Source organism: Harpia harpyja, chromosome 3 (assembly GCF_026419915.1).
Source record: "Harpia harpyja isolate bHarHar1 chromosome 3, bHarHar1 primary haplotype, whole genome shotgun sequence".
Classification (NCBI taxonomy): Eukaryota; Metazoa; Chordata; class Aves; order Accipitriformes; family Accipitridae; genus Harpia; species Harpia harpyja.
The window spans coordinates 3,351,703-3,640,060 of NC_068942.1; the positions used below are offsets into that span (position 1 = coordinate 3,351,703).

The 288,358-nt window shown below is 41.4% G+C and overlaps 5 protein-coding genes and 2 long non-coding RNA genes across 19 annotated transcripts; 1 reads left to right on the forward strand and 6 right to left on the reverse strand.

The window, feature by feature from the left end:
* Positions 1 to 903: 903 nt before the first annotated feature.
* Positions 904 to 13,649, reverse strand: SMPDL3A (sphingomyelin phosphodiesterase acid like 3A). Of its 3 annotated transcripts, none has more exons than XM_052781186.1 (8): positions 13,448 to 13,649; positions 11,692 to 11,905; positions 10,046 to 10,190; positions 6,965 to 7,061; positions 5,945 to 6,123; positions 4,580 to 4,760; positions 2,589 to 2,713; positions 904 to 1,417 (listed from the first exon to the last, which is right to left on the reverse strand). In XM_052781186.1, exons 1-8 carry the CDS (start codon positions 13,554 to 13,556, stop codon positions 1,106 to 1,108), a joined length of 1,362 nt encoding a protein of 453 aa, XP_052637146.1. In that variant the 5' UTR covers positions 13,557 to 13,649; the 3' UTR covers positions 904 to 1,105. The 3 variants fall into 3 exon arrangements, with proteins under 3 accessions (XP_052637146.1, XP_052637148.1, XP_052637147.1); XM_052781188.1 differs by lacking the exon at positions 13,448 to 13,649 and adding an exon at positions 13,143 to 13,161; XM_052781187.1 differs by lacking the exon at positions 13,448 to 13,649 and adding an exon at positions 10,817 to 10,922 and having other exon boundaries at positions 11,692 to 11,805.
* Positions 13,650 to 16,640: 2,991 nt separating this feature from the next.
* Positions 16,641 to 20,040, reverse strand: FABP7 (fatty acid binding protein 7). Its single transcript, XM_052781189.1, has 4 exons — positions 19,867 to 20,040; positions 19,092 to 19,264; positions 18,342 to 18,443; positions 16,641 to 16,820 (listed from the first exon to the last, which is right to left on the reverse strand). The coding sequence occupies exons 1-4, from the start codon at positions 19,937 to 19,939 to the stop codon at positions 16,770 to 16,772; spliced, it is 399 nt and encodes a 132-aa protein (XP_052637149.1). The 5' UTR covers positions 19,940 to 20,040; the 3' UTR covers positions 16,641 to 16,769.
* A 13,336-nt stretch (positions 20,041 to 33,376) lies between these two features.
* PKIB (cAMP-dependent protein kinase inhibitor beta) lies at positions 33,377 to 89,902 on the reverse strand. Of its 6 annotated transcripts, XM_052781193.1 has the most exons (4): positions 88,926 to 89,200; positions 39,563 to 39,713; positions 38,497 to 38,671; positions 33,377 to 34,242 (listed from the first exon to the last, which is right to left on the reverse strand). In XM_052781193.1, exons 3-4 carry the CDS (start codon positions 38,642 to 38,644, stop codon positions 34,157 to 34,159), a joined length of 234 nt encoding a protein of 77 aa, XP_052637153.1. In that variant the 5' UTR covers positions 38,645 to 38,671; positions 39,563 to 39,713; positions 88,926 to 89,200; the 3' UTR covers positions 33,377 to 34,156. The 6 variants fall into 6 exon arrangements, with proteins under 6 accessions (XP_052637153.1, XP_052637155.1, XP_052637150.1 ...); XM_052781195.1 differs by lacking the exons at positions 39,563 to 39,713; positions 88,926 to 89,200 and adding an exon at positions 89,796 to 89,902; XM_052781190.1 differs by lacking the exons at positions 39,563 to 39,713; positions 88,926 to 89,200 and adding an exon at positions 89,244 to 89,377.
* A 9,102-nt stretch (positions 89,903 to 99,004) lies between these two features.
* On the reverse strand, positions 99,005 to 114,451 carry LOC128139166 (uncharacterized). The gene is made up of 5 exons (XR_008234256.1): positions 114,302 to 114,451; positions 105,740 to 106,049; positions 104,744 to 105,039; positions 104,494 to 104,635; positions 99,005 to 100,989 (listed from the first exon to the last, which is right to left on the reverse strand). It is a non-coding gene; the product is annotated as an uncharacterized LOC128139166 (long non-coding RNA).
* A 28-nt stretch (positions 114,452 to 114,479) lies between these two features.
* Positions 114,480 to 132,574, forward strand: SERINC1 (serine incorporator 1). The gene is made up of 10 exons (XM_052781197.1): positions 114,480 to 114,624; positions 120,425 to 120,586; positions 121,911 to 122,104; positions 125,934 to 126,013; positions 126,209 to 126,346; positions 127,310 to 127,479; positions 127,604 to 127,694; positions 128,885 to 129,026; positions 129,137 to 129,367; positions 130,950 to 132,574. The coding sequence occupies exons 1-10, from the start codon at positions 114,586 to 114,588 to the stop codon at positions 131,086 to 131,088; spliced, it is 1,386 nt and encodes a 461-aa protein (XP_052637157.1). The 5' UTR covers positions 114,480 to 114,585; the 3' UTR covers positions 131,089 to 132,574.
* A 1,128-nt stretch (positions 132,575 to 133,702) lies between these two features.
* HSF2 (heat shock transcription factor 2) lies at positions 133,703 to 150,898 on the reverse strand. Of its 2 annotated transcripts, XM_052781198.1 has the most exons (13): positions 150,681 to 150,895; positions 147,075 to 147,183; positions 146,730 to 146,857; positions 145,806 to 145,930; positions 142,041 to 142,116; positions 140,815 to 140,876; positions 140,599 to 140,683; positions 139,569 to 139,717; positions 138,009 to 138,278; positions 137,374 to 137,479; positions 135,745 to 135,798; positions 135,042 to 135,126; positions 133,703 to 134,660 (listed from the first exon to the last, which is right to left on the reverse strand). In XM_052781198.1, the coding sequence occupies exons 1-13, from the start codon at positions 150,837 to 150,839 to the stop codon at positions 134,371 to 134,373; spliced, it is 1,698 nt and encodes a 565-aa protein (XP_052637158.1). In that variant the 5' UTR covers positions 150,840 to 150,895; the 3' UTR covers positions 133,703 to 134,370. The 2 variants fall into 2 exon arrangements, with proteins under 2 accessions (XP_052637158.1, XP_052637159.1); XM_052781199.1 differs by lacking the exon at positions 135,745 to 135,798 and having other exon boundaries at positions 150,681 to 150,898.
* Positions 150,899 to 154,642: 3,744 nt separating this feature from the next.
* On the reverse strand, positions 154,643 to 182,202 carry LOC128139169 (uncharacterized). Of its 5 annotated transcripts, XR_008234258.1 has the most exons (8): positions 181,901 to 182,202; positions 181,534 to 181,618; positions 176,496 to 176,621; positions 165,535 to 165,657; positions 161,382 to 161,569; positions 158,373 to 158,442; positions 156,664 to 156,743; positions 154,643 to 155,202 (listed from the first exon to the last, which is right to left on the reverse strand). It is a non-coding gene; the product is annotated as an uncharacterized LOC128139169 (long non-coding RNA). The 5 variants fall into 5 exon arrangements; XR_008234257.1 differs by lacking the exon at positions 181,534 to 181,618 and having other exon boundaries at positions 181,901 to 182,199; XR_008234259.1 differs by lacking the exons at positions 176,496 to 176,621; positions 181,534 to 181,618 and having other exon boundaries at positions 181,901 to 182,199.
* Positions 182,203 to 288,358: the final 106,156 nt, after the last annotated feature.

Below are 288,358 nucleotides of genomic sequence, written 5' to 3' on the forward strand. Positions count from 1 at the left end.
ATAAGCACTTCTACAGCTCCAGTTGCACCAGAATAATGTTATCTAGAGAAGGGTCTGTATGGTATTATATTGACCAAAGGTTCCAGAAGTGTAGCTCTTGATGTGACAGAAAAAGGGGTAAAAGTCCTTCTTGGTTACACACACTAGATAAACAGCCTTCTTAATATTAGCATCTTGTGAACACATTAAACCACAACAAGAGGAAGTGGTCTGTACAATTGTAAATTCATACAAGTGATAATCTTCACATTAAGTACGAGACTGCTCTATGAAAAAAGAAAGCTGAGAAACACCATGACAAGTGCATATTTACCTGTGCTGCACAGAGAACGTATATACTATATCTAATTAGTGATGCTGATCAGTTTAAACCTGACTTATGGTCTGCTGCAAAATCTCATACCAGGAGGCTGCTTGACAGCAGTGCCACTGTACATAGCTCTATTATAAGAAAAAAGCACTTTGTGCTGTGCAAACACACACATTCTGAAAAAAATGCCTTAAGTATTTACAGGATGGAGGTCTGGGTGCCATTAAGTCATTTTCCTGCTGTCGTTAGAATATGCCCCTAAACAGAGGTGGGTTTAAGGGGTTAAGAAGGAAAAGAAAACTTGGCACAGGGAGATACCAAATACTGGCATCACATCAACAATGTAACTGCACTCCAGTCTCAGCAAATGCGAGTTTTGCGGATTTCAGTTTGCAAATTATGACAGCAGATGGTTGAAACCTGCCCCCATACAAATCCCATGCCTGAAATGGCATTGCCTATGTTTACACACCCTGAGAAAAGAGACTTGGATGTCCAAAGAACTGAGTGAGTAACTTCTATTCCCACATACTGGGACACTTGTTACAGAGGGTACAGGACACTTGAAACAACAGCGAAGTATCTGGCCACAATTACACAGCCAACAAACTTTTATTTAGATGTGGAAGGAAGACATGTTTACAATAAGAAAGATCTAGGGAGATTTATTGCTCCCTTGAAGTTCAGAGAAATCCCACAGGCTCCCTGTCAGTCTACCAGTGCTTGAGCGAAAGGATGAACAGGTTCTTTAAATCACAGGCTAAAGTCAAGAGCAGCATAAATCGGACGGAGACTTCACCTCCACATTGCTTCCCGATTGATACAATCTGTGTATGAGGAGTAATCCAAATATTGGATTGCACATATTTGGCAGGTCTTGCACCCCTCTTCACAGACAATGGTTTTGTCATAACTCACAATGAAGTTACTGTAATACTGCTCAAACAGTGTGCTGTGTGGCATAGACAACTGCTTGACCATTTCATATAGGCTTTCTGGCTTCAAGTCTTCAATGCCGTAAGCTTTAGTCAGGATGTATTCTAATTTCCAGTTCGATTCATTTTTCTTGTTGGCGTCTCTGAGGTCCAAGTAAAACTGCCAAAGATCCTACAGTTTAAAAAAAAAAAAGAAAGAAAAAATAGGCACGGCTGTATTACTTTCTTCCCTGCTTCATTAAGTCTCTAGAGTGATACATTGATTAGGAAGCTGTCGCTCCTCATTATTCACAACTGAACAGAAGGTCACGTCCCACCCCAAGAGCTGGGCTTACACCCAAACTGGTACTTGTGGTGCAGTAATGGTGGGGGGATGGGGAGGAGAAGAAAAAGGAGTCACAAAAGGCAGCAGTGGCAGTGCTAGAGGTCTTTCCTGTCCAAACTGTAAAATAAACTCCACTATGCTCACGTCTGCTTTAGGGGAGTGGGGCAAAAGGGTGAGAACTGGAAGTTTCTTTTCTGCAGGCACTGCTTGAAGGGCAGAATGGACAGAAAAAGAATGGCCCAGGGAGAATTTAAGGGAAAAGGAGAGATGGAGATGCAGGAGTGAAATCTGCCACAAGAAAGTAGTAGCCTGTATTAGCATACGTCTCCAGAGGGAAACCACAGTCCCAGTTAAGCTGCAGGATGCATTGTCACTGAACTCAGCAAGGTCAAGATTTTACCCTGAATTACAGAGAGAATATCCGAGCCATTCAGAGCCAAAATAATTATAGAGGATTCACTTTATCTCCAAAAATCACGAGATAGAAGTATTCTACTTTTTTCCTTCTAAATTTATCTATAATTTCCTATAAAAAGTATAAACTCTATGTAGGAAGGTGCATGATTACAAAAGACATCACACGGTTAAAAGAGCTTTTCTTCATCTGCTCTTCCACACCCTTTAGAAGCTTTTCATGGACTGCATCACTAAGCTCAGGCCAAAACCAGCAAACAACATTTGTATGTAAACAAGCCCAGGATTTAGGTGAACCTTTTTCACTGTTGCAGAGGTCCCTGCAAATAGTTTTAGGATTCCGCCCAGAAAATTTCTGACTGTCTTTGATTCTACATCGTAAAAACATTCCATGGAGAACAGGGAGTACTGGGGAGTCCTGCACGTACAGAACGACTGACCAAGTTCTCTTTCAGATTTCCTTTCCTTTGCCCAGGAAGAAAAATAAGAGTAAGCACCAACATCCCACCAATAGCCATAATACTACAAAGGCTGACATCTTACTGTAATTTTTAATGACGCTATTATTTAAAGTCTTAAAAAATGCTTTAAAATCTTTACTTACCAGCAAGCTATAATCAAGAAGATCATATTGATACAATCTGACGCCAGGGTTATTGGACTCCATTTGCCATACATTCTTCACTGGGGTTACAGCAGGTGCCACAAACAAGGAATTTACTGGCTTTTCTGCAGGAAGAGGAAAGGTGAGGAAACAGTTTCCGTTAACACAGCAAGAACCAGAGTGACTGGCTTAGGGACATTAGCACTTTTTTCTCCCTGGATTAGCTATATCACTGTGAACTCCTCCTATACTTCCACTGGATAGACCAAAATCTGTGTAAAATACCACAGCACACATTCCAGTGTGTTACCAGTTAAGTCTGTCGATACTAGAGGCTTCCCACCAATTCAACTAGCTGTGCAAAATCGTCTTGCCTTTATGTAAATTTGCATATTTCTGCTGAAGAAATATTCAAAACTTTTAGTTGCTGTCTCCATGCTATATTTTGCATGTTGCTTTATGTATTTATGATGTTATTAGAAACGCCAGGGTATGACCACCTGAGCCTGACTTCACTCATGTAGACTAGCCAAGCACCTGGTACGTGAACACCAATCTTTACAGCAACTGAAACATGAGGATGTACACCGTTTTTAATTAGACAGAATATGCAGGTAAGTATATTGAGAGGTTCTCTGTGGAACAAAAAAAGAAGCCCTAACTATTCCTTTCTCTGACAACATCACTGCAGTGAAATCACAAGGTCAGTCTCCACATATGAGCAGAAGCTTTGAAAGCTTGGACATCAGTAGATTCTTCTGGAGAGGATATAACTGAGCTCTGTATCCCAGTACACTGATGTTGGCTACAAAATTACATTTATCTTGAATTCTCTGGAATTTTGTCAAGATGAAAATAGCATGAATAGAAGACAGCCCAAAACTGTACGATAAACACAAACTGTATTTAGCTACATGCAATTTCACTGTTTAAATTTTGTCAAAAGATGCAAAATTATTAAAACAATTTGGAAGCAGTTACTTGCTCATGCAAACTGTAACAACAAGGCACCGAGATCAGTCTGTCCTCAGTGAAATTTGCAGTAGAGATGATGATTTCATGCACAAATGGGACAAGGTACAAAAATATGTAGGTATAAGACTGCCCTGAATACCATTTAAAAAAATATAAAAAGCCAGTTCTTTCACTAGGGCTGGATTCCTTTTTACTGGAGATTAATTCCATGATAATGCCATGTAAAAAGGTAAACGATTTAGAATACTGTTACCCCAGTCAGCATTTTGGGCATTGCTTTTATGAGTTCATATAAAACACAGATGAAGAGTCAATTAATATTTGGGTATTTTACATAAACCAAAGCAATGGTCCTCTCACTGTTCTATGGTACAGACACAAATATATAACCAGTTACTTGTTAGAGATCTTCTGTTAGAGATGTTAAGAGTGCTCTATACGGCCAAGCCCATGCTTAAAACTAAGGGATTTCAAAGCAATAAACAAAATTTTCAAACATGGGTGCTTTTCTTGAAGGGAAATTAGCTGATCTAAGAGATGCAACAGGCAGAGACTTTCCCCTGCCTCCTGCTTACCCTTATCTTAATTAACTTTGAAGCAGCAGGGAACTCAGCAGAGAGGCACAGTAATGATGCAGGAAACACAAGAACACAGAGCATGTCTAGTTGGCCTGAGAACATTCCCTTTGACACATTACACAATAGCAACTGGCTAGTGTAATTTGCCCGTGTCACTGACAGAGCAGAGGGGAAAGACTAGAAATCCTTGTCTAGGCATAACCATTCATTAAAAAAAAAAACAGGAAGCTTGGGGAGTCTCTTCTGACTTCAACAAAAAAAGACAGTCTGCCTTGCAAGGTTCTCTCTGGAAAAAAAATTGGGAGTATGTACTCTTGTAGATAAATAGCAGTATTTCCCAATTTCCTTCTTCAATTATTTATAACAAAGGCTGCAAGAAAGTATTAATTTGCTTTTAATCAAGAAGAGAAAGATGAAGGATTCAACAAGCATCATTACCTTCTTCATCCAGGAGGACCATGATACTATCTCTATGTGTATGTCCAAAAAACTGCCCCGCAATAACACTACTGTATTTGCGAAAAATCTTTACCAGTCTCTCATTGTAATACTCCCTGATAGCTGTAGTATTCCTTGCATATGGCAAGTATCCTATTGGTACATGTCCTATTATATATACCTAAGGAATTAGATACAGAAAGCACAATTAGCACCTTCATTTGAAACTTAGACTCTTAGCTGTAACTTAGAAATGTTTACCATGATTTTATAATAATGCTATCTCAGAAATGGCATTCTGAAAGCTATAAATCCCGACAGTTTTGTTATACAAAATACAAATAGTAAGAATGTTTAAATTCATAATCAGAGAAAATAAATAATTTTTTTTTTAGTGAATTCAGTATATTTTTGGGAAAAAAGTTCCAATAAATCTATGTGTGATTTTAGGCCAAATGAAAATCTGATCAATTATTTCAAATTAAAAAATAAGTTACTAGGACAAGACTTATGATATGGCATCTCAAGAGGATAGCAAGAAAAACTTATGTTAGAATATTACAGAGGCTGCACAGTCAGAGAGACACCAGAAACATGGAAGAACTGGTTAAAACCTCTCTGTCTGAGGTCAAGACTTGGTTCCAACTGCACACACCAACCAATATGCTGCAGGGTTTTATGAGGAAGGGAAATCTCTCCTTTCTCCCGACTGTAATATAATATTTTTAAAATTACAACACCGTAGAAAAATGTAAACATGTCAAATTAAACACTTCTTCTGGTCAGAGAATGATCCAATCCCCACACCAATCAATCAAACACGAGCCAACAATTTATAACCTCACTTCAAAACCTGACTATTTTAAGACAATTTATTATAACACTCAAATCATAGCAATTGCTGCAGCTTGGATAAGTTTTGTCGTTGACAAACTCCTTTTTAGTTTCTATTTTTGATACTTGTAATTACATTAAAATGTAAATGAAATACACTAGCTTTCGTCTCAGGCCAAGGGTGCACATTTTAAAATTACAGGCTATGAGTAAAGAGAGTCAGAAACAAAAGTGAAAGTATTAAGTATTCTCATCCTGGCTTCTAGAGTATTTGTAAAAATAGTAAGAAAGAAAAGGTATTTTACTGTATAATTTGAGAAACTGCATTCAACTATTTTATTAATTGTTGTAGTATAATGTGCATATTTAAGGAAGAATTATTTTTAAAAATGAAATTTTTATCTTGCAGTATTTTTGGTACCATTAATATTCTCCTAGAATCATGTTTCTCTTTTCATTGTCTCTACTTCTTTTCTTTTCTTTTCAAAGTTCAAACAAATAATGCTGATGGGTTCTGTTCACAGCCCCTACCTTTTCCTCCTTTTGTGAAGAGGCTTCTAGTATTCCCTCCAGCCAGGCAAACTGGTTGGCTGGGTCAGTGATATTCACAGTTACACTGTTGGGGCTGTAATATAAATTTGTGTTCAGACTGATTATCCGCAGCGGTTGAGAGCTATCACTGGATTCAAACAGTTGTGTGTAGAAGCCACCTGTGAAAATAAGAGCAACGTCATCTGCAAAATGAAAGGCTTCAAAGCACAACTTCAGAATGGAAGTACAGCACTGACAAAATACCCAGCCTTACTCTTTCTAATAAAATAGAATATGGCATGTTTATTCAAGCCATGCATCACCTTATCACAAGAGAACATCCTAAGAATCTGGTTTTAGCTACATTTTAGCAGGAGAAGTTGACACTAAATTTTTTATGAATTCTTGCCTGTAATTGCCTTTGTGTTTATTTGACAGTTTTCAGATGCAATTATCCAACTGACACGGAAGAAGTTCTTCCACACCGAGAGGTGCAGTAATTGTTAGAAAGTCCACGTTTCTTGAAATACTGCAAACATATAGGTTCCTCCAGGAAGAACTGCAATTAACAGTATAATCACCAAGACTATGTGCTATTATAACTTGAACAAATATGTGCCTATTCAATATGCTCTGAAATACATGTAGTATCAAAACAGAAACAACATTTCATCAATTTTTTTACAACCAAATTTAAATCTTCTCATGCATCATACACCTTTATCTAAAAAGTATTACGAGGTCTTGAAGGCAATAAGATATTTCACATGCATTGGTACGAAGCCAATAATACTGTACATGTTACAAGAAGCACTAATTATTGCACCAGAGGAGAATAAATGTACCCTGAAAATAAACATTGCTATTCAAAAAGACAAGTAACTTCTTCCAGGAGAAGCATTACAGATAATCCGTTGTGCTGATTCATCCTATGAGACTTCACTAAACAAACGGGACAAATCTATAGAAACATCAGTTCTCTAAGCCCTAGCTTTACAATGCATTACTGGCACATTTTACCTTTTCTGAAGGTACTGATTGCTTCATCAGTTAGCCAAGGTTTCCAGAAATCCGCTACAGCATTGTAAACTTCACTGGTAGTTACAGGAAGCTGATCCTGTGAGAGAGCAGAACCTGCCTAAGTCTTAGCATTCAGACATACAGACAAAAAAGTCACTAAATTATCCCACCTGCCCTCTCACATAACACCTAAGTGTATCCACTCATCACCAGGAGGAACTCAAGAAAGGAAAAAACAAAAACTTCTGAACATCCAGTATTGCTGATCAGGAGCAAATGCCTGAACTTAGAACGGACTGGATGGCCTTGTTAATGCATTGATAAACTAATGCCAGAAATATTTCAAGCCTTAGGAGCACAGCAGAGTGGAAAACCATACATTCTGCAAAACTAATAAATACATAAACTGAACATTCAAAGTCTAAAAATAAAGTCTCTTGGAGGAAAAGCTTGAACATAAGCTTCTTTTATAGCAGGTGAATTTTTCAAGCAACCGGGGGTTCACAGCAGCTCCCCAAAACTCCACAACGGTCCTCAGAAGCATTCAGGTGAAACTCACAAGTATTTCCATGATAACCTGTAGTTCTAGTAACAACGCATTTAAAACGTAAAAGAAAAGTTTTGCCAATGTTTTCTCCCACCAGCTCTAATTAGGACTGTAGCACCTTTCGGTCTGCGCCAAGCACTGTCCAAGCGCCACAGCCTGATAAGAGCCGTGCTCTCACCTAACCCTGACAGGAAGATCCCAGCCTGTCCTTGCCTCTCCTAAAATACCTGCTTGGATTCTTGGTGCTAGAAGAAGAAAGCAGAGGTCCAAAAATAGGAACAGTATTACAGTGCATGTTATCTTAAACATAAAATTTGACCTTTCTAAGACCTTTGAAACTAAACCTACGTTATTAGAGGCTTAGGCACTAAGTCTCTGTCTAGGAGTAGTGCAATCAGAAGTCTGTTCAGACATTTGTTGCTTGCAGTGCACAGATACCAGTTATTAAGAAAGCTTTGAGCCACACCAGGTCAGCCAGAGCTAACAGTCACTAACAGACATAGTAAAACCTGATCTCAGATAAGAGGCCATGTTATGGACTGAAGGTGGTTTGGACCCAGGCAAGTCAGTGCTCTGTGAACTTGTGGATTAGACAGCAGTTCAGGAATTTGTTTTAAGCAGGGGCAAGGATGTGAAACAAGTAAGACTACGCAGAAAGACCGAGGTCACGATATACGATCTGAGAGGTACCCCAATGCTTGATTAACCTGAGTAGTATTTTTAATAGGCTCTGCAAGAAAAATCACCCAAGACCGTTAAATTGTTAAGATGGACAGGTCAGAACACAATAGAGAGCAATAAAATTCTTCAGTGCATGGTGAGCGCACAGCTTTCACACTTGCTCTGGAACAGCCTGCAGTGTGTGGCATGCTCCACATCACTTCCAGTCTATGGGACATTTGCCAAGCATGTCCAGATGAAAAACAGAAATGTCATCAACAGGAAAAAAAAAAAAAAATCCAACAACCTGAAATGACCCCATAGTGGGGAATTTCTGATCCCATGGTCTTTTTCAAACAGTAACAGAAAGGTATGTCAGTTCTGCGTAGTAGCAAAGCCTGCCATTTCAAAGCAAGTATCACAGAAACACTCCTGTGTGGTTTTGTGCAGAGAGAACTACAACAGTTATTCCAATCAGCAGCCTGCTTCAAAATACTATTTGCTGCCTGTCTGCCCCTCCTGACCATCTTTTTTCTGTCTTCAGATTTAATTTCACAAACAAAACTCGTATTTGTTGGAAAAGTCACTACATTCTTTGTCTACAAGGTTACTGTATACAGTTTTTTTCTTGTATATCAAAAGAGACTGTTGAATGACAACTCTTCTCTGTTAAGGTTTTTTAAAAAATGAAACAAAATGAAAACAAAACACTGAGTGAGAATTCAGTTAAGGTGTTACTTATCAAAACACTCTACCAGTGGTTTCTGGTGACAAGCTGGTGACTACCAGAGCAAGAACAGAAGAGACTGAAGTCCCAGCTTGGTTTGTGCACTCGCATTTCCAAGATATGTTTAGCTCTTATTTTGCCTCTCACATTTCCCTTTCCCCTCTCTAAGCACCTCTGCTACTCCCTGATTTGGGAATCACTAACTCCAGCAATGATACAGACAATAATACAATCACCTACTACACCAAGATATACCCTGATAGGCCTAATGAGTAACACAGAAAGCTGGAACAAAAGTCTTTGGGGGGTGTGAAGGGGTGTTACTGAATTCCCATTAGGCGTTTCAAACAAAATATTTTAGCTGATGGGCTCATCCCTTCCGATCCCCTCAGATCCAATGACAGAATTTGCTTCTCAGTCCTGTGTACTGCCAGATCAACCCACAATACACTTTAAAGGACACATGAAGCAACTGTTTACTTTTGAGCTATGCCAAGAACAATATTCACAGAACACTGACAGTAAAAAAGCACCGTCCTCAGCTGCAATGGCCCACACATCCCGTAAATCATCAATGCAAATATTTCTAAGTGTCCAATAAGGAAAGAAAAAAAGACTATTTTTAATAATAGTGGCAAAACTATGGGAACTTTACAAAAATTCTGCCATTAGTCTGGTTAAAAAAATCCAGTTATGTCAGCAGACAGATTTCCAGTAGGCCTTTTGGTAGGCCTTGAATCTTACCACGGGCTCACAGATCCACTAATGATGTCATTTCTATTAGATTAAGTTATGTACACACATGCACGACTTACACAGCAAGAAAAAAGTAAGTGTGTATTAACTATGATGAGAACTGGTGGTTCTAAGCCATGAGGAACAATTAGCAGTAAATTTGCACGACCTCAGGCAACGTACAGATTTTACCTGGCATCAACGTTTGCTTGGGTAACTTAACACAGAGAGAGATGTACTTTCTGTTCTCCATTGGAACTATTTATAATTTTAAATGCTAATTGGAGAATTGTAGAATACTGTTTCCAGGATAATAGTTACAAAAATGTAACTCTGATTTTTTACACCTGCTTTCTGAGGGGTTAGGAACACACTCAGTATGATACTTAAACAAATTTCTAACTTGCTTTACCTGTGGCCAGTAGTCATGATTGCCCAAGGCCGGGAAAACCTGAAGATCCGGAAAGAAATTACGAATTGTAGAACTCATATTGCCAATGATGTTAATGACCAACTTTGTGGAGAGTTCTTTTACAGGAACATGAGGAGGACTATCTCTGAAAAAGGAAAAGGCTTTATTAACAAAGGTTTATTAGCAACATAAGGAAAGCCAAAAAATTCTGCAAACACATCTACACTCTAGTATGTAATACTACTATAGACTCTTTAATTAAAATCATAGAATTGCCTGAAAGGCTCTCTGCAAAGGCTTTTTTTTTAAAAAAAACAAACAAGTAGGCTAATGTTTATCCTATGATTCACACTTCTTATAACTAAGATTTCTTAGAAATTAAATTAATTCTACTCCATCATTTTGAGCTACTGTGCAATTTGGGTTATATATCCTCCGTCATCTGCACAACCTCATAAGTTTGCTTTTTCCCTTTTAACAACATCCTGTTGAAAATGAAGTACAGTAAGTGAAATAAATTAATCACTTGTCTTTACATATTCATATTTCCTAACAGCCTTCCCCCAGCGAAATTAAGTGACATAACATATATAACCTTTCCAGTAAAAAATACCCCATCATTGATAAACAAACTAGTTCTCACAAACACTCAAAGATACTAATCTCTCTGGTAAATTATCCATTAACGTATACCATAAAAAATTATGTGATGGTAGAATGGAGAATTTTGCTATGGCAGAAGGGTAAATTAATGTTATCTTTCATGAATACCTAGAAAGTAACAGGGCATGGTACTATCAAGCTACTCATATGCCTCCCTTTCACACTTCTTTCTCCAGTCCCACTGCTAAGGCACACAAAGGCTCATAGATAACACCTGTGTGAGAGACAGAATATTATTATGCCCATTTTCTAATAAGGAAGATCAGCACAGAAGAGGTAAACGTTTTAGTCAACAGGGGACTGCACACATCCAAAATACTGCAATCAGGGACTGTGAAACCACACTTTGTTTAGAAGCACATGCAGCTATGAGTTATAGTAATGAGGAGAGAGACAACATCTATGACACTGTTATCCTCCCCCTGCTAGCCCCTGATCTGGAACTCAGACAGGCACCGAAGCTGAATGGTCACTTTATAGCACTTTAAAAAAAAACAACATAAGCTATAGTATTGCTTGATTCTAGTTACCTCTTACAGAACCAGATAAAATACAGTTAAAGTGTATCTTCTAAAAAGGGATGCACTTTAGATTTAATGACCTTAAGACCTACAAAATCCAGTACCTCCCATAATAATTCATTCCAGTCAGTTATTCCTCTGACCTTTCTTTTTGCTTTTTCCACTTCCCAGCGTTGCCACACCATTTCTATTAACTTATACTAATACAGTCATGTGGTAAATGACCCAGTGAACAGTCCAACAATATCCAGAAATGATTACAGAGACCAAAATCTGTTCCTAAGGCCTTACATTCTCCATCTTGCACTCAGCCATCTGGACAACTAAAGTGACTATTTAGATGTAGCATTTGTGAGATACTAAACTCAGATCTGTTGGTGCAAATATAAACTTGTGAATTACTGCACTATATGATTATCCAGCTGTTAAAAGCTTTAACTGCAGAGTGACTTGAACACTTACCCTGTCCAAATCATGAATGAAACCTGCTGTTTTGAATCTTTCATGAATGCAAATGCTGACAAAATAAGTTGATATGGAGAATCACACAAAAAGTCTCCAAAAGGGCCTGGGTTGGAGGCATTGGCTCCTTTGGAAGAAGAACAAACTTTGGTGCGATCAGGGGTAATGTGGTAAGTCGGATCTAAATGTAGGTCAGATACATGCCAGAACTGCCCTGTTTTCAGAAAACAAAGATTAAAGAAAATGCATTATTTGCATTTGAACTGGATATACATGGGTAACGCCAAGTTTGCTCCAGTTTGTCTACTGCTATTCCTCTTCCAAGCTTTGCAAAGGAGAATAAATTTAACAAATTGTTGACTAGCCCGTCTGATAACTGTGGGCGAGTTCTGCATTCCTGACAAAAGTCCTTCACGTAGTCTGCTTAGAAAAACTGAAAACAGAAGCAGAGGCATAGGTTTAAGCTGCTCAGCAGAAAAAAAACGGAGCTTGGTAGGGACGGGAAAATCAGCTCCCTTTCATTAATAGCAATCTGGAAACTGGAGAGGAGAGGAGGCCATAGAAGGACTTCTCCACTCCACCTGAAAAGAGAGGGAGTTGCATTTTAATTATTTTCCCAGACCTTCCCTGGCTGGAAGCTACTGTAAAAGATCACAGTCCAGAAAGAAAGGCAAGAAACAGCATGCGTGCAAAAATTTCAAAGCTCTTCTTCTCCCCAGCAGCCGCAGTAGCAAAGAAACCAGGCTTCCCACCAGAGAGAGGTGTGTCACCTACTCACTACTTTCCAGGCTGACACATTCTTAGCCACTGCTATTTAGCGCTGCACAGATAAAGGAGCAGAGAAGCATAGGGATACGGTGAACAAGATGAATTAAGCTTGTATTAGACTACCAGCCTTCAAGTTTCACGTAAAATAAGAGTAATTTCTTTCCGTCGGTTTCAAAGCCCTCGGGAAAGGCACACGTGTATCTGGGGTAGTGGTTGTGAAAGCGAGACAGATATAAATTGATTTTTCCCAAGGTCACATGCTCACTCTGTGGCAGAGCAGGCACGGCGCGCCCGGACGCCATGGAGTTTTATTTCAGGAAGCAAAGAGCAGCAGCGATCTCCAAAACCTGCAAAACCGTGACTCCTACCAACAGGAGACAGAGAAACGCCCGCAGGCCGCTGCGTCTTCGGTCCGAAGCACGTACCAGTCACAGGGAATGAAAATCCTGCGGAAACCATTTCGGAGCGCTCACCTGCGTGCGTTACCGCACCTCGGATCACGCCGGGCAGCGTGCGTGTGTTTGCTGACAGCACAAAAACCAAGTTTAATGTTTGCAGTCTGTGCCTCAGGACACCGCGCCGAAGGCAGGGCAGGGCTCGCCTCACCTGCCGCCCTCCGGGGCGCCCCGGCCAACTCGATCTATCCCCACTTAAGACCACCCTCACACCCCCCCCCCCCAGACCTGAACAGCCACGCGTTTGCTTATCTAGAAGGTCACACGAAGCCGAAGCCAGCTGGGACAGCGAACACCGCCGCAGCAGCCTACGGGAAGGGGAGGCAACGGAGGAGCAAGAGGGGAGCGCCCGGCCCGGGCCTTCCCCCCGCCGGCAGCACGGAGGGGCGGCCGGTCCGTCGTGTCGTCCCCCCCCTCCCCTCAGCGGCCGACCGGCTTCCCCCGTCCTCCCCGGGCGAGCCCCCTGCCCGCCGTCACCCTTGGCGGGGGCGGCCGGCCCCTCTCAGCCGCTTCTCCCCCCTCGGCGGACTCACCCACGGCGGAGCGGGGCTGCGGGCCGGCCGGCGCCGCCTCCAGCGCGGAGCAGAGCAGGGCCAGGCCGAGGGTCAAGCGGGCGGCGCGTCCCCCCCGCCGCGGCTCCATGTCGGGCCGTGCCGGGACAGCCCTGCCCGCCGACGGTACCTCATGGGACCGCCCCGCCGCGGAGGAGAAGGGCCGAGCCCCGGGAGGCTGAGGCGAGCTCCGGAAGCCGCCACCGCGCCCCGCCCGCGGGCAGCGGGGGCCAGGAGCCGGCCCGGCCGCGGAGGGCGGACGGCGGGGACGGCCGCCGCCTCAGCCGGGCCGGGCCCCGGGGGGATGGGGGGGAGCCGTCACCACTGAGGCGCCGGGGAGCTCGTAGGAGCCAGCGTGGCCGCCGCCCGGGCCGAATTGACGGCGCCGGCTGACCGCAGGCGGCCTGGAAGGAGGATGAGGCGGGAAGGCGGCTGTCCCTTCCCCGCTCGGGCCGGGCCGCCCGGCGGGCCTGTCCCTTCGAGCCCTGGGCTGACGGCTCTCCGAAGCGGCCGGGACCCGTGGCTGAAAATCCTTTTTTTCCTTTTTCCCCCACCCCCGCAGCCCGCCGTGGCCCCGCCGGTGCTACCGACCGGCAGAGCCGGGGCCGAGCCTGCCCTGTACCGGCAGCGCTCGGACGCCGTGCGGGAGTCTCTTGGAAGGAACGTTTCTCACAGCAGACCTGTGAAAATGGATCCTGGTTACTTAAGGCGCTTCAGAATTAAAAAAGCTGACGAAATAACGCCGTCGAGTACGCCTTTAGTACAGCCGAAGGAAAATGCTGAGGTGCGCTGTAAATACGCGTCTCCGTCGCTAAGGCTTTATGGTGGCGGAGCCGCTGTTTGCTGCTGGAGTCAAGAGAAGTTTCTGGTGAAGGGAGAAGGCTCAGCGTCAGATTCAGGAGCAGACCAGAATAATGACGGCATGGATCCCGTAGCTGACCCCGAGCATCGCGCTGCTCACTGTGCTCTTCTGTTCAGATCTGCTTTCTGGGGCTTTGTAAACCCATTTTACCAGCAGCTGGAAGTCCCATATGTCAGTATTTTTCCTCACTTTTCCACTCCTCCGAGCAGTGCCACGGGCACCGCTTCTCCACTTTTCTCTCCCTTATTTAATTTGACATTAATATTGTTTATCTTTAGAACAGCAGAAGACTTCACCAATAAGCTTCATGATGCTTTCACGTGACTTACGGAAGATATGTATGTAGGGAAAAGTAGCCTTTGTTTAAAAACGACTGTAATGTAAAATGTTTACCGTTCAGGGTTTATTTGTAGACCAAGCCTTAACAACCTGTCTCTGCATTCCTTTCCTCATACTTAATAAAAACCTTATTTTTTTAATTCACGACTGCACAAATCACTTGCATCGATGAATGCCAGTACTGGGGACCCAGGTCTGTTTTCCCCAGTGACAAAGGAAAAGCAGTTGCTCCCACCTTTCTGAGAAGGGGTGGCTGGGAAGGACAGTCATGTGGCGAATGCACCCGCAGGCAAACTGGCAGCAAGGGAGGGGAGGCACATACATGAAAGCTGTATTAGTTACTGAGGCTGAGGATTAAATGAGCTAATAAAACTGAAGGGCGGAAGATGCTGTTTAAACATAACTTGCACTATAGCAGCTGAAGCAGCCCACACTATAGAGACTGCAGAGCTCCCCACACCACTGGAACAAGTCCTACTTTTCATTTTTCTGATGAAAAAAGTTCACTCCTAGATTTTAAAAGCTATCGATATCCACCAAATAAAACATATTTATAATGGTTTATAATTAAGGACTCTGTCCTCTAGCTGTATAGTGTTCCCCACAAGAGAAAACAGACTTGGATGGTCCTTTCAGGCCGCTTCTTTGTGAAAAAGTAAAGCTACTAACGTTGAATTTTGCATTTCTGTTGGCTAGGTGCCGTAGTTACGTCTGAACTTTTATCCAGATGAGTGAGATGCGCTACCCGTGTTATCCTAGCTACCCAGGGAAGCAAGAAGCCACTTCCCATGATACCACGTAGCAGACCTGAAGGATGGCACGGTACAGTATTAGGGCCGGGAATTTGGGCAGGATGCCCCTCCTGCACCTCCCTCTGCAGCCACATGCCCCCCCCCCGCCTCCCACCCCAAGTACTGACCAGCTAAAGCCACAGCTCAGCTCTGCCATGGTTTGAAAAGTTACAGGCAGCTACACCTCCATGTAGTTCACTGAGTCAATGTGTCAGGAAACATGGACTTCCTAAACAATCTCCTCCATGCTGCCAGCGACCTGTTTCAATTTTCCTAATAATCTGAAGTATAAGGCACTTTTCCCCACCCATGTCTTTTAAGGAAATATTCTTCAGGAATAAGGTTTTAATTTCTCTCTTTTAAGCAGCATTTTATCTTAATAAAAAATGGTTATCTGCTGTACATATTAGCTATGAAACTAGAGCTCAGGGAGGGGAATCTCAGCAGGTTTGTCTTGTACCATTTTCCCTTTGTTTTCCTCCCACCCCTGTGGAGACTGATGAAAAGATAAGCTTTGTACTTTAGGTTCCCCCAGTCCTGCCCTTCATCACGTTGGTCCTCTCCTCTCGCCCTGTGAAACACTTCAATCTTTTGTATATTAGCAAAAAAAAAACCACCCACCAAAACAAATGAAAAACTCTCATAACTATTAAAACCAAAACTATAGGATCCCCCCTAATATCGAAGGCTGACTATTGACCTCAGCATGCACAGGATAACAAGTTCCCAGTGAAGAGAGGAGCTGAAACTGGCTTGAGCCTCTCAATTCTCTGCCTAATTCTATAAAGACAGGGGCTTTAGATTTCTCCAGCAAAAAGAAGCCACTGAAGTAGAGTGAAGGCAATTTTTCGTTTCCCATGTACTCTACACCACATTGAAAGGCTGCTGCAGCGTTGTGCACCACATGCTTTTCTGTTGCTTAACTTGGAAAAAGGAACTTCCAACAATTCCCTCCAGAACACTGGAATATTAGCTGATTAAATGCAAGAGGAGCACAGGTTTAAAAAACTTTTTAATTTCTGTTTGATCTGCATTCCAAAACAATTCAAATATGTTCCATTTACTGTAAAAAAAAAAAAAAAAAAAAAAGAGGCAAGTGTTTTAGAAATTTAATGCCAAGCTTAACCTGTTTCACTATACAGCACAAGCTTGCCAATTTGATGGCATAGGTTTTTTTTTTAAAAAAAAACACCCCCCCAAAACTCTTTATTAACCTTTCATGCCAGAAATGTGCATTTTAGCTACGTTCAGTTGTGGACGGTACATTAATCCATCCAGCAGAAGTAACATCTGGACAGAGGTCAGGTAAACTCTACGCTTTCTCATAGTGGCGAACAGCAACCACATCACCAAAGGTGAGAGTCTGCAAGTCCAAGGAAAAGACAGACACGTTAGATACTGGACCATTTTCTATAATGACTTAACACATATTAAAGAAGCCCATGCTAGAGCAAGGTTGGTTTACATCATATAATTTATAGAAGAACAAATTGGTGTAGATTATTGATATTTTAAATGAACAAGAGGCAAAACCTTAGTTACAGTTCCCGTAATAAACCTAACTTTCTCCTTGCTGCTTTCAAACCCAAGAAGCACATACTGCATATTTACAAGGCAACTATAGTGAGGCTAGAAACAACTGTTTAATTTTTCTAGTTTTTGTGAATGTAGTTTCTTAAATACAGCATTGTTTTAATACAGATTTAACACTGATCTTTCCAAAGCTGATCATGATGCGAGATGTACAATCTAAAACTCCAAGTCCTCTATACCCACATTCTATACTATTATGCATAGGCATATACTTAAGGAGAACCCTGTACTAAAATAAATGCATTCTGTGCACTTAGGTAGCTAGAACTACCAAATATTTTAGTCGCTGCAGTTGTGCAGAACACTAACTGCAGTGTGTGAGTTTTGGAGGCATTGCCTGAAGTGGAACAGGGCATCTCACCGTGTTCAAACTCCAAAGGAAAAGGTTTTCTGTATAATGCATGTAGCTGTTTCCAAAAACAAAGCACGTATTTTCCCTTGTATCACTTGTCACATTGTGTTGCACTGACTGTATGCTTTAAGCTTTTAAATATTTGGAGGTCTCCATCCATACAGATACTCTCCAAAGTATTTGGAAAACAAGCTAACTGGTTTTCCCCAACAACCAAGTCACATAGATTAGTATAGCTGAAGAGGTTTTATTTTTGAAAGTTACATCTCTGTGCCAAAAATAAGGATGAGAAGCGCTGCCCTGGACATTAGATATATTAACTTACACCATTTATTCACCCCATACTCCTGTTCCTGAAAAGTCAGGAAAAGTGTGAAGAAAAGTCTTGCTTCAAATTCACATTCAATTGCTGTTTATCATAGTTTTTAACAAGGTAGGAGGAATAAACCCTTTATTATTAAATATGAAAATGCTATTACCTCCTGCAATATTGTAATTTATTTTCCTAGGGAAATACTTGTTCTGTGTAGTTAAATATTTATGCATGCATATATAAAACAAGTTTTTAAAGAAATCTAAGTTAGCACTGGCAACAGATCATTGCCTGTATCATCCAGAACTTTGTGTCTTTTCCAGCTCACCAGGGTTTTTTTTTTTTTTTTTTTTTTTTTTGCTTGAGCATTTACACAAACTCTAGAAAGAACATAAACACTCTGGAAATCCACAGGCTGGCCTGCCTAAAACCACTAGCAATTTTTTAGTTGTCAGTAAAACAAGATGCAAAACAAAATAAACATTTGAAAAATCTCTGTTAGCTTTCCCCACCAATTAGTTTAAGGATTTGTGTATATGTAACACTGTCTGTTCATAAAGCTTGAGATAAATGTAAGTGAGGAGCATTAGCAGTGTACGTGAATGCTCAGTGAGCTTTATACTTACCATTACCATTTTGCCATCCTTTATTTCTCTCACAAAGTTTGTCTCTTTGCCATCCCACTTCTGTACGTGCACTAGCTTGTCTCCGTCCAAGGTCACAACTGACTGTGAGATACGAAGAAACACAAAGACGCTCATTTATTTGGGGTATTTGGGATTCTGCTCACACATTCAGCATGCACTATTCTATTGAATTCTCTTCAATAGATGGATGTGGATCTAGAATGATAAAGTAGTCCCAGCCATTTTAAAGCCAAGCCTGTGAATCATGCTCGTTTTAAGCACGAGCTCCATACAATTCTTGTTCATGTCAAAGGATTAAAAAAGTTGTTTCCTTCAAGTTCCAGTCTCACAAGAACCACTGTTTCAGATGTGCTTTGGGGCAGCGTTTACATTAAGCCCCCCAAAAATGCAGGGAAGAAGGCATTTCCCAATTTCAACTGGGAAAAGTTATGCCAAATGATGTTTGGCTTGAAAGAAAAGTGGGCAGCCAACACAATTCTTCGATGCTGGAAGGAAGACTAGAAGGGGGCTGGTGACATAACGCATTGCTTCAGACAAGACATGGCATAAGTGGGCAAATAAGATGCAATCTTGTCTTTTTTTCCTGTCCTTCACAGTGCTGCAACTGGCAGTAGCAGAAGTTACTTTTTTTTTTTTTTCCTTTCACCCTACCAAAGATACAGCCTCAGGGGCGGGGGTGGGGAGGAAGAAGAGGAAAAAGAAGCCACTGCAGCCCAAGAGTTCACTTACTTTGCAGTTTCTATCATCAGGGGTAGTTTCATCAAATTCCTCTCCAAGTTTAAAGCTGATTTCTGTGTTTTTGAAAGTGCTTTGAGTCCTGATCACTACCTTGTCCCCCTCGCTGCTGATAATCACAGTGGGTTTAGTTACATTCCCCACCTGCCGTGTTGCAAACCCCACTCCTAGACCATCAAAGGAAAAGAGAAATCCATCAGACATGCGGGTTTTTACTTTTTTTTTTTTGCCACACATCGAGGTACAGATTCCCCCACTCTACACCTTTAAGCCATCACAGTGAAACTCTACTTTCTGCTTCGCTTGTGCCCTTATCCCTAAAGCATCCATAGGTGCATGTCCCCCCCCCAAGAGGCAGCTCCGTACCCTCCCTTACCTCCGCGCACCGTGACGAGGAACCCCGAATTCAGCAGCGCCGCGGAACGGGTGGCGATCGCTTCTGCTTCTCTGGCTTTCAGTTTCTTACCGCTCCGGCACAACGATTGCTTTTGCTCGTGTTTGTTTGCAGTTTTATCTGTCGGCAGCGTTTGCCCTTCTTTCTCCGGCACCTCCCGGAGCCTCTCCCCAGCAGGACGGCTCTCACATAAACCCCCCCCCCCGGCCGAATGACCCCCCCATCAAATTAACTCTACTGAGGCACAGCCGCCCAAACCTCCCCCGCCTCTGCGAATGCCTCACCTACACCTGTAATTCAATTTTTTTTTTTTTTTTTAAAGGACGGTGCAAAACTCCAGCTCTAACCGCGCCGCTGCCGCCCGGCCGTACTTACCCAGCGCCTTCATGTACTCGTCGAAGTTGTGGCTGTCCACCAGCTTCCAGGTAGCGCAGAAAGCTTCGACCATGGCGGCGGCGGAGAGGGGGGGGATACCGGGGAACGCCGCTACAGCCCCGTATTTAAAGCCGGAGCCCGGCGGGGGGTTCGGGAGGCGGAGGAGGGAGGGGGGGGCAGCCGCGGTCCGCCCCCGCCGGCAGGGCCGGCGCCTCCCCTCCGCCCTCCGCTCCATCACCTGAGTCGCCGCGGGGGGTCTGCCGCCCTCCGCCCCGTCCCCGTTCAACTAACAGAACGTGAAATACTCCCCGGAGTACTAAGAGAGGATGGGAAGGGTGCTGCAGAACACCTCCTCGAGAAGGTGGCCCGCGAAGATTTTTTAAGGCCGGTTTGTACAAGACCCCTTTGCCCTCCCCCCCCCCCCCCCCCCCGCCTCCCCATCACACGGCATCGCTGAGGATGCTCTCTCCGAAATTGGCGTTTGCCATTGCCGGCTGGAAACAGCATCTTGCCTCCACGATTGGCAGTGTTGGGAAACTTAAGAATGAAGGAAGAGGGCTTAAAACCGTTTTCATCCGATACGGTTTGTTTCTGTTGTCCTTCCCCGAGGTGTTCTCTGAAATTCACTGAAGGCACTGGGTAGTCATCTTCTCTCTTGAGTGTTGTTCAGAAAGCAGCCCGTCTCCATGGGACAAGCCACAGCGTCAGCTTTTCCAGATCCACGGCTGGGATGGATTCCAGAGTCGTGAATCTAGCTCTTCTGCTCTCATAACAAAACTCGGCCACGGCTGGGATGGATTCCAGAGTCGTGAATCTAGCTCTTCTGCTCTCGTAACAAAACTCGGGCACTAACTGAAAGAGGCTTTCTCTGACTCAGGAACAAAACCTCAACAACTTTCTACCTGGTCCTACCAAATGAAATATAAATAATTATCAATATTTTCCTAATATTTTTAAATTAGTTTTTGACATGTCATTTGCATTTCTTTCAGGCTCTTGTAGTCTGGCCCATTCTTTGGGTGTCAGGCAAGTGATGCTTCTGACAGGACTTTTAATTTAATTTGCCACTTTTTCACTTGTCCTCAGAAAGAACCAACCCGTCTCTGAACTAAACTCAGGAATACAATCCTGATTCCTTTTACCACGCAACACAATTTTCGTTAGTCTTGATAACCTAAGGGTATGAACTAGTGCATCTATTTCTCTTTAACCCTCTGTCCACTTACTTGGAAGTACTGGCAGAGACACAAAGCGCCCTCCTGCAGCTGCTCAGTTTATGTCCGACTTCCTCTTCTGAGACTTTTCGGCTAGCACTCAGAAAGCCAGGGAGAGCAAGAGCATCGCTTGAAATAACAGACCGCCAATTGTTGTTCATGAGGCTGAAAGGAAACAAGTCCCCTTTTTTATGTCAAAGTTGACTAATGCTATGTCTCCAAAGTTTGCACAGAATACCAGCCTTACTGGTGCATCTCATATGGCTGTCTACTAACCTAATGTCTGTAGTCGGTCAAACCCTCTATAATGAATGAGGAATATGCTTTGCGATTGGCGCTGTCATGGCACGAGGCACACGGGGTTTGTATTGTGCGTGGGTATCATCTGTCACTCCAGTTCAGTTTGGAACTGTGTTTCCTCAATACAGTAACGTTATCAAGTATTTAGTAGCATTCACCACCCATAGCCAAACTCTGCAGCCACGGTCTCGCAGAGCTTCCTCGCTGGCACCCAGGCAGCTGATGTGCAAGTACAAGCAAACTGATCTCGCCTCTCACCTATTTCATCTCAGATGAATCATATTAAATCCTAAGTGATTTCACCAATACCCTCATGAACTGACATGAGTGTCTCCTCTCCCAGTACTGACAAGACAGAGTTATCTGCTCATATAGATTCTGTTTGCAGAAGCCCTGGAGCCTCTGCTGATCCGTCTGGTGCAGATGTGTGCACAGAGCCCTGGGAGAGCTCCTTGCTCTCTGTGCTCACCGGGGCTTGTTGTAGAGAACCAGTCTCACGGACTTCGTGTGATATAAAACTTCTGGAAGTGATTCAGTGCCACTGCCGGTAGCTGGACTCCTCAAGGACACTTCTGCCTTGCACCTTCTTCCAGACGGTGCTGCGACTTTGCCCTTGGGAGGCAGCCACTTCAGGATCCTTCATAATTTAAGCAATCATACCTCCGCTGATGGCTCAGTTCTACAAGGATTTCTCAACATACTTAGCTAAGACAAGTACCTAGTCTTAAGAAAAATATATTCTTTAACACTTTGCACTAGGCTTCAGATGTAAAACAGGGTCTGCTAAAATGCTCACATTCCTTCTGCTGCTCAGATGGATTGCCAAAGTCATCACACCAGGTTTTATGATGGTGAGATCCCACCTGTCTGTGTTAGTGATGATTTGGGAGCAGGATAAACCCACAGCAGGAAATGTTACATTATTGACAGCTGTGGGGTGACAAGCCACAGCCAAAGATGTTTTCCATGGCGTCTTATTTCCTATATATTTGCTTGTGGATCCTTATGTGAGAGTTGTATTAATGTCAACAGCTAGTACAAGTCATCCTGATCTATATAAATGCTTTGCTACGGCTGGAATGGAGATAGCAGTGTGAAATACACTGACCAGATGCACGTTTTAGGTTGCTGCTGCACAAGAGACCAGCTTGGAGTTTCTTTTACGCTGTCAGCAGAGTTTGAAGGTTTTAACAGACAGCGTACTCCCCTGTAAAAAGCCTGTGTGATGGAAGATGTCTCTCGAGATTCCTCTCAGAATGCCCAGGGACTCATTCTCATTTACACTAAACTCTTTACACCCCTTGAGCAGTTTAAGCAGGCACATTTGCATTCTCTGTGCGAGGCCTGCTTGAAAGATGAAAATGCTGTGGCAAGACATCCCTGTGTAATAAGTAATCCTTACTTCCAAAGGCCATCCAGGGTGAACGTGGGACTGCTCTAACCTTCAGCCTTTGAATACAGGACACAAAAACTGCTTTTGGCTACCTTTCCCCCCTGTTATATCCCTGCTTCACATGCCCTCAGGCATTCAGAGAATGAGGCTCTCTCCCTCCTTCAGCCTTCATTCAGTCCCTGAAAAAAAAAAATCACCTATTCAGAAGAAAAAAAAAAAAAGGGCACCACAGGATGGCCACCAGGCTCCTGTGGTACAAAAGTCTGACCAAGAGGTTCTCTCATGTGCGGATTCCTCATAATCAATGTCAGGAACTGCTGAGCATCTTATCACTGCAGCCAGTCGCTACAGGCTTAGTACTCTGCTTATGGAAATGTAGTGAAATTGGTGCAGCTGATGTTTGAAGCCAGGTGTATCTACCCTTCTGTCGTGTCCCTCCGTGGATCTAACACAGGAGGGGCACTCTTGCTACACCAGTTCAGTTAAACCTATCCTTTCACCACCCTTGCAGTACAATAGCCGGGAATAACGTACTACCCTGCAGAGTTTGATCAGTAGTTCAGGGGATATTATGTTATAAGACCTTCAGATAATTTAGTGATGACTGCATTATTCAAACATTTCTGTGTTCAGGGCAATGAAGGCCCTGGAACTGCAGAGCATCTTGTACCCACATGTGCAACAAAGGGTAGCAGTGACACCAGGGCCTAACTCCCCTGGTACCAAAGCAGATGTAGGCACTCAAAGGCCTTTTAGGTATTGAATCCCATTGAAAGCCAACATGATTCAGGGTCCTAACTCACTTAGGCATTTTGGTAATCTCTTAGCATTCTAAAACATATAGGGGGCTACTTTTGAATTAAGGAAATTGGAAATAATGTGTAGCTGAAAGTAGAAGAGATTTCCTCCATTCATGGACAGCAAACTAGGGTATTCTCAGCACATTTTAACCACGTCTGAAGCCCTGCTGTGCATCTCTGTGCAGCTTTGATCTTGGTGTAATACAGAAACGACCAGATTTTAGTACCTATTGTGTCAGATGAGATGATGTTGCTTCAGGGCTGAGCATGATTTGATTTTTGGTGCTGCAGAAAAACCTAATGTCAAACAGGGCAGTAGAACGTCCTTAACTAAAATTATCTGATGTGTCCTATAGCTAAGAGATATACTGATCTCCCTAATAAAAACAGTCTCAGTGCTGTCGGTGAGTCACAGAAAATCACTAGGTTTACTCTATTGACGGGCAGCTCTTTAGAAATCCCGATTTAAACAAGAGAGATAAATGCTTTACAGAGTAGACACCCAATTATGCAGCTGCACAAGCAAGTGGTCACAGGATGGCCCCAGGTACAAAGCAGATGCATGAATCCAGTCTTGTGCTGTGTAAATGCCACGGGAAGGGCTTTGCTGGAACTGCAGACCAGATGATAGGCAAGGCGCAAGGTAATGCAGGCAGGAGCAGGGAAGACGTGTTTATACCGTATCCCTTCTAACAGCACGGCATACCTTAGGCAAAGCTTCGGAGCATGTTCGGCAGGCTTCCTTCCACTGTAAAAGCTCAACCAAAATAATGCCAGGACAGGCTAACATTAGAGCACGAGTCATGTTAAGGTCTAATTCTGGTGTCTCTTGCTAACTGGTGAAAACTAAGCGGTCTGTGATCATGCATTTCATTCTTGTAGACTCTCTCTTGGGTTACAAATTGGTGTGACATGAGATTAGGAGAGTCCTGGAAAGTAAATACCCACTAATACCTCATTATGAACGATTAGACATTTATTCAGATTGGTTTAAGCTGAGAGGACAGCTGGTCTACAATGGTTTAAAGAAGGAAGCAAATACTACTAAACATCTCCAGGGTCTTCTCTGCTTCTTAAAGGCATTTGGGGGGTTGTTATCTGTTGTCTAATATTACTATATCTACCATTTAGAGGACTCGAGTCAGAGGCTCTCCTCAAAGAATTAGCCTGTGCTAAAGCCAGCCACCTTCCTGGCTCCCAGTTCTATGTATTGAAGATGCAGTTATTTTAACTTTGTACCATTAGGCCTTTGGTTATTATAGTATTTGTCTTTGCTTTCTTTCATGTTTAAGAGTAGAAAAACTATTTAAAAGCCTCTAAAATGTAACAGAAACATCAGACTGGGTGTCACTTACAATAGCTGTCTAGTTATTATAAAATCAATACAAGAAATCAGTTTTCCAGACTTACAATTTCAGCATGGCCAAATGTAAGGTCATACACTGAGGAAGAAAGAAATACAGTCTTATAAATAAGCAACTGACTATTTCAGGGGTAATAATGACTCAGAGAAATTTAGAAGGCATACAAATAAGATGAACACACTAACTTAAAATAATCGTTATGTGCATAAACGGAACAATAGCACATAGGTTTAAGGAGATTAGATCACCTGGATTTGACTTGTTGCAACTGATTCTGGAAGACTTGTGTAGATTTGGTGTTCAGAGCAGCCCAGTGAGAACATTAGTGGAGCAGAAACACACTCTGTATTAAGGTCCAAGGATGCTGTATTATAACAAAGGTAGGGAATGATTTATCATCATCAATACAAATTTTACAGTATTAAAGGTACAGGTGATCTCTAAATGTCGTATTCTCTTTCTGTAGCCCTAGTATATGCCATGGAGGCTGTCCAACACTTAAGTGCAACTATGTGGAATTCAGTATAATCAATCTCAAGCTAAATCCTTGCAGCGTAACAAAAGACAACTTTGCAGTCCGCAGGGCTGGATTTAAGAAACTTTTGGAATAGCTCAATGTACCTTCATTCTCTTTGTCCATACTGAAGCACTCCATTTGCTGCGATATCCTGAAATCACTCTCAACAGCAGATGAGATTTAGACAGTAAATCAGTTTTGACTGAATTACAAATTTAAGAAAATAACTACTGAATTTGGAAAACAGATGCAAAGTAATAACTCAGCTCATTAACTACCTGCATTTGGATATTCCCAGGGTCCTCCTCTGTTCCACTCAGCTGTGGACTGACAGGACAGAGTCACAGCCTGCTGGAGCTAGAAATGGTCCCTCAGATGCAGCTGGAGACAGACTTCTCCAGGTTTGTCTCCTCTAAATCGGAATCTCTCACCTGGAGCAAGCCGTTTCCTCCAAAGTTCTAAACTAGCAGTGGGTTATGGGGAGTGTTAATGCACCCCAAAGAAATGTCTGAATTCCACAGTCTTGATAAATAATTTAATTAGGTTATCAATTTATGGGCCTGTTGTTGATGAAAAAATGTCTGTAACAGATTCAGGCAGAAGTGCTTTCGAAATGCAACCTCATGCTGGGTGACCTAGATAGAATTACGCACCTAAATTGATTCATTCAAGAGTGCAACTATATCCCTGCTATACATCTTGGTTTGTGACCAAGCGTTGAGTCATTTCTGAGTTTTCATGAGTCTAAATATGTAAACTTCCTGGAACACAAAATTCTACAGCAACCTGAAGCACTGCAGGGTTAAGGTAGCTCATTACTAGCTTTAAACAGGGACTAGTACCAAGACAAACTTGGGCAAAACTTCAGTCTTCCTGGCTGTTTGGAGACAATCCCAGAGAAACAGAAGTAAGAGTGGTCTGTTCAGTCTGGTATACAAAACTCCAGTCACTGGAAGTTAAGCCTAGAGAAATTTATATTAAAAATTAAGTGCATATTAGCTGTGAGGAGACTTAACCCCTGGACCAACTTTCAAACTGCCTTACTAGACTTTTCATCCCTGCAAGTTGTAAACTATGCTAACAACAACAGCTATTACATGATGCAGGAAGTAATTCAGAGAAGTTCTGTATCCTGGATTATGCAAGAAATGACACGAGATGGTCACAATGGGCGAGTCTAAACCAGGACTTAAAAACACATCCCACTTGCTGAGTGTGGGTTTGTACTTTGCAAAATCCAGAGTCTGCTATGGGAAAAGATGCAGATATACACAGACAGGAAAATAGACATGTAGTCCCTGCCTGGATAATCATGGGACTCACGTTCTGGACTGGACTGCAGCAAGTGCCAGTGGGGAAGTATAGATACAGCCACTATTCCTTTAATTCTATACATCCATGTGTACATGATTCAAAAGATTTCCCCCTCAGTGTGGCAGTGGTAAACATAACCCGGACCCTCTGTGTATCACAAAATCCTTAACTAATCTTGTAATAGTTAAACAAGGCTTCTAATAGCATCTTCCTCCAGACCTTTGAAACTTTCTTGAGCAGCTGATCAGCGCTGCAGCCAGAGCTCAGAACATCCAGAGTCCAGAGCCAGTGGAGGGTGCAGGAGCCGGGTGACTCGCTTGCACCACGATTGGCTCAGCTGTTCTGCTAAAAGAAGGGCTACGGAGAGGAAACGTGGCACAACATTCACGCCTTTAACTCCATCTCATTGTCCTTTGTCTCCTCCAACCTTAAATATAATCCTTCTTACATGTCAGCATTTCATTTTATCCTTTATAAATTTATCTAGAAGTTTCCACTCATAACAGCCCAAGTTTAAAAAAAACAAAAAAAAAAGCAAAGTCAAGAGTTCAAAGGCTGTCTGAAAGAACATGCCTGAAAGAAACTTATTTCAGCACTTTCTTATATTGCAACACCATCTCTATTTGCATAATCACATGCTATTTTGTTTCTAGAGAAGCTTCCCTCTCTCAATGCTCAAGAGAAAGGCTGTTCAGGGACTGGCTCAAGGCTCTTTAATGAGTCTGTCTGATATATAAGATCTCTACCCAGTACTTGCTGGGAGGAATAGCAATGAGTTGTCCTTCTACCATCTCATTTTACCGAACACGGAGGCAGTTAAAGAGATTAGTTTCTTATACTGGGTGTTTAAAGCACTAACAGTTGATGTTGGGCATAAGAAGCGAGCGAAGCAAGGGGTGAGCACTGAAGAAAGGAAGTGAGTAGATGGGTGTGAGCTTTGAAAGGAGTTAGACGAGAAATTCAGAGGGACGGAAGGAATGGGATGGGATTGTTGAGCCATTGAAGTAGAAGATAGGCACAAACTTGGTGGGAGGAACAAGCAGGTTCAACACCTGTAGCTCTCCCGCGAATGCACGTACGGCGGTTTTCCTGTTTTTCACTTAAAGGGCGCTTTTCTTCAGGACACCGTTGCTCAGCCCCCGCCGTCTGCTGGAAGCTGGAGGAGGCCTCGATGGCTGCCGGGCAGAGCCCATCTCCCTGGCGCGGTGGGCGGCTGCTGGGCCACGGAGGTGCTGCTGGGGAACGGGGAGGGGGGTGTGCCGGAGCGACAGCTATGCTGGAGAGCAAGAAGTAACGTTATTGTGAATAAACCGCTTATTTAGCTGACCAGAAGGATGCCGTCCGTGTGGAAGGCGCCTTGGAGGGGAGTTCGCCTGCCCTCCGCCGCCTGCTGCAGCTCTGAGAGAGAAGGTCGGAGCCCCGTCCATCGTCCCACCGGCGCCGGGCGGCCGGGGCGTTGCCACAGCTCCCCCTCTTTTTCACGTTACCCTTCATCGCGAAGGTGGCCCAAATTCTGCCATTTCCCGGGCGCTGCCAGCCGGGGAGCGGGGCGAGGCGGTGAGGAAGGCGAAGGCTCGGCAGCCTGCCTGCCGCGGGCTCGGGCGCCATCTTGTGCCCGCCGGGCGGGAAGTGCCCGGCTGGAGCCCTCGGGCAAAAAAAACCTGCTCCTGTCCCCTCAGGAAGGTAGGTGCGTTGTTAGGAGGCGACTTCTGGAATAATGCTGGGGGTTCACAGCAAGTTTGCATGCGCCTGCTTTTTGTTTACCCTGCCGATGTATCATTTACAAATGTGCCCAAGGGATCTGGGAAAAAAAAAAAAAAACAAAACCAACAACCATATAGGAAGGTTAAACCAGTCTCTCACAGATTAGCTTTTCTGTACATCGTGTGATAAACACTGGATTTACAGCATCAGTCACTGCATGGCAGAGTCCCAGGAATAAAGCACTGGTAAGGATTGTCTAAATCCTCACATCAGGGCCCTTTACATTGCAGGCAATTGCTGAACACATGTTTAATCCAGAAAAGCCCACAGCATGCTGGCTTTCTTTCTATCAACAGCCAAAACCCCTATTTTCCATCAAACATAAGTCTTGCATTAAAATCTGGAGATCTGGCATTAGGACGTGGCACAAGACAGGGCGGAGCGATGGCCTTCAGGCCTCCTGTCGCTCCCGGCCATCTTGGGATAGGAACTGGTCCCCACTGGGCTGAACAGGGAAATAAACCAAAATAATAAAATAACAGCTCTCAGCATGTATTGCTAATTACTATCCGAAGTAGAACAGCTTCAGGTGGGGAAGATGAAACGGAGTTCTCCCTAAGAAAGGTCAAAACCAGCCATCTATGGCAGTACTGGCACCCTAGCCCAAATCGCAGAGCGAGCATCTAAAGCAGGGTAGGCTGCAAGCCAGACTCAGCCACCTGTTTTATGACAGAATTTACAGGTTGAAAATGCTTTTGGCTGTTTCACCCCTCCATGTCCAAGCAGAGCATCTCTCCTTTGCCCAGGCAGTGTGAGCCAGTTTCCACCAAGAGGTCTGGGCCTCCGAACCGGCGGTGATGTGCTCTTGCTGACTGGGCGAGGAAGTACAGAAAACGTGTAGAAAACAGAGGGGAATGAATTAATAAAGTAAATGCCACCTTCTCTGGACCTATCAAAAAATTTCCCCGAATCTTAAGTGTAATTTGCGTGGGACTGTTTTCGTCTTGGTACAAGGGGCAGTGGGAAGGAGTGCCGCACATCTCCGAATGGCAGCAGCCCTGTGGAGCGGGGAAGCTTCAGCTGGCGTTATTTTTCCAAGCTTACGTAAACCATTGGAACGATGTTCTCAGCAACGCGAGACGCCTCCTGTTTGCAATCACCCAACTTTCTGAATACACAGAGACACCAAGGTACTGGACCCTTAGGGAAACCCATGAAGCGAAGGTCTCAGATTAGACAGTCCCTCTCACCAGGCCGGCCTGCACCCTTTCTGCACTTTTGCTCTCCAGCAGCTGTCTCCCAGCTGGTTTTGAGGTCTCTTAAAACTGTCTCCCTCCACTTACTTGCACAAACTACCTGGCAGGCTGAGGATCCCACTAGATGGCAGGACAGTTTAAGCCCTTGCTATTTCTACCCAAATCGCTTCAGAGCAAGTGCCCTGGGACCCCAGTGGGCTCAGCCCCGCTGGCCTGTGTGCTGGGTGGACCCTGGGGAACCCACACGCACCACGGTGGGTCTGGGGCTTATGCTCGCTGAGCACAGCAAATATAGCCTGTGCCAAACCAGTGGAGAAACGCACGCAGAAATCTCTGTCCAGTTGCTTTTTACGGGCTTTATCACACAGAGAGCACCAGCAGACAGAAGAGAGGAATATGAACTAGTCCTGAGTAATTTGCTAAATGTTGAAGTATTCCTATTTGTATGCGTGATACATAAAGGATATTTGGAATACTGATGGTAAAGTGTAGCTTAAACCTCTTCTAGCCACTGCTCTGTTGTAATTTTTAACTAATGCAAGTGCAGTTGTATTATTTTGTATGATCACCATTGTATGAAAACTGCGCAACACAGAAGTGGCCACTGTGGGTCAGATGGTAGGTCCATGTAACTAAATATGACATTGTGGATAGTGCAAACATATATGATGTTTCCACTAACTAGCCTCCTTGCCTCCAAGCATGTGTGTTCATGGACTTTCAGAGCTGGAAGAAATTTTCCGTATGATTAGTAACTCATGACTTTTAAAACTAAAGTTACATATAATTCACATAGTAGTTAGTATAAAACCGATCTTTGTCTTCAGTGACAACTAGATCTGGCCTGTACATTGCTGTACTATCAATGCTCTGGAAACTTCTTTTAAAGCATACCACTTTACGAACTGCTTTGCCACTCATTTCATCCATCCAAGCTCAGCCTATGCAGTATTGTACCAGAGTGATGGTATACGGCACAGGTGGAGATAGCTGTATGAAGAATCATAGCAAATAGGCTTAATTTAAAAAAATGTTTAATTACTTCTCCTAATCTCACTAAATGAGAACATTCTAATAATCAGTCCCCTACCTCAAAACCTATTTAGTCCTTTATTGCCTTCCAGATAACAAATTGAACTTTCCTGTTTTATAGCAACAAAAGATGCACCTCAGCATGTTCACCCACCTCTTAGATGAAGCTTCTGATGAAGGGCTGACCCAGAGAAAATTACCTTCCTAATGACATCTGCAAAAGATCTGAGGCTAATTTTCTGTACATTCAAAGTACCTAAATTGTTTCATATATGCACGATGAAGTTACAAGAGTATTTCCTGCTTTTTTTTTTAATATGCAGACTAAGAATGAATAATTGCTTGATTAAGTTCTAAAATTTGGAGACAACAAAGGTACCTTTTTTGCTTGGTACTGAAATGAATTTCTTTGCTCTCTAAAAGCCCAGGTTAGTGCTGTAAGCTGATGAAAAAGATGCTATTACCTGTGCCACACTTGCTGGAATGGAAATTGGGATTAATGCATTATAATACCAGATTAGCCTTAATAGAAGTTTGCCGCTGTAATTTATCAAGGTAATTAAGTATGTACCTAATTTTAGGCACTAAGTAGTTCTATTGACTTCTGTGAGACTAGGCTGCATTTAAAGTTAAGCATGTTTTTAAATACTCTGCTGATTCAGGGCCATAACTTTGTTACCCTCTAGATTAAGAGAATGCACTGTCATCAATTACCCATTAGCGGAGCTAATGGGAGGGTGGTACAGCCTGGATAATGGTTGAAACTGGATAAACTGGCTCAGTGAGAAATGTATTCAGAAACACTTAATTTGCTCTTTACAGGCTCAGCCAAAGTTTAGTAGAAGTATTACCTGTCTTCAAGATACTAAAAAGAAAAGAACCAGAGCTCACAACGTCTCCCACACCAACCAGTGTTTGTGGTTCTGTTTATACTGGTCAGAAATACGCAGCTGGCTCAGAACTGGAAAGGTTTATTTAACAAAATCAGGGCTTAACTAGATATTCCTCTTCTTTCTATATCTGAATTAACTATAAAAGATCTCTCTCACGCAACCTGGACTAATAATTGTTTAGACACAAACCATACATGCATGTGGCAAAGAAGTACTTCTGCATCTGTAGCTTGGTTGATCTGCAACTAGATTAATACACAGGGAAATGAGGACTGTATATGTGACCCACATATAGATCAAAAATGTTCATCCTGCTTTTAATTGAGTTGCATTTTAAATCTTCCTGTTAGTCTTTACTTCTTACGCAGTTTTTCTAATTCTCTGTTAAAATTCTTCTTTCTAGGCAGCGTTTTCTCAATGACAGGTTCATACAGCTCAAGTACAAAGTAGGCACCAATTTTCCAGTGTTGAGCATTCTGACTAGTTCTAAACTGTACATCTGTGAGCAGTTAACTCCATGTATGTGTATAGCTGTGGAATGGTTTTTATACAGAGTTTAGCACATGAATAATTTGCTAAATTCAGCTGGTTCATAATCGGTGTTTTAATAGTGAAAAACTTCAAAGCATCTAGGCTTACAAAATACTTACTTTAAGTATCTATTCCTGTAACCCAAATTTCAGTGTCTGTATTCTCTAAGAGAAGAATCTAAATATATCCAGTGCTGCAACTGTGAAAGAAGTGGAGAATTCAATATAGGCCATGACCCAGAAGAGCACTTTAGCATATGCTCCAGTTAAAGCACATAAGGAATTCTGTTTCAGTAATACTCAGCTACTTGATTTTCATGGGATCATTTTAACTTCTTAAAATTGAGCAATTTTATGCACTGTGATGCTATAAAGGAGGCTGGTATATGAGAATGGGACTGCAACCCAGAACAAGAGTGAGTACCACAAATATAGTTAGCTCCGAGTCCCTCTCCACTGCGGTTTTCAACTCTGGTCCTCCACTGTCTAGTTCAGTCTTTTAGACTTCCTTAAGCCACCTGTTTTGCTCCAGTGGAGTAAGTTATTTTACCTTTCCAAACCTGAAAGTAATTCTGCGATGTTGCACTTGTTAAATGAATACAGGTGAGTGGAGGGAACTAAGTGTTAGTTCAGTTGGATGAAACTGAATCCTTCCCTGAATGGTCCCCCAAAGACAGTGTGTGAGTAAATGCACAGTAGGAATGGTAGGTGTGCAGAGAGACCTCTTAGAAGCTCTCTGCCAGCTATAAAATACACAAATATTTTACAGATGGAATACTGGTCAAATGTGGAATGCACCCATCAGAGGTGTTTCCTCTGTCTGGCTACAGCCCAGCAGAGAGATTGTGTGGGCAAATAGAAGCATTTGATGTCAGCGTTGGTTAGGTCTCGAGAAGTACATAAATGGCTGCTGCCCTAGCCTGCAGTAAAGGTGCATGTCTGTACCCGAATCTTCGATCTCCTACAATAAGGGAATGAATGCTAAGTATTTCCAGGAGCATGACCTCCATAACAAAACAATTCCCTTCAGCAGAGAAAAACCGTTGTGTAAAAATCTTTGTAAAAATCACAATGACTGAAATATCTTCATTGTCAGAAAACAATAAAGCAAGAACCAGATGAAATAAAAGAAATACGTATTATGGGGTTTTAAGTCTTGTCATAGAGGAGAAACATCAAAAGAATCAACAGAAGACAGAAAAGACGATAGCTATTTAATTTCCACAGTGAGATTAAACAATTTTAATCACTTACAAACACGGCTACTTTATTTTAGATACACATGAACAGCTACAATATTCAGCCTGAAAACAAAAATGACAGAAGTGGCAAGACTGCTAAGAGTGGGAGAACTGAGATGATTTGCCATAATCAAATAGAGTTTAAAGAGAGTTTGAAAACAAACACTGGTGTTTAAGTAGTTTACAAAACCTTCTGAAGACAGGAGGGGGAGAGAAAAAAATTGTTTCTTATTTCTCATACCCATCTACATATGCCTAATGAGAACAAAAATCTCAGGAGATAAATACAGGTAATGTCTGTAATCTAATATATACTTAATATCATCTTAAGGTGGGGAGAGTGAATACACGTCTCTGTCACAGAGAAAGAAGCTATTCTGGGAAATTAAGAAACAGGATTTTTATTTTGAAGCAATCATTAGTTGGTGATACATCTGCTAGGTATATTAATTGAAACTGTCAAAGAAGATTAGTTAGGATGAATACTATAACCATGGGAAAACCCAAAACCAGATACATTCTTTAGTTCTCTTCCCTTTTGGATGTGTAGAACATTGGTTTTGAAGGATGACAGTAGAAAAAACAGTAGTTCCACGTTAATGTCATCTAGGTACAAGTGTGTTGCAAAATCTTGTCTTTGCTGCTAAAGTTGCTACCACACTTCAGAAGGGGTGACACAGGGAAACTGGAAAGTCTGTCGATGGGTTGCATTAATCCAGCAGTCCTTAGGTGTTAGGAATCAGTGCTTTTTCCTTCTGCCTCTTGACTTTCCAGCAAGGCTTTGGATGACGGCACTTCTCCACCCTCTGCTCCTTCATCTAAAAAAAGACAGAATTAAACATTTATACCACACACATTCTCACAGCTTTTTTTTTTGCAGCCAAATATTTGGGTTCACTGATCATCTCTGTTTGGATTGGCTCTTTATTACCACACTCATGGGTGCTTTAGAAAGAGAGATTAACTCAAAAGATAAAGAACTTGCAGAGGCATCTTCCAAAAGCAATTGCCTATTGTTGTTCATTTGCCAGCTCCTTGCACATGCTTATCAATGTGCATTTGGTTGTAAGAAACAGATTGGAGATAACTTTTTATTATGGTTATTCTTTTTTTTCTGGGTGATTTCCAAAGTCAAGTTAGAATACTGCATTCCTCTGAGCGTTGCTGGGTTTCAGGTAGATAATATTAGAGTTTATGAACATGCCAATTATCTGTCTGACTTTCTTTGCCAAGAAATACCTAGGCGAATTCACCCTGTCTTCACAAGACCAGAGGATTTTTTGTTACTCTGATTTGGAAGTTGACTCTTCCATAGGTTAGCGTTGAATGCTTACATGACTAATGTAAGTAAAAGCTCCCCAGCATGTGTGGTCATTAGATGAAGAGTTCCACTCTGTTGCTTTTGATGCTCAAATTCTCCTACTGAGAAACAGGAACTCCTCTTGCCTCAATTTCCTTGCAAAGCATAATTATTTTAACACTACCTTCAAGTCCCACATGGCATTACCAGTGCTAACAGAACAGTCTGTAAACCCAAACCTAAGACAGCCTATAGCTTTTGGGGGCAAAGAGAGGTCTGCTCGGCATATCTGGCTGTACCATCTTCCACTTTAATAGTTGTAAACTAAGGGGTACATTTTCAGCTATTTGCCCTGGAGACTTGTTGTAAAATATCACAAACATTCAAAAGAGTTATATATCTTGCTCTCTACATATCACAGCAAATATATAATGCTGTACACAATTCATCAGCTAAAGTTCTTGGCAGAAACTGTTGTAAGTCTGCTCAGAGGTTTGGAGGCTTCGGAGTTTTATACTGGTAAATTAGGAACTGAGTTATTTGACACCCTTCAGCATTACATAGCACAGCACTGTTGAGGAAAGGGAGACAGAGCAATCTCCACTATTGGCTCTTTCTGTGTGGGGTTGGATGTCTAATATTAATGGAGTCTTGCAGACAGGGTAAAGGAAAACTGTTAGAGGAAATCTAATCTCATAGTTGGCAGCACTTAGGTGTGCAACAGGTGCTAAGCTGCTGAGTGTATCAAGGTAGTTATACACAATCACCTAGAAAAAATTCAGCAAACAATAAAGGTTATTGGCAGAATGGTGCCCTAACGCAGATTACCAAATGTGGGAGACCAATATAGCCTCTTTGCTCTCAAACTTCTTGCAGACTCCTCTTCAACCTTTGGATCACCAGTGACAACCATCAACTGTTTAACATGGTTCCAGTATCACCTCCCACCAGACCACCTGTGGAAAGTCTCAGCCCTCCAAAATTTACACACCATCAGAGGATGATCAGACAGGATACAGATGGTCTTCATTTCAGAGTTAGGCTCTGAGATAAACACCTGGTGGTGCGGCTTGCAGAGTACATGGAAATTTACATCACACAGCTATGATCCTTGTATATTCATAAAGTATAAAGCAAAGTCTCTTTTCTCTTCTAAGCCAGACAAAAGGTATTAGTACATCCTGTTCCTGACCTTTCACTATGACAGCAGCTGACAGCATTTTAGAAAGAGAGGAAATGTATGATCCAATGAGCATTAGCTAAATTTGAAGCAAGATGGAGAAAGTCCTCCTCACCATTTCCCATAATCTTCACTGAATCTTTCAGAGTAGAAAAAAAATAGGGCATACTTTATATAGCCACATGTTCCATCTTCTCCACTTTTCTCATTTATCCAACTTCTTTGTTCTGAGCTGGAAATGGCTTTCATTTTTTTAACACCTTATTGTTAAAGCCAGAAACAGGCAAAAAGAGATGCCTGTTAGAGCCCCAAACATTTCACAAACAAACTGTTTCCCTGTCATAGCACTTGAACTTCCAAACTTTCTTTCCATTTGGATGAATTCTCCTCGTTTTGCTTGCTGTCTCATCAGAAGTTTAACTTACAACACAGTGAGGCTGTACTTCCCACCTGATACTTGTAGAATTCCCAACCCCCAAAAGCATCCAAGCAGTCAGAGTGGACCTAACTGTATCCTGTATTCATTTCCTATTATCACTACTGCAAACTGCTGATAACAGAAACTGCTCCTTCCAGGCACGCTCTGGCACAGCTATATGTCAATGACAAAGGCAAAGGATAATTCCATGCTCTTAATTGTTCTTCAAATCCTGGCAGTGCTGGTCCTTGCAGTTGTAAGAAAGCATCAGTACATTTTGCTAAAACTAATGTAGCTGTGTTTCATTTCTTCTTCTTAATGCATTGGACAGGCACCAGGAGAGGAGGATTATGCTGTCTGCAGGGCTAAGTACTTATTTTATGCTGTGCTGTAACATTTCTTTTAACAAGACTTTCACTCTTTCATGTTTATTTTTACCCAGAGGAAAAAAAAAAAAAAAGATTGAAGAGAGAAATTTTGCATGCTTTAAAAATTATTTTCTTTCCAACTACTAAACTTTCCAGAGGCCAAAATGAAACAAACATGAGGAACTTATCTACAGCTGCTCTATTCTTTTGTGCTTTGTTTAACATGGTTAATATGGTGCATCTCCCTCAAGGTTCACTGCTCTAAACAATACAAAGGTTAGTTACACATAATGTAGCAATGAGTATTTCAGCGTGTTGGACTGGTCACTTCACTTCCACAGCTCCTGACACTAATAACAATATAAATTCCCATCTACCTCCCCTTTGATAAGGGAAACAGTTCTTTTCCTGCTGGAGCCTGACTGTGCCAGGCGGAAGAGCTATTTGGAATAAAAAATCCCGTAATATTTGAAAACCAAAGCATTAAATGTTAAGTGACTGTGTGCGCTTTGGAATGGATTTCCAGTGCTCCAGTCGCACACACCAGAAGGAGAAAATCTGTAGGGACGTACTTTTCATATTCCTAGGGAAAAATCTCTCCTCAAAACAAAGGAGTTTTAACTCGACTCACAGGGCTTTGAATGTACTGACACAGTGCCCGCCGTCCTTCCCACATGGTCTTCCAGATTCTCCCAGTTCCCCTCACTACTGCCCCGCAGCCTGAGGGTATCTGACCTTGTTGTCTTACCCTTTTTTTCGTTATGTCCACCCTCTCTCCTTCATAAATCTTTGTGCTGTCCCTTTGCAAAAATAACGCCTCCTTCCAGAAGGCATCATAATGCCTCCCGCCTTCATGGTGCTTCAGGGGGCTGTAAACTCAATATCCTGTAATTGCTTCAGGCAACGTACAAGCAGGACATGCATCCTCAGAGCCTGGGAATCCCTCCTATAATCTGCTTCAGTTCAGATTCATGGATCCTCCACTCCCTCAGCACAGGCCTGCCTCCCGCTGTGCTGCACCCACACCATTGCTGCTCCTGGATGTGGGACCACCAGTTGCAGTGGCATTTGTGACAGCAGCAACACTGATGGGCATGAGAGGAAAAAGTTACTTCCAAATAAAAACCTAAAAAAGTAGGGGCAATGCATGCTGAGGGCCAACCTATAATTCTCATTTCATAGGCATTAGAAACCAGATTTTTCTGAATCTGAAAATCCCCCTGAAAGTAAAAAGAACTCAAATGTAAAGCTGGTGTTGACTGGACCTGTGCTAAATCAACAGAGCACCTTATCAAATAAAAGGACATGGCAAAATAGGACACTGGTCTCAGATAGCAAAGTTGAAAGCCTACTAGCAGGAGTAAATCACTGTAAACCCTAGTCTTAATGTATATGCCTGAGTTAGGATAGCTGTAATTGGATTAACAGTGCAGATTGCTGTCTTGTGCTAAGTTATCTCTGTGCAGGAGTAGACCCTAATTTATAGCTGGAGTGATGGTTTTCCACGCTGCCCAGCAATGCAACTGTGTTTGCTCTTCCTCAGAGGAACTGGAATTGAGTTCCCAGCACCTTTCCCCAAGCTGCTGAACACTAAATCTGTGGGTGGATATGGCAGACAGTCTGGGTTAAAATTAACTTGTTTCATCAGGAGGTACAGGTGGTAACTGCTTTGGAAGGTTGAATGTAATCCTAAATGAAGAAAGAATATTAGTATTGACATCAAAACTGCACTGTGGCCGAAGTCTTAAGGAGAAAGCAAAGGACGACTGCATAAAAATGTCCGCTTCTTGAATGTGCAGCCATTACCTTCTGAAACGGAGAGCTCAGCCAGTTTGTGTGGCAGATCTGAAGTCCCAGCACCAGCAGGAGAGCCCAGAATATCCGGTAAAGCGTTCCGGCGGCCTGCCCGTCCTGATGCTGCAAAATCTGTGACCACAGGCTCCACATCAGTCATTGCTGACTCCTTTCCTCATAGCAACATCTGCATATGTAACAAACAAAAGAAGAAAACAGCTGTAGCCTGGATGGATGCTATCACCTGCTCAACAATACAATAGCCATAGGCTTTGCCCAAGGGGTCTTTTGTTATTAAAAGCCATATATTTCAATGCTGAGTGCTTAAGCTTTATTTGTGCCCCAGAAGATAAAAGAATCTCTGTGCATTTCCTTACGTTGCCATTTGCACATCAGACTAGCACAATGAACAGCTCTGTACCTACAAGAAACCTGTGGATAGGTCAGCAATAGCCCTTTCTGCCAGCTGCTTGTATGTCTTTTTATGACCTGATCTCTCTTTTTAAGTGGTTTTGCCATCCAACCGCTCGGAAGGGAACTGAAATTCTATTTTGCCATACTGTATCTATGAAGCAAAGCATGTTTTCTTTATTATGAATCTTGTTTAGATTTTCATTTAGAATCCTAATTGTTTTATCCTGCAGGTATCAAACCATTTGTTTTCCTCTGCTCCTTGTTAGCTTGGTTTCACCTCAGCTTGTGCATGTGACTTTTATCTAATAAATAGCTGAAGCTTGGAAATAACAGAATCAACAGTGCTCAGCTCCCTCAATCCCTGTCTCAAAGCCCATTGAATATTCAATTACTGCTGACCAAGATGGACTTTGGATCAGGCATAGAGGTGTTTGCAGGATCACGCCCCAGGGCACCAGGTTAAGTGAGAGCACCTGGAGCAGAAGGAGGTGATACTTAGCTGCAAGTGGCACACAGGGATAGTGTGTGAAAACTGCCATTAGCAACTGTATTATTAAGAATCACAAAAGACTATCATACCAGAATTGTATGCAATAATTCCTGATAATTAACAGGTAATTTCTAATAATTAGACTTGAATTGTTCAACTAAAAACAGTATTTACTTGCTGTTTATGAATGCAGCTCTGTGTGCAACATGGGAACAGGAATGTTGTCTCTCTGTGTAAATACGGTCAGTGCTTTTTGTGGGAAGGGATACAGATGGGGCTGGAGACCAATCTGATGGAAAGCTGTCAGCTTTCGGTTGACAACTGGCTGTATTTAGAATAAGAATTGGATAAGGAAAGTCTCAATCATTTTAGTGTTGTTCATATAAGAAGCAAAGCATCATAGTCCCCCTTCTAAAAGTCTGCTAAGGTTGGGAAATATCAGTGCTCTCATTTCATGGACAGAAAAACCGAGGCCAACAGAGATCAAACATGACTTGCTCTGACGTGCAGGAAGGGAGGGGCAGAAATTTGATTACTGATGCTGACCTGGCGTTTCCACCACAAAGAACATTTTCCTTTTCTCCCTCTAAATGCCTTTCAGCTGTGTCACTCCAATAACAAGAATAAATATTCTTAATCTTTGTATCTCTAAATATTTTGTAATAAAAGAAAGGAATCCTTCCTGGCAAGAAACAAAGGCATGAGTAAAATCTGCAGGTCTGAAAGATGACTTGCACATGCAAATAAGCCACTTTCTTTAACCAAAGTCAGTAACTGAAAGTTCTGACCTGGAGATTTACCAGAAGGTTCCTCTCTTGCATGAAAACAGTCAGGTCAAGTCCAAATGAATCTTGTCCATAAGTAGCAAAAATATAAAAACTATACATGGACATTCAAGACTGCAACTCTGAGAAAATGTACGAACTATGTGTATCAACATTCTTGGTTAGATATAGCATTATACTATGTATTCATTAAAATGGGTGAGGTCAGCCCTTGACAAGAAATATCAACATATGGAGAATCCATATTTACAGACACAGTCTCATAGCTTTTTGTGGGTGTTTGTATTTACTTAACTGTAGGTGTCCTAAATATATTTCTCCACATGCTCACCAGAGCAAGCAAAGAGACTGTAAATTACACTTCAGAACAGAAAATACTCAGGATCTCCTTTTGCTTAGTAAAGCTGTTAAAATTTGTTCCCAATGTCAAAATACCAGTGCTGCTGCAGTTCCTGCCCATTTCATTTCAGCCATTTAGCTGGTGAGACAGTAATACTGTTGCGAGCTGACACAAAGATCTACAGAATTACATTAACATCAAAACACACCAAAGACTTTCTCAAACCCGTCTTGTGGACTTGTTTTTTTCTTTTCCCTCCTGCATGGATGTTTTGGTCCCTAAATGGTTACTTTTTAAATGGAGAAAATCTGCTCTACAACTCATGTAATATGAAACTACTCTCTTCTGTAGTACAGTTTCATCTTACCCACCTTCTGCACTTGTTTCAAATACCTCCCTTTCCTCTCCAGCTCATCTCTTTCTCCCCTGATGTAATCTCCCTTCATTGCATAATACTAGACAACCCAGGAAAATGATGAAGGACACACTCTGACACGCTTTCACGTACATTAATTTTGATTTATGCACTTGATTAAAAAAGTGTGCAGAGACAAATGTAGAACATCTGTCAGACAGAAAATCAGCTGATCATTATCCATCAGTCTGGTGGCCATAACTCAAACGTTGCTATCTAAAAATAATAAAAGTACACCATCCTTTACATATGTAGCAGTTACCATTATGTTTTCACCTTTGTTTTTTCTCTACTACACCTGAGGTATTAGAGGCTGAGGAGAAGACTGAGCTCAAAAGTGCTACCCACTGCGCTAGCACAGGATGTTCTCTAAGTATATTTGAAAGATGAGGGACTACCCCAGCAGGCTTAGAAATGACATTACAAATCAAAACTTAAGTCCACTTAGGTCCATATAAATCAAAACTTCAGTCTACCTCCAGACATATGACCGACCATATTCAAAATAGCTTGCTGCTGTGCTTTAAATAAATGGCAATTCCTTCTTCAGTGTTCTAAGGAATTTCTTCAATTTCATTCTGATGCTCTCTTGTAATAGTATTTTCTAAGGCCTGCATACAAGTAGGGATGTAGAGTTTCTCTACTCTTCATCTGTTTCTACCTTTAATTTTTTTTAACATAACCATCAGGAAATAACTACCTTTTTGGCATCTTGCATCTGTTATGTGTAGTGTTTTTCATGCCTCCTCACAGAGTAAATAATAATCACAGTGTGCACAGCATCTATTTTCCCAATTCCACTCTTCCTCCCGCTGGCAACATCTCCTTCAGCTTCACTGAACTCATTTTGCTGTAGCCTTATCCAAGTTAAAGACACATCTTGCCAATGCCTGCATACAGTTGCTTCTCCCAGCTTCCGAATTACTGTTGTCATTTTTCTCCCATTTCACTGCTCACCAGACCAATGGTGCACAGCTCTAAAATAGTGACAGATTTCCAGAGCAGAAGGTTCTGTGCCTCCCCAGCTCCCTCTTTTTCCATAGCAAAAACCAGGCCACCCAAAAGCAGAAGGGGACTGGGGCGGGGAAACAGAGTTGAGCAGGGATGCAGGCTGTTTGCAGAGGGTCAACAGCAAGAAGGCAGGTGGACCTCCCAGAAAAGCTCACCTCCTAAAATTAGAGACCAAAGGCTTTGACTAGCATCCCAACTAGTACTCCATCAGTACTCCATGGCACCAGACTAACTTTGCAGCTCATTACTGGGCCGTGACATAGTGCTATGGGGTTTGGGGGAATACTAGGTTAATCGTCTCATATACACCTCTGAAATCCCAGCAGGACCACCCAGAATGCACAACAGACCACTCAGGTGTGCAAGAGGGAAGGAAATGCTGGGCTTGTGAAAACTGGCTACAACCAAAACTCAGTTACTGTATCTACCAGACATTCAAGTAAGTGTCCTCAGACAAAGCAATGGCAGCTAAACTACCAGTGGGATTTTCTCCAAGCAAGATAGCTAGTTTGTTAATCTTTAAATCTTCTTTTGTTGGCAGCATAGCCAGCCCCTTGGGGGGAAATGAGTCACAGAAGCTGGTGAGAATTTATTTAAATAAATGACAAAGGAAAAGAACAAATAAGTCTCCTGAAACAGTTTGTGTTGAGGATCAAGGGAGAAAATGCTTCACAGTGCTCAGTTGTAGCAGGTGCCACAGTCCACATTAAATGTCAATGCTGTCTCTTCCTTACCCTATCTGTTAGGAAGTAGATAAATCACCACCATACGTATTTGTGAAAGCTCTTTTTTCTTCTGATCTTTTTACTGTCTTACACAGAGACAAAATACTGGTTTTGTTCCGCTTGGAAGGACAAACTCTTCCTCAGGAAGTGTCAAAAGGTTCCTGACATTGGTATTGTTGCAATTCCATGCAGGAGGCTGAAAGACCAAACACACCACTCCTTGCCACTCAGGCTCTTCTCTCCTCTCAAATATTTTTCTCTTAGGTCTTACGAATAGTGTCTGTCTCCACTATCAGAGAAAGCTACACTTCCCAAACACTGTTCCTTTTGAATGCCCCTTAATAGGAACAAACCGGAAAGCATGAAATCCTCTCACAAACACCTGAAAAATACAATAGCCAGGTAGGACTTTTAGAGCTGATTGATTGATTTTGTGCCTTGATGGTATCTTACTGTAAGATGCATTTCAGCATCTTACTTCAATCAGAAAGAACTTTAGTCCTTTTACTTGTGTTTAGCTGGTTTTTATTTACTTGTAAGTAATGTGTTCTCCAAGCACCTTTACCCCAAAAGACAACATTCAAAAGTTTCTAAGTAAGGAGAACAGAAAACTTATTGAATGAAGTGCTTCCCACTGCGCAACTGAGATGAAAACCACATCTCCTTGCTATGCAGTTGCCATGCTTTCACATCCTCTTCTGTGGCAGCTGCACCCTGATGGCTCTGCCTCCTCTTCCCAAAGATCTCAGAATAGGAACATTCTCATTATACATGCTCATGTAATCCTTCTGCTTTATCCTGAAGCATTATTGGGCCACAGAAAAGGAAAAAAGCTAGGAACATTCATACATTTAAGGAAGACAGTCCAGAGATTATGATCATGACCAACAGTGACCTGGGCACTTGCATAACAATTTTTGTGAGAAAAATTTCTGTTACGTGTTTTTTCACATCAGTAACGTTTGTAACACACTTGTAAGCCTAGTGCTGGGAAGCACACAGAAAGATAAGCAAGCCGTCTTTACCATATCTATATGAAACACAGGAGTCTCGATTCTGTTTGGGGCTTAGGAAAAGAGACCACACATTTCTTAATACACAGAACCAATATAGCTATCTACACGAAAGTTAGAAGTGAATCACTCAGGAAAAAAAGTAAATTTGTTAGCTTTCAGGTTTTTTAATACATCACTAAAGTTGAAACAAGAGTTCCTTTTATTATTTCGTGTTAGAAAGATGATTTGGGTTTCCTGTACCAATGGAGATGGCCTCTCTAGTGCATGTTCTCTGAAAAATTTGTGAGTTGTTTTCCCATACAGGGAAACTAAATTATATCCCATCTCAGTAAATCTACAGTGCAGAAGCATGTCTGAGTCCTTCTATATCTTCTGTCTCAGTCTGGATGTTACAGCCTATATAACACATGGTGTTTTGGGGATGAATTTGAAAGTTTGGTATCTCGTACAACAGGTTTTCACTTTTGGTTCTTTGCAGTGTACACAGCAGGACAGACATTTAACAAGTCTTGTGTGTTTCCTCTGCTCTGGTTACGTGACCTACTCTACACTCTTGCACCAGGAGCAACATCCTTACTGATAATGTGCAAAAATGGCTTCCATACATGATTTTCCTAGTCCCAAACTGGTCAGCCTGGGATACCAAGATTACACCATTCCTCCATTTCCTGCCTCGGTGCTCTCAGAAGCACTGAATGAAGGTCCAAGATCTTGACCAAGTTGTTCAGGTGTTCACCACTTTGGGGCACAGAATCTGAAAACCTTGGCCAAAGCTGTAGGATAAAGACAGGAGCTGACGAATTTTGCCCCTTGGTGAGTCCAATTTCTACACAAATCTTGTCTATGCTTTCATGAGGAATGGCTGAAGATGGGGAATTAATTTTACTAAGTATTAAGGACCGTCACAGACCTCACCAATCTTCAGCTCCAAATGCAACACATAACTTTTGCTGTCTCCTGTGTACAGTACCTAAAAACTGTATGTGTGCACTTGTATAGATACTGCAGCTGAAAGGACTGGTCTAAGTCCAGTATGCCACGCCAGCATTACAAGGTATGTATGGCATGAAACCACTTTCTATACAAATGAAATGGGATGGACTTTCTTCCTCCTCAGACTGGTACTTCGAAACTTTCAGTTGAATTTTCTGATCACTTCCATAAAGCCACTATTATAGAAAAGGCAAGAGAAAAAAAGCCATGTAACTTATTAATCATGCTGCGTTTACGCTTCTGGAGAATGCACAGATACCATGGTGCTGTTCACCCTCTACAAACCCGTACAGAGTAGAACAGCTTTACTGTGAGCTGTGTCTGACCCTGAGTACGCACAGCACTCTGATGCACAGAAGAACACATTACAAAACCAGTAGCAGTTCTAAGTAATGGTACAATTTTCCCATTGTGAAAGAAAATAAGGAAGAGAGGAGAAAGGGTCATGATACTGACAACTGAATCAGAAGTTATCTGCGGCAAGTAATAAATGAAGTGACATTAGCTAAAGGCAGTCAATACCAGGCAAGCGAGCAAGTCACTTTCCAAATGTCTCTGAGTGACCAAAAGCAATGACAGACATAAGCTTTAGCTGACTTCACGGGAAACACAATTCAACAGGAAGCAACTCTGATGCATCAGCTATGCTGGAAAGAAATCAAATGCATTCCCTACTGTGGAATAAGAAATGAAGCTCAATGGAAACCAACCAACCAACCTAATTCTTCCTCTTATATTTTGGCCATTCACCCTCACAGAGTTTTCATTTCCTATTGCAAAATGTATAAATACCACCTGTCCCACATACCCACATACCACTTTCTGAGTTCAGCCACAGAGCTCCCCCCTTCCAAATCCTTTCTTAAGACTTGCATCTGGCCTGAAATCCAAGAGAAGTTTGCCCACCCACAACAACATACCCAAGGAGCAGTTTAGGATTTAGAGATCGTTTTTAAGGCTAATTTTGCAGAGGCCCTGCAACTACAACATTGCAGTTAACTTGTAGTCACGATTTTTCGCATTGCCGAAGGTGCACAAGGAAACAAGCATCCTCCAACCTCTCTGATCTCCTTGTTCCTCAGCCTTTGAACTGGGAATTCTTTAGGGAAGAATCAAAGGACTTTTTCCCTCTACTTTGATACTTGCTGCCCCAGCATCCCATGAACACTTTCTGCAACACAGACAAGTCAACGGCTATGTAAGCCAGCATATGCGTGCATCAGTACTCTATCAGAAGCAGCAAGGGATTTAGTTCTCTGCTTGCCAGCTCTGTGGAAGAAAACTGCTCTGACAAAACCACTGGGAAGGGCTGAGGCAGCAAACAGCTTGTGGCATACTGGAGTCCAGTTACACAATGCACTCTAGTAAAGCCATCGGCACAGTGCAATATAAAATGCAATTGAGAGAAGATGAATTTACTATTTAGCAGATACATAAGAAAGGGACAATCCTATGCACACAACCAACACGCCTATGCATCCAAATTCTCTTACTGGAGAAGGCCCAAGTCTCCTTGAGATCCTACTGACATGAATGAGAAACGTTTCCATCCAGTTCAGAGTGAATCAGAGGGTACCAGTACGTACAGGAGGTTCCCAGGAATGGAGACCCTTGTGGAAATGCTTATGGAAGAGAAGGAGTTGCAGAGAAAGAGGAGGAGTTGCCTGGTAGCAACATGTGGGCACAAAGGGCTGAAAGTCAGGAGCACGAAGATGACAGAGAAGTTAGAGGCATGGGGAGCCTGTAACTGTGCTCGTACATAGAGAGAAGGAGAGATTAACTGAGGGTCTATGTGAGACAAAGAAGTGACACGGCAAGGTAAAGGGACACAGGAAGAAAGGAGAGCTCTGGAACATTACTGAGGAAGAGGAACAAAATTAGTAACAAGGAGCTTCTTTGCACGGCAAGCGGGGTGGAGGTAGGGAGGAAGAGAGTCTTGGTAAAGTTTGGGGAGTGTTTCAGGAGACCAGCTCTGCTGGAGGATGTGCACAGAGATGGGCACGATAGGGAACCTATGGATTAGGAGCAAACTAGCTAGGCTGCAGTAAAACAGGCTTTTTTTTGCTTAAAAGTGTATGTGTGTAATTATCCCAATATGCCCACATGTAGGAAACCTGAAGAGTCTGCACAAGAAATACAAGGACAGTTTACTACACCCAGGAATTTTTTTTCTTTTTTTTTCTTTTTTTTTTTTTGGAAGGGGATAAATTATTTTCTTAACATGACACGTGCCACAACATATTGTTAACTGAATATGTAGTATTTGCGACGACGCTTACAGACTGATGTTTGGAGCCCTCAAAAGAACAAGCAGCTGCAATATGAGCTTCTGCACAGACGTGCCTCTTTTTTGCCCTGCCAGCAGCTGTCCTCCAGGGAGAAAAGTCCCTGCTTGTTTCATATTCAGACCTCCAGAGGGTCCCCTGGAGGCAGAAGTGGGTTTGATGAAAGGGTTATCTTGCCATTATGAAACTCAGAAAGGACACAAGCCAGGGCTTCTCTCCATCTAGCCATTGGGTGGTAACAGTGTGGCAGTGAGCAGGAATTGCATGTGAACAGCAGCAGGCACCTTGCTAAGTCCATAAGCCTTCAAAGCATGGGACTATTTCCATTAAAAAGCAAGGACAAGCTCTCAGAAACACGTTATTGTTTTAGTTATGCAAATGAAAACTGACTTTTGATTTTATTATCTTTGTCACGGCCAGATAACATTCCATAATTATATAAAAAACCAGCTTAATCATATCTTATTTGTATGATTCTTCCTCCTTCAAATCTATGAGCTGTATTTTTTATGACCTGGATCAGACCTGGAGAGCATCCCACCCTACGTGTGGATTTCTTCCCTGGTCAGCTTCAGTTGCACCTTACTGATGCTGAAATACTTGCGTTCAGCCACTTTTTCAGTCACACCCCTTAGTGCTTCTTTGCCTGAAGACAGGAGAGGATACTCTCTGTCTGGTAATGATATGGTTCGTGTCCGATGAACACTTCAGAAAAGCTAAAGTGTAACCAAATCCAAGCACCATTCTTCTCCCTAAGTTGGAGTAAAACTTTCCTGTTTAAATTTTTGATTTCTGTATTCTGGTTTCATAGTGCCAAACACACACAAGGAGAAGTCACTACTTCCAGTCAAGAATTACTCATTGCAGTCTGTTCTAACAAAAAAACCCCAAACAACAAAAAAACAACACAAACCAAACCAAACCAACAAAAACTGACGTGAAACTTAGTAATTAATTGCTACTTACTCACAGGGGTCTGGATATAGCATTTAAAGCAAAGTCAGCGTAACCCTCAAGTCTTTACTGAGCAATCAAAGTACTAACATACTACGAAAACCTAATTTTATTTTCTTTAGGACAGCAAGCTGCAACAAAGCCTGCTTGTCTTTGTCATGAGTGACTTTGTAAATCTAACACTCCAAGTTTTTATTATTCGACTAGCTTCCTTAAGCACCAGCCTGAAAGGTAAAGCAGTTGACAACTTCAGCTATTTCACCAGTATTTTGTTGATGGGAGCATCTCTTCTACCCTGTTCACAAGGAGCGAATACCAGTCTGAGAGCTGCCAAGATATCCTGTAGACATCACCCCAACACTTCACTGAAACATGGTTCTCGGGGTCTCAGCATTCTTTGCTTTCATCATGAAGCTCTGCATAACTATTTCTCCCCCATAATTATTTATTCTATCTCTAGCTCCACTTCCTTCTTCTACTCCACAAATGATCTGGGTTTCCTGAACTGTTCTTCTGGCTCATCCATGAATACTTCTGGAAATCCAATCCAAAATACTTCATTTGGCATTCTTCACTGGATAGGATGTTGGAAAGAAAATCGTGTTTGCTCAACTGAATAAATGTTTAGTTAGTTAACAAAATATTAGTTTATTAACTCAGTTCAAGGGTAGTAAAAGGTCTTTGATTTTGCAAATATAAGTGAACGATTGTAGGATAATTCTATAAAGCCATCTCAGCTTGAAGGAGAGCTGGTCTACCCAAAAGTTTTTCCAATGACATTTTTCTAACTAATAGAAGATATTTTCTCTCCCTAAAAACTTTGTCTTGACCATGTCCTTAGGCCACCACAGGTGCTGGAAAGTTCTACTAAATTATTTTGGTTCAGTTTGCCCTCAGGGGAAGACGAACCAACAGAGATCACTGTGCTTTTTGCAGGAATCTGATGACTTTAAGTGAGCCCGGGGCAGAAAACAGCCATTTGGCATGTGAAGTCTAATACAAACAAAATGGAGCTAACCCCCAACTGCAAGTGACCCTGGTGCACTGAAGAACCGTTTAATGAGTTATTGAAGTCTCCTACTACTGTGCTCGACACAGCAGTGACTTTACATTCACAAAGATGAAAAATCAATAGGACATACGGCTGGCTACATTTTGAGAAGTTATGTTACATGACTTTTCCGCACTGTCTTCTAAAATTGCATTTTAAATCTGGACCCTCAGCTCCCTGCTCTGTATGTTCCATTTATATTTTATTTGTGCTTTAGCATATATTTTTGCTTCAGATGCAATATTTCTTCAAAATTAAATGAATAATTTTTAGTTTTCATTTAATTCTCCAACATACATCATGCTTACTAATACAATACCACTCAGGTCATATCCTCTAGAGCATACCTGATCAATCTTGGTACTAGTCCTGTTTACTAAGTTTAATGAAATTACAACTAGAAAAATCTGCCCCATCCGACAGTGACTCACTCACCAAGAAAACAGACCGAGATTTGAGAAACATGTCTTCCTTTAGACTTGTAATTTAAGTTAGATAATGACCTTGATTCACAAGACTTCCCAATTATATTTACAATAGACTTTAACTTACAAGTAAAAAAATAAATTCAATTACAATTTACTGAAACATATCCTGATAGTATAGGTTTACATTTTGATCCCGCAGTTATGCATGTACTTAACTTTATCCAATTCCAAGGCTTCTCTTGTTTCCATTGAAATTTTATAATACAGACAGGAGACAGCACTAGGAATGTGCTCTTTAATGTTCAGGAGCAGATCACTGGGCTGGATTTGTCCCTCTCAGATTTGGAGGTAAGAGTTGTCTCCAGTGGATCAGACACCTGCTGATACAGTCCCTGGTTATTTGTCTGCACCAGAAAGTCTGTGACTGCACCTTAATGGTCAGAGACCACAGGGTATTTACATGCATGCAGAGGCACAATCAATCAGAACAAGGCAAGTCTCAGATTTACTCCTCTGCCAGAATATTTTGAGACTGGGGGGAAAACTTACCAAAATTTTCCACAGAATAGGGAATATGGGGGCACAAATATTTGAGAGCATCCTGTCCTTAAATTTTCTGGGAATGACCCAGCTACACCTTGCTCCACTGAATAGCACTGATGAAATAGAATTTCAAATAAATGAAAAAAATAACCCCGAACCCACAATCTCTTGAGGACTAATGATGAAAACAAATAGGCTATATGATTAACCACAGTACACACTAAGAACTTTTTCCTTGCAACTTATTTTCGATTAATTTTACGCTTCAGGTGAAGAGTTTATCTGCAATACTACACTTGCTCCTGCCTTCCTATTTTTAGATGACTCCATTTGTTTCCTCCGCGTCTCTGCTGAAAGGATACCATTGATCACAGCGATTTATAAAACTCCCGGACTTTCATGCTATTTCAGAGTGTCTCTTTTTCCTATTAGAATAGGGCTAATGGGTGAAATTCATACTAGTTATAAGCCTAAACAAGTCAGTAGAATTACACCTGGGATACATTTAGTTTAATTTCTTTAGCCTTTCAATATACTTCTATTTTATGAAAGTATGAATCATCTCTATTACCCTCCAATGCCCTTAGCCTAGGACATTAAAACAGCCTTCCTATCTTAGAGATTCACGGTTATAGGCTAGTTTGGTAAAATAGACATATTTCAATCAAAATTCTAGTAAAATATACTAAGGAAATTATTTTATGGTCTCCCTGAGCTTACTTGGCAATTGAGGAAAATTATTGCCTCTCAAAAAAGTAAGCCCTAAAAGCAAATCCCTACCTCCAAATATTACAGCCTATGTGCTGTTCAAGAACAAACACCAAACAGTCACTTCCAAGGCATGTACTGAGCTGGCAATCAGATAATTTCCATGCTGTTGAATTCATGTATTTTAAATTAATTCAATTAAAATGATCTCTCATTGAGGCAGATGGCTTTAAAAGAGTCTTTTCAATTTTGGTAAATGATCCTTCACTAAACATGCCCTGCTTTTGAAAACACCTGGATAAAGTGCTTTAAATAAGGATCAAAAAAAGTATATTAATATCCCAGATGATAATGAGGCTGTGAAAACAACCAGTACATACAGGACCATTTAAAAGATGACAGACTAGAAAGTTAAAGTGTGCTTTTTATAAATCACTTGAATGCAGTATGGCTGGACCCTTGAGCTATTTTAGCTGGAATGCCACCAGGCATAGAACTTTTATTTAACTTTCTTAATCTACATGGGCCATTGACGCTTAAGGAAAAGTGGAGGGATGGAAACCAAAATGTAAGAAAGCCATCAAGTCTTGCTCCTATTTGTCACACAAACAACATTAGTTGGGAGGTCCACATACTGAATCTTATGGTTTTAAAAGTTTAACAATCAATCAGCTTTCTTTTTCCTCATCTTTATCATTTTTAATTTAACATTTAGTCTGCTATATTCTGAGTGAGAGGTGGGTTTAATTTTGACATGTCAGACCAGAGCCATTCTTCCACAAGGAGTAGCAAAAGCAACAAGCAAGATCTGTCTGAGCAGATGTTTTTACTTTGCTTTCCTCTGGAGCAGAATTGGATAGGATTTTCCTACTGAAAACTGTTTTCCATTGTAAAGGAATCTGAACTTTCACTGCATGGAGGTCTGTTGGAACCACGCTGTTCCTGAATCACATCAATTTTAACAAAACTTTTTTACTGGGTCCAGGCAACAGAGAGCCTGCCAACTGCTGCCAAAGAGTTGCTTGCCTGCAGTCAGGGGCTGGCAGAGGGTGGGAGGACAGTCAGCCTGAGTTACTACAGGTTAGGCGAGTGCTTTAATCGCTAGGTTCTTCGTTACCTCTGAAGATCTCACAGGCTGGTTTCATCCCCGCAAGCACACAAACACGACCTCACCGGGTTTCCTCACCCTGGAAGGAGCCTGTGATACAGCCCCGGTGGCACAGGACATTTCCTAAAATGCTAGGAGGGCAGGAAAGCCCAGACCTCGCTCGGCTTTATCACAGGAGGGTGGTTCCTTTGCGCTCCCATCTGGCACTGAGACCAAGACGGTCAAACCCCTGGCAGCCACACAGACCACGTAGGCGATGGGGCGTCCTCCCTCCCTTACCCTGAAAGATGCAGCACCAGCCCTGCCTCCCCCCTTCCCACCCTCCCATGGCAGCAAATGCCTTCCCTCCTCTTCCTCTGCCCTTCTACAGCACCAAATTCACACACACACACACACACACCCCCGCCAGGTCTCACTCCATGCAGAAAGTGCCAGTGCCCCCCTCCCCATCCTGCCCCACAGGAGGACCACAGCAAGAGCCTCCACCGTCCCCACGGAGGCTCTTCCCCAGGCAGCACCACGTGCGAACTTCCTCGTGGAAAGACAGAAGAAATGAGCAAGGCAACCTGGCCAGGTGAATCACATCTGCCATTTCACTCGCTGGCTGAAGGCGCTCGGATGCCGAGGAACGAGGCACCTGAAAGAACCCACTTCCAGTTGGTTAAAAATTACTGTTCAGCGCTGACATTTTGTAGCCTTCGGACTTTATGTCTAATTGGAAATACCACCCTTGCAAGCTCCTCTTAGGACTTTGCAGCCCCCGTGGCATTACACATACCTGTGTAACGTGTTGTGTGAGTTCAGGAACTGCTCAATGCTCAGAAACAAATTTTTCCTATCTGCTAAGCTAATGACCTCTTCTAAAACGTTTATAAGCTCTGAACATTTCCTTTTTTAGCTCTGCAAGCATAATCATATTACAGCCTGACACCCGGCAGTGTAAATTAATCTTCCTTTTTTTTTTCCCATGCAAATTCCGCAGAAGTGGATTTTTTTCCCCATTTTGTCTTACTACACACAGAAAGGGAGAGAAGGAGAAAATCAGATGGGCATTATCACTAAGTGAACCTTTTTGCAAACTGATGCTTCTGTTTCTAGACAGACTGAAACCAACACCAAGCCCGTTTGAAGGACACATTCTACAGAGATGCATCTTTCCCAGAAACACACAGACCTAATTGCATTGCTTAATGGAAACTCGACAGGAGTTTTGTTTGTGAAAGCATGGAGTTGAGCTTTTCAAAACAAAAACCTGGAAATGATACTGACTTGTAAGTGCAGATCTTTGGTGGGTTATGCTGATGTTGCTGTAGTACTCAAACATTTAGTCCTTGTTTTATGTACTGGCATTTACTTCTGCATTAAGACCTGTATCTTTGAAAGGTAAAAATTAAGAAGGATGCTTGTCATGCTTTCCTGATGAGTGCATATCCTTTTTCTAAACTCCACTCAACACTGGAGATGTGTAAAGCCTACACCACCTCCCTAGAGTCTTGCATGAATCTGGGTGATAACTGCAGATGGTGTGATTTCAGGGGACTCCTGTTTTCTGCGGATGACCTCTGGTTCTTGAAGAGCTACAAAATACTACAGGCACCACGGGAAACATTTTTCTCTGGTCTTCACTGCCACATTTTTTATGGCTCCCCTTAAAATCAGCAGCTGAAAGGTTTGTTTTATTTATATCTTGTGTTTTTCTCAAAAAAATACAGAAATAATTCTGAATTTTCTTGATTGCAGATGAAAAGACACAACCTTTCACCGAACAGACCTGTATGCTACACTCATTTTGAAACTATGGGTCACATTCTGTTCCTTGTAACATCAACCAAACCACTACAGATTTGTTCAATGAAATAGAGTTTTCTGAGAGAGCTGATGGAAAATTAATATCTGCAGATATCCCTCCACAAAAGCCCTGCTCATTTATTTTGATGGGAGCAGGGGGGAAAGAAAGAGCAAGATTTGCTCCTGCCTTAGAAGTTTTAGCACTTCTCCCCAAACTGTAAAGAGTCCCTCAAATTTGTGAAGGGCCACAGGAACGGTTTCGCCTGATGAATCCCTCTTCCCCTCTGAAGAAGGAAGAGGTGCACCCACAGAGAAACGGAACCCATTTCTGTACTTCTCAGCAGGGAACTCCCTAAAGCACCGACAGTCACAGCCAAAGAACAAAATTTGAACATATAATCTAGAGTCTTTTTGGTTTTTAAACTAACCACGTTTATTATACCAAACAAGATGCTTACTCTAGTGTTTCAAAGGAGAGCCTAGAAAGACAAAGATGACTTCCAGTGTGTAAAGCCCAGCGAACAGGAGAACATCCGCAAGGCTATGAACATTTAAATAAAGGCGAAGTTCTCAGTTTACTTAGTTTGTTCAAGGCAGTGTGGAGACAAGCACAGCTCTTTAACTGAAGTTCATTAGGAATGGTAGATGCTTATGAAACCTTGTTAAAATATTTTAAAAACAGCCTAAAAGAGGTAGAGGACACAAATGGTAGAACACAGCAAATGAAAGCGTAAGAAAAAAGCTACTTACAGGACAGCAAAAAGGGGCTGATGAATACCAGAGACACCCAGAAGCAATCGGAATGTGATCCCAATGTCTGGCTGCCAGCTGACTACAGCAAAACGCCAAGGGAAAGCTGAACTGTTGCCAGGAGGGAAACAAAACTTGAACACTTTTAAAATAAATAAACAGACTACAAATTCACATAAAGGAGCACATGCCTTACAGGTAGACTTCTGGACTTCAGCCTTTCCATTCAAGGCATTTCTGGTACAAAAATAAGTCCTTAACAACCATGTCACAAAATAAATTCTCCATCCTCCCGTGAAGGAGGGTGAATCTCTCTGCACCAGCAGTGCTGCTACATTCACCCCAAAGGTGGCAACTGCTGCCTGGACACCGTGTAAGAAAGCAAGCCGTGTCTGTTCAATGGCATTCTGCTATCCGAAGCGACAACACACAACTATAGCATAAAAACCGCTTTCAAGCTGTTATAAGATAAATACTACTTTCCCACCACATTTTCAGCAAATGTCTACAACTGAGTTAATATTTCAGCATCTACACACAGAGAGTTTTCACAACGGACCAGAAAGCTACCTGGAAATAACCATACTGCTTAATTTTGTATTAGCTGCCAGTTGATTTGCGTGGAGAACCAACCAGACTGCAGGAAAGAGGGTCATCTAGCATGGCTTCTTGGCAATCTGCCCCATTCTGCCCCCGAAAATGCTAAGTACCTTAAAGTTCATGGTTCAGGTATGCATACCTTCAGCCCCACAGCATGGTCTTTCTTGAAGTGGGGCTGGGCGTGAGCTACAGAAGAAAACCACTGCTCGAGCTGTGGGCAATCACAGAGAGGAATATCCAGGAAAGTGCCAGCAGCTCTGGCTTCCACCGTCTCCTCAAAAATAACCTGCTGTCACACAACTAACAGAGAAGCAAATTGCCACTGGAAAAGCCTCCCTGCTTTTAAAAATCAGAAAGGCTGAAACAATTTGAAGCTATACAAATAAAGCAAGCTTCTTGTGTGCTGAGTACGTCAGCAGGGGAAAAAAAGGAACGGAACACTGAAGAAAAATTAACTTCCCAGTTGAGGAAATGACTCAACGGTTTGTACAAAGTCAAGATAGTCTCCACCTGACATTTTTCAAGGGTCAGTCACCCACAGGTAGGGCACTGGGGGGAAGAGGTTTTATTTACCACTGGGTAGGTTTCTTCCAACACAGAGGACCCAAACTGAGTAAAACTCAACTGCTGTCAATCTAGAGCAATCCCACTGGAGTTAACATTCCTCTGGATGTACACCGGGGCAACTGAGATAGGGGTCTTACCACAAACTGTTCACATCAGCCAATTACTTAGTTACTAAAGTGAAAATGGGACATTTCAGGGGATGTCACTGGGATCATAAAGTCAGGTAGCAGAAATAGAATTTAATTTGCCTAGATACATATTCCTGTTTTGTACAGTGTCATCTCTATTTCAAATGTTTAACCTAAATGTAAAAAGAAAAGAAAAAAGGAAACAATTTGTTTAAATGGTTATATTAAGTTAGCCTTCAAATCACTTACATATTTATTTGGGTACAGTGTGAAACCACACTAAAGTCTACACCGATCTATTCAACAATTCGGCACTAGCCAAGTATAACCTTTTCTTCCCCATATTCTCTCTTGGATGAACATTCTTTCCTCTGCACTTTCATATTAAGTGATAATACTTCCTGAAACCCAGTACAAACTTTGCCAAGGGCTCAGAGAACCCCTGCCCATTCCACAGGTACTAGTTATAAAAAATGCTGCTCCAGAAAGTTATTAGAATACTAATACAAAGATCAGCATTTTGAAGTAGATGGGTGTTCATCATGGAGAGATTACTGGATTTCAAAATATTGCAAAATAAATTGTACCGCTTCTCAACTTCCAACTCAACATTTCTGCAACAGTAGCTGACACAGTAAAGAAAGCATATATTTACAGGAAAAACTGCAATCTTCCCTGAAGCTTTTAGCACTCTGTAAAATTAGTTTTCTTGTGCTTGTCGATTATGCCTATTTTACTGGGTTTGCTTAATTAACACTATCCAGAAGAAACTTCAATGACGTAACTGTCCTTGGCCATTGGTTAGGAGATAAGGCTTCATTTATTTTACAATTATCGTTAGCAAGGCAAAGCAAGAAGGGGTTTCTAACTAAGAACCAGGATCTGAAGAGACTAGTGTGAATAAAGGGAGATGGAAAATGTTATCAGGGTCACACCGACCTGTGCTGTGGTATTGGAAAGGAAGTCTTTGGTTGCCACCATGCTGATGCACAAAGACAAGCCAGCTGGGGTAATGCAATGGCTAGAGCCCCATCAGCCCCCTTTCCAACTTATTTTATTTCCTTCTGTTCCCCCTCCCTTCAGTAAATCATGCCTGGTATCAGCAGGGAAGCACAAAATTGTGAATGTTACCTCAAGTTAAAATGCTCTCTTGTTCCAAATCTGTTGCTCACCTGAAGATGAAAAACCGTGCTTTTACTTCAGCTGATATATTACTGGACAAACTGCTGGTACAGTCAGTGCTCTGATTCACATCCTTAGCCCGAAATGCTTTCTTTTGCACACATGCCCTTTCAAATCCGACATTTTATGTGTTGATTTTAGCTGCTATATAGTTACCTAAGTGCTGAGGAGAGGAAGAAAACAACGTGCACATACAAAAGGTCTGTTGATGGGTTCTCTCTTTTCTATTTTAAAGTTCAAATGCATATATATTATACATATTTGCAGCTCTCCAGGGTTTCTACCAGCTAAAGGATAGATTTTTCTGAACTGTTACTGCAGCTTCCAAAACTGTGACTCGGCAACCACACTTTCACACTTAGAAGTTTGGCAAGTGGCTTGGTGCCAGATAAACTAATGATCTAAGAGCTTCCTAATATGCAGCAGGATGCTTTAATGAAAGTTTGCCCATTACATATGTAAGGACAGATTATTTGCTGTAAACTCAGATAAACTTTGTTGGTCTTGCAGCACTGAGAGCATTCAGAATCTCCCAAAGAACATAATGTTTGGGTTGTGGAAAGTCTATTCTGGCATGTCATCATTTATTAAGAAACCACTTTTGCATTTCTCATTTAAAGAAATTTATTTTCCAAATAATATTGCTGAGACCTCTATTTGCTGACTTTTTCTACAGTAAGAAGTTCTATTTATTCATTTTTTAACAGATGAAGAAAGTCTTCTCCACTTGAGTTTACTGCATTTTAGAAGCTCAGTTAAGTCCTTTTATAGAACAACCAAGTTATCTTGTATGAAGTTTTTAAGGAAATAAAAATTAGACCATGAGATACATTATTGGATTCATGTCCAGAATGCTCTTAGGTTTATACAATGCATATAAATGCATTTCAGGTTATTTGTAATTTGCATTTATTTTGTATTATTAGGTACGGATACCTCCACATCTCCTACACTGATGTCTGAGGACATATGTCATCCAAATTCTTTTCTCCCTAAATGCTCTTGCCATAGCCATTAAGGTGAGATAGGGACGAAAAGAAACTTCTCTAAATTGCACTGGATATGGAACTGTTCAGGGTCATACTACAGCTGATAAAACCCCACTTTTCTCTAAAGTGAATAAAGGCAGAGTCAAGCCTACTGCAAGCAGTCATACGCAAAGTCAGGCTTTTTGTGGACTGTCATGATGAAGGCCCACTACTGTCCCTGGACTTCATCTTGCCTCTTTTCTTATTCCACACACCACAATTCTTCATAGCATCTGGGAATGGATTTTGATTCGTTCTTCAGCCAAGAGCATTCATATGTATAAGACAGGTGCCACAACACCTTTGCTTGAGGTACCAGACCTGCAAAGTAGAAAGAAGCCAAACCACAGAACTAGATGCTAAAGTTTCCTCTACCAAGTTGGACGCTTCAGAAAACTGCTTCAACCTACAAATTTCATACATGAAAGGAGAGCGACCTGGAACTAACCAACAGGTAATACCTGGGAGAAGGGCATGCCTAGGGGTCCTACCCATCACAACTTTGCCTTGCTCTGGGTTGCCAGGAAGCACCTGCATCTACCCACCGCTCACTTCAGCTGACGAAGAAATCATCACCTCTGCAACGACTCCTTCAAATCACCAGGCAGGGTTCATTTCTCCTTTTGAACACATGCCCAGAGGAGAATACCTGGTGATTTGAAGAAGAACTGCCTTGAGCTTCTGTCTCCTACATGAATGCTTTGATCCCTAGGGAAGAGGTTAAGTTGACCAACAGCACTTTCCACTGTGCCAAAGTATTGTAACTGAAATTCTGCTCTTTTAATGTCAGTGTAAGTTTTGCCCTAGTCTTTACACTTCAACCTCTAATACAACACTTTCTTTAAGGGGGAAAAATAGTATGTCACAGAAGTTGGGGGTCAGGACTGGCATTAGTCAGGCCACCACTTGAAACACATAGGAAAAATATACTTGAAACCTAAAGACTGCTGCTGTAATTTATGCAGTGACTATTTCTTACACAAGAAGAAAGAGGCCTTGGAGTCAGTCCAACATTCACAACTTTCACATTTCCAGCTGAGTACCGTAATGACTGTGCTCATTTGTCCCCACAAACCATGAATTCTTAGCTGTCCTCTTCTCTAATTAGCTTCCAACTGACTGGATAAAAAATGTCCACAGCACTGAGCTGTTAGAAAGGGGTTAAACCAAACATGAGTAAAACCAAAACAAAATTGAAGGAAAACACTGTATGTTTATTTAAGTAAGACTTGACACTAAAAACATTGACCAGCTGCAAGGAACTGCTGAGTATTTCTCTGAAAGAACATTTTCCTTGCGTTGCCAATATTACATTAACAACATACTGATAAAGAAAGCACTAAAGAGGACCCCAACAAGGTGCTGTTCTCTCAGAGACAACAGTTGCAAAACATCTTGGGACGTTTACATGCTTCTTGTAACTGAAAGTAAATGAGATCGATCACAACACAGCCCTGCTAATCTGATGATAGGACAGTTGTAATCACCTCTGTTGCTACATGCTATGTTGACTCACCACAACTAATAGTTAGACTTTTCTTATCCCCCTAGGGGAATCGTTATTAGAATTTGTCCCTGCCAGGGAGGAGTTACCACACCTACAAAGAAAGGAACAGGATTAAAAGAAAGTTGAAGAGTCAGTTTTCAGTTATATGTATTATTTGCATGTACCAAACGCTAACAGTGATAATTTATTCTGGAATACAACTACACTCAGGAAAAAAATTACACCTCTTGCCAGCCTTTGGTGTAGTTTAAATGCATGGCATACATCAGTCTGCCAGGAATACTGGAGTTAAGAGTCCTGAAAAAAGTAAAGGAGGTCAGCATAAGCTGTTAGACACACAGTACTTGAGAAAAATGGACGACTAACATGTCCAAAATAAATAGAAGATAATTATGCAATTATTTTGGAAACTCTCAGCACCAGTTTCTGTGTTTATCATTTCTACATCACCCCTGTGTCTCCTTCTACCACCTCAACCCCCAAACACTGACAAGCTGCACTGAGTTCAAGAGCTGGATCATCATATGGTGAAGTCTGAACTGATGCCAACACGTACCTCATCGTACATCAGAAAAGGCCCCTCGTTTTTTTCCTCTCACCACAGAGAAAGCCTGTTTACCCAAGTTCTGCAAAGGCTTGTTCGCATTGCTTTTCTGGAGAGAAGTTCTCAGGCACATCCCAAGTTAATCACTGAATTTGAAGTTGGTGAACTCTTAACAACTGCTAAGAAAACAGTGATGACCAGTGGTCAAGGCAGCATAACTTACTGAAATGAAGTGACTTTTGATAGACAGACAAACTGATGATGCTACCTGGTTGTCAACCCAAGGCCCTATGTTTTCTGGGACAGACTCTTTGCTCTCCTTATCGTCAGCCAATCTAGCAAATTTCAGCTCCAAAAGTAACATTTTTGGGGAAAAGATGCAAGACCAAACATTCAACAGTGGCCCATAAAGAAAGTGTCCTTGTTATATACTTTATCACAATTTTAGAAATTTTACATGTCACTAATCCACATTAGAAAACTGACCTTTGAGTCCCTTTAAATTTAGGAAAGAAAAGAAATTCTGCCATTTTCCTAACTTTATTTCACATTTATTATTAAGTCATTATTTCAGACTATTCATGGGCACATTTTAGATGATGTCTTTCTATCTGCCCATTCTGTATGGATTCTGACTCTGCTGCTGAAGAAAAGCACAAGCTTTCTGAGTTTTTCTCAAAGTCAGCTGAGGAGGGGAAGGGAACAAGTAACATAATTAGGAAGAGTACAAACTAGTTCAACTTCATTCTGTTTAGTCTTCTAAAAAAGAGTTCTGCATATGAAAATGAATTAGGGTCACTCTTCTGGGACAGCTGAAAAGCCCAATTAAAGCAAGGAATCCTACTTGACTTTGCTGAATACTTTATGAACAGATGGGGTGCATGAGACATGAAGAAAGGTCTGGGGGGAGAAGCAGGCTCTGGTGGCTTCTCAGAGGCCACAGTCTGCTGACTCTTGCTTCAGAATATCAAAGACAAATTTAGGGATGTTCTAAAATGTCTATCTCCTCAAAAAAGGAGCAATTGCCTCTTTCACAGTGAAAACAAGTTAACAAAACAAAATTCTTCTGTTCAAATGGGAGTAAATGGATGAGGCAGTCAGGTAGAAAGCAGTAACTTACACTTCCAGCATTGGTCAGAATCGTCTTCCTCACCAAGCAGATTTACAAGGCCACAGGGATAGACTGGCATAGGTTTGAACTCTCATACAGAACCAGTCAAGGTGGTGACTGGGTGTGAAACATATTTTACACTTTCCTGATGCAGGAAGTCACTCGGTCTCTTGCCAATGACTACTGTTTTGCTGTATGTGGCTTGGGGTTTTTTTTTTTTCCATCTGTCTTTTTGCCTAAATGAACATGTATCCACTGTCTTTGGCTCATTTCCTGCTCCCAGAAATTGTTCTACTTTACTTTGGACCCTGAATAAAAGTTCTTTGAACTTATTTGAGGCTAGAACACAAGGCAGTATTATTTCTTCATTTGCTGAAGCAGAAATAAAACGTCATTTTTGTTATACTAAACTACCTCAGCTAAGTGTTTGTTGGAATGCAGTTCTGCCTTCCTGCTAATTATTGGTATGGCTTCTTGCCAGCCATCATCTTGAGAAGTTAAATACTGGCTTCCAGATGAGCAGCAATGCTAAAGACAACAGAACATCATTCTAAATAAAATAGATGGCAGCATGAAAGGAAAGCAAACATTTTCCTGCTGGGACAGTTGCCTACAAGTCCTGGCTAAGCAACTCCCTTATGAAGACACGGTAGGGTTTTGCCAAAATAGGAGTTTGTCAACATCTCAAAACTAGCACACTTTTCATCATGTCGAGGCTCACTTGGTGGAGAACAGCAGTGATATCCTGCATTACGTGTAGGCCTGTGACAGCGGGACAGGCTAGGCAGCCAGGAGGAGGTGTCTGGGACAGCACCAGGAGTGGAGGATAAAGCAAGGCTGAAAACTTGGTGGTATAAAATCACAGAATAATTCAGGTTGGAAGTGACCTCAGGAGGTCATCTACTCCAACGTCCTGCTCGAACAGGGTCAGTAATTAATTCAGACCACACTACTTGGCGATTTGTCCAGTCAGCTTTTTAGTATCTCCACGGGTGGAGACTCCACAACCCCTCTGGGCAACCTGTGCCAGGGCTTGACTATCCTCATGAAGAAAAGGCTTTTCCTTACCTCAAGTCCAAATCTGCCTCGTTCTAGTTCATGACTGTAGTCTCTTGTTCTCCTGCTGTGCAACTCTGTAAAGAGCCTGGCTCCACCTTCTCAGTAACACCTTATAGGTATGGGAAGGCTGCTCGTAGGTCCCCCCAAAATCTTCTCCAAGCCAAACAAGCCCCAGTCCCCCAGCCTCTCCTCACAGGGCAAGCACTCCTTCCCTGACCAACCTGGTGGTCTCCTGCTCCAGTTTATCAACATCCTTTTGGTAAGGAAGGAGCAAAACTGGACAGTCTTCCATACAAGGTCTAACAAGTGCAGCCCAGTATGTCATTACGCCTTCCTCAGTGAGTAATGTTTAGCTTGTTGCAGGCAATGCACGAAGCAGGCTAAGATGGTCACAGTTACCAAGAGTTGTCAGGTTGAGCGGCTCACCCCGACAGGCGTGCAAAAGATGGGCAACTATCAACTGATCCAGCAGGATTTTGCACTGCAAGAGCCTCCATCTTTTGGGAACTGGGCACGGTGACAGATTTCCAGTTCAGCTGTGAGACATGTAGAGCAGCAGAGCATGTGGTACTCCAAATCAGGCATCAAAAATCAGCTTTTTGATTCTGAATAGGGCTGGCACTGAGTCTGGTTTCCAGATGGTTTTCTGTTGTGTGTTTCTGTTGCTTAGAGGAACACAGCAAAATCAGAAGGGAAAGCCCTTCCCCACAGAGAAGCAAGAAATCAGGGAAACAGAAGTAAAACCATGAAGAATCAGGCAATAATTAGTAAGTTAAGTCACTTCCCGTGTCACAGCTTTCTCAAGTACGGAACCAGCTGTGGAAGCTCTCGCTTTTATGCCAAACAATTCAGTGTTTGACTCTCCTGTCTGTAGTAGCTTTGGCTGGCATTTTCCAGTCTTATTTATACAGTTAGATGCAAAGCAGCCAATTAACATGCTTGTTATTTCTTTATTAACAAACATGGTCTTTGAAAGGACAGATGCACTTGTTTACCATCCCCTCAGATTTCAATCAGTCTCCATATCAGTGTTTGTGCTCTATGCTATACAAAGCCTGACTACTCTTGGTCTTTATCTGCTTTTGATATTCAATTTTTTAAACTGCTCAGTGCCTGTATTAGCTCTGGTTTAGTTGTTTCCATATTTGGAAATGTTCCTTACAGCTCATTGATCTCACATTCATTCGTGAATATCATTAGAAGTCAATGGGAAAATTCAGTTTAAGAATTTGACCCCTGGAGTAACTCTAGCTTCTAAAAGACTCCCAGCACAGCTGAAGGGCACATACTTAATACAGTGGGGACATGACAAAGTTGACTTAAAGGACTGCTAACTACACTCACCTTTAACTGTTTGACTATGTTCCATTTATTTATTGTATTAGAGCCGTCTTATTACCTAGCAAAAGACAACTCAAACACAATAGGGGATAATGTCAAATCAATAAACTGAAGTGCAATATACAATCAAATGCCACTTTAACTCCAAGTTGTAGCACTATACACCATTGTACTGCATAGCTCCAGTACATAGGAGCACTCAATCAAGTTTCATAGTTGCATGCTTAAAAACACATACTTAACCACTCTATACAACTGAGGCCATAATCACTTATCTTATTTTCCAATTTCGTCTTTCAAAATAGCAGTTGCAGGCTTAAGAGAGACCACCAGGGCACAACAGGTCCAAATATTCAACTTTCTAGTCTTAGCGCTGAAAAGTGCCGAGTATTGTTGAGTTCTACAGATAGTGGGGAGAGCTGAAGTTATTTAGCAACTTAAAGGATCAAGCCCTATTAAAATTGCAGGAATGTGCAAGACTCCATCAGAAAGGTTTCTTTCATCAGGGAAATTTTCTTTTCTAACAGTAGACCTTTCCCTGACATCTGATCTCACCTGTACCAGTCCGATACACTGAGACACATTCTTGTAGGTCTATTGTGCTGCAGTGGCCTTGAGCCCAGGTCCTCCGAAGAGACCAACAGAGCAAAGATACAGCAAGTCATCAAAACCAGGATTCCCTTTGCTGCTCACACCATCCTGCCTAAGGGCAACCATAGGAGGCTAAGCCTGGGGCTCCTTGCTGCTGCTGAGAAGCAGTAGCTGGGACAGAGGAATTGGGGCAGGAAGGCACATTACCCTCCAACTCTACCGCTCGTTCAGCCCTTGCCTCTTGACCTTGAACCCATGTTATAGTTTCCTCACTCCTTACCAACTTTTCTCTTTTCCTTCCATCTTACTGATGCAGAATTCAAACTAATAAGCTTTGAGAGCTTATTACTTTTCATGTCAACTACAACTTACTTGCCTTGAAGCAGAAACCCAGGTATCTACAGGCTGTGGTATCCAAAAGGTCAAATTACCTTTGTACGGACATAAGCAGTGCATGGACAGAGGGGCTAATTAACCTGTGCCCCTAACCCTGCAGAAGTTAATGAACAAGTGTAACATTACTGCCAGCTGCACTGTACAAAGGCAAATGCGTGGCTGCAGCGTTAGGACCCATGAAATACAAAGGCTGAGCAAGCAGCATTTTGAAGGGTAATTTAATTTTAATCACTGGTCAGAGATTTGCCAAAGGCAGAGAAGGCGTTTCGGGCTTGCCATGGCCCCCAGCACAACCACGCAGATGCCAGTATGGCAGTAAAACACCTCTTTTCACATGCCCTTGCACAAGGTGGGCACAAGCGGTGCCACACAGACATCAGCAGAGCACTGACCGGGCATATCTGCTAGCCTGAGACACAAAAAAAGCTACAGACGCCAAAGCGGCTGGGGAGGAATGGTGGTCTAAAGGATTTAGTCTTTCCTCTTATACTGTAGAGCCAATCCTGCCTGTTCGTCACATGGAAAGGGAGAGGGGAGAGAAATCTCCCCCAAACATCAGTACGCAATCTTTGGTGGCTTGCACCCATGAATCCGCAAATTCACACAGACAGACCTAGGTCTGAGTGAGGCTACGGCTTATTTCCGTGCAGGTTATCATACTGTGCACAGGATTTTTAAGTGCTATTATAGCTTCTGACATCCTATCTAAAAGAGTGGTCACCATAGTAACGCCTGAATCACATGGCACTGCACACCTGATACCAATCAATCTTGAAAACATCTTTTTAAAGAAACAGACTCCTGGAAAACCGCAGGTGGAGGTTTCTTTTTGACACTAAGAAGATGCCCTCTTGTAATAAAAATGGGAATTTTACCTTATAATCTTCTCATTTGACTCTTCCTCCATACAATCCCATTCTCTATCAGCTTATAAAAGTGATAGAAAATAAAAAAGGACAATGGTTCTGTGCTGAAAAGAGTGACAAACAACGAAGTACAGCTGGCATGTAGAGGATACATTGCATTTTTTTCCCCAGAGCATTAACTGTGACTTCTGAGAATACAGCCATGCTCTAGTTGCTGAAACAAAACATAAACATGCCCACCATAGTGCCTCTCCACCTTCCCAGGACACCAAATTTCCCCTCAAATGTTAAAGCCCAGAAATTTCATCAGCTTCTTTCTCCCTTTTTGATTTCCCAGTCTGCAATTCAATTTAGTTGATTTGTGTTCCTCTGCGTGGGTAAAAGAAGAGCATGTCTAAGGAAATGTTGTTTGCATTTAGCTTGGCACCGTGGCTTTCTGAAGTGCATTCTGCCACCAGCCCTCCAGACCCATCCAGCAGCCAAAGAGCTGATAAAGTTGATGATGTCTCCGGGGTTTTTTGTGGGTTGCTTTTTTTTTTTTTTTTTTACAGCTCAGCTCCACCCTAGCAGCCTTTGGGCTATCTATGCTGTGCCTGCTCCTCTACCTGTTTCAACAGCCTGCTGCCTCTCATTATCCCAGCGAGGGCACTGCTGCAGGTTGAAAATAATCCCAGCAAAGCACTCATGCACAAAGTTCAACCAGCCTCAGCAGTATTTCCAAGAAAGACTTAATATTTCCTATTTGATTCTATCCCAGATTATCACTACTTTCATTATTTGAAAGTCTACCGCTTCTTAATTTTCCTTTGAAAGAGACTGCTTCTGTACAGATGGCTTCCATCTTTGTCATCTTCCATTCCATCTATATTTTATTTTTCAAATATGTCAGAGCTATAATCATGTATTGTGAATGTGCCTCTCCTTTATTCGATGTGATTTCAGAACAGGAGAGCCACTGAACTTGTAAATGCCATTGACTGACAAAAGTTGGATATCCAACTGCCATAATGCTAGTAACAAATATGCTTAGAAATTCTTTCAGCATCCTGGAGATGGGTGTAAAAACAAGAGGTAGACACTGTATGATTCTAAGGAGGTAATGAGACATCCTTTACTAAGCTTACTGAAGTCACTAGAATATGCCCCCTTTGCCATGGCCTTGTTGCTGACCCACCAGAACAGATTATGTGCACGTGAACTGTTACCACAGGTTGGTTGAGCTCATCTGGGTGACTGTAGACTAGAATTGATTAGGAAAATGCTCCCACAACTCATTCCCAGAGAGGTGGTCATATTCGGGACTGACCAACTACTTAAAGGATTAGATGACCACTCAGAAAAAAGCTGTAACTATTGCTGTTCAAGAAGAGTGGTATCAAGATTTTTGTAATAAACAAAGTGCAGTAATTGGGTGGTTATGATATGTGTAAGTCACTTTGCATGTATCACAACTGAAATGTCAAATTGTACTTGTGTGCTTAGGTAGGAATAATTCCAGTTGCCTCTACTTTTAGGATAATACTGGCCTCTATCCTACAGGTGTGTTCCAGGAGCAAAGCGAGGAGCAGAGAGAAAACTAAGATGCATATTGCTTTGAAGCTAGAAAAATAAAGGTAATTGATGATATGTAAACATTTGTGGCAGTTGTTTTCTGCCCTCAATATGTTGTCATGCAATACAGATACCTCCTAGCAGCTATGCGAGGTATTTGTACTGTCTGTAATGCTTTAGAAGTCAGTGCTAGCGGTCATAGAGTCCTATTACACATAAGGAAGTTGGACTTTAAATCTGCTTTCATAGTGTGGAAATTACATTTATTCAGCTATAGTTCTGACATGCATCTTACAGTAAATGGCATTATTGTTCGACAGGGCAACAGACCCAAAATGTCATGTTCCAAAATCAAAATGAAGAAGTCATTAACAATTTATTGAGTTTTAAGCTATGCCAGGGCCCAGCTGTGGTTTTCAAACTGCATAGGAATCAATAGCAGAAGAGATCCATTGATTTTGGCAAGGATCAGAGACCATACTTCGACTACGTGCAGTATCTTTTGCAAAGGTAAGTGGCAAGGGAAGAACAGGAAAGCACAAGTGAGTTGTTACAGCAATTGAGAAAGCTGCCTGTGGGCTCCTTTGCTTTATCAGCCTGTAGGAAAGAACTCAAAACCTGCCCTTCCCAAATCCTTAGTTTAAAGACAACAACATAATTGATGCAGTGAAACACACAAAAGCAGTCAACCGTCCCCTGAAAGAGCTTTGTCGTAAATAACTAATTAACTACGCAGTTCAGCCTGGAAGGCATTCGGACACAGGCACACAGGAAAAACCCGGATAAGGAACAGAATATCATGTTATACTTGCCACCGGAAAATGATGATTCATTTGTTTTCCATATCCATTTATAATAAGGGTCATCATAAAAAAAAAAGGCAGTGAGGGTCAAAAACTTCACGTATATTTTCATTACATTCTCTAGCAGGTCTTCATATGCTTTTGTTGACAGCAAGATCACAAATCTTTCACCCTTACGCAGCTGACTCAGCAGTGCTGTAGAAGCTGTCAGTACTGCAAGTTTTGAAATGTATGCTAAACTCATGCTTTCTGTTAAGGTTGCCTTCTTTTACTACTGTCCTTATGTGTATGAACTTCAAATACCGAATACTGGACTGTGGACACGGCATGTGCCTTTTAGGCTGGGGTTTTTTTTAGTGCTCCCTTAGGAATACAATCTTCACATAAGCACATCTATACTGTGACTCTTTTTCATCCCCTGGTGCTGTGTAGTAGAAATAACTAATAAATAGCTTGCTAAAGCATTATTTATACAAGTGCAAACACAAACCCACTAGATTTGATAATGTATTTTCCTTTTGTGCTAGTGTAAAACAGTAGTGAAATAAACTCAGCATGATAAAAATTTGGTCCATAAACAGCAAAGAGAACAGCAGAACTAGGAAGCAAAACAAGTCAGAAAGTCTGCCTTCTGAGTTCCCTTTTCAGATTCAGCCGTCCATCCCTGGCACTTATAGTAAAGATTTTTTTGCCCTAGTCCAATTTTAATTTCTGAGTCTCAGTACTATCACCTAGAAGCATCTGACAGCTTTTTTCCCTTCCTCTTTCTGTGTCTCGGAGAAGCGCAAAAAGCAAAGATAAAGCCTGGATTCTCTGACAGGGTTTGTCTTCATACCGTGATTGATGAGGCTGATGCTGTACTAAATCTAAACTTGAAAATGCCAAAACCGACAACATCCCTCTGAAGCAGTGAGGAAGAAGGGCACACATTCAGCCCGTTGCTGTAGGTAGCATAGCCAGAAGTTGCTTGAATAGGCTCAAAAACATTTGAAGACAGAGCCCTGTCTCCTCAGAGAGGATCTGTGGTGTTCATTTACCTGGGATTTAGACTGAAAGACCACGAGTTTCTAGCCAAAGGTAAAAGGAATGGCTGCCTGCTGCAGCTCAGCGCTCCCCTCCTCCAGCTGCATCGGGGAAGGGTGTCGCGTCCACCATGCGTCCCCGGCCAGAGCCACCCCCCTGCGAACCGGAGCGGGACAAGCCACAGGAGACCACGCTCCCTGCCAACCCCCATACAAAGCTCCCTTTGTCCCCCAAGACTCCAGCTAAGAGGCCTTACCCTCAACCGTGGCTGTTCCCCCACCTGTGAAACACATAAACAGGAGCACTGTGCAGAAGCCTCCAGCTAGCTGGCCGGTGAAACAAGGGAGGTGTCCGGCCCATCCTGGGGTGGGGGCATTCCTTCTTACGGGGCCTGAGTCTTTCTGGAGATCGTCGGTGCACGCAGCTTAGGAATTCGCCTCCCTACCCCATCCTCACTTCTGTCTGTGCTCAAATCATTTGACCTGTTCGGAGTACAATGAAACTTCCAGGGGATTTGAATGTGATTCTTACCGAGAGCCATTAAAAGACAAATGCTTTTGAGCACAGCCTTAAGGACCCAGATGTCTGATTTATGCATCACAGAAAGTCATGGCAAATACCAGTGAACTCTCCAGATGCTCACCTGCTGCTGTTTTCCCAAGGTAGCCATGCCTTTCCCAATCATTCTCAAGATAAAACTGTAAAAGGCAACTGGCATGCCAACAGAGAAGAAAGAAATGGCATCCTGTAGCTACTCTTTTTGTTGTTGTTCACATTCTGTTTCCAGTGAAGGCACAAACACTCCTGACTCCTGCTTGTTTTGGAATGAGAGGCGAAGGCACCTCCAAACACTTATCACCCAAGTGCATCTGCTCTTTCTCCATGCCACAGACTGGAGAAAGGCAACCCAGAGGAGACAGCTCTGTCCCATCACATGCAGAAAGAGGTAGCCTATAGACACTGCTAAAGAACTGGTTTTTATACATGCAGGCCCTCACCATTAAGCTCTTGACATACTTACCAGTTGCCTCATTCTGCCTTCAGGTGAGTTTGCACCTTTGTTAGGAGCAGCCTCCAAAGTGCTGACTTCTACTGAAAGGCATTTTATGCCAACTGTTGAAATGCACAGGCTTACTGGCCAAGTACAGCTCTTCTGCAGGGGAAGGACCAGAACTTCAGCCTACGGACAAACCATTCTCCTTAGGCTTCCTACCTATTCCCATGACTGCAAATTACAGCATTGCTCTGGCCAGAAGAGGCCAAATTGCTCTTTCTTCTGAAATATGTAAATATGGCATCAGTTTAGACTGCACAGTGCTTTTATAGGACATCTTCAATGGGCATGCAGAGCAGCTTTAGAGATTGCCCCGTCCTTTTTGTGAGAGGTTTAGACATGGTCTCTCCAATGAAAAAGTCCCTTACCACAATTCCTCCTGGATCCAGTATAATTATATTGACCTGAGTGACTTTTCCCACTGCAGTGTGGTGCCTATGCAGTCCTTGGAGGCTCTGAAGCATGAACAAAGGTGTCTATATTAAAGAAATAAAGATGTGAAGTTAACATGGATCGAATACTTGATCCAACTCATGCTGAAGTCAGGGGGAGCATTTCCAGGATCTCAGATGCAGGACAGGGCTCAGAGGGGGATTTCGTATAGGCTTAGACTAGCAGCAAGGAATTCTGCCTTCTGTGAAGCATCTTTGAACCCTGAGAAGATGCACAATGACTTAATCTTCCTCATACAGCCTATGCTGAACATGAAGGATATTGGCAGGCATGATTTCCACATTGTAAACTCATATTTGAGGAGCTTATCTTTCAAAAATGGATGGAGCTTATTGAGTTGCACATTTTTACCATTCCCAGACACAAAGATATGTGGGCTCTACAGCTGAACAGATAAAGGAGGTCAATTTAATTTCTGATCCCATGTTGTAAACTATTAAGCTACACAACTTGTGTATAAGCATTATCTGCAGTGAAATATGTAAAAAAATGGCATTTCATGAGTTCTTTTATCAAGTTTAAAAAAATGTCTATAGCTGATCAGTAGGTTAATCTTATGCTTAAGCCACATCTACTTACAGTTGTAGCTCTTTCCTCTACCAGTAAGCAAGGGCATTCTACTACTTTCAAAAGAAATTTCACAGCTGGAGAGAGAAAAAAAACTTTTCTATACCCAGTGTTATTAATACTTACTGATAAGCATTTCAAACTCAAAGTCTGTTCAAAACATTCAGGAATGAGCACCCCAAAGAAGTTTGTTTTCAGCAACAGAAAAACAATTTTTCAAAAACAAGCCTGTCTATACTAATGAGGCCTAATTAAGCATCTTTCCCTTAACAGTCCTGGCTGTAAGTACCTATTGAATTACTTACCAATTTGCAGAACTGCTGAATATCTGCACTTCTCATGTGGGATCTCTAAGAACTTAAGTTAAATGACAGAGTGTAAAAATCATCTACTGTAAATAGGCTTTAGTTTTAATTACACAAGTTCAGACATTTTGTTAACATATATTTTCTTCAGATCTTCAAATACAACATTAAGGAGCTCTGCTCTCCTCCTCAATAGGATCTTAAATCACCAGGACTGCTTCTGTTTCTTCCAGAGCTGTGACTAGTTCCTGCTTCATTCTCTTCTTCTGGGACATCTCGACACGTACCTTCTGAAAGCAAAAGAGGAGGTAGATGATCTGAAGGGTGTTCACGACACATAACACACTTTCTCACCTCAGTATTTCTTTGTGTGCTGACAGGCACGAGCAATGCTTCTGCCTTCAAAATTGCTTACCCTGCAAAGCGCTGGCGATATCCCTATATACCTGAAGTGGACAAGAAAGCAATGGCTACAGCTGGGGTAGGAACAAGGAGACAATTACACCAGCTGGCAGAGGGCAATGAGGAGGCAGCAGTGACATACAAAAGAAAGATGAATTATGGCAGCAGTGAGGCTTGGCTTTGAGAAGACTGTGGCTATCATCCTGGATGTCCTGCCCCTTGACCAAGATCTCTGTCAGAAACCAACACTCTGCAAATTCCCACACCTCCACAGATTTATGGTTTGCTTTCCATTGCACGTGATTGTAGCATTTCAAATGTCCACAGAATCAATAGGTAACACATCTCAATTGTTTCCAAGACAGAACTTGCTTGATGTCATGCAGGTGGCTTCAAGGGGCAATTTCTGGATGTCTGTGGCAAATCTATCCTCGATCTGAAAACTGGGTTCAATCTAAAGAGATGATTGAGAGGTCCAGGAGGTAATCAATAATGTTGAGAAGGTCATTAAAAAAATTGAAGAAAGCAAAATCTATCAACAGCCATTAAACACAAAGATGCTGGGTCTGGCTCAAGTAACCCATGAGCTGCTGAGCACTGGGCACATGGAGAATACACAGGGGGAAGTACTCTCATGTGTTTATAGTGTTTTTCCTAGGCACTTATTTTTGCCCTCTCTCAGCAGCAAGATACTATGCACTAGATAGCCATTTGATCTGAACCAGTTCAACTGATCTTATGCTCTGGAGGAAAATACAAACACAAAAATAGACCCTCCCCCAAATGAAATGCCCAGTATGTCAGTTCAAAGCAAATGGAAAACTTCCCCCCCCTTCTATAACAAAGAGCAGTCCAAGTCATTTAGTCAACATTGATTTAAGAAAACCCATTCCTTTCTGGACACCCAAGCAGTGGAACAGCACAGCACACCAAGGTTTGTAGTCTGGTGTTTGCTGCCCAGTGCTGTGGCAAGGCACAACATCAAGTTTCTAACGAAGAGAAGACCACAAAAAACATTTTCAGTCATGATTTCCACCCCTAGAAGCTGGTGTGTGAGACCATCTCCAACTAGCCCCACAGCAATCCCCTGCAGAGGGGAAGGACTAGTCCCTCCTATGGCAAGGAGAAGTCAAATGTGTCTGCTGATTTTGGAGAGGTAGAAAGCAGAATCTGAAAGCGGAAAATTACAAGGGTATTTTGGGCTATTAAGACATTACAGCTTTCTGACAAAAATGGGAAAGGATCCTATTAACTCTTCATTCAGTTTAGCTTTTTGATTTCAAAGAAGCATTAGACAATGAAAAAGCACTCTGAAGACTGGAAGAGCTCAATCAGAAAAGAACGTTAACATTATCAATTTAGTGTTCCTATTGAAACTATGTGACCCCTCCACTTGTGCTGAACTCCGCTTGAATGGTAAAATGGCAAGTTTCACAGTGCACAAAGAGATGGAACACATAGCTTTTTTCCATATTGATCATCCCTGAAGCCCAGCAACTCTCTGCTGCTGGCTTCAGAGGCAGCCCTGCAGTGCTGCAGGTTGCCCTTCTGAAAGGGCAGCAACAGGAGCAATCAATCCCTGAAGCAGTGCTCTTTAAAGCAAGGTGATGCTGAGGAAATTTAAAAGTCAAATGCCCTAAAGAATCAACACCTGCTCTCCTGTCTACAGAGACATCCCTGACATTGGGCAGTCAGGAGATGACAATTTATGTGCTGTATTTGCCGTAAATAAAGCCATCAGCATAGATGTGAGAGCTGAAGTCAGCAGCTCCAAAACTAAATCCCTCTTTAAAACCTATGATTAGAAGGAAAAGGGTGTCAGAGGCCCAGAGACACCCCAGCTGCAGCTTGTGGTCACTTGCCAATGTTCAGCTGAAGCAGTCTGCTGGCACACCAGGGCTTGCCAAAAGATTGAATGGCATTTGGAGGTGAAGGGAAGGCAGTCCCAGGGAAGACAATAAATCATATCTGATCCCTAAAGAGGTGGAGAAGGACAGCAGAAGCAGAAAAGGGTTTTCTTCAGTCTTTGTTCTTGCACTGTGCAGGCCAGACACAGCTGCAGCCCAAGGGGTTCCCTGAGGGTTAGGATTGCACCTCTTAGCTCTCCCTGGAACAACAGCATCTCTGCAAAGAGCAGGAGAGGGAAAGCAGGAATCATTAAACCCCAGCCCTAACCTCTGCATACTCTATTATAGCTTCATCCATCAAACAGGATTTTTACAAGTGCTTTGCAATCCCCCCTGCAAGACTCCTTGGTGCTATCAGTAGGGGAATGCAATTTTACACATTGTGAAAACACAGTATTTATATTTGCATGTAGCAAATTAACAAAACAAAAGAAAAAAGATGCATAACTGATGTCAATAGCAGAAGGATGATAAGCCTGAAGCCTTGATGATATGCCTGAAGAGAAGCAAGTGTGTTTGAAAACTACTGTCCTACCTCCAGATTCACTGCTGAATCCACCATTCATTTTCCCCTCCCCAATTTCAGGTCACTTTATCATTGCGCTTTCTCCTCCCTTCCCCCCACCCAAACTGTTCTGCACAGGAACTATTGCATTTGTTAGCACAAGGGTCTCCGTCGTGCAGGCTCTATAATCGCATTTGCTAACATTTCTTTTAACCTAACAGACTGTGACTGACCACATGTTATTCCACATCTGGTATCACTGAGATCAAACCTGAAATAAAACAATGGAAGGAAGCCTTGGCACACTGTGTATGCAAGAATATCGCATTGATGATAACTGAAGGTCACCTCTGGATTCAGTGTGCTGTGAAACCAAACCTCAGGCGATCTGGTGGTGTTCTTGCTCTTCTCTCTGCTATGTATACCACTTAAAATGATGGGAGACTGCTTATGCAGCTTTTAGCAGTCTGCAAGTGAACATAATTCTGATGTTAATTCACCAGGTATTACTCCTGGTCCACCTCTCTCTCAGGTAAGCACAGCAACAGCATTCCCTCTGTCCATTCCAGGAACGAAATCTTCCCTTTACCCATATTGAGGAAAAGGACAAATGCAGCGGCTTAGTCTGACCGCAGTTCACACGTCAATGCTCTACACAAGGATATGTTCAGGCCACACATCAATCAACCACGCAGCTTTACAGCGACAAGCAGGCAGATCTACAGATTTTTAATCGCCCTTGGTATGGAGGACATCACCAAAGAAAAAGCAGAGCCAGTGTACCACTATGCCGCAGAGATCCATCTGAGAGGCTAATGTAGCCAGGCACAATTTATAGCAGATATTCTGAATTATGTCAGAAACCAAATTCGCCTTCATTTACCCTCAAGCTCAACAAGGCAGACAGGCACCAATACAAGACTCTATCCTTCAAATCCTGGGTGGTCCATTCCTTAGGCCTTGATGAGCTGTGGGTCTAAGCTGGCTAAAAGTACCTCTTGAGGCAGGAAACTGTTCTTGAAAGCGCTGCTAAAAAGTTCTTCTAAGGATGCACTGCTTCCAAAGAAATGCATAAAAACCCAACAGAAATAGAAATAGGGCAGGATACATCTCACAGAAACGAAAGGACACATGGCATAGGCCTCAGTATTTCGTGTATTCAGCCAAGTTCCTTTCAGGGTTTTATTCAAAACCAGAAAAATATTCATGCATAGCATTCAAGCATGCCCATTCCCACTAAAGGATGTCCAAGCTCTACAGCCAACTTCTTATACGATGCTCTGAGTTTTCTCTCACTATTTGTCCTTAGTGATTTTTTGCTTCTCTGAAGAATTCTGAGGGCAGCATGAAGGAGAAGAGACAGCAGGTATTTAGCAGTAGTATCATGTCTGTTAAAAGCGCAAAAGCTACCCTTCCACAAATACCATTAGTCAGGGGTTTGTGCCTAATGCCCAGGCTCTTCCTACCACACATTCTTCTTAGGATGCATCGGTCAGCCCATCCTACACTGTCCTCTCAGTTTTCATGCTTACTGAATTTCATGAGCTAATATTTGATTGTTCAGAGATGTGCATTTCGAATACATCTGACTGTCAAAATACTCAATACATATATGAAAATTACATTTAGATGAAGAAAAAGGCAGGAACATCTACAAGTAAACTACTCGCCTGGAATTGTGGTCTTTCAACTACAGAATTGGAGGCTGAAAAATGGGTACCAGACATCAAAAACTGACACAGACAAAATAACTTAGTCAAAGGAGAATGAGCTGCAAGTTCACACCAAGTCTTTTACCAGTGCAAGTGGCAATTTTATCTGACACCGTAAACAACTATAAAAAGAAAAATCAAAGTCAGGATATACTAATAGCCTTTCTGAGATTTCACGCTGCAAGAAAATACGCTGAACCTACAGACCCAGGAAAGCTGTATTTAGTAGAGTGTGGTTTCAGGTTGCTTACTAAGTGACCCGAAATAGTTCAATGGACCTGGAGTAGTTCAGTGGCTGTAGAGAAAAACAAATCGAGTGAAAACAACAGTGCCCAGTCGGTGCAAGGGCAGAACATTTGTGTTGTGCAGCATGTTTTACCTAGGTGCCAACAAATGTTTCTGTTTCTGTGATCATAAACTTTTTCACAAACAATGAATTTCCATAATCACCCACTTGGCACAACGGAATCCGGAGTACATCACTCATTTGCTTCATGAGAAGAAGATAAAACTCCTCAGTCTTTCAAGAAACTTCCCTGGTGACACAGTTGTCTCGTCCACGTTTTGAAGGCTTCATCTCACAACTCAGAAGGTAACATTTTTCCATTTTAGTGCAAGGTGGAGATCCATGAGAAAACCCGCCGCTACCTCACAGATCCCCAACTGAGGGATGGCCTCCAGCCCCAGAGGAACACTCCCAATGCAGGACACCCCATAACCAACTGGGAGAAGCCTCACCATCAAACCACGGTGCGGAGGGACCTGCGCGGTGCCACAGCCTAGACCCTGGCACAGGTCAGCTCTGACAGCCAGATGCGGCTCATCAGCAGGCTGGAGAAACGGCTGAGGAACGGTGCAGCGATTGGGGCCACAAATGATCATGAAACCACCAAGCAGAGGTGGGGGTGTGGGGCTGAAGCTAGCAGCGTGAACGCTCAGTAGATGTGATACGACAAGCAGCAAACAGCTGCAGATCTTTCTCCCCTTCCCCATGTCCCACGCTCTTGGATGTGGAGAAGGAGGCACTTGCTACACTGCTGGGAGGTACTGCTATGCCGCCCATCAACATCTGGGCTTTGCTGAAGCTCATTCTGGATTAACTGGATAGCTGCCCTCACTACTGAATCCCAGGGAAACAAAGACAAAAAATGGGGGTTACATGGTAAAACTGCCTTTCCAAAATCAAGTTGTGAAAGATAAGAAAGGTTTAAATGAATTTCTGAATTAGAAGTAATCAATTTGGTGGTGTAATAGAAAAGCTCTTTTGATCTGTTTTGGGTCTTTGTTTGGTCGGTTTTTTAATCTGAACCATCCATCAATCTAAAGCTTCGTACCATTCCTACATTATTGAGTAGGCACTGCTGATTCAAAGCAAGGATTAGTAACAAATCTGTGCCATGCCACAGCCATTTAAACAGCAAGTTAGTGGATGGGAAAAGGGCAGATGAATCTGGTAACTAAAATGACCTTTCCTACAGATTTCCATGTTTGATTACCAGTATCTTTTCTGGTTATACAGATCCACTGGTACACTGTAACATCAGAGCTCTTCCTGAATTGTGGAGACGAGAATAAGATAGTCTTCACCACCAAAACAGGAGAAGCCTCACACAGTGCAATTTAGTACTGCATATACAGTGCAAAATAGTGCAAAACCACCAGTACAGTTTTATTCTTCGGAATAGTGAAAATACTTTAATAAACCCTACTAAACCCACGCATCAATGTCAGTCCGGTGAATAAATTGTTGAATACGGAGCAATCTTCCTGTGGGAAATTTATGACCAGAGGAAATGTTCTAGCCTTGGTATTTTTATAGCATCCATTTGTTTTTTAATGGAGGAGGGGGAGATCCAAGATTTCAAAGGCTGTTCAAAGTGTCCTCAACCTTGAAGAAGGAAAGTAACCTGCATCGGAACACTTGCCACAGCTCCCAAAATATGAGATGACACCTGGGTACGTACAACTGCTGTCACGAAAGGCAATCATTTAGTCACCTGCTGTTCTCCTCAATAGACTAGGAAAGTATTTGCTAGGTCTCATTAGAGTCATCCTGCCCATTTCGGTTATAAGACCAAACCATCCCAACCTTTTATCTCACTCCTCTGCCCAGGATCATTGACGCCCGTTGTCAAAGCCGTGGTGCACAGCACGCAGCAAGGGGTCCTCAAGCCTTTCCACGCGCTGCAGACCTTCCTCCCCGAACTGCCCGCTGGCCCGTCACCCCGGCTCTGCCCCCTGCCACGGCCGGCTGCCTTTCCCAGGGCGTTCAAGTGAACATACCACAAACTCAGCACCCCAGACAAGAAGTACAGACAGTTCATGAGCTATTTTCCGGCGATTTATTACCAAAAGCACCATGATCTGAGAAAAAAAAAAAACTGTTATTCTTGTTCCTCTAACTTAGAAAATGAGGGTGCAATTTCCTCCAGAAAGCAGATGCCATAGAATTAGTGGTGGGCTTTTCCTGCTATTTTGTTCACAGTTTAAACATTAAAATTGGAGTCTCAATAAGTGTTTCGTGAATGTTTAGCACGGTTAAGCTCTATTTTCATCTAGGGAAGTATCATTTCAGATGTCACAGTTCACCAACAAATGCTGAGCACCACGTTCGTGCAGGGTGGCATTTCTCCTAGGATCTACAACTCCAGAGCTGTTACTGGAAACGCCTTTTTCTCCTGAGAGGCAGCTTTTCCGCTGAAACATAATTACCAATATAACACATCACGGCAGCTTCCATTTGCAAACAAACTGCTGCTAATCTCTGTCAGATCCCAGCATCTCTCCCTCCTCAGCTTCCCCACCTCCTCACCCTCCCTCCCTAAATTCAGAGACACAAATCTACAGGAAAATGTGTGAAGACACATTTCTGAAGAGATGTAAAAGAGAACAGAGTGTCTGCTATGTTCCCCACTCAAAATAAGCCTATGTGCTTTTTATACAGTCCATATGCTTATTTTCTTAACAATTCTTGAAACTCCCATACTGATAACAGACATGACCATGTGATATTCCTTCCTCAGTTTCAGGTTTTTCCCCCCCTCTGAGGATTCGCTCCTCTGAACAAACCCAGAACAGCTCCAGCTGCTCCCAAGTTAGGGACTGGCTGTGCTGGCACCGTGCAAGCGCAGCTCCAACACCACCGAGCTGTTTTTAGCTCCCATGCTGCCTGAGGCTGAGCATCTTCCCCCTCATCACATCCCATTTAGTGATGAGCCATCTATCCTCCTGCTTTTGAACCCTCCACTCTCTCTTATGAGATCGAGCCTTAAAAAGGTCTCCATCAAAAGAGCACGTCTCTACGTACACTTCTGTCAAGGCCTTTGCCCCAAAACATAGGAAACGTCAAGACGGACACTAGAAAATCAGAACTAGGTCTCATCCTGCACATATTGTGTTCAGCTGTCTAGATTGGCTTGTTGTCTGCTGGGGCAGTTCAGACTGGCACAGGAGGAGTGGAACCATATCCCCCTGCCACCTCCTGGCGAGACATCTGAACGAATATCCCCATTTTGGGAAAAGTTTAATTTCAAATGGTAATTATGCCTTACCTTCCATGGGCTCCTGCTTTTCTTGCCTGAATTGTTGGACTGCCTCACTTGTCACAGACACAACTAACCGATCCACTGCCATCTCGACATCCAACGTGACTCCCGTCAGATGGTAGCTCAGGCTGTCAGCCTCGCTTTTCTTCCTCTATGAAATACTGACATTGGAAACTCTTAACAAGGAAACTGAGACTATGGGAAGCGTCCTTCACTCCAGAGACAGCAGTCCGGCTGTTATCTCTATTCTCCAGTTCTCAACCAGGAATAGAGCAGGAACAAATGCATTCAGTCCTACCCTGAATGGTAGCTCTACAGAAAGGTCTGGACTGGAAATCCCAGCTTTTTGGTTGCTTTAATCAAATGGAACAGCATCGGGAGGAGGGGGGCAGTGGTGGTGGGGAGGCACTGCGCCATCCAAAATTTAAATTGACCTTTTTTTAATCTGCTTTGATTCACTCCTAATCTTACACACTCTTTCCTAAATTCTGAAAAGGTACAGAAATGAGGCCAAGATACAGATTTAAATAAATAAATTACCGTTTCCTTTCAAAATGTATGCTTAGAAAACTTATATAGTTAAAATATTTAGAGTAAGAGCTGGTCAAGTGATTAAGTATACTCAAAAAGTTCAGTTTTTAAGAAGAGCGCATCTCTGAATCTCATCTTTTAGTTCTTCCAGAGCATAAATCTTTAATTTTAAGCAACAGAACTTCAGGTTCTAAGTTTTACAGAAATCTAAAGAACAAGCAACTTTTAAGATCAGTATGGTATGAAGTTTTAATTGATTTTTTTGGCAGTCACAATCAAGAGGCAGATATCACTCCACGTGGACTTGCAAAATAGGTCAGCTGCGTAAATATGTTCAGCTTTCTTCTACACTCTTTAGATGCTTCACCAATTACTACTTCTTTCTAAAGCAGCGTCCAAATTTGTTTGCTCTTTCTTTATATGACATAATTTAACTCTCTACAAAGGATGGCTTGTTAGCCAGTCACTTAATTAACACAGTGAATATACAGTTGAATGCCTGATTATATCCATTCAAGATAGCTAAGTTTCTGTAATAACATTCAATTTCCATGGTAAGATGCATGAGTTCTTACAGTTCACTCAAAAAAAGAAATTGTCTCTACTTAAATGTGATTATAACAAGTAGGTTTCCATTTGGAATTATTTTAATAATCAGTAAAGGTAAATGAATTAGTATCATGAATTAATATTTATTTCTTTTACTTTCAAAACTTGCTAGAACAGAAACAATACACTGACTCTGTTGGGATATCTGTTTGAGAAACGCATCGTCCCATTTATTCTGGTTTACTTTGAAGTGCTACTTCTAGCTACCTGTAAGTAATGAGAATCTGGAAGGAGAGAAGGAACATAAAAGTGCATTAGCCCATTAATAAAAGGAACTGTGTGGACAGCGTGTACACTCTCTTCAGACTGTAAGTGCTAAACCTACAAATTCAGAACAGAAAAAGCTAGCATTGCCTTTTCAGTAAGTTTTCTTCCTAAAGGCATCGTGCTCTGGCTCTATGCTATACACCTTCCATAGTAAAATGGAGAGCTTCCAACTACATCAATAACAGGATGTTTCCATTAGTAATCAGCCGAGATTTATTTTTATTCAGTTCACTTCCTTCCACAATTCTAGCTTTTCCAGCAAACAAATGCAAGTTCAAGGAGAAAGAAAACAAATATTCCTCCAACCCTCACATGCTCATCTTCTTAAGCTTTTTTAAGCTCTCTGAGGTAAACAGCAAGCACTTTTAGTGACAGTTTCTGAGTAATGATGGGGAAGAGCGAGGAGGTGGTTGGAAGCGCCACTGGCTTCTTAATGCAAACTCTTTTATGCTACTCAGGGAACACATGTTCAATCACTGCTTATGAAACAGCTTTGACAACAGAGAGAGGAGCTTTTTGCTTGATGTTTGTTTATGTGAGGCTATATCTATTTTAGGAGGAATTGCTTTTATTTTACTTTTTTTAAATATTTTTTTTTTGTTAAACAGAAGCAACCCACAGTCTTAATAACAGATTATTGCATGAGTGGCTGTCTTCTCTGGAGACTTCATTATCATGAGGTTTCACTGCACTCCAGCTCTTCTGAGAAGACATTTAGAGAAAACATAAGAAAGGTAGTACAGAATTTCTAATACCTGAGCTTCCCAGGAAGAAAACCAAGTGAGACATATTAGAAGAACCCCATCCCCACTGAGGGACCTTTCTTTAAAATGTCAAAATCATGCCATTGCACATGATGCCTACTTCCAAGAAAGCAATAGGATCAGCATTTCGGTTTTGAACACAGAACATAAATACCACATTAACACTTTAGCAACACATGTTTGCAGAAATCCCTGCATATTTATGGTGCCATATTGTGCCTCGGAGAAAGCTTTCCTTAGGTGAAAAAAAGCAGCAGCAAACTGAATTAGACTTGCAGCCTGAAACAGAGCACGTGCAGCACACTTAGAAATGATTTTACAACATCGAATTGTAACCTATTTTAGACAGATTATACTGGCAAGATATTTAAGGCAGGGGCTGCAAACCACTACACTGTTGTAAGCATCTATTTTTTTATTTCTTATTAAAGGTACTGTCACTGGCTGCCTTTCAGACTGGGAAATAAGGGTCCCTCTTTCCTGTTACATTTTTCATGCACAGACAGTAACAAGGACTTTGCAGCAACTTTTCAGAGGCTCAGCTTTGAACTTGCAATGATAGCAGGACAGCTCAGCCTTGACAGGAGCTCAGGGGGTCTCTGGTCCGGCCCTGCCACAGCAGGCTCAGCGCCGAGTTCGGTCGGACGGAGCCAGCACAGCCTCCCTGAGCAGCCTGCGCCTCTGCCCCCCTCTCCGGCCCCCGGGGAAAAGCCTTTTCCTTGTGTACCGTCAGAACCTCTTTTGCTTGGTCCAGCTGATGCCCCGTGTCTCTCTGGCTCCCTCTCCTCCACCACCTCCCTTCAGGTACAGGGGGGTTGCTGCCAGCCCCCCCGGAGCCCTCTCCCCCCAGGCTGAGCCAGCCCCATCCCTCAGCCTCTCCTCGCGGGGCAACTGCTCCAGACATGACCATCATGCTCTTGATACTCTAGAAAATGGCTCTTTCCCCGAAGGAAAGGGCATCCTATTTTACAGGGAAAGAGATAAGGTGAATCGCGCTGACAGCCCTTGTCAACTCCACAGCATCTTTGCGCTCCTTGCGTCAGGGGTAGAGCCGTGTTCCTGTGTCCAAGCCCAGCTCTGCTACAGGCAGGATTACAGCTAAACCAGCCTCTCATCTTCCACTTACTTAGAAGTTGTCTCTGTACGAGCATCCCGTTCACACTCTAGAAGAAGTAGCAACAGAAACACAGAGCTCTGCTCTGCTCCTCAGTTCCAGGGTGGCTTCCCTTTTTTGCAGAATGTTTTATAAAGCCAATCCTCCAAATTTTTATTCATACGGCAGCAGAAAAGCTCCAGCACTCCCACTGGATATGGGATTTAAATTAAGACAAAGTGCCATATGATTGCTTAACACCTTGTTATATCATCTGCCAAAGCTAACAGTGCTATTCACAACTAGCTAAGCCCTCAGAAATGTGTATACTTCAGGTATTAGGCAAACCACATCCTGCTACTTGGTACCACGGGGGAAATTCTGGTTACATTTCAAATACTACTGTCAGAACTGCTTGTCCACTCAGAGACAGAATTTCTAGACATTATCTTCCTGGCATCCGCTTCCTTTAGTCCTCCTATCTAACCAAACCCCATCTGCAACAGACAGAAGAGACCATCCAGCGTCTCCATATAAATACTTACAGGACAAATCTTACCAACACTATTAAATGGAAACTCTCTTAATTAAGGACTGTAAAATCCACCTTTGTAGATATGAATTGCTTATGAACAAAGCATACCACATATTGCCCAAGAATTAAAGCTATTTTTGATGAGGCAGAGGGTGTAGACTCACCTTAATGATAATCTCTTTGGCATCACACAGTGACATGTCACAAAGCACTTTCATTAGTTAGTATGAAATATATAACAGCTGCCAACGCTTCTGCTTCTGTCTGAGCAAAAGCAAGATACCTTGTAATGAAGAAATTATAAATGTCAATGGGTGAGGCGCTCAGCTAGAGGATACAAATGACACAAGATTCAAAACTAGGCAAAACAAAACTTAAAGGAGGTGTCAAGCCTGAGCAAAAGGGAATACTTTATCCAGACAGAACACATAGTTGTGTGAATTTTATTAACACCTGTCTGGTATCTCAGCCTCAGTCACTAGACATCCTACAGAGATCATGAAATACCACACTTGCAGGTGTTTTCTGTAGTGTACATGAATATATACACACAGCCACAGAGCTTCCACATAAAAACTCACTCTAAGATGTTTCCTAATCAGAATATATTATGTCATGGGGAAAATGTACATGCTTTAATGCAATACTGTCCTGAAAGAATGAAGAAGTAGCACTATTAAAAGTGCTCTGGGCACACAAACTGAAACTTCCTTCCTCCCTGGTTCTCCTCATTTTCATTTCTGTTTGTTCCTTTTCTTTTAAGGCCTACCACTCAGGTACTGCTAACCATTCTGTATTCACAACTAACTCAAAATGCTGTTCATGAAGAGTATCCTAGTGACATTACCCTTCAACAAGTCAGCCTGCTCCATCAGGAATAATAATCACAAAGACCAAACCCTGAGATCTGAAGGCATTTGGGTTTGTCTTGTAAAAACGGCTTGCGTACTCCAGCGGCATTCACTTTAATTCTTGTTTTTATTGACCTCCTGGCTTCTCTTTATGCAAAATGAGTTGCAGGATGTCAATCTGATCCAAGGCTGACTCCGAAGGAGGGATTTTGATTGCAGAGGAGGAAGTTGTACCTACCCAAGAGGCGTTGAATGCAGCATGTCTTCCAAGGGCATTTCAACAACTCTGCAGCTGCATTACTAAACGCAGTTACAGGTTACTCAGGAGCCTACGGACAAACTTGTGGGTTTCCCACAGAATTCTGTAAACTAGTTTCAAAGGTAATTGAAAAAGGCTAAAATAAAAGGCTGCCCATTTGCCCGTGAAGGCTGGAAAGCAGCATAAATTATTCCCCTGTTCTGCATCAGCAGGTGTTTAGATCTGCAGACGTAAACAGTACTGTGTACTACCAACCCACTTCACCTTCCTCTGTCGGACGGAACATGTGGACAGGACAGGGAAAGCCAACAGAGAGTAAAATAATGTGTTGCTATCATTACGTATGCAGCAAATACTGCTTAATCTGGATTAGAGAAGAAAAAAGCAAGAAGTGCTCCCTGATCTGCAATTGCTTCTCTGGGATCTTCCTAAGGACACCACAGAAAATGCAAGGTTTTTAATTAAGAGCCGCGTCCTTGCAGCACAACCTAGCACAGAACTGGCCCCACCTCTGGGGTCAGCACAGAAAGATGCGTGCTACACACCAAAGCAAGCACATGCAGAAGAGCTTCTGCCGTGTATATTCAGCACTTACTGTGCTCTGGCAAGCTAGCTGAACACCCCTTGTCCAAAAGCCTCAGCCTGGGGTCACCTGGCACAGCTCCACGCTCAAAGGCTGCTCAAGGTATACGTCTTCCCATGGGTGGTGCAAACCTGACCCCACTGGCAAAATCGTCATCTCCCTTCCCTGACAATGTTTTTTTAGGCTGTACTCGGACGTGCTACCTCGGCCGCAGCTGAACCGTGTTAAGGGCTCCTGCTCTCAGCCCCGTGGCTGGCTTTCCCACCCCAGCCCACGGGCAGGGGCCACGCTCCCCTCGCTGCAGGATGGCCCTGCCCTTCGCCGACCTGCCAAGGTAAGGGCACGGGTTTGCACACCCTACCCAATCTGTTGCAGTGGTTCAAGTTAAACACTTCTACTGGCAGGGTTTTAAGATCCCTTGGATGCATCTTAACTGAAACAGACTGGGTAGCACCTACGTACGCTGCTACATCCCGCTCTTCTGGGAGTGATGCAACTGCTGGTGAGGGCTGGGGGGTGAGAAACCGCTGTGGGACTTGCCTCTTAAACCAGCTGGATGGCACCCAGCCCGGCGTGCCCACTGGGGCCAGGTCCTTGCGGCAGGGAAGAGAGGATGTTTGGCTCCATCAAAGTGCAAGAAGACGAGGCACAGCAAGATGTTACGCGAGCATATGTGCTTGTTCCCAGTGCAAGAGACGTTCTTGTGCGCCTTGTTCCTCCTCTTGCTAATATAAACCAGGAGACTAAAGTCAAATGTAACTGCTATACAAGCACGGCGCTCTGTCTTTGGTGAGGAATACAGGCTTTAATAATATATAAACGATTTCTAGAAGATGTAAAGGAGAGCTTAGTGCAACTTGAATGCAGACAAACACTTAAAAGAAATCAACATTATCCACTAAGCACTTCACTAAATTGGTTTCATTTACTTATGTATGTTCATGCCCAGAGAGCAAGTCCAGTTGATACGATTTCTACAACAGGAAAAAACCTAGCAAATCAACTTACTACACTATTATAGCTTTCTAAAAAACAAAACAAAAAAAACACCCAAAGCAATTTTTTAGGGAGGTAATGAGAGAGAGATGAAAGGATGTATTGAGATGGTATTAATGTTGGAAAGACAAGGAAGGAGAAAATGGGCAATTACCCATAAATACAGCTCTTAACTTCAGTTATGTAACAGAATAATCAGAATAACCACCACTTACAAGTCAATAAAAGCATCACGTATTTATAAAGGTCTTGCTAGATAAACTCACAATACCTCTTTACATTTCTCCTCCATTATCCTTCTCCTGTCATGACACAGGAAGAGTGCTACAGCATCCCGCTATGCAGAGAAAGCAAAAGAGGACATTCAGAAGCAGTCGTAACCAGAAGAAACAGCAGTGGCAGTAAGAAGCAAATTAAAGTCTAATCAAAAACTTGTAAGCAATTCAGAGAAACTGATTGTGGAAGAAAGTAGGTTTTATTATGAACACAGTAATCGAGTGTTTGCACTGGGTCAAGGTAACAAAAGAAAAATTACTGCACCATCAGCTATCAACCCTGCATCTAGCTAGAAGTTTTAAATTATGGGCTAGGAAAGCAACAGGTCAGTTTAGGTAGTTGAGGAACAACAGCATTTATATATATGTCATTACCAGAAACATCTCAGACAAATAGAGCTTCTTTTGAGGGGACTATGGAGGAAAAAAGGCATGTTCAAAACTTCCAAGACTCTGCACTCCCAAGGAGCAGAGAAGTTGAAAAATATAATTGCTGACTCCGTGAGTAGCAGCAGCTAGGAAGGTCAGCATCCTACGGAGCACCCACACAAATTTTCTCATGTCTGATAAGCTGAATGCTTGCTACAGCTCTTCCCTCAGTGGGGGCATCAACCTCATCTCTCTCATCTTCCTGGCCACCAGCAGTCTTGAGGTTTGTAAGAATTTTATTCCTTTGAAATCTCTACTCTTCTATTTATATAGGTTGAAATTGATCCCCAGGGGTAAAAAAATTACTCCAGGACAATGAGGGGGGCTATCAGTCAAGATGGCATTATTGTTTTAGCTTCATCTCGTTAGGAAACCAGGTTGAAAAGAATATAGTCAGGACAGAGGGGAAGAAACAAAAAACAGAAAACTCAAATGGCAAAAACTTCTAAAACCAGAATTATTAAGTCAAGTACAGAAGACATTATTTCACATGAGGAAAGCCAGATTTTGGAGCTTTTCACAAACAGATCACCATTCCTGACTTTCTAGGATTTCTGCTAAGCCATACTCTTAGGCTGCAATGAAAATCTGGATGATCCCCTTGTAAAAATGTAAACACCAGAACCTTAATCCATTCTAACACAGACGTCCAAACACTTCTACCAGACAAGATGGCTTGGATTTACTTTTGCAGTTCTCCCCTTTCAGTGCTGGTGGCGATCCCATGGGTCTGAGTGACCGGTCTGGATGCCATAGAGTGGAACAAGTGAAGCCATCAATCCAAAACCCTGCACTGCTTCACTGCTTGCAAAACCATTTGAGAGAACAAGGAGCACACTGGGGAGACATTGCATTGAATGAGGGCTCTTTGGCCATCGAGATACGGAGAGAGCACAGAAATTTCCCTCACTTTTCCCCCAAAGCCAGTCAAGAGGGAGCCATGCCCAGAGAAGTGAGCAAGGTCCTGGAGCATCTTCACCAGAAAGAGAAATCAATGAAGTCCAGCAGAAAGCCCGGCAGGAGTTCAAGGAACATACAATCTCCCACAAGAGTGATCTTTAGCCGATGGAGAAAACTACACATGTGATTCCTCACAGATTTTCATCCCAGGTTTTAGAAATCGAAGGAAGCAGGTACATTCTGAATGATTCATTAAAAACACTCATCGTTATACTAACAGAAAGTATAATTTGAACAGGATAGATCAATAAATGGACACAAGGGAACAATTTTGCACTTCCAGACAGATTAACAACATGACCTGAGCTTCTCTCTCTCTCTGCATTTCCTGATTTGCATCAATATTTTTTAAACTTGTCATAATTTTGAAGCTCATTTATATTTTTATAGCATACTGATGTATGTTACACTGTTTTGCTTAGATTTGTTACTGTCATGACATGTCTAGGACAAAATAAAGTAGACTGGTCTCTATTCCAACAGGGTGTATTTCAAAACCAACCTACAGAACTAAACCTTCACTCTAATGGCACAGTAAAGTCATTGCTTGTAGAAGTTATTTGGGTATTTCTAGTGAAGTTTCAATTTATCTTACTTCCATATAAGTATTTTTTATCAACCACAATGCAACATTCCATAAACTTCATAGCACAAACATTCAAGTTCATAATTTCAAAGGGAATATTAACAACAGAAGCAAAAAAAAAACCCCAGACCATTCTCATCCCCATGACTTCTTCAGTGAGGAAAGGCAAACAGTGTCATGGTCTTTCCTTCAGCTGTTTTCAAGATCCCTGTTCTGATCAAATATTTCATCCAAACTGTTTTTTTTTTTAGCTACAAAAGGTGACAAAGTTATACTAGTAAGTCAACATGCCCTACATCTTTTCACATTCATCAGTCCTAACCACAACGTCCCCAAAACTGGCTGGGATTTTCTTGGAATGACCAAAGTCTCATTACTTTTAAAAATTCAGGTCTTTAAGAATTGGGTGTATCTGTACCAACCAGACAAACAGCACACTGTAGATCATTTCGTCTACTGTTTCAGGAATATTTTGAATACTCATTTACTTCTTCCTTCCCTAAAAGCACTTGCCTGCTCTTCAGAGTGCACAAATAACTTTTAACAAATGCAGAGGAGCATCATTCATAACCGAATTAAGAAAAAATTCTCCTACTGCCAACATTTTTGTCGCAATGGGAAAGAAAAATTCCTGCCTTGCGAGTGATCAAAGTACAAGGACGCTCCTTGCAATCCTGGAAAGATGAAAGTCAATGATGTATTTTAACCGAATTTCTAGGAACGTCTTTTGCATCAACAAACTGCATGTTAGTTGTTCATTACCTTGTCCATGCAACGTTAATTAAGGACTTCACGCACAAGGGTTATTTTTCAGAGATGTATTTTAATATAACTAAGCGGTGTCGTTACGTAAACAAAGCTGATCTTTTTATTCTCTACTCTTCACGGTCTCACCACTGATTAATTTCACCACACAAACACAATTTCAGAAAGGAGATGTAGATACAAACTGCACCCGGAGCACTTCTGATTGCTCTTCTGCCGGAGAAAAACTCATTTTGAGTTTTCCCCCTGACGAGAGGCAAGTCTCTTTCCGACACCTATTACCAGTTTCCCGAGCGCTTCCTAAACCCTAATACCTAGCGTTAACGAGCATTCAACCCGCTCGGTCAATCGCAGGGGAGCACCTCGGGCGGGTGAGCCGTGACTTACCCGCGGTCACGCCGAACACCCGGGACACGGCGGGACGTGGGACCTCACGTCCCCAGGAGCACCCTCAGCCCCCTCCTTCGGCTCTCCTCTCCCACAGCACCCGGGCTGTCACTTCTCCCCGACCGACAGCCCGCGATGCCGCTCGAAGGGGTGCCCGAACCAAAGGGCCGCTGCCGGGGACGGGGGAAGCCGGGAGGGACGCGGGCGTTCCCCCAGCGCTCCGCTTGGCCGCCGCTCGGCCCTTCCCGCGTCTCCCCACACGCCGCCCGGCGCCGCCGCCGCCCCTGCCCGCCTTCCCTCCCTCCCTCCCTCACTCACCCGGCGCCGGAGGTGCCGCGGCCGGCGGGTCTCTGCCCTCGGCCCGCGCTGCGCCGGGAGCCGCGGCCCTGACGGGAGGCGGCGGGCTGCCGTGCCCGCCCCCCCCCCCCCCGCTCCCCGCCTCAGGCGCTTCGCCTCAGGTGGCCGCGGCGGGGCAGCCCCGAGGGGCCGCCTGCGTGAGGTGACCCTCGGCGCTGGCGGCAGTCCCCGAAATACCGAGTGTGGGGCGGACCAGCTTGTCGTCCCCCCCACACACACACACCTTCTGCAGGCGGGAAAGGGGTGCTGGCCGAGGACACCCCCCCCTCACCTCCAACAAGCGTAGAGGGACATCTGCCCCGAGGGTCCCTGTCTCTCTGTCTGCCCCGAGGGTGTCTGTCTGTCTGCCCTGAGGGTCCCTGTCTACCCCGAGGGTCCCTGTGTCGTTCCCCCCCCCCGCCGTGGCCCTCCCCTGAGGCACCGAGTTTTCCCTCAGCAAACTGATGGCGGCGAGGAGAGCAGGCCCCGGTGCCCGGTCACCCCAAAATGGTGGGGAAAAATAACAGCTCTTACCTGCAGCCTTGCTCGGTTTAGTCTTCAGTTCTTCGTGTGACACGTTTGGTTTTTTTTTTTGACTGCAGTCCCTCAAACTGCACCAGCAAAATGACACAGGACATCCTCCCGCTCCGGCCCGACGCGAGCAGCTACGGTCTGACAAATTCTGTGTGAAAACAAGGCGAAGAGTTGGCACCTGGACGCAGCCATATGTGACCCTTTTTTGGCCACCAGCTTTACGGTAGGGCACAGGGAAAGACCGTGGTGCAGCTGCACTAGTCTGTCCTCAGACTTCTGGTCTCTGGGACGTGCCTTTACCCAGGAGCTTGAAAAAAATCCAACCTGGGCCTGAAATCAGCAGCTGTTGCGTTTTTCCTCTTAAAAGGTTGCCCTGTGAAGAATACTGCAAGTTCTCTGTCATAATTACTGCGTTTCAGTGGAAACGCAGAAGTTAACGCCTGGCGTCTTAGAGCATATCAAGGCACAGTCGCATTCCCTATAGGTGGGTGTGTAGGACCGTATTACACCAAACTGACTTTGAAAGCTTTTTAAAAGACCTAGAAATCTCAGGCACTGATTATTAATACAGGTTTGTGTTTGGGTTTTTTTTTTTACATTGTACCAAAAAGACTCTAGACTATCTATTCTGAAATCCCTTTAAACTGTTCTGAAAATCTCACTACAGGCAATCCATATTTATGGGAGCCTTGATCCAGCCGTTTCCCTAGATCCGGTCATAGCTGCCCAACAAGGGAACTTGCACAGAGGTTTTCCATTTATACCTGATATTCTGAGAACTGGACAGATTCAGCTGAAGATAGGTATCATGGTACCTGGGTTTTTCAGTGCTTACACTACAAACTGTGTCAAGATTTTTATCAAATTTATTTGTGGTAACAAATAAAGGGAGTCAGAGGGTTAAAATTTTATCCCATTTTGAAGCTGAAGTCGGCATACCTGAACCTAAAATCCCTTGGTTTTCTTTTTACATTTTTCTGGTGTGACCTAGAATACTTAGGATGTATTGTTAAGGCTATTTAAGCCATATTGTTACAGTAATCCAATTTACAATGGGAACTTTAAATACCTAATAACTCAGGTGATGGCTTGGAATTGGTGATCTTACATTTTTATTAGGTCTTTCTAAATGTCCTCTTAAAGTATAAGAGCTTGGAGTCATTCCACTACTCCCTCTAAAATATTTTTCTTTAATAAATAGTCTCTTTGCCATTCATTTTATTATTTGGGCAGATGGTCTGATTTCTCAAAAAAACCCCTTATGACTACTATTTTTAGCTTAATGACGAAAATAAATGAGAGATGTCTTTCATTTTCTGGGTTATAAGAAAAGTTTATTCAGAAGAATGAACCTGCAGTTATTCTCCCATAAAGCTAGTATTTATACTACAGATTTACATTCAGCAGCTTATTTTTCCTGCAGAAACTGGAATTCAGTGCACTGATCACCTACAGTGCTTCGTTTGCATAAGGACACATGAGGAAAGAAGAATACACCCAACCACCATATGTATCGTCATTACAGATATTAGTGCCAAAATGCAGTCCTAGATTTAGCTTGTGAATATTGCCTTGACATCTTTCTAGCCCATCTGGATGTCTTCTGAGGGAAAACCTAACCTGCGTATTCCTTCAGACTGCTGTAGTGGTATTATTTCTTCGGAGGTAGTACGAGATGCTTTCCTCACCCGTGTCTGCCGAGTACAGGTGGGATTTCACATGTGGTGTTTGGTATGGAGCACTTCAGACGCTTATTTTAAATCAGACCCAAACCCAATGCCTGGAAGAACTGTCGCTGCCAAGAAGTGAGATGGTCACTACATGGCAAGAAGTTCTTCTTCAGGGATATGCATGTTCCCACTGTGGCACTGAGAGAAAAATCCTTCCTGCAAACCTGTCACCAGTCACCTTTGTGATATTCAGTAGTGGAAAGCTGTTTTGAAGCAGCTGGGATCAACTTATTTTCTGCTGTGGGCACGCCTTGACAGAAACATGGAGCATCCCACTTAGAGCCACAACAGGTTTTCTCTTCCCTTTCATTATTGTAAACTGCTGTTTCTTTCATTTATTTTCATTTTTCCCTCCTTATAGCAAAATCAATGTCACCTGAAAAACAGGTTTTATATCTGTAAGGCTTGCTGAGAAACTTTTCATGTTGTAGCTCTGTGCAGTTTCTATATTTTTAGACATCTGCAGGATTAGGAAAAAAATCCTAGTGTACTTAAATAATATTCATGCCAAGCCTTTCTTTCTTTATATTGTATTGTACATATTGTTGGATGTTTCTGATAGAAAACAATAGAAGACTAAATCCCAAAGAAGCTTCTAAGGAAATCGATTGCTATCACAGGAAACAACCCAGTGAGGAAAATACTGTAGATGACTATTTTTGAATTCCAGTTGAGAAATTAATGAAGAAGATTGTGGTTTACTGTGGTGCCTAGGAGCCAGGGAATGAATTCAATGGCCCAGGTTCTTGCTAGTCCTGTGAGCATGTTCCATGTTCCACCTGGCATCTAAAATTTTCAAGATAAACAGGATATAAATAAAGTAAAAATGAAACAAAGGCAAAATGCAGACTTTTACGATTGTTTTGCTGCAGCGGGCACTGGCGATGCCAGCCAGGAGAGGAAGGGAACCGCACCTGGGGAGCGACGGAGAGGTGCAGGACCACCGTCCTTCTCCGTTGGCCACCTCACTGGATGGGCCACGTAGCAAACCTCCTGCCAATGGCCCTTCCCTGAGCTGGGGATAGACCTGTGCTGAGCTGGGTTTTCTCAGCAGTCACAGCACTGGACGTAGCAATGTATCGGAGGCTCAGGCTGCCTTTTAAGCTGGAGGCAGTCTCACCTCAGTAAAGGCTTCTGAACTCTCTCCTTTCTTCTAGAGAGCTGGCTTTAGAAAGGTGACATTTTGCCCTCCTTAAAAGCATCATCTTAAGAGATGCAGAATAAATGAATATTCCTTGTAAAAAAATATATGTCTATATTCTTAGAGGGCTATAAGTGACAGAGCTAAATTGAAGAAGAGGCCTTATCTGAAGGTTAAAGACATTGTTCAAAAAGTGGAAGTTGTGTGCAAACAAGGGAGCTTACATAGATCATAAACCCAGACAAATGAGGCTTAAAACTATAAACAAAGATTTCAAAGAACACCTTGCTAAAGGCAAGTGTAAAAGTTACTAATAAAACCTTAGACCACAAGAACTAGGAAGCTTTGCAGAGTTGAGAGATGACCAAGGAGTAGAAGGATCACAAAAAAGGCCACAGAAGAGGTGCTAACTCAACTCTTTGTTGTAGTGTTCACTACCAAAGAGCTTGGAGACGTTCTTATCTGTACGTACTCTTTCTTCACAAAAAACGGGTCTGAAGAGTTATCTCACATTGAATGGTTGGAAGAAAAAAAAAAAACTCAGATAAGTAAAATGGATGATAAAATCAGCTGGCCTAAGTCCTATTCACCCAGAAGTTCCTAGAGAGGTCAGATACTGAATAGCTGTTCCACTAATTGAAGTGTAAACTTACCATTCAAATAGATTTTGAAGTCAGCCAAATAGCAGGTACCAAATCTGGAAAAGGGCTCCAGAGGATATTTGCATTTGAGGCAATTCCACTTAAAAGTATCCTAAAGAGTGGTATCAGTTGGCACATGAATAACTCTGAACTAATGGGGAATCATCAACCTTCCTTTTGTGGAAGGAAGCCATCCCTCCTCCTTCTCCTCCTCCTCCTCCTCTCTCCTTCCTCCTCCTCCTCCTCCTCCTTGCTATCTTCTGAAGGCTTCATCAAGCTCCTTTATATGTAAATGGTCCACTCTATACAAGACTTTTAAATACCATTAATGCTTCTGTTAATGTCTTTTAGGAAAGACCTGCAAAGACCTTTATAAAGAAACTCAACTATCTTGAGATGAAAAGGATTAATAACTACTTAAAGGCCCATCACGGGATATTAAAGAAAATGGCCCAGATGCAACTTCTGCCTCACAACACAAGAAAAGAGGCACTGAATGAACTCCTCAGACAGTGGGTTTTAAACAAATAAAAGGAAGTACTTGTTCCACACGGCACAATGTTAAATGACACTTTGCCCACATAATCAGAGAATGATGTAGAAACAAAAATCATAAACGGTAACAAAGTGCAAATTATGGAAGAAATACCCATCAGGTGCAATTAAACACAAAAATTCAGATTTCCAGTTCTTTATATGTGTGAGGCCTCTAATAAATGACCAAAAGCAACAAGGCTTATAATAGGCAACAGAAACAGAAAAGCAAGTGCATCATCTGTGTCTCAGCTCCCCGCAGCTTTAATGCCTGCGGTCTTCCTCCTTACTTGGGGAAAGGTCAGACTCTGGAGACATTCAGAAATCTTCTTGGGGAGAATGCTAGTTGGAAAAGGTGTTTCAGTAGGAATACTAGATTTTTTTATTTACTTATTTACCAGTATTTTCATTAAAATACTGACAGCATGAGCACTGCATGGAGCCCTTCCTAGTTTGCATAGCACAATTACTCTTAAGTGGCAGCATCTTTTTCTTGTTACCATCGTACCCTCATGTTGATCAAACATATTGGCCTCCAGCAACTGGCCTCTAAATTAGTACAAAGCAAGAGTTAACTCCACAGAAGTTGAAAGCAAGTATTAAGTAAAAATCAAGCTTCTGATTCATGAGATTACACGTATGCATCCAAATACATCCAAACTTCCACATGCAAGCATCCTGTCGTCTGTGATACAATATCAGGCTTCAAGTCTTGCTGCGACCTAGAGCAGAACTGACAGCTATATATGGGCTCTGAATTAAAGTGCTCTAAGGAGAAGGGACTAGATTACATTGCCTAGATTCAGAAATGTCTACCCAGAGGATCTGCAGCTGAAATGTGTGTTTGTATCAGAATGACAAAGCCAGGGTTTGAACAGAGATGCAGCTTTTTCAGCCCAGAGTTGGCCCTGACAGGTCACATGTGAGATGTGCCCTGCAGATATCCAGCTCTGGCCTCCTACCCTTCCTCATCTCCAGGCTCCCACACACATTCATAAAAGGATTAGAGCATTTAAATAGCCTCGTTACAAAATTCTGTTGAAACATAGATACTGATGCAAATTGTACAGCCTGTTGGCAATGTATGAATCATGCCAGGCCTAGAATGAGTCTACATTAATTCCAAGCGTGCTGTATTTCCATTTCCAAACTAGTTCTCTTTTGATATTCATATTGCGAGTTGCTTTCATTTAGATTATTTTCTTTCATTTTGCAATTTTCCTTTGCATCTATTAATGCTCTCGCCAAGTCTCTGTATACATAGCTAATGTCCAAAGCTTCCCTCATCCTGTCCTGTGTTTGACCTCCATTTCTTCCAAAGGAATGTAAACAATGGCAACCAGAAATTGAGTTAAAGAAAGAGGCATCCCTAGAGCTAGCTGTTGCAGACAAACCTTTAATAGAAGCAGAACCAGAAGAATCAGGAAAGGGTCCATTCCCACTGTAAAGTTCATTTTTGCGTCCCAGATATACGTACAGTTGAATTGTATCATTTTGGTCATCTTCACTTCTTTCATAGGAAAAGTATGTGCTACCCTTTGAAGCCTGTTCCTGCTTTCTAAGGGAAAGTGAGCTGCTTCCATGTCACCTCCATGGAGAACACAGACGGGCACACGTATAACCTCGCCAACGGCACGTACACCATGCCATCAAGAGCAGTCTTCTCTCCAAAGAATGGAGAAGGAAGACAAGTCGAGCTGGTGGTACTGACGTGCGGAAAACAGACTCCACAATCAGTGAGATTGTAAAGTAGGTATGTTCATTCAGCGCTGGGCAGCACGGGGGGTAGTCCCACCAAAGTCGTGTGCCTGATTTTGGCAGTTCACTTTAAATTTATACAGTCAAGTGTTACATATACATAGAGTTTCGCAATACGCCTATACATAGGCATTACCTATCCCCGCTTCATATTATAATTAGCTCTAGGAAGTCATTTCCATAGTTTCCTTTCAACTGCGCTTGCGCAGTGCCTCCTTATGGTGGTCGTCTGGTGGTCGTGAAGATGAAGGCTGTATGTCTTCTTCACAGTGAACTCTTAACCTTCTGTCCCTGCGCAGACTCAGTTGTCCCTTGGCATTTGTCCAAATCACAAGGTCGGTCTTGGCTGGTTCTTGGAGTCACTGCTGATTCTTATCAGGGACTATCTCCTGTCTCAGTCAGCCTCAACAATGGAAACGTTAAACATCACTTCTCATCCCCTTGGGCCATGTCTACCTCTATTGAAACTTCTTTAATTTCATTATAAGCTAGATAATTATTAAACAATTCCTATCTACATTCATATATCTACTATATCTACTAAGGTTCCTTTGGTTCCCCGTCTCAGTACTGCCACTGAGGAGGCTACGCGCTGTGATGGCTGGTGTGATGAACGGCCATATTCAGAGGATACATTCCAGAGTGGCCATAAAACACCAGTCATTAGGAGTTTGCATTTATCAAGTCAGATGTAACTTTGGTGAATCTGGTACCTGTGGGGATTAACAGGCAAAATACGTGCAACCCTGCGTGCTGCAGCAGCTATCGTAAAGTCTCTACGTTTTCGTTTGATCCTTGCTACCAAAAATTACAAAAACACTTGTAACAAATATGGTTGTTCATAAACCCCTGGCATAGCCTGCTAGGTCAAAAGTTCATTAAAAGTCACATTCAATTAACAAATGACTGTCATCACCAGAGGAGTATATCCTGAGGTACAGTTTTAATATGTCAGACACAGCCAAAATGACAGGATAAATGATGATTAATGCTTAGCTGACTATTTCACAAAGCATCACACTAAGTAAAAGAACACCTCTGAAATAAACACCCTAACCCTCATAACTTAAGCTAGCTGAGGTGAAAATATGAAATAAGGGAAGAAAGATGAGGTGCAAAAAATACAGAGAATTGGAATGTGTTCACAGTCATTCCCCAGGCTGTTTCCATGTTTCATCCAGCTGGGGAGGAAACATCTCCTCTTCAGATCAATAAATAGACAAACTTTTTCTTCAGGAGTGATAAACCACAGCAACAGAGCTCCAAGTGCATTCCCAAAAAGGCAGCGAAGGCAAGGTAGAATCTCAAACATGGCTTCCTGGACTTCTGAAGAGAAGCAGCACTGTGTACAGGCTCAGAAGACCCTCCGTGGTGGTGCTCACGAGCCTTTCCAGAGCCTTGTGGAACGTATTCCAGGCCTAACACATATTACGGCGATGTTACAACTGAAATACAGGCAGCTGAGGCTTGTGTTTTCATTATATGAGTGTGCTGGCAGCAGCATCAAATTAAGGAATTCTTCTGCTCCCACACCTCCTTCACAGATGGTCAATTTTAGCTCCGCGAAATGGTGCATCATCTCCTCAGTTGTTCTGTACAACTGGCTATGGGGTCATGCTGTAAACCGGAGCAGCAAATGGAGGGGTAGGCGGGCCACAGACACTAATGAATATTGCCAGAATGGTATCACGAAAGCATGGTCTCCACTCAAGCTCTGCTATAGTGCAACCATCTACATGTGCTTAATTGTCAGGTAGGTCCTCGAGAACTGGGGTTGACTATGCAGAGCTATGCATTAGCAGATGGACTGTGCTCAAACACTGCCCTTTGCTGGGGTGAAATGTCCAGTTTATGCATTAGCATTTAAAGAGAAGACACCGATTCCTCTCATTGTACAACTCTAAATTCCTAGTGCAACAGAAGCAGTGCAGAAAGGTTGCCAGGCCATTACCTTCTCCTAATAGTTGATTTTTGCAGCATGAGGCACAGGAAAGGTACAATGCAAGCACTGGAAAATTGCTGCCTGCTTGCTTTAGAACTGTGAGAAAAACAATGCAAATTGCTTTTGTGTTGTGGAATAGTTTCTTAACACTCTTTGGTGTGCATGATTTCATCTTGTCTACTCAGTCACCCCAGGCCCTCTGTTGACAGAAATTATTTATCAAGCTAGCTCAGTTGGAAGATTTACACAGTTCCTGATTTCTGGGGTATCAGATTTTGGTCCAAATACACCTTAATGCACCAGTTCCTTTTACATTTAGTTTTTTATTCATTTTTCCTCATTCTGTTGGAAAGGTACAAGGAGGCTGGACAATACGTACTTGTATGGCTGTCTGCAAGGTGTTTCTGTATGACTGAAGTCCACTCAACCTTCCAGAGCTGCTAACACTGGCTGCTGCAGTAATGTCACATCGTGTATGAATTCCTGGGCTGAGCATTTTGACTTTTTCTGAGCTAGCTGTCCTCTGCAAACCATAGCAGTTAGACAAAATGATCGTGTGGGATGAGGATACCAACCAGTCCCAGCTGGAAATGCTGGGAAATTGTCCTACCAGGTGCAATCTGGTCAGATGTCCAGGATAAGCTGTAATTACTGAGGAAAGGTGCTAAAAAGGCAGAGAACTGCGCAAAAAAAGAAGTTGAACACAAAGAATAATCTCCAGTTTTCTCACTCCAAAAGGAACAGGCTCGCAGCATTCCTCTTGTCCCCTTCCACGTTTCCCTCTTCCAAGGGTGTTTGACCCATCCCTCAAAGCTGGCCATGTAAAGCACATGCCTGTCACAAGCACGTGTTGCTCAAACCACAGAAAGGCAAGTAGCAGCGGGGCATCCCTTCTGCCTGCACAGGAAGCACAGATGGGATACAGCACAAGATACCGCACGTGCAGTCTAACAGCAACCACAGTCAGCCAGTGCTCCTGCCATCAGATGAACTCCACCAGCATTAAGGACCGCTCGTATAGCATCGTACGGCGACTCAGGTGCAAGAAATAAGGCTAGAAGAGTTACAGCGCCTGATTCTCTCTTACAATCCCCAAATAACACATTTCTTCATTTCCTCATCAAATGACTGGACACTGTGTGTTGTCGTTCGTTTATGAGTACACAGGCTACAGTGACATCTCTGTCAGGTCTTACTTCCCATGCAATCTATAATGTATTTTGATACTTCTGTAACTCCTTTACAACATTATTCTCTTGGGTTTCCTCTTTTTTTTTTTTTAAAGCAAAGCAAGTAATAACTTCTCTTTCAGCTATAAATTCCCAGGGCTTTGGAGCACTGCTCTTTTCAGAGTGCCAGTCCCAGCTAAACGAATGCCACATTAAGGTACCCGGCTTACCTTTGTCATCTCCAAAACGCCAGGTTCTTCCTCAGACTTTTGTTAACTAGGGAGCACTTTTCGGTAAGTGCTCCATAAAGGACTGTAGCTTATAGAATAATATAAAACAGCCTCTCTATGGCTGCAACAGCTAGAAGAGCAAACAAGCCCTGAAACACATTAACAAGGAATGAAGCACACATCAGTAGAGAGATGAATAACGAGAGAAACACCATGGTGGAGAATTATCTGCATGTCATCAAGAGGTGATCAGAGAACTAAAATTATTACAGGCATCCAAGCACATGACTGTCTATTAATTTGGCATTAGTTGTCATTTTAATTTGGTATCTGAGTAATCTGGGCTAAAAAGTTCCAAATAAAGAAGACACTTAATGCAAGTAATTTGGAATAAAAAAATCAGATAATAGAATGGACTTGAATCTGCGTTCCCATTTCAGAGGTAGAGATCATTATGTCAGGGATGATGTAAGCTGCAATAAACTTGCACTCTGTCTTTCTGGGGGGTACTCATTTCATGGCTGGCTCAGAGAAGTCTCCAGGGAGAGAGCACATGGATGCTGAAAAGCAGTAAAAAACAGTTCTGAAGAGGGGTGAAAGGACATTTTGTCTTTAAAAAAAAAAAAAGCCGAGAGAAGATATTTCATGAAAGAACCTCTCAGAATGAATCAGCTCTTTGGAGTGCGTCAAGTTAGCTTTACAAAACAGTTTCTATGTATTCAGCATTCAGAAACCTTCAGTGAATCAGTGAATTAATTTCTTTTGGGAAGTTTCTGAAAAGTGCCTCACCAACATTACTGGAGAATTAATCTTTATAATTCAGCTGTCAAGCAGTGTGACTGATCACCTATAGTCTTATTCTTGCTCCCTCATTAAATGGTCTCTGCTTTAAAAAGACTTTTTCCCTTAAAAAAAAATCCTCACCTAGTCACAAAATTAATCTCAAATTTAAGCAGCCTTGGAGATCAAAGTTCTTAACTTTGTGTTTATTAGTCTCAGCCATAATTATAATTATCTGAAAATACTAGGAAAGCAAGAGTTTTGTTCCTTAGAAAGCTTGAGGGGAGAACATAACTAAGGCATAGATGATGGATTTGAAGATACAGGCTGAGCCTCTTAAGTAACCTTGTACAAGACTCTCCGGGCTTCTGTAAAATGGGAATATTAATAATTCAGAAAATCATTAAGAGAATGATCACTGTGGATTTGAAGGTCCAAAACATTATACCAGGTAATGAGACCGTAGGGAAGGAGATTAAGGATGGACATATCTGAGATTTGATCAATTCTGAGGCAGGCAGTTTGAGCAAGAATCTAGCTGACAGAAAGACCGTCAGTGAAGGGTTGGGAAGAGAGATGAGCTTTTAGGAAGCAGAACTGAAATATTTCTCGCCTGATGGTAATTAAAATGTGGAATGTTCAACCAAAACTACCAAAACAGTTGCAACAAAAAATCATATTCAAATAAAAGTTGGATGTAGTCAGATGGTACCAGTTAGAAACCGTATCTTCATCCAGAACCAATGAATGGGTGTATCTCCACTTTATTCATATGTTGTTAGGATGCCACAGCAGCACCTCTGTTTGCAGACTTTCCATGATTGTGAGAACAGCTGTAATGACTCACGCAAGAGTTCAATGGCTACGGAAATGGTGCGTGTGGTGTTTCCATCATTCAGACCTACTATGAGGCTCCTGCCACAACCATTTAGTAAAGAGCTTGGTTATTGTAGAATGCAAAATTTTCAAATCATCACTATGTAGAAGACACACATAGCCTGAGTTTTTTCCCACTCTCATAATCCCTGAAATATATGTTTCCTCTAGTTGTTCACTAGAAAATATTATTTCCTCTTCAGAGTTCCAGACATGCCATGGGACAGTTCACAATATGCACAGATGGTTGGTCTACTAAATTAATAAACCAAATGATTTGGGGGGCTGTCACTGGAAAGTTCATTTGCTATGTTGTTTAGAGTTTATGCAATGTTTACTCACTTGAATGTGCTTCTAAACTCAATACAGCTGCTCCTGTAAGTAAGTCTTCACCTGCAAGACAGACAAAGTGGTCCTTGGTGTATGGCAAGTGCTAAATATTGACTTACATTGTTTCTGTTTTGGTTTCATGCAACACAACAGAATGTGAATTTCCTCTACTACACTACAGATGTGAAAAATATAAATATATAGGAATAATATGTTTGCCATATGCGTTTTTTTTAGTTTAGTTAATTTAGGTCAATTTGACTTGATCATGAGAGAATAATATTTGGAACCAGAAAGTGAAAAAGAACAAAACCCACAAATACTGCAAAAGCCTGGTACTGTAATGTTGAAATATGGTTTTGGCTGTAAGCTAATACTAGCACATCATTCATAGAATCATGGAACATCCCAGCTTGGAAAGTACTTCAAAAGATTGTCTGGTCCAACCTTTCATTGGAAAGGGAATTCATCAATTACAACCAGTTACGTGATGAATCCTTTTCTAATTTTCCATGAATGTTGATTTAGTGAGTGCCATGGAGTATAAATGTTAATGCTGGCAATATTAAATACATAAAGCATACAAAAGCAGAGATTTCAACTATTGCATCTTATGCTGTTGTCTTTTCAGCTTTCATAAGATAAACAGTGTGACATCCTTAGTCTATACCTTTACTTTCACTGAAAATTTTCTAATTTTGCTGAAAAATTGTAAATTATACAAAAAATGTAAGTTTGGGGTTATTTGGGGGTGGTGTTGGTGTTTGATTGTTTGTTTGGGTTTGTTTGTTTGTTTTTTTTAATAGAAGCCTAAAGGCAAAGAAAGACTGGTAGAAAGAAAAAATACTTTTAATTGAAACACTGAAACATAGGGAAAAAACATTTTCCAAACTTTTTAGTTAATGGCATATCTAGTCTTGACACGAGAATGCCAGAGTGATCTATAAAGTGGTTCCCAGCCTCCTAAGCTTGACTATCTGTGGCCCTCTCTTTAGAAAGATGTGCATAAACACCTGTATAAACATGAGTTTCAGCAAGAATCAGCATTTATAGTGCTTGGATTTGAAAATACCTGCTACTAAATGGAATGCTAGGGACGTTACCTGGGGTCCAGAATGGCATCTGTCACTAGCTTCGCCGGTAAGGATAAAACCATAACACTGTAAATTCAATTTATAAGCATGGTATAAAAATATTCATCATGGGCTTAGCGTATTTCTTTTGCACTAATGTCTATGTTTTATATACAAAGATATGCTGCATATTTATAGGCCCAAACCACGTCACACATGCTGGGACACCAGAACGTGCCTGCTTGGATATGCAAGTCCAGATTCACCCCAACTGATCGTGCTCTTGCAGGCTGCTCTCCACTTTCAATCTCCATCGTCTGGGTTAGGATATACACGCAGGTAGGAGCTCGTCCGCCTCCTGAAACATGTCTCCAGTCCTGAGGCTTGGAGTCCTGTCACCAAGATGCCAGAGTCCAAAGCCCTCTCCCCCCAGACTCTGTGCTTAAATCAATGAGAAAAATAGCAGCGCGTTAACTATCGTCCACTCGCTGACTACGCGGGAGAGCTTGGGCAACCAGATGTTTATCTAGGGCACATCATTTAAGAAAGCGTTAAGAAAGCTTTAGAGTGGCCTTCAGTTTGGCATGTTGCAAGAGACAGATGAGGGCATTTCTGGGCCTCTAATTTACCCAGTATGAGGGACACTGGATAGTGATTTTTAATCCACCCCCAGCACCACTTGGACCAGCACCACTTGAACCTTGTCTTTCACCATCCACATTGCTCTGAAACTGCCACTGACCTCCTTAAGACCGGTTGTATCATCTGCCTCACTTGACACACTGCTGTCACAGAGTTTACCACCCTGGAAAGAAGTCAAATTACATTTTATTCTTTTTCTTGGAGCATTGAAATTGAAATCTGCCTCTGTTGTTGAGTAGCCTGGAGCTGGCTCTTCTTACCTGGATATCAGGTGGGTAGACAAGAACAACATTTTTGTCCCCAAGCTCTGATTCACTGCTCAGAGCTGGCAGAAAATCTCATTGCCTTTTTTACGAGACCTTGCATGCCTACCTGAAATAAGTTTACTACATGGAGATAGGCAAGCGCTATTCACAACTTGGTCAGCTTTCACCAAATTCCTTTGCCCAGAAACAAAGCTGGTCTGGGGTCACTCCAGAAATGGTGGGAAGCTACTGAAAACCGCAGTGCCAATCCCCACCACGAGACAGCACAACCCAGGACTGACTGTCCTAGCTTTAGCCCTAGAGTCAAAATAAGAGTTAATCTAGTTCAGCATTGAAAGTTTCGTGTCATGGTAGCGTCAAACAGTCCGGCTGCTCGGGACAAGCTGTGGTAAGATGTAAGACGAGAGTGCAATGAGAAGCTGGCAGAAGCTGTCCTGACCATGCTGCTGACTGCTGCAGGTTCTGGAGAGCCAGAGGAGCTGGAGTCACCACAGGCTAGAGCCCTGACAGCCCCAAGAAGGAGGGAGGTCAGGTAGTATTTCCTTTAGATGAACACTTTTTCTCTATGGTTGCCACACATTGCCTATGGCACATGTTGTCATTGAAGACAGATGTTTTCTAGGATAGAAGTTAAGCTGCTGTGAAAGTCAAGAGACAAGATAAGAAAAATATTTTTCAGTCTGGATCTGAAAAGATATCCATATAAAGTAACTTATTTATACAAAATGTAGAGAACGTATCATGCAAATTTGCCGTAATAATATGCTGGGAAAGCCTGGAAAACCTAAGAAAGCAAGCCTAGAGCAGGCAATATTTATGTAACAGATCATCAGTGACTTATAAAATCAATGTTTGTAATTCACTTATGTGAGACAGATGAAATAGCAAAAATCCAGTTGCACTTGTTTGAAAAAAGTACAAAATCCTGTGCTAGTAGAGAAATAAAATTACAGTGATTCTTCTTCCTGCCTTAGGTTACAATAAACTGATCTGCAACTGCGATCAGGAAGAAAATCAGGAAGCTATTAGTAATGAATAAGATGTACTGCCACATTTGTGATAGTGCACTAGATAGACCCCTCCTAAACTCTTGCATGGTTAAATAACCCCCTCTCTTGTTTTCAGACATCAGAATTTTTATATACAGGAAATGGATCCTAGGGAGGATATGTTGGATTCACAACAGACTATGTAAACTTTTCCTGACACCATGATCATTGTATGATATTTGACCAGTGTCCCTCCTTGTCATAAAGGCTTCAAGAAGAAAAAGAATCATTTGTCACAGTTACAGAAACAAATGCAGGTAAAACGACAGTCTAAAGACAAAACTTGTTACACACAGTTAAAAAAATGGGAGAGTGAAGCGTTAGCACCTCGAAACAAAAGCCTCCTTGGTTGAAAGCCTTGTCGATTGGCCAGAATATTATCCAGTAGACCTCAGTCAAGAAATACTTTATTTGTATTGAAGTAAATACCTCAAATACATTTACTTTTAACACCTGCTAGTACTTAGATCTTTCCTGATAATGTCTTGTGGGTCAATGTTTAACCATCAAAGGTGGTCATAGGTCATGATGTAGTACCTGAGATGCCATCATCCTTGTGTGCCCTTGTGAGCTTGCTGCTCAGATGAGTGGGAACAGGGCACGCCATCGAGATCCAGGCTTCACGGAGCAGCCAGGTTATCTGCCAGTTTCACCCACACGTCAGCCGGGCTTTTGTTGTCTGCAAACCAAAAAATGGTTGTGGTCTGATCCCTCAACAGCACTTAAACACCTTGGAATTAGATGTGACTTGACAGAAAGTCTCTATTAAATAAATAAGGAAAATTACCGAGATTCCTGTGTTTTTCATTATAACAAACTTCCACATGCAGAGCAGTGAACCGGATGCATGCAACAAAACCTTGCTGTGCTTGGGTAAATTCATATGCATAAGGAGGAAATAAGTGCTGAACGTATTCCAAAGCAGTCATAGAAATACCAATGCTTCTGAATGCTTCCTCTAGCCTGTGGCTTTTCCATCATTATTATAAAGCAACTGCTCCAATACTATTACTCCAGTGCAGAATACCATGAATGATGAAGCTCAGATTTAGCAGGGAAAAAAACACTGTTCTTCAAACCAACCTGTCAAGCCAGAGAAGAAAAATGGCAGAAGGAGGCTCATGTTGTTTAATGTGGTTTTTTTCTTTCATAGTACTAAATCAGTTTAACTTTAGATTCTGCAAAATAAGTTGCCCATCATCACAAATAAGCAATTGTTAAAAATTAATTCTGGCTTTAAGCATTCTCTCAAGGGTTTTTTTGAAAATGGGGACCTAAAATTAGGCATGATTCCTGGGTGGCCTGAATGGTCTGCTAGCTGGAGGTCCAGAGAATCAGCAAGTTCAGCTGAAGTTAATGGGACTGCAGAGGACTTATTTACATATTAATTTAGGCATTCATCTCTGAAAACGTCTATTCTTTTTCTCTGTGTTTAAAAACTGGTTCCCTATGAAGTCAAAGGATTCTGAAAATAAACACTGATTTACTTTCTTGAATGCATTGATCAGTATATCCGTGGTGTCTTTTACTATTAGGCCATACTTGCACACAGGCAATTTGTTCCACTCCAAAAACCATCAGCGAACCATTCCAGCTTGCTGAGAGATCATACCGACAGCTTAACAGACTGAGAGCAATTTATCCATTTAGTACACAGACATAAATCTTCTCTCCTAACAGCTTTGTTAAAAGGGACAGGACTGTTTGCTTCTACACCTGAACCTGCCACTGACGTATACGTGGTCATGCTGGGAAAGAAGTTACAGTGAGGGAGAATGCTTACATTTACAAAAGTTGACTTGAATAGTGTTGCACTCTCTTACGTGAGCTTATACAGATGCACAGTTCATGTTGTAGTCCAAACTTTCCTCGTATTCAGTACTTCGGTGCTTGTGGCCGCGCGAGTTGCTAAAGCGTAGCCATGCCAAGCACACTTGTACAAATTCCGCCTCCGATTTCCCTGCACAAGGGCAGCTCTTGGGTTCAAGGATTACAGCCAACATGTGTCCTTGCCGGTCTCCCTGGACTCTGCAGAGGAGGTCTCGTCACAACTCATCAAACTGCAGGAACTGCGTTCCTTTCTCCAAAATCTCCTAAAAACAAAAGGAATGATAGATTTCTGCACTGCCCAATGGCTCAAATTTTGTAAGTTTGATATCCTCCATATAAGAAGCTATTGATGTGAAAATGGTTGCTCTATTTTTAAATAAAATTATTAAGTTATGTAAGGAAGAGCCCCTTTATCATTAAATTGAGGAAAACATAGATACTTTTTATTACTCAGTGCATATGACACTTAGCTAAGAATAGTGGAAAGGCTGCACTAGGTCAGAGTAAAAGTCTTCTTGCCCAGCATTATGTCCCTGACAGAGGCCAATAGCAAACGCTTCAGGAAAGGGTGTAAGTGAAGGACAAGCAGGTGGTGATAGCTTTGCCATCCGGGTTCCAGCAATTACCATTTTAAGGCTTTTCTGAATAGAGGTTGCAACAGGACAATTAGTTTAATAGTCCTTGATGGATCTTGCTAGTAGCTATTAATCGAAAAAGGAGCCTCTTTTGTCATTTCATGACTGATTAGCTGCTTTGAAAGCTCTTAGTGAGGACCTTGTGTAAGGCTTTTTAGAAATCCAGGTACACTGCAGAAGCCAAATCACCCTTATTCGCATGCTCACTAACTTTTTGAAAGAATGCTATTAGGTTTGTGAAGCATGTGTTCCCGGGAGGCTGAGTTGTGCAGGTGCCCCTGGAACCTTTGGAAAAATTGGCATCACATTTGTTGCCCTCTGTCTTCTGGGACAACTGCCAGAGCCAGTTAAATAACAGCTAGTGGTTCAGCAATTTCATATTTTAATTTGTTTAAAATAGCCGATAAACAGCATCTGGTCCCACCAATGTTATTAATTTCTTTGAAATTGGCCATAGTGCCTGAAATACCAGTCCTAACAGCAAAATGATCCCTAGCTGTTGCTTTCATGTTGCTGCAACAGGTAAGTGTTATTATGGAGCAAATACTAAAATCCTACAGCTTTACCTCCTCATGATTACATTTTAAGAAGATTAGAACCTCTGTATTGCCACTCCTGACTGGCAAACTTTTTGCTTAGCCGAAACTCGTAACTGAGGGAAATAAGTCCTCATTGCCTTTGAAAATGAAAGGAAGGTCATTAATAATACAGACCAGTAACAGGTGATGTATATCAGCATAGCTCCAATAACATCCCTGCAGACACACACACACAAAAAAAAGAAAGAATTAAATTATCTTCTCTATCAACTTTCTGTAACAGTTTTGCTTTTTGTGTGTATGTATGTATTTTAAGAGTTATTTAAAAATACTTATTTCAATAATCAACTGGCTCCAGATACTGCTATCCAGAAGAGATTGAGCAGATACTGTCTAGACCACTATCATCTTCTAATTTGGGCCTTAAGTATGAGGTATAAAACTCTAAGGCCATTTAGGATTAAACTGTCTCATTTAGAACTTGCCTGTTAATCCTGAGATAAAAATATCTACATTTCTTGGTCTATTTTTAGATGAGACAGTAGTTACATGTATTTGTCAAAAGAGATGCAATTAACAAAAATGTTACAGCTCATTTAATTAATTATATGTGCTACCCACTATATATATAAAAATCATCATCTTTTTAGTTAATGTTAGGGCACATACACCTCCACCAAATTCAGCGGAGGGAGGTGATGCTGTGCCAGTTAAGGTTCTGGCCCAGAGGTAGATTTCACATAGAAGTTAAGAGGCATTTATAAAAATTCAGGAAAATTATTTGGCTCCAAATTAGCCATTACTAATAAAAAGAAATAAGTAAAACCCAAATGGCTGTGTATCTACAGTGTTGAAGAGTAAAGTGCCAGCAAATTCATTGGAAGTGCTGGTACAGTATAAAGATCCACGGTGGTTCATTTCAAGTAACATATTAATGCATACAGGTATGTGGGTGTACGTTTTTGTGTACACGTATATGTACATCAGTGTGCAACATGCAGATATGTAATTACACACATACATACATCTACATGATTAAAATGAGAAACAACAAATACTCTGTGTATGTCTGTACCTATGAGGATAACTTTTATATATATATAACGAGATGGCTTTCAGTCCTGAATCAGTTTTTGGTAAATTTGCTCAGAGTAAAAGCCAAGGAAACCCTGCCTACCCGCAAAAGAAAAAAAAAAAAATCCAGTGAAGAGAGGCAGGTTACCATTTAACACTGAACACGCATGAAAGATGCGCAGGGGCACGTTTCACGGCATTTTCTCTCCCTGTTCTCGTTAGGCTGTTGATCAGTGTTTATTCATGGGCAGGGGACCAGGGCACTAGAGGAGTTGCAGCCGGCCAGTGTGCACCCAGGGAACCCTGAGCACAAGCCTCCTGCCAAACCTGTGCCGAAAACTGCCTTCGGCAAAGCCACTGTGACCAGGTCTCTAGTCACTGAGGCTTGAGACTGAAGGCAGCCCAATGCAGTGCCAGTTATGTGTCCTCAGGTCCTCTCAGACACCTGGGTGAGCCCTCCGATACACAAGACCAGATGATGTTGAAGAACACAGATGGACCCAGGTCTTCTAAAATCTCACTGGCTGACAAAAAATAAGGGGAAAAAAAATCATTCCTTGATGAACTCCACAGGTTTCTTTAGACATATGCCCAGGATGAACAATACAAACACAAAGCTTCTCACGGTTGGACCGCTAGGCAAGATGGGAATAGAATGAAAGTTGTCAGTATTGTGTTTTAAAGGCATCCATCATACGTTGATACAATGCTAGCAGCAGTCTCCAAAATGCCAATTATTTAGAAACACTGAACCATACTACACTATACAGATTGAAGGCGTTTGATTTTATTGCAGATATTTCTGTCTTTTCCTGTTAAGAACATAGAGCATTATGTAGTGATGTGGAACTCTCTTGTTAATTTACCCTTAGCGAGCATTTTTTCCAAGCAAACAATAACAGTAACAGAGGTAGAAATTAATCTTCCTCTCTCACTTGCAATGACTGTGATGGGGCTTAATAGGAACGTTAATAACAATCTTGACCCAATCTGCATTTAATCTTCTGTTGCCACGAATGGAGTGACAGCAATTCGACACAATCTGATGATTTTTTGTTCTTTGCTTCATGACAGTAGCTGTATAAAAGTTTCGGATTATTCACTCTTTTCTAAAGAAGGATTAAAACCATACATATTTACAAAAAAATGTATGTTGTTAATCTATTTCTACTCAGTAATGTATTTTTCAATATGACAAAACATAATTTTATAAACATACATAATAATGCTTTACCATTTAAATCCATTGCATCATTTGATTTTGATCTACAGGAACGGGTATTGTTAGAACAAAAAAAACTTGTAAGAGGAAGATAAAGAGAAATGTTTATTCTATAGTCCTATCTATTTATTTGAATCGGTATTAGATTTGCGTAGAGGTCAGTCCTTAAAAAATATGGCCTCTGAATGCCATTTAATTTCAGATATCTCTATTACAAGTCTTTGCACAGTCCATCAGAAACAAGAATTTTATTCTTTTGTACTCCACTTCTCTCTCACAATAGAGCTATAACCCTGGATATCATAATCTGTTATCACAGACATTATTTCAATATTACTTTTCATTTAGAGGATCAAGGGCAAAAAAAGAGATTTTTGTAGATTTCACTTAAATATGGCTTAAAGTGAGTGAAAGGTAGAGTCGTACTGTGTACACAGATTTATTCCAGAAAATACATCCCTGTAGACTATTTTTCTGTTAACTCTCTTGAGATAAAAAACACATCTTCAAATTGCCAATTTCCATTTAAATGCCGCCAGGGAGACATTTCCATTCTTTAAGTTGCACTGCCCTCTGGGGGAGATGATCTTCAGATACATCTCCATGTCGAGAGAACAAAAGCCTTCTTCGGTTACCTCCTTCAGTTTTGAAGGCTGAACATTTTGCTTCCTCCGAATTTTATGCCGATGCTTGGTATGATTTTGGCATCGTAGCACAAAGATGAGAGAGGCTCCCTTGCAGCCACCTTTTATTTGCTCTTTTGTTCCCTTACATGTGTTCTCTTTTTTGTATGTGTGCTTGGGAATCTTGTCTGGGAAGGCCTGGAGGTGCTGTTATATTTTTCTGAGATTTGTGGATGTAAGGTAGTCTATCCATGGTGAAAGGTCTGTGCTGCTGTACCCTAGGGCTGAATGCTTCAAAAAGCAATGCCCTTGGTCCCGGAGAAACATGCTCAGGGTTTCTGCGCAACTGGAGATGGACAGAAAACGTCAGACTCAACACTTTTCACAAAATGTTTTAAATTCTGTTTACACAGTGCACATTCCTAACACATACACATGCACTGCCTAACTACATGGAGAACTGCTGGGCGTACAGTGCACATGCTACATGCATGGTCACCGTATGTGTACCTGGTGTTTCCTGCAAGCCATAGGGTTTATTTTGTGTACGCCAGGCAGTATAGTATTTGCATTGTGTTCCCAGCCTCCTACTTGCTTGTTCCTTCAAACAACAAATGCAATAAATGGTAACTCAATTACTGAGGGCAGGAATTCATGACAAAAAGTGCAGCCTCCCTCAGCGTGAGGCAGGCAGGCAACTTGTCCACCTCCCATTGTGCTGGTTTTGGCTGGGATAGAGTTAATTTTCTTCACAGTAGCTGGTATGGGGCTGTGTTTTGGATTTGTGCTGAAAACAGTGTTGATGACACAGGGATGTTTTAGCTGTTGCTGAGCAGGGCTTACCCAGAGCCAAGGGCTGTTCTGCTCCTCACCCCACCCCACCAGCGAGGAGGCTGGGGGGGGCACAAGGGGTTGGGAGGGGGCACAGCCGGGACAGCTGACCCCAACTGACCCAAGGGATATCCCAGACCATAGGACGTCATGCTCAGTAATATAGAGCTGGGGGAAGAAGAAGGAGGCAAGGGGATGTTCGGAGCAATGGCATTTGTCTTCCCAAGTCACGGTTAGGTGTGATGGAGCCCTGCTTTCCTGGAGATGGCTGAACACCTGCCTGCCCATGGGGAGTGGGGAATGAATTCCTTGTTTTGCTTTGCTTGTGCGTGGCTTTTGCTTTACCCGTTAAACTGTCTTTATCTCAATCCGCAGGTTTTACTTTTTTTTCCAATTCTCTCCCCCATCCCACTGTGTGTGGGAGTGAGCAAGTGGCTGTGTGGTGCTTAGTTGCCGGCTGGGGTTAAACCACAACACCATCCAGAGCGATTTTCAGGATTCTCCCTCTCATGCTGTTTACCAGTGTGTTGAACCACTAACAGAAAACTATGGATTTGGAAAAGCCTTGCCTAAATCATAAGCCTGTTTAGCGTATCTTTTTCTGTCTAGCTCGCCCTTTTTCTCAGTGGTCTGAGGACACGACCTCAAGAGACAAAATGGTCACCAGGGCTTTTCTGCTGCAGGTTAAAGTGTGTGTAGCTGTGTTTGGGATCTCCCACAATGCAGCTCTGGGCTCTCTGCAGACCTGGTGTTCAGTGAAGGAGCTAATGGAAGTTGCTTATGCAGACCATGAGACTGACAGGTCGTCTCTAGTCTGGAAAAGCCTCATTTTCCAATATGCGTCTGACAAAAAGGCAGTTTTTAGCAAGAAGCTCCCTAACACAAAGGAGAAAAAAACAGAAAGTTACTTCAGCTATTTGGGTCCTGTTATTTTCTAAAACAAATTCAGAGCGCTACTCAAATAATGGACAAGTATGATTTTCATATCCATACAAACTCAAGAGGCTCACAGGGAAGAAGATCACAGTGGGGAAGCTACCTGAGACACATATCTGGGTATGAAGGATTCCACTCCCCTTCAAACTGAATAAAACTGAAGCACCGCAATGAAAATAAAGGATGGACTCAAACTTAGCAATGCTGCAAGAGGCTTTTCCAGTGGCAAGTGGACTGACAGCAAATAGTTAAAAAGAAACTCCAGTACAAAGGAAAGTATTTACTATGATGGCCAAAGGTAAGCAAAGTCCTAAGCATTTCCACAGCAGTGTATGAACAGCCAAAACAGACCTCCAAATTCCTGAAGAACAATTTTGAAGAACTGCTAGTTTCTACTCAACCGAGATTTCACAATATGATTTGAAGCTGTCAGGCAAGCTGTATGACTTGAAAGTGAAATAAAACTCCAGAAGAGAAATTCCTGTAACAGACAGTTTCTCTCTTACAATTTCTTAGAAAAGACATGTGATGAAGGAGGAGGAGGACTTGGTTCAGTGAAGTGTACGTAATGCTTCAGTGTCTTTCCACAGTAGATGCTCCAGAGAGAATGTGAGCCAGCAGAGAGAATGAAAGAATCAGAGAACAATGATGTGATTTAATACTTTGAAAGAGATCAAGTTGGTCTGGACAGAAATAGTCCGCCTTGGCTGTCAGAAGTTTTTGTAAGGAAAAAGAGTGCACTGTGAAGATTGCAGGAATAATGAAGCAGAAAAAATCAGTAACTAACGAAAACTCATCTTTGGAAAAGAGTAAGGGCTTCACAGAGGAGATGGAATGGATTCCTGTTCTGAGAGATTATGAATTCATCACATGAAGCAAGCCACTGTTAGCTGTGAGCTGATGTGAGCCTGCAGGACCTACCGTGGTGGTGCTGTGTAGAAGATGAACACAGCACACTTTACTGGCTCAAATTAGCACACAAATGAAAGTGATCATTAAGAATTACTGCTGTGGATCTACTGGCCGAACTAAAGGGACTCCAACATTTTTCCCCACCCCCTGCCCTCCCGTTGCCCTTCTGAGGAGATAAGGGATACAGGTACCAAATCCTCATTCACTGCCCACCCCCCAGCCTTGCGCCCCAGTGACAGGGAGCAGGAGAGAGCAGCACTCTCTGCCTTCCTCTGCCCATGTCTTTTCTCCTTCTTGCCGCAGAAGCAAATCCACTTCCATTACCCTGCCTAACACAGGGGGAAGGTCCCGCTACACTACAGAGAGTCTTGTGGGGCCAGATGGCTCAGACCCCACACAGATCAGAGCTCATCCACACCTCGACCGCTGTCTCAGTGCAGGACCAAGTCGTGCTTATCGGCAACAGACCAAGGAGAGCCTGGTGGCCACTGGCAAGGAGCAGAGGCACCCTAACTAACAGTCGATCCCATCTCCCACTCTCAAGTACTTCCACTTCAGCAACATTTTTACTTTTAGAGAGACTTTCCAAAGCTTTCTTAACCTTTTGGTAAGGATGGGCATGCTGTATTTTATTTCAGTTCAGCATTCAATGTCCACTAATTCTGTGTACCTTCCTTTCAAACTAACAGCCATAACCATTTTGTTAATTATTCCCATTCTCTTTTTTATCACTGGACAAAAATTGCAGCCTTAAACCTTCAGCCTGCAAAAGTTCCTTCTTAGGCTTTTCTTTTCATGTTTGATTTCTGAAAATAGGATTGCCTTTAAAATCAATTATAAATGATAGGTTTAGCAACATTCATAGATAAGTGCAATCTGAGCAGTAGCTCAGTATGTAGTACCGCAATCACTGCGTTATGTAAGAAAATAAACCTGTGAGAGTAAGTTTCTTAACTTGTAAAATGATATAGAACTCCATATGAAATGCACTGCCTCATACCACTAAGTATTTTATTTAAAAATTCAATTTAATTATTTATCCTTCTTAAGTGCCTACTTTTGGGTTAAGACACATTTGACAAATGAAATGGCTGTATTTTTCAGCTGAGACAGTACCCTTGGTATTATGATGTCTCTATTATTAAAATGTACGTTTTCTGTTCCTTGCTTGTCCCACTGTTTTATAAAGATTTTTAAGCAATACTTTTTCTTTTTGGACTCTTTTCTGGATTTTTTCAGACTACATTCATCTTCTACACAGCACCACCACCACCACAGCTAGAAGGTCCTGCAGGCTCAACCCTCTTCATTAGTAAGAAATGCTGTCCCTAACGAGATTTATAGAACCATAGAATCGTTCAGGTTGGAAAAGACCTTGAGATCATCGAGTCCAACCGTCAACCATGCCCACTAAACCATGTCGTGAAGTGCCTTGTCTATGCGCTTTTTGAACACCTCCAGGGATGGTGACACCGCCACTTCCCTGGGCAGCCTGCTCCAGTGCTTGACAACCCTTTGGGTGTAGAAATTTTTCCTCATGTGCAATCTAAACCTCCCCTGGCACAACTTGAGGCCATTTCCTCTTGTTACTTGGGAGAAGAGACCGACCCCCACCTCACTACAGCCCCCCTTTCAGGTAGTTGTAGAGAGCGATAAGGTCTCCCCTCAGCCTCCTCTTCTCCAGACTGAACAGCCCCAGCTCCCTCAGCCGCTCCTCATACACTCGTGCTCCAGGCCCATCACCGGCTCCGTTGCCCTTCTCTGGACACGCTCCAGCACCTCCGTGTCTTTCCTGCAGCGAGGGGCCCAACACCGAACACGGCACTCGAGGTGAAAATTTGATGTGGTGAAAATTTTTACACCGTTTCACGTAAACATACAGCCGGCCTAGGCCGCCGCCGGAAGTGACGCCGCCCGCTGCCGTCAGAGCAAGCCGGAAGCGGCGGCGGGAGCAGTAAACAACCCCGCCGAGAGCCCGCTGCCGCCGCCGCGCTTCCATCTTGAGGAGCCGGAGCCCGCCGCGGACCATGGGCAGCGTCCTGGGCCTCTGCTCCATGGCGAGCTGGGTAAGGTGGGGACGGCCGGCGGTTCCCTGACCCTCCTTGCCCGTCGCAGGCCGCTGACTGGGCCCCCGCCCCGGGCCCCGCCCGTCGCCTCCCCGGGCCCTTTTGTCTGCCGGGGGGCGTCTGTGGCGCTGCCTTCCCGCCTCCTCCAGCGCGGGCGGGCTGCAGGCCCCCTCCCCGAGTGGGCCGCCGGTCCTGCGGGGCAGGGCTCTCTCCCCGGCGGGCCGAAGGAGGAGGAGGAGGAGGAGGAGGAGGAGGAGGAGGAGGAGGAAGGCCCTGGGGCGCTCCCCCGCCGCGGTCGTCCCCCCGTCCCCCGCCCTTCTCGGGCTTCTCCGGGGCTCCCCAGCGGATCCCTGGGGAGCTTCGTGCTCATTCAGGCAGGGCGGCCCGTCGCGCTGCTTGGCCGCCGCTGAACCCGCGTTCTCGTGTGGGAGGTGACGCTGTCTCCGCCGAAATTCTCCCTCCCCGAGTCTGTAAAGGAGTCAAAATCTAATTAAATGCTTTGAAGTTCGGCGTTTCTTTCGGGGGGGGGGGGGGAAACAAACCTCGCGTGTTTCCCTGATCCCAATGATTGTATTTAACTCCTCTTTCTTACGGCTTTGTCTTGAGCAGCTCCGCCCTTTGTAGCATCTTTGTCTTATCGAGCCATCGTTTTCCCACCGCAGGGTAGCCTGTGGCAGTGCGTCACCACCATGCTGAGCATCGTCAGGTGTTTTTTTTCCTTAGTGGGAAAGAGGAGTTTGAGATGGTTTCAAAACTGTTGGCACTACGCAGAGAAGTTGGTAGAGATCCTGCATGGCAGTCCGTGGTTCAGGCATTGTTTTATTCTGAAGTGGCGATATGTCTTTCCAAGCTTAGTCCCCATGCAAATAGACGCAGTCAGGTGGATTGTGAATCTTGAGACATTTGGCTTAAAAATGTCAATGGGATTGTGAAAACCTGAATTTTCCATACCAAAAATATTGTACCATACTTCGATTAAATGAAATTACGTATATTTAAGCAGTTCATACACACGACTTGGTGGTCTAACAAAACCTCGTATTGATTTAAGCCCCTATTTCTTGTGCTATCAAAATATATGGACTTTGGTTCCCCCAGTACAGAGTGATATTTAATTAGAGAGATGATACTTAAGTCTTAATCTCCTGTACAAATTCTAGGAAGTGATCCTAGAATTGGTAAATTTGTGTGAGCTAAGCTTCCAGGCAGATACGCATGTAAATAAGTGACTAGAACACTGGTAGTATGCTGTTAACAAAGTACTGTCAGTGTTCATTTTGCTTTAATTAACATTTTAAACACTACTTAATGGATTAGCCAGTTAGGCTTTAATTACTAGGTGAATATAGTTAACATTAACATTTTAAATTATTGTCAAATACTAAGCGACAGTATAACTATAGGTTTTAATTCAAATACTTGAGTTAATATGTACTGCGTTTTCAAGTGCATAAACAGCCTTTCTGATGACTGACTGGTGTTTGTAGTGCATGAAGAATCCCTGTATACTTGCTCTTGGTTTTGAGTGTTTGTTTCTGTACAGAGAAATTGAGCTAATGGTCTTTTAGACAAAATGATTTACATGAGCATGTAATCATGATTAAGCCAGATTTACTGTGGGTAACTAACCCCCATCCCTTCCTTTAAAGTGCCCCAACAAATCAGTTTTTTTGTATTTTTTTTTTCCCCTGATGGCTTTAAAGTGTTGATTTTCTTTCCAGATTTAAAACCACAGCTAATCAGCACTTAAAGCCTATACAGCAGTTCCTATAGGAGAAATCTGTCTGTGCTGGTCTCTAAGGATATGTCAGTATAAACACCGTTTGTGGCTCTAAAAGAGAAACAAACTGTGAGGGTGAGGTAGCAGGGGGGCCAGATGTAGGGGAGTTCGTGCTAGCACAGACTGTGCCATGGCCAGGAAACATAATCCTCTTTTTTCGGGGAAGATGCTGCTGCAGGCGTTGCTTTAGCTGTGTAGCTTCTCTGCAAGGCCGTGTGTTGTGCCATGCAGAGCTGCTCTGGGTAAATGACCTCAGCATCTGGCCTCGTACTTTTATTTCATCTGGATTTTTTGTGTGGTGTTACTTGCTGGTTGTAGCTCTGCCCTACTGTACGCTGATCAGGCAGTGTTTCTGTTTAGCGTTTTTAAGAGCAAAGATGAGCCTGTTGGAGAGGGAGGTGGGGTGGGGAGGAAGGCCTTAAGAGCACTGTCATCTCACCAAAAGTCTTCTGATCCTGACGACCTAGATTGGTCAGGCAGTGCCATTTTCACTCTGCTGGGTCTTGCCTCTACTGCATTGTTCTCTGAAATAGCTCAGCTGCTGTTTTGCTCACTTTAATACTCTCTATCAAGGCAAAGATCTTGATTGAATCGGTTCCTTTAAGCATATTAGTAGGGATGATGTAGCTAAAACCTGACTAGGCCCAGCGGGGGGCTTAGTGTTTTTGCAAATACTTAATTTAGTATGTAATTATTTAGTCATTACCCCAGTAAGAAGATTACATTTGATACTAAAACCTTGTTCTGTGTGCATCAGGGGCAGTAACACTTGACTTTCAGTGGTTTTGTGGGGTTTTCTCTCCCATCCTCTCTCCTGCAATACTCATCCTTTTATGTGTTCCTCCTGCAATTTCCACTGCCCTAGAGAATGAAGTGACTGGTTTAGCAGGCGTGAATTAACTTGTCTGCCCAGCTGGCTGCTCCCAGAATAGGTGTGTGGGTCATCTTTTCTTATTTTGCCTCAGTGAACACTGAGCTGTTCATTTTTCTCAAAAATGTGCAGGGATGTGAGCTGGCTGGTAGGTCCAAAAGTTCCTGAATGGCAATAGGTTTATGCAGTTGTGACTTAGTGACTGTTGTCCGAGCTTCCTTAAGAAAGCAAGCTCAAAACTCATTGCAGGGTAACTCTTTGTCTGCATCTCTAAGCTGGGCTTCCCCTGGCGAGTTAATGTTAAGCTTTGATCTGTGTAGTAGTATCTTACTGTTTGCCCTGTAGTATTTTTTTTGTAGGAGGCGAGTTCTGAATTTAGGAAGAAAGTGACACAAACTGTCCTTGTCTCCTCTGCTGGTAAACTCAATTCCATGGGCCAGATGTTCTTTGCTCTCTGTTCTTTTTGAAGTCTGTTACTTGTTAGAAGTGTTTTTGCCTGTAGTACAATAATAATATTTTATTGGAATGGTATATATTTTATTCTGTCTTGCTAAAAGAAAGAGGGACTTAGACTGTAGTGTGATTCCTTGTAGAAATGGCCGACTTGTATAAATAGTATTAACTATCAATAGGTCTCTTGTTCAGAGATGTGCGTGAGCACAGCTTGTAAGGATGAGCCCTTTGGGGACAAAACGTTTTAAAAGCTAGTGTTGGAGCTCAGACACTTAAAGGAGGTATGTTGCCTCGTTTGAGGCACATTGTTTCCCAGTGGGGGGAAGACAGTCATCTTTATTTCAGCCACTGCAAGCTTCCCCTGTCTCTAGAAACATGCATTCCTGTGTTCTCCTTGATGCACTCAGGAGGAGGCTGCTTGAATTACTTAGGTATTTAACAAACAATTTAGCGCTGAGATTCTCCAGAGAAGTTACTTTTGTGCCAGACAGTCCTTGCACCAAATTTGCTGCAGCAGATGAGCCTAGGCTTATATTCTACTCTGCCAAATTCAACCTTTTATTCAACTGTATCTTTAAAAATATTAATGCAGACAGAATTAGTTCAAGAAAGTAATGTTTTTGAACAGAGAATAGAAATATTCTTCACTAGAAGGGTTATTTGTATGTGTGGAGGAAATAACGTAATGCATTAGTACTATAAAATCCTGATGCATCCTAAGCCAATATTTGCCATACATTTCCTGCTTACTAAGCGTAGATGCCCCTAATGTAGTTGCTTGCAGTCATAGAACAGCCTCGAACAATCATCTGGCCCGACCTTTCGTGGGAAAGGGAGCCTAGATGAGATGATCTAGCACCCTGTCCAGTCATGTCTTAAAAACCTCTAGTGATGGGGACTCTACCATGCCCTTGGGGAGGTTGTTGCAGTGAGTGATTGTTTTCACTGTAAAAAATTTCTTCTTATATCGAGATGAAACCTCTCAGGGAATCAACACCTTCACACTCCTTGTGCTGTAATGATACTGAGTGGAGGAGGAAGTTAAAAAGGGCAATATAATATCTTTTACTGTAGCATAGAGTGAAAATTCTTGGCTTCTCCATCGTCGGAAAGGAACACAAGTACAAAAAGAACACGAGGAAATTATTTAAAAGACCCAGTTTGTGGGTCCAGTGTGTGGGTCTGGCTGAACCTGTAAGAACAGATAATCTGAGCCTTTTCCTGAGGGCTTCTCAGGAGGCTGCCGAGAGTGTTGTGGCAGTCTGTCTGCTCTTCCCTCCAAGCCCTGGGGTCTTCCTGGTAGTGGCAGACTGGTGGCATTTTAGTTTGTCATATGACTACACTTTTAACAACTCTCTTTGACACATGCCAGTCCTACTGGATGATTGACATGCACTGGTCATGTGGCCATGTAACTAGTCATGTTCTTATGTGACTAACTGGGTGTCTTTCCTGCGGTAATTAACGCCTGTGGCTTTTGTCACATGGTGGAAGTGTCCCTGTGTGGGTGCTGGAGGAGAATCTGGGTTTTGCTGCCATTCAGTATCTTTGTCAGAGGTTGCGTGGTCTGTTGTAGCTCAGATAGGGCAGCGCTCGCTTGGTAACTTTACTTTAGCTGAAAAATATGTGGCCTCCAAAACCTAGCTGTTCACTGCTCACTGAGATTTCCCATGTCTTCTAGGCAGAGTACTTTATTTGTAAATTAAAAAAAAAAAACAAACAACAAAACAACAACCCAAAACATTTTGATTGTACCTTTCCTGTTTTGGCTTATGTTTACATGTGGAACTTTGCCCTTCTTTTGCTTCCTGAGTTGTTGTCACTTGGCAAGTGGCAGAAAATTGCGAAGGGGTGAAGTAAGTTTCCTGCTTGTCGTGTCCGCACCCCCCCTCCTTCGGTGAAATAGCACTATCTGCTCCCTTTCCTTCTTCCCACAATTTTCTGTTTAAGAATTACATACAGGTAAACTTTGTCTTTTCTTCCCTTGTAGTACTACAACTGTACAGCATTCCTATTCACTTTTACTGTTGATATTTGGTAGCAATGATAATATGTGTACTGTGTGTTTGCTTTGTTCTTGAGATTTGTAACTTTTACATTGCATAAGTTGTCTTTGCCAGCTAACAGAATTATGTGATATGTGAGTAGCTGCTAAATATGCAATAATTTGCAACCTAAGCTTTAGGCTATTTTACCTATTGTTTGTGCTCCAGTAATGTTCATGGCCCCAGTGAGGATTGTGGCCCAACTGTGCCAGATGCTGAAAGTGTACCTAGATGGCAGTTGTGCTCATATTTTTTTTTTCTGTGGTATATTTGTTTAATCTCTGCAGCTGTGGAAGGGAGGATGTAGTTGTTAACTAAAAGCAATCCTTGCATCTCATTTAGCTGAAATTAAATGAAATTCAAGAGAACAAATGAGCCTGAATCCAGTCTTTATTTCCTCTGAATGGAGAAATGATTACTTTTGACATAGCACTAATTTCACTGTACAGTGGTGCATTAGGAAACGCTGCTAAGATTGTTAGAGGGCTCTGTAACATGTTGCAGTGGCTTAGTTTACACTAGTGATGGGATGCATAGGATGAGTCATTTTCCATCATAACTTCTGATGATCTACACAGCCTGATTAAATACTGAAATCTAGCAATGCAAAACTTTTTAAAGAATCTGCTTCATTTTCTGTCTCTCTGTCAGGTACCATGCTTATGTGGAAGTGCCCCGTGCCTGCTCTGCCGATGCTGCCCCAGTGGAAACAACTCCACCATAACTCGCCTGATTTATGCATTCTTTTTACTTCTTGGCGTGAGTGTTGCCTGTGTGATGTTAATACCAGGCATGGAAGAGCAGCTGAAGAAGGTCAGGTTACTTCTTTGCTAACATGTTTGGTAGAACAAATGTCACATAAAATTGTAAATGACATCTTGAAAGCATGGGGTTTATGTGGAAATTTGTAATTGTGCTGCCACCTGTGCAGTCACCATTAATTTGACTGTAGATCAAATAAACAAAGAACTCCTGGGACAATCACTGCATAGATGAAAAGCACTATTTAGAAATAAAGTTGTGCCTCTTCTTTAATAGGTCAGAGCAGAAAATATAATGTATGTATATGGAGTTATAAATTATATATCATTGAGATACTTGTATTTGTGGCACTTGATTGATTTTGATTGTTGTTAATAAAAGAGTGAAAAATAACCACAATCTAAGGTGACTTCTAGTTTCATTGTGCTAGTTAAAATTCCATTCAGTTTATTAATTGTATGATTTTACAGTTTATTAGTTATGAAGATACGGTAGTCTATGTAAAATTATGGAGTAATAATTTGAGTTATAGAAGAGCTTATAGATTCACTGAACTCGGTTTGCATGTGGTTTGGTTCTGTTAGTCTTTGTTGTGCTATCTTTAATCTTTTTTGTTTTTTTCAGTAGATAGTAACTTCTGTTAGGCATGCTTTTGATTTTCTCCCCCCCCCCCCCCCCAAATGATTCATTCATCTGTAGATGTTTATTTCAGTGTGGTATGGTAACCACATTAGAGCTTCAGTGAGAGCCATGTTAGTCACCTAGGAAAGAAAATTACAGCCTTCTGGAGTATGATTTGACTTCAGAAAGGTGTTGCTCATGTCCTGGTAGTAACTGGAAAGGATATTCTCAGCTGTTTCATATGGAAGTTACAGAGAGTTGTAATTGATTGTGATGTTACTTTTTTGGGGGAGGCTGTTTCTGTTTTAAAGAGATGTAAGCAGGCTGCCTTCTCCTAGCTATGTCATGAACTTGATAGTAACTGTCAAGTCAAATGTACCAAATCCCATTATTTTTTATTTATCTCCTGATTCAGATCAGCAAGTGAAAATTGCATTTCTTTGAGAAGTTCTGAAATTCCTAACAACAACAAAAAAACCCCAACAAAACAACAACCCACCACTGTTAATAAGATTTTTTTTTTTTGGTTTTGTTTAGAATTTGCCTATGTGGGATTTTTTTTCCTTGAGTGTGTTTAATATTCTGCTTGGACTATAACTAACAATACAGCCATTCAGTATCATATATTCTAGCAATGTTAATAGTTGCATAACATTACAATATTAATGAGTTGTATATTAATAAATAGCTAATACATATTTACTCACAGGAGGCCTTTTACAGATCACTGAAGTATCCCTTGTATTTATCACAGATTCCTGGATTTTGTGATGGAGGAATGGGAACAACTATTCCTGGTGTGCATGGCCACGTGAATTGTGATGTACTAGTTGGTTACAAAGCTGTGTACCGTGTGTGCTTTGGTATGGCAATGTTCTTCCTTCTCTTCTCCTTATTGATGATCAAAGTGAAGAGCAGCAATGACCCAAGAGCAGCGGTGCACAATGGGTAAGATACAGAAACGAGAACAGAGATGGGTGGTGTCTGCATATGAGATACAGCTACTGTGAAAATAAAGCCTGTGGCTGAGCATGCTGGTCAAATTTACTGTTCCACAAACAATTTCATAGTAGCTAGAGGAGCGTTGTTGCAGTAGAGGGCATTCAAAGCTATTAGAGTTCTTAGACATGGCAGATTAATTTTTGTAAGAGGAAAAGATACACATGGCTGTCACTTTTCAGAGCCTGAACTATGGCAATGCATAACCTCTCCAGAGGTTTCCCAAGATTAGAGGTTCTGCTTTTGTCCAAAGACGACAAAATTCAGAGATGAATAATGGTACTAAGTTTCACTCCACTGAGATTTTTTTTTCAACAAAGAGAAATATTAAAAAGCCTCATCTGTCCTCTAGGAATTATATTCTTCTTAACTTTGATGTTTGTAAGGGTTTGCTCTTTTCTGAACAGTTTTATTTTAAAGATTATAACAGTTATCTATATATTGATATAGATACATAACATATCTCTTCCCCCTCTGCTATGTTTTCTTCAGTCTCCCCTCTGCATAAAGAAGAGTGAGTTATGTATTTAGTTTCTGAGCTTCCCAGTAAATTTTTCTTCGGTATTTCATTATAGTTAGGTTTATCAGATGGAAGATAATAGTGAAATTTCAGCTTGCAGGTTGGCACAACTGGTAGTTTTCATCCAGGCTCAGCCTATGTGTAATGTAGCTTCTTGAACCAAGGAGATGTAAATATTTGTAATAGGGGATGGCACTAAAAAGCATAAAACCATTTATGGTGCCTAGTCTTGCTGGTCACACTGATTGCTTAGACTACTACTTTTCAAGATGATTGTATTTAATGGAAGCTATGAACAGCTAAACCGTAAAAATGAAGAAGTAATTTTATATTCAGTATAATAACATTAAACATGTCTAGCGTAAACTGAGAAAAAACTTCAAATGATTTCTGTAGGGGTGTCATCGTTTAACCCCAGCCAGCAACTAAGCACCATGCAGCTGCCCACTCACTTCCCCCTGCAATCAGTACGATGGGGGAGAGAATCAGTGAAAAAAAAAAAGTAAAACTCGTGGGTTGAGATAAGAACAGTTTAATAGAACAGAAAGGAAGAAACTAATAATGATAATAGTAACAATAATAAAATGACAGTAATAAAAAAAGGATTGGAATAGACAAAACAAGTGATGCACAACGCAATTGCTCACCACTCGCCAACTGATACCCAGTTAGTTCCTGAGCAGTGATCTGCCGCCCTGGCCAACTCCCCCCCAGTTTATATACTGGGTATGATGTCACATGGCCTGGAATACCCCTTTGGCCAGTTTGGGTCAGCTGTCCTGGCTGTGTCCCCTCCCAGCTTCTTGTGCCCCTCCAGCCTTCTTGCTGGCTGGGCATGAGAAGCTGAAAAACCCTTGACTTAGTCTAAACACTACTTAGCAACAACTGAAAACATCAGTGTGTTATCAACATTATCCTCATCCTAAATCCAAAACATAACATTGTACCAGCTACTAGAAAGAAAATTAACTCCATCTCAGCTGAAACCAGGACAAGGAGAAAAGAAAATAATTAAGACTGAGCAGAATATTGCTTTGTTGATTACTTTTGTTTGTTTCGGTCTAAAGAAAAAGAGGCTGGCTACAGTATTAGGATGCATTAGCAGCAGTAACTCAGTTCAGCCTTTCGCTCCGCCCTGCTTTGTTCAGGAGAGCATACTTGTTACAAGCAAGAAGAAAATGGTTGAGGTACGTTCTATACCAATGCTTTGTGGGGTGATTTTTTTGTTACAATAAAAGACACCTTTTATATGATGTAGAGTCTTTTTACCTAAAACCGCCCCTTAAGTGTTTGGGATCTTCTTGATACCCTTATCTGGAGTTGTGCTCTCCAGTACAAATTTTGTCACTATTTATGCAACCCATAGCAGTTTACTCTTCTTAGCCAATCTAGTGTCAGCACTAGTATAAAAGGAAAGATGATAGTTGTTAACTGTTAGTGGTAAAATATTTAATAATGTTACTTCCAACACTTCTGTAATAAGTAGTTGCTTCAGTAGTATGCATTACAGGTAGCTTTATGAAAACCATGGCTTTTGGTTTTTGAAATTGTATGTATCCTCAGTAATACTTTGCAATGTAATCTTCCTGTCAGTGGTTTGAAATATTAAGAATATTAGGTTTTGCCATGTATGTGTACTAACTTTTTCATACTTGCATGCAAATTAAGCCCAGTAATGTGGTGTAGTGCCAATGTTCACCTTCTTTGCTTTTGTAACAGCACTCAGAATGGTTCCTTGCCTCAGGTTAATAATAATAGAAAAAAATCACTTACATTCACAGGATTGCTGGTGGCTTGCACAGAATGCATAGCAACTGTAGGTGTTATTTCAGATCAGTATTGTTTTCGGCTGTCACGCACATTATATGGGTAGAGCGTTAAGATCCCTTAAAAAGTCTGGAATTAGAGATGAAATTTATACAAACTTGAATCTGTTCTTATTTCTATAATTGAGAATGACATTGATTAAAAAAATATAAAATTCCACATGTGGATTCAAAAACTAGTTTTAGTGGGGTATGTATTACACCGTAAATGTTGTAAGTTAATTCAGCTTTCAAAGTGTGTTTAGTCACTTCGCTATATCCCAGTGAATTAGACCATTTTTCCCATATTCTGCACTTGTGTCATCTGACACAGTTCTTCTCCACAGAACTGGAATTCATTCCTCTGGTCACCATCACCTGAGTGTAACAGCCAGAAGGAGAGATTAAGCTTGTTCAAAGTATGGGAAAGAAATGGGAAGGGATATAAAACTTGAAAACCGTGCAAGTATTTGACATCACGGGGCTGTGGTACATGCTTTTGTGCTATATTCAGTTTTGAAGTACATGTAGATGGTACTGTGCCTATATTTGGAGCTGCCTGTCACTGTGATCAGAAAAAATAGTCTTCACCTTCTTACAGTTTTGTTGGCATAACTTCTTGATGTGAAGTTCCCTATGCAGGGTATATTTGTACACAGTCTGTATTTGAGGTGGGTTTGGGGAATCTTTCGTGGAAGATATTTCCTTGTCTGCTTTTTAGGAAACGTGTGATCTGTTTTGTTTGTCCATAAGTGTGTATCTCTTACTGGAAAAAACCCAAGAGTGTTACTGAACTGGAACAGGAACTTAGAATTTGATTGTGTCCTTTCTGTGAAGGATAAATCCTTGGCTTTTGTTGTTGTGATTAATCCTCATCAGATGTAGGCCTAAAGAGTCTGAAGTTAGGTGGGAAGAATCTAGGCTTTTGTACATCTCTCTCTTGTAGGAAGAGAATCAAGATTGGTAGGGAACTCCAGCATAATGTTTTCTGTCATTGAAGGCACCAACCAGATCTTCTACCTTTTTGGTTTTGGTACTAAAAATGGGTAGGGATTTTTTTAAACCATTTTTTCTGATATGCAGGCAGTTCAATAATCTCACTGCTCTAGTTAAAAACCTTCTTAAAAAACAAAAACAAAAAAAACCCCGCAACTCAATTATATTCTACCCTGGCTTCATTTGTAACACAAGTGAGCTATCTCCAGGAAATGCGTCGAACTATGTGTCAGTCTAGCACAGTTTAAGCATAATTTTCTGGAGAACAAAAATCTTGGGCAGATAAGGTAAGATTTTTATCCTACTTAAAAAGAAGTGAGTTGAGTGAATTAAAAAAACAACTCTTAAGGATGTGCATTTTGTGTACTTTCAAGTTCTGTGAATTAGATCAGACTTCAGCAGTTGCCTGACCTTTCTTTTTTTTTTTTTTTTTTTTTTTTTTTTAATTTCCCTTTAGATTCTGGTTCTTTAAATTTGCAACAGCACTCGCAATTAGTGTTGGAGCTTTCTTCATACCAGAGGGACCATTTACAACTGGTAAGGGAATATTGTCTTCCACTGTATCATGGTACAATCATAACTGGTTTTAAAACAAAACTTAAGTGCATGCTGTTGTCTTACAGTTTTAATTGTAACCGTGTAACTATAGCACTTTTCTGTGTCTAGGGACATTAAGACAGGGTGGTAAACTATCTATGGTTCTGAACTAGTTTTGTTTTATTTCTCTTTTAGTGTGGTTTTATGTAGGTATGGCTGGAGCATTCTGCTTTATTCTTATTCAGCTGGTCTTGCTTATTGACTTTGCTCACTCCTGGAATGAATCTTGGGTTGAAAAAATGGAGGAAGGAAACTCAAGGTGCTGGTATGCAGGTAAAGGACTGTACTACAATCAAGTTTTCAATTTCATTGTGCATTATGTTAAATAAGTTATTCACTGAGTAGTGCATTTTACCATAGTGCAGAAGGGCTGCTTGGTGCATGAGTATCATTTTCTCAGATGGTGTAGTTCAGCTCCGTTGTCTTGCTGTCCTTTTGATGTCAAGTTAAACAAGGGGAGGGGGGCAGGGAGGGGAGCAGCAGCCTCTGAGTAATAAGATCTAATCCCTGGGAGCAGGGCATCAGTTTATGATAGCAGAGAAGTGGCAATTGTAGGATTTTGGGTTGGTTTTTTTTTTTTCATCCACAGGTTTTGTTACACCTTAGCACCGACTAAAAACTGACTAGCCTGTTACTGCTTCATATTGAGCATAAGCCTCCCAAATAATTGTTTTCTTTCTGTCGGCCGGTTGGTCATTCTTTGAAAGTATATGGTGAGTGAAAGGCCAAGATAGTGAAGGAGAGTACAAGTCATCACACTGGAGAAATGATATGCTAATTTCAATAAAGCATTTCAGATGCGATATTTTAAGCGTTTCAAAAGACAGCACGGCCTGTCTTCGTGCAATGGCAATTCACTCTTCAATGTTTTTAATAAGATGGAATTTGGAAATGAGATTTTGTTTTTCCTTCTGTTGGAGTAGTTCTTCAGTTTCTTTTTTAAGCTTTTAGCCAAAGTGTATGTAGTATAACTGTATACCTTCATACTTGGTCGTCTTGGTTGCTGTGGGAGGACTGGAGAATCAAGTATGGCTTCAGGCTTCCCATTTATTGTGTTCTTTCTTTTTAACACCTCAGAGTATTGAGAACTTTCTTCCTTTACATTTCAGTGCCCAGAGCTGCTCTCAAATGGTCATTGTATACTGCATCCAAAACCTGATAATCATGCAATATTACTTCAATTTTAATTCTCTCCATTGTTAACCGGTTTAACTCTGTTTTTGTCTCTTTTCACAGCTCTGCTGTCAGCTACAGCTGTCAATTATCTACTGTCTCTAGTAGCTATTGTCTTGTTTTATGTTTATTACACTCATCCAGAAGGTTGTTCTGAAAACAAGACATTCATCAGTGTTAACATGCTGCTGTGTATTGCTGCTTCCATAATGTCAATTCTGCCGAAGATTCAGGTATAGTTTTAATTCTATTACCTTTTAGGGTTTTCTTGTGTTATAAGTCCCAGAAACCTATAATATAATTGTGCCCAAGACTTTTACTTGCCTAACTTTGCTGTTTTATGACTACTTTGTATAGGAATCTCAGCCAAGATCTGGTTTGCTGCAGTCTTCTGTGATCACAGTTTATACAATGTATTTGACTTGGTCAGCTATGACCAATGAACCAGGTAAGTGTAGTAGCAATATATGGCTTTTTGGGTAGCCAGTTCAGCAGTAAATTCTATCTTCACCTTTTTGCAAGGCAGTATTAGAATGGGGTGCTATAATGCATGCAAGTTAGAGGCAGGACTCGTTAGTTTGTGTTCTCTTCCCCCCACCCCAACTTTCTGTAATAATACCAAAGAAATAGTTCTTCCAAAGATAACGTGTTTTTCATTTCCTCTTTTATTCCATTATATTTTATTCCTATTTTATTCTATTATTTTTATTCCATTTATCGTATGGAAGAATTTCTACCTATTATTGGCAGGATTCCAGTATTCTAAAGCTTAGATTTTGCATATTACCACAACTCTTCCAAGGTGTCTGGAAGGTTCATCTCCCTACCAAGTTTCAAGTTTCTTACCTGGTGACTGAGGTGCTACTGATTATATTTTTCCAAAGTGAGGATTTAAAAAAAATGTATTAATAAATGTATTCAATGTTTTTTGTGTCTGGAAACAGCTGAGCATCTCTTTAAAAAAAAAAAAAAAAATTCAGAAATTCTCATGATTGAAATAAACGGTCAAATATTGATTTTTGGTGTTTTTAATTGGGTCTCTGGCTTTTTAATCTTAATCATGGACAATCTTCTGTGCTTCTGTGTAACAGCATATGTATGAGTCATATTTAATTGCTGCAGTAATTATGGAATTATGGGGAAGTAAGATTGTCTACTACTTTCAGCTGTTTCATCTTTGTTACCAGTGGATGCCGTGGGTTGGGAACCATTGATAATATGAAAGTGACTTTGTAACATTCTTTTCCAACTCTGGGATGACGCTGGTACCCCATCTATAGAGTATATGCTTGTCAAACTTGTTTTGTAGTGTAGAATTTCTAAGGCTTAATATGCAGAGCATTTTTATTTTGTTGCATCTTATTATATGAGGTGGAACGGTAAAGCAGTTGATGCATATCTTATATAAGTTTAAAATCCTTTTATCTGGTCAAAGAGACAGATTTTTATGCCGCATACTGTCACTTCCCTGCTTTAGAGAGACTCGATAGGCTAAAATTAGATTCAAAGCTTTTTTACTTCATGACTGTCACAGTCACAAAGTTCCTTTCTATTACTGTGCATTCAGTGTGGAAATGTACTATTAAATATTTGTTCTGTTCTTGTTTTATGTAAGTTCTAATGTAACTTCTCCCACAGATAGGCGCTGTAACCCAAGTTTGCTGAGCATCATCGGTTACAACAGCACCACCGTTCCAACCCAAGGTCAGGTAGTTCAGTGGTGGGATGCACAAGGAATTGTGGGACTGGTTTTGTTTTTGCTGTGTGTTCTCTATTCAAGGTAAGATTCCTTTAAAAAAATGTCCTATTAACTTGTATTACTTCTCATTGTCAGAGAGTAAATTGTATTTATTTGGGTAACTATGCTGTGTCCTTTCCTGTCAAATACAGCATCCGAACATCCAACAACAGCCAAGTTAACAAGCTGATGCTGACCAGTGATGAATCTACACTGATAGAGGATGGAATGCCCAGGAGCGACGGCTCCCTTGATGATGGAGATGATGTTCACCGAGCCATAGATAATGAGAGGGATGGAGTTACTTACAGTTACTCCTTCTTTCATTTCATGCTTTTCCTGGCATCGCTGTATATCATGATGACACTTACCAACTGGTACAGGTATTACATTTGATGATACATTGTGCTAATAACGAGCACACAAGATGCTATCTTTTGCTGGACAAGGAGGCGTAAGTTGTGTGCCCTGAGGAATGTAGGTCTTGAATGGGACTTCTTAAGGGAAGTATACTGTTTGATCTGTATTAAGTGAACTGTATTTGAAAATTGGAGTAGCCAACCTTGTTCACAGGTGCCTGTCACATTTTCTAGCATAATTGTCATGATTCACTGGACTCCTGAAATATGTCCTGCTGAAGTGAGCAGGATAGAGTCTTAAATTCTGTAATTAAAGATAAATAAACACCTGGCCCATGTCTGGTGCAGAGAGATGGAAAAAGGAGAGATAGGACATGTTGTATCAGCAGGTTGAGGGAGAGGTGATCCTTCCCCTCTGCTCAGCGCTGGTGAGACACTTCTGGAGTGCTGGGTCCAGTCCTGGGCTCCCCAGTACGGGAGAGACATGGACATACTGGAGAGAGTCCAGCAAAGGGCCACAAAGATGGTGAAGGGGCTGGAGCATCTGTTACGTGAGGAGAGGCTGAGAGAGTTGGGACTGGTCAGCCTGGAGAAGAGAAGGCTCGGGGATCTTATCAATGCATATAAATAAATACCTGAAGGGAGGATGTAAAAAGGACGGAGCCAGGCTCCTTTCAGCGGTGCCTAGTGACAGGACCAGAGGCAATGGGCACAAACTGAAGCACGGGAGGTTCCTCCTGAGCATCGGGAAACACATTTTCATTGTAAGGGTGACTGAGCACTGGCACAGGTTGCCCAGGGAGGTTGTGGAGTCTCCATCCTTGGAGGTATTCAGAAGCCGTCTGGGCATAGTCCTGGTTCGCTGGCTCTAGGTGTCCCTCCTTGAGCAGGGGCGTTGGACCAGATGACCTTCAGAGGTCCCTTCTGTCCTCAGCCAGTCTGTGACGGGGCCTGGTGGAAGGAAAGTAGGTTGTCTGCTCCCTGAAAAAACCCTCACAATAAAGTAGTTCTCCTGTGTGTGAATTGTTGTTAACAGCTTGAGCAGGTATTCTTCAGAATTTAAAAATACAAATTAGGGTCTCTAATAATTTGTTAAAGGACAATTTGTATCAAAATAGCAATACTAGAAAGGTGTTTCCTTCAAAAGTAATTCTTAATAGTCCTGCTGTGGACTTGATTTGTGGCCCTGCTTGGGTCAATATGGGTCAAGATTGTTAATTCTTCTAGGTGTTGTCTTTTGGCAAGGTAAAGAAGTGCATTATTTGCATCTATAAATGCTATCCATTTCCTGCCTTCCCACAGATTTGCTTAGAGATTCCTCGTAATTATTTCTGCTTCTTGACAGCTTCTGTTACTATTTTTTTGGGCTGCTGTTGCTTTCCACCTTCCTGTGACACCAACTTACAAATGGTGTTCTTGTACAGATTGGTGTGAACTGCCTGGAAGAAGAAGGGTAGAGATGTCCTTTGAGGGGTGGAGGAGAAATGAAAATGATCTACTGTGAAAACACTGTTGAAGAGTGGCTTACTACAACGAGTATGTCATATTGAAACAAAAATTGCAAATTTATCTTTTTTTTTTTTTTTTTTCTTTCCTTCAATAACAGTCCTGATTCTTCTTACGAGACAATGACCAGCAAATGGCCATCTGTCTGGGTGAAGATATCTTCCAGCTGGATTGGCATCGTGCTCTACGTGTGGACTCTGGTTGCTCCGCTGGTTCTTACAAACCGTGACTTTGACTAAGCTGTGCTGCGCTCTAGGGAGACTGCGTTAGCTTCACCGTGTCCATGAAACAAACAGTATTCCAGATAATAGTGCAGTTGTAAATACATGTGTGCACGCGCATGTGTGCGTGTGCTATCCATGTAGTATATACCCTGCTTTATTCTGCATGATTACCTTAAATCATGTCTCTTGTCATTTCACTAAATGACTTTTCTAGCTGAGCTCAGTGACAATTGCTGTAATGGTGGTTTTCATAGGAGCTTCGGGAGCATTAGATGTAAGATCAAGACCTTTTGGAAGTAGGTTTTTTCCCCTCAATTGCATTAAATAGTTGTAGGAAAGAAAGCGCAAGTGTTAATTAGGGTAACAAAACAGTATTAGATCAGGCTTTGCAAGCAAAGGAGGGGCTGCCTTTGATCCCTGTTGCCTTGATTCCGAATTAAGTCTGGAGTAAGCGTTGTTAGACTCAAAACTCTGCATGTTGGAGTTTGCTGAACCTCTTGCAGCACGCTGGCACCAGCAGCCCGCCCTTTTCCTGCACTGAGGGCAGCAATACCTTTAGCACAGATGTTAAATGGGGAAACCTGCACCTGAAGCTGCAGAGGAGCCAACGTCCTCCTTGGTGCTGTTGGGTCTGACGTTGTCCCGTGGCAGACAGGAGGACAGACACCCTGGGGAGAAACATCCTGGTACCAGATGCTCAGAAGCATGTTTTTAAGGCACCTGTTTACAACTTACATCTATGTATTATTATTTTTTTGTTTGTTTAAAGTAGTTTAAATGGGATAGCTGTGCTGTAATTTATTGCCATTTTGTGTGCCACTTTCTTGGCTAAGCTACAATCACAGAGTTTGCAAGGAGCCGAGTGGTGAAAACTGTGTAAGCCCTTTAGAGGAAATTTTTTGAGTATTGTGGTTAAAAAAGAAGCAGAGGAAAAATTACAGTAACTAAAGGAGGCTTGCATTAACTGAGGCTTCCACAAAAGTGTTTCTTAATATATTTGGGGCTCTAAATTTGAAATCATTTAATGTATTAGGTATTTTGCTTGTTGTCTGTGGCCAGAGATGGACTCGAGCCTAGAAAGTCTAACTCTAGGCAGGAGACAAGACATTAATCTGTTTGATTAAAATACCATATAGTTCCTGTGCAGTTACAAAATCTTAAATGCTTTTGTGCTTGCTGCTTTGTAATTGAAGTATGTAAGCTGCATTATTTATATCTCTCTGTTACTTGCTACAACTTGAGCCTAGAGCAGCCTGACTGGGAGTGACCCGGGAGCCTTCAGCAGATGTCAGGCTGATCTGTTACTGTGGTGTTTATCCTGTTGCTAATTATTCTCTAAGCTTTTATTTTAATTCTGCACCTAAACCCTGACATTTACTGCAGAAGCCTGACATGTCAGTCAAACTTGAGATGGTAATGGAAGGATTAGTAAAGGCTTGTAATAATTTGGAACATGTTATTACCTTACTAATAAATAAATTTGGATGAAGATGTGCCATGACTTTTGGTGTGTCAGACTGCTGCCCAGCATGGGTAGTGTAGGGTTTGATATTGCAGCTCATTTTCTGCTCCTGGGATGTTTCATAGCAGGCGCTGTCTGAGAAGTAGCAGTGGGCGGTGCTGCAGCATGTGCACCTCTGCAAGGCAGGCAGCGGGTTCCTGGCTCCATGGGAGACCGCACGTAACCCCTGCGGGAAGTTTTCGGACAGTTCTCTTCCCTCTGCCCTTTGTGCCCAGCTCTCTGAAAACATGAACACACTTTGCCCTTGTAACTGCACTCCTCCTTCAGCAACTGCTGCTGCCACCTTGTACTGCACCTGTGCTTAAGTTTGGGTGAAACCTGAACACCAGTTTTAACACAGCAGTTCCCGAGTCCTGTAAGAAATGACTAGTTGCTGAATTGGGAAGATGAACAGACAGCTGTGTCTACAGATTCAGCTCCTTGTACAAGTGGCCAGACTATTCCTTTAAAAAAAAAAAAAAAAAAGATGATTTTGAATGCAGTGCCAGAGTTGTGGAAGGTGTTTTTCCTGCTGTATGTGTGAAGTTACTAAAGTCCAGTTTGTCCCATCATTGGAACATCTTGCACACTGGAGCTCCTTGGAACTCCCCAGCTACAGCTTTGAGGGCAGAGAGGGAAGAATACTTTTATCTTCAGTTACAGTTTACCTTACCATTTGTTTATATTGAATCAGCTCAGGGTGAGACGATTTAAAGTGTGTCAGCTGCACCTTCACCTGGTGTGGCAGTAACCCCTCTGCTACAGCTACAGCATGTTCACCTGAATAAACAGGGAAGACTTCAGTAAATAATAGAAAGGCACCTTTTGAGTAGGGGCAGAGCTCATCCAGGGGAAGGAAAGCTACAGGCATCTGCCACAGTTTTCAGTAAGAAAACAAAGGAGAAGATATTCCCTTGTGTGCTATTAAAGGAAAACACGGTTTGCTGCATTAGCCACTTGTTTTGGAGGCTTATAAATAAACCTTCAAGTTTCATTATTTCCAAACTAGTTTGCAATAAACATGCATAGAAGCAGACCTGCTTGCACAGCTACTCAGGCATGAAAAATACAGGCCATTGGGTCCACACCCACCCGGCACAGGGAATAAGGGACAACTCTTAACAAGTATCACACTTAAGTAACATTTATTTTATCAGAGTAGATGGTCCAAGTTAAAAGCACTCATGCAGTCGAGGGGCCTGGTGGCTGTAAAGAACTTTTTTCCCCAAGTTTGTGCTATGTGTGAGCACTTCCACTGAAGTGAAAGTAAGGCAGAACCAAGATTGAGCAAGGTACAGGCACTTTGTTCCCAGTTCAAGGAGGGAAAAAAAAAGCCTACATCAGGTCCTGGTCCCCCCCACCCCAAAAAAGCCTCATGTTTGTTAAACAAAATGTTGTAAAAAATAGAAAAAACCCAAGATACAGAAAGTCAGTGCTCCCTAACCATACACTACTAGTTTACGTCATCATATGTAAGACCAGAAGTATAAGAAATCATAAATCAGAGCTTACTATTAACAAGTGTTCCATTACCTGGGGTACCATACGTGTAATACCAAGTATCTGACAGCAGTAACTGTTACACGAACAGTCCCACTCGGTATTGCCCACCCTGCCTAACAGCTTGTCTCACCACGCAGTTAAAACGACTGCTTGTAGGGAGCAGCATAGGAAAGGTATTTTAGATTCCACATTATCTGGTTACATAAAACAGTGATTTACAAAAAACTCATATACCAAACAATATTCTAAATAAATAGTTCATCTTCATGACTATATACAGAGTCCCCGTTACGTTAGTTATCCAAGAACGGCATGTCTGTGTCCATGGGTGCCGGGGCAAGTTCACATAGATAGAAGAGCGTGGCTTCGCTCGCTTCCGCCTCCGTCAGCGGCTCCAGCCGGACCAGCTTGCTCTGGGTGGGCTCGGGATCCAGGCTGCTCTCCAGGAGCTCGTCCACTTCCAGGGGTTTGTCAACGGAGGAAGGAGTTTCGGCCACGAAGCTCCCGCTCTCAAGGATGGAGCCTGGGTTCCCATCGAGGAATGCAAGGAGTGGAAACGCAGTGTACTGGATGAGCTGCTTATCTAGGGGGAAAAAAATTCCCAGAACATCATCAGTTCACAGGCCTTTCTACATGCAGATGGAAAAAACACAATCCAACCCACAGAATTTATTTAAATAATAGTTAATAAAAAACATTATAGCTGTTTGTTTTAAATGAGTCATTGAAGAATTGTTACGTTCACGCGTAACATTGTTTGTTCAGATTCTCCTGCAAAAACATCAGTTTCTCTGCACCTGGTGCAGTGCCAAAAACCTGAAAGGCAAACGCAGTCAAGTATTTTCTTTTGGTTATTTACTTATTAGCTTGACACAAAACCAGACAAAGAGCAAATAACTAAGATGGTTTTTAGAACAAGGCTTGTTCAACTGTTAAACTGTTTCAACAAAACACTACAACTAACCTGATTTGGGCTTAAAAACTTGTGTTTCCTGTGAAGCCGCTGGACCAGCATTATTCTTGGTAGTTTCTATTCCCTTTGTCTCCATCTGGAAACAAAAGCAAAATCTTAAACACATGCTTAAAGCCTTTTCCAATGCCACTAGAACACAGCTGACCAACTATTAAAAAAAATAATCAAATTTTCATTTGTGAAGGGATGCAGTGGTATCAGTTACCCACACTAACAGACCTTGGCTGAGAAGACATGAAATGGAAACACAGGCTGACTCAAGCAAGAACCAAATGCAGTGCTCATGAATGAACAGGACAAGTTCAAAGTGCTAGATCTTTGCTCTGCTGCTTATTCTTGTGTTTCTTTTCCCACCAGACAATACAGATGAAACCATTCTGACAACGTGTGCACCATGTTTGCAAGTACTAAAATCTTAGGGGACACAAAAGTCAAGAGACTGGTACAATGTACAGGTATCAGCCTTAATGTAATATGAGTTTTAAAGGACGTAATTAATTAGTGTGCTTTTCCCTTTTCTGTTTAAAACCTAACAAACAGGATGAATTCAGCTGCAGCCTTTCTATTCTCATGGAAGTCTTCAAAGCCAGAGCATGAAAAAAGTGCTATTACACCAGAAAAGAAAACAGTAAAGGATGAATAAGGTTTGCATCTCTCACTACTGTGTACATTGAGCAATGGATTTAAGACTTACTTTGGTATTAGTGATATGATCTGTGGGATTCATCTGCACGGAGCTTGTAAAAAGCTGAATAAGACAAAACACATCAAGTTTTAGGTATCTCGATGTTGCTATTAAGAATACCAGAACATCACATCTGCCTGTGAGAGAATTATCCCTGTACTTCCATGTTTTCACCCTCTATCAGGATTAGAGTTTATTGACAGGTAGTTACCACTTCTGCAAAGAAAACCTAGCTTTGGAGCGTAAAGGTTTGGAATTCCACAAACCTTGGTCACAAAGGAAACAACTGTATTACGTCTAACTTAAGACTAACACAGTTTGCTGCAGTCTTAAAACGATTCCTTCTTACATTGCTGCACAGAGAATTCTGGGTACAGTAAGGAAGAACACACCCCGATCAAGTTTGCAAGTGACACCAAACTGGAAGGAGTCATCAATATGTGGGAGAGCAGAGCTGCTGTTAAGAGGGATCTCAGCAAGGCGGAAGAGGCCGACAGGCACTCTGTCCGGTTAACAGCCACACGCATTTAGGACACAATAACCTCACGCACTGGCCCAGGTTAGGGAACACACAGACAGGGAGCAGCTCCTCAGAGAGGGACCTGGGAGTCGCGGTAGACAACACCCTACCACCAGCCAGCAGCATGGCCTCGCTACAGGGAGGCACACTCTGCTACAGGCAAAGCACAGCCAGGAGGTCACTGGAAGCAATCGTTTCTCCACGCAGCACCTGGGGAAAAGCGTCCAGTTTTAGGCTTCCCAGCACGAGAGTGTTCAAACTAGAGGGTGTCTGGAGGGCCACAGATGTTTGGGGGCTTAGGACGTACAAGAGGCTGAGGGAGCTTGGCTAGTCTTGTCTGGAGAGGGCAGACAAGGGAGGATAACTGCACTCTTCCACTGCTTCTAAAGAGGTGTTGTTACGGAGAAGGCAAACGCCACAGAGGTGGACAAAGGACAAGAGGCAAGAGCTACAAGCTGCAGCAGGAAAACTGTGACTGACGTAAGGGAATTCTTAACAAAGAAGAGTCAAGCACTGGAACAGGCACCCGAGAGGCTGTGGAATCCCCCATCTTTGGAGATTTCAGAATTTGAGTCAACAAGGTCCCGAGCAACATGATCCAACTTTCAAGCTGGCCCTGCTTTGACCAAGGGGCTGGACTAGATGACCTGCACAGGTCCCTTCCAACCTAGACCGCTCTACTCGACATAGATCTGAAGAGAAATTGAGAACATATACATGATCTTAAGAAATAGCCTGAAATGTCAGGGAAACAAGAACCTTTTTAACCCCAGTTCATTGAGATGACCACAGATGATGTGCTGGGCTATTAGAAAAAAACAGTATTAATCTAATTGGTGTCTGAGTTCATGTAACAACAAATATAAGCATTATTTCATTAAGAAAGCCATTCTTCAATCAACAACTTAAGCATTCGCTTGAGTAGTGGTGTAGCACTGAGAATTATACCAGTGCCCCAGAAAAACATTCACAAATATTTATAACTTTCCTTTTTGAAAGGAAAGAAAAAAAAAAAAAAAGTCTGTTGTGTTTTAAATCTATTTTAAACAGTAACAACCCCCACAAATATCTTCTGTAGCGTATTACCAAAAATACTTAAAATAAACAGTGAAAATTACATCGACCAGGAGATCTGGATCTATGCTGAACTGTCGTCCTGATAACATAGCTTGGAAGTCCTCTAAACTGCAGTCAATACTGTCAAGATAATCCAGAAGTTCAACCCTAGAAGACAAACAGTATTTTATTACTGTATCCCTTAACAAAAGGTGGAGAAATCCACAATTAAGCTCTATGCAGATGTACTACATGCATCTAAAAATCTTCACCAGAACAAGAATGAACTAAGTTTTTCATTAGGAACAACCTTTGGAAAAAAATGCTCTGAAACAGATATCACATCAACACAACACTATGACATGACATCAGCAGAGATGCGATTCTTGCATCCAGGGAACCCTAATGAGCCTCATCCACCTGCAGGAGCTACGCAGATAAATCCTGACAGCTTAAACAATGATATCCACAACATTACACTGCCAGATTATGCACCCTGACTCACTTGCTTCACAATGAAAAAATCAGAGGTCCCAGCTTAAAATACTTAAAATAGAAGGCTCTTTAGAAATTGGCTAGAATAAAGGTGACCTATAAATTTAAAGTTCTCAATGGAAACTATTATTTCGTTCTTTTTACTTCAGTCAAAACAATTAGTTCTAATACTTGAAAAAAACCAAAAGACTGGGCTACTCACTTTCCAAGAAGATTTATATTCTGTGAAATTACTCCATTCTCATTGAGTATGGAATCCATCATTGAGACCGGATCTTCTGCAGTCAAAGTGGACTGGCTATTCAGCTGTACAGCACTTGACATGAGTGGGCTCGTACTGTCACCGACAGGGCCGATGGGATCACCAACTGGGACAGCAACTGATTCTGTGATTTTATCCCCTTGAATTACAGGGGCATATTCTTCTTCGTTATCATCTTCCACAATTACAATATCAGGAGAATGGCTACAGCTTTAACAGGAGACAAATGAATTACAGCATTTCATACACTCATTTGAACTGGTACTATTCCACAGGTTTAGTTACTTCTCATTTTAGTCAAGCTACTATAAACTTTCCTACTGCTTTTTAATACAAAAAACAGCAAGATACTCTAAATGTTTTATTTTCCATTGATATGGTGCTGCAATGCTCAATACAGTTAATGCAGCTCAGCTAGCAGATGCTGTTGTGCTAGACCACAATAACAACAACTAAAAAGATACGTGAACATTGATATTTCTTGCATTAGAACAACTATAAGCTCGCATATAAATGTAAAGTATGTACAAAGTGGACCAAAGCATAGGAGGTCATCAAACTAGACAGACAATATATATTTTGCATTTTTCCTGTTGAACAGAATCAACTCTGGAGCATCCATAACAAACTATCTCTGTTGACAGCGCTGTAGTTATTTAACCTTGTTATGTATACCAGGAAGGCAACCTAAAAACCAAGAAAGGGTCTCAAATAATTTGATTTCATCCATATTCTGGTTTTCTTAACACTTAGTAGCTGTTAGTTGTGCTGCCTCTCTATCACAGCCTTATCTTCATGAAGCTTTTCTATCAGAGAATGCATTCCCAGACATTCAGCTGAACAAGAACAATGGTACTAGTTCAAATATAAGCTAGAAATATCTATGTTTTATTCCTTGAGGCATAATACAGGCCCTATCAATGCAATGCAACTCAGGAAGAGAGTTGCATCTCAATCCCTGGACCAAGTTTCAACTGCTCAGAGCTGAAAGATGAACTACTTCTATAGTACAGACAGGAAGGAACATAGTCACAAAACACTTGGGACTGAAAAAAAATCCACTGAAATTAACTGGCTTAACGAAGTTCAAAGGCCACACCAACACTCAACAAACACCACATGCAAATTATTCTCCATAATAATCTGTAAAAACAAGGGAAGTCATTCCTGTCCATATTTATAACCAAAAGTAAGACGACATCACTTACTCTGTCTTTGGACAAGTAGTGTATTTAACAAGAGTGCAATAATACTGAGTACTTCTCCCTAGTTTCTATCCTCAGCATATTAAAACTCCACAGCCATTTAACTATTTGGAACAAATCCAGAGGTCAATAAATCAGAACCTAGTGTGAATTCACAGATGAAGCTTCTATATGTGCAGGAGTACTGAATAATTCTGACCGCTTCATTAAAAAAATTATCTAAGACATCTGAATTATTGCATATTATACAACACTGAAAGCCAATTATCTACATAGACTTCTAGAGACTTCTTACTTGGAAGAATCTGAAGTGGTATCTTCATTTGCTTCTGGTGTAATGGGAAGATTTTCTTCATCACCCACATCCTCAGTGACATCATAAATAATGATGTCATCTGAAATCTGTTCCCTTTGTTTTAAGCCCTCATTTCTGTTGAGAGGTACCTGAGAATTATTTTAAAAAGAGTCAGGGGACAGAAGGACAAGGAGCTTCAGCATTCTGACAGTTATCATTGTATCTTACAATGCTTCAATTCTAGAGAGGTGTAAGAGCTTTCCTACACCTCAGAGATTACAAGCTGTTTGTATTGATCTACATTTAATAGAAAAAACGTACAAATAAATGAACAAGCTGGAGAAGAGCAGCTACAGAAAAAAAATGTTTGGCAAATACTACAGGCATAGAAATAAAAATATACTAGCACTGTCAGCAAAATCAACAAAAAAGCTGTGACAAAAGGACTACACAAGAACTAAAAATAGTAAAAGAGTGACTGCTGTTTAAATAGTACTTTGTTATAAAGCTATTAATTCTAGTACCATGTTACAGCACTCATTCTAATGATTTCCCCACCAACCATTACTTGGACAGCAGAAAATAACTTTCAGTGGCACGACACATTCAAACAGCACAGCAACTTGACATGATTTTGCTGGGTTGGACGCTGCCTTGCAGAGCAACACGCTGGGTGCTTGTCCCTGTATGGGGCTAGGGGTGCCTAACTCCTAGAGATAACACAACATTCATGTTCTATTTCTAACAGCACTGCTATTAAAAGCAAACTGCTTTCAGTAGGATCGCATCAAGCTGTATTTAATACACAGGTAACTGGCTTATACATGCTTATATTGAAAAGTGAACGGTGATTATCAATCAACACACTTGTCTTCTGAAGGAAACACAACATGGCACATCACTTCTAAAAGTTAATAGCTCTACGTACACAGCTGTGTTTTATTCCCCATATGACAAACTACTTGATCTGTCTGCCCCCCTCTACTCCTTCCTTCATCATAACAAAGAGTACACATAACAGAAAACTTACATGGTGGTTACTGTCAGCTGGTTCTTTCACAATTTGTTGAAATACATTCGACTTTGGAGGTCCATTAGTGTTCAGAAGTAGAGGCCTAAATCAGAAAGAATAAAGGAAGAAAGCCATCTCAAAACTAATTCTTTGGTTTTAGTCAACAAAACATGTCAGTATCTTGACAGCCCAAGTCTTCAAGAGGAGCCAGCAAGTCTTCAAGACCATATTTACCTCTTGCGTTTTAGGCTCACTAGTTGGTTATTCTGCACCAAGGTAACGATAAATTGTACAATCTATAAGGAAAAGAACACTATTGTTAGTCGCTCTACTCCATAATTGTTTCTCTCAGAGTACCAAGATACCTTATAGCAGAAGACTTCAATAATAAAATCTACATGTAAACAGCAGAACACTTATTTTTGCATAGTAACTCTCATATAGAATTGTTCAGAAAATCATGGTAGAATAGAAAACACTGCTGGTAATATCTAAAAAGAATAGTTATTCCGTTGTCTAGGAAAGGCTTTTCACATAGCTGGCAGTAAGAGTAGACTTTTACACTATATCATACAGTACACAGAAAAACATCCAGTAACTCAAAACTATTACAAGAATTCTAATAAACTATAACAGAAGGCACACAGGGATGTTGACTCTGTACATAACCTGTACCTGTAAATACTGGTTCTGGTGAAAGATATTTTTGACAGATTCAGAAAAAATGACATGTACATTTAACAGTATTCATCAGCTGCCTTTCATTTTGAAATGTTGGACTTTCTTCCCTTATATTTTTAATTTAAGGAGTAAATGTATTGTATCTGCCTTGAACAAACTGAAAAAACCCAACCAGTAAGAGTCTTTGCTACAAGGCTGCTTTCAGTGTTGCTATTTCTGATACATAAAAAAATAAAATCCGTAAACTCTTTGCATTTACATCAGTTTTGGTAGATCATAAATCTAACTGTTAAACCAAGCTAAGTTAACATATCATCAGTGGGTTCCGATAACTTCAGAAATATACAGTCAGTGGGTCAGTTAAGTGGGACAGTAGTGAATTTCCAATACAGAACTTTCTAATTCCTGCAGTGAGAAAGAGTTTCTCCTGAGATCATTCAACACAGAGTATTAGTCATTTGATTTCTGAAGTAATAAAAAATGGATGGACCATTTTAAGGGTACCTTAATGAATGATGTACAATGTTCTTGAACCTCTTTCTCTGAAAATGTTTAGAAGAGTTTGGCCTTATCTTCTGCTTATGTGGTGAAATACACTGAATGTTTGTTTCACAAAGATTTATTCACCATACACCACCCTGTTGTTTTTTCTATTAAAGACATTTCACACAGTACAAAAAAAAAAAGTGAGGACAAAGCAAGGTAACATGTGGCACAGTAGTCCTCATTCATAAGCACTCACTCACTTATTCACATAAGACACTTGAATGAAGCCTTACCTTCCGAATAACTTGCTGTTGTTGCAAGTGTTTTGCTCTCAGTTCTGCCACTTCCCTCCAAAGGGATTCATTCTCCCTGTTTGAAAAGGATGATTTAAAAGTCAAACTAAAACTAAATTTTAAAATATGTACATTAATGTCCCGGTTTCGGCTGAGATAGCGTTAATTTTCTTCTTAGTAACTGGTACAGCAGGTTTTGGATTTAGTGTGAGAACAATGTTGATAACACACCGATGTTTTAGTTGTTGCTAAGTAGTGCTTATCCTAAGTTGAGGATTTTCCAGTTTCCCATACTCTGCCAGCAAGCAGGTGCACAAGAAGCTGGAAGGGAACATGGCCAGGATCACTGACTTGAACTAGCCAAAGGGATATTCCATACCATAGGACATCACGCTCAGTATACAAACTGGGGGGAGTTGGCCGGGACGGGCGGATCGCTGCTCAGGCATCGGTCAACGGGTGGTGAGCAACTGCACTGTGTATCACTTGTCTTTTCTTGGATGTTATCTTTCTTTTATTTATTCCTTTTCATTACAATTATTATTATATTTCATTATTATTATATTATTTTATTTTACTTTAGTTATTAAACTGTTCTTATCTCAACCCATGAATTTTACTTCTTTTTTTCAATTCTCTTCCCCATCCCACTGGGAGGGGGGAGGAGCGAGTGAGCAGCTGCATGGTGCTTAGTTGCTGGCTGGGGTTAAACCACGACAATTAATCACTTTTGTTAAAGATTAGTTGGCTTCATTAAAGCTCTTTGAAATGTGTTTTTAGACTGGGGGGGTGGGGGAGAGAGAAAAAAAAGTCACACATTTAGCAGCCTTGGCAAATAATTACAAAATGGAGACCCAAACACAACAAATAGCCTGCAGAGAATTTCCCACCCCCTTAAAAAAATAACAAAACAAAACCAAACCCAGAATCAAATTTGGCCATACTTATTGCACATACATTCAGCATTTAAAAATTAACTGTTTTGTTTCCTTTCCTATAACAAAGTTACCTTCTCCTCTTCCTTCTAGTAATTAAATCCTAAGGAATTAAATAAAAAAAAAATAAATCAAGCATACAACTGGTTTCTGGTAGCAGCAAAGGACCAAACAGCATAGAGAATGTAGTTTCCTCTCACCACTAAAAAACAGAGCTGTTCATCTATATCAAGCCTGTTTGTCCTCCCTCACACACCTCTTGCTAGATGCAAGCCACCTGTCAGCAACAGTACATCCACCTTGAAAGCATCTTTACAGAACAAGCTCTCAAGTCACACATGCAGCTGTAGGTCAACCTAACAGTTGCCTCTGTTAGCTCCAGTAAAGGGAGCTAATGTTAGGTGCTAAAAAATAGGAGCACAGCAGAGATGGTAGCTTTCATGAAACGCTGCCGTTCTACAAACCCTGGTTGTTCTGGTACTCACAGAAGTTCAGTTACTGAGACAGTATAAAAACTGCTGTAAAGTGGCCCTTGCTACCATATCCATGAACCTCGTTGTTTCCAACATCATAAAGCATATTAAGAAGTAGATAACTGTTCTGGGTTTGTGTGGCGGGGTTTTGGTAGCAGGGCAGGGGCTGCAGGGCTGGCTCCTGTGAGAAGCTGCTAGAAGCTTCCCCGGCTCCAAGCCGGACCCGACTCTGGCCCAGGCTGAGCCCGACAGTGATGGCGGTAGTGCCTCTGGGAGAACAGATTTAAGAAGGGGAACCTGCAGTGAGTCGGGGGATTGGAATGTGAAAGGAACCCCTCTGCAGATACCGAGGTCAGTGAAGAAGGCTGGAGGGGATGCCCCCACAGCCCGCGGTGAGGCGGCAGGCTGTCCCCCCCAGCCCATGGAGGGGAGCGGGGGAGCGGATGCCCCCCAAGATGGCTGGGACTCCGTGGGAAAGCCCGCACTGGAGCAGTCTGTGCCTGAAGGACTGCAGCCCGTGGGAAGGGACCCACGCTGGAGCAGTTCGCGAAGAACTGCAGCCCGTGGGAAGGACCCACGTTGGAGAAGTTCGTGAAGGGCTGTCTCGCATGGGAAGGACCCCACAGTGGAGCAGGGGAAGAGTGAGGAGTCCTCCCCCTGAGGAGGAAGGAGCAGCAGAGACAAGGTGTGACGAACTGACCCCAGCCCCCATTCCCTGTCCCCCTGCGCTGCTGGGGGAGGGTAGGTAGAGAATTTGGGAGTAAAGTTAAGCCCAGGAAGAATGGAGGGGTGGGGAAAGGGGTTCTAAGGTTTGGTTTTTATTTCTCAGTATCCTTGTTTTGATCTGATTGGTAGTAAGTTAAATTGACACCCCCCCCCCCCGCCAGGTTAACTCTGTTTTTTGCCCGTGACCTTAAGTGGTGAGTGATCCCTCCCTGTCCTTGTCTTGACCCACAAGCCTTTCTTTATATTTTCACTGGTGTTTGGGTTTTTATGAAACCTTAAGCTAAGCTTTCAGAAACAGCTGTTTATATGCAGTCAGATGAAGCTTATCACTTACTCCTCAAACTGCTTGTATGTCCCACATACAATTTAAGAGTACGGTTCCATTACAAATTTAACAACTGAGATCAGAGATTCTGAACTTTCTCAATTCTCTCACCAGCTTTTATTAACATGTTTTGTAGGATTAGGTCTTCTGATTTAGCTCCAGTTTCTACCTCAATCATTTTAAACTCAGGGGGCAACAATATGGATATCAAAGACCAACCATTCTATCTTCTCATCTCTACAAACTGTCAGGTCATTAGCAACTAGACATCCTTTCAGCCAAAGTCAGCCCTGCTCCAGGCAGGGGTTTAGACCTGACAGCGTTCTGAGGTTCTTTCCAACCCAAATTCGTCTATGATTTGAAAAGAGTGAATATGAACATCTTTACTCTAGACTGGCTAGATTCTAATAAAGACTCTTCTTATTACACAAAGTAAGTTTGCCTCTGAATGTTCTACTACTCAAGTAATTAGAACCAAAGACTAGAAATGACAGCATTTGCTTCTTAAAACTTGAACTAATCAGTGGCCTCTGCCACAGAGGTACATTCTCTACATAAGGAGTCCTGAGACAGAATTACTGCTGAGGTGCTGTGACTCACAGTGCATGAGCTTATGCTCGTATATCCTGTCTGTATCTACATACTCTAAAGGATTCAGTAATTTGTGAAACACGTCTCTCATTGTTGAGAATAAATCGTAATTACTAACTAGGTAATAATGCAATTCTAAAAATACTCTATTTACATTTGGATTTTAGATGCTGTACCTCTGTCACCGAGGAAACTAAGGAATTTCCAAATTAGATTTCTAAACAGATTTTCATAGGCATTAGCTCTTCTGCAATTTTTAGCAGTGGGGAAATGAAGACGACAACAGGAAAATAAAAAGCAATGAGCAAAGACATTAATTGTAGTAAGAAAGTATTATAAGCAATTTGCACAAACCAAACTCTGCCTCAAACTAAACGCAGTAACTACTTCAAACTTGAAGATGTAAACCAGCATACTTTATGCTAAGAGACGAGTTGAATATTCAGCCTCAGCAGCGTCTTGGAACTATTATTAAAGGTGGTATTTAATTGCCCACTACGAGACAGTTCTTCAAACACCAACATTGCCTATCACTTTTAGCCATATCAGAATATTCAATTTTTAATGCAATTCTTTTATTGAAATTTATTTTCCTAAAGCAGTATTTCAAGTTAGGCAATAGAAAATCAAGAGAAACCTAAAATTAGGTCTTTGTCCAATAACTATTATCAGAATTACTCAATTTTAGGGATCAGTTGCTGATGGAGCAACTTACCTCTTCAAAGCAGACAATCGAGATTCAATAGTCTCTTGTTTAATTTGCACCTTTTGAGCACTACTTATTATTTTGGAGATATCTTCCTGACGTATCTTGTTTTCTTCAGGTCTTGAAGAAGAAACCTTTAAAAGATTAGAATCCAGAAACAACACTTGCCTTTACTCATTGTTAACTATTATTTTCTTTTGGTGATCAAGTGTATTTTCTTCTAGTGCTGACAAACTATGCCTTTAAACTAATAATAAACCAAGCATCAAATAAAAAACACACAGAAATTTCCTCTTACAGCTGTTATCACATAAGCTTTAGTTGTTAGAAACATTTGTGTACCTTCATATTCTTCAGGCATTCTCCTAAGTGCTCTACTTCATCACTGCTTCACAGTAACCCAATGTTATTAAGTACATCCCTCTCACCAGTTTAACTTGCCACATTTCTATTCAATATGTGTGTTCACCTGATTCACAGTAACAGCAGAGCACATTTCAGAATCACATTTAGCGGCATAACAAACACGTTTATAGGTTTGCCACCTGTTCTCTTTGGTGGAAAGTTTAACGCTTACAGTAGCTTTGTTCCGAAACCAGCTACATAAACAAGCAGACTGTTATATTACTGATGGTGAAGTCAAAGCACACTCTGCACTTCTAATACCCATTTGCAAAGTGTCATATTTGCATAACTCGCTCATTTTTGCCACCTGTGAATACTATACCAGCAAAGCAGGTTAGATAAAGGAGCCTAGTCAAATCCCCCAAAATATCTTTAAACAAGTCAAGATATATATGAGAGCAGTGCAGTTTGCTTCCCCAAACTCCAAACTTACTTGCACTTGCAATCCTGCAATTAAACTTGACATGAACTTTGCTATTCATTCATACTTACTAGTACAGGTTTTCCACATACTGAGTTTTCACTAACCTTCCTTTTAATGTGTTCCAACAAGTCCTCCCGGCCCTGCTTAAAATATGGGTGCTGAAACTCTACTGGACCATCTCGCTCCAGTTTGACAATCCCAGATTCAACATGAACAACTTTACGGAAGCCATCTTTAAAAACAAGAAAAAAAAAAACAACCACCAAACTCTCAAAACCCACATTAAGAAATTCAAGCTATGCTGTTCCAACTATCCTGTTACCAGTTTTGAGGATGAGAAAGTATCCTAGTTGCAGAGAACACAGGGCCACTGCTCAACAGAAATTGTCTATAACTAAACATGTACAGGATCTAGAACTATGTTAGAAAGCAAAAACCCAAGAACTTACACATGTTTAACTGTCTGACAAAGCTTGCCATGTTGTTGTGCTTGAAGTACTTGGGAAGAATCTCTTTTGCGAATCTCTGTTCATCCAACACCAAGAAACTCTGGCCATTCTAAAATGAAAGAGACACATTAAGCTACTTAAAGACCATTGTAGGAAACACGCTGGGCTTTTAGAATTAATCACCAGATAGGAATGTTTCCTTTGTGCATGCAGTATGTAACTGATCTGCTTGCCTACAATTTTCCACAACAAAAAGTGTACAGGCCCCACGGTCGCAAAGCAACAGAGTATCATCAATTTACATCGCTATCCATATCTGAAGGGCAACACCTCTACGGTTACTCAGTGCTTCCTCAAGAAATGAACTGTTTAACAACAATTACCACAGTTTCACTACAGGACAATACTATTGATTTCGTATGTAGCTTCAAAGTATCGGGAAGGAAGCTAACAAAGAAAGAGACTGTGCAAGGGAAATAAACCCAACAACCAGCCGAGAGCCCCTTCTGCGTTCCAGTATAAAAGCATGATTAGTTTGATACGACTTGTAGAGCAGATGGAGCTGTCAAAGAGCTGAGGGTGTCCACTGGGTTTTGGAGTTACCAAAAAGGTAACCACCCAAGGCAACATCCTCCTCCTGGGATGCCAATTGTGAGGGAGGACTGATCTTTTATTTCATCCACAGGCTTTGACTAAAATAGAAGGCTCAGCTCTTTGTTCTTCAGTGACTGTGCTCCATTAACTAAAGGACAAGCAATTGGCAGAATCCAAATTAGCTACTTCAAAATGGTTTAGGTTTTGTCTGTACATCCACGGTACTCTCACACTGTATTTAATGAGAAGCCTATAATCTTTGACAAACGTCATCACTGATACTGCATCTTCTTAGAAGCCCTTTAGTTCAACAAGTCACGTTTATTTCTTACCCCCAAATGCCAGCAGTTCTCTGATCCCAAGAAGCTTGAAGAACCAACCATGAGACCTTGTGAAGATCCTTGCCCAAGAACCTGTTTCTGACAAACTAGCAAGGATTGTCAGAAACAGGATTTATAAATGGCTCACCATTGGAAGAGTTAGGAGCTTAAGACTGAGAGGAGGGTAGAAGACGAAAACTTCCCAGCAATGCCTACCTACCTCCCGCTGAGAATCAGTCAGTGGAAGGGAAAGGGGAAGCAAAGGAAAGGGCAGGAACAGATCATTGTAGACAATGCATTAATGAAACTCACCAGCTGAAGGTACTCAAACAAGCAGCACTACAGCGACCTGTGACGCCAACAGACAGCTTTCATGCGGCGCCTCACTTTATTGTCGCTTTGACATTGTTCAGGCCTAGCGCAGAAAAATCTGGGAAACACATCTACTAGTTCTTGTTGCCCTGCCAGTCGTTTACAGCAAAGCTGTACAGATGATAAGGCCTGACCTGAACTCACTGGAGCATTACCACATAGCTAAATACCGTTTTCAAGTCCTAGCGTTACTGACTCCAGCACACAGCAATCTCCCAAGGACTTCACTTGGCACTCCTTGTAGGCGTTTCCTCGGACAACACGTACCCGTGGCTTCGCTAAGTATGCAGGGAGTCAAAATTTGGCTGTCTGGTTTCAGATGGCGTTTATCCTTACAGTGTAAGGATATGGATTTGTATAGGAGGAAAGTGAAATGTTACAGTAACTGTACTCTTCCTCCTGTTACACTTGGTACACTTTCTGTACGTCATAATATTGACATAGCGTAGTTTTAAAAGATGTCATCCCTTGTGTACCAAGTGATCCCAATACCTTCCCCCACACAAGAACTGCTAAATGCTGATAACATCAATGGTGATCAGTGGATCTTCCTTCCACAAACAGCCTTGCAGAATCTCAAACAATTAGCCTTTATTTTTAATTAGGAAAATAATACAAGGATACCTAATAATAGCCTTGGTGTGCTTATGAGATAAACGTAAGCGATGAATTTGGAAAGTCTCCATTAAAAGCGTAAGGTGGCAAAAATGGCGCTTCTTAAGCGAGACAACATAACATCCGAGTCTTCGCATAGCCCTTCATATCTCTCTTCCACAAAAAAAGAAAAAAACTAAAAAAATTAGAAGGAAAGCTGCTGTAATCTGCCGAATCTACTTGCTCCCTGCTTCAGGAAGTTTTGGCTGAAGTTACTGGTAACTCATTATCAATAAAATCTTTAAGACGACATTTTATCATCGCTTGAGCATTTAAAATCGAATCAGCTGAGAGCTGCTACCTCAACACCACGTGAAGAGGCCAATACAGTTTGAGAGCAGGAATTTTAAAATATATTTTTAAAACATCTAAGAAATAGAGAAAAATTAAATTATTAAACCCCCCTGCATTTATCACAGGAGTTAGCGACGCTTACTGAAGCAAACGTGCCAGCCCTTCATTACATTGTAAGAAGGTGGTTACTTCCTGCCTTCCAGTATTTTAAGATACTTATAAAGTTTGTCCTCTGATAACGCTTCTTCATTATTCACTACAACAGCCTGCATTTACATATAAAGGATTCAAGATGAAAGGACACCCAACTCCGGTTTTCCATTTTTTTAAAAAAAACAATCAAAGTAGATGTAGACAACACGGCCACTTTAACCGGCAGTTCCCAGGACAAGGACTTCGGTTACCAGACGCACAGCACCAGGGGTGGGGTGGGGGGGTACCGCGGGGGGTTAATGGGGACACGGGGGGGGTGCCCGCCCCAGCAGCTGCACCCGCACCCCGGGACGACGCCACCCGAGCGCGACAGTTGTCGCCCCACGTGGCCGCCCGCCCATGAGCCCGGGCACCCCCCCCCCGACCCCGGCCAGCCCCGCCATTCAAGGCCGCCCCATCCGAACCGGTGTCCCCTTTGTTTCGCGTACGGCAGACGCTAACACCCCGGCTTCCCCCATCTTCTTTTATACCCCGGAGGAGGACGCTGTCACGCAGCCCCCCCCCCCCCCCCCCCCGGCTCCCCCGAAAGCGAGCCCTGTTATTTACGAACTCGCCGACCCGCGGTGGAAAAAAATCCCACCGCAGCTCTGCGTTCCCCATACTTCGGCTTTAATAAAAACTGCGTGTCAGGGCACCGCACCCCCCCCCCCCCCCCAAGCTCAGGGACGCCCGCCTCCCGGGGAAGCCCCCAGTCTGCTCGGCCGGGAGCTCCAGCAGGGGACGCGACCACCGCCGCTCGTACTGCCCACCTCCCCACAGCCGGAGACGCAGGCGGCGGCTGAGGGCCGGATAAACGAACCGGCCTTTCCCCAGCAGTCCTTACCCGGGCGGGTAGAGCTACGACGGCCCGGTAGCTGGGGGGGGGGGGGGGGGGGGTGTCGCTCCCCGGTGGGGGGGGGGCGGCTGAGGGGGAACCTGACCGAACCGGGGGGGGCCGGGCCCGGTTCTTCCGCTCTCCCCACGCGTAGCCGAGGCCCACGGCTCCCTCCTTCCCGGCCTTCCCCTAGCAGGCCCCGGCTGCCCTGAGGAAGGCGGTTTTCGTCTGTGTGTGTGTGTGTGAGGGGGGGAGAGTAGCAGCTCCCGCCGCCCCGCGCACGCGGGCGGGGCGGCTCAACCGCCGCGGCTGAGCTCGCGCGCGCCCCCCCCCCCCCCCCCCCACCTGGCTCCAGGTGATGAGCTGATTACTGGGGGCTTCGCCCACCAGCGCCCACAGCTTGCTGAGGAAAGCCGGGACCCCCGCGCTGGCGGAAGGCGGCGGCGGCGGCTGGGGGGGCTGCTGCGGCGGCTGGGGCTGCTGCTGCGGCTGCTGCTGCTTCATTGTCGCTCGGGAGCCTCCGCCGTCTGGCCGGGGGAGGGGCGCAGGGAGGAGGAGGAGGAGGAGGAGGAGGAGGAGGAGGAGGAGGGAGAAGCAGGCCGGCCTTGCCTTGTCCCGCCCCCGCAGGCGCATGCGCAGCGGCCCGCCACGGGTGCGCCTGCGCGCCGCCCAGCCCAGCCCTTAGCTTTTACAGCACGGCCGCACGTGCGCCGCCCTCACGTGTCACAACAGGCGCGGGAGCGGCCGCTCGCCCGCCCGGCCGGGGCGGTGCCTGGGGGGAGGGAGGGAGAGAGAGAGAGAGAGAGAGAGAGAGAGCGCGCGAGAGCGGTGCGTCCCGCCCATGCAAATATGGAGGGGTCAGGGCCAATGGGGGCGCGAGTCTCTCCTGCGGGCGGGGCCAGGCGGTGGGCGGGGCGCCGGTTCCCGCCGGGGCGCCGGGCGCGTGGCAGGAGGCTGAGGGAGATGGCGGAGGGTGAGGGGAGCGGGTGGTCGGCGGGCTGCGGGGAGGGCTCGCCTCCCTCCTCACAGAAGTCACGCAGGGCAGAGCAGGCCACCGTAACTACAGGTACTGGGCACCCGAGGATCAAGCCCGTTGCTCAGGGCACGCAGAGGGCTGCAGCAGCTGCGACCGCTCCGGCTGAGATGTCCCTCAACCTCCTCCCCCGCCGTGGCCCAGCACTACACCCGTGACAGGATTAACAGCTCCCATTCGGCGTGCGTTAACGTCGGCTGTGTAAAACGTTAAGGGCAGCATTGCTTCCTTGGGGAGTCCCTCAGTTGAAGAAAGATAACGTGACGCCTTCCCTTCAGAAAGCGTCAAACCAGTAGGGAGAGGGAGACTGCCTAGAGCTGAAGCACCACCAAACAAAAAGCCTCAGCACCGTTCCCTTCGACGAACTGCTTGCCAAAATAGAAGTCAAGTTACTTGCCAATGTAGGCAAAGCTGCAGCTGCCTCATGTTGTCCTCAAGCTTCTCAGGGTTGTAATAAAGAGTTTTCAAGTTCCTGAGTTTGATGACAGTTTCAATGAAAGTACGTACGAAATTGTTCAAGTTTTTCAAAGCCAGTCGAAAGGGTCACTTTCTGCTGCCAGTTATCTCAGCAGCCTGCTCTTGCCTGTGACTGGGATCCAGGGAGGGCAGCAGAACAGGCCAGCAAGGTCTCAGCAGCAACTTAGAGGTGCAGAGAACGTGCCTTTTTAAAGACTACCCAATCCTATGTTTTCAGAAAGGTCTGGTAGAAAGGTTAAGAAATAGCAAGGCAGCTGGAAAACATGGGCACACATAGCACAGTAAATCATTATAGACATAAGAAAAAGAACATGTAATAATATAAGCATATGCGCAACAGAAGCATCCAAGCTAACTCTCTAGAAAAAAAGTCAGGCAGTCCCAGACGAGACCTCTCTCTGAGGCAAGTTGTGTTTAGACTTCAGACCTATTGGCTACAGAGGCTCTGAAAAGAAACTGATTTGAATCAAAAGGATATCTCTAGGAAAACAGCCTAATAAATGGTAAAAAGCAATAAAAATAATTTCTTTCCATACTCTACCCGGTATTTTGCCCATATAATCACAAACTTAACGGCAAATATTTTTTAATAAATTGTTCTATGGAACTAAAACTAGTATTTTCACAACAAATCCTCATCAATTGACAGTGTTACTGATGTTTTGTTGAGAGTTCTCACAAAAGTCTCAAAGAATCAAGGTCAGCTTGATCTGCTTCAGTTTGCAGTGAGAATAAAGCACAGTGGCACAGGAAATAAATTGAGAACCTTTAGCCTGGTAGCATGCAGGAAAAAGAATTTAAATATTTCCATTTCAAGCTGTATATCACACAGCTTCTCTTTTCTCATTGCATTAGAAGGCTACAACAGCCTGTAACAAACTCGTTGACTGACATTCACTAGATCATTCCTGAGAGGAGAAGTCACAGTTACTAAGTTTATGGCTTAGCTTTTCAGGGACAGTATTTGGAATGATAAAACTTAAAAGAATGTCTTTTAAATTTAAGCACAAGTTTACAGTAATTGTCCAAGTAATTTTTCATCCTGAGGCGCATGCAGCAAGCTCCTACCAGGTTCCATTGATCTAGCTACAAATGCTAGATAAGCAGAGAGAATATGGTTGTGATTTAGTCCGGACACAGTACCGCTCTCCATCTTACATTTCTTGTTTACAACATACATTTGAAAATAGGAGTTGATTTGCAGAACGGCTGGACAATATTTCAAATTGTGCTTGTAAATGTTGACTTATTTCAAAAGGTAAAATGCTATATCGGTATCTTTTGCTCAGACAGAAGTGGAACCACGCGCTTAATTTTTTTGCATTTCACTAGTAGATTGAACATCATCTTGGTGAGAAAGACCATCGTATAACTTGATTTCCAAAGTCTCAGAGTTGAGGTAAGTCTTTTAACCTTTCTTTCTAAACCTCAGTTTAGGGAAAAAATTTTCTTCTGAAGCCTTAAGGCTTAGGAACTGGAAGTTATGAATTTAATACTTAACATGAGTTGTACATCACTAACATTTTAAGTAACCCTTCAATTAGTTTTTTATTATCCTACAAGGTCTGAGCAAAAGGTAATTGCTTGCCCATGTTCATAAAGCTTCCTGTTAAGTTATTTTACAAGTCAGCAATTGTGGAACTCGCCAGTCTTTAACCTGGGGCTATTCGACTTCCCAGTATCTTCATGAGCAGTGCTATCAATCATCTTTTTCCACTCTGCAGTGAAATTTTCCTCCATTCAGCTTGCAGAAATCTGGTAATTATCAGTTCTGAGACAGGTCAAGCTATTTAAATCTTTCACAATGCAGTCCTCACCCTGCCCTCACCAGAAAAACATAACACTGTAAAACTTTTTGGGTATTGTGAAATGTTGGGAATTCAGAAAGAATAGATGTCTTCTCATATCCCTCAACTAAGCCCTGGAGCCCCAGCAGATGCTGTTCCTCCCCAGCCTCATTCCCCCTCCCTAGGACCCACAGGCCTCCCACATGCAGGAGTTCCAACTAGGATCTAGTGTTTGGGGACTAAGAGAGCACTGCCAACAGAGAACATCTCAAGTGCAGCGCTCTTTCTTACAGGTTTCTTTACAGAGAGGCTATATAGGTAGCGGCACCCCAAATATGGGCAGAAAGCCAAGGGAATAAAGCTAGGTATCTGTTCATATCACTACCTGTTTATTTTGACATCACATATGCTTAGAATTGCAACCACCACTGGTCTCTTCCTCTCATGCTAGAGCAGCAGGCAAGCCCCACAGCAGTCCCATGCTCTCTTAAAGGAGCTTCGGACACTGATAGTCCAGCTTTGATGTGGTTTAAGAAAAATAATCTGGGATGGGGATTCTCTGTTCTACAGCATACTTGGAGAGGTCACAAAACAGCCCTCATGTAACAATACTTTTTGGATATGAACTTCAGCTATCTTCCCTCACTTCCTATTTTCTTCCACCATAGTGGAATATACAGCACAGGTCAACAGCCAAGCTTTCCTTGCAGGCTGCTGCTATGGCTCTTGTAAGTTTGAAGTGCAGTCTGTGTGAATTCCTGTCACATCAGACCCTGAGTAAAGCCTAAGTCAACTCCCCAGGGGATACCAGTCTATAGATTTTCCCTAAGACAAACAGCACAATGCAAAAGAAGCAACTGAAAATGACAAGGGAGCCAAAGGTAGGGTGACAGATTTCAAGGCAATACTCTCCTCTCTTTGTGACCGCTATTTGTCCTGACTGAAATGCATGACATGTGAAGGTTCTGGCAATGATAAGGTAGTAAAGAATGACACCGTCATCCTGCAACTCTCATTTGCGTTTCAGATCCAGTTATCTTTATTGATTTGTCTGTATTGATCCCTATGAAAGCAAAAGACAAATCAGTCACTGAGCTTGCACATAGGTTGCCCCCCAAACAAGCACAGAATGCCACAAGTAAACAAACCATCCTGGAACGTCCGTAGTATCAAACACTGTGCACAGCACTTCACAGCCAAATTTGATGCAAGCCTTCTGCCTTTAAGAAAGGTGTTATGCCATTTAAATAACTGGAAGTGTTCCTAGGAGTCCCAACTCTGCTACATCCAACATACTAGGATCTCCTTGAATTAAAAGTGCCCTTAAGAGGCCTAGCTTTAAATTAATCCTCCTTGAACCAGGGACAGCCTTTGAGATTGCTGTGTTCCATGACGAAACTGCCTAGAGGAGGCAAGGTAGATGACATTTCAGAGAGCTTCTGAAGATATTGTTCTTCCAAAGCCAATATCCTTTCAGTTAGTTTTACGCTGTCCTTGTGCATCTGATTCAAGTCCTGTTCAGTTTTTTGGATGGCTAAGTGATTAATTTTCCTTCTCTTCTCCACACGCCCTGCAGGAAAACCAGATGGCACAGTCAGCACACCGGATATCTAATAGACAATGATACAATAAAGACTGGCAGTAAGTTTTGAAATTAAGTTATGATAACTGTTCCCCACAGCATATTTAAAATTAAGCGATGATAACTGAAACCCACTTCCATTCATGATCAATGGCTTTTTTTCTTGAAAGAAGAATGCAGACCTACATTCATATTTACTACTAACCCTTCAAGATAGCTTGCTATAGAAACAGCACGGAAGAGGTATCCATTTCTTATTTGCTTATGTATGAGGAATACTTGATTTAGGCTTTTCCCAATTAGACAAGATCTTCTATGCTCCATGAAAATGCTCAGCATATCTTAAAAGACTATTTTCTCATACTATGAGGAAAAGAGTTACAACCTTGGAAAGTGTATATTTTAAACAAGCTAAGATAGCATTCAATTAAATGCAGTCAGTTTCATTAAAAAATTCCAGTCTTAAAATGCTTGAAGCCGTAACCCACCCCCCCGCCTTTAAAAAGGAGCCCCCCCCCCCCCCAATAAATCTGAGTCTAAACCCATTTCTTATCTGATCTTCAGGCTTTCTGCAAAGTTAATCTTTTTATTAAAGCTTTTGGAAGGATGGTAGATTTGGGATAAAAGACAAGGAGGCTTCATGGGCAGCATGCCTAGCAGAAAACTTTATAGAAGCTTAGAGCAGTTTGCTGTGGCCATGTGTTGGTAACTGTGGAAAAACAATCCCTGTGGTAAAAACCCTAAGCGTTTGTGTTCATTTGGTCATCCACGCTTAATACTGTTTTATTCCAAAATGAAAAGTAGATACAACAAACTGTTAGCACAATTTTCTCAAGATTTTGTTTCTTCAAGAAGGATTTTATAACATAGAAGTTATAAACATTATGGCAATGAAGGGCTCATAAATCAAACCAAGTAAGGCATGAAAAGAAGCTTTTATCTAACCTGAAGCTAGTTTAGCAAGCATATGCTACATCCATGATTTAGTTATTCAAAGGCCTCCATTTCATGCTATTTCACATTCCAAACATTAGGATGTCCATAAAATAAGTGTTCTGCCAGCTCAATTCTGGCAATACTTCAAAGAACATCCCTTGCATTGGTTTACTCTTATCAAAAGCACAAAGCATAGTAGAAATTCTTCACAAAGTACCAATAAGCAGCTTTAACCATATATTTGACATGTGGAATTAACAGTGTTCTTATTAAATTTTAAAATCAAGTTTATTTTCAAGAATAAATTAGATTACATTAGTCTGCTTCTTAAGGTCATTCAGAGATACGATATGAATGGACAAAACACACCTGCTCTGTGGTTGTGGAGCCTGTTGTTTCATACCTCTCCCCACGCTAATGACCACTTAACAACTCTCTGCAGCCAGTTTAAACTGGAAAACCCTCAGGCTGAAAACAGATCAAACCAAACTGGTTAATGTCAATCTAATTTACCTGAAACTGAACAGGTGAAACTGTTACCTTCCACGTCTGTGTCTAATCCACTGTTGTTCATTCATTGCTCGTTCAGATTCCTGTAAGTTTTTATAAAAGGAAAAGAAAATCACTTGATTTCCAAAAATGTGACACAAATTACTAGTTTACCTGTACTGTGAGAGATACTATGGAAAATAACGACTTGCTGTAGTTTTCATGGGATTCTGCTATTTTCTTCCCAGTTTGGTTAAAACTACTGCTGTAGCAGCCACACACCACAGTTCAGTGGATAGCTAGTGACTGAAATGCTATCTATGCTGCAACTGCAATTGCAGCTGTCATCACCTTTGTTTAGTTAGTAAAATGTAATCAAGCTATTTTTGAATTTGCATCAACGTTTTTTCCTTGCTAGGCTGCTTATTCTTTCCCACACAAATTGGCCATTATGCTGAAGGTGTACGTTTAAAAAAAAAAAAAAAAAAAAAAAAGACAAAGCTGCAACTGGTAGTCTTCTATATTTTGCAGATTAAGAACTAAATACAGACAGAGCATATGGACTTCACAGTTCTGGCAGATTCTGTCTGTGGTTTGCAAGTGTTTGGTGCCTTATCCTGAAACTTTAATGTAGTCTCAGCAATGTACCACTTCTTCCTCTCCCCTACTCTAGGTAAGAGCTACGATCATATCCCAAAGTCACCTCCTTTAGGGACATTACAAATAACAAATTAATATTTTTTTCAATTCCCTACTCATCATTAAGGTCTATCACTCAGTGCTGAGGAACAGGTCTTAGGCTATGGTGCTCTGTATTAGTGACAAGTATCATGAACCAGAATCTGTACTCTAAAGCTGTATGCTTAATTCTTCTTTTACCAAGCCAGTCACACACATAGAGGACCACTAGGACATTCCACTTGCAGATTTACTAGTTATATTACTAAAGCAGCCCCGTAAACATAATCATCTTTTTTCCCCCCGTGAAGAAACAAAGCTTTTTCCCCCATGTTACTGTTCAGAAACTGCTGTCCTCTAGTTCTCTTCAGCTAGGTCCTGCTCCTTCAAAAACATACAGAGAGAAGACTGCAAGCAACCTCAGGGCATAAAAGGCTCTAGTTTGGTAACATTTTCCCCTCCCTACCTTCCCCTACAATGCCATGTTATTCAATCCTTTCCACTCCCTCCCTGCTGTGCCACCTCCAGTACTATGCTGCAATAACTATGACATCAAGGCAAATTGGATTAAAAAACCCCAAATAAACTAAAAACAGACACACACACACACACACAAATTCTTTAAACACTTGGGAGAAAGTAAGTTTTTAAGCGTACCACTTCTATAATCCAGCTCAGGTAATTCAGATGCAAAAGCAGTTGCATCATCCCACCTGAAAGAATGGTCTAGGAGTGCTAGGAAGAAGAGCTAGGAATCTTGAGTTAGGGCATATTATAGCTCGAGATTCTCTCCTCACAGTGAAGGATTTATGAAGAGGGGTAAAGTACAATAAAAAGCAATACAATTCTGTTTTCAAATACTTTAAATCATCAGATGAAGCCTAGGTTAAACCATATTCCAAGTGTTTGGTATTTTCCTGATCAACACAGACAAGTGCCAAAACAAAATCTGTGTCAACAAGAAAACGAAAGTATTAGAAACAATACAGCCTTGGGTTATAAGAAATCTCTATGTAAATAAACAGCAGGCAGAAGAATACAGTATTTTTTCTTACTACATGTTCTTGATTTTCACAGCTTCTACTCCGATGCCCGAGTACCCAATCTGTATTAGATGGCTGTATTCTGGAAAGAGAAAGTAAACCTGGGTGTAAGCTGTGTGTGATAACACAGTGCATAATTTCAGGCATGGAAAAACCCATACTTTTAGACCAGTTTTCTTCAAGTTTTTTCCAACAGTGAAAACAAACGTAGGAATTAAATCCAAACACACAGCAACTGTTCCACTAATTTTAGAAAACACCTTAAGTTGCGGAAAACATGAGGGATACTTTCTATAGAGCGTACCCTTGCTCAGTCCTAAAATACCACTGGTGTGCTGCCTTATTCTCACTTTCTTACATGCCTCCCCTACCATTTCCAGGAAAGTTGCATCTGTTCTGAGGCCAGAAGAAAGGTTAATTTTTAAGAGATTTATCCAATCCCATTAACTGTCTCCTCAGCAAGCCTTTACACCAAAAGATTGTCTGCCCTTTTAGCTTGCCAGTTTCCCTAACTTTTCAAAATCTTGCTTTGTCAAGATACTCTTTCCTAGTTAGTAAACTTGAACATTTTTATTGCAGTTTGTTTTATTCTGACCCTGACTAAAGCAGATCTCAGGCTTAGTAACTTTATTATACAGACTAGTTTCTTTTCACAACTATTCAGCAGAGTACTCCAAATCCAGCTAGGTTAAAAAAAAAAAAAAATCTCCAAAACCAGTTGAAAATTTTATGATTACCACTGTAAAAGCTGTATTTTTAAGAGGACAACTAAAATGGCATTAAAAGGCTAGGGCTAAATCTTGTTTCCTGTCTGCACTTCTATTGAAGCCTGTAGGAGAGATTGTGGAAGTAAAATGAAAGCATTGTTTGTGTAGTAGTTTTAGCAATATACTAAAAGCAAAACCAAAACACAAATGTACTCAAACATGCAGCCAAGGTAACCATCAACAAAATACAGGTAAAACAATGTTTCTCTATGCCTATAGACCTAAAATGACAAGTCTATCGAGGTTTCATTTAAAATTTACAAAACCTTACTGTTAGATCTGTGGAGTTTCTCCGGAAAAAGGAAAACCAAACCACCTATAACCTGACAGTAGCAGTCTGTAACTATGGCTAAATCAAGATGATGTAACTTGAAAAGAGAAAAAACCACTCTTCTCTTGTGCTGTGTATGCAGTTGCCAGTCAGCACAGAGCTCTCCTTTCGAAAGCTCAAAGGCAGGGAAGGCCACAGATCTGACATACAGGCTCTAACCATGGTTTGCACAGGATGACTTTCTGTGAATGTCTTTTTTTATCCTCATTGTGAGGAGGGGTGTTTCTACTTAACACCCGTAGGACAGCGCAACCAAAACCAGCATCAGGTGTATGGCCGGAACCCCCTGCTCCCGACCCCTGGTAATGTGGTCAGCATAACTAATGGCAAGCATGGCAAGCAGCCATTCTCTGTGACCGAGCGGGTCACATATCCATTCCCTTTCTCCTCATTATCAGGCCCTGAAGGTCCCGTGAACCAAACAGACTAACCAAACAGATTTCTTCTTCCCCTCCCTACCGGCCTCAAGGCTCCTGGGCCCCAGGCCGATTACTCCCTGCCTTGCTGGCCTTGAAGGTCCCAGGCACGTGGCCAGCCAAGTGCTGTTGATGACCCTGAGGCAAGCGTAACTGTGCACAGAGCACTGTCTGTAAAATCAAGTGGTTACAAGTCCCAAGTGGGGAACTGGGACCCGAACTGCTGCTTGACAGTGAGACCTGTGACCCCCCGGGGACCAGGGACGCCTCCACTGTTGCCTGCTTCCTCCCGGGATTGAGGGAGTGGCTTGAATTCTTTGTATGGTTTTCAAGCCTAGATTATGATTGTTGTGTTGATACAGCAAACCATGTATTAAGATTGGACCCAACCTGAAGAGGGTCGAGGGGATTAGAAACTGTAAGTTAAGTTGTATTATGAATTCTGTATATGACACTACTTGTAAGTTGTACTACATTGATTCTGCCTGCAGAAATCCTGTGGCGTTCTAATAATAAATTCTGTGCTATACTAATCGTAATATCCCGTTGAGAAAATAGAGTTTTAATTGTGACTACAGGTTAGTGCCATCATCGTTCTGGCCAGGATCCCTAAAAGAACCTCTCTGTCCCCTTCGCGTCCGGTGACAGAGGTGTGGATCCATCAGGACTGAACACATGAACTCAGTTTGCACGTACACCGTATATATTTCTACTAACAGGAGGGATGCCCAAGTCTTAATGGAGACCCTTCTGACTGGGCCAGCCACCTACTTTCTTTCAGGCTCAGGGGGACTGCAGACCAGTCACCTCCTGTATCACACATGCGCTAGAAGTTCAGCACCTTCACCCAAATACCAGACTTAGTGTTTCTGCGGAGAAAGTGAACAAAGTGTTCACCATACAACCAGCTTGAGAAGTTCCCATGAATACTATTTCTAATATCAGCCCACAATCAGCTCAGTTGTCCTGGAAAATACTGTTTCCACTGTCAGTGTAGAATAAAACAAAGGACCAAGAGACTTTCCTCTCCTCTCTGAAAGATGCAGCAGCACTCCAGAAAGGCTGCTGTCACCTCAGTAATGCACCAATCCACATCCTGCCCCAAGCTGCCAAATAATTTATGCTAACAGTTGAGCCTTCCAGATTTAGTGAGTGTTAGTTGTAGGACTCCAGCTTCTGACTCATCCTCACTGACAGGACAGCTGGAGAGGTTAAAGACATCTGACAAAGGCATTTTGAGTCACCCTACTACCTAAAGTATAGAATCTGTGGGATTTTAATCAGAGCCTAACCCTTTAAATACCCATTTGAGATAAGTCATATAAGCTAGACACTACTATACTTATTCACTAGCACGAGGGTTTGAAGAAAAGGCTGCATCACAGAGGAAATTAATATAAAGGGGGGTAGACAGCCATGCTTTTACAAAAGAGTTTGGTTAACCCACCAAATTTGGGATACTGACATGCCAGAAGTGGCATGTTATGCGCAGATATTTAAGACTTACTTTCCCAAGCATTCTGCCAAAGAAGATCCAAACCTGGATACAATGCTCATTTGAGTGTTGAAGGGTTCTGACTTAGTATCTGCCTTGCTAATCCAGATGAAGCAGCATCAGTTCTGCATGTTCCTTCTTTCTTGATGTAATCTAGATTTGTGCCAGTGATATGGTGGTTTCTGCTCATCCCTGAGCAGCTGTTAATGAGAACAATGGCCATTTACTTGTACAAAGCTGTCTATACCAACTCAAACAGCACAGAATCCTCACCTTAAACCCTTTTGTACCCTGGGGAAAAAATGAACTGTGTTAGAAAATGCTGATATTAAATACAAAAGTATTACTACATACAAGACTGTGGGTGTATGCTGCTCTACTATTTAGATACTGATCTGGAACTGGTGAAGAATACAGAGGTATTGCTATGAATCAACTGTTTACTCAAGATTTTCTTTTAAAGTTATACATAGGCGTTGACAGACAACACATTTAACTACAGCATTACTGAATGAAGCATGCCACATACTGATAAGATTTTTTTTTTTTAAGCAAAGAATAAAATTGTTTGTTGCTGCATAAATGAGGGAAGGACCAACTCTTAAACCCAAGGATTTATTCTGCAGATGGCAGAAGTCAGAGGCTGACAGGCACTGTGTATGCCTGGCCAGTTCTATTTATTATTTTATCTCTTTTCTAAGGAGAAAGCTTCCTAGGGCAAGCTGTCAGACACTGGTGAAAATGGAAAGAACCATTATATCTAGCCCTACCACCTGTTTTCCCTTTTTCCACTGTGGGATCACAAGATCTGGGACTCTTGCTTAACAGCAGTTTAAGTTCAAGGGTCTGCCAGAGGAAGCATTACTTCTAAAGTACGCTCAACAATCCTGAGGAGCCCACTGCGAAAAATACAACTTGTGAACTACAGGCAACTGTAAGTTTGTTAGTATTTTTAGATCAATAACCACTAAAGTAAAGCAAGAACAGGTGGCAACTCTGCTGCTTTGCAAATATGCAGTGTTTTATACCACAACATCCCAAAGCAATAGTTTCGTTTTGGATGAGGATTATCCAATGAAAAAATCACCCACCTCTCAGAAAACATAATTTACTAGTTGAATTGTGTCTAACAGGCATGTATCCTCTTTCAGGCTCCTTCATTTCGCAATGACTTGGAAAAAACACTCAGATTCACCCCAAGTCTGAGATAACTTGTTTTACACTGCCTGCCCTAATCACAAGTAATCTTTTGATCTTTCCTCTCCACAAAACACTAGGCATTCTACACGAGAAATTTCAGATTTGCTCCCAAAGATGCTCTCAACAAATGTGACAAATGCTGATTTTAGATTAAAAGCTTCCAAATAAGATTTTAGTTAAAAACCAGAGGCTACTTGATTTTGGGGTGGTAGTGGAATGTGTTCGGGCCAAATACACCACAAAATTTTATGTTTGATTTTTATTGTTAATGACTTAACACATCAGTATCTTAGCATCATCATTCAATGTACTCTAAAAACATTTATAGGCAGATGGACTGCAAGGAATGTGAACAAGGAAAGCCATCTCATGCTGTAGGGAGGAACACATAGTTCTGGCATACTAAAAATAAAAAGAAAGCATTAACACACCATATGCTGTGCAACAGCAAATAGTGTTATTTAGAAGCGTTCCAATAAAAGCTAACGATGGCAAAAGTTCAGACCTACTAAAAAAACCCTGAAGGTGACTTCAGTCAGCCACATGCTTCACTGTTAGATAAAACTCGTATTTTATGCAATGTAGTTTCTTTCATTTTACACAAACCTTAGGATAACATATACCCAGTTAAAGTTTTCCTTGTTAAAGTTACTAACCATGCCAGACAGGAGTTGAAATGCAAGTGGCGAAGCAAATTTTGGTTTGTATATAGCCCATGACTATTTTTTCCTAAATGACTGACTTGTCTTGCACCTCAGTTGTAGTCTCTTTCTACAGACTAAGTTCTGTTTTAACCTCTGTATTAGTACTACTATGCAGATGCACATTCTCTCTCAAGCTGTATGAGCAGAGCAGTAAAAAAGGGAGAAGGTCTTTACTAAAGCAAAGTATTTTCTTGTAAGTAAAAGTCTTTGTTATCACAAACCCATGTAATTTCAAGTCAAGTAATGTTCATTTTCAGCATTTTTGGAAGCCACAGGCAACATGGGTGGAAGAACATGGGTGCCTCTGTGTGTGCGCATAGTGAATAGTCAATAAGCAAGCAATTTTTTCCATAACTTTAAACTGAAGATAGCAACCAGGAATAGATTATTTCTTAGAATGAGTCATTGATCTTGCAACTGGCCTAAGGAGACTTAGGAGAGCTAAGTCTTTTAAGGAATATAAACACTTCAAACTGCCACACAATAGACAAGGTCTACTGACTGTAGCATGGTACTGGGTGATAAACTCGTAATTTAATGACACCATAGCCTTGTGCAAATCTTAATCTAATTTTCACTTTGTTTATAAAATGGTGGTAGCTTCACATACCCTGCAGCAGAGATGTGAAATCAGTTAGTTACACTCTCAATTCTTCAGGACTGGCAGACAAGCTTCTCAATCTCAGCCTTGTTGAAGTGCTAACTCATACTGTTAGGGTAATCAGGTCCAATTACAAGAGTATGCAGATGGCAATCACTACATTTTCTTGATTTTCTGTTCTCTTGGTGTTAAAACACAACCGAGGTCTTCCTATTGACTTACTTGGTCTTTTGCTTTGTAGCAAAGTAGTTAAAGCATGGAATCAAAACAGGACACCTTTGCTCAACAGCTCTAACTCCAGCCCATCAGAAAACATGGAGGGAAATGCAATAGACTTAATCCATATTAAAAACCTTCAGTAAATTGCCATTCTGCCGTTGAGTCTGTGAGGTAACCTGACATCAGCAAAAACATATGTCAAGGATTAAAACACTCTTAAGCATATTCTAGAAAGGCACATTTAAACCAAAAGATGTATGGTTCAAGTTTGTTAGATTTTACCTGACAGGTCTCAAGTATTACTGAACTCTCTGAAAGAACTACAGTTGATTCAAAGCAGCAAACAATGACTTCACATGTCTTTGTTTTGTTCCAGAAGAAATATTTCATTAGCATCTCAGATGGAAGTTTCAGAGTCCACAATGCGTGTTCATTCTGGTATACCCAGATGCTGAATACTACTTCAATTCCCTTTTAAAAACATAACTAGAACATTTGTTCTTAATGCAACAGAGGAGTTGCACTAAGAATTAGCATTTGCCCTCTTATCAGAAAGGGAGCTGAAACAAAAATGTTCCCACCTCAGACCAACGCTGAACCCAAGCTGCCATTCTGAAGCCTTTGCTTTTGTGCACGGCAGACCTCCATTCACAGTCAACAGCAAGAACTAAAATACACGTGTCTCACAACTCATTTGGAGCAACTGTTGGACGACAATAGCTTACATTCACTGAACACTTTCCCCTCACTACTGCCTGCTTCTGCTTTAACTCCACTTCCAACACAAACAGAAAACCCAAACAAACAGAAAACCCAAAGACTCACTTTTCAACTCATAACCTGCCAAGTGAAAAGGAATCAGCAGGCCTGTAAGGAAGAAGTCTCCACAGAGACAGAAAAAGGGTCCCTTTTCTCACCCTTGTTCCTGTCAACATAAGGGACTGCTCCCAACCCCCTTTTATGTGAATAGAGCTTTTAGAAACTCCATTCGTTCTTCTTAACTCATGAGTAGAGTAGGCCAGACAGGGAAACGGGGTGGCACACTTTTTCCAAGCAATCTCATTCCTCTTTTCCCACATGCAAACATATGGAATGCCTACTAACCCTTCCCAACATACCCTCCTGCCCCACATAATACTCTTTTGTTCTCCTACTACTTGACCCATTTTTTAGTTCAAAAACAGCTAACGCAAACCAGCTATGATCACAAGCTAGAACATGCTGAACCAACTGCCATGAACCAGAACAACTTCAGAGACAGCTGAAGGCAAACAGGAAACAACGAGGAAAGATAGTAGTTTGACTTGCTTACAGCAAAGCTGTCCCCTCATTACACAGAGACCAACAACGCTCAACTCCAAGATCAGTCTTTTTCCTTGCTTAGATAGATCTATGAATTCTGATACTGTTTTCCCCTTAAAATTAAATGCACTGATCTTACTCTTCAACCATCCTTTTCTATGTCTGAGATGCATCTGCTCCAACTCTTCATTGATTGAGGCCACCATCTCCAGCTTCAACTTTGTTTCTGCTTCCTGTCCCATCACTCTGATTTTTCCAAACTCTGAAAGAAAAAAAAAAAATGGCAACTTAGTGGTTGCTTGTAGGCAAAAAAACCTTTGCCCTATACCAAGCTGCCATTTTCTTTGAAATAATTGAATCCTTATTCACTGTAAAACAAAATAAAAATAAAACTATATGGTCCTATTTAATTTATTACACAAGAACTTACCCAAGTTAAGTTTAGGTTATTCAAAGAATGTGAGGAGAAGACTGCTAGAGGTACAAACAGGGAAATGAGGATACCTAGTGACTGTAATGAATAACCTGTAAGATGCCTTTGCTTCAGCATTGCTAAAGGGACAACAGAGTGGATGGATCTCCAGTAGTTTGCTCACTCTAAGTGTAGATATTACACAGTATATGAAGGCTTTGAACTTCAGCCATTGATAACATGGATTAGTTGATCACCATCAACAAGGATCAAGAATAGGCTTCCTAACACTGTATTTTCAAATTCAGAAATCTGATACATTGAATTTATCAAATTTCCTTTTCAAGACAAAAGTTAATTTTCCATGACATTTTGATCATAATCACTACATTTAACTCAATCATTTTTGTCCTCTTAGTTGTTTAGTGTTTTTATGGGAACCTTTGTAGGCAAACTGTCAACCTCATTATCCAAACAGCTTGAGCAGCAACAGCTTAATATCTGTCATGGAAAGAAACACAGTCCTCTCATGACTAGAGCTGTGAGGCCACCAAGTTAATTTTTCTACTCTTTCAGCAAGGCACACTATTTTTATACAGTCCCTCAAAACCCTCTCACCTCTGAAGGCTCCAAACTCCATTTCAATCAATACTTTAATTGTACCAGGAGTTTTGAGTAAATAAAGCTTTTCAAACTAATCCAGAAAACAAATTTTGCACTTCAAAATGCATTAGGGAACTGAATAATCCCAGGTAACAATCCCAAGAATATATAAAAAAAAGATGTTTTCATTTAAGTACATTCTATCCTTGCTTGCTAAATTACAGCCCTATACAACTAGTATATAAAAAATTAAACTCAAGTTACACAACATTCTTTCTCAATGTTTCACATAAAGCATTAAGTAGCATAGCAATACTTAATGTCGTATATCTTTTGGGAAGTGAGTATTTTCCAAATAAGTCTAATAAAAAAAGCCAACTCCTCAATTTCCATATATTGAGATTGCTGTGCTAACAGTATAGTGCAAGTACTAAAATATTTTTCTACCACTTTGAGGTTCTTTGTCTCAAGACTGAACAAATGCCATTGCAATGCTGCATGATATTAACTTGAATGCTTAAAAATAAACATATTCTCAAGAACAGCAATTTAGAATGACCATATGTAAGTAGTAAGAATTACTGTCACCTAAGGCATAATTTCAGAATGCCATGAAGAATATGCTTTTTTAAATCAGATATTTGACCCTGAAAAATACACATCAGACTACATCAGAACTGATCCAGTTAAACTTTTTTTTTTTTTTTTTTTTTTAATTTAAAAAACCCCAAAACATTAAGACTACCCAAAAACTGCACTGGTACTATGCAGAATGGGGCAAGAGCACTCTTACAGTGAGGTCCCAAAAGTTACTCCATATTTTTCAGCTGTATACATTACTTCATTCATATGAAATTATTTACATCTCACATTGGTAATAAGAAAAACAAACACACTCTAAAAACTCCATTATCTGCATTAGTATTGTTTTAAGACCACAAAAAGTGATGATGATTATTATCAAGCTAAAAAATTAGTGAGAGTTAGAGCTCAGGGGAAAATGAAAAATCTCTAAGGGAATTCTTTCTCTACACCCTTAGAAAGTGCTGAGTAGTACTGACTCTATACTAATTAACTACTATGCTCATTGTAACATCTATCCATAAGCTATGAATTCAAGTGTAGACTGAACATAGCTCCAGCCATGACAGAGCAAATATGTGCTGAACACCACCAGTTACTCTAGAGAAGAGCTGTAAGTTCTTAGGGTTCGTGGTAGAACAGTTATTGGCTAAGAACACGGGGGGGGGGGGGGAAGAAAAAGAAATGAGAAATTTTATGGGAGTTTGAGACTGGCTGTTTTCAACCACTGTCTCAAGTGTGTGGATCATTAATTACTTTTAAGAGACCTGCAAAAGATAGCTGGTAAAAACAAACCTAAATCTGCTAATTTTGCAAATGCGCTATGCGTGTATTCTCATCCATCATGAATTTTCCAGGAGTTCCATTCAGAAAGAGGCTAGAAACAGATTCAGACATAGATTTCAAAAACTACAAAAAGTTTATTATGTTAAAAAAGTTCTGAAAAAGGTTTCCCTCATTTACAAGCATTTGTATGGAAGTATAAAATTTAAATCATTCAAATAGCTATGAAGCAAATTCATGATTTGTAATCAAAAGGCCTTTTCTTCAAGTAATCGCTTATCATGTTATGTGTGTATTTTGCAAAGGTTAGAAAACCCCACTACTCTCACATTCAGATTACTTCAATATCAAGAGAGAAAGCATTTCTTGGACTGGATCTGACAAAAAGAAACTAAAATTCTGAGAGAAACCTATAGGAGATACCATTTTAATGACACAGATCAATGCAGGAAAACACCTGGTCAGTTGTTCTCAGAAAGTTAAGTTTTACCATCTGTTTCACTTACTGCTTTTGTGGCAGGCCTCGAGTTTGACTGTAAGACTGTAATGCAACATTTGGGGAGGGGGTAGAGCATGAACTGGAGAACAGATCACTTGGACTCAACAGTTAATATGAACTAATCCTTCCAACATCAGCCTAACTCTAGATGTTCATTTATAATCAAGACAAGCAACACATCAGAGTTATTGTTTATAATTGTAAGACAAAAACCTCAGAACTACGACGTGGCAATAATTCTATTAAATTCCTCTTTCCTAAGATTAGGGATAAAAAAAATAACTTGAAGAGGTTGTGAAGTGAAGGAAGAGTCAGAGTACTGATACCCAGTGAAGGTAAGGATAATCTACAGGTAACTGACCAAAATTCATTTAATGTATCATATGATATTAATGAGCCATAATAAAAACCTATAGTATTTGGAGAAGCCTACAGCTAGAAGGATAGCAAATAATTCCCCATTATTCTATTAATTGCTAAAGTATCGTAATTTCAATAACATTGAAAGCACGCTGAAATCCGGCTTCTTCAGATAATGATTAGAAGACTTGGGGAGTGTTTGTACGTTTTGCTAGAAAAGTAAATGCACACAGTTTATGAAAATTTATACATGTTGGGGCACTATGGCTATGTTTTCTGCTCTTAAAAAAAGAAGCAATTTTCTCAGCAACTAATTGGACCACACTAAAAAAAAAAAAATAAAATCAACGTACATTCTGGAAAGCCATTAGCCATTACATTGCCAGCACAAAACTTTTTATTGCTAATGCAACAGATGTAATACAGGGATTGTTAGCAATATAAAAACCATCATGGCAAACACCCCTGGCAAAGGAGCCTTGCTGGCTCCATCCTCTTGATCACTTAGCTGCCTAGACAGATATGTCATATTGATACTATTTATATATACACACACATACTCATTTATGAGAGGAGGAAAGACATTTAATATTCCACCTGAAATACCTCAGAATAACCAGGTATAAGTAAGGAATTCTGAAGAGTAGTGATATAAAACACTGCTAGATATTCTTATTTATTTAAACCAAAATAGGTCTTAGAAGTCCATACAGCTGGCAATTACAGGTGGACACCAGTACACTCCTCAGTGTCAGAGGTACATAAGTAAGCTGGACATAATCACACAATTTTAAACTATCTAAAGTTTTATGTTTTAGCATCACTCAGTGGCTGTCGATGCCTCATTTGCTTCTGTTTAAGATCAATAACTTCCTTCCAAAGGGTCCCCCCACCACCCTGGAAAATTCAAGGGAAATATTTCAATAGATCTTAAAAAAGCCCAACATTGACAGAAAAAGGGTGAGGGGAGACTGGGATTTTGTAAGTAACACTAAACTCCTCAAAACAATCATCAAATGCTTCCTTCATCATGAAGTAAAACCTATTTACATGAAAACAGAGAAGATCTATGGAGATAAAACAGGGCAAGTGAAGAGATCATTAGTGACACATCCTAACACCTTATTAGTTAAACTGCTTTTAAGTTCAGCTATTATATCAAGCAGGAAATACATCCTGCATAAAGTAGGCATCAGAAACAAGTTTCTAGTATCCTTCACTTAGTAACTGAAAGGCAACAATAAATGTCATCCCATGAAGCACTGTGTTGCTCATGAACACAAATAAGTTTTAAAGCAAATGAATATGACATAGTGATAAATTACACATGCTTATACCTGAAGCATGGATGATCTTTAGGTTCCCAGAGTTATAAACCTGGGTCTCATTTATTAAAAACGTGCTCTAAAGTGATGTTGAAAGATACCAGAGGAACTGCAAAGTGAACTTTTCCATTTCAGTTCAGACAAATTAAATTTTGTTTCACAATTTACTTGAAGAAAAGACCACATTGATTAAAGAGGACTTCATCACATCTTGAATATAAAAACCCTAGACCTGAAAAGAAAAGTGCGTATGGCAAACAAGAGAGGGGGGAACTGGAAACAGTAGACAGAAGAGCATGTTGGTCAGCCTCGGTAATGGTTGCCTGGTTGTTGCATCCTTAGATCGCGAAGGCTGCAAGTCAGGCAATGTTTCTTTGGAGAGGTAATACCTTTTATTAGACTAACTCATATAGCTCAAAAAAAGACCTGACGTGCATCTGGGCACATAAGACCTTTGAGGTCACTGTGTGACCAAAAGCTTGTGTGGCACCCTGTCCCATTATAAGCAAGTCTAATAAAAGATAATTACCTTCCTCCACAAGCCTCATCTGATATATATCATTATACCACATGCAGTCTCTGCAAAGAGATGATAGTGAAAAATCAGGATACTGGTTTAGCAAGAGTCATGTACCATCATAATACATAATCTCTCAAGACTGTTACAGCACTTCATTAAAATGTCATAAGCAGCAAAAAAGCTATACCAAACAAGCAAAAAGCCCTCATGTACAGGAAGACAGTACATTCAGGGAACTCCCTAGACTGAGGGAGCAGCACCCTACTTGCTTATTTTAAGTCTGTAATGCAATGCTATGGAAAAAGGCAGCAGGAGGAAATTCAATCCCTGGGAACAGGGCAGAACTTAGTTATCACAGTGGTATTTATTAAAAGGAGGTCCTGTATTACAGGAGCTGTTTCTCTTAGAAAAAAACAAGCAACATGAGAAAGAAAGTTAGCCAAAAATCCATCCTGAACAGATGAAAAGAGATGGTACTTCACCCGGAGAAGCAAAGATTATGTACGTCCAAGCTACTTGCCTTGACAGCCTCCTGAATTAGCTTTAAAGGTCAACTCTTCAAGAAAGTACTCAAAAGCCCTGAAAAGGTCTCAGTGAGGTATCAGTCTTCAGCTGGCTCCTTGGCTTTCACCACCAGGAGTTCTATTAGAAAAGCCTCAAGTTGCACAAGAACATGTTAGGCAATTTAAGTTTCCCAACTTTCTTTTACAATACAGAATTTAAATGTGTTCTCGTAACACAATTGCACATCAGACGTAACTGAGTAACTCTGCAACAAGCATAAGGCGCTCCAGGCATACTACATTTCAGCCACCTTCAGGCATCTAAAAAGATGATGTCTAAGCTAATTATTCCAGATTCAGGAAGCCACGCACAACTAAAAGATACTTTATCCCATGCTAGAAGGTGACTTGAGATCTAATTTTCAAACTTGAGTTCCTCAGTTTAGCAGATAGCTTATTTCTTCAATTGTCTACCCTGCTAGATGCATAAACACAAAGAAAATTATTATTAATTTGGTGAGTACTGGGATCCTAAGGACATTATTTGGGAATGCGGTTCAATACTGTTAAAAACTGACAGTGCTTTACATCACACAGATACAGTGGCCCAGCCTATGAAATGCAGCACATAGCGGACTGTCGGCTACCACATTTCATTATCAGATCAGTCCAATCCCATTAAGCAGGCCCCTGTAGCAACTGACAGATACACAATTGCATAATGGAATAGTTCTCCACAATCAAGAGAAAAACTGGAATGACTGTTTCCCAACAGTACGCAAACAAAGAAGGATTCTGACTGTTGAGGATGGTGGTACAGAAAAGAAAACAAAAACCTCCCACCCACAAACCAGGAAAGAACCCAGGTGCTCAAGGTCTTGATACATACTAGCTTTAGAAGGATTGGACATACTGTTTTAAGTGTGGAATCCATTACATCCTGTTTTCCTTGAACCTGATGAACAACTGCTAACACCTTGCCGATCTCTGGATCACGCTTACCAATTTCTATACAAGGTAAAGGTCCCTAAAACAACCAAAATAAAACGCTGAATAAAAGCAGTGAGAAAGAGACAAAACGACTGCTTAAGAAGTTCTTTTATTTAGCATCTCCCTCACATTCTCGAAAGCTTCATGAAAAGGAAAGAAGCATGTATATGTGACCAGTACACCCTGCTCCCGACCCCTGGTAATGTGGTCAGCATAACTAATGGCAAGCATGGCAAGCAGCCATTCTCTGTGACCGAGCGGGTCACATATCCATTCCCTTTCTCCTCATTATCAGGCCCTGAAGGTCCCGTGAACCAAACAGACTAACCAAACAGATTTCTTCTTCCCCTCCCTACCGGCCTCAAGGCTCCTGGGCCCCAGGCCGATTACTCCCTGCCTTGCTGGCCTTGAAGGTCCCAGGCACGCGGCCAGCCAAGTGCTGTTGATGACCCTGAGGCAAGCGTAACTGTCTGTAAAATCAAGTGGTTACAAGTCCCAAGTGGGGAACTGGGACCCGAACTGCTGCTCGACAGTGAGACCTGTGACCCCCCGGGGACCAGGGACGCCTCCACTGTTGCCTGCTTCCTCCCGGGATTGAGGGAGTGGCTTGAATTCTTTTGTATGGTTTTCAAGCCTAGATTATGATTGTTGTGTTGATACAGCAAACCATGTATTAAGATTGGACCCAACCTGAAGAGGGTCGAGGGGATTAGAAACTGTAAGTTAAGTTGTATTATGAATTCTGTATATGACACTACTTGTAAGTTGTACTACACTGATTCTGCCTGCAGAAATCCTGTGGCGTTCTAATCATAAATTCTGTGCTATACTAATCATAATATCCCGTTGAGAAAATAGAGTTTTAATTGTGACTACAGGTTAGTGCCATCATCGTTCTGGCCAGGATCCCTAAAAGAACCTCTCTGTCCCCTTCGCGTCCGGTGACAGAATAGGAGAAGGAAAATGAGATTGAAGAACCAGAACAAGCAAGCTTGTGCACTGCTAACATTCACATTAACTGAAATGGGATATTTAAATTCCAAAATGAGAGTGCTGCTTATACAGCTCTTTAGATACAGATGTGAGATTTGTAAGAAATGCCATCTTTTCAGGATCATGCCCAATTGTGCCTTCTGAGACAGTACAGTTTGTGCCTTTGAGTCTTTTGACATTTTTAACTGAAGATAATGTATTAGCTTGCTCACCATGGAAAGTTGTCTTGTACCACAGTGCAAATACTGAGGACTGCCAAAGCTGTAGTCATACTGTCTGCAACCAGAATAACTTAATAGTGGCAATACTAACTGATGCTCTCCAGCAACATTTGATAAAAGCCTCTCATACCTTACGGGGTAAATATGACTAACCAAGAGTCCAAGACTAGAACACATCCTTATCAGTGATCTGTGAGATATCCTAAGTAGAATATTTAAAACTGATGAACAAACTCAGGATATTTTTACATAGAAACATAAAGTTACTTACTTTCCTTTTTATCTTCCACAGCAACTTTTCCTGTCCTTTTTTGAAAAAGGGATGTTGGTGCTTGCCAGAACCACATTGTTCTTGCTTAGCAAAGCCCAACTCATATTGTGTAGCTCTATGAAAGTCATTTAAAATGAAAAATAAAGACGAAGTTTGAGTTAAGTGACATCTCTGTGTCCAAATAAGAAGGCAAAACAAACAGTTAAGACTTGCATTAGCAAGGACAACAGTATGTTCAGCTGCCAGAACTGGACACAGATGTGACCAAAGTTCTTATGACCTTCTGTCAAAAAACCAGACAGACTCAAGTTTTTCCCCAAAATGGGACTGGGAGGTAGGGATAGAGGGGGAAGGAGAGAAAGAAATCTTCTGCCTTCATAATTTGAAGGTCCTTTACAAATACTCTAAAGTTTAAATGATAATTAAGGTTTCCAAGTTTGGACAAAGCCCCAGAGTGAAAAACCCAAACACCTCCCATCCACCTCACAACCATCAAAAACACGCCTCTGTAAAACCTTTGGGCTATATTCTCAGCTTCCCTAAGTAGATAACTGCCCAGATGCTCAGTTCAAGTAAATTGCACTATGCATACGCAGATACCCACTGAGAAACTACTGTAAACACAAAGTCTCTAATACATAGAAGTTCTTCAGTGTAAGACTAAATAACTCAATTCTTAGAAAAGAACAACTCCCCTACACACCCTTCCTCCAGCCAAGAAAAAAACCCCAAACTTGCAACCGAGGAACTGAAAAGGACAGCAGTTCACAGCAAAGAAAACTTAACAGAATATTATTTGGGGACAGAAAACAGTAGGAGGAGAAAGTTAAAGAAATTAAAAGAGGAATAGATGACAACTGTATTCTGCAAAAATCAGAAGAGCTTATATTGGGTAATGTAAACATACACACACGTTCTTCTTCCTCCCCCAAAATCTTATTTTTCAGTAAGTACAAAATTTTTTTCAGTTCATCTTAAAGTTTTTATAGCTGTTTATGATGGCTGCCACTGAAGTACCAAGCACAACGATAATTTTCTTCTTCCTGTTAAGCTAAGATGAATGTAAGAATTAAGGACAGGAGTAGTTGAGTGCAAAAACACACAGCCAAAAACTAAAACTTTGTTGCTGTCTTAGGATAACTACAAGTATTTATGAAACTTGTCATAATATTTGGCACAGTTTTTTTCACTAGGATGTGACAGACTGATTACTCAGACAATTTGTGCAAAAAGAAAACAGAAAGAATGACAGCCGGTTCTTGGAACTTACCTATTAAAAAGTTAGTGAAACAGTTTTGCTGGGTTGACTTACAGCTTACATATTTGAGATGCTTCTAAATTTCACTCTAACCAACAAAGAAAAACTAGCTAGGAAAACTAAAGTGGAAGGAAACTCTGATGAATGATCATAAAAAGATGAAGTTACAATCTTTCAAAAGGCGAACACCAAGATAAAAATAAATTCAGAGAATTGATAAGACAGATCTCATCAGATGCAAAGTGACCTATAATGCATTAATAAATTAGACAGTAGACATGGTATACCGTAAGTTAGGAAACACTACATTTTCCTGCAGAAAAATAAGAGGAACAATCCTTAAGACCAAAGCAAGTACTTCTCAAACCAAGGGTATGTATGCTTTAAGTACTGGGCTTTTAAGCTAAAAAGATTAATCCTGCCTTTGCTTCTAACCACGCCCTGCGGCTGTGGTCTGAGATACTACATTGGACAAGACAGTCAAGCAGATATAATGCAACTACAGCAAATCCAATAGAAATGCAACTAAGGCAACCCAATGTATTTTTAGGGCTATGGGGACAGACTTTTACAAATTCCAAAATCCCAGATTTCAGCATGCATGAGCTTAATCTTTACACAGGGAAAAAAAAAAACAACTCAGAGGAACAGAGAAAAGCAGAGGAGGTAGCTAGGTGAAGGCTAATATATATGGAAGGCAGGGTAGAGAGAGAGGACAGATTTTTAGTAACTCTTCATTAATAGAAATTATTTGAAATACCAAAGTAATATAAAATTTTAAATAATGCTAAGCAATTTACAAAATTGAGCTAAATTATGTATTTTCATTCTTGCTCTGCCCTTGTCAGAAAGCTTAGCACAGCTTTCCAAACAACATGTTGCTCTTCCTGCCAGTGGAATTGCTGAGCTAGTATTACAAATACCCAGAATGGCACACCGCTAATCCAACAATTTAAGCCTTTATTTGAGATCTGTTTTAACAAACATACTCTGTTTTCAGTCTTTTGAGTCACAAGAACAGGTTTAGGCTTGTACATTTTAGTTTCTTAAAAAAAAAAAAAAAAAAGAAGTATCAATCACCATTCAATCCAACAGTCTTTCCCATGAAACATTTCTCTTGGGGCAGGTCATAATTTCTTAAAAGACAAAAGCAAACTGATTCTCGCCTTTTCAATGTGCGTGTTAATTTACTAGGCTGTGCTTTCGGTCTTCTTGACATTATACTCCAATTCTAGATGATCACTTCTACTTTGATTTAGTGCTCCAATTGAGAATGATGGTGTGGAAGCACCGAGTGCTTTGGCTACGTTCCTTCCCATGCAAGGGAGTCGGACAATAAATACTGGGGCATCCTGGGAGTCTTAGACTGTTCTAGAACTGTTATGTACAGAAAGTGGAGGGAGTGCATAAAATTGAAGATCTGTTTTTTCAACTTAATCAGTAATGCAACCAAGAGCCATGATGCACGTACTTCAAGAACAAATCAAGTCAGTAAGCATATCAGTTAAGGCTTTTGTAGGAACTTCAGTATAAATTTACCTTGATTTTGTAATTCAGCTCGATCATTTCAAATCTTCACAGAAATACTACCATCCCTAACCTTTTTTATTGTATTGTCTTTTTAAGCATATTCTCACGGCAGACTATTTAACTCAAAAAGCCAAAGAGTGATAACGACCTTGATCAGCTCCCTAAGCAGCTTCCCTGCGCAGCTGGCAGACCCTGGAAGGCAGTGCAGGGTCAGGAAAATGTACATCAAGTCACTTCACTTGCGACTCACCTGCCTGCTTCTCAGCTCATTAACAGCACCTGGCTGCAGGTCAGAGCGCTCTCAGGGGCTGCTTCTGTCACTAAGAGGAGCCAAGCAGGTTCTTGAGAGGTCTAAGAGATGAAGCTTTAACCGATCCTGTCATCACAAATAGGGAAATGATAGGAAAGTTAACTCTGGTCCCTGAAACTCATTTGGGAGACACTGTTCTAAAAAAAACCAAACCACCACAGACACACAACACAACTCCAAAACTATGAATAAAGAAAAAAATACATGCATGAAAGAGAAAGGAGTGATGGAATAAAGATTCGGAGAGATGTCAATACAAAAAGGACATTCTAGGCAACTTCTCCATCTCTCTTTAAAGAGAGGATTCACATTTATCCAGCGGATCTGTTACAGATCATAATGTTCTATAGTTGTCATATTAGCTGCATATTTACATGCTGCACTGAAACTACCACAACACCACATCAGACAAGAACTTGTAAACACCACTAACTTGTACCAGGCATCTTACTTAAAAGATGCACTGAGAGGCCCAAATACATTTCATTTCCAGAATAAGCCACAAAATTAACATTTTAAAAGCTGAAAAGCTTTTACTGACTCAGGATTTCACAACTCTAGCATTTTAGTAATGAATGACAAATTATTTTCCACAGCTCCTTCAGAGTTGAAATTCCTTATTTCACTTATTTTAATGGAAAACTGTTAATATTATTTAAATCTACACAATACTTCTGCCATCACACGGTATGGTTTCTGGAATCAGAGTAACTCGATGGCAGCATTCCATGAAATACCTGTTAGTCAGAGAAGCGTTCATCAGCAGTGCACAACTAAATAGCCTCTTAAAAATGAAAAAAATTAAATCTAAATACTTTTGACTGTTCCCCTCCAGCACACAGAAGTCTGTAAAGACAAAGAAGATTGGCCCTCATTTCTTAACTATCATCCGATCAGAAACAGCCAGCCCAACTTTTGAGTTCAAAGTGACAATTCTGAAAGTTACTGAATCAAATAAACCCCACACAATCTAGCCATATATACAGAGATACACTCCTGTCGTGGTTTAAGCCCAGCCAGCAACAAAGCACCACGAAGCTGCTCGCTCACTCCTCAGGGGGAGGACTCATCACACTCTTCCCCTGCTCCAGCATGGGGTCCCTCCAACAGGAGACAGTCCTCCACGAACTTCTCCAACATGGATCCTTCCCACAGGCTGCAGTTCTTTACAAACTGCTCCAGCATGTGTCCCTTCCATGGGCTGCAGTCCTTCAGGCACAGACTACTCCAGCGTGGGTGCCCCACGGGGTCACAAGTCCTGCCGGAAAACCTGCTCTGTGGGCTCCTCTCTCCACAGATCCGCAGGTCCTGCCAGGAGCCTGCTCCAGCACGGGCTTCCCACGGGGTCACAGCCTCCTTCGGGAACCCACCTGCTCTGGCGTGGGGTCCCTCCACGGGCTGCAGGTGGAGATCTGCTCCACCGTGGACCTCCATGGGCTGCAGGGGGACAGCCTGCCTCACCATGGTCTTCCCCACGGGCTGCAGGGGAATCTCTGCTCCGGCGCCTGGAGCACCTCTGTGGCAGTGTGCTCCCCTCCAAACCTGATCTGTATTTCCCATAACCCTGCTCAAGCAATAACCACCAGCAGCTCTCATAACAGGTATGTCTGGTCATGCTGGCTGCATTCAGCTCAAAGTGGATTTGGGGGAGACAGATAACAATACAATAGCCAAGGGCTAATTTGAACAACGTGCTCACCTAACCACAGTGCTGGTCAGTGTGCAACTCAAGCCAAATTTGGAAGAAACTAACACCTGTAGTCAGTCTGTAAATATAAATCAGTTGTCTTACTCGCTAACTAGTGGACAGCCCAGGGCCCCTTGACCTCTCCCGCACGGCAGGGGGCTGCACACACCAGGATGCCTCCTTGAGTAGGGATGCCTCTCAAGGTTACTCCTCGAGGTTGAGAGATTCCTTGCTGCAACAGGTTCTCGGTGATTAGTAGCATGCTAAACTTTGAAATCTTAGCTAAGTGATATAAAGGATTGATTGTGCACATAGAATCTTTAGACATAAACCATTGACCAAGTCTGGGACTAAGTCCGGATCCAGCCGCATCTAAACTCCTCTCTGAGAAGGAGTTTAGAACGCAAGGGGGTCCGCTCTGAACCTCATGACTCAAGAGGAAGGTCTCCCTGACAGTTTTGTCTGACCCTGTCCTCTATGCAGTAACAAGTGAACCTTGCCATCGAATCTTGTTAAAGCACTGTTGCATTTACTATCAAACTTTGTTAAATCGCTGCTTTATATCAATAAACATATTGCTACTTCTCTCTTATGAGTGAAGTGTGTCACTCCATCCATGACAACCTCCCCCCCTCCTTCTTCACTGACCTGGGTGTCTGCAGAGTTGCTTCTCTCTCTGTCCTGGTTTCAGCTGGGATAGTTAACTGTCTTCCTAGTAGCTGGTACAGTGCTATGGTTTGAGTTCAGTATGAGAAGAATGTTGATAACACTGATGTTTTCAGTTGTTGCTCAGTAGTGTTTAGTCTAAAGTCAAGGATTTTTCAGCTTCTCATGCCCAGCCAGCGAGAAGGCTGGAGGGGCACAAGAAGGTGGCACAGGACACAGCCAGGGCACCTGACCCAAACTGGCCAACGGTGTATTCCATACCATGGGACGTCCCATCCAGTATAGGAACTGGGAAGGGGGGGCGGGGAATCGCCGCTCGGGGACTGGCAGGGTGTCGGTCGGCAGGTGGTGAGCAATTGCACTGCGCATCATTTGTACATTGCAATCCTTTCATTATTACTGTTGTCATTGTATTAGTGTTATCATTATCATTATTAGTTTCTTCTTTTCTGTTCTATTAAACTGTTCTTATCTCAACCCATGGGTTTTGCTTCTTTTCCCGATTTTCTCCCCCATCCCACTGGGTGGGGGGGAGTGAGTGAGCGGCTGCGTGGTGTTTAGTTGCTGGCTGGGGTTAAACCACGACACACACATATTCTCACTCCTCTCTCCGGATGCAGTTTGTTGTACAGTTTCTCCCTCTCCTTCTTACATCTGTTCTCCCAGAGGTGCTACCACTGTCACTGATGGGCTCGGCCTGGGCCAGCAGCAGGTCTGACTTGGAGCCGGCTGGCATTGGCTCTGTTGGATGTAGGGGAAGTTTCTAGCAGCTTCTCACAGAAGGCACCCCTGTAGCCCCCCTGCTACCAAAACCTTGCCATGCAAACCCAATACAACTCCTCACTCACTCTGTCTCAGAAGACAACCAAATAGGAATCTCTCATACTTCACAGGTATTGTATTTTTTTAAATATACAGAGAAGAATCAAAAGTCTTAAACCCTGATATCTAAAGCACCATAAAAGCTCTCACGAGCAGCTATCAAGTTGCTTGGAGCATGAGCAGCAAGTGCTCTGTGTGAAGTCTGGCTCAGTGAGCCATAAATTCAATACTATCCTAAAATAATAAATGCACAAACCCAATGTAATGCATTTGATTAACAAACCAGTGATAAACCACAGTGAGATTATTTACTGATACAGTTGTCACATTCCTGCCAGGCAGGGATTACAAAGTTGTCTTCAGCCACAACTGTCAGTTTATCACTCAACAACCTAAACATAATGCGAACCCATAAGTCACAGGCTTCATGTAAATAAAACATGATGGTTATAGTACTTCCCAAGAGGACCCTCAGCTGAGGCTGTCCATTCTGTACCACCGTTCAAGTCGTATGTGCTGCAAAAAGAACTGTGCCTCACAAGCATACAAAGCCTCTTCATCGTATCGCAAGTGAGCCAACCCACGCATTGAACAGATCAAAAGGAATCCATGCTTTTCCTGATGAGGCTTCTTACAAGGAGCTCCTCTGCAGGTTCCTACTCTATCTCTGCCCCCTTTACTTTGCCACAATTCCTCCCCAGCCCCTGGTTTCCCTTATCTATCCACCTGGGTTACAGGCAAGATGTGCTGCACCCGACTTGAAGGCAGTGAGACAGTGGAAGCCTGACCAGCGTGCTCCGGACGACCACCCAACTGACTACTGCCTCTTGCAACAGTTAAGCAGCTGAATTCCTTCCTTGGGTGGTACAAGTAACCTGTGACTTTCTCTTCCATGAGGGCACTAAATTTTATAAGATTTGGAGGACCCTAGCCTTCTTCAGGTGTCAGGGGAGCGAAGAAACACACACACACACATTGTATAGACTTCATAAAGGCATAGGACCTTTACAGATCAGCCGTTCCCATGACTGCCAGCAGAACAGATCAGCCACAGAAGCCTTTAATACTGTTGACCCTAGGGAAGTTCCAAAAAAAAAACCAACCCAGATTGAGAAAGACATAAAGATCTACATTAAAAAAAGTACCAATTGCTGCATTTCTTCCCTAGTACTTAAACCTCCATGTCTGGATTATAGTTGATTTGTCAAGACACAGCTGAAACCAACCAGCTCCCTACCACCACCCACCAAATTGCCTCACTTCCATTTTTTTACCTAAAGAAATCACAGAAGAACACACAGAGCCCTTTAGCTATTTAAGGCATTAGAAAACAGTATGTAATTTTTTTAAAAAGAATAATCAATGTGGCATTATTACTTAAACCGACACTTCACCTGAAAGTAAGCAGCAGCCTCAGCAGAGGCTGTCTTGTTTCCATGTTAAGGAAAGTAATTTATTTCTTTCAATGCTCTTTCAAGAGTGGAATAAAATCGACAAGAAAAGGCAGCATACATCTTTCCCAAGCTGTTTTTGTGAGCCTCAGTCAGAAACACTAGGTCATTGCTAGGGATGCTTTAGCTACTCTCCGTGATGCCTTAAAGCGTTCATTTATTCTGAAACATAGGAACATACAGAATCCATAGCATTACCTGAGGACAGGCGTTATTAAATACTGTGGTATTCTTGCACAGCCTTCCTTTCACAAGCGCCTCTTTCTTGATTCGGGACGACACATCCTAAACTACAGCCGATCCTCACAGCCGGCTGCTTAAGGATTAACACCAGGCCCTCCTACGTACATACCCAAACCACCGTGAAACTCCGCCGACTGTTCCAGCCCAGCCAGGCGTCACCACCCGGGACCACTCTCCTGTCAGCCATCAGCAATCTAGGCACAAGGCAGAGGAGGGCTTCCTCACCGGCGCCGAGGTACCAGAGAACCGGCGCCGAGCTCCCGCCACGCTGCCCCGCAGCTAAGCACAAGGCAGCCGCTACCTGACAGCGCTTCGAGCGCCCACCCGCCTGAGGGCCCCCCCGCACCGCTAAGAGTTATTAAGACCCCACAGGCTGGCAGAAACAGCAGTTTAACTTGGGGCAGAGAGGCCGAAGCCCCAGCTCTCCCCTCACCCAGGAGGCGCCGCCTCGGCCGAGCCCCCTCACCTCACCTCACCTCACGGGGGCGGGAAGAGATGGCGGCACCACCGCGGCACGGCGCGGGGGGGGAGGGGGCACTCGCTGCGGCCCCGGCGCTGAGCCCGCTGGCTTGGGGATCCCCCAGCAGCGCCCACAGCCCGCCGAGGAGCTGGGGCAGGGCCACGCCGCTACCGCCCGCCGCCTCCCTGCCGCGCCCCGGCGGCCTCCCGCACCATGGCCGCCAGGCGGAGCAGCAGGGCAGAGTGCCGACAGCTCGACGGAAAGGAGCGGGAGGAGGCGGACATCTTGGTCCGGGGCGGAAGTGCCGTGACACCGGCCTCCTCGCTCATTCCCGGCAGAGGGCAGGCATTGCCCTTAACCAAGATGGCGGAAAGCGCCCGTGGGGGGGGAAGCACCTCCACCGCTCCTCAGTGCCCGGGCGGGCGTTCCCGCCTCGCCGCCTGCTCGTAGGTGCTGGGGTTTCCTTAGTTTCTCATTGAAAGAAGTCTTTACTGTGCCCTCTCCCAGCTGGCCGTTTATCTTGTTCCCGTCACCCGCCGCTGTGCTCCCGTCAGTTTACCCCTTTTCTGCCTGCCCGCGTGTGCTGCTCGAGAGGCCAGTACCATCGCAGCGCCTGGCTGTCGGCAAGCGCTCGGCGGAAAAAAAACCAAGGCAAGGAGAATCCCGGAGGATGACTGGCACAAGGCTTCCCTCTTGGTCAGCCGCCCGAGGCAGGCCGCCGGCCAAGCGCCGCGCTGGGCTCGGTTGGCGAGGGGGCACGTGGCCGTGGGGTGGCCCGAGGCCCGCGAGGAGGTGAGAAGGAGCCCCCGGCCAGGCCGGCCTGCGGCCTGGCCTCCACCCTTCACCGCCGAGGCTCAGCTCCTGGCGGGTTGTCGGAGAGTTTGGGGGCCGGGGGAAGCGCCCGGCTCTTGTTTCAGCTCGGTGGTGTCGCACGGAGCAGTGGACAGGCAGACCCGGTGGTGTCAGCGTCCTGCCGTGCAGCGGAGCTAAGGCTCGCCTGTCGAGGTTAAAGAGTAAACGTTTGTGAGTGACGGTGTCACAACCCCCGTGCTAAGCAGACATGCAATCCAGCCAGCGGGAAAACTGTCCGTGCCACCGTTTTCCTGAATTTAAACGCTTGCGTATGGCAGAAAACGGCACCCGTCTATGGCAACTAGGAGTTTCAGTCCTTAAGCTTTATCTGGAAGTGAGGATGCACGCACCTGGTTTTGTTTTTGCAGAGCACAGCAGGTGGATGTGTCTGAGGTGACGGTGAAGCGAGGAGAGTGATTGGACTGGATGACCTCCATGCTTCTATGAATTAATTTTTCAGCATCAAGAATCCTACTATCGCATTCACATCTTTATTTAAATAAAATCCCTATTTCCTGGGGCCTGGAAGAAATATTTAGCAGTCTATCTAATGTGTGTATTCCTGCTTAAGTCAATTCAGGAAAATGCTAGCACACAAAGGCAGAGACAGAGGCTCCCAACGACAGCAGTCAGACGAGATGTGTAATGAAAGAATGTATACATAATGCAGTGTTGGGATCTGGGGTGAGATTAGAAAAAACCCCAAACTGATGTGTTTTCATACTAATGCAAAGGACTAGAAATAATCACAGTAAGATAGAAACCTGGATCTCAAAGAAATAAAACAGTGGAATAGCAATAGTAAAATATTAAATCGTGACAGAGAATAACATCATGAGACACAAAAATCTTTTGCTGTTCAAGGAAGTCAGGAATAAAGGTGCTGCACAATGGTGAGATACTACTGTATACTGAAGTGGTGGCAGACTTTAAAGGAAGAGAAAAAGAACTGAGTCACTTCAAACTCTCCTTGCAGAAAAAAAAATAATAAAAGAGGCTCTGTCGTATCGTATTGGGTATCTGCTAAAAACTTTGACTCTCATTTGGTTAGGTGTGTCTTGAGTATACAATATTATTAGAAAGATAAATTCTATGAAGTGCTTAGTCATGGTGGCTGGATTTCATTTCCCTGTATAGGCTGGAGAGCAAAATTGTGTTTATAACAGTGGAACACAGTTGTTCCTAGTGAAAGTTAACAGACTTCTTCATCGAAGAGTCTCTGATCTGAGAAGAATAGTGTATTTTATTAAACAAGCTTTTAAAAAGCAGTTAGGATGCTGTAGGAAAGCTGGATATAGTAACTATGAATTTATTCCATTAAAGTACAGTAAGAAACAGACAAGTATTCAAGGCTTTGTCTTCAAAAGGGTATGTTTTGAGAAATGTAGGAAACTATTCAGAGATGAGAGTAAAAACTTGTAAGGCATCTGTTAATGACATTTCTGACAAAAAATTTGGAAACTTTTGAGAGGATGAACTGGAATATTGTACAAGAAAATTAGAAAAAATTGTACTAGAAAAATTAGGTAGTTTTGAAAAATGGAGTGATAGAAAGTCTTTGCATGACTGAAAACCACAGGCATGTACTAAAGAGAGCTGAGGGGAACTCTGGGAATGTGTCTCTGGGCAAAGTGAGAAGTTTCTCCAAGAGTCCCAGGCGGGGCTGGGTGCAGACAAGGCATGCAGGCGTGTGTACGGTCAGCAGCAACAGCTGCTCCTGCAGTAATGTTTGTCCCAGCTCCTCCAACAGGAGATGATTCCTGTCATTTCGTGGCACGAGGGAAAAAAAAAAGACAAAATGCAAAGTCGTGTGTTGAGGGATCAACTGCAAAACTCTCCTATAAATTTAGAACTCATTGGTAGGAGATGAAGGACCTAGATATACTAGACCAACACAGGATGACTGGGAGTTGCTGGCATGATATGGGCCAAGAAAAAGATAGTGGCAAGCAGGCAAAGTATTTCTGAGCCTTAAGGAGGTGCTGAAGCTGGTTATATATGGGAATATTCTCAAGGGAATGAGCTCACTTAAAAGGCAGATCTGATCAGCTGTGCTCAAAATCAGGTGTACTAAGATTGCAGTTTTAACAGAATTTGTTAATTTGTTTAAAGACAATAAACCAGAACCATTTGTGCTTTTTGTCTGTTCTTTCATTGCTGAAGGAGATTTTGTCCATTTTAATTACGTGAAAATAAATTTAAATTGATTTTCTTTCTAGGTTTCTGTCTTTCAAGGCGGAAGATAAGGAAAGAAAACATACTTTTTTGCAATTAAAAATCTCATGTTGGATGAAGACGTTGGAGTACAATTTTGTATCAGAAATAGCCCTCAAAACCGTAGGCCGAAGGGAACCTCCTTAAACTAAAGAGGCATAATTTACAGACATTTTCAAATTAAAATCTTTTTGGGAAAAATGTAAGCGTGGTTTTATCGTGTGCCTCTAGGTGGTGCTAACGTTATTCCAGTGGTCAAAATCGCAGTTTTTAAGAAACATTTCAAATACCAGTGAAAACATTCTGCCCACAGCTTTTGAGTATAGGGAGGCACATCTATTCAACAGACCACATATTGATGATTTGCAACTAAGAAGAATTCACACGCTTAATTTCTGGTAAATGAATCACCCATAAATCTATGTTCAAATAACATTTAAAGGTCTTGTTGGAACACCCAGAAGCTAATCTTTTCAGAAATGGAGTTAAAACCCCATCTTTAAGCAAATGTTGACTCAAAGAATTGTGGCATGTTGGATATTAGTTTGCTCACTATCTGGAGCACCATCTTACACAAGCACTAATCTAATGACAGCTTACGTTTATACTCTATCACAGCTTGCAATTTTTATTTTACCTGTACGTAGCATATAGTAATTCTCATGTTGTAGGATCTGTAGCACTAAAGTCATAGCTCTGTCTGCCAACAGTTATCAAGGCCTTTGGGAAAGCAAGCCCTTGTAAGCCTTTCAGAATTTTGGTGAGACAGCAAAGGAAAACTTTCTACTGGAAGAGATTTGTGCACAGTTTGCAGAAAATGGAAGGAGCTGGCATTATTTCATGCCTACTGTAAAAGAGTATCTGTTCTCTGATATTAAATAAAAGATGATTATTCATCCAGCCATGTATCCTTTGGACCATAATGTAAAATTTCTACATAGTTCAGGATACTTTTTCTTCCTCCTGTCTAATTCACACATAGTTCCCTTGGCAGCCTAGGTTGCTTGGCATTCTGATGCTTACTTACAGCTTTTGGATACCAAAAAGTGGGAACTCACTTCTGAGTCATTGTTGCTGACTGATAATTTTCTTTTTTAGCATTGCAATTTCCAGTTGAGACAAAGTCCAGAGACAGGTTGTCCTGTAGCTCACGTCAATGCTTTATTAAATTGAAAGGAAATCTATTTGAAGCAGTGGCTCGTTTGTGAGATGATAGGTGGGCTGCACAGCCTGGTGAGAGAGGAGGCGGCTGGGTGGTAAGGATGGGTCTCAAACTCACCACATTCTAGCACCCCAGGAGGCACTTTGTCCTCTGTCCTCTGCCTGCTTGGGTGCAGCGGGGGCAGGCTGTGGACCCGCTCCCTTCCTGGCATGCGTCTCGGTGCGGTGCTGTGCTGCGTCTGTTTTGGGTCAGGGTGAGCACCAAATGACCCCATGGATTCTCCTGGGGCTTGGGAATACAGTGATGCCAAGGGAAAGCTTGGTTTCACTGTGATCAATAGAGTAAAACTCCACAAATTTCTCCAAATTTAATCAGAAAGGTCTATTTAATAAGGAGTAGCCAACTCTGCTGACCTACAAATTGCACGTGGAAGTCTTTGCATGACTGAAAACCACAGGCATGTACGAAAGAGAGCTGAGGGGAACCCTGGGAACGTGTCTCTGGGCAAAATGAGAAATTTCTCCAAGAGTCCCAGGATGGGGTGGGTGCAGACAAGCCATGCAGGCGTGTGTACGGTCAGCAGCAGTGGCCGCTCCTGCAGTAATGATTGTCCCAGCTCCTCCAACAGGAGATAATTCCTGTCATTTTATGAATACTGAACAGACAATAAAGGAAAACTATTATAACCAGAACAACAAATATTTCCTTTTGCTCTGGTGGGGCTCAGTTCCTTAAATTTGTCTCTTTCTGTGCTTTTCTTGACTGTTTTATTTTCTGAAGTACATCGTCCTAGGGCATCCAATCTGAAATGCACCACACATTTGTCATCCCTTAGGAATCTCTTTTGGATTAGGTGTTGTGCCCTGTTGGAACAACAATAGGACTGGAGGACAGACAGTGCCTTGCAGGGTTGATCCTTTAATTTGTAAGGCAACACAGACATGTGCAATCAGCATGGGTCTTAGTGTGGTGAGCTAACCACATAGGTAATACAAATTACTCACTGCTTATGGGTAATTAACCTGCTAATTATTCAGAAAACATTTTTGCTCTGTGGCGGTTTTGTAAGTTGACAGGAATCACCCAAGCTGAAAGAAACCTTTAAAAATTCTTTTTACCATTGCTTCACTTCATGTCAAATCACATCATATCTCAGAACAACGTTTTTGTATATACAATGAGGTAATAGTGAAAAAAGAAACTCCTTCCTTCCACGTGAATGCCAGCTGTCATTTCAAGTAACCAGAGATACCCATCCATGTGAGGAATAAAGGAGTACTAAGAGTGTGCCTTTGAAGACCACGTGCCTGCTCCTGATTCGAGTTTTAGTATTCGGTTAAATTTTTTATAAGATCTAATTTTTAGATAACATCTGAAATTTAGATTCTGATTCTACAGTTTTATGCCTCAACAAGTCTTTTTTAAAAATAGGAGAGTTTCTCAATGCTTGTGTTTTCTCTAGTCATTTTTTGCTCGTAATATTCTACAAAGGATAACCCATGTGCCTCGTATCAGTGCACTCTTGGTACATATGGGTGCAAAAAATGATGGACAATACCTGAATCTTCTATAGTAATGATCAAGAAAAGTAAAGAGCTGCACCAGGCATTGGAAGCTACACCATGTTCCTGGGTGCTGGGATCTTTGAGGCTGTTTGGGCAGTCAGGTCTTGTTTTCTTAGGACTTCAGACTATGGTGGAGAAAGCAGCTTACAGTGGTACAGGGCTTGCTGGGCCTTCATTTTTCTCCTTCACCCTGAGAGGAGGTAGGTTTCTCTCCATCAAACAATCCCCCTTCTCCTCTCTGCTGGGATATAAACACTTGCAACAAGGCTCCCCAGTAGGTTTTTTTATGATAAAGGACACCCTAACCCAGCAGACCTTTTCCCCTACTTTCCCAGAATTACCACCTTTTCTCCCTCCGCTGCTCCAATATGTAGAACTTTCTCTAGTCCTGTTCTACCATTTCAGTGGGAAGGGGGAAGAACACTGGCAATATGGGCTGTTTTGAAACCCCCACTGTTAGGCTTATGAAATAGATGGCATAATTATCTCAAATATGTCACTGCTTGAAAAATAGCTGTACTTTGAAAAACACCGTTCTTTCCCTTAAATGACAGATTGTGAATATCTTTGAAGATTTCTAGATGCTGAAGTGGTACATGCACTGTAACTAAGCCACAGGGATAACACAAAAGCTCCTTTCCAAAAGGGTGAATGGAGGACAGGGCAAAAGCCTTTTAAGATTTGTTAGTTCATACTAGACCATTTGTCCATCATTCTTCTGTTGCCTTTGAAAATGGCTATTGTTCTGATGTGCAGGAGTAGGGACACTCATATCATAATGCACTTGGGCAATTGTGAGATGCAGTGAATTACCAGCCACAGGGAGAAAAAGCATCTTTCAAGACTCTGTGCTCATTACATTTTCTGTGGCGGTATCAAAAGTACCAAAATTAGCCAAGGTATCCTGAATTTTTTGGATGTGTGTGCTTGCCCTATGCTGTTTTGGCATATCAGGCAAGTGGTGCGGTTCATATTAAATGTGGTTTTGTTACAGTCATGCTGATTGAGTGGCAGTGCCTTTTATAGAAACATGCTGATCAATGTAATTGATATTTTATTGTTTAAATTGCTTTCCTTTATCCTAGATTTTGAATTGCTGTTCAATTAGTGATTGTGATGAAAATTTCAGAATTATCATCACCTCTGTGCTTTCTTCTTAGTGTCAAAAGAATTTCTGTATATGAAATGGAACTGAATTTTAGCTCTCATTTTGATCCTGTCATTCAATTTTTTTGTTTATTTGTTTTTATGCTGTAGTGTGCTCTCTGAATTATGCATTCAGGTGAGGAAAGGATTTTGGCCTGCTCTTTCATGGATAAACAGGGAAAGGGCTAATAAGATTTCTCGTCTTTACCTTTTCCTACTGCTTTTCAACATTAAGAATGTAGAGATACATAATAGAAATGTTAAGACTGACATGAGTGAGAATGTCTAGATATGAAAGTACCAGAAAAATTAATTAAAAAAACAAACAAGAAGAAGGGATAAAAGAATGGCATGTGTTGATGGCATCTAGATTAGCAGCTGGTAAAGAACAAAGCACATTTACTTCTACCTTCTCAAGACATCCCGACAAGGAAAATGAAGGACAGGCTAAGAAAGGACAGGCTACAGGTGGAAATGGAGTCCAAAGAATAATGAGGAAATTGGCAGTGTTACCTAATGACTTACAGAGGTGTTACAGGAGGGAAAAGGCAAAATATCACCATTCCTGTCAAGCCCTAACAGGTACAAAAGGCACATCAGAAAACCAGCACATGGTTGCCAGTCTAAGAAGACAGGTGATGTGATGAATAGCTGGTGTCCCTTGTCCTCCTTGTCACTGAAGTGACCCTGGCCAGACTACTTGGACATGATCTTGTGGGTGTGAGAGAATCCATGTGAGTGAAATCAGTTTTGTTTCAGTTACCATTGCTTATTATACAGTTTCACACTGAGCTTTGTGCAACCAGAGTATTGCAAAAACTCCACCTGGTTTGTGGCTGTGCTCAGATCCGTAGATACCCAAGAGATATAAATGAAGAACAGAAACTGGTATGCACAATTATTTGTACATGAATTTTTTCCATCATATGATGTGACCTTTGTAAATGCTGGTGTGAACATTTCAGCTGCTTTTTGAGTTAGACACAAGTTATCTCAGAATATCACACTGCCTATAGGATCACGTAGAGAGTGGAAATGCAAAATTCAAGTTAGGCTCTGAAGGTCTAGAAGATCTTGAGTCTCTTTACTGCACATTTGGTAGGGGTTTGCATGCATAATCCATTCAATTTCACTTCATTTCTTTGCTTGCATCCTTTGCTTGTATTTGTGCTACAAGGATCATCAAAAATATCGTAAACTTCACCATTTAACATGTCAGAAACTGAGAATGGATGCTCAACAGCAATTTATTTCCTTCATAAATAAGTCTACCAAAGACTCCTCAAGGAATAAAAGAATGAAGCCAGTTGATAGCTTACAAACACATACCCAGGACAAGTCTGTAGTTAAGTCCATTCTAGAGATGCTTTGCATTGTGCTGCTAAAGGACAGTGAAAGTTTCCAGAAAATAAAGGCGATTATTTTATTACCAAAGTCCTATTTAAGCAAATCAGGGTCACAGAAAACTAATTTTTTATACAGACTACTTGGAGAACTTTGTTGAAGAAGTTGTTGCCAGTAGCAGTTTGCGTTTGCCAGTTGTACCAGGCTTTATTTTCTGGAATTGCCAGAAGATGAGAAAAAAGTCACGGCAATTGTCTCACCATTCTTTCATTTATACACTGTCTGACACAGAGTAAACAGGCAAGATGGGAAAGCTGAAAACAAATTTCTGCAGAGAAACAATGGTTTGTTTTCTTTTCTATATTCTCTTCCCTCCATCAAGACAAAGATGAAGCTAAAAGATACCAATTGGGAATACTTTGGATTATTTCTTGCTAGGTGGATGGCCAATCACTGTGGATGAATTTGTCCATTTTCAGAGACGGAAAACATTTTGCCTTTTACTGAGGCTGATATATGGTCTTCATTTGATCTTCTTGAAAGCGTTTGACAACGAGGCTTAAAACACAATATAGAGATAAAATACCAAGCATAACCATATTACAGTGCAGTTGTTGACTTCTCTGTGGAATGAGTAACAGCTAAAATTTCCCTTTCTTTTGTTTTGAGAAATTATATTACCTTCGGAGCAAGCATGCTATTTTCATGATTTATGACCTCTGTAGTATGTAATGGTGATTCCTATCAGACTTCAGGAAGTTTAGTGGAACACTGTACAGAAGGGTAGGGGTTGCTCATACAGGGTAGGTTATAAGAATAAAGAGTGGATTTATGATCTGACCTTCTTTTTAGCACAGGTCATAGAACTTCAGTCTGTATTTCTTGAATCAAGACCATTACTTGTGATGGAGTGAAAATATTGAATGACCTGGGAGTTAATACTTGTACAATGGGAGGAAATTAATCTCATGTAACTGTAGATATTTATAGTACACACATCTACACCTGCCTTAGTCACTCTCCCCTTGTGGAGCATGGAGGCAAGTAAACACTTCTAGAGTGCAAGTAATCTAATTTCTTTCAGACATAAGACTTTTGGATGAAATGAGTCATTCCCAAAGTGAATGGAGCGTAGGGAGAAGGCACACTGCCCGGTATTAACTTAGCCTTTAGGTCTGTTGCCCACAGCATAATCTATAAGCCAGTCATCTTCTCTCACATAGGAAAGATTGTTGTCAAAGGTGCCTAGTGACATTTTAGATGCCCTATGGCATCTCTGGAGGCTTGGCCTGTTTGGAACAAGTCCTACAGGATGCTGTCCTGGACAGGCAGCTGAGGCTAAGTGGGATACGTTAGGGCATATAAAATGACTTTAGAGAATAACCTAATCCTTTTCTGTTTATTTCAGTTTATTCTGCTTTTGAAAGATTTACTATGTCTGCCCTCAGTTTCTCTTCTAATTTTGTCCATCTTCTGTAGCCAAGGGTGTTTTCTAGCTCTCATTGTTCTTGTTGCTCTGCTCTACGCTTGTCTGGTTGTTCTGCATCTTCCTTGAATTATGGTCAAGAGCTGTACTTTATACCAAAGCTCTTGTTGATGTTTGACAGAACAGAAGGATCCCTTTATAAATCTTAGAATCTGTAATCCTAATTAGAAGTCTAGTGTGTTGTTTGCCTTTTTTTTTATTTATTATGGCAACAGCATGATGTTGTTAGCTCCTGTTTAGCCTGTAATTCTTTATAACCTTCCAGTCAGTTTCAGCAGAGCTGCGACTTAGCAAGCAGCTCCCTATTCTCTGTTTCCAAGAAATTTTTTTTTGCATTTTTCATACCTGAGGATCATTTTACTTTTCCTGAACAAGATCATTTTTTAACTGTTATTTTGTCCTCTAACATGGTTGCAATCCCTTCCAGCTTTGTGTTGCCAGTATTTGTATTAAGTGTACTCTGTATTGTATCATTCAGGTGGTTAATTGAAATACTGGATGTATTGCATCCAGGCTAGACCCTTACAGAACTTTAGTTGCTACATCTTTCCAGTCTTTCTCAGTGCCACACTAGGTATAGTTATCTACCAGTGCTCTTCCATCCTATGGACGTTTCATCTACAGTACGTTTGGTAGGAGCAAGCAAGAAACAGAGGCTTTGCTGAAGTCAGTTATTACATTGCCCTAGAAGGAAACTAGAATGATTTGAAACAATGTGGTCTTGACAAACTGCCACTCTCCTCCTTTTCTTCTAGGTACTTATTTATTATCAAATTTTGTTTGATTTCTGAAACAGAACTGAAGTTATGTCAACTTGAACCTTTATCTCCTTTTTAAAGACAGTCATTTTTTATTTTCCATAAAGATTTTCCAAAAGACATATTTTTTATTTTCTTCTCAGGAGTAACTGCTGACATGATGCAGCAGCCTGCTCTGCTGGCATCTTAGAAGCAATTCTATAAAGCCAAGCAGATTTGAAAAGATGTAACTTACATGAACATAATTTCAAGGCTATTCCCCCCCACACACCTTTTTTCTTCCTCTTTCTTATTCTGGGGATTGCTAGCTTTGCCTTTTCTCATCTTATCTACCAGATCTTTTTGATCTGTGGCGTCTTTGATCTGATGGACACTTCATTGGGAGTCATTCTGGAGCAGTATTGCTAACTTTGACATTTTCTGCTTACAATTTTGAAAAAGTAATATTACCTTTAGGTTCTTCTGTTTTCTGAACTTTCCTTTTTTTCTGTTACCTGCGTAAGGAGACTCCCTTGCTAGGTGTGTAATGTTCGGTGCCCAAAACAGAGACTTTGATGAATCCTGGTTGCTGGGGGTCTTGTCCATTTACTTTTGTAGAAGGCAGAAACTCTTCTCCTCCAGGCTCTTTACAGGCAGATGCAAATAAGTAGGTAAAGATGAAATGTTTAGATCTTCAACTGAACTTTCTGAAAGATGATCAGAGAAATTTGTTTTAACTCAGAAGCACATCTTGTTTATGTGTATAGGGTTGGCCTCAGCATGCGGCCGAATACCCACACAGCCGCGTGCTCACTGTCCCGGCAGCAGGATGGGGAGAGAAAACAGGAAGAACAAGAGAGTGAGAAGATTGTGGGTCGGAATAAAGGCAGGGCAATAATTTACTGATTAATCTCAATATTTGAGTACTGATTTGGGTATTGGGAAACACACATAAAAAAGACATTTAAAAGACCCGTCCTCCCTCCTTCCCAGGCTCAGCTTCGGTCCAGACTCCTGTTATTGCTGCAGGTCGCACTCAGTCCCTTCAGCGAGGCAGCGAGCGGTGCAGGAGGCAGTTGCGGTCAGGACATGGCGGTTTCCCTCTGCTGCTCCTTCCTCCTCACTCTTCTGCTACACTCAGGTGTGGGTCTCCCACCGGCTGCAGTCCCTTCGGCAGTATGTGCCGTGCCATGGAGTGCCTCCTCCTCCCCTAACCATAGCGGTTTGTCTGCTGTTTCCCCCCAATCTCCTCCTCGTCTCCCAGTTCCCTCATGTTCCCTCCTCTCGCTCCAGCAGTGTCTGCCCTTCCTCACACACGCTTTCCCTGAGGTGCCGCCATCTTGGCTGCTGGGCACGGGGCAGCCCCGGCCTCTCCTCACAGAGGTCCCCTCCAGCCCCCCGCTGCCAAAACCTTGCCGTGTACACCATGCGTACACCATGTGTACACATTGTATTAGATACTGAGGGGCCTAATGCCAGTGTGTACAGGTCGGTGAGATGAATGCTGTCCCAAATGGGGCAGTGTCCTGTCACGGAAGCTGTTTTCTAGTTAACAGGCTCCTTGGAGATCACAGCATCCATTTCATGCCATTGTACCTCTTTTGCTGAAAAACCCTACATGGGGTTTTTGGAAGACCAGACACTTGGGTTTCCTCTCAGTTTTGAAGTGTCATGGTTCTCTTCTCTTCAGGGGCGAGGCCTGTGACTTGCACTGGTGTAACTGGGAGCAGAAGTAACTCCATAGACAAAAAAATGAGGATCACTGCTCAGGGAGAAAAAGGGTGAGAGGGAATGTTTACATTGCCTATAAAGACAATAGAGCAGTAAATATTAAGAAGGGGAAAAAATGTGTAAGATGAGTGCCAAAGGCTGTGGAGGAGCACAGATAGACTCGTCCTGGAACGGAGAAGGCGGCCTCCCACCGTCAGAGCCTGATGCTCTGGAATAACCTGCTAGGACAAGTAAGACAGACCAAAACCCACGCTGCTTCAGATTGCATTTCTGAAAAGAATAATATGGCAGGGTGTGATAGCAGATGTTTGGACCCCAGGCTTCCTTTCTCAGCTTTGTCTTTTATTGGTTTAAAAAGACTAGGACTTAAAGGAGCATCCTACGGCTATTTTTGCACAAAATGGAGTTTTCACATTCGTTAAATATAAATGACTGTCTAGATAACTCCTTTCCAATGCAAGTTTCTTTTGTTTTGGATTTTCAGTCCTGTCATCACAATCTTTCAGGTTTTCATAATGAGCAGCTGTTGCATTTTTGTGCAGAACTTGTTTCCGTGCAGAAAGTTTCTGATCATGCAAGCTGCTGACGTCTGCCTGGTTTCGGTAGTGAATCCCTGAGTGGGATTTCATGTAGTGCTTACTAGAAGGAGCTTTTAGTTGCTTGGTAAACTGGCCATCACATTTCAAAAGTGATTGATGTATCTATAGCCAGTCCTTTAAGGTAGACTGGGCTAAACCCGGACATTGTAAATAATAGGCACTGCTTTTCTACTCATGTTGAGAGGACAATTTCTGGTAGAGATTTAAATCTATTAGAAGCAAGAACAAAACTAACATAGATATGTCTTTGAAGGGCTATAGGTCATACATGAAGCGTTTGTATGTTGGATGCTGTTGTCCAAGCTGAAAGAGTGGGAAGAACCTAAAAGTCCTACAGATTCAGCCATTAGTGTCTCAGACCCATGAAAGCTGAACTATACCATTCATTTGCCAGATACCTAGTATAGTTACACCGAGGAAATGGCCAACATGCTGCTGAATTATAATAATTTCTTGTACTACAGGTAGTACAAGTTGGAGAATTACATTTTAATTTATCCCAGGTTCGGCTTACATCTGGTTGGGGCAAGAACAATGAGAGGTTAAAGGCTGATAAATTAGGTTTCATATATCCCAGAACCCTAGGCCAACAGTTTCTAGTTTCCCAGGTGAATATTAAGTTTTGTTTCAGTGCGGACCTCACTTGTAGAATCATAGAATCATCACAGAATCATAGAAAGGTTTGGGTTGGACAGGACCTTAAAAGATCACCTAGTTCCAACCACCCTGCCATGGGCAGGGACACCTTCCACTAGACCAGGTTGCTCAAAGCTCCATCCAGCCTGGCCTTGAACACTGCCAGGGATGGGGCAGCCACAACCTCTCTGGACAACCTGTCCCAGTGCCTCACCACCCTCACAGTGAAGAACTTCTTCCTTACAGCTAATCTAAATCTATCCTCTTTGAGTTTAAAACCATTACCTCTCATGCTATCACTACACTCCCTGATAAAAGATCCCCTCTCCAGCTTTCTTGTAAGCCCCCTTTCAAGTACTGGAAGGCTGCTCTAAGGTCTCCCTGGAGCCTTCTCTTCTCCAGGCTGAACAACCCACTCAGTGGAGACCCCCAAAATAGAAACAGCGTATGGATATTAAAATCGTTTTGGTCACACTTTTATGGTGCAGAGCTTTGCTTGTAAGCACTGACCATAATCTACTTCATTTTATAGTTGCATGGCCTTTTCATATCCCATTTGTTTAGCTGCCTGCCTTCTTCCAAGCCAAAGGGGCTGCATTTCAGTGGTGAATATTTTCCCAATTGAAAAAAACCAAACCAAAACAACAAAACATTTTGGGATCATTCATGCTGAGAAACATTGTAAATATAAAAGCACTTTCGTGACAGCTAGCTGGCTGTGATGTGAAGCTAAACAAAAACATTTGAATACAAAATTTTCTCAGTGACATAATTTCCTTTCAGTATTTTTTGGAAAGATTTTATGAGGACAGAACTAGTTTTTGTGGTCAATTATATGCTTTTATTTTAAGTCTAACTGGATACAGAATTATGCAACAGAAGTCCTTCTGTCTGATTCTTCCCAGACGTTGGCAGGAATAGGCTTACTGGTTACAAATTTTCAGTGGGGCAAAAAATCCAGTGAAGTGAAAAAAAAAAACAAAACTGCACCTATCTACTGAGTACAACAGATTATCAATAAATAAAATAAAGGAAGCCTCTTTCTGGGGAAAAATATGGAAAACATACTTTGAGTGTGATTGACATTTCTTTGCTCCTGTCTCCTCACTGATCTCAATGGAGTTCAGCAGAGCAGAATGTGCAGTAGCATGACTCATAATGTGTCACACTTTCATAAATGAAAATGTTGTAATTTACGGATGTCCTCCAGTGGTGCCTACTGTCACCCCAGTCTTGCTTCTTTTCCTGACTCCTCTAGTTATCCAGTACATATTAATTTTCATCCTTCCCAAGGTAACAATAACCCATAATAAATTACATCCCTCAGAATAATGTGGATTCACAACTTTTTTTTCAGTTGTCCTGGACCTTCCTCAGGGCTATGTTGTAAACTTTTCTCCCAGAGTAACTGCCAAATAACATTTAAATTATAATTAAGTAAAATCAGCACAGCTGCTTCTCCCCTGATCTTGATGTTTTGGTCTTGCCAGCATCCTTCCCCAGACCTTCATCCACTCTTTCCAAAGGGTTTCTGGCCATTTGGTTCTGGTTTCTGTACTCCTCCGCATGACGATTGCTCTTACCCTGATTTATGGTTACCACTGTTGACAAAGACGACCTTTATTGCCCGAGTTTCACTACTGTGAGCAGAGAGATTACACTCCATTTTATATTCCTCAGCTGTGAGTAGGTGTGCCCAGTGGGGTGAACAGAGCTCTGAGGACAGTGCTTGGCTTGGTTTCATTCTGCCCACCTTACCTGATAGCAGGTTTAAAGCTGAAGAAGCAGAGTGCAGAATCGACCCACTCCTATCCTTCCCACACCAAGTAAAAAAGCCCCAAACAAATCTATTACTTGGGTGATAGAAGCAGCTCTGAAGAAAGCAGGCACACTGTGACTTTGGATCTTTTTCTGAGCCCTACTATTTAGAACATTGCCATCTTGAGAGCCATATGGAATGAAGATCATATTTAGGACCACATTGTGAAGTATTTTTCAAGAGGAGTTATTTTGGGGAGTAAAGGTGTTAAAAATAATGATGATAGTGATAAACTCAATGAACTAAGAAACAGCGTGGCTTCATTTTCAGAGAAACAAAATTAAGATCGCAAACTCTCCTAGCACACTGCTGTATCCTTATTCCAAAGCCCACAACCCAACTCAGACTCCACACTCAGTGAATCTGGTCACTGGAGAGAAGAGTTTCACTGGGAGAGGGACAGCTTCTCCTTGACTTCAGCTTACTCCACTGAGCTGCTGGGATGGCTTTCACTGATTTTGATGACCAGGTTCCTGGACAGGGGCCATAAATAGCCACAGAAAGAAAATGTTTATGCTTGACCAAATTAAAACTTTACACAATGGGTCATTGAAAAGGCTGAAATATACAGCTACTTGTATTTTGGTTTTAGTTATAAAACTAAAATTGACAACCCAGACTTCCAGGACACTGAGCTGCTATGCAGCAGCAGCAGCAGCAGGAGCAGCCACATTTTAAAGAACATCAGGGAAAGCAGTTAGGCAGAGATTTCTTCATATACTCAGTCTTGTTCCCTGTCACCTTCTGTTCCTTCTTATATAAGGATTGTCTAATCTTCATCCTGAAGTGTTCGTGCTTTTATTAAGGTTTTATGCTGACAGACCTCAAGAGTTATTGGATAACTTGGCAAGACATATGTACAGTTAATTAGAAATGAATGAGATATTACATCAAAAGGCTTCAACTGTTAAGTTTTAAATGGTTATAATTAACTTGCTCTTTGATTCTGAGCTGGATTGACTAAAGAGACAATGAAGGTCAATTTCCGTTCACTTGAAAAAATAAAAAAATGGAATAGCCATTAATTTAAAAAAACCCCAAACCCTCAATTGTGAAGCTGTTCGGTTATGCTGTGCTGCCTTGATGTGAAGGCAAGGCAATGAAAATCCTTTTAATAGGCAATCCTGTTATCCTGTATTATAAAAATACTAAGTCTGATCCACTGGATATGGGAAAGAAAAAGGAGAGTCCGGTCAATGTTATTTAGTCAGCTTCGTGCAGATTTAGATTTGATTTTAAGACTTCCAAGCTAAGGAAGACTGTTGATTTTTAAGTAGTGCTTTTTCGGGTGAAAATCCATGATAAACTTTTAGAATTTGCAAATATAGCTAGTGATAGTGGTTTTATTTTTTAAAAATTACACATTTTTGGTCTTTAAAAACATTACTGTTTTATTATCTATATAAACACATAAAGTAATTTTTAAATTTGTATGTAAAATTGGAACCCCCCCACCCTCAAAAGCCCTCTTCACCAGACCCTACATACATAAAATTTCCTTATTTCCCCTAGAGAAAATAGGATGCTTGGCCTCTTGCATTTTTCTACCCATCTCTTTTGGATATGTTTATTCCCAGAGAAGTAGCTACGTGGGTTTGAGATTTGCTTACTGCTTTGTTTAATCCTGAGGGGATGCCATTAGCTCCTTTGACATCACACGAAAAGGGCAAATGCAACGCATAATCACATCATTAGGATAAATACAAACACAATTATCCCTCAACAGTGCAGCAGAAGGAAAATACAATGTAAACACTAAAATCCTGACTGAATGCTTATCAAAGTCTGTGGTTGGCTTTGGATCTGGCAGAAGCAGCTTGGCTGCGCAACCTTCTTAGTTATTCCTGCTCTCCAAGTAATGCGACAGCCAGAGCATCTCTGTGGGTGGCAGCAACACTGAAATCACCAGCACAGGCTGATCGCCCGTGCCACGAATATTTTTAAGACTGTGTCCTTTAAAACAACACTGACAAAAGTTTGTTCACACTGCAACAGAAAATGTCTGCACTCCTGCCATTGCTATCAAAGGTAAAAATGAAGAAAATGGAGCCTATAACTTCTGGTCTATCCTGAACCCCACATTCCATAGTGCAGATTATCCTGTATATAGTGCTTATCGTCAAGTAGGATCACGAGATACTTGGAAAATTCTAGTACCAACCTTCTGCTGGATTTTCATGAGCAGATTTCCCAGGGCTTGAGGGAGGGACTCACAGGAGATGAACGACTGTAGCCCCAACCCCTTCCCAGGAGAGGAAATGTCCAAGCCTGGAATTTTTTGTCATAGGTTTTGGTGCTGTGGGAAGATGCCGCTGGATACAGGGGTTAATAAAAAAACATGCTGGTATAACATTATTAAGATCTATAAACATTTTTGGCAGTACTCTGTACATTATTAAAGTGAACATACTGCTAAAAAAATGTTAAAGGACTTGGAGTGACACTATACAGCACTGTAGGATAGGAAATCCACAGTATCACTGTGAAGGAAACAAAGTTTTAGGAAAACAGAATACCATAATTATCCAAACTTGAGTCTTGCCAGGGCACTAGAGTTGACATCTTTGCAGTGGGATATTTTTATGACCACTAACAGAAATTGTTTCAGTCCTATGCCTCATCCACTAGGCAACACTGAGCCCTAGCTTGAAAACCATGTTCTTAATTTCTCTATTTAGTATGTGAGGAAAGAGGGTTGCTGATGATTTCACTAATGTTTCCTTTGACGATCCCATTTCAGTTTTGAGATCTGACAGGAAAGAAATCTGAGCTAATACACCCACAGGTTTTTACAACTTCTTTGCACATAATTTTCTCATGTTTTACAACTGAGCTCATTGCACCTGCATTACAATTAAATTACCTTTATTTGGCTGTTTTGTAGATACAGCCTGAGATTTGTATGTAGATCCTTATTTAGATATCCACTTTGTACCTCAGAAATCAGCAGTGGGAAAACTTGAGCATTCAGGGCTATTAATGCTGAACTTGTGGGATTTCTGCATTCAGATCTGAGTCTGAATGAGAGCTCAGCGACCTCGGCCAAGTCTGACAACACAGAGCTGAAGCTGGAAAGACCTGTAAAATATCAGACCATTCCCTTTGTTCTCACAGGAGTGTGCCTTGTGAGTTCAGGTGGGACTGAGGGCTCCCTGGCAGTGGACTTGCTGTCGTGGACCTTGAGTAGAGTTTTGATTTTCAACTGTGTGCCACCAGATTCACTTTGATTCTTACTGAGGCAGGTGCCACAAACCCAGAAATGCAAAGCTCTCCGGCGGGGTGGGCAGAAAGCTTGGAATAACAGCTGAGAGAATATCTTGAGCAGTAGGGAGTGTTAATAGGCAAATAGATCTCCTCTGAGAATACGTTTGCTTTCCTTTTTACTTGCTCCAGACAAGTTTCTTTCTAAGAAAATGCTTCACAGTACTTGGCAGGTGAGAATGGCCCTCGGGAATTATATCTTCCGATTGTGCTAGCCTGCACATATTTGACTTCACATGTTTTCCTAGGAGGAACAGGGCTGGAAGGGCAAGGCTTTAGGCAGCGTATTTGCATGCTTAACAGAGGAAGAAATCAGAATATTTGCAAGAGTTTCTAAACCAGCCTCCTATTATACTTTTCCTACTTTCGCTCTGGAAGTCTCTTCTCACCTGGAAGCTGGGGTTTTCAAAAGGTTAACAAATAAAATGATGTGATGCCAGTATTTTGTTTAACAGGCAAAAGAAATTATAAAGCTGAGGATTAACTAAGTTAAAATCTTCATTTAAAAAATGGTAACTAGTTGAAGATTTTAACTTTGCACAGCATTTCTCCCCCTTTTTGTATGTAGATGGAAGTTTGTACAGCATCCTTTTGAATTCTTCTGTCGTGCTTTATGTGTATATGGTGTGTATGTATATGTGTTTGTTGATTAATTTTAAAATGTAAATAGCTGTGAATATTGGAAATAGTAATGAACTGTTCATGTTTTAGATGAACTTAAACTCTTTCACTTATTTTCTTGTTAGTTGAGTACATTTTAAAAGATTTTATTTCAATATTTATTGTTTCAATACACAACTTTCAAATCTGAGGTAGCTGAAAATGATACAGTGGCTTATACAGTGTGTAGTATGTAGTCATCTGGTGCTCTTAGATGTCAACATGTTTTAGAAGAAAAAATGAAAGAAATTGTTTGTAACTTGTACCCATGTTACAAAAACTAATTTGGATTGTAAACTGTGCTGCAATTTTAAAATCAAATTAATTCTTTAGGATCTGTGCTTCTTGTGCACCTTTTTGCATGCCTCACACTGTATTTACGGGGCAGTAATTGTAAAATGCATGCTTTTTTTTCTGTCCTCACTCATGTATATAGCACACTATATAGCAAAGTCTTTACAGTTATTCTGTAGAACAAGGAGGATGGCTATAAAGCTCATTACACAGAGCTTACTTTCTAAAATAAGGGATAGAACAAGGTGAGAGCTAAACTCTCTTTAGCTTAGGATCAAACTGTCTTTAGGTTTAAGCTTATTTCTAAATGATAGAAACCAAACAGAGATAAGCCTTGTGTAAACTGAAATGAGCTTTTGCATAGCTTTTTGTATCAGTTTAACTAAATTAAATGCAAACCTTAAATAAAAGCATGTAACTTTCCATCTAGACAACTCTTGGCTGAGTATTTTGTTGGCCTAATATGCTAGCAGATATTTACTACTTTTCTCATTGTTATCCTTAATTTGTAGCATATTGTGTAAATGCCATTTATACTTACATATCATATAAATAGCTTTTGTGGTCTAGCATGGCATATACAAAGCAATATGTGTGCTAAAATAGATTATCCATGTGTGGCTAATTGCAAGAGAGTGCAACACAGCTATATCATTCTATGCTCTTATAATTAAAGATAGGAATGCAATGCACAAGTAAAAAAAGAGTAAAGACATACATTCAACACTGATTTTATATATTTTGTATTCCTTTGTTGTGTCCTCTTAACATTCTCTAGTTACTGGAATCTGTTAAATATTTGAAAGATGATTCATTTAGGCAAGTTGCTAATCCTATAAAATGCTGTGGAAACAATTTTTACAGGTCGTCTTTGCAAGCAAAGGCTTACTTTGAAAAAGGTGATGTGGGACTGAAACTGAGAGCATTCTTGTAAGACTGCAATTGTATATCTGTATACCACTCTGGAACTCCAGAGTTCCAGGTTGGAAATGATAATTCAGTGTGTCTATGATTATTTCAATAAATGCATTTTACTTGCTCAGTTTTGTTATGTATAATTCATGTTCTCTGGATAGGACACTACTTTTTCACAGTGTTTTTAACTTGCCTACCAAGCCAAGGACAGAAATCTGCAAAAACACTGCTGATAAAGAAGACTCTACCTTGGAGATTATCAGATACAGCACTATTTTCTCCTGCAGACTAGATTAATCTGCTTAATACATACAGAATTGCAGACAGAATTATGAAAATAATTGGTATCAATTATCACACTAGCATTACAGCAGAAAGATTAAAGGGCAAGTGAACAGAATGTGCTGGCTGCTCTTACTACATTCCTCTGAACAGTTTCATATTTTCTATTAACCTGGAGTAAAACGAAAAAAAGGAAGAAGAAAATGCTCCAGCTTATTGTGAAATATCTGTGATGATAGTTTCCCTTGCAGTGAAGCTTTTTAGCTGTGCATAGTTCATGACCTTTAGCAAATCTGAACTGTAAGATAATGTAAAGATTAATAGTTGATTTAGTTTTCATTAGATTAAAAACATGGTGAGAGACATTAGTACTGCAGATTTGGTCACTAAGAAAATTCATTAAACACCCCTCACCCCCACCCCCAAAGAAAAGAAGGGAAAAAAAAAAAGCCTCTTTTTTTCTTAGCTGAAAAAACTTTGGACAGCAAATTGTCTCTACAGTGGAGACAAGAGTCCTCTGTGGGAGTTTTGGCAGTCTGTGGTACGTGTCACTCTTCTCAGCAGAGCCAACTTTAGATGCTCTTTTAGCTGAAAAGTCCATTCTAGAGTCATAGAGCATCTTTTCTGTTCTGGGAAGCTCCCCAGAACAGGAAAAGGGATGACGTGCACTCATCCAGTCCCGGCTGCGGTCCTAGACCGCCTTGCATATCACTGCTTCCTCCTCTTGGCCTCCTTCATCCCTTTCCATGCATGGGGGAGACCTGCAGAGAAAGCAGGGAAGCATCATCTCTTTTAGGTGTGCAGCTGGCGGAGAAAACATGAATATATACAACATTAAATGTAAATATCTCATGATACGGAAGGTCTAATGGATGTACTCCCTGCAGAACAATGCAGAAAACCTTTCCCTTTGCTATCATCACTTTACCTTTGACTAAGCTGATGATTTTTCAATATTTAATTGGGTGTGCAGAGCTGTTAGCTGTCTACCAATGTCCGTTTCAGTGTAACTTTGGGTTGTGTGTGACAGATTGCACATCTTTTGCAGAAGTTAAGCAAAAAAAAAATTAGCAGCTAATTTTACTATAGGTGCAACTGCTAAAGCCATTAATTGCCCATCAGATAAAACTCTGTCACTTGGAAAATTTTGCTAGACTAATTTTCAGTGACAGGCTGATGCTGTGTGTGCATGTGTAGAAAATCCCATCAAAATATTTCAGCTACTGTTGAGAATGTGGTTGGGGAAAATGTATTTAAGGAAGTCAGAAGTCTTTGCTTACCTTCTGTTCAGATAAGCAGCAATGTAAAATCCCTACGTTTATGTGGTCACTGACTGTACTGCATCTCTTCCTCTGTCAGGGCAGTGAGCAGGTCTCACCAGCTAACAGCCTGGGCTTGAGAGGATGAACCCAGATCTACAAGTCCTCTTCTTGCTTGGCATCTGCCTCTTGTGCTTGGAGCCATGTTGCTGCCACCATCATGGCAAAGATCAAGGCCTGACATCTACAAGGGAAGGATGAAGAGGAGCCGCTGATGCAACTGGATGACGAGCAGCTGGAACAGGCTCAATGCCACGTCGTGAAGGTCCTGGGGGAAAATGATTTCAAACTCTCCAAGATAGATGTGGTCTCCAAATTCATGGCCAGAGCTGTGGCTGTTATCAGTCAGTACCAGAAGGAGAATTTGAGGAAGTTTACAAAGGTGGAAGACACAAGCCTCTTGAGCAGTGGCCCAAGATGACACATGGTTGGCTATGCATGCAAAATGAGCACAAAGACAGTCTGAGACCAAAAACCATCAACAAAAAGAACAAAAAGCTATATCCTACCCAGAGGTTCACTGTTGGGTCGTAAAACTGCTGTGTACTAATGTTCTTAATTATTTTGGATAAGTATTTCCTCATTAAACAGAAGTTTGCTTTGGGGGAGAAAAGGATTTTCCCAGCTGGTTTATACAGCAAAGAGGGAAACTGTGGCTGCATAGACCTACTGAGGAAATCTGCAGAAGGACATTACCTGATTTAAATGCAAAATGGGGAAAAAAATCTTGTGTAAGGAAGAGACAAGGAAGAGATAAAACTGATGGGATCAGGCAAAAGCCTGATTAACAAGAAGTGGAGAGAAAAACTGACTGGGACAGGCTGGGAGTGGAGGAGAAAGGGCAAGTAAGATTGCAGGCAAGGCATATTTTGGAAAAAGGTGCTGGGTTTGGGAGCTTGGGGAAAGATGTCTGTAAGTGGAAGTCTGAAGTCTGTAAGATGACATCCAGACCAGAAGACATTTAGCAAAGGAGAGGGACTGGGAAAAGGCACACTTATTGGAACAAGGTGACTGAGCAAGGCTTAGAGCCGGCTGACTCCCTGGACAAAGAGACAGGGATCGGGAGACCTGAGGAAACTGAAGCAGTAATGACAAGGATGCTCCAGATTATGCCTTGAGAAGCTGGTTAGTGATGGATGTCTGTAGGGAAGAGCGAGTTTCCAGCCCTGCAAAAGGCACATGTGGGTCTAATTATGGAGCTGCACGCTGGAATTTGGGCTGGTTTCTTTTCGGTTTTTGTTTGTGGTGTGTTGTTTTTCTTTGCTTTTAATCTGGGGCATTACACAAAAATAAACTGTCAAAAAACATTATTGAAGTTGCAGTTTCTGCTAGTTCAGGAGTCTCTGTAACGCGAATCTCTGTAACATGAGTCTCAGTGGCACAGTTCATATGAGTTTACAGTGTCCTCATACCAATAGACTGCTAAGGCTTTCCCAAGGCAGCAGTTTATATTATTATTTGCTGCTAAAAGGGTACCTGGAACCAAAGAAAATCATGGCAATCACTTTTGCATGAATGTGTATACGTATATACATACATACGTATATACATGTGCATATATATGTGCGTATATATATGCAGAAAGGGGAAATATGTGATGATATAGTTAATGTATTTTTTTCATTTACATTATATATGATGGCATAAAGGGGCTTGCACTTGTTCAGATTAAGGACCCGTCTATCCTGTCAAGGAGCATCTGCTTTTTGGCAGTGGCTGTAGCAGATGCCTATTGAAGAATAATCAACTATACAGTCATATTATACTGTATTCCTTCTTCCCAGTTTTCAGGTTCTAGTGATCTATGGCTCAGAGATTTCCTGTGTTGGAGATATCTTAGTGTTTAATAGCCCTTGATGGATTTTTCTTCCCACCCACAATATCCTGTGACAATGAATTTCACAATTTTATACTGTGTGAGAGAAAGGATCTCCCTTTACTTGTTTGTACCTGCGGCTTGATGTTTACTAGTTCCTGTCATATGAGGCACAGTGAAAAATTGTTCCCTGTTCACTGTCTTCCTGCCATGCTTCAGGATTATTCAGATATTTGTCATATCTCTATCTATCTCCACCACCTTTTTACAGGCTGAAAAGACCAAGTCAGTGTACCTGGTTGGCACCCTTTGATTGCACTAGTCACAGTTTTCTGTGAGATATTGTCCTGGTTTCAGCTGGGATAGAGTTAACTGTCTTCCTAGTAGCTGCTACAGTGCTATGGTTTGAGTTCAGTATGCGAAGAATGTTGATAACACACTGATGTTTTCAGTTGTTGCTCAGTAGTGTTTAGACTAAAGTCAAGGATTTTTCAGCTTCTCATGCCCAGCCAGCGAGAAAGCTGGAGGGGCACAAGAAGTTGGCACAGGACACAGCCAGGGCACCTGACCCAAACTGGCCAACGGGGTATTTCCATACCATGGGACATCCCATCCAGTATAGGAACTGGGAGGTGGGGGGGGAATCGCCACTCGGGGACTGGCTGGGTGTCGGTCGGCGGGTGGTGAGCAATTGCACTGCGCATCATTTGTACATTGCAATCCTTTCATTATTACTGTTGTCATTTTATTAGTGTTATCGTTATCATTATTAGTTTCTTCTTTTCTGTTCTATTAAACCGTTCTTATCTCAACCCATGGGTTTTGCTTCTTTTCCCGATTTTCTCCCCCATCCCACTGGGTGGGGGGGAGTGAGTGAGCGGCTGCGTGGTGTTTAGTTGCTGGCTGGGGTTAAACCACGACAGATATTATCATCTTACTCAGAAATAAAAAAAATACATTTGAATTAGATCAGGTAGCCTAAAAAACCCCAATAAATTCTTTAAGTTCTGCCACAAAATCCTCTTCTGAGTATATACCACATAGATACAAAACATGATTTCAGGAGTATTTGAAACAGTTTGCAAACTTTTTGTTAGACTGATTCACCTATGTCTTTGTTAGTATGACTCCATATATAAAAATTTGAAGGCAATAATATGCCGTCCTCCTCATTCCCTTCATATAACTCAGAATAATTCATTAATATTTGGAAATGTGACAGCTTAGAAGTCTGACGTAAGAAACCTTGTTGGTCTACGTGCAAGAAACCCATGAAAGTTTCTTTACAAATGGGATAAACCATGCCTACAAAGGAAAAAGCTAACAGATTTTAAGTCATGACCATTTTGTATACAGAAAAAATACTCTAATTGTTATAGGAACAAGTCTACTAATTTCTAATTTTTACTTACAAGAATTTGGGGCCATAGTTTTCATAATGGAAAGAAAACAGTAAATATTCCTAATGCCAGTTTCATTACATTCATTTGTTCATTAATGTATTCATTTTGATGTTCAGACTGTCTTCTTGAAACTGTGTATTTGACTTTTCCAGTCATGATTTTACTTAAATGAACAGGATTTGAAGGTAATAGTCTCATAAACACTTGCAAAACTGGAAGAGTTTGTAGATATGGGGAACCATTGAGACAAAATCATCATAAGAAAAGGAAAAACCACTAGGATTATATCCCAGGAAAATAGCACTATACAGTTCCTACAAACAGTATGTATCTATGGCTTTTCCTTAAGTTTTAGCACAGGTAATGCTGCCAGGATTTTTTAAAAAATTCTTTTCACTAACTTACTTTTCTCATAGCACCTTCCTTTAGCATGCTGGCCAAATACTTTCCTTCCTTTGCTTTGAAGCAATCCTCTATTCACTAGAGAAGAGCAAACCAGAGCCATTGCATGTAATTTAAGTCATACCCCTAGGATCTTGCTTTTATTAAAAATCACTCCAGTGATTTAAAAAAGTAACAGTAATGGTAAAAAATCACTGCAGTAACTCTTTTGTAAACTGTTGTCATTTTTTTCTCTGTGTGTCAGTTACAGTCTACAGTAATTTTATTTTAAAATAGAATGAAGGCAAGTGGTCCTATGAAGATGTTAGGTCACTGGTCTCCCTCTTCATTTTCCAGTCAATAAACAAGGGGAAAAAATCTTCTTCAGAGCAGTTCCTCTCCAGCAATGTGTCTCTCACAACTTGGTTCAGAGGATGTTCTCGGAAAGGCTCAGCAGGCAGTGATCCGAGATGCACCAGGGTAAGGAGAAGGTACTCAACACACTGAGGAGCTAAGCCTGAGAACAATATATGAAGCTTCTTGTATCACTCCTCAAGCAGGTGTGTTGATAAACCCTACATATATCTCTAAACTGCATGCAATCCAACCTGCTCTTACAAGTATTAAAAGTTATCGCTGCTGGAAATGCTTAATCTTTAGATCGATTACAGTAGAAACATTGAAAATGTTTAAGAATTAAATCCAATAAGAAAAAAAAGTCAAATTATCTTTTATGTGGTCTGCCTACTATATCGTTATTGTGAGCAGTTGTGTGGAAGTGAATGCAACATGATTAACAGAAACTCTAGAAATATTTCTATACTATTTGATTTTTTTGAGAAATGACTACTTCATGTCTCTTTCTAATTGTAGGTGCAGTTCCCAGCTGAGTACTCGTCAGGTATTCTTGGTGACAGCACTTGCAGGATAGAAAGCTCTGTGGAAATTTCCTCTAGCTTAATTCCAATTTGCCTAATCTCATGCACATGAAACTAAAATAAGGTACCTAAGTGCACACACAGCTTGGGCATATTGGTTTGTATACAAATTCAAATCACACAGGATTTTTCCATGTAACAGGTAACAACTACCAGAGAAAAATGTTCTACTGTAAAGTACAGAGTGCTTAATGTTCTTTCTGCACTAATAGCAGCAGCAGACAGGATTGAGGTATCACCCCACAGCAAAAAGGGACGTACTTCCCCTGGGGTAAGCTTTGCTGCATCATAGCAAACTCACCTTTCTTTAGGTTGCTAATTCTTACTGAAGCCTGGGGCGCCATTACAAGAGTAATTTATAATCTTTTGGGAAGATGTATAAGGCAAGATGTCAATACACATTTAGGTGGATTTTATTCTCTGTCATCATGAGCTTTACTTGGTAGAAATGCCTGTTTCCTGGACAGATAAGGAACAACGTAGAGCATTGCTTCCCATCCTGGGTGGACACCAGTCCATTTTCAGCAAGATGTGGAAAAAGAGGAGGCAGCTCAGAAGCTGACCTGTTGCAAGGCTGAATGTGTGGCCTTATTGATTTTGCATATCTTGACTGGGCTATCTCTTTAGGAACTTTATTTAAAAAGACTTTGCAATTTGGTTCATCTTGAACAATGCAGAGTTAGCATCTGGTAAGGTTACAGCTGCCTAGAACGTGCTGATATAAAAGACGCATGATTTTGTTTGTCTGAATGAAATCAGACCACTGTGTTTGTGTAACTCCCATTTTGGAGCTAAAAGGGGTCCAAGGACAAAGAGGACTGAGCACAGTGGTGGAGAAATCTTAACAGGAGAGGTATGGGAACCACCAAGCTTTGGGAGGAAGTTTAAGTTTCAGTGTTTAAGTTAACAGAAAAGGTGAGTCACGGGAAGGAGTAAGTTTGAAGGACATGCAGCATACATATTTGTTTTCATAGCAGGATGAGTATGCCACCTAATTCTATTGTGTTATTTGCCTCTGTTTTAAGTAGAAGCAGCTATCCACAACATGGATTTGTTTGTGTATGTTCACCTTGCCTGTGAGTTCCTGGGCAGGGTTAACTGGAAATAATCAGGCCAGCTATTGTTCTGACTTCCCATACAATTTAATTAGGTTTTCTTTTTCTCTTGCATGTCAGAAGCCTTTTATGGAGGGAGAACTTTGATGCGAAAAAAAAATCTCCGATTGCTAAAACATACTTCAGAATTTCCTAGTATGTTCATGCCAGCAGGGCAATTTTATTGCTTTTACTAACAAAAGGTCTGTAGTCAGGGTGTATACCGGGGAGGATGATAGAGCTTCCTACGCACTTGTGTGCTTTGAATTTTAAATATGAGCTCTGATGCTTATGCATTTGTGGTGCAGTTTTGACTGATTCAGGCTGTTGAACACCCTCTCTGAAGCTTCATTTGCTACTTTCTTTTCCTGAGATGGCGGTGGTCTTTGGGTATTCCATAATAAGTACATTTTTGTATTTTAAACTGCCTCTGAAATATAAACACTATACTCTCTCCACTGGGTTTTTATTTTGGAGTTACATGATGAAACTTACTTTTATCTGTGGTGCACAAACACAGGTAGTTATCAAGCACAGAGAAGGCTTACCCAGGAAATCTTTTAGTGTTAGATGTTAATAAATGGGTTTCAATTCCATCACCACTCATATCTCTTAGCCCAACAGACCAGAAATTTGGAGAAAAGCCTCTGCTTTAACTACAAGTTCAGAGTCATGAGGTGTGGACCTAGACTTGGACTCGGTGGCTACAGTTGTACAGAGCGTACTCGTTTACTAGCTCATCACCACTGAAAAAGGAAAGGTCTCCTTCCCCTCCTACTTCCCTTCCTCGTAGCTTTCTGTTTTAGGCTCCCATTGCCTACCTTGTTCTAGCTCTGGGTCTCATGTGAGACACCTTAATAATATGGCAGATAAACATGGCCATTTGTCTGAATGAGTTAGATCAGGTCATGGCAGGGTCCAGTGGATGCCACAGCCTGTGTAGGAGACAGTGGGTCTTCATGGCTAGGAGCAGAGGAGAGGAGGAAGGCAGCCCAGAAAAGGAACAAGGTTGCAGCCTCCTTAGATAGGCTTATTGCTACCTGTGAAGCCATGGTCTGTGGGGAGCACGTTCACTCCTGACTAATCTGGATGAAAGTTGAGGTCCTTCTCAGATCCTCAGCCCAGGCTGACGCATGCTCCTCACACGCTTAGGTCTGGACAGAACAAAAATCTTGGCAACACTGGCTGAATCCTTCCTGCTGGAATCACTGGTTCTAGAAGAGGGGAGAGATGAAGTGCCAGGTGGGACAGATATCTCACCTACAGCATAAAGTGCCAAGAATGCAAAAGATTTAAATTTTAGCATAAAAGGCAGCTCAGGTTACCCTGCATCATGTCTTTACTGGTTCAGATTGCACTCTGGGTTGGGTACTTACTCGACATCTCAAAAGCACAGGCGCTGGGATCAATGTAGACATCTGGGAAGTTGTTTGTGGGCTACTCAGAGGTGCTCCAGGTATCCAGCATTATCAGGTACTGCACACAGTTTCTCTGTGAGGACAGACTGTATGGAAAATGGGGCAAGCGTGCATCCCTCAGACACGTCAGCCAGTGCAGTCATCTGCGTTTGCAATAATTCTTTGCTCAAGCGAAGAACATTTACTACACTTTTTGTGGGAACAGATAACTGGGGAGGAAGTTCTGCATCATAAGGGGCATTTCTGAGAAGATTCTTGGATATGCTGTAGTTGATTTTCAGGGTGGTGCTTAGAGGCCCAAGTTAGCCGAATGCTATTCTTCTGAAGTTTATAGAAAGCATATTCAGTGACTGGGCCAACATGATATATTGATTGTGTTCATGTGTTTCTGTTTATGGTGACTGAAGCTGGGATTGCAGTCATATAGTTCCAAAGATCATTAATCTTTTAGCATCTTTTTTGTTCTTTCCCTCTCATTCAAGTTATAGATCCTAGCTGTAGATATAGCTGGAAGATGGCTGTCAGAATGGAATACGATAGGGAGTTGCTGGAAAGGAGCCATTGCTGTGCCTTGTTACAGATTCAGAACAAAAGCTTTCAAAGAGCATTCATCTGGCATCCCTACAACAGCAGAGTGTGGCACTCCTGAAAAGTGTTTGGAGGAAAGCATCTGGCCCACCTACTTCACTTTTTAAGCATGTATTGACTACAGAGTTAAAGCTGGTGTAAGCAAAAGAAACCAATGGAGGTTAATTTTTAGTTTTGCTGGGCTGAAACAAAATCAAAAGGTCCTTTTGCTTAGTCAGAGCAATTAAAACACAGTAAGTCAAACAAAGCACAATGAGGAGTAAAGAGAGTTGTTAACTTGTCAGTGATTTGATTCATTTGTTGTAGGAAATGGAAATAAAACTGAGAATCCACTTTAAAAGACAGACATTTAATTGTTCTAAAAAAATAATGTTAAAGCAGTCATCAAATGCATGCATCCTCTGAAGGACTCTAATTCTAGTTATTGTGTGTGTAACTCCAGCTCTGAGTGTGTGAGATAAATTGAAGTGAAAGCAGTGCCTCTGAGTGGAGTGTTTTGATCCACGTGTAGAAAGGGATCCAGAGGTATCACCTGTAGCTGTTTCCTTGCTGATGCTTCTCACAGAGATGAGATTGCTCTCTCAGACTGCTGTATGACTGCAGCTTCAGGTAGATAATGATTTAATTACTCAGGTTTTGGATCGTTGATCAAAGTCATTGATCTAGAGTGTGCTTTCAGTAACTGTATATCTACCAGGTTGGTAGATATATGCTCATGGGCTGAACTCTGATCTGTTCAGCTGAGATAACAGCATAATATCAGTTTATAATTAATACAATCACTTGTGCTTACTATTTGACTATAGAGAAAAAAATCAATACTGTTCCTGATTGTCGTGGTTTAACCCCAGCCAGCAACTAAACACCACGCAGCCGCTCACTCACTCCCCCCCACCCAGTGGGATGGGGGAGAAAATCGGGAGAAGAAGCAAAACCCGTGGGTTGAGATAAGAACGGTTTAATAGAACAGAAAAGAAGAAACTAATAATGATAATGATAACACTAATAAAATGACAACAGCAATAATGAAAGGATTGGAATGTACAAATGATACGCAGTGCAATTGCTCACCACCCGCCGACCGACACCCAGCCAGTCCCCCGAGCGGCGAATCCCTGCCCCCCACTTCCCAGTTCCTGTACTGGATGGGACGTCACATGGTATGGAATACACCGTTGGCCAGTTTGGGTCAGGTGCCCTGGCTGTGTCCTGTGCCAACTTCTTGTGCCCCTCCAGCTTTCTCACTGGCTGGGCATGAGAAGCTGAAAAATCCTTGACATTAGTCTAAACACTACTGAGCAACAACTGAAAACATCAGTGTTATCAACATTCTTCGCTCTGAACTCAAAACATAGCACTGTACCAGCTACTAGGAAGACAGTTAACTCTATCCCAGCTGAAACCAGGACACTGATAATGTTGGTATTCATTCTTCTCTCTGAAATCCCTTGAGTAATTTTGTAAAGCTTATGTTCTCAGAAAGCAAACTGCAAGGAAAAATTTAAGATGTTTCCTAAATTGTGTTCTTTAGTTCATAATATAGTTTAAAAGTTTTATGGAACAACGAGATAGTGTTGAAGAACTTTAGTTATTTTTTTTACTTAACAGTTTGGTTATTTCTGTCATTTGGTTCTTTCATTGCATGTGCAGCAGAACCCAGTTACAATCTTCTCCTTCCAAAGCAACGTGTTTGTGACTTCGGAAAACTCCTGTGAGTTGTGATTTCAGTATGCTTGAGTATGTGAATGGATACAGCTGGCCATGCAGCCAAAGGACTGTTTTATTCACATTACATTTAATTATACATCTATAATCTACCTAAATTCTCCACGTCACCTCTGCTCATGGTGGCTGTGCAGGTGCTATTATTGACAGGAGACTGGAATATGCTTGCACCACAGCTACCGTGCATAAAAACTGCTTTGTGTTTTTCACGGACTTCATAAGCGGTGGCCCAGAGAAAGGTGGTGTCATTGACAGCTTCTCTCTTGGCATTTGGAATATTTTTACAGGCAAAGTAGAAAATGGTATCTCCAAGCTTTTGGCAGTTTATCCAAGTATTTCATTCAAGGTCAGTCGGGCAGATCTTGTGCACTTCATACCAACTTGCTCAAGCTGAAATCACAGGGAGGCCCACCTGTTCTCCAGGTCCCTCAAGTGTATCTTCCTTCTGCTGAGTTTTAAACCACCACAGCAGCTGATTTCTCTGTCTTCCATAAAGAAGTTGAGTGAAGATACTTCTGGCGTGTCTGATATGGTGTATGCTATTTTGAATGTCTGCATTGTGACGGAACAGTCAGCTTGGAGTGAGTGGTTCTGAAATGTGTTTAAGAATAAATAAATGTTCCCATGTTCAAATTAATGGCCTGGAGCCTTTTTCTTACTCTGAAACTGCTTTGATCCCCCCAAAAAGGAACAGCCAATAAATAGGTTTGGCGTATGGCACCGAAGTATAGTATGGCAGTATGGCAGTAAAATGTGGCAGAGTATATGCTAACAAGCACAGTATCTACAAACTGATGGTTTTTTATTATTGTTTACAGTAAAAAAACTTCTTGTAAAGAGACTGGCAATGGTTTTGTTTTGTTTTGTTTTGCTTTTACTATACGAATGGATAAGGGACAGAGGGCACAGCTTGGCGTTCAGGGAGTGGTAGCTCTTTGGCTACCTCCTATGTGAGCAAGAGGCAGGGCCAGCTCTGGATGGAGGTAAAGCAGTCAAACACCTACAACAGCAGAGTCTTGATGAGATGGCTGTGGATCCCTAACTGAGCTTATCTGTGTGAGAGACAGGGAGAATCAAACTTGCTCATGTCAGCCAGCGGTGTCAGAATGTGTGAGAAGGCAGCTGCTTGGGGGGAACATTTATTATTCTCCAGCCGGTAACAGCAGGATCACAAGCCCAGATTCTTAGAGTTCCCTGACAAACCTGTTTCACCTCTCACCTGCCAAGGCTGAAGGTACTATTCCAAGCAACTCAGTTTCAGATGATGGGGTTCAATTTTTGCTAAGAAACCCTGAAAAGCTAATTCTGGCCTGGGATGACCCAGCGTGTCAAGCTGGGTGTGACACAAACACGAGCATACAAGCAGACGAGAGTAGAAAAAAAGAAAAGGTTCTGTTCATAAATCATTCTCATTCATCTGCCTTATAAATCCAGGCAAAAGAAGATCACTCGGTATGGGCAACAGGAACCTCTAACCTTCTGGTTAAAGCACCTTTCACAATGCATATTGTATAACTGATACAACTATATTCCATTCTTACAGTCATCACAATGCATTTCTTTCAAAAGTCTGTGCTTGTAAAGACATGGAAATTGCCTTGTCTAAAAGCTGGCTGTAAAGTGACTAGAATGCATGTTTTTGTCTCTTAATATATGTCCATTAAAATAGTTTTTTTCCAGAAGAATTCTGCAGAAAAATAACTTTATTAAATGGGAATTGAGATGGTTTGGATTTAAAAAGTTGTTTTTTAAAAAAGGAAAGTTGTTTATAGTTAAACTTCTAAAAGAGTTTTCTAAGCCCTGAAAAAGTTGAGTGTAAACCCCAGTCTTTCCCTTATTTTAAAATAGAGGTTGTGCGCTTGCAGTTTTTTTGAACTGCAGCATGTTTCATACCTAGTTCAGGTGCACCTCCAAGGCATCTCTCTTTTTACTAAGGGAGGAAATGAATCATCAAGTGCTATTTAGCCAACACTCTGTGGGCACTCTGAGGATGCAATGGCATTCCCAGCCTCCCAACCTAATCTCACAGTGGCACCCTATGGAACCATTACCCAGTCCCATTTGTGAACTATTCTAGGAGTTTGTCCTTCTCAGCGCTTCAAAGGGTGTGGTATATGTCTTGTGGATGTCAGACAGATAAAGATTTTGTTATCTGTCTCACAGAGCAAGAATATTTGTCATCCTTCTTTAAAGTATTTTAGATATAATGACAGGAACTGAACTGCACCACTTACTGGGCTTGGAGCAAAGGTTTTTTTGTACATGGATTGTTCTGAACCTCACTTTCCGTATGAAATAAGCTCGGTTGAAGCCTCATGCACACTTTTTGTTGAGACAAAACAAGATATTAGCAGAAATGCTGAACTGAGCAACTCAAGACTGCTTTTCTTTAGGCGGCGAGAGGAGACAAGTCTGCAGAAGCCATACTGTTTGCTTCAGCTGACAGTCAAATGCAGATTTCTTGGTTTTGTGCAGAGGATATTGGTATGCTCTGCAAAAACTTTTAGCTTCACTTGACATGGTATTGATACTTACACAGATTTCTTCTTGTTATACAATTATGGAAATGAGCCCAAAAGATGCTTAATCAATGACTAAATAACAGGGCTGAAATAGTGGTAATAAGAGCACAATATCCTTGCTAAGTGAGCACCGTCGGAGAGAAGCTGAATTATAAACAGGTGCTCTAGAGTACCACATCATTGCACATTTTCATACTAGGAGAAAAAAATCCTTTCATGTCCAAAATCATAGATACAACAGGAGCGACTGTTCTTGAACTGCAATCCTAACATTACATGGCTTCATTTTTTGGAAATCATCGGATTAGCATGTTACTTATTTCTTGGGACAATAAGGACTTCATTTATTTGCAGTAGAGATAGCAGTTTTAGTAATATTTTCACAGAGCGTCTTTTGCATATTACTCACCCTTATAGCCTTCCTTGTCTGCAGGTTTTCAGTCTGTATTTATGAATTCATTTTGGTCTGCATCTGCTTATGTATTTGAATAAGGGGTTTTCTACATGTATGTGATTTCAGGGCTCTTCCTTTACTCCCTTCTCCAATGTACGTACAATGTGTTATTACATGAGATGTTATGGGAGAGACTAATTTTTGAGGACAGAAGTCATGTTTGTTGCTTATCATGTCCCAGTTTCTACGTGTATCCATGGCAGTAGATATGAACTCATTCCTCTGACAGAAAGACAGTATAATATAAAATCGATGTTTCAATCTGAAAATTCAGTATTTTTTGCTTTAGCAAGAACAGAGTTCCTCTGAAGTGGGATGCTATATTAGGTGCTGAGTCTCAAACACAGCATAAATGACATCGGTCCTTGATGTAGACCAAGCTGAGAAGAACTGGAGGCAGTTTTCATCCTAGCTATGAGTTCCTAGGACAACAGTGAACCATTAGACCTAGCTTAAAGGCAGGCAGAAGTGCTTCTTGCAATATACAGTCATCTCTTGGAACTCAGAATATTGTGGAGGCCAAAAATACAAATGGATTCAGAAACCAACTGGATGAATTAATGTAAAAAAATTCCCCTAGAGCTATTAGTGGCAAAGATCTGCATACAACTTCTGGCTTATGATGTCCTAAGGTACCTGTTTTCACAAGCTGCAACGTAAGTATCTCTGAATACTTCTTCCTTGTAGCCCTTTCCTAGCTATCACCACTGATCAGTTAGAGGTGGGACATGGAGCTACACTGAGCAAGGCTGTGTCTAGGTAGACCAATATAGCCACCTTTATTTGAGATACAACTGACTGTGCTTGTTCCAAACATCCCCTTAAATAACAGTCTACAAGATGGACCTTGATTGTCCAGAGAATGGCAATGATAGTAGTTAACTAGAGAAAAGGAAATTCTGCTCAATTCCTGGTCCGTCAGTCAAAAGCTGGAAAGTATGGAAAAAAACCCGGTGTGACATGGTACCAAAGGAGAAGAAGCAGTTGTGTTTGCACTGCTCGCCTGGAAGGTGTTTGCTGGCACCCTCACCTGCAGGGTGTCCTGGGCCAGCCCCTTCCTCCGAGATGCTCAACTCTCACCATCACCCTGAGGAAGAAGGATGGGGTGGCCCACCGGTGGGCTCACCACCGGCCAGGGCAGTGGAGAGCTGGAGACCAGCCCTGCTGCAGCATCACTGGGGCAAAAGTGGATGGCCTGGGGGCTAAAATGGGGTTCTGGGCTGTGGGCAGGGTGGGGGAGCCCTGGGGGGCTGAGCAGGGACAGGCAGACCTGGGGGTGTCCTCAGGACCTGGACAGACCCTTCACACCTTTTCCACAGAGTGGGTTAGCTCTGGACTCCACATGAAACTAGGAAGTGAAAGCAGTGAGTTTAGGCTATCTTAATGGGTACTGGCTGACTAACAGAAAAAAACTCATACTAATAAAAACCAGTATTGCTGAAAGAAGAGGCAAGAGAAAAATGCTTGTTTTCTTGCATCCTTTTCCAGAAGACAGAAGGAAAAGACAGAATGGAAAAAAATGAATTATAAACAGCACAGGAAGGATCATCTCAGGGAGTTGTTGAGAGAGAGGAATTTGAGTTATAAAGAACTAGAAAAGCCACAGCCCGCTTGCCTGAAGTGCTGGTAAAGCCATGTTGTTCCAGGGTCAGAGGTGGCCTCAGGCAGGAGGACACGTTTGCTAGCGTGACCCACCGAACTCGCTGGACACCTGAAGCTGGAATGGGACACCGAGACGTCCAGGTGCTGGGGAGATCCCTTCGTCCTGGACTGGGGTGCTGGCGACTGACCACGCTTGGGGTGACTGCAGGAGCAGCTCGGTCAGACCGAGGTTTTTGACCCAGGGAAGACCTGGAAGATGGATGACTTCTTCTTGAGAGAAAAGCGAGTGGCCAAGAAAAGGAGCCGGCTGTACAAGATGAATTAGAATAGCTGTCTGTCCCATGCATAATTCCTCAGGCAGTATGTATCGTATATTTTTACCGCAGGATAAAGACAGGGGTGATGCTGAGATATTTCTAGGTGCTTTCAAGAGGAGGAGTGAATTAAAGTAGTAAACTGATGGGAAAATGTACTAATATAGTATTTCCTTATTCACGGAAAAGGCCCCTAAATATTGCATGGCTGATAGTGTTACGGAATGTAGTAATGGACTGCTTAAACTTCCCTTACTTAAAAAGCTGCAAATGGCTTGAGATGTCACCCACAACATTTATGAGGAAATTTTAAGGAACTTAGGAAATAGGTTGACCTTGAAGTATTTCAAATTAGGAAGTTACTTAAGGAAATCACTTCTAATAAGGGTTTAACAGCTCCTAAAGAGGTCTACGTGCTATCAGGGCTTCAGATATTTAAGCTTTATGCCCATATTAATTAAATTCTGTAATAGACCACAAACTAACATACAAGCAGCTCATAAGATGTCCAGTAAATACTTAAAGCTCATTACCATGTTTTTTACCCAAGGTAAATAAAGTATGTTATCTATCCAGAGGTTGCAACAAGCAAAACCCAGTAATTCTGGTGACACTGTGAGGTCCATGACACATAATTGTCATCAGCAGGCTTACCCACACTAAAATGGAAGTGCACATTTCTGACTGTGGTTTTGCTGTAGGATAGATAGTTCACAGGCTTTAGTTACCCAGAAAATAGAAATCACACACTCTTTCAATAGTGAAGACGTGTTCTTGGAAAATAAGCATGGGAGTAGTCATAACTAACTCTAGATGCCTGAACAGCAGAGACTCACTTCAGTTGCATAAGTGTAGGCTTCTGTGCAATTTGTGATGGTATCCAGTGCGGCTGCTGGCTACCAAACCAGAACGGAGCGGGCTTCTTGCATGTCTCCTGTCATATCTGCCAAAGCCATAGGATGTGTTAGATACCCCGCAGCAACTCAAATCTCGCTAGATGCCGATATTTAGGCAACTGAGTTCAGCTCCAGAGAACTAGTCTAAGCAACTCATCTGTGGTCTCTCTATAGGCAAGGGAATTCTGTCCTTACTTCAGGAAACAATAATAAAAATGATACAAAAGTAAGTCTCTTTAATCTTGCTTCAAAACCTTTCTGTGTTGTGGAAGCTACTCTTCAAGGGGGAGGTCTTCCTCCCCTGAGATAGCGTCTGAGGTGGATGTAACGTTCCCTCTCTGGAGATGTGGATCTTTCTCTTTTGATATGGTAGAAGACATAGGTAGAAGGGACAACTAGTTTAGCTAGCACATGCCTGTGTGAGTTAAGTCTGGCCTTAGACATAGTCTCAAGATGGAACAAAAGAGGACGGGCAGTGTGACAAGGTGTGGAGAGGGAGAGGAGTTACTCTGTGGGTAGAATGAGTAGGTCTGGTGGACGCAAGGCAGACCTGGAGGAGCGGTGTCCTGTCTGCAGCAAACCAAACCATTTAATTTAGAATCAGCACTGCGTTCACTGTGAATATGAAACCCCTAGTGGGACTGCAGCTCATGTAGCCTCGTTTGAGCCAGCTGCCAACTAGCTAGCAGTGGGTACTGCGAGCAGCATAGGTGGCAATTAAGCTGGATCCTGGCGTAGATCAGCTGCCCAAAATGACCCTAGTTCCATGGAGGAGAGTCTGTACTGAGCCTGCTCTGCTGCGGTTACGCTGCCAGCAATATTACAGCTTGCTAGTTTAAAATTAGCCTCTGCATATATATGTGAGCAGGGTATATTTTTAAGTGTAGCACTGGAAATTTCCCCACAAACTGATCATTAACTGTGTTAATTACACTTAGAAGTAAAATTTTCACTACTGTCCCAGCTAGTGAGTAGAAGGTATAAATGATGGAGTTTGCTCCCTAGGTTCTGCTACACAAGAATAATGTGATTGCATCTCAGTAGAAACGGTGGATGCTCTGGGGGTTATTTGAAATCAGATTTTGTATGCGGAGGTTCCTGAATGGAAAGCTATTGTATGCTGTCTGAAGCAGAACAATGATCCCTCCTAAGTTTGTGTTCAGTCATTTTGCTATGTGCAATTATGTGTTGGTGAGCTACCGCAATTTTAGTAGAAATGCCTTGATGCTTTTATAGAATTTCCCAGATTATCAAAAGTCAATGGTAAGTGAACAATCTGGGCATTTGCAATTGTTCATTGTTAAACTGACTTCTGTCCTAGACACAGAAGCTAAAATCAGTGGTATTTACTCAGGCTTAACACTCTATATTACACTTGCAGGAAATGATAAGTTAGAGGGGAAGTATTCAAGATGGGGGGTAATCTTTAAGCAAAAATACAGGGGTGGGTTTTTTTTTGGAAAGCCTAGTTCAAAGAGTATGCAGACATATAATTTGGGGATGCAATGCGATTACCAGAAATAATTTAAAATGGGTTACTTCACTTGAGTATGACTCTTTGAAGAATAAATAGTAATTGTTTTAAATGCATAATTACTTTAACATTGGCTCTTTTCAGCAAGTTGCAGACTCCTAGATTAAGCTCTAAGTCCTGTGCATCTGTCCACTCAAATTCTGTTTATTCTTCAGGCTGTCATAGTTCCATTATTAAACCCCTTGAAGCCCTTTGATGTGTTTCTGCACATAAAAAGACTGGTGCAGACTTTCATGCAGCCTGATCTTTGCTATGCTAACTTTTTTTTTCAGCATAACTGAAGTCTGAGAACAAGTTAGAGTCATCATTAAGAAATCCTGGTAACAAGAAACACTGTATTTTAAAAATGTATTTATAATAAAAGCATAATTTTTTTTTTGCAAAGCCTTGCCTGTGAGGCTGCAGATATTTTTCTGATTTTCAGAAAGAAATCCTGTATTGGAACTTGGCTGTGTTTCTTCGGAAGGTGCAGACTGCTCTCTGCACTGCGCTGCAGCGTGCTTTGATCTTACAGCTAAGAACCATGCCCTGACTCCTGTTGGGAAGAAGCAGCGCTTGGGATTTATGCAGCAGGTCCTTTTTGGACAGTGCTGTGAGTACCATCTTGTGGACTCTGAGGTCCTGACCACCTGTGGCATTCAGCTGGGCTCTGTTGATCTACACCACCACCACCTTGATTGCTTATTTTTTGCTTGATTTGCACAGGGTGACAGCCATACCTGTGGCACGATCATCTTTCTGCTGTCCTGAACCGCAAGAGTTCTCTGGGCTATCATGTAGAGAGTGCATACAGACATCCCACCTCTGTGCAAATACTTAACAAAGTAAATATATCCGGAGGCTTCCTTAAGTTTGCTGTATGCCCTCTCCACTTTTCAGAAGCTCATCTTACACATGGCTCTGTAAGGTTTTGGCTGGTGAGCTGCTGAGATCCTGACTCCAATGCAGTCACACTGCCAAGAAGCTGGCAGAGAAAGGCACTAAAATCTCAAAGCTGAGGGAAAAGGCTTTCTTATGGATAGTTCCAAGTTTCTGCCAGATCCCTAAAATTTGTACAAATACCAGGGAGTTTCTCAGAGGTGAGAGTGAAAAGAAAAAACAACCTTTTCCCATGGTTGATTTGAGAAAAAAATTATTTTAAATTTTCCTACTCCTTTATCTTGCTCATGTAAGTTACAGCTGTTAAGAAATCCATGCTGTCTTTGTAATGAGCAATAAAACACACCGAGCACCATGTGTTAGCCCAAATCTGATCTGAACAGCTAATTTCTAGTTTTCTGTAATTCCCTGTCTCATTTCTATTGTCTTTCACTGCAAGAGAAAGACCTCTCAATGCCAGGTAGCAACGTGCAGAACCTACACATGCTTATTCTAAAGCATTTTATAAGCCTTTATTTATAAGAAAAGAGCATTGTACAAAATAGTAAAAACTAATATGTGCGTTAAGCTCTGGAGGAAGCACGGTCATCATTTATTTTGATCTCTTTCTTACAATTCAAAGGTATATGTTTTATCAGAAAAACCTCAGGGTATTATTGATATGGCATCGACACATTCATTGTTTCTTGCTTTTTCTTCTGATTTGCAGTTTTCCAGAGTGCATTTTACTTCCATGGGGGTTCTGCTAATCCTCAGTTTGGTCCGAAGGTGGCAGCATCTTACTTCACTAGAAAGTTTCAGTCCTGTTCGGCTGTTTTGTGGCTTAATCCTGACGTTGTCTAGGTTTTCTACATTAGACACACTTTGAGCTAAGCAAATGAAGACGTATGCTGGGCTTGCTTTCTGGAGCAAAGAGCTTTCAATGTGAGATACAACATCCCCAGAAAGTCTACTAATTGTTGTCTACAGTTAACTTGCAATGCGCCGCAACAGAAGCAGAGTAACTGAACACTTTTGCTATTTGCATTTTCATGCCGTGGTAATACTGTTACAGAAGTCCTCTGACTGCAGCTCCCGCTTGCCCCTGGTCCCGTGTTATGGCATGCCTGCTGTGACAAACCCTCTGGGGGGACACTCGTTTTCTGTACATTTGGGGTCCCCTTTCAGCTGTGCTGTACCCTCTGGTGCTCTTTGGATTTTGGCTGCTCAGCATTGTCGAGGGTGGAGGGGTCTGTATATGCCCTCATTATCCTGGATAGAGCTATTACCTCGGCCAGCTATACTTGGGTAAAGAGTTGTCAATTTTACAAACTTCTGTTTGAAGATGGGTTTGTGATCAAAGTGCCTGGGGACTGAGACGCCACTGGCTCTCCCTCCTGTCATAGACTTCCCTTGTGAATTCAGGCCACCTCTTTCAGGGCTGGGTGCCCCACTTTCCCGGTTTGGAGGAGAGAAAACAACAGGGTCACCCACAAACCTTTTTTCTGTCCTGCCAGCTTTGGCTGTAGACTTTGTGGACGGGAAGCGTCTCGCCATCATTTGGCCGGGGACTAACACGGTGGCGGGGGGACGGTTCCCCGTCCGCACCGAGAAGAGCTGTCATTATCCCTGTAGCATAAATAATGATTCAACATCCACGTCGCACTGGGACAGCCCTGACTGCAGCTCTTCGCTACATGCAAGGGAGGGGGACGCTGTGCGGTGCAGGCTGTGCTGCTGCGAGCAGGCTGGGTAGCTAACGGTTTCTTAGCCTCTCCGGTAAATCTGTGTCTGTAACAGCACGATGGTATATGAAAGAGTTTCTCTAGCTGTAATACATCTCTCTGCGTTTGCTTTTTTGACCTTTAAATTTTTTTTTTTTTTCCCCTGAAATGGCAGTGCTGAAGACCTTCATGATGGCTGAATAGATCTAAACAATAGCTGCACTGACCATGCCAACTCGACAAGGCTGAATCACAAGCAGCTTATGCTTGAAGCTCTGACTTCAGAAGGAAAGAAAGTGGAAAATGTTTTGTGCCTCTGACCTCTCAAGTGTCATCCTCTTAGCAGCTCAGATCACTGTTCAAAATTATTCTATTACTCATCCGGTTCCCTGACATCAGTTTCATCCTTTCCTGTCCAGGCAGTAATCCAAGTAACCAAAATAATTTTTTTTTTTTTTGAAGCAGAACACCTTGCCTGTAAGCTTGCAGGGATGACAGACCACAGTAAATATTCCTGATTGCGTGAAGCTCCATCATTACAACTTGAAAATCCAACTGAGAGAAGGGACAAGGTAAAGATGTGTGTTTATAAGAAGCAGTTCTTTGCTGAGCTAAGAGTATGTGGCATACCATGTGTATCCCTATCAGTGACATCGCCACTGATGTCATTATTGATATCAGTGGCGATGTCACTGATCGGAATATGCCACTGATTTCCACTCACCAGTCAAAATAAAGATTGCACCCTAAGAAGCAATAAAGACGAGTATGAGTGGATCAATAGTTTGTCTTGATCAGCTAAATTATTTGAACGATAAAGAGTTGTCAACACACTAGCATTATGACTCGAGCTACAGACAGTCAGAACATCAACTGATACTGATAATTACAGAGCTACGACAATAACACCAGCTGGGGACCTGCTCTGTTAAAGAGGCCTGGTGCTGGTCTCATTTGCTGGGACAAGTGTAAATTCATTAATTTACTGGAGTTACTTGGAGTATCAGTGAGCTCAGAATTCAGCTGACTAACCATTACTGATTTCTGAAGCATCATTTTACAGCATTAGCTGCTTTTTCTAAAAATCTAGGACTGTGGCTAAGCCATCCACTACCGCTTTGCATTGCCTTTTAGTAACAGCATCCCCAGATTCCCTGGTGAAGCTAATAGTAAAGATTACATTTTTCCAGAAGTGTGTGGAAGTCCCAGGGATGCTTCAGGTCATAGAACTCATCCTCTGCAATCACAGGTGACCATGCAATGGGCCTTTTGCTTGTGCAGAGCAGTCCTGAAGACACATGGCCTTTCCTCCTGTAGATCTCCAAACGCTGTATGAAGGCAGTTAAGCATTATAACTACACATACAAGACCTATTTAAATGGCAATAAGGCACAGTAGACTGAGAATATGAAGTCTACTGACATACATTACCAGTAGCTGAATGCAAGACTGCTTGTGATACACCTGAGAGATATGCCACTAAGTCTCTCACTACAATTTGGCAGTTCATTGCTGTAGAAGCACACAGCAAATTAGATTCAGCCAGAATCCTGGGTGTGGAAATTGCAGTCAATATTATCTATCACGATTGTGGCATATCCTCTAATGGGGACCCAGCAGGCACTGGGTGTTTAAATTAACCACAATGCATTAGTCTTGCAGACAATTAACCTTTTTGCATTTTTTTAAAAATTCAGACACATGTTAGAACATGCAACATAGGTCTTTGATATACTGCAAGAAATTCCTGGAGATTGCCCTGGCAACATACAGAGAGCAAATGACAGTCCCTTGTGCTTGCTGTTTAATGTGAACAGTTCAAGAGGGGAAGGCCATTTAGACTTCATTGAAAGGATGAAAATTGATTCTGTTTGTTCCGTGTGCTTTTATAATATGTGGTGTAGGCTTGCCCCCTAATAAAGGGGCTAGCTTTTCAAATGGGTAACTTCTTACAAAGCAATCATGGCACATGTGAAAATGATGACAGACAAACCACAGGCAATTAGGGGACTGATCTGGCTCACTTAATCATGAAAAAGTTTTGATGATTCTGTGAACCTCCGAGACACGTGGCGCATTTTGAGGTTTTTATTCCTGACCCTTACCATTCACTGTCTTCCTGCCAGCTACAGCTATCCACTGTTCTCAGCATATGAATGCAGCTTCTCTTGCTCACAAACAGACCCATGGGGTAACTCTGTGGTCCAGTGCTCCCAGTCAGCAGCAGTCAGCAGAAATGGCTAATGTGGTTGGATTGCTCAGCACTACATCTGAACAGACCTTGTTTATTGTGTTAAATATGGCTGCAACAGTGCTCATGTTACATGGCATCACTAGTAGCTCAATTTGTGTGACTTACTTAAACTTGTTCTTATTTTTCAAATTCAGCTCAGAACCATAAAGGGGGTCATTAGTGGGAGAATGGCCAGTGAGACAGACAGGCTTAGTGGAGACAGACAATAATTTAACTAACGTTGAACTTAAAAACAGATCTATAGCTATCTAAATCTGTATCTAAGTTTATGTGTATATATATTGAAGATAGTTTCACAAGGGGGCACAAAAGTTGTTTTGGGTACCTCTTATTTTGATAGATTCTGCTTTGCTTGGTCATACTGATTGCATGGCTAAAGGATCCATAGTGTATAGTTGTCCAGCTGACATTGAAGCAAGAACATTTTTACAGGGAATTTTACTCAATCTTGTTTCCTAAAAAAAACAATGGTGAGGCAGGCAAATACAACTTAAAAAAAACCCAGCAGATTGTACTGCTTTGCTCTATTAAGTCCCTCAGCTTCTGCCAGAATGTCCATGAGAAGCAGCAAAACTTTTATATGAAGTATAGTAGTGAGATGAGGGTGCTGGAATGGAAATTTCATGCTTTTATTTCCACATGTCACCAATTCAGTGCCTGACCTTTGATAAATCCCATAACTGCTGTACAACTCAATTTTCCTTCCAGTGGCCTTGCCTTTCACCTTCATTAATTCCTGAAAGGCTGTTAACGCTTCAGAATCTGTGTCTGAAACGTTTTAAGAAATGTGGAGCATTGTAGTATGCAATAATAATGACGATAAATATCTAGTTCATGCTTGTGTATCTGTTTTTGATTTCTTGCTTTCTTTCTGAACCTAAACCAAACCATTTTCATATTTTTCCCTCTTCCTTTCTCCTCAAAATCTGTCTTGCTCCCTCTCATCCAAAATACCACTAGCTCTATTGCTCTTAGAAGTAAAGCATGCATTCTACTTTTATTCCACGATTTCTCATATAGTCCTATATGGAATTTACCCGGTAGATAGATGCATTTGCTAATCAGTGTGCAGTATTATGGTATGCCACAACAGAGTTAGCATCCATCTGGGGGCAATCAATGTGTTTCTATAAATTTCTTTGCCAATGTGTTTCTATACATTTCTTTGCTTACATCCAAGTAATCTTTTATGTATATCATAGCTCTGCAATTATTTGAAGCAGAATATGGTAGTGGAAGCACCCTTGCAATTCAACTAGAGCACAAAAAAGTTATTTCTATATTGAGTCCTGTGCGTGAATAAAAATTCCCCATATTGGTGCTCTATTCATATAAAACTGGAATTGGAAAGAACTGCTCTATGTTCCCTATTGCAAAGTTGATGTTTCCTGATATTACTCTTTCTGTGGCTGTAGTTCTGGCATCCAGGGTAGCAGAAACCCAGGGGAGAGTCTGATAAAATCATAGTTTCTGTCCTCAGTGTGTTTTCAAAGAAGTTTTTCTCTTAGGCATTCAATTCCTAATTATTTGAAGTTTTTTTAACAACTTTTAAAAGTTTACTTGCGAATGGAAAAATCTATAAATTCCAGGGAACTGCTGTAAAGTGGTTTTGCTGGTAACTGAACAAAGGACTGGATTGTATTAAAGTATTCAGGTGAAATGAATGTTATTTGTTCCCTTTTTGATAACAGAAAAAGAAAGAGCTAATATTTTTTAAAAAAATCTACTTTGTATATTTATTTGTAAACAGTGCTACAGGCTGTATGTCTCTTCTGTGTAATACAAAGGTCTGTAATACAAACGATACACAGATACTACCCATGCATATGAAAACCATCAAGTATCTTGGAAGTCATTTACAGTGATCTAAGACATGGAGTGGGTTATCCAAAAGTATCAATAAAGTGCTCTCTGAAAGCGAATTGAACCATAATTACATTTCTCCAGATATTGTCTATAAAATCTTTGCCTGCACACACAAGCAAGAGCTTACCAACCCAAATGTGACAGTCATCTCCCCGACGATGTAAAGTGCATATTGTGCTTTTGGAGAATTTTGCATATATAAATCTGGTTGTGTGTCTAGAAGTGTGAGAAATGGTGCAAGTGGCTCTCAGATTCCACTTGCTTTTTTCAGATAGTAGGGAGCAGGCCATCACAGAAAATATTAAGTATATATTCTCTCAAAGATCCTGATGAATGCATTATTTTTGCACATATGGCTATCAGAATATGAGAGAACTCCTGTCCTCTTATCACCACTGAACTGGAGTGTTCAAAATGCTGTTTTCTCTAGAATGCCATGGCAGGACTCAAGTGTAAATGGGTCTTGTCTCTTCACTCTCTTTTTCATAGCATGCATCTGACATCATAGGAAATTTTGCATTAATTGTTACTGTTACATCACTATTACTTTTGTAAATACAGAGTGTGAGCTGTTGGCTTGCCTAGTTGTGAGTGGAATTATGTCTGAATTCTGCACATAGACAGGAAACAATAAATGAAGAGGCCACAAACACAAGCAGAAATACATTTTGTCATTTTCTGTAACTTTTTTTTAAAAACAAGAAGTAGGAGAATAAAAGATTGTGATAGTGTATGAAGAGAAAGCTGTGAGAAAAAAGAAAACAAAAAGTGAATGAAGTGTAAAATATGACTCTAATGAAAAATTGCTTTCTTTAGATGTACGTTTGCTTTGAAATCCATGCTGGGTCTCCTAGTACCTGCTGAGCTTAGCTTTAAGCCCTGAAGCTATGATTTAAAATAATATATATTTGCTCTTTCATCTCTGTGCTCTATTGTATCAATTTCCATGAAAACACCTGGAAGGATTCTTAGAGCTCGTCATGAACTTTGACTCTAGAGATTTTCATCTTTAGTTCCTGCTGTGAACTGATACTACACATGCCACAATCTGTCTGTGGTTTCTTTCTAATCTTTGGTATAAAATGTAACACGTATCACAGGAACCAGTGCAAACACATTCACCTGGCTAGCAGCCTTCTACAAATTTGTTTCTTTTTGAGATTGCAATCTAAGCTCATTTTTACTTAGAAAACCGATATTCAATGCTGATCTCAAAAATCTTGGAATTTCTAAATCCAGAAAGTTTAGGCATGTTAATTCACCCAGAGTCCGAGTACCTAATTTCCAAAAGTATTTAAGGCTCTAAGGTATCTCTTTTTCTTTCTGCTTTTCCTTATTTTTCTAATGGTTATCATGGGGGCCTTTGCTCTTCATGCCAGTTGCAAGGACCTCAGGCCCCTCTCTTTATCGGATGCTCATATTTTTCCATTGCAAGGTCTTCCTTGACTGAAACCCCACAAAACCTTCAGAGACTGTTTTGTAAGCAAAGGAATATTGATTTCACTCTGAATTGGGTTAGTCACTAATCTCCTACTCTTAATCGAAGGGCAAAGATAAAAGCATCCTTTAGACAATATTATGGGTTACATTATGATGATTTTGTCAAGGATCCTTAGTAAAATATGTCTGGTTATCATCCTCAGATGACATGTAATGATATTAGCAGGTAAATGTTTGCAATAGAACCCCGTAGTTTTAGAAAGGTGCTTAAATGTCTCTTCTTTTCCTGAAGTCTTGAGAAACAGAAAAATTATGCAGCATTTCAAATTCATTAACTGAGTCACTGTCCGAAATCAGAACAGAGACTTTTTAAGATTTAAGTAAGGATGACTTTTTCCATAATTGTTATTAATTTTTTCATATAACTTCCAATTTTTTCCAGTTCTTTAGAATTTTTTAAAACAGAACTAAGCAAAAAAAAAAAAAAAATCCATATTCAAACTGAGCTGTAGGGTGGCATTATCAGGGAGAGCGATACTATCAGCCATATGAGTCAGTCAGCTACCGGTAAAGTAAATTCATGTTGCTAATTTTGCAGAGTGAGAGTCGTCTTTTGAACACAAAAGGTGCCCCAGCTTTGTGAATTTTAGGCTCTTGACTGCAGTCTTTTGTAAGATGTTATGATGAAACATGTGCCGAAATGCGCAGGAAGAATCCGGAGGACTTTTGAACAATGTTGTGCTCATCAATGTTTCTCTGTGCGTGAAGATAAGGCCCTTTGGCATTTCCTTTCTTAGCCTGCATTAGGAGGAGTGTCACCAGCAGGTCGAGGGAGAGGTGATCCTTCCCCTCTGCTCAGCGCTGGTGAGACACATCTGGAGTGCTGGGTCCAGTCCTGGGCTCCCCAGTATGGGAGAGACATGGAGACACTGGAGAGAGTCCAGCAAAGGGCCACAAAGATGGTGAAGGGGCTGGAGCATCTGTTACGTGAGGAGAGGCTGAGAGAGTTGGGACTGGTCAGCCTGGAGAAGAGAAGGCTCGGGGATCTTATCAATGCATATAAATAAATACCTGAAGGGAGGATGTAAAAAGGACGGAGCCAGGCTCCTTTCAGCGGTGCCCAGTGACAGGACCAGAGGCAATGGGCACAAACTGAAGCACGGGAGGTTCCTCCTGAGCATCGGGAAACACATTTTCATTGTAAGGGTGACTGAGCACTGGCACAGGTTGCCCAGGGAGGTTGTGGAGTCTCCATCCTTGGAAGCCACCTGGACATGGTCTTGGGCAACTGGCTATAGGTGGCCCTGCTTGAGCACAGGGGTTGGACCAGATGACCTCTGAAGGTCCCTTCCAACCTCAACCATTCTGTGATTCCATGATCCTCCAAAATTCGGACTGGAAATGGCAGTGGGAGGTGAGAAGGAAGGACTGTGGCAGAGTCAAGAAGGCATTTGGGCTCTACACTGCAAGGCAAGGGCAGGGGTGGCCTTCCCTCCTTCCCAGGTGGAAGCTGCTGCCTCTTGCTGCTGCAAATCGAGTAAGCTCCCACTGTCACCCATTTTCTGCCCCAGCAAGCCTCATCTAAGCCATGCTGCTCCCCAAAGCTCCTCAGCTTTCAAAAATATAAACAGGCCCTGAATATAGTTTAACAATGTCATCAGTTCCTTCATAACTGGCTTCCAAAAGACACTACAATTAGCCATCTTCCAGGAGACAGAGCTTCTCCTTCCCAACTACAGCTGTTTCCACAGCTGAGCAGCAGGGGCAAAGCAGGAAAAGATCCCAAAGACCTTCACCATTCCCAGATCTGCCAAACAGAAAGGTCATGCCTTGGGGCCTCGCGATGGGCAGCCACTGCTGGCTCCATCCTTGACTCACAGGAGAAGCTGGCCGTGGTTGTATTTGTGGGGTTTCTCTCTGAGGGTAACAAGCCAGGGCCCAGCTCTTAAATCTGGTGCTGTAGACGATCTGCGTCTGCTCACACCATTCTGTTGGAGGCACCAAAAGCAAGTACACGCACCAGCACTGCAGTGATTTGTGAAATACCAGTATATTCTGAGCTGGTTTTTTGGTGGCAGTTTTTCTGTAGACCCTCCTAAACCCACATTATTTAACCAGGTAAATATGGCAAATTTGAGTTGAATTTCTTTTATGGGACTTTAAATCAATGCGGTACATCAGTCCCTACAAAATGCTGTGTGCGTTGGTTACTTAGGACCTTTTTCAGAATTTTTGCTTTAATCCTGGCAAAACCTTAGCCTAGCTGTTACATAGCCTGCTACACCTTAATCAAAACAGAGCATAGCAACATTATGGCTATGGCCAGAATTTAAGGAGTGGGATTTGCTAAGCAGTTTAGTGATACGAGTCCCATTAAACCACTTGTCACCACTCCCATAGCCACAAATCCTCAGGTCTGCTTGTAGAGCTAGTGAGTCTCCAGTGAGTTCTGGGGTACTGCAAAGGATATTGTGGTATTACTTTACACAATAATTAAATGCAAACTGAAGAAGAGAAACCTGCCTGTGTTCAGTAATAGTGAGTGTTCAGATCAATTGTGAGGGGTGGCAATCTCCTTTCTATCACATATTCTTTGTTAGCAACCCAGCTTTCCTATAACTGAGTTTATGAAATGAAAACAGTTTTGTCAAAAAGATAAACACTTTTTTACAGTCTCTATCCTAAAGAAAAAAAAGACACAAAAAACCCCAGCCCCTTCAAAAGATTTGCAGGGCACTGGAAGCACGTTGGCAATCAAATAATCTCAGTGTCTTTAGCTGCACTTTCTGCCATCTGGAGACAGACTGCCTGGAAAAAGTAAAAAGCACAAAAATCCATTGTCATTTTGTAACGGGAACAGCTTAGTGTCTTTAGATAGATAGGGAGAAATAGTGGCTTAAATAGCACAGTAAATGCTCATTTTTCCGAAGAGTTGAGTCAAGCAATGTAATGATATGACCTCTACACACAGATTTTAATGTCGGGGATCTCTCAGCCCTGGCTATTCCTGCAAATGACTGTTAGCAGCTGTAGCAAACTACTTTATTCTGGGAACTGCAAGTTACTATTTGGTGTCATGAAGCCCAAGCAGCTGCAGAGAATTACTTAGTCTGGAAGTGAGAAGTTTCTTCAGGGATTGAATTAGAATTGTGATTTTTGCAATTGCAGTCCTGTGAAACCTCCTGGTGCTGTCCTAAGAAGGCATCTTGAGCCCCACCTCCAGCAGAACATTGCTCGCTAAGGGTAAAAGCCATCTGTTAAGTTTTCTAGATGTTGCCGTCTTGAATGCCTATTAATGGCAGATGCAACAGTTATCTGTGATGTGGCATATTTTCCAGATTTATATTTGCCCTTTGCACTGATGTTCCTGGAAAGCCTTTTTTTTTTTTTTTTTTTTTAATAATTATTTAAAACATGAAGTTAACCACTGGGGAAATAGTGAATTTCTTTCAAAATCTTCAGATCTGTTTATCATTTGGGAAAATCTGCTTTAACTGAAACACAGGGAATGCTTTAATCAGACGTACAAGTTACTGGCTTCAAAGACTGGATGAAATTTGCTGGCGAAAGGGCAGACTAGATGACCAGCTGGTTCTTCCTGGCTTACCGTTCTGTTAATTTGCTAATCACATCTGTGGAATTAGAAGTGCCTTCAGAGAATTACGATGTCCAGACTATTTGTCATGCTGGTTCAGTAATGTCCCAGACTGGGGAAAAAAGAAATCCAGCTCACTTGATATCCTCCGAGCACAGGAATTGCCTGATGTCTCTTGGATTAGTTCAGCCCGTGTAGTGATTAAAAGAACTTATGTGAAGCTCAAAGAAAGTTGTTTTTCCTTCAGTCTAGCAACCAGCGATCACACTAGTGGGCCTAATTCTCTGCTCTGTTATGTTGTAACCCTGCTGGTTTCAATAGAGTCATGCTGGTGTCAAAATGATTTAAAGGACCAGTGAGTGAAACATAGCAGCTGAAACATATAGATTATATAAAAAACTCACCAATTCTGGAAAGTTGATTGGCAGCTTTTTTTTTTTTTCAAATTATTTTATTTTTTATTCCAAGACATGGATGCTTGTATTTTGGGAGTTGCTGTAAAAGTTACAGAAAATAACGTCTGGACTTATTTTTTTCTTGGGCATCTGTTTATCTTCCCTTCAGTTCTTGATTGTTCCTTCCTCTCAGGGTATTCTTCAGTGCTTTGTTCAGCACAAGGAGGCTCCTGCCATTTCCTTTGGAACTCGTGAACTTGTCTGGGCACTGAAAATGAGCAAAGAGAGTACTTTTCCTACTTTTATTCTGCTTTGTATTGACTTTTCTGATTTGAATGTTTTTCCACATATTGTTTTTTGTCGTCTCACACCCTCACAAGATATTATCATATAAGATAGCACAATCTGTTATGAAATGGTTAGGGCTTGCCAGCAGTTTTTATTTGACACTTTAACAATGATCTTTAGGAGAGAAGTGGGAATTGCAAAGAACAAAGAACCTCCAGATGTCCAAAAATGTATGACATAGGATTTGTAGAATATTTCCCTACTTGAGAGATTTCTAATTTTTGTTTGAAACAGCACAGTCCTGCGTTACCCTTGCCTGAATTAAAATGAATACAATTTCATGTACAGATTGTCTCTTAGATTAACCCTGTACCCCGGATGTGTCTGGCTTATTACTGAAAGTGCACTCCTTGCTACTTCTCCTATTCTCTGTCGTTCTGTAAACCTACTTTAACAAAAATGCAATATCTGAACACAATTCTTCATGCAGCTCACCTTCTCCTCACACAAGGAAAAAAATATCAAGAAACTAACTATGAAGTTTTGGAATATGTCTTCTGAATGGCAAGCTAGCTCTCAGTTTCAATATTTTGTGCTGTTTGAATTGTGCTGTACAGAGTCACATGCTTTAAGCTAATTGCTCCCATGCAAGACTTGTAGGAAATAGAAAAGCAAAGTTCCTGTGGTGAGTTTTTTTGATTTTTCTGGGGGATGAGCTGAGCCTGAAATAGAAAAATTCCTTGTCTACTCTGGTTTTCATCTTTAGTTTCATGTCTTTTTATTTTTTTTTCTTTCTTTATTTAAAAAAAAAAATAATCACACAAATAAGATGTATGTGAACCCAGTGGGTTTCTCACCATTATGTCAACTCAGATGTCATACAAGCCTAACCAGTAGAAGACCCATGCTTGACCAGATACTGTAGGGAATATAGGAACAGCAATAAATGGACTATTTCAAGGAACTAATTTATAATTCCAAGGTTTTGTTAAAACACATTTGTGTAAACATGTCTTCTCACATGTCACCAATCCTATCTTTGCAGGGGTGATGGGGGTTGTTCTGGATGATTCTGTCGGTGCAGTTCCCCGGCTGGACCGGTATGACAATGGGAAAAAATGCAGAGAGGTACAAGCTCAAAGCTTTCCCCTCATTGCTTCTTAACAGCATTTCAAGAAAGGTTTATCTTAGTTTCCTTTTCTGAACCTCTGCAACTTCTTTTCCTCACTTACTTTTGGACTTTTGGTAAAGCTGTTACTCACAATCAGTTCACATCTTTATTTGTTTTAATGTGAATTACATTCTTTCATTTACAGAGGGGAAAACAATCCTGTATCTCATCAAGTTGGGCTCCTTAACAGTGGGGAGGATTTCTAATGTGTATTTTACTTAATTTTTTAAAGATGTACATATACTTGAACCTTCTAATGTTATTTCTGATAGCTTATTCTGTTTCTGAACTATGCTCTGTAGGGACATGCTTTATAAATAATTTCTTTTATAATTTTAATCTTAATTATGCAGCTATTAGCCTGTGATTTGGCAATGAACTTCACGGAGGCACAAGGCTTTGCCTACCGCAATCACAGATTATAGCAGTCACAACAGTTTTAATTTCTTTTGTTCTAATTAATGATAATATAATTTTTTAGTTACCCCATAACCTTATGGTCATTCATCTAAACTATTGTTTTTAAGTGTTTTAGATCACAAGAACGCAGCCAGGAACCCAGCGCTTAAGGTTATAAATAATACTATGCTATTAGGAGGAGTAATTTGTAAATTCTGGAAGCTACCCATCCCCAATGCTTTTTCCAGTGCTGCCTCCAACATTGTGCTCAGCTCTGGTGAGCTGGATAACCCTCGGCATAGGCAAATAGTTTAGGTATACACTGTCAAGAGCTCAGTCCTATCAACCTAGAACTAAACTCCTTGCTTTCCTGGAAAAGGAGAAAAAGGGAAATTTCAGAATGGAGCAGTTTACTCAGATGAAATGAATATGGGTCAGGATGACCGCTTCCTTGGAAAACTGCTCTTGTTCTTGACAAATTCAGGAGGTAATCTGCCTTTGCTGAAAAAAGTGCCAATATAACCTACATTTAGAAGACAAAAGAGTTGTTTTTTAACTTACAGGAGCTTACTAAATATAATAAAATTGTTTGTTTTGTATGTAAACCTGTCTGCTCATAGTTGGATATATCCAAGTAGTTTGTCTTGTTAGTGTTCTATGTATTACATTTATAGAAATGTCTTTCAGCTTGAAGGATCCCAGTGCGCTTATGAATACTTGCATTCATTGCTGGAATGAATTGTCTTCTCTGAATAAAGTGAGAGGTAAGTCTAACCGAAGTCAAAGTGGTAAGTCTAGAATTATTATAGACAAGAAAAGAATGGTTTTTTTTCTTTCCTCTTAGAAATGCAATTTCATTATTATATTTGTTAAAAAACACTTTGATGTGCTCTCCTTTATGGAACCAACGTGCGTATATATACTTGATATGAATCAATTTTATTCATGGCTCTGTGCTGATTAGAATGAAAGTCTCTGTGGGAGAGGGGAACTGCAGTTATGAAAGGCAGCCGCAAGCCTTCTAGAAGCTACACTCTTGCTTAACCAGTAATTAGTGGGTAATTTCATGAGTTAGTGAGTGAGGCTGGTAAGGTGTGGGTTATGCGGGTGGTATAATGATGTCTTCTGGGCTTGTAACCCATACTTCTGTCTGTTCTTTTGCTTTTTATGGGGGATATAACTCTATTGAAGCTAATTCTGTATGGGTGTTGTAATATCCAGATGGAGCACATGACTGAGAAATGCTATGTAAGTTTAAAGTGGGAACAGCTGTAAAGAGACAACAGGAAAGAGACTACAAACATGTTAAAATCCTGGGGGCTTGAGGAGTCCAGACCCTGGAGATCTGGAAATCTGAAGGTGGAGGTGGTGAAAGGTAGTGAAAGAGGCTGAAGAAACCCTAGGAAAGATGGGGAAGTGTGGGGCTGTTGAGGCTACAACGTATTTCAGAGGCAATATAGATGCAGAAGAGTGTGTGTGAACATCTAACTACTTTTGAAGGAGGCCTCATGTTGCAAGAGGAGGGAGACCAGGATTCTTCTTGAATTCCACCAACCCAGGAGAGGAGAGGTATGGACAGCTTTAGGAAGGAAGAAGGTTAAAGATACCAAAGGAGCAGACTAGAACAAATCTTTTGTCTCAGGTGTGGAGTCTCCTCTGTTTTGCGTGTCTTAATCAGACTGTGCCCACCATGCTGGGAAAATATTGCTTTATGGTATATTGTAGCTTCTGTGTTGTAAGGCTTTAATATCCTAAATTTGTAGTTTAGAGAACTGAGTCAATAACGTCCTCAGCTGAGATGAACTTGTGTGTTTACCATGATCATCACCAAAAGGGTGTTCTGTCCTTCTGTTCATTCATATAGGAAATGCTGGGAATCTTGTAGAATTCCCAAGTACGAAATACAGATCATTCCAGAAAAAAAAGACTATGAATCCAACAGAAGTGGAAACTGCTGAAAACATTAGTTTGAAAAACACCATTCTACCTCTTCAAAACCATTTAGAAACAATTTAAATGATTAATAGGTTCTAAAAAACATTTCCTATGGTTTTCAGATATTCCTTCCCCCTCGGCCCTTATTATAAATAACTGCTGTACTGTGAACATAGTCTTTATTCCTTTCAATGAGTATATAGAACTTTGCTGCCCTACTCACAGCCTTCAGGATATTATAGATATTGTCACGGAAATGGTTTATTGTTTTTCGGAAAGAAAATTCTGCCTCCAGGGTGCTTAGTATAACCTTATTAATCATTACATGGGTAGAAGGCTTTTATTGAAATATTGGTGCTGCTTGAAACAGATATTCTAATAGGAGCTAATACTATCTCTCTTGAGGCAAGCAAGCCAGAAGCATCCTCTGTAATTCTTGGTTAGTAACTTCCATATGCACTATTCTGGGAGGATCCTTTTCTTTTGGGATGAGAAAGGAAACCGTTTCACAGTGGTACAGCTGTGGCAGAAGTGCCCCAGCTATTCTGCTCCTGCTAAGCCTATTCCTGATTGATACCAGTCCCCAGGACCGTTAGGTACCAGCAGAGATGGGTCTGAACCAAAACTGTCAGCACAAAGCTTCTCAGTTTCAAGGAAGCTCTACTGTACCTGGCTTTTGAAGTCCAGGCCTTTGTATAGTTGTTAAATTTCCTCATTAGCAGCATGCAATATTCCAGGTAGGAGTAACAGAATTAATTAGGACTAATTCAGCAATTAACTAAAGTGTTTGTATTGCCACATTAATGACTGTCTTTGCTATTCACTAATAATTGGTATGCCTTTCTTTGGGGTAATGGGTGTTTAAGTAATTCAGAGTCTGAGAGGGTGTCCCTCATGGTATCACCATTCATAGCCAGCATTTCAAAATGAAGAGAAGGAAATTATGTGTGTAGGTGTGTCTGGCACAAGAAAAACCTTTTCTGAGGTCTTAAGAAAGCCTGGAAAATGGTGTCTGCTGTAGGATTGCCCAGATATTCTGGGTTCTTCTGAGGAAAATGGGGCTTTGTTCCCCATGCAGCCTGGGGCAGCAACACGTGTGTTCAAAGTCTGCAAACCAGTCTGTGGATCAGGTCAGTGTAGCCAAGAGATTGCTTTTGTCAAACTTGAGGTCTTTTTTTAAAGGGGTGTTTTGCTTTGAAGTTATTAATGTTATATGAGGAGATTTCTGTGTCCCCCAGCAGTCACTGGAGCTCTACAGCTTCAAGAACGACAACAGTGAAATTCCATTTGTACAAAAAGTGGGGACAGGAGAAATGCATGTTCTTTTGCAGAACTCTAATGAACTCAATTTACATAAAATAACTTATTTTAGGTAAACAGGTATAAGAGGTAAATGGGGACGGGGGCGCTTTAATTTTGTGAGGAAGGATCCTGAGTTAATTTCTCTCGGTATGTTCAGGGACAAAAAGAAAATTATAGGGAAAGCCAAAAAGAGAATTCAAATTTTTTGTTCTCAGTGAAAACCTTGAAGATTAAAAGCAAAACTCCAAAACTTTTCATGAAAGTTCAGGGTTTAGAAGCAGGCTATTTATCACAGAAGAAGAAATCATGTTTTTGAATGAAACACAGCATCTGGCTTAAAATCATAATGAATGATGGGGACAAACCACTTGATTCATTATGTACATTGTTCACTTAAAAACCTGTCCTGTTCCTGTGTTGCTGACAGTGGTGAAAACATTGCCTTTCATGTCAGCAGACCAGGACTGAACTATAAACCACAGAAATAATTTATTTATTTAGGAGATGCTAAATCTTCAAAACACTGAGCAGTTTCTGTGATTTACTGAGTACCCTTGTTTCCCACTAGTTCATAGAGTTAGCCCCAGCGTTGTGAAAAACTGACTGTTATGTGGCCCCTCCATTTAGGAATCATTGATGTTATCCTTTGTTGCTTATCAGTGTAACCTTTTTCTGAAATACTTTTGCATTTTCTCTCACCGCCCTTCAAGCACTGGAGGATTTCTGCATAGAATGGGATCACGAGACTAGAAGGGATCTCCTGAGCCATTGAATTTAGAGCTCACGAGAGCAAAATTTACATGTGGGACAAAGAAAGCTTATGGAAGACATCCTATTGCTCCCGTTCTCTAGATCAGGGCTGAAATGACGTCTGCTGTTGCAGCAGTATGTTTTACAATGACCCTCATAAACTTATCCATAATCCTCCTAGCAGTAGTCTGCGTTCGGTCCTGCCGACATGGTTGCAGAATCTGCCCGCACTGCTGGCTAGGAAGTTTCTGCTGACCTCCAGGCTATAGCTTGTCCTGTTTGTCTTTGTACATTTGTTCATAATCCATCGTTGCCCAGTTGAGTAACTATCCTCTCCTTTACGTCTGTCCTCATAATAACGTACATTTCGGGCAGCATGCATATTGCCTCTCAGCTTTTTCTCTGCTCACCTAAACAAGCTAAAATAATTTAGTTCTTCTCTTGTAAACAGAACTGTACTCAGTACTCCAGATAAAGCCTTACCACTGCTATGCACAACAGCCTTAATTCTTCCATATCTTATCTAAAAGTATCTGTTTAGAATAATTTTAAGGACCATGTTAGCATTTTTATGAGCACATTGCTTTAGTGGTGGTGTTTTCCTTAAAAGGGAACTGCTGCCTTCATTGTAGCCTGGGATGATAGAGTTTTAACAGAATCATGGTACTGTCATCTCACAACTTGTCTGTTACGTGTTTTGACATTACTTAATATATCTTGTCATACTTCTGACCCAATTACTTATACGCTTTTTAATTCAGGGACCATCTTTTTGTTGGGGCCTTTCAATACTACTGTAGCACTATACAAACCCCAGATAATTCAGGAAGTAAACATGGAGCAGAATAACCCTGCTCTTTGCTACTGTTGTTTTTTCAACAGTGTCAGAAGCAGAGGACTGGTCCTTGCTAGAATTCAGAAAGCAAAAGAAAGAACTCAACAATTTATACATCCTGAGACCTAAACACCACCTGAACTTGCTTTAAAACACATAAAAATACTGCTTAGAGAGGGTGAGAAGTCAATTTTCAGACTAAGGAAAAAAATGTGAGAGACCACAGCTAAGTAAATACATGGAAAGAAAGACTAGACACTAAAGGAATGGACATAAAAATGTGGAGGTACCTCAAAGGAAACCATAATCAGCAAACACAAAGAGAGACATTGCTGGAAAAACTTTGCAGTTCCACGAAATCTTAACAAGCCAAGCCACAAGTCTATAGTTGTAGCAGCTGTTAATTTCACAGCCATGGAAGACATGGCACTTGAAGATACACCAATAAAGTACAAAAGTCAAGTGTGTATCTATTTTTAATTATATGGGGGTTTTTGGGGTTTTTTTTGTTTGTTTTTTTTTTTTTAAAAGAGCAATACTTTGCTCATTGCGAAATGGTAGTGAGGGAGAAATGACTTACCTATTTAGGCTCTGGGCATACTGAGCATACTGGCAGTAAACTGTGCTTTGTAACTCCTGCTGCATAGTTTTATTTTATTAATGAAGTGAACCACGATGACACTTTAGAATTGATTACTTCAGCTAATTTAGCATGCATAATGATTCAAAAAACTTTAATTCAAGCAGGCTACAGGCTAGCAAAGAACCATTCCTACCTGCTGTGTGCTTATTCAGGACACTGTTTCAGCAGGTCCCACTATGACACAGGAGAATATGTTTCTCACTTGCATTTTCTTACACCTGGGGACACATAGGATTTTAATTAGTTCTTCACTTTTTTTGATTAGGGAACTATTCTGTTGCTTCTCCTGGCTTCCAGTGGATAGAAGACACTTGGGATATGTCCATAGCAGCAACTAAGATCAACCTTAAGGTCAGCTTCTAGCCCACCATTGGTGTACCCTTTCCACCCTAGTATAGAGCCCACTCTTGCACTGCAGCCTTTAATCCTCTAAAGGTGCACTAATAACAATTCCACTGTAACCCATTCCTGAATTCTGGCCCTTCTGCCCTCTGTATTTACTGCCTGTTTTCCAGAAAAGAGTCAGGAAGACGGAGAGGACTGATTCTTAACAGAGCTTATCAAGCCAATACAAATAGCCTCTAGAAGGCTGATGGAGGCTTCATGCTAAGATACTTACAGAGAAAGTGGTTCTGCCCAGTTGATGGTGACCGGTCAGGGTCAAACCTCAATGTCTGTGGAAGCTTACCTTGAATTGCTTAGTCCAAAGTCTGTGCCCCGCAGTAGTGCTTTGCAGCTATTGCAGCTTTTTTGGGTTAAATCCAGCATGCACAGCAATACTAAAGAATAGGCAGTCAGTCTGTATTCTTTCATTTCTATGCAAAGACGAAATAGAAATTATCAGTTTTCAGGAGGCGATGGAGAGGGTATTAACCTTAAAGTGATCACTGTAATTTGAAAAGCAGAGTCTGAAAATTGTGAAAATAAATGCTGCAGAACAAATGGCTTCAAGTATATCAAAGTCAGGTCTGCTGTTGAACAAAAGCAACATGCACAGGCTCTTTCATCATCTGATTGCTTAAAAAGGCCATGTTCCGTGGCTGAAAATTAGTAACATATTGAAGCTCTTGATAGCTGATGATACGCGGGAAACTAATTACCTCTGAAACCAATACCAAACTATTTTCAGTTAATGTTATCTCCTATTCTACTACAGAGGCTGAACCCCAAACTGACTCAGAATATATAGCAAGGCCATCTTTGTAAAATCTCTCGTTTCTGTTGGAGGAAACACAATGGACTTAAGATACATGCGCTCTCTGTCTGAAGTACTTGCCAGCAGATATTGCTGTCTGAGAACAGTATAGGTGTACAGGGAGGTCAGTTGTCTGACTGACACCCTTTTGTGTGTACGGGACATTGCTTTGAGGGTTACCATCCTCCCGTACCGCGCTGCTCTTCGAGAAAGCAACGCGATTCCAGGGCAGGCCCCTTCGGCATCTCCCTGGAGCAGCTGACGACGTTACCATCGCCTCTGCGGAGCTGCGTGGTTTGCGCTAAGCTTGCAGAAGAGTCCCTGTCTAATTATTCCTGCAGTCCCCACCGGTGGCAACTGCAGCGGGTGGGGGGTCACAAAGCAGTTCAGCGGCAGCAGCATCTCCGTGTGCTTCGGTCATCTGCAAAGCGAGTATGAGGTTTGCATCCAGGGACAGATGTATAGGTTTGGAGGATATGTATGTAGATGCGGTCCAGAGGGGGAGAGGGGAATTACAGCAGGTATAGGAATCTGCTTAAGTCTATTTCTGATCTCTAACCAGTCTTTGTATTTCCGAGCTCCTGAAATTTTGAGTCAATCATTCTGGTTTTGATCAGGGTCAGCTTAACTAGTTTCTTTATAGAGCACATATGGACCTGTCACTGGACTATTTAACTGACACATTTACAGTAATCATTCACCTGGCATGCAGCCATTAGCATATAAAACACTAGGTCTGCAAAGTTAACTTTAATAATGATATATTAAAAATGTTCCGCAGACTTCCCCACCTTTTTCCAGAAAAACAGTCTGTGGGGTATCACGTTTGCTCATAATTGGGTACAACAAATGAACAGCAGCCATCAAAAGACACTCTGTGACCTGCTGGAGAGGAACGTTTCTTTCTTTATTGATGGGGCAGCTATTTAGCTCTCTTTTTTTCATGGAGTGGTGAATTGGACTGGCCAAGCTTCACACCCACATTAGTGTGTATGCCACATGTGACTGGTCATAACTAAAACACAATCACGTTCCTTGTTCCAAGGCTCCTGCTGGCACAAAACTTTTGCAGTTTTGCGTAGGTTTAACATAAAGATATGGGGTTTGCCTTCCAGATGCATTACCTGAATACTTTTGTAATATTTGGCAATCTCTGGACGTGCAAAGCTCCATCCGTTTTTCCTGTGGTATTTAATGGCTGCTGGAGAGGTCTCCTCCCATAATTGTTAGCGTTGCCATACAGGCTCCTTGTGTTTCAGTAGAACTGTCATTATTTAGCACAGCAAAGATGTGCTCGATGTTTCCATTGCTTTCCTATACACTCAAGTAATCACAAGCTATACATGTAGCAAGAAGACTAGAAAGTATAGTACGTGTAGTTGAATCACATATTGAATGCAGCTGAATTGTACCCATCTCAGGTAAAATGTTTTGAGTTTTAAACTTTCCAGTAGTAGCAATTTGTGCTTAAGGTTCAATAATGTAGGTAATTTGAAAAAGGTTTTACAAGCACTTACTCTGGCAAGACTGTGTGTGCAGAAATTGCTAATAAAATTTCAGTGGCCTTAATCAACTCGACATACAATGCATACAGAAATGTGTTATCAGGCAGATTTTCTTCAAATAAAACAAAACTCTTCTCTGATGGCAGAGAAATGTCAAATCTTTCTTTACAACTGTGGTGAGCAAACTCAGTTCAAAGTGCAATCTTGTGCTCATTTCTAGATACGCTAATGTTTGCGTAATTGGACAAAGATTAGGGACAAAAGCAAAACTCGCTAGCCAAGTGTTTTTAGTTTTGAATCCTTGTTCAGAAAAAAATGTTATATCACTTCTGCAGCACTACTTGGCAACCACTTAATTAATGCATGATTGAAGATCTACTACAAGGGGTAATCATTCAAATGCAGTAAGTAGCTATTTTTGTATGAGCTGTTCCTGCATTTCTTCCATGCTTTGATGAACAGTGGAATTGTTGACATTTAAAGTGTCCTTATTGCCATCAGATTTAGTATAAGTAAAAATAAATAAAACCCTTTTACCCTTGGACTTGTTATTTCATGTTCTCTACAAATTCAGACAGACAGTAGGCTACATTTTTGAGGTTTTCTTTGTAAACATAACAGCTATACACTGACTTGTTGAAAACTAGCACCCTCTCTCCGCAAAGTAAAACAAAATTCAGTTAGTTGAGACTCTGGAGAATATTTAAGAAGTCTGAGAGTTAAATTTGCACATAAGCAAAAAGTATATTGACAAAAGATTGTTTATTTCTGATAGTAGTTGTTTCTAATGCCTGGATATTTTTACATTTTAAAGATAACTGTGAAATAATACTGCAGAATGATCTGGAGTACTGAAGTCCCATCATGTAACATTGAAAATGTAGGTAATATGGTGCATGAAAAAAGGTCTGACTAAATTAAAGCTGACAGGTCTATTTTGCAATTAAGCTGGGTGAGGACAAAATAGGACAAGATGGTGGGATGCTACCCAAAAGAGGGACTACTGGTTTTCAATAATTAACCCCTAAAAAAATTAGAATTTGCCAAGCAAAAAACTTACCCAGCTAAAATATATGTCTATGGAGAATATTATTCTTTTGGCAGTATGAGATTTCAGATTTCATATGAACCTGGGAAAGTTTGGTAGATGCAGGTGTGTTCTCTTGACCATTTAATAGAAGGTCAGTGAAGCTAAGAAAAGATTTGGATGATGGTTGTGTCACTCTGATTACAAAGTTCTGTTCAGCTTCAGGGGCAGTGCAGCCAAGTGAAGTGCCATAGCCACTGCTCAGATGAAACCCAACGGGCAAAACATTGAGGCTGTGAGCACAGATGGCTTGGACAGTGTTTTGCCACCTGTATTATCAATTTAAGGGAGAATTTGTTGAAGGCACACTTAGTGTTTGGCAAGGTGATGCAGAAAAATGTGTTTAGAAGGAAATACGAAGGTCACTCGGGGAAAGAAAAATCTGAGAAGGTCCAGAGATATTTCCTGCTGACTTCAGTGAACAGTAACATTGAGAAAGCTGTTGGGCTTTGTCAGAGATACTGAAAATACAGGCTGAGTTGAGCCAAACTGCACATATTAACCTATAAAAACCCCTGCTCTCTTGGAGCAAGTGTGCATAGCTTTGTTGTTTTAGCTGGAAAAATGTGCGTAGTAGTTCTAAACTACTTTGTTCCGTTACTCTAAGCTAATCTTACCATGTTGGATTGTACATATCAAATGATTTTTGTAAACTGTAGTATGCTTGAGATGGCAGACAGTGAAAATGGGATATAGATTTGTGGGCACATTTGCAGTCAAGTGTGATTAAAACAGCTAATCCTAGAAAAAAAAAAAGTAAAAATTAAACATCGATTTAACATCCACGAAATCACTATCTGGCCACTACCTCATATTACAAAATTTCAAAATAGGGACATTGAGATGTGGTCTATTACCTATTATTGACAGCCAGTTTGACTGAAAACGATCAAACACTGAAGCCGTGAGACTTCAAACAACTTAGAAAGCCCAGAGCAGGACTAGTAGCACTGCCCGAACATGGCCGTATTATTTCTGAAGCAGATTAGTTAGTTTGTACGGGTGTCTCTGCATGACATGGTCTTTGGCCAGAAAAGTAACTTTTACTCAGAAATTACAGTAACTCTGGTTTGAACGAGCAGGGCAAAAAAGGGAAATATTTCATTTAATAAATGCATTTTTTTCAAACAATGCAACAGTTTTCCTTCAGCTTCTCCTTCTGCATGCCAAGAAACTTCTTTCAGAGAGAGGGAGAAGAAAAGTACAGAAAAGGCACAAAGCATGCGAACGCAGCAGGTCCCTCCAGCATTTTGTCCAGCGCTCAAAGTACAAAGAAAACACAAAGCGATGAAGAAACAGGGTCTGACCGTCCAGCTTTTCATTCCTGAATTTAAAACAACAACCTGGGGCAAAAGATTAGCAAAGAAGGTCAGTTGGAGAGTTGCAGGGAGCAGAAGGGCTGGTAGTTTTAGAGACATCTCACTTTCCCCAAACCAGCTGAACAAATTACTGCGTGCCTCTGACTGAGCAGCAGATTACGGAGACTCAAGCCGGGTCTCTGAGCGCAGCTGAAGCGGTGCTTGCTTTTCCGAGCCAACAAAATGCTCATTAGCTTGTTCACATTTGTGAGAGGGGAACATGAGCTGGCGTGGTCGCTGCTGGAGAGGAAGGGAGAGCAGAGCAGGCGAGGGGGAGGGAAACCAGGGTCTTCTGCGATGGGATGTCGGTGGGAAGGGCTGAAGGTGCTGAGTCAGCATTATTGGCTCAGTCTCCCGGTCCATGAAGGTGACACATATTCCAGCCAAGCTGGAATTTGGCTAACCCATCTTTCTTTGCAGATAATACTCAAGTAAAAACTGAACTTGAAAATTTCAATTATACTTTGCCCCCCCCCCCTTTTTTTTAAACTGTGGCAAGTGCTGACAGATTAGAGAAGCAATTTTTCTGACACTGAAGAGAAATCCATTTGGCTGAGTATGCTGGGAGAGTATGCCTATTCTTAGAAATTATTATCCTAATAATCATTGCTAAGTACTTGAAAACAATGTATTATGTGCTAAATACAGGCAGCAACCTCAGTGGTGCCCAGAAAGGGAGGAATATACAGATTGCATTCTGGAGTTTACAGTCTAAAACATTATCATTGCAAGACACAAAGCAACGGGAAAGATGAAAGGTTTGCAGGCTTCACTCTACAATATCAAATTACTCCAACTCGGAGCAGCGCTGCCGTCCACTGAAATCAGTAAAACTCTTTCTGCTCCGTCCATTTTCCTGGGACGGGACCCAGGAGACGGCCGAAGGGACGGAGACTTGTGGGGCCACTGCTTGCCTGGGTGGCTACCTGCCTCCTTCGCATGGCCCCTCACCTCCCACGGCTCCGGCTCTGCGGCAGCGCCACGGAGAATCAGGCCGGCTCTGCCCGGTGCTGGTGAGGGTTCGGGAATTTTGCTGTCTCGGGGAAGAATGTTGTTATGTCTAACGTTTAATGCAGTGCTGGCACCGGGAGGCTGCAGGCAGATTTGTTTATTTGACAAGCTCTGCTAACTTGACTTTCTAAGGGTAAAAACCTACATTCCTATCTGGAAAGGCTTCCGTAGGAATGGATCAGCTGGTTGCATTGTTCAGCGATCGCTCGGAGCCAACGGGGCCGATAAGGTGTGCCTGGCTGGGGTTTCTGCTCCAGCTTAACACCAGCACAGCACGGGTCTAACACAACTGCTAGTTTCGGTCCGTTCCTGCCAGAGCCTCCCAAGGGGATGGTTTTCTGCACTGTGGGTGGTTTCTGTCTTTCAGAATTATATTGATAAGGTTTGAGCCTTCATGCAATCAAAAATGCCAGTAGCCTCCATGGTTCGCTTTCATATTATTTTTACATTACATGAAAATGTTCCTGTTTCTTCTAGTTGTGGAGCGATACTGGTTAAATTATATCTTAAAGTGAAGAAATGCTTGCAGATATTGTTGATGACTCAGATGGTTTACAAGACAGACCATTGTTTTAACAGCAGCGTGTACTTGTTCAGTGGACACCCTCAGTGCCATTAAACATAACTCACACTGACCAAAAAAGGTATTTTGTCTTGAATTTGAGAAAGCATAAATATTTGAATCAAAGCAAAAACATAGCTGCAATTTCAAAAAGCCAGTGGAAAAACAGCAAGAACCATCATATCTGGAATTGAAACTTTGCAAAACATCTTAAATACAATAAATATCCATCCTATTTGTTGAATTGAACTACATGTCCTACATCTGTACTAAGGCCAGCAAGGAGACCTGTTGATCTTTGAGGTAACTCTTCCCAAAACTTCTTAAGAAGTAGAGGAAAGTTTCTCCCAGGAAGAACTGCTCCTCCAAATCTCATCATACAGATATTACAAATTACTTACACTGTCAGCAGACACTGAGAAGGCAGAGCTGGAGCTTGGGGCTGGGACCAGGCACTAGGACAAGGATGCCAGAAAGCAGGATTTAAAGAGCCAGAAACTAGGGACCAACGCTGAGCAGGGAGAAACAGGGTCCAAGGCGAGAAATCAAAGCAGTGAGCTCCAGAAACTCCTGAAAAGTCTTTTTGCAAGACACCCTTCTGCTCTCCAACTGGTGATTTTGGAAGCGAGGAAGGAAGGCCTTAGCGTCCCGCTTGTCCCCAGCCTGCTCAGGGGCTCTTTGCAATATCCAGATTTTGTCTGCCATCTATGTTGAAAGGTATGAACTGTAAAGAATAATTTGGTCCAGGTCTATATTTACAAGATGTTCAGTGAACTAGCAGTGAACCTGGTCTGCACACTGAGCTTGCTGCCAGCACTCAAACCCAGTTTCCGTGTAATAAAACCATGTGCAACTCCGTGTATTTTTAGGTATGAGAAAAAACATTGGAGATAAACATGTATGCAAAGATAAACACATACAGACAAAATCCTGTGGAAAACATAATGTGTTCTATATGGTACGTGTTAGATCTACACTAAGTATCTTCTGTTGTACTGATGCTTCCTATGCTTAAATGCAAATAATGGTACTGAAGAATTTTAAGCATTGGTCTCAGTTTCACCTCAAGTTTCCTGAAGCATTTAGAATTGTAACTGGAATCTCACGCTTCCTATGCTAAATTTAATTTGGAATACAAGCTAATGGGAATGCAGTTAATTTAAGCCAAAGATTGTGAGGATTTTGTGATATCTAAACAATATAAAGGGGTTGAAGTCTTAGGTATTTAGTCTCTGAGGCAGCATGTAAGCTATTTGCTCCTATTATGTGATTGTAACCCTTCTCATTAACAGCAAATGATTTTATTAGTTTAAGAATTTCAATCTGTTAAACCTTTTAAAATGAAACCTGCTACTAGCGACTTGTCACAGAAAGTCAACAAAGTAAACCAAACTTTTTAGTTTTTCATATCTGATACTACTGAGGATTAGTCATCTGATTCACACACAGAATACTGTGGATGATGAAGTCCCAGATTCCTAAAAAAAAAAAAAAAATAATCAGTATGCCTTTTGGAATATGTACTTCTCCCATCCCTCATTCGATTTTTCTCCCTTCCTTTCAAGAACAAAAGCAGCAACTTTGCTGCTTGTCATCTTTAAGTGATCTGACTCTAAACTGCCACTAATGTCTGGTTTTTCACAGAACACAGTCTCTCAGCTTTTCCTCTCACTTTTATTGATTAGCTATCAGATTTATTGGGAAGTTGTATCTGTGTCATGTTTTTGTGGCATTGCTTGTTAGGTGAGTTTTGCTGTAGGATAACCAGCTGGGCAGAAGCACACAGCTCAAAAGACAGATGAAGCACTGACTTTGTTCATCAGATCCTCTGGTGCATGGGGACTCTGAAAAAGTAAATGGTTCCCTTTTTTTTTCATAGGGAAATATTGGCTTAAGAGTTTTAGTATTTTATTTAGATTTAAATCAGAGATTCCCTTTCTGTAAATGGTCCAAGGCACATTCAATTCAAAAGCAAAAATCTTTTGACATCAAGGGGTCCTGAGTTAACTTTGATAATGCATATACTGAGAATTTTTTTTTTTTTTCCCTAAAAGATATGAAAAGGTACACCAAGGTAAAAGAGATGGTAGTCTAACAAGATGTCATGTCAAAAGCACCTATTTTTGATATAGTTAAGTCCCACTGAACTTGATCCTCATTTAAATCCAGAGCAAAATTAAACCTGGTTTTGGATGGATGTGCAGAAGAATGCCACGTTGAAACTGTGAGAAAATTAGGCAGGACAGTTGAATTATATAAGGTTAGAATTTGGACATTTGTTTAGACTAGCATTTTTGCTTATCAAGGGTACCATTCACTTCCTAGTTCCTTTGCTTCACGATTAACTCCTCAGGTTGGGCTTTTGACATAGAAATCATAATTCCATTGCCTTTAATGATCTGCAGCTTAGCACTTGAAGTTCATGGTACATAACTCATAATACTGATAAGCAGATAGTAAAAGCATTTTTAAAATGCTATTGGTTATCTCATAGCAAATTTCCATTTAGAGAGAGTTGCACATGTTTTCTGTTCTCATTTCATTTGCGGGCCAGGTAGAACTCGCACAAAATTGAATGCATGCTCATGCATTGGTTTAGCAATAATAAGGCAGCGGTTGTGAAATATATCTAAAACTTCAAAAGATAAGGTCCCAGATGAAGATGAACTTGTTCCCTAAAAAGCATGTATTCCTGATATGGTTTAGGCTGACATACTGAGTTTGTTCAGGCTCCGATGTCCAAATCAGCAGCAGGAATGGAGACTGAGCCCAGGCTAGGAAGTGGTGCTAGGAGGGACGGTGTGCTTACAAAGCCAGCGTTGACACTGGTGCCTTGAGGCAATAAGGAAGGACTGGAATTTGTACAGAGGTACAATAATTAATTTCTTTTCCTTAGTGTTTATTATAAAAATGTGCAAGTTCAAGCTGGAGACTTGGCACACTCCATGTTAACAATATAACAACTTCCACCATTGTTTTACAACAATAAACACTTCTGATAGTAAAAAGCCATATTTTACCAAGAGATTCCATGCAGTATGGCCCCATGCATTGCAATATTTCTTGAGAGAAGTGTCACACACAGCATCCTGGCTGTTGCTGCAACAATCGTTCGTCTCCATAAAAAGCATGCAAGTCAGGTGAGTGAAAGTGAGAACCCTCCTATTTATTTAGAAGAGCTTTACCATCTGGTTCATTTTGATTTAAGGAACAAAACCAGAAACCATGGTTCCTCTCTCGTTTCATTAACAGTCTGATTCTTCACACTATAATAAAAATGAGTTATGCCATTCACAGACAGCAAAGTTGATTTCCTTCTGCTGGACATGTCCTGGCTTTGGACTTACCTCCCAGTTGTACAATAGAAGACATTATCCAATGTCTTCAGCAGAGAATGCACTGTGTGGATAGAAAGGAGGGAAGAGGTGGAAAAGAGAAAGACAGGGTAAACAAACACTATTTTACTAAATGCATTTCAGAAGGTTCTATGATGCAGATGTGGGTTAAATGATAACTGGTCTTCATTTTAACTCGTGGGTGGGGGTGAAAGTGGATTTTTTTAAGTTGTGCCGTGTTTCCGTCTGTCATTGTATTAATATTTATTGATTTTAATTTCCTTCTCCTTTCCAGAGCTAGCAGAGCTTTCCAGAGCTTTCCCTTGCCTGCCTGCCTCATACATCTGTCTCTTTATGGATTGCCTGCTTCTCCCCTTTAGTTTACAATGTGCTCTTAGAAAAGATTGAATAATTGCAGCTTTGCACATCTTTTCTTGTCCTCCTCCTAGAAGAAATTATATCCAAAAGCTTGGCAGCAGAAGTCCAAGGATAAATCACCTTGTTTACCAGGGCTTCCTAGCAGTAGTTGCCTACTAATGGCCAACCAGATAGAACCATTAATAGGCAAACCCCACGTATTACCAAGCATTCAGGAAAACCTTTTAATCAGAAATGGTGTAGACTGCATTTTACAGTAAAATGTCTTTGATTTTCATGAAACAGGGACAACATTGCAAACACTAGTGTTCCACTTTCTAAGAAAAAATTGTCTTTGGGATCAAAATCAGAGTTAGGTAGCTATTCTTATTAACAAGCTTCTTGCAGCATAACAGAGTTGCCACAAATGACATCAAACTCAGTATAACCAGGAAACTTGCGCCAAGAAAAAAAGAACTCCATTCTAAAATAACAGATATCACAACTTTGTCATTGAAATGTCAAAATATTTGAACTAAGAAAATGTAAATATTAACAGATTAAACTAACTTGCCAAATCACAGTTTGTGAGTGTTCCAAGTAGGAAGACAGTGAGTTTCACCAAACAGCAGATGCTGGAATTAAGGACATCTTTGGGTTTTTTTTAAAATCACAGTTGTGTGCTATGTATAATCAATTTCCGATTGTATTTCTTTTCACTACAGTACTAGGAAAACTTCTGTCAGCTTTAAGCTTATTCTGCAGAATTTATACACATAGAAATTTATTCTTAAATAACTATTCTTGATTAATTATTTTCAATTAGCTTCCTGTGTAGATGCTACTATATGAAATGTGTGTCTAATTTTGAATGTGGTAGCTATTACACCCACTTTACATGTCCTACCCTAGTCCAGGTTAACTCTCTGGGCAGACGAATGTGTACTTTCTAATTTACTTAAAAGTAAATTTGATGTCAACACCACAAGGTTTGAAGGGGATAGTAATATATTGTATTAGACCAAGAGATGGAGTTGGAAGAAACAGAAAACTTTCATGCATGGATGGCCTTCAGATCTCAGATGCCTGAAAACTTGCCTATATTTGCTCTCCCTACAAACTTTATATTGCTTTTCACCTTAAAATGACAGGTACAAGACCACTGCTACATATAAAAGCAGTTCCTTCTTCCCTTAATAACGAAAAAATAAACCCACGTTAGAAGACAATGGTGTTCATGAAATGGCATTTGTCCTTTTTTGCTTGTAAATTATGTTTCATTTCCTATTCAACAAGCTTATACCTTTTTATAGGCTAAGAAAACTGTTTGTGCTTAAAAATATGCTTGCTTTTATGGTTCAAAGACTCTGATGTTCATGCTTTGAAACTTTCTGAACGGGTTAGTTTACCACGGTCAGTTATTTTTTCCTTTTACTGTACCTTGCAAGAGCCATGACAAAAGAATGACTCTCAGAGCAGGAGATATAAACCAGATTTACATACTTAGCATTTTACTTCAGGCATCTGGCTCATCCAGTCATATTTAAATATAATCAAGAAATTCTTGAAATACTTTAAAGTTTATATTTCAGGGGAAAGGCAAAATAAGAATTCCTGTGAAAACAAAAACAAAACAACATTGCCCATATCTGGATATCTTGTCTCCTCCCTGCTTTATCTTGCTTTTTCTGCTGCAGAAAGAAATCCATTCGGGGGTCATCTTAGAAAGGTCCCTACCCCTTCAGCATGACATTGGCCCACTAACCGTAATACTGCTGTGGGCTTGATCAGTATTTCTGTGAGCATTAAAAAGTACTGATCCGGGCAGAAAAGCCAGAACCAAATTTTGTAAATCACAGCATTCACAATTCAGCTTTGCTGAAAACTTTTTACTGAATAGACACAAGTAACAGTTTTAGGAAATAACTCCTTTCAGTGCTTATTTAGAGACTTTACTATTATTTTGTTCTATTTTTTTTTTTTTTTTAATTACCTGGCAGATAGCCTCCTGCTAATACTCACCAATGAAATGTGTTCTCGGAGCTGTCCTCACGGCCCCATGGCTATGCAGCACCCGTCTGCCCTCAGGCAGAGTTCCCCCAGACCGTGGGGGCTTGTCGGGGGGGTGGATAGTGATATAATATCTGCCTGACTCCAGCTCCAGGTGTTCAAGCGTTGTTCCTACATGAATAACGCTTTATAAAGTCATCTGAATAAATAGTTAATGTCCCATCCAAGTGGGAGGTCCGTTGATGAACACCAAGCTGCTTCTGAGCATCCACTGTGTGACCCCACTCAACGCAGAAAGTGATGATTTTCTCGTCTCATTTGGCGGACAAGTGGCCACACGCCACTCTGCTGGGAACCTGTTCCTTAGGAAGCAGCAGTGAGTATTAAATGAGCTGGGAATTAAAGAAATGGAAAGGAAGATAGTATGCAGATCATAGAGGCTTATACTCCAGCACTGTATCTTGGATCTGGATCAGTTGCCTACAGTTGATTTCAGACTGAAAAAAAAATTAGAACTTGAAGGCATCTCTCTTCTGCAGAGATCAAGGTTTTCTTGCAAAACAAATATTTATTTCTCTTTCATATTTTCCTGTCCTGGAAAGAAGAAACACAGAACAGGAGCCTTTTTGGGAGCACTGATCTGTCAAGAGTATAAATTAATTTATGTGGCATTATTTAATAGCTACTGCCCAGAAGATTGTTAGAAGCCATAGATCATGGTTGCAACATCAAAAACTCTGGAATGGAAACAAGATTTCTATTTTGTTTTCCTTCTTGTCTCCAGCTGCTTTATTCCATCTGTGCTGTTTCTTGATAGCACTGTGAAAGCAATGTAGGTATTTTGCCTGTGAAGCTCAGAATCATCATATTATGTTCAAGCTTCAACCAGGACACAGCTTTAGAGATAAGAAACGTTCAGCCTTCCTCCTCCCTCCCTGCCCCCTCTTCCTGTAGCAAAAGCTGATTAACAACTAACCGCTGGAAGACAGCCCTAATGACTTTGTACCTTAACATTCAAACTGGAAAGGACAGCATACGTCTTTAGTACGCCTAGTGTGATAATTCAATTCTGGTTTAAATAGCCAAATGAGAAGGCTTCTTGTACGTGTCTTGGGACACTATTCCCCAGTTTAGCAAGAGTTGTTTTCCTCTGATTTTAATTCTGTTTTTTCCAACTGGTCAGCAGATTTAAGCCACTTAAATGTTTGATCCAAGCCAAACATCTAGGTTCTTTCCATAGCCGGTGGATTACCATCCTAAAACAGGTATTGAAGATAGATGGGATGAATTGCCTTCTACAAGTCGTTCCTCCCACAGCTCCCAGACACACGCGGCTCTGTCGTGCTGAAGGTTTCTCTCTTGGATGAATACAACGGCTTCACTGGGAGTTAAGTGTTGTAGTTACTATTACCTTATTCTGTTTATTAGTTTCCACAGTTTTCTACTGACCTTACTTGGCAGTGTGATCATGTTTGGTAACATAAATTTATAGATTGGAAATGAGCAGAGATGACCATTGTGATCTTCCAATTGGATTTTTGCCATAATACAGGCCATAGGACTTTCTGAGTTAATTTCTGTTTTAGCCAAACTGTTTGCAAGTGAGAGACACCTAACTGCTACCTTTGGTAAAGTGTTCCAGTTTATTATTATTCTTTAAACATATGTTTAGCTTCACTTTCTAGCTACCTTATACCACTAGTAGCAGATGTGTATATTTTTTCCCTTTTCTTCCAAATTCTTTGTTTCCTTATGAAAAAAAAAAAAAATTAGCCACTATAATTATCATGTTTGAATTACAGATTTTTGGATGCATAAATCTTTACAACCTATACAACTATACCTATACAACCCACACTGCTTGCTCTTTAGAATTTTTTTAAGTAGGTTATTTCTGCCTTTCTACTCCTATTACTGGACTAAGTCCTCTGAGCTGTAATGGTGCTAGGGAGATGCAAATCTTTGAAGAAACCTAAACTCATGGAGTTGCCATATCAGAGCAGGCTGTTGTTGGACCAGGTTCTAGGCTTACCTGGTATCTCTCTCTGTGTGTGGTGAATCCTAGCTGTTCAGAGAAATGTTCCTGTTCCATGAAGTTTTTGCACGTCTAATATTAATTCATTTTTTAACTCTTTTTAGTTCTTTATTTCATACCTCCTGGTATGGAGGAAAATAAGGATCAAGTGATGTGTATAGGCTCATGGTGTAGATCACTGGCAAGTGGAATTCAGGAATGAAATCCCTGTCCAGTTGCAATTAGAAAAAGTTTTGCCATTGACTCCATTCCCAGGATCTTTCTAAGCACGAGCTTTTCATGGGTTCTTCCATCAGAAGTTCTTCATATTAGTAGAAATCTGAGAAGTCTGCACTGAAATTAAAACTAAATTCCTAAGTATCTGTGAAGAGCTTGCTGGAACATGGGGACAGGTTGCCCACAGAAACTGTGGAATCTCCTCAGAGATTGGCCACAGATGGCACTGAGCAACCTTCTGTGAGTTTGAAGTTGGCCCCACTTTGAGCAGGAGGTCGGACCAGATGACCTCCAGACCTCACTTCTGTTGTCCTATGATTCTGCAATTCTACTCTTCCATTTTCATCTGTGGTTTCTAGAACCAAATCTGCTAAGGTTCTGCTTTCATTGTCTTTAGATACTGCAATCACACAGCACTGAAAACCTGGAGAAGAACTGCAGCATGTGAAGGGCTTGCACTGTCTCATGTGTCAGATGTGGGAGATTTAACACAGTGTTGTCCTGGAAGCTGTTGCTTTGGGGTAAAAGCTCCAGTAAGCCCAACCTTTAGGTTAGTTACTGGCATATGATTTTAGGAAGACTTAAATTCAGGAATGATGGCAAGGCTATCATTTGTTACCTTATCATATTCCCAGATTGAAAAGAGATAGTCTTGTGGTGATCTGTTCCCATTCCTGGAAGTGTTCGAGGCCAGGCTGGATGTGGCTCTGAGTGGAAGGTGTCCCTGCCCATGGCAGGGTGGTTGGAACTAGGTGATCTTTATGGTCCCTTCCAACGCAAACCATTCTATGATCCTATGATTAACAGGGGTGCCAAAAATAGCGAGAGGCCCCGCTGACATTTTAAAAGCAGAAATACTTTCCGGATCTCCAATGATGAAAAAGTACAAAGAAATCAGAAGTTCATGGTAACATAAAAGAGATTTAAGTTAAATTTCCCAAATTTAAAACTAAAATAGAGCAGAGCTGTGGTTCACTAAATTAGTGGAGAGGTTTTATGGGTCAGCCATTTCCATGGGTAGGTCTGAGATACTCAGGACCAATGCAGAGTGCTCCAGAAGTGTGCTTCAGCCATGTTCTCATAGCTCTGGGAGAAAAGGGAGCTCAGGACCACTCAAAAAATACCCGGTTAGGCAGCAGTGAACTTTGAAAAATGACTGTTAAGCAAAGAAAATCACTGTGGTGTGTTTCCACACCACCAACAGCCCCAGTTCTGAGTTTTCTACACTTTACATTTACATTTTGCAATGTTCCAAAAACCTTTCTTGTCTTTTTTCCCTTTGGAGCTTCCCAGTGCTTTGCTGGGCCTATTTACCTGCTCTGGTGGCCTCCATGTATTTTCATGAAGCCTCCTGCTAAAGCAAGTGGAATATTCATTACCTAACAACTGATATAAAGAACCTGACGGGTTCTTCTAGCTAAAAGTAGATTTATATTGTGAAATGTATGGAAGAAAATAAACTATGCCAATGAAACTGTCAGATGGTGGACTTTATGTTTCTTTTCAGGCTGCCATAAGGGTATTCAGGACCCTGGGTGCTGGAAAGCAAGTTTCAGAACATTAACTTGCTTAGGAGCTGTTTTATGATAGTCAAACAATATTTTTTAGTGCCCAGGACTGGAATTTGAGGTAAGATTGCCGTCTGTCAGCCCATCCTGGAACATCTTGGAAAGACAGAAGAAAACCATCTCTACTATCATCACAGGGAGATAAACTTGAAGATGTACTCCTTGCTGTTAGTCTTTTTACAAAAGAAATGGCTTTTAAATTCCCCTTTAGACCTTCTCTGATCCTAGCAAAGAGCCAGAAATCACTTCCCAGTAGAAATAACTGCAGAGGAAAGGTATCCTTGAGAAAGGATTGTTTGTTCAGCTTTAAAGTAAATTTTTGTTTTTGTTTCCTCCCAGCCATGAGGAATGGCTGAGCAGTTCTTTTTTTTCCCCCAGGAACATAACTGATGATGGCTTGCAGCAAATATTTTTCGTCTGCAAAGGTAGTAAAGGTCTCTGCAGGATGAAGGGCAGAGCTACTAATCGAATTTATGTGGGAGGACTATTGTACCTTCTGAGGAGCCTTGATGAAATCAGTAGGGATTTTCACATATTTCTGCACCGCAGTAGTTTGTGAGTCTCAGTATCAACTCCTGGGCAGGGAGTAGATACCATAGGTGTATCTACAGCTTTGCAAACCTGCATATAAACACAAATAAGGAGTTTGTGTATATAATGTAGTACTGGAAAGCAGCCTCCTCTGCATGGAAACTAATGACTATTGAGATCAAGACAGAAAAGTAAAAATTAAAATAGTCCTCACCCAAGAATAATGTAAAAATTGATATTTGCATTCTGTTGCTAAATTATCAGTATAATTTACTTCAATGATTTTTTTTTATGGTTGCCTGTAGTCGACAAGGCTTGCTTTTCAGGTTATTAGAAGATCCCACATGGGATAAGCTATATGGGATTCAGCTTGCAATGGGAAAAGCCCCTATTGACTTTACTGGCCTGAGAATCAATTCTTAAGAATGATATTTATGACTCCACATCAGCTGCTCCCTAAAAATCTACCTACATTGTCTTAAAGCGTGAGGCAAAGTCTGTGATTGAGCCCCATTGCTTTCAGGCACCGATACTGGACAAACCTTGTGCACTGGAAGTGACTCGTAACAGAAGAGGCTGCTGCACACCCAAATCTGCAGGTGGCCATGCCTGTCTCCCCAAGTCTTCTGTCAAACATCCCATGGTGCTGTGAGTCAACATCTGGCAGTTAGCTTGGCCAGGCTCCTTTCTAGCAGGGTCTGAAATGTCGTGAAGGGTGGGCAGATGGAGGACAGATGCTCTCTTGCTGGCAAACTGGATGCAGAAAGATGCTTATTTTTGGAACTCTGCTCTTTAAGACAGTGTCAGCATAGTCTTTGAGTATTTTCTGGCTTCTCTTCATTCATTTGCTGCCTCACTGTCAATTCTCACACACATTTCTGTCTGCTGTCATCGTTGTGACCCCTCAGGTTGTCACTGTTACGAATGAATGTTAGAGTTTTCATCATGCATTATTGGGCTAAACTTCTGCAGTCAGTTGCAATTGCACTGGGTTGTAATCAACGGTGCTGAAAGTATTATAGCCTTAAAAAGCAAATGTGACTCCAGATATTTCAAGCCTTCCGTTTGTGGCAGGACAGAGCTGGTCACATGCGAGGTGCAATGGAGTGCAGGGGCTCAAGGTCAAAATGATAACGTACAGGTGAAATTATCTTGTTGTGACAACTAGTCATAGAACAGAATCAGGTCCATGGAGCTTCTTTATAGCCTTTATATTATACATAAATATATCCCGTCCTGTATACTTATATATATCCTATGTACGTCCTACATATTCTTTTTATATACAAAGAATATGCATTATATACATATAATTGTTAACCTTTCAATTAACTTCAGTATCTCCATGGTTATGAATTAGATTGCTTATTTTGGTTTCTTCTGCTTAGTCTGGGAGTGTGTCCTTTAATAATATGGCTTCACTCTTAATGAGTGCAGTCATCCTAAGCTCATGCCAGCAAAAACATTGTACTACAGTGCTCTATCATGTGTTACATTCATTATCTGACTGAAAGGCTGCACTCCTCCACACAATTACACTGAGGTCGAGCATAAAAATGTGTAAATGTGTGTACTTGTAATAGGAATGTGCTTTGAGGGTTAGATCTCTTTAAACAAAGACAGGAATTATCTCATTTATTTTGACAAATCCTGATCTCTCCTTAAAACAGATCAACATCTAGCAGAGCATATCCATGGCAGCTATCATAATAAGCTCTATCTTAAAACAGTGAGGCAGTCTTTAAGGTTTGCTGTGAATCTGGATAAAAGAATGAGCAGCAGGAGACAACAATGGGCAACAATGGTTAACTATAAGACAAACAAATTTAAACTATACAGTAAAGGAAGTCATAATATTACAAATCAACTGCAAATGTTCAGTGCATTTTTTAAATATAGAAAATAAATTAGAAAAGCACATTTTGGATTGTTTTTGCTATCCTGAACATTTGTTGTTGATTTCAATGTGTTGAGGTTGTTTTTTATTTAGTTGAATAGGATCTGTGTTCTCCTAGGGATGTCCAATGTCTTGGCAAGGGCACAAAGGTCTGCGGGGCAGGAAGGCTGAAGAACTGAGACTGGGGTTTGGTGTATGCACATGGATGTTGAAAAACACGGTGACTGGAAACCATCTGTGCAATGGGATGCCTGTCGTGTTGTACAGATGAAGCAAAGACATTTCTTTAAGCCCAGCACCAGGCAAATAAGCCTTTGAGGTCCAAGTGCAAAGAAGTCAGCAATAATGAAGTCAGAGAGCAGTTACTGAATCCAAAGGGATATTTCTCTCTCTAGCTGAACTTAGTAGCTGTGCGCAAGCTGAAGGAAAGGTTTGCAATTGCCCTGAGTATTCAATTACCAGTCTGCAGGTCTGCAAAGCAGTTGCGATCAAGTCTTTCAACCATCTCATAGAAAGGCAACTATGTTCATAGCTGAAGCTGAATATGCTCTGTTTGGCTAAATTCTGTCCTGATTGACATCTAGGGTGTTAGTAAGGTTTCTTGTAATGCGTGCTCAATGAAAGGATTCAATCCATCTCCCATAGGCTACATTTATACTAGTAAGTTGCAGAGTACCAGGGAGCATTTCTGTTTGGTGAAACTAGCTCTGCTTTTGGGGTAGAAGGGTTTGTTAGTATGGATGGGGGCTCTCCTGTGCTGGTTGGTCTGGATGCCAGAAAAAGGCGTAAGGAACATTTGATTCACTAATGCCAACATAGCAATAGACTCCAATGACAAAGAAATAAATCTATCGTCCTTCACATTGAGGACAAACTAGTTCTCATTATGGGCAGAAACTAAACCACTGTCAGCAAGCTGGTGGTAGAATTAATCCTGATAGAAAAACCAGGATCTGTCTGCATGTATTTTATCATCCTTCACAATTCAGTAACTATTCCCACAGTACTCCATTTATCAGTGGAATATGGAGGCTATGGCCTTATCACAAGTTGCAAGGATGTGCCCAACCTGCCTGCAGTCCTCTGGAGGATGACAGTTGTGTGACACCTCACAAAACCCAGCAGCAGACGGCATTTGGGGTTTCTGGGTGTCTGCAGTGATACAGACCCATGGAGGAATGGATTCCTGCTCCAGCTTCACTCTTCACATGCCCCAACAACAAAAGGTTGTCGTTTTACGGTTGAGTCGGACTTGCGTGACTTAGATGAGAACTGCCCGGTGTGTTGTGAATTTGTTGAAGTGTGCTTAGAGACATGTTGGCATGTCGAGCTGTTAAATGAAAAATGTGTTTTACTGCAGTGCTGTAGGGGAGCCTTAGAGAAGAGCAGTCAATCTCAATTAATGTGAAAAGAATCTGGCCATGTGTATATTGAAAAAGGTTTGCTTTCTGCCATCAAAGTGCTCCCCAGCTGGATGTTGTTAATAAATAATCGTCTGGTTTCACTTACTGCCTTAAAGTTCAAAATATTCACATTTTATGGGTAGTCAGACAAAGTGGAGAACAGGAAGATTGGAAGATCTGAGTTACCATTCCTGGATATTGCAAGTAATTTTATATAACCTGATGATACAGAAGATAATTACTATGGTCATACACAAAAGGTTAAAGTTCTCTAGCTGCTGCCTGCACTGGAGGGGCCCCTGTTTAAAATTTTCTTCAAAGGTCCTGGTTTTGGAAGTTGCCACTTGCAGCTTTATTGAATGCTGCTGGGTGTTCCTTTTCCTAAAATTATCTCTTGATACAATATAATGATCTGTTTGTTAATCTTTTTATTTAGAAGCCCATCATGCTTATGCAAAAACCCTATTATATTTTACTTCAGTGTATTTTATTTAGTTGAAGGCTATGTATCATAGCACACCTAATCTGTGTTTCCTTTAACCAGAATAAAAACTAATCAGGAAAAGAGAAGTAATGCAGTTAGCATTGGTCCACTTCATTACATTTTCCCATACGAACATACATTGTGTTTATTTTCTAGAACTTATTTATTGTGAAAATTTTTTTCATCACAGGATATCCAAAGATGCCTAAAGGACTTGGATGCTCAAATCTCATTTGCTTTTCTCCATTTGCTTCTGCTTACTGCAGAAGTTTTCCAGTGGAGAAAAGTCTGGGAAATATTTAACAGAGGGCTCACCTCAGAAATGTTATGCTCATTTTTGTCTGCTCTTAGATTCCAGGAGTCCAGGACATGGAAGGAATTTGCACTTGGTTGATGTTTCCAAGGTTTTATTCTGAAAGTCTTGAGTAATTCCTCCCTTCTTAGTATGCTGGGACTTTCTTTCTGGGTAGCTGGCTTTCCAGACAGTCATAAGAGTCACCCTATATGAATCCATATTTACACCTCAGTATCTAAGATGGAAATTAAAAGTCAAAGGCTGATTTTATCAGCTGAAATCAGAACTCTGAATGGTTTTCATTTCAGCTCAAAGTTCATTTAAATCAGGTCCAGCCTTGGGCATTTGAGTTATAAACACTTCTTCATTTGTAACCTAAATGGTCTTTTGAGCAGATGAAAAAGTCTTACGAAAGACAGGCCTCAGCTTAGCTAAATGGTCAAGCAAAATGCCTGCCTTTAAGACAGCCTTACTTGTATAGTCAAAGCTAAGGCTTTCGTGCCAACGTGCCAAAAGAGTATCTGCTATCTTCTGCACAGCTATAGACTAGTTAGCGTGCTTGTCTTGCTGACTAAGTGAGCTGGGCTAAGATCCTTCCACTAAAAGCTGAAAAGATGGTAAGAGAACGAATAACAGTAAACAGCAGCAATTCCCCCCAGTCCTGCCCACAACCCTCCTCCGCTCCCCCGCAAATCCCTCTGGTCTTTTAAAAACGTGATGTAATTTCTGATGAAATAGTGTGTTTGGCTATAGGCTGTAGGTGTAGGTTTTTCCACAGTCGTCTGGCCCACATGGCCTAATTTGAACAATACACTGGAATGCAGCTAGATGTAGGAACCTGGATGTCAAGCAGACAGAAGGCCCGGCAAATGGGGGGCTGAGGACAAGGTGACAGCAGAAAATGTGTCAAAGGAATGGCAGGTAATGATATGTGGCTTAGGTTATTAAAAATAAAGTGTATATCTTACAATCACTTATCTCTGTACATGGACACAGCAGGTTGTCCCTCACCAGCAGTGACACAATGAAGACTAAGGAACTTCTTGGAAGTTGCACTGCAGCTCAGACAGGACTGCACTGCACTCCCTGGATATGCCCTGACAATGAGATTCATCACAGGCAGCAGACTGCTTCAGCTAGTTAATACGGTTGTACTCTTTGGTGTACTTAGGTAATGATTTGTAATCCTGAGTCAGGCACCTAGTGGAAATGAGACAGTTCATAGAATCATAGAACAACTCAGCTTGGAAGGGACCTTGAAAGGTCGTCTTGCCCCACCTTTTGTGGGAAAGGAAGCCTCAATAAGATTAATGACCTGTCCAGCTGCATCGAGAAAACCTTCAGCGGTGGGAACTCCAACAAGTCCCTGGGGCAGTTGTTCCAGTTGACTCATCTGTTTGGAGATGGAGACTTCACTCAGATGAAGAGGGTTTTGCTACCACCTTTGAGATAGTACTGCAGTAGTCAGGGCACTTGGCTAGGACATCAGACCTTTAGGCTAAATACCTTCCATGAAAGTATAGTGACCTTGGAATAGACCTGGTCATGGCATTGTACATCTCAGTTGTAGAAGTGTTGCCACTTATTTTTAAGGTTTGCGTCAGTCCCTGGCAGGGAGAATTTAAGCATGATCTCGTAATGTTGATAAGCACAATCAATGGAGAAGGACCGTTTTCCTCTAGGTCCAGCTTTGACGTGAAGCATCTTTGCCTGTGAGTCCCGAAAGCCACATAGGGCACTCAGGTGTAGAATCTGCTGAGCTTTGCAGAGGAACAGCCCTGGCTGGAGCTTCTCATACCTCCTGCAGACCTAGCTGGGGAAGAGTGGGGCTGTGGATAACCGCATGGGCCAAGACACCACGTCCTCACCTAATCTAAATTTTAGACTCCAATGTCCCATTTTTGATCAGGCCCACAGAATGTATTAATCCACTGTAAAGAGATAGCATGGCTAGTTTAAAATGTAGAGGTTCAAATAAATATCTTCTTTGGGAGAAATGAAAGAATTCCTTGGGAATATATACTTGTATAGCATATATTTTAACTGTACATGTAAAATACACATTTATTGGACTTGCTCTGCAATTATTTATATCCTCCTGTCATGGTTTAACCCCAGCCAGTAACTAAGCCCCACCCAGCTGCTCACTTACTTACTCCCCTGAAGTGGGATGGGGAAGAGAATCGGAAAAGTAAAAATGAGAAAACTCACGGGTTGAGATAAAGACAGTTTAATAGGTAAAGCAAAAGCTGCGCACAAGCAAAGCAAAACAAGGAATTCATTCACGGCTTCCCATGGGCAGGCAGGTGCTCAGCCATCTCCAGGAGAGCAGGGCTCCATCACGTGTAACCATTACTTGGGAAGACAAACGCCATCACTCCCAACGTTCCCCCTTCCTTCTTTTTCCCCCAGCTCTATATGCTGAGCATGACGTCCCATGGTCTGGAATATCCCTTGGGTCAGTTGGGGTCAGCTGTCCCGGCTGTGTCCCCTCCCAACCCCTTGTGCCCCCCCAGCCTCTCGCTGGTGGGGTGGGGTGAGGAGCAGAACAGCCCTTGGCTCTGGGTAAGCCCTGCTCAGCAGGAACGAAAACATCCCTATATTATCCCAGCATAAATCCAAAACGTAGCCCCATACTAGCTACTATGAAGAAAATTATCTCAGCCAAAACCAGCACACCTTCTAGTAGGAAAGTGTTATTGTTTGGTGAGATTACTCTGCCTGATAACCCAAGATGTGTTTTCAAAGCATTAACAAGGAATTTAGCTATTATTCTGGAAGAAAAGGCTTGACAGTTCAAGGCAGTAAAATTCCTGTGTTGCAGAAAAGAACATAATTCTGCGTCTGTCAAGAAGCAAGACCAAAATCCATAGCCGATTTCAACAATAAGCTTCCAGATTTTGCAAAAGAGACTTTGTTTTACTAAATATTTATCTCAGAAATATGCAGCTAAAGAACAATTTAAAGAAAGCAGTTCTTGCAGCATTGCTTCTCTCCACCAAACAGGAAAGCTTATCTGCTTTCAGTTTTTTTTCTAAAATTTTCCTACCACAAACATTTAGTGTGTGAAATGAGCTCTGATGTTATTTGTGTTCATTCGGACTAATTTCAATAGCTTTAGGGTTGCTCTTTCTAAAAAAATATTGGAAATGTATAGGACTGTGAGCAAAATATGGGGTCATTTCTTTGTGTTTTAGTGTCTGAAATGAGCTGGTGGTGTCAGCTTAGTTCCTTGTTAAGAAAAAGTGTTGTCATTGAAAGCAATTAAAACAGTGGCATCTTTCACAAAGACCGTATTCAATTTTGGAAACTAACAAATGAAAGCCAGAATTATGTTTGAATATGCTCATTTTAATCATTCTTCTACATCAGTTTCAGTTTGTAACAACCATATGCAGTAGAACATTTGACTAATTTGAAAATAATCATTACTGATTAATGCAAATTTTAGTATTATTCTGTTCCAGCTTACCCACAGCCCTCTTGTTATTAAAAGTGTTGCTGATAAAAAATGTGAAACAGAAACACATGATATATGACCCTGAATTTAATGGTACACATTTTGAATGGGGATCAGTCACCTCAGAATTTACAAATCAGGCTGAAATAGAAGGATAAGACATTTATAAAACAACTGCCAAGCAGATAATTAATTCACAGAAGTTGTGGGCAAGTAACACATATAAAAATTAGAAAACCTGAAGTAATTTAATGTGAATAACACTCCTACAATAATGTTCAGTAAAACATACAGACATTTTATGTTGAGAGCTCATATTCTAGACTTGACGTTGTTTTTCCTTGAAGGTAGGTTTGTAAAATAAAAAATTTTATTTTTGAAATAAAAGCAATTTCATTCAAGTAATAGTTTGACTCATATTTTTCATTCAGACTATATTATCTTTTAGCTGGTGAACTCTGGGCAGCCTCTACTAGTAGTCTGCAGCTCTGACACTGTGTTGTTCTCGACTTAACCAAGGGAAAAGTCCTGCATCACTTTCCTTCATGATCATGGTTGTGTAGCGTTGCCTCCACAAAGTAATCTTATGAAAGAGGTTGTGTGTTTTGTGGTTTTGTATCTTTGGTTTCTTGTGAAATTGAATGGCAGGAAAGAGGACCACTGGTGTGAGCCTGCGGTAACCAAAGTGAAAGATTTGGATCAGGTTTTAGGTGAATGGTCAACTCTTTGTAGAACACAGCGAGTGCTCCATGTTTTACCAGTTCTTGCACCATGATTTAAAAACTTGTGTTTTAGAGATTTCTTTTGTTTCATAGGACTTCTCAGAATTAATCTGGGTTAGAAATTAAGCAATTTACCATTTTAGTGGATTCTTATTCTGCTTTATAAGGAACAGATCTTGTTCTATTCGGGAGCATAGGAATCTTCAGGTACGTTCAGCAGAGTTATGTAAAAGATAGCATTTTTAATAGACTTGCCTAAGGTGCTGATTAATATCAATCTGCTTATTTTACATATCAATAAGCAATTACAAAAATGGTAGAAACAGACAATAATGGAACTGAAGCCATTTGAATCTATCTGGAAGAGATTAATAAATGGCAGCTCATGGCAATGCAGTGATTTTGTTACAGGACAGGGATCAAAACTCCAATCTGATTTACAGACTAGATCTGGTTGAACTGTAAGACATGTTCTACACTCAGTACATTACGATAACATACTGAATTTATACAAATAATAATTCCAAACATAATTATTCTGGCTATAGATAATTTAGTTCAGTCAAGTACGACTGATCTTACTCATTTTCATCTTCCCAGGGCAGGTATGTAACAACATACATCTGTGAAATGTTTCTTAACATCTACACTTATTAAAGCAATATATACAACATCACCTCCTATCAGTACATTTCTCCAGCCAGATTTATTTTATGGAAATGAATGGAATTGTACTGTTGTCAAATGCATGTTAACTGAAACCAGTACCTGTTCCTATAATTCAACCAGTAAGCTTCCATGTATTTTAAACAAGGAGACTTGCCTTTGGGAAGGGGTGAGAATAGTGGTAAATCCTTCAGCATGCCATATGATATTGTACATTTGTACCTTGATCCTTTCCTTGAAAGGCTTCTAAGTCACTTATGGGCCAAGTGAGCTATGCTAATCAGCTGAGTTTGAAAGGTCACAGGTATTAAACCTAGACAGAGTAAATCCAATCTCCTTTTAGTTTATAATGACTAACTGATGAGCACACCTGTTCATTTTTTGATTGAAGCAAGGATCTTGGTGTGTTACGTCTTTGTTTTTAAAGAAATTTGCTCAACTGGTTTTTCCTCAGAGCATCCATGCTGTTTTCCTTGGGTGGAAGAGTCCTGAGGCATTTCTTGGGCTACTTTCATGTTTCTAGGTGAGAAAAGTGAAGCAAATCAAAGATAGACTTGGGCTCTAAAGTGAAGCAAAATAGTAAATCTAAGGACACAGAGGGAGGCAAGGTTTCCTGGGCCAAGAAAGCCAAAATAGCCATAATCATCTTCTTGCTTTGCTTATGCTCTGGCGTAGACAGACTTGCTGCCTCCCCATCAGGAGTTGGCTTCAGGTCATAACATGCTGGTTGCTACTAAAATGGTGGTATCCTCTTTTCCCTAGCAACAGCAGTGGTCATGGATGCCACACATCCCACGTACCTGGCAAAAGCCGCAGCTCAATCCTGCATCTTTATTCTTGCTCACCATACCTGTCCTCATTTTGAGACTTCTGACCACCCGCAGGCAGTGAAGAGCCCAGGTGTGCCAGCCCCAAATTACCCTCAGCTGGAAAACCCTTCACGGAGCGGTGGGCACAGACATGTTCGCTGCCTCGCTGGGCCCATGCCCTGCCTGTGGGCAGGGTGAGACCATGCTGGGGTGTCTGTGCACCCAACGGGCACCAGCCTGGGCCTCCTCTTCCAGTTCCTCCTAGGACCTTCTCCTGGCCAGCACCTGTCAGTCGTCTCCACTGCGGGCAGGGATCCCAGCAGTCGCGTGTCCCTTCCCTTGTCCCCAGTTCTCTTCTGGTGCTTGATTGTCCCCTCTGTGCCCCTCGGACCCATGTCTGAGCCGTCGGCCCTCACATTGCACAAGTTGTCCTCCTCGGGCTTCTTTCCTCACAAGCCATTTACCAACTGGGGATGGCTAACGGCTGTGGTTAGGGCGGGAAGGAAAGGGATGGTTGATCCCAGCTCCGAATGTCTGTTGAGTTGGTGCCAGCCCTTGAGGTGGTGGAGGACTGCAGTGGGATCCCAGCGGTGGAGAACTCTACTTCCCTCGCACAACAAACAGACAAATAGACAAACAGAATAAAACCCCAAACCCAGTAGCTGCTACCTCTGTCCTTCCCATTACATACGGCAGCAATCACAGCAACAAGCCTGACTCTTTCAGGCTGTATTTCCAGCTACCTATCCATATCTGTTTCTTCTCCTCCTCTTTCATAGGGCAAGAGTGGGCAGCCTTCAGTCCTCACCTGTGGAAGGGAAAAATGCAATTGTAAGAAGTCTTGAATCAGAAGCTGTGACTGGCTGCAATATTTCCCCATAACAGCTAAATACTAGCTGACAGGACAGTCCTGGGTCAAACCTTTTAAAGAGCAGGTGTTGCTTACTTCACCCAGTACCATCTAAAAGAAAATGTTATACTTGATTAATCATGGTTTTATTCTTTTATGTTCTGCCAACAGCACAGGACAGACTTCTCAAAGCTACTTTTCTCAGGTTCTTTACTGTAATCATATGCAGAAGTCATGGCATAAAGGTACAGCATTCCCATGACTCTTTCAAGCCTTATCAAATACCATTAAGTTGAGCTATAGCATATTCCAAATACTAAATGAGTAAGTGGCTGCTTGCTTGCAAACAGAAAGTTACAATGATTTTGCAGAAGCTGGTAAGTAGGAAACATTAAATGTCAGCTGAAAGGCATTACAATGGCTGGCTCTGCTGGAGCTCAGCACAGGACCCCATGTTGGGTTATATCTGACTCGTAGGTATACAAGTTTGCAGTATGATTTTGGGACATTTTGAACTAGAAAGAATGGTTTAAAGAGGAGGAAAACCTGTAGATCTGTGAAGGATTTATCTGTCAGTGATTGTTAAAATGTGTTTCTGCAACTCCACCCTTCCAAGGGAAGGAGATTAGCCACCGCATTTGAATCAAAGTCTCACCTGTGCACAATGCCACCAAATTCTTCATCCCTGTGTTACTCAGTGGAATATAGCCCCAAGCCCCTTCTATGTGTGCTGCCACTGGGCCCAGATCAGCATCCTTACTGCCCCACATGCTACAAGCATCCCTGGGGAGCCCCAGGGGCCCCCAGGGCAAGATCTCATCTCTAAGCTTTGTCCCCAAGCCGAGACAGTCTCTTTCCCCTGAGACCACCCTGAACATTACTGGTCCCTTATGAACTCAGGAAAAGCCTCTGGTCCCCGAACCAAATTTTACCTTCTCAAAGATGAAGACGAAATAGGATGAATTTTGTCAACACTGAAGAGAAACCATGAGTCATAAAGCACACTTGGCCTTATGCAGGAGCAGACTGCTCAATCCACAGGGAAGCCGAAGTTCCAGGAGGAAAACATAAAATCGTAAAAAAGGGGCTATGAAATAAATTTATGTTCTATTTAGAGACAGGACAGAAAGTCTGGCTTAATTTCTGAAGCACAGGCATGGTTTGCTATTTTCTCTGAACCAGTGAAGTTTTTGTGTGCCTGTGGTGGAGATAGTAATTTAACAGTTTTCTGTCTTGGCTGAGTGCAGGGAGCAGAACAACTTCTTGAGAAACTCGTTGTGCTTGCGGCACTCAAGTGTTCCTCTCCTTCCCCAAAAACAACTTTTATGTGAAGATTGGGATTTTGAAAACCATGCGGGCTGCCCTGACTCTCCTCCTAAATGTCACAGGGAGTGCTGGAAGCCACTTCTTCTGTGGTTTGCCGGCGACACACACAGGCTTTGGAAACTCGGTATCACAGCAAAGATTTCCACATGAATCAAAACCAAATGCAGCGTCCTGAGAAAAGTTTCAAAGGTTGGCCCGATCTTGTATGTCAGAGCTGAATGTCACTTAGAGGCAGTAGGTAGAATGTGGTGCAGTCCCTCTCTTCTCCCCAGGAGCACAGAAGAGCTGGCAGGCTCTTTCGTGCATTGCAGATGAAATCATGACCCCATTGACGTTAATGGGAGTCATGCCACTGGCTGAGATGTAGCCAGGATTTTACCCTCTGTGACTGTATGCCATCCAAAATTGGAGATGCACTGAAGAGTCTCTCCATTTTATTACCCGGAATTCCATGTAATGCCTTTGTCCTGTTCTGTTCTCAACACATCTTTCCAATCTGCATACTTCTGTGGCTTTTAAAATTTCCTAACATTGCACCACTTTGTATCTGTATCTGTATTTGTATGTGTGTTTTCATAGTCCATTCTGCCACTTACTGAAAAGGATTTTGTAAAGAAATACAGGAATTGCAAACAGGATAACAGATACTTTAGTAAATAGAGGATAAAATATCCTCTTGAAGGATATTTTCATTTTTGATTGTGGTTCATCTGAAAATGATTCAGTCTGAGAACACCACCCGACATGAATGAAAACAAACATCTAGAAAGAATTTCTTATTCATCAGGTACAGAGTCTCAAACTCCTGCTGCAGGTGGAAGATACGTAGATGAGTTGGACTGAAATGCAGGAATCAGGCAGGGTTTTTTTCCCAAACAGTGACAGTTAAAAAGAGAAACAAAAAAGTAGAGAGAAAGCCCTTTCCTCCTCCAGCATGGTCTGCCCTATTGAGGAGGCAATGAGCAATTGTTTTTTTTCTTCTTATTAATTTTCTGCAAATTATTATACGTCATTAGAGGGATCTCTCTGATGCTTCAGGGACAAATGTTGTCCGTGAGAAGTAATTGTTTTGGTGAAGGGAGGGGAGCTTCCCCAAGACACACTGAACATTTCACGGATCAAAGTTGCTTGCAGAGTACCAGCTCAGGTGAATAAACTCTGATCTTACGCTCCAGTAAGTTATGGTCATTTCTCCAGAACAAATATTTATATCCCAAATATATACATGAATAGATGGCACCTGGCCGCATATAAACGGATGAAGTGCAAAGATCTATTCACACTCTTGCCAAGAAGCAGCATCTGAAGCACATTATGCAGAAGTGCCTGAGAACATGTCTGTTGCAGCGCACATCTCATTGATCTCTACTGAAACTAGGAGATGCAAGGAGACAAGGACTGTTTATTTCTTATTGTTTATTTAATTGGACACAAGAGATGTTCAATGCCTTTCTCTTACCCTAATTTCACAGTCATAATGGCAAACAAATCAAGGGAAAATGTAGTCTATTGCAGGCTTCTTTCCTGAGTTGGAAGATACGTGAAATAATTTAGGTCACCTCTATCTCAAAAGTCTATGCAAAATTTGTGACAGGTAATAGACTGTGCAATAGTAAGATCAGTCTTCTAAACCATCAAGGCTCCCTTACTTACGCTTTTAATAGCGTGAGACCAAACTCTTCCAGGGGAAAATATAGTAAGTTAATGTAATCTGTTATTTGGAAGGAATCTGAGTAAATTGATTACATGCAGAAATGGTTTAGAAATGCTTGTTAATAATTTCAGTGCGTTACTCAAAGGTAAAATAATATTTGAAAGATATTAAAAATAGCTTTAGTAAAGTAATAAAATGTGTCTCAGTGCTCTTTATATGCATATTTATTAGAATAGTCCTAACTGAAAATGAATTTTCAGAGTGGGGGGAGGGGGGAAAGGTTAAGACTAGGAAATGTAGAAGTGTGTTGGCTGAATATCCTGAATGAGAATAATCTTCCTTAGGGGCACTGCAGGTTCCTTGTTTTCTTCTTATCCATCCCACTTGCTGCAATGACCTAAACCAACGGGGTCAATGGGGTCCCTCAACCACTTCCTTTCCTGTTGCCTTTATTGCACCCTGGAATTTGAAGCATTAATGATTGCTCAAAGCACCCTGAAGAAAGTTACAGTTAGCCTACAGATCAAGTCACATACCTCTGCAATGCATTAATCAATCGCTCTTTTTCTTTAGGAAAAAGAGAGAAAGAAAAGCTTGTTTGGAAAAATCTTGGCGCGTTTGAGAATTTTAAATTCTAAGTACTAAGTTAATGAGGGAAATTGTAATGACTTGTGCTGTTGCAATTATATTAGGTTCCATGTGTCAGCTTCCCTTCTCCTTCCAAAAAACCTCCAGACTGACCAGTAATCTTCATTTTCAGGGTTTCTCACACTTTTTTTTCCCAGCTCCCCCTGGCAATGGCTGGTGAGGAAAAGCAGCGGTGGGTCCTGGTGCCAGTGTGCATGTAGCGGGGTGCCAGACTGCAGTACTGGTGCCAGTGTGCAGGCAGCACCTTCTAACTGGAAGACGGGGAGATGTAGGAGCCAGAGGAGAAGTGCGGTTATTCCTTCCTCCCTTCTTGCCCCTTCTCCTGCACCACCAAACCTCCCCACCTCCAGCAGACCCTGCTGCTTTTTTTCTGGCTTCCCTCTCTCTCGCCCTAACGGTGCTCCTCTCCAGCTGGTCTCAGGGTCCGGTGCCCGCTTTTCTGGCTCTTCTGGTTTTTTTGCTTCATCTTGGGCATCCTGGCCCATCGAGCTACACCAGCGCTCTGTGTAGTCTTCTTCTGCCACAGAGCAGAGGGAGAGTGCTTTAATGTCCAGTTTACTAATGATCAGGCTAAGGGGTTTTTCTTGTTTATTATATCTCCTAAAGATTTACTAGATTTGTGGGAAGACATTGATGAGTGTTCTGGTTCAATGACAAAAAAAGAACCATTTTTTTCCCAGGTATTTGACACAAGGTTTTCTTGCAATATATATGTGCAAAGACTAAAATTTTGCATCTTTGGAGAGCCTGTGAGTTCCTCTTTAATTTCCTGTGGAGTGTTTTAGAGCGACACGCTGAGGGTTGCCATCATAACATTACCTAGTACAGAAAATATGAGTTGGACAACACCATCAAGGACCCTTAAAAAAATTGAGGTATGTTTAAAGAACATCAAAAAGTCCACTTGCATGTTAGGAGACTATGACAAGGTCTCTTTTTCCACAGAAAGCAGTGAAATCTCAGAATGCAGCGATGCCAAGGCACAGCTGGTCCCTGGACTGCTTGCACAGCTCCCTATCAGAAGTGAAGCAAACCAGTTTAGCACATCCTTGCCTTCTGTGTCCCAGATGACAGTGACACTATTTTAAACATTGGGCAATTAGGTAGAAAAGGAATTGAACACCAGCTTGTAATGGGCTGGTTATACCGCTCCTTGCTAAGACTTTAAAGATGTGTGGAGAATAATTTTAGAAATGCTATGTATAAAAGTTGTGCTTAAAACCTTCTGGAAGCCTAAAAGGATGTTTGGAGTTAGAATTTAAAAACAGTGGGATTTAGTGCAACAGGTTTTGGCAAATGAATCACTGCAGTTCCTACAGCTGACGAATTAGTGTGGACCCGACAGACTAACATGTACCATGTGTTTATTTTGGCAGCAAATGTGGAAAAATCATTTGGAGAAAAAGTGTATTATTCAACAGATTTCTTTTTTTGTTTTGTGTTTTTTCCCTCCTTTAATTGAAATCACAAAGGTAAGGTTCAGAAAGTCCTTTTGATTGGTACCATATTTATCATGGTCTGAGAAACTAACGATACTATTACATGATTTTTTATGTATTAGGCTACATGATCATAGCAATTCTCTCAACTACTAAAATGGAACAACACCTCCCCCACACACTGTCTTGTAGGTAAATGAAGCAGGTAGCTGTCAGACCAGAAAAATGCACTGCAATTTTTTATGGTTTAAAACTCATTTGCAACGTGAAGCTTTTGAGCATCTGATTTATGAAAGTCCAAACATATCTGTTTTCAAGCTAGTTTATGAAAGAATAATAGTGTTTTCCACTGAAATATTAATAAACTTTTTAACTTAGTGTTTTAGAGAGTAAAATATTCCAATCATAAACTGTTTTTTTTTAAGTCATAGGTTTACAAATTTCATCGTACTCAGCTGCACAAGTTAGGACTTCGCATAACTGAAAGGATGAGAAGGACAAAAACTGTACCTTGCCTGGATGGAAATTGCAACTTCACTGTGTCTTTTTCAAACCTTGTAAGCCCTTGTCACACACTGATTTTTGTACACTAAAAAATGGTGAAAAAGGACAGTGGCCATTTTCAATAGTACTTTGATTGTTTTTTCCCTTTTTGACTCCTAAGTTCTCCTTTTCCTTCCTTCCTCTTCCTTCCTTCCTCTTCCTTCTTTCCACTTCTTTCTTCCCTTCCTCTCCCCCTTTCTTCCTCCCTCTCTCCTTCTTTCCATCCACCATTATAATGAATTAAGTGAGATGTAAATGCAATATCCCTGGCAACATTAGGTCTTTCTTTTCTACGGGTTGGGGTAGAGCAGCACTTTGTACTACTCCAAACTGCTTCAATTCTTTTGTGACCATGTCTACATACCACAGAAGTTACAAGGCTATTCTTGTACACATGAGTGTTTAAATTAAACTGGATGTGTCTCAGAAAAAAAAAATAATGTTCCAACCCAAATGTGAGAATGAGCTAATTCTATGTGTGACATTCTATGAATTTCCATCAATTTTGTTACGCAGGAAGGAGATTTCATGACATTAATGCTTTTCGGTCCTAAGATTTCTGACAGATGGTATCTTTTGAAATTCTTGTTGGCTTTCCCAACCCTGCTGGGCTTCTTTTTTTCCCTTTTTTTAAAAAAAATTCCCTTTAAAAGGTCTGATTACAAACAGTAAACAAATAACTAGTCTTTCTTTTCCATCTGCAGAGAATTTAAAATTAGATTTCATTAGTGGTTGGGAAAGTATGCCATGGAAGCTTGGGGAGAAGTAAGGGGAGGAGAGTGACCTCTAATGACCATCAGCCCTGCGTTGTCTTCCTTGTGTCCTCTTTCTTCTAAGCCCAGAAGCTGGAAGCATCCGTAGAGACACTGTCCTGCCATCACTCATTTTTCTGTGCCCTTCTCTTCCCGCCCTCAAGCATGGAGAGTGTTTCTAGTGTCAGAAGGGGTCTGGTCCCTCCTTCTCCTGGGAATATGTAATAGAGTGAAGGGCCAGTATTGGATGCTTAGGGAAAGATTATGAAAAATTCAATGAATGCAAAGCAGGCTTTTGCCCCACAACTTCCAACTCACAGACCGCCATCAGGTCAGGGCCTCCATCAGAATCTCTACTTGCTTTTTTAAAATCCTTGTTGTTTTATTTCTTTCTTGACTTGACTCTCATGATGGGAAGAAGTAAATTGTTGTCAGGTACAATGGAACAGTCGCCTGCCTGTGACATCATGGTCAGAATAACCAACTCCATAAAGGCCAAGAAGACTCAAGTCATGGTGACATCCAGTATTTACTTGCATTGAGTTTGAAGCAGAGAGCCAGGACAGAAATGCAAATCAGAATTCAAGAGTGCTTCTGGTTACCAGAGAAAGAATAGCCTTTTCTGAACATCATGGTGGCCACTTGAGAGCTATCACTATGCCAGAGGATGTCTGAAGACATTCATTTCCAAAGGCTGGTTTCAGTCAAACCTTTCACAGCCTTGTAACAATTTTGCTTAATTTAATTTCCTTTTGTTTAATACAATTTCCCCTCTTTTAATCTAATTTCCTATGTTGTGTTTTAATACAGGATGAAAAGTAAAAATGGAAACAAAATATCAAGAACAAGGACGAAAGGAAGACATATCCAAACATATATCCAGGCCCTTATGATTAAGTAAGTTATAACTGACGTATTTGGTAAGACTGTGGACAGGCAAATGTAATTTTTTGCATCTCTATTTCTGTGTCTCTGGCCACGGAGTTAGATAGCTCAATACCAATGTCTGTGTTTTATGGGGACATGAAAGAAATGCAAATGTCTTGTATTGTAAATCACTGTAGCTTTATCCAAAGTAATAAGTCTCTGACTAATGAATCAATGTCACAAGCACATCCCAGAAGGAAAAAATGCTCTCGCTAACATTTGTGCCTAACTCATTGTCTTGGCTGCTCCAGCTGGTGCTGGGACAGTGCTGATCACAAAAAACGAGGGGGTTATGTGTGTCCCTTTCAGCAATGCTCTGAGAGGGAAAACCATACCAAAGCTAGCCAAAGAAAATTCTAATTTGCTAACACAGTAAGACAATAGTTACAAAGACAAAACCGAAACACTCCCCCTTCACTATTTCCTATAGGTATTAGAAAATGTTAAGACTTCAAAAGAAAGATAAACATAGTAAGACATTTTAGATATTTAAACCATCTGATTCTAGACAGTGTATTCCTCAGGATCCAACAGATTGGCAATACTAAAAAGTGAAAAATTAGTTCTGGTCACTAATTGGTTTTCAGCTGTTAAATTTTCCATCCCCTTTGGTTTGTTTAGGCCATGTGTTGGTATGTAATTAGAATAAGTTTAAATGGCAATTAACAACTGTCTGTAGCGAATGCTTGAAACATTATAAGTATCAGGTGCCATTTGTGAGACCTTATTGCCTGTGACCATAAGGCTTGTGGGAGTGCTTAGAGAAATTTTTGTCTTTAATTTTAATTTTGTAGCCTGGCCACAACACTGGCCAATTAATTTAGGCTCATAAAAATTAAGACCTCTTTAAGGCTTTGGTTAGAGTTATTTGGGAAAATCTCATTAAAACCACCCTTCTGCTGCTGAAATCAAACCTTCTACACCAACTTATATCTTAGACCAGTTTTTTCCTTAGGCAGAAGTTAATCCAAAAAATGTCATATTCTTACTCCCTGGCTTAAGCCTTTTCAAACAGTTTTGTTCATAGAGAGAGGAAATATATTGCTGTGAAAAAAAATTGGCAACAGTAAATATTAGTGCTCTTCTGTTCAAGAAATTCTTGTCTCTGACAAGGAGGATGACAATTCGGAATGCAGTTGGAAGGGTATGGGTGATTCAGTAATGAAAAGGAGTGTGATTATATCAGAAGCTATTCATGCTGCCATTTGTGACAAAAATAATTGGCCGAGGAAAGGGATGTCTTGGCATTAAAGAGCTCTTTGCAATATATATGAAATTGTTTCTAGGAAATCAGCATAGCTGGCTACACAAATAAATGTTCAAAAGTCTCAGATGAGTGGAAAATATAAGGAACTATAGAGATAGCTTCTGAGCATATGTCTATGCATGTTCCTGTTGATAATTTTTTCATGCTGTTACAGACGGAGGGGAGCATCTGCTAAGCACACAAGAAGCAAAAAAAAGGCTGGTGTTGACAAGTTCACCCAAGACAATTAAGGATAAGTTATTGCTTTAACAACATAGCCCTGAATGTGGGGCAGGGCAGAATTACATCACCTAAAGAGGAGCATCTGCAAGATTTTACTTCTCAAAGCACAACTCCTAAAGGCATTTCTCCCTGGGTAGGAAGGTTGGTACAGAGTTCCCCTTGTGACTTGGTGGTCCAGCTTTCCCGGCATATGTAGGTCTGGGCTAGTTATGCCCCAGGTTTCCCTGGAGAAAGCGCAAAGGGTGTTTTTCTGAATTGCCCTTGTGAAAATCTGTCAAGCGAATGGAAACTGCCAGTTTGCCCAGGCACAGTGGGTCCACAGCTAGCAGAAGATTATATGGTAATTTGGCAGTCTACTCAAACTTGTTATTTGTACAAACATTGCAAATAGAGGGCCAGATTCTCAGCTGATGTCAGTCTACACATTTATATATCTCCATTCATCATCATAGTCTCGCATTCAGTGCAGATTGTCTTGATATATTTGTTTTCATTTCCAGGGGTTACTGTATTGTTTGCAGTCAGATCTGATGTGCACTACCAGTTTTTCCTCTTTTGCTGCTTACCCTTCGGTTGAGTTTCCATCTGAACAATAAGCTGAAACAAGAAGACCCGAGTTGCAAATGGGTTTGAGTAGCCTGGAAATGTGAGTAACAGCTGGTCTGCAATTAAAGACTGAGCTTGTCCATGGACATCTTACCTTTCTCACTCAGACTGGTTGCCACGTGATCCACACGCAAGTGCCTTAAAAAAAGAAATAAGAAAAGAAAAACTAAATGGAATCTTTTCTTGAAAATCTTTAGGAACTGTAGTGAAGTGACATGACTGCCAAGAAAGCTTTATTAAATAGCCATTAAACATAAAACCCCCAAATGTTCTTGTAAGAGTCTTGGCCCCAGTCAGCTCTGTGGACTTGGCATACATTCTAAAAATTCTGGATTTCTCTTAGTTCTTTAGTTTTGCTCTATAATCACTGTTTGACTTCAGAGCCAAAGACCTATGTGCTTGCTCAAGAATAAGTAGCTCCAACTTGTATGTGAAGAGTTGCTGAAAGATTTGTATCTGGTTTGGCAATTTTGTGTGCTTTGGTAAGTGCCATAAAATGCAGTTCTTCTCTACCACATCTTCATCATAAAATAGACTAAATCTGGCTGCTTCTTTGGTGCTGTGTTGCTACAGAGAGCCTTGTGACATTACCAGTAGGACTCGGTGAGGTACTGAGGTCATCCCTCACTGTAAATGATTATCCCTCACTGTAAATGATTAGACTGTTTTAGTGGTAAAATATTTCTGAGTACAGCAGTCACAGTCTAGGGAGGGGCTGAAGGTTTTCTGTGCATCCTCTGCTTTATCAATTTTTTTTTTTAATAAGGGTAAACTTAAAGTTCAAGTTTATTAGCACAAAACCTAATGGTAGACACCTCAAAAGGAGCCTGTTTCCATTGCTATCCTTCATACACTTATAAAAATATGTTTTGAAAGGCCTTCACTTGGGAAACTAACAGATCAGCTTGGGTAACCTTGCCATGGAGGTTTATTATAGTGTTTCTGCCTCCAGCTGTCCACCTCATGCTTATGCCAGGAACTATTAAATGATGCTTCTTTTTTTGGTTGAAGTGGTTGATGCCACTTCATATTTTTCCTAGCTTCTTACTTGACAGTAGGATAATAAACTCTGGTAGGGTGGCAGAGCAAACAGCTAAGGGCTTTATAATCTTAAACTGCTGCAGTATATAAAATTCTCCAGACTTGCAAAAATTAGATATCTATCTTCCACAAAGCCACCCTCGTCTGCTGCAGAAAGAGGGTACTATTTGCCTAGTCAGTTAAATGGCATTTACTTTTCAGAAATTCCTTGAATAATGAGTTGAGTTTTTTAGCTTGAAGCAAACTGCTGTGGGTTTTGTTTGTTTTGATTAATAAAATGGAAAAATCAGCAAAGAACCAGACCTGCCTGAATAGCAGCAGTACTTGCTAGTGTGACACAAAGGTTCAGGTCAGGGTCTTGCACGTGTTGAACAGTAGAAGCAGGAAATCCTCCCTAAAACACATCCAATGGATTTCTGGTGGCTGAATGAAACCAGCTCTTGGTGTAACCTAACCTTTCCAAACTCTATGTATTGCTATGAAACTGTATTCCAAAAAAACGTATTCCAATTACACTTGGGCATGGCTCCACAGTAAGTCTTTTTTTTTTTTTTTTCTTCATGAAGAATTCTGATCCAGAAGCAGAAACTGGCTTTGTTTGGCACTGAGAGAGTTTTTCCTGCCACCGTCTATTCTGCCATCCCACGATCCCAGCTACCCGGGAAGACAGGGCATGGTGCAATTTGTCAAAACAAACCAGCATGAATTTCAGTTTTCCAGGCTAAAATTCATTGCAGTTCAGCAGTTGCTACTTGAGATGTGACTGAAGCAGAGGTGGCCAGACCATTACAGTTGGGAAACAGTAACTATCCCAAGATAAGCTGCTCCCTGCCTTACGTGGGAGCACAAGTAAGCTCAGGGCAAAATGTTGAACTCAGTTGAAACTTTATCACCTTAATTCTGTTTTGATGCTCCACAGGTTTTGATTGGCTCAGTATACAAATGCTAAATTGTAATTGCTTTGTGTACCTAGATTTACTGTTTGTTTACACAGCAAAGCAAAGATGTGATTGTAGCATGAACTAGAGCAGAAGCCGTCTGGGCACTGAGGGTACTACACATCATTTGCAGTCAGTGCTAACATCTATCCCAGTATATCTTCATTGCTATCATTACCTCTGCAAGATAAGTTTTGATTGGTTTTGGTCTGTCTATTTGTTCTAGAGTTGCCAAATATGGCAAAATGGAGGCATTTTGTTACTCAGACTTGTCCTACGGAAATTTAATCTAGTCCAGACACCAGCACTGCGTGGGATTCATCTCACCTAATTTTAGCTATTTAATAGTTAGGCAGCAAGTTGAACCAGTTAACTAATAGTCACTGGAGATGGATGGCCATCTCCAGAGAATGACTTGCCCTGGCCTGTGTCTATGGTGAGTCATTTTCTGTAGGCACCCATCTCTCCCTGTTGACTGTTGAGGAGTCTAGATGACTGGCTTAGATGATGACTGTAACATTTCAGTAGCAGAAGTTGGGTAAGATGAATCCCTACAAATAATTTTTATCTAGGCAAGACAACGTTCCCATCTCAAGGTACACTACGTGTGGCCAATGCTTGACATGCAATGTCTACAGAAATGGTTGTAGGAGCTGTGAACACAAAGAGTGCGACACGCTCTTCTTTAGCCTGGCTAGAGAACAAGGCTCGTTTTATGTTTTCATTCTCCTTATTTGGAATAATTAGCCTTTATGAACCACGCACAAAAGGGAATGATGTCACTGCTCTTCATTCATGCTTATACAGTGCTCTGCGAGCCACAGAGAGAAGCTTAAATACACATTCAGACCATCAAGAGTTAAAGTTCAGAGCCTCGTGCAACTTGGCATTAGAGCTGCACATAAGAAGAGGACAGTCCTTGCCCCAGGGACTTAAAGTGATTTGACAATAGATGGCTAAAGTATTCTGGAGGTGACCAAGGTATGAAGTGAACCAGTCCTAGTGAGCAGACTCACATCAAGCCCAAACTTAATTTTATTTGACTAGTGCCAGGCTGGCTCAATTATGGTGACTCACAATGTTTTCTTGTAGCATGAACAGAAGGAACCGACCTAATGTTTGGAAATGTCTGACTTCTCCAAACTTGTTAAACATGTAGTTTATTTCTGTTTCGAGGAGATGGGGAAAACAAAAAACAACCCCCCACCCCAGCATGTAATGCTTCTATTCAGCAACAAGCAATAATTTCCCCATTGCTTCAGCGATCTTTTGTCATGTTTTTTTTTCCTTCCAGCTAACTCAGATGCTGAAGACGGGAAAGTTGAACTCTTTGTCGGCTCTGAGTATTTTTTCGTGAAAAATTTCTAATACATGAAAGGATTTAGTTTCAAAACACCAATTTTGTAGGCAGCTAACAAAGATGTCTTTTTTCTCCACTTTTTCTTGGAATTGCTTCTTAGAAAAAAAATCACAGAAGGGGGGTTAATTTTTACATCAAAGCTGCTACTTGTAGGAGACCTTTATATGCTTAACAATTTAAAAGAAATATTGAAACTTTTGATACACTATGCAGACAATGCCCTTCACATGAAAATCATTGTAGATCACTCAAATGCCATATAGTCTTTGTGTCATGATAATCTACTATATAAAACTAAACAGTCATAAAAGTAATCATTAAGGCAAAAGGTTGCTATTTCATCTGGCAGTATAGTTATTGTAATAATAGCATATCTGAGACATGAGAGACTTTAAGAAAGGGGGAGACAAAAAGAACTTTAAAGCAGCCAGTGTCTGTTTCCACTAAGCTACTAAATCACATCTTATTTCAGACCAAGGTACATGTTTAAATTTCCATCCAAGTTCTAATCCAGTGGCTTTAAGCTAAGCTAGTATCTGCTGCTGAACTGGATCTGCTCTTGGATAAGGTTCCAGCAATGCTTTTTTCTTAATCGTGCCAAGCCACTTGGCAAACTGCATGCATACAGACCCAGGGCACAGAAGTTTCTCTCCTGCTTCAGGTTCATATATCTTTTTATCTTTCTCCTTGTGCTGGTGACACAAAATCTCTGGATAAAATAATCTGTTTTAAAGAATGCATTACCATTGTTACACTATAGCATTGCTAATATTAGTAGAATAACAGCATACTTTAAAATGATTCATATTTAAGCACACAGTTAAAGACTGTGCCAGACTACGCGCCCAGAGGGTTGGTATTCACCATACCTAACTTTATGCATTTTGTGTTGGGGCTTTAGATTGGTGCTTAGTCTCACTAGATAGTGAAGTGTGAGAGACACTTCTAAAGGTTAATTTTAGATGAAGTGTCTTGATTTCTAGAGGTGCCTTTGTGTCTCCCTCAACTATACAAAAAGTCTGTATCATTCCATGCCTTAATCAGGATGAATCTAAGTTAAAATGCTTTTTCAGCTTGCACTTCAGATTTCCCTAATTTGTGAATGCCAGACTTCGTAACCCCAATGACACCTTTTTTTTGATACTGTACTTTCAGATATCAGTTACACGCTAAAAACCCCCATGGATGGGTCAGTCGTGTAATATATGTTGGTACAGTCTTTCACGGTGAGTTTTCCCCCACACTCTCACTCCTTCAACAGCCTCCATGCCTCTGATCTCCAACAGCCGGATCGCACTCCAGTGCTAATCATGCTTTGTCCCCATCTGTCTCCCCATCACAGACAACTCCTGCCAAAAGTTAGGGAAGATGCTGGATGTGAGCTTTTTCAGGAGGTATAAACAGCAGCACCAGCTGTCCTATCTATGATAACAGTTCACTTATTACCTTGAGCTCCTTTTTCTTTATACTCCACAACCTCCTCCCTCTTCCCCACTCACCCCAGCATCCATCGGTTCTCATCTGCTTCCCTCTAGTCCCTCAATGTCAGGAAACATACGCTGAGAGGTGGGAATATTTCACTGCCCTTAAGAGAGAGAAAGCAGGGCAACCAGAACAGTAAGGCAGCTGAATTTTGGGGCTTTATACGGGAAAACAGAGGTGGTTTTTTTTTGTGTAATGAGTGTTGCAGAGTACTGGAAAGGTCTGTATTTATAAAATGCTTCAAAGTTTGGAATTTCTCTACACATTTCTCAGGCCTGAATCTCTTCTGTCCCTAAGTTTTAAGTAGGTTGAGGATATATCTCACAACTTTCCCAATTTTGGAATGAAGGGCTATTTAGATGTACAGTTTTTATTTTGTCCCTATCTAACCAAATGTTTTAATTTAGCCCTTGGCAGCTTGAGAAGGTAGCAACACAATTTTAAAGTCTGGGATACTGAAGAAGGCTTCAAAGCATTGGATAAATGTATATCTGCTCTGTTATTAGGTGATAGCTAAATAAATACCTATAAGTACAAGTAAGCAGATTATCTGTATGAGAACAAAATCTCAGAGTGCAGTGCAATGACTATCTCTATAAACATGAAGAGGTGAACCGAAGCAGCAAATCTGAGGACTTATGCCCAAACCTTATTTCTGCTCTCTGGAATATTCAGGGGTTTTGATTTGATCCTCTACCTTATAGGGATTATGCTAATATTCAATAGATAATATTTGATAAAGTTGTCCTCCAAGGGCTGAAAACCCTTGGTATCAATGTATATCTTTAACATCCATCTGAAGACAATGAAGTTTCTAAATTAGGAGAATTCTACCAAACTTCTTTATAGTTAAGACCTTTTCTTCTTAGATGAAAACACTGCCTTCCCCACCTGGTGGGAAGAAAAGAAAGCTTGCACAGCTTTTAGTCTCTTTGAAGTATAAACCTCACAGGATGAAAAAAGATTTGTCCTCTTCTTTCAGTTTAGGTGCATGCAAAAAGAAACAGTGTCAGATGGACGATAACATCATTCCATTGTGTTTGTACATTGTGCTTATAAATATGATCAAACTTACCCAGAAAGTTTTGTTAAACGTGGAATCTCCCTACTGAGCAATAGATTTCCCTGATCCCTCAAATAACTCTATATTGAAGCAAATAAACTTTAGCTATAAAACTTTCAGAACACGATCTTTTGATTTATATTCCTCTTTGCCTTCCTGGTGGTACAGAGAAGATCTATACAGTCAGGCTGATGGACCTCTCAAGGGCTTGATCAAGCCACTATAAAACTGCTGCCAAAATATCCGGTCATTTATTTAACTCAAAACATTCTGCCATGCTGGAAAAGAAAAGTTGACTGCTGAGCACCAGGAGGCCCAAAATATTCATACCCAATGGATCATGGATTTCCCTGTGTCACTTATCTTACCATTTCAGTGCAGTACCATATGTTCCCATACAATTTTGTAATGTGCCCCATATGTTTGCTTTCCTTGATGAAAACCAAGGAGGCAGCAAATTATCTGCAGCACTGACACACAAATTGTGTTTTTTTTAGTTCTGAGCTTAGATTAATTTCTTTTACTTTTTATATTCTGCCGGGTAAGTGCTCTCCAGTGAATGCCCATATTTCGTGAAAATTGTGAACAACTGTTCAGCGAATGAATGTGCATGAATGTTCCTAAATAACAAGTGTCACAACATAATCTATTTCATTTTTAAACTGGGGAAGGTATTTACAAAAAATATCATCTAAAACTTCTATAACTGTTCATCTCCATTCTGCTAAACATCAAGAGAAAACAAACCGAAGATCTAATTCTTCCTGGCGAGCAGAGCTATGTCAGAGGTGAATTTGGCCAAAACAGAGATCTGGATCTCAGCTGTGAACATGGAAATGAATTTGAGTGTTTGCTGATGAAACTCTGACCAGGTTTGAGATGAACAGGAAAAACTGTGTGTGTATGCGTGTGGCTGTATGTTTATATGTGAAAATAACTATGAAGCTTTGGTCTTAGGCAGGGCTTCTGATAGCACAATGTTTTCATCTTAATCTGGCCCAACTAACTAACTACGTATGGAGGAGTGACATAGCTGTGACATTCTTTCTTTTGAGACAGAAAAGATTGACTAAAGATGGAGATGATCTGTTTAAGTCCCTATGCTGTGTTGCAGAATGCTTTATTGACTGTTGCGACTTTCATGGATTTTTTTAATTGCATACAGCATACTTCTTACTGTTTAATCATCTACTAGAATTTTTGATAATTACAAATTATGGTACAGATCCTCTACTAAGGGACATTTGGAAAAACTAACTTAAGCAAGTTAAATATGTGAACTCAAACCATATTACACGCCTGTGTGGACACTTGATCTGGTAATTAAAATGTCCTCCATTCAGTTTAACTTAAGTCACTTCCAAAATAAATGAAAATAAGTTGTGTTAAAGCCATCAGTTCACCAGGAGGAGATCCACAGAGACCTAAGGCAGATCAGCAAGTCCACACAGAAAGCCAATGCAGCATAATTTTTATGATGTCTGGAGTTTACAGTCACAACAACTGCAATATACTCCCAGCAGATCTAACTCTTTCCCTTTCTACATCCTGAAAATCAGGTAAAATAAGGGTTAACATGAAAGTCTTAATCCAGTTGATAACTCTTGGATGTTTTTGAAAGCTTTTTTGCTATGCAACTGTCAAACACTGTGCTCTGTTGTCTACCCCAAGCACTGCAGGCAAGAGAAGATGGAATTAAAACTGAATTTTCACAGCATTTGTGGAGTGAATGCAGAATGTAAATGCTACTTAGCAGGGTTGGTTTTCTGTGGGGTTTTTTTTGTCTTTTTTTACATGTTTGAGCAGTTAACGAACCCTTCCAGACTGAGCTCCTTGTTGTGCAATTTAGCAGGATGTATGGATGCCATGGCGGTGTCTTCCCCTGAGGCCCATTACTTCCTGATCTCTGCTATCAGATCAGATTTATGATGTGGATAAAGAGGAGTTTGGGTCCATTTAAGGTTTAATGCTTATTGACCATTAAAACTGCTAACGTGATTTCTAGCAGCAGAGAACATTATATTGGAGATCGGGATTACGCAGGGCCTCTGTAACTCAGGGAAGTGTTTATACTTTTTAAGGCCTACCAGCTTTCTGGTTCACTGTGCTGCAGAGCAAAGATCTTTTCTGGCTCCAGCAGGATTTTCCTAGTTGAAACACATACCTGAAAATACTACAAATGGATAAAACAGTTTACTAAGACATGTTAATCCAAAAGTAAAAGAAATAAAAAGATTCAGCTGAATCCTTTCTGCTTTAAATTCAGCAGTCCCTGGAGGCTGCATGTCAGGCTCACTGGAGGCAAGGTTTATGGACATAATGGAGTTATACCACAATTTAGTCTATGTATTTGTTTTATACTTCCTTCAAAAGGGCACAATGGCCATTTTTTCTTAGTCCAGAAGTGGGTAATTTCACTTTCTGCTGTTGTAAAGGAGGACTTGTTTCTGCTCTTGTTCTTTGGGTTTTAGCTTCAACTTCTTTCACTAGTTTAGCTTCACTAATCTTTCACAGATTTATGTTTTTAATGCCTTTGTGTGGTTTTGATATCACACCCATGCACAGTCTTTATACTGAATTCAGGGTTTAAGACAGAAATCTGGGAAATGATCTCATGATTCTGCACTGATGGAGCCTTAATTTTAGAACATTACTACTATGAAATGAAGACTGCATACACAGTATATTTTGAGTAGTTTCCCATTTAGCTGCTCTTCATGGCATGTATCAAAGTATGCTATCTAAACCTTGGGTGGGCAGAGCAGCTTAGAATCAGATGAGCATCAAAATACCTAAATGCTTTGAGTTTTCAAAACCGAACTGTTCCAAAAAGCAAGCTTTCCAGCCTATTTCTGCTTTAGTTTGATCTGGAAATACCGCAGCACCAGCACTAGAAACAATACTTCCTTATTCCCTCCCTTGTCAACGCGAGGGCACTTGTCAAAACTAGCCCTGGCCGGGCCTAGATAATTCCCCAGCACTGTAAAGGACAGTAGAGAGAATGTACATTAAAAGCCATAAAAAAGCTGAGGGAGGCCCTCTGAAGATGAAGACCTGAGTGGATTTTTAGTATCAGTGAGCAACATTTCCAAAAGCTGTCAAGTGACTTCGAAATGTAGTCATTAAGGTGATTTTGAAAAAGTTACCCAGTATTAGGAAAGTTACAGTCCTTCTGTTGTTTCTGAGTTCTGAGTATCGTGTTATTTACATTTTGCACTGGAAAACATAAAACAGTAAATAGAAAGCTAAAAATCAATTTAAACTAGAAATTGTTTTGCTCAGGTTAAGTTCTAGTTTTTGGCAACTATTCAGTCTACTAAAAATGAGCTGACTAGTCTTATTTAAAAATTGGCTAACGTTACTGTTAGTCTTCAAAATAAGGTAAGAAATGGCTGAATGGCTGATAAATCAGTGGATCACTTCCACTTGATTCAGGTTTCTTCTGCTACTGTATGAGTTAGTGCCATGGCTATTTTTTCACTAAACAAGTCTGGGACGGTTGGTCTCATCAGCCAGAGATTCTAATTCTGGGTGAGTATCTTTTTAATGAGATCTTACATCAAGAACTTTCCTATCAGGTGTGATGGTAAGAGTCAAAGCCCACATCCTCACGTCACGGAGGCTCACACAATCAAATTAAACAAGTGTTAAATTCAACAAAATTTATTCTTCAATCAAAATTGTTGAGAACTCCAACAACATTAGCAAACCACAGGTTCAATGATGTAAGGGGAAATTAATACTGCACAACTGACTTAAGATTCTTAAGCTTTAGAAATGATGACCCCAAACGCGCATATCACTCACCTAAACGATGAGGGCTCTTAGCCTTGAGGAGTTTCCTTAGGCGGTGTCCCAACCCAAGGGGAGAGCCCCCAACTGCAGACCCGCTGCTCTGAGGAGGACTGGCTCAATTTGCCCTCCGGTGGGGCTCTGTTTATACCGTAGTCAAATCTGATCTGTGGTCAAATATGGTCAGTGGTCGAGAAGTTTCTTTCGACCGAAGTGTTTCATTGGCTGAGGGTCTTGCCTTTTGACCGAAGTGTGTATGTGATGGTCGTCACCAGCCGAAGTGTGTACGGGACTGCAGTCACCACGTGGGCTGGGCAGCTCGACCCCCAGACCGTGGCTTCTAGGGGTTTTTTTTCAGTCAAAAAGTTTCAGTCTCTATCAGGGCGGGTGCACCTGCCACACCTTAAAAGAAAGGTGCATGAGAATAACAGAAATGGTACCAGTTCCTCAGTTTTAGTGTTTAGTCTTCCACTAGCTTATACTCTGCCATATAAAGGCAACTCAAAATTAGTGCTGGTTTTACTGTAGGTGTGACGGTTCAGAAGCTGTTTCACGGGCACTTCAGCAGTCTAGCAACCTATGGTAGAGAGGCTGAACATATAATGTATGTACTCAGGGACAGGGACTTTTCTATCCATATTTAATCTACGTTAGTGATTATACATAGTTAGGAAGTTTGCTTCCTGCTATCCCCTGACATCCTGTCATCATGATAGCTTGGCTATAGGAAGCTGTCTGGGGATTTCTCTATACTTGAGAAGAGTTGGTTGGGAAAGCTGTAATACAATAACAAAAATGTCCTTAGAGGGAACATTCCGTAGGCCTGGAGGAGCTCTTTTGTTGGCATCCTCAAAGATAATTATCTATACTAGCAGAAAGACCTCTTGCTGCAGTGGTAACCACGGTTTACTGGGTTTTTTGCAGACACAGTTTTATCATGTAGGACCATGACTTTTTCACATTCGTAGCTGATTCATTTATACTTGCCAAATGTTTCAAGCCTGTTTATTCTGTCACCAAAATCTTACTTTCTTATCTTTTCAACCATCCCTTTGCTTGAACTTGGTCTCTTTAGAGGACACTTTATCCCCGTGCCAGATATCACTGTGGGAATAAAGAGCACAAGACTCTCCAAATGCCAGTAATACAAACAAAGAGTCATGAAGATAATCATAGTATCTCAATGCTTGAGGGAAGCACCACTTCATAAGTAGCACAAACCCAGTGTTGTCTTTTCCCCCTTTTATGATAAGATCTACTACTATATGGACTATAATTACGTAAGTATTTAGAGGTTTTTTCATCTTTCTACTTCTTCTATTTGGGTAAGAATCTATTCCAAAGCAGCAGGTCCTGCATGTAATCAGAAAGGAACTGAGATATAGGGTTGTTCTGCCATCTTGGGGAGCAAATAATAGGCTCACAGCACGGTCTTTAACCAGCTTCCTTTAAAGCATCAGATCTCCTTCAATGATGCAAATCTAGTTCATCTACTGACCATAAACAATGGGATAATTAGTGGAATACTTCAGCTTTGAAATTGAATCTTGATGATCTAAGAATTATGAATTGGATTGTAATCACTTTTTGAACTATTTGATGAATTTGGATATAATTATCACCTCATAAGCCACAGAGCATGTCATTGCTGAGTATTTATTATGTAGCCTTTGCCATGTAATTACAGAAAGATTGCTCAGGGATACATGCTTTATAAAACTGAGTGAAACTAAATATTTATTTTCATTTTCTTATGTAAGTTTATTGTTTGGAATTTTCTCCATCAAACTGTTTACAGGTTCTAAGGCAGGACAATTGTTGAACTGCACTTGGAAAGGAAATTTCTTTGCAGGTTACATGAAAAAGCACTTACAGCAATGGCTCCATTTCTTTCTA

Excerpts from the sequence above, each read along its gene's own strand:
- SMPDL3A (XM_052781186.1), bottom strand. The coding sequence starts at position 13,556 with ATGGAGCCGCGGCGGGGGGGACGCGCCGCCCGCTTGACCCTCGGCCTG. Across the intron at positions 11,906-13,447 it reads GCAGCCCCGCTCCGCCGTGG|GGCAGTTCTGGCATGTATCT; the intron begins GTGAGTCCGCCG and ends TTCTGAAAACAG. Across the intron at positions 10,191-11,691 it reads TCATTCATGATTTGGACAGG|AGATAGTCCTCCTCATGTTC; the intron begins GTAAGTGTTCAA and ends TTCCTTTTTCAG.
- PKIB (XM_052781195.1), bottom strand. The coding sequence starts at position 38,644 with ATGACTGATGTGGAGCCTGTGGTCACAGATTTTGCAGCATCAGGACGG. Across the intron at positions 34,243-38,496 it reads TGAGCTCTCCGTTTCAGAAG|ATGAAGGAGCAGAGGGTGGA; the intron begins GTAATGGCTGCA and ends GTCTTTTTTTAG.
- FABP7 (XM_052781189.1), bottom strand. The coding sequence starts at position 19,939 with ATGGTCGAAGCTTTCTGCGCTACCTGGAAGCTGGTGGACAGCCACAAC. Across the intron at positions 19,265-19,866 it reads CGAGTACATGAAGGCGCTGG|GAGTGGGGTTTGCAACACGG; the intron begins GTAAGTACGGCC and ends TTGATGGTCTAG. Across the intron at positions 18,444-19,091 it reads CTGATGATAGAAACTGCAAA|TCAGTTGTGACCTTGGACGG; the intron begins GTAAGTGAACTC and ends CGTATCTCACAG.
- SERINC1 (XM_052781197.1), top strand. The coding sequence starts at position 114,586 with ATGGGCAGCGTCCTGGGCCTCTGCTCCATGGCGAGCTGG. Across the intron at positions 120,587-121,910 it reads TGGAAGAGCAGCTGAAGAAG|ATTCCTGGATTTTGTGATGG; the intron begins GTCAGGTTACTT and ends TATTTATCACAG. Across the intron at positions 129,368-130,949 it reads ACACTTACCAACTGGTACAG|TCCTGATTCTTCTTACGAGA; the intron begins GTATTACATTTG and ends CTTCAATAACAG.
- HSF2 (XM_052781198.1), bottom strand. The coding sequence starts at position 150,839 with ATGAAGCAGCAGCAGCCGCAGCAGCAGCCCCAGCCGCCGCAGCAGCCC. Across the intron at positions 142,117-145,805 it reads CGATTGTCTGCTTTGAAGAG|GGAGAATGAATCCCTTTGGA; the intron begins GTAAGTTGCTCC and ends CTTTTCAAACAG. Across the intron at positions 139,718-140,598 it reads CAGCTGACAGTAACCACCAT|GTACCTCTCAACAGAAATGA; the intron begins GTAAGTTTTCTG and ends AATAATTCTCAG.